Source organism: Plectropomus leopardus, chromosome 9, assembly GCF_026936395.1.
Source record: "Plectropomus leopardus strain MGB_pleo_1.0 chromosome 9, ASM2693639v1, whole genome shotgun sequence".
Lineage (NCBI taxonomy): Eukaryota > Metazoa > Chordata > Actinopteri > Perciformes > Serranidae > Plectropomus > Plectropomus leopardus.
In genome coordinates this window covers 15,052,693-15,341,050 of record NC_142184.1, presented here as the reverse complement: position 1 = coordinate 15,341,050, position 288,358 = coordinate 15,052,693, and the positions used below count along the sequence as shown (strand labels likewise).

General features: G+C 39.4%; 7 protein-coding genes and 1 long non-coding RNA gene across 15 annotated transcripts; 4 read left to right on the top strand and 4 right to left on the bottom strand.

The window, feature by feature from the left end:
- Positions 1-6,350: 6,350 nt before the first annotated feature.
- Positions 6,351-21,712, bottom strand: slc17a9b (solute carrier family 17 member 9b). Its single transcript, XM_042491590.2, has 13 exons — positions 20,859-21,712; positions 17,206-17,403; positions 16,580-16,719; positions 15,273-15,372; positions 14,847-14,977; positions 14,636-14,732; positions 13,829-13,925; positions 12,568-12,655; positions 12,445-12,479; positions 12,197-12,312; positions 10,599-10,654; positions 10,428-10,457; positions 6,351-10,060 (listed from the first exon to the last, which is right to left on the bottom strand). The coding sequence occupies exons 1-13, from the start codon at positions 20,990-20,992 to the stop codon at positions 9,882-9,884; spliced, it is 1,401 nt and encodes a 466-aa protein (XP_042347524.1). The 5' UTR covers positions 20,993-21,712; the 3' UTR covers positions 6,351-9,881.
- A 1,585-nt stretch (positions 21,713-23,297) lies between these two features.
- LOC121946999 (glucose-induced degradation protein 8-B homolog) lies at positions 23,298-25,923 on the bottom strand. The gene is made up of 5 exons (XM_042491856.2): positions 25,809-25,923; positions 25,314-25,443; positions 25,005-25,201; positions 24,675-24,872; positions 23,298-24,396 (listed from the first exon to the last, which is right to left on the bottom strand). Exons 2-5 carry the CDS (start codon positions 25,429-25,431, stop codon positions 24,223-24,225), a joined length of 687 nt encoding a protein of 228 aa, XP_042347790.1. The 5' UTR covers positions 25,432-25,443; positions 25,809-25,923; the 3' UTR covers positions 23,298-24,222.
- Positions 25,924-26,356: 433 nt separating this feature from the next.
- dnah12 (dynein, axonemal, heavy chain 12) lies at positions 26,357-57,413 on the top strand. Its single transcript, XM_042491299.2, has 74 exons — positions 26,357-26,361; positions 27,998-28,210; positions 28,851-28,938; positions 29,032-29,058; positions 29,154-29,343; positions 29,430-29,499; positions 29,607-29,765; positions 29,871-30,066; positions 30,549-30,737; positions 30,849-31,002; positions 31,083-31,174; positions 31,288-31,466; positions 31,583-31,718; positions 31,823-31,948; positions 32,056-32,190; positions 33,224-33,417; positions 33,496-33,739; positions 33,832-34,017; positions 34,107-34,307; positions 34,433-34,627; positions 34,721-34,842; positions 34,932-35,067; positions 35,156-35,302; positions 35,459-35,578; positions 36,021-36,177; positions 36,288-36,460; positions 36,571-36,723; positions 36,820-37,059; positions 37,684-37,929; positions 38,054-38,173; positions 38,279-38,388; positions 38,536-38,719; positions 38,855-38,995; positions 39,106-39,189; positions 39,414-39,602; positions 39,730-39,849; positions 40,501-40,689; positions 40,767-40,918; positions 41,076-41,214; positions 41,372-41,538; positions 42,177-42,432; positions 42,577-42,873; positions 43,141-43,319; positions 43,537-43,729; positions 43,892-44,053; positions 44,159-44,353; positions 45,382-45,515; positions 45,602-45,764; positions 45,855-45,935; positions 46,031-46,207; positions 46,302-46,433; positions 46,542-46,631; positions 47,185-47,325; positions 47,438-47,679; positions 47,789-47,936; positions 48,019-48,164; positions 48,326-48,540; positions 48,631-48,823; positions 49,200-49,392; positions 49,511-49,683; positions 51,084-51,224; positions 51,351-51,509; positions 51,643-51,938; positions 52,019-52,272; positions 52,359-52,499; positions 52,596-52,733; positions 52,813-53,046; positions 53,603-53,791; positions 53,992-54,095; positions 54,194-54,398; positions 55,074-55,211; positions 55,323-55,414; positions 55,520-55,587; positions 55,751-57,413. The coding sequence occupies exons 1-74, from the start codon at positions 26,357-26,359 to the stop codon at positions 55,942-55,944; spliced, it is 11,931 nt and encodes a 3,976-aa protein (XP_042347233.2). The 3' UTR covers positions 55,945-57,413.
- A 129-nt stretch (positions 57,414-57,542) lies between these two features.
- asb14b (ankyrin repeat and SOCS box containing 14b) lies at positions 57,543-63,502 on the top strand. Of its 3 annotated transcripts, XM_088082064.1 has the most exons (11): positions 57,543-57,622; positions 58,236-58,398; positions 58,471-58,523; positions 58,617-58,748; positions 58,832-58,990; positions 60,263-60,508; positions 60,669-60,837; positions 61,535-61,688; positions 61,821-62,069; positions 62,214-62,367; positions 62,463-63,502. In XM_088082064.1, exons 2-11 carry the CDS (start codon positions 58,274-58,276, stop codon positions 62,636-62,638), a joined length of 1,617 nt encoding a protein of 538 aa, XP_087938190.1. In that variant the 5' UTR covers positions 57,543-57,622; positions 58,236-58,273; the 3' UTR covers positions 62,639-63,502. The 3 variants fall into 3 exon arrangements, with proteins under 3 accessions (XP_087938190.1, XP_042347915.2, XP_087938189.1); XM_042491981.2 differs by having other exon boundaries at positions 57,544-57,622; positions 61,535-62,069; XM_088082063.1 differs by having other exon boundaries at positions 57,560-57,622; positions 58,241-58,398; positions 61,535-62,069.
- A 2,067-nt stretch (positions 63,503-65,569) lies between these two features.
- On the top strand, positions 65,570-84,242 carry tasorb (transcription activation suppressor b). 2 transcript variants are annotated; one of them, XM_042491612.2, is made up of 23 exons: positions 65,570-65,991; positions 67,829-67,974; positions 68,106-68,198; positions 68,282-68,354; positions 69,882-69,973; positions 70,065-70,199; positions 70,295-70,419; positions 70,531-70,562; positions 70,972-71,077; positions 71,315-71,418; positions 72,217-72,326; positions 72,848-72,920; positions 73,036-73,110; positions 73,572-74,426; positions 75,393-75,703; positions 76,631-76,733; positions 76,841-77,694; positions 78,629-78,751; positions 79,053-79,212; positions 79,308-79,416; positions 79,937-80,115; positions 81,958-82,092; positions 82,338-84,242. In XM_042491612.2, the coding sequence occupies exons 1-23, from the start codon at positions 65,709-65,711 to the stop codon at positions 83,723-83,725; spliced, it is 5,664 nt and encodes a 1,887-aa protein (XP_042347546.2). In that variant the 5' UTR covers positions 65,570-65,708; the 3' UTR covers positions 83,726-84,242. The 2 variants fall into 2 exon arrangements, with proteins under 2 accessions (XP_042347546.2, XP_042347545.2); XM_042491611.2 differs by having other exon boundaries at positions 82,335-84,242.
- Positions 84,243-86,805: 2,563 nt separating this feature from the next.
- LOC121947349 (metabotropic glutamate receptor 7-like) lies at positions 86,806-273,215 on the top strand. 3 transcript variants are annotated; one of them, XM_088082059.1, is made up of 12 exons: positions 86,806-86,962; positions 90,963-91,020; positions 93,793-93,895; positions 186,566-186,782; positions 194,982-195,117; positions 195,697-195,851; positions 199,746-199,883; positions 201,704-201,904; positions 213,261-213,400; positions 221,723-222,658; positions 266,352-266,604; positions 272,082-273,215. In XM_088082059.1, the coding sequence occupies exons 2-12, from the start codon at positions 90,986-90,988 to the stop codon at positions 272,129-272,131; spliced, it is 2,364 nt and encodes a 787-aa protein (XP_087938185.1). In that variant the 5' UTR covers positions 86,806-86,962; positions 90,963-90,985; the 3' UTR covers positions 272,132-273,215. The 3 variants fall into 3 exon arrangements, with proteins under 3 accessions (XP_087938185.1, XP_087938186.1, XP_042348289.2); XM_088082060.1 differs by lacking the exon at positions 93,793-93,895; XM_042492355.2 differs by lacking the exons at positions 86,806-86,962; positions 90,963-91,020; positions 93,793-93,895 and adding an exon at positions 144,593-146,217.
- On the bottom strand, positions 97,126-100,941 carry LOC121946573 (amphoterin-induced protein 3). Of its 2 annotated transcripts, none has more exons than XM_042491195.2 (2): positions 100,485-100,941; positions 97,126-99,256 (listed from the first exon to the last, which is right to left on the bottom strand). In XM_042491195.2, the coding sequence occupies exon 2, from the start codon at positions 99,206-99,208 to the stop codon at positions 97,826-97,828; it is 1,383 nt and encodes a 460-aa protein (XP_042347129.1). In that variant the 5' UTR covers positions 99,209-99,256; positions 100,485-100,941; the 3' UTR covers positions 97,126-97,825. The 2 variants fall into 2 exon arrangements, with proteins under 2 accessions (XP_042347129.1, XP_087938187.1); XM_088082061.1 differs by having other exon boundaries at positions 97,126-99,152.
- Positions 260,553-281,512, bottom strand: LOC148188707 (uncharacterized). 2 transcript variants are annotated; one of them, XR_015777475.1, is made up of 5 exons: positions 281,057-281,512; positions 279,435-279,538; positions 275,069-275,171; positions 274,287-274,360; positions 260,553-261,651 (listed from the first exon to the last, which is right to left on the bottom strand). It is a non-coding gene; the product is annotated as an uncharacterized LOC148188707 (long non-coding RNA). The 2 variants fall into 2 exon arrangements; XR_015777474.1 differs by having other exon boundaries at positions 260,553-261,647.
- Positions 281,513-288,358: the final 6,846 nt, after the last annotated feature.

Genomic DNA, 288,358 nt, shown 5'->3' with positions numbered 1-288,358 from the left:
CAAGTGATATTTGTGCGCGGAGATCAAAAAGCGTTTACCTTTAGATGTTTCCCTGATATGAATATTCAACATCCTTATTGAAATCTAATTTGGGTCTCCTTGTCTCAGGGGTCTTTTCATCAGTGCCTGTTGCCTGAGGCCACTGCTGATTGACAGCCAAACTTTAGTAAAGAGCAAGCAGGAAAAAAGGGGAGATCTGGTGGTGTTGGAGATGTGAGCGGTGTGAAGCCGGGAGAGCTGGAACAGATGAGCGGAGGGGTGCTGAGGGCGTGGGTGGGGGTGGGGGGTGGGTGGCGGGGCTGACGGGGTGGGGTATTTAACCTCCTCGCGTGCATGCACAAACAGAATGCTGCAGATTATTAGGAACTATGAGGGAAAATAATAAGCAAAAGAGAGTTTTAAAACTATTTCTGCAAAGACACATCATTTAGTATTTCTTATTTTTAGTAAAATAGCAAAGATCTGCATAGAGCTGCAATGAAGAGTAGCATAGGTGTAGAGTTTAATGGGGACGCAGGGACACATCCCCTTCAATATTTACATTTGTCACCAGTAGCAGGACTTTTATTTTGAATAAATCAAAGACATTTACACCATAAACTGATGCAAAAAAATGCACAAATTGATGTATAAAAATTTGCCAGAATGTGGGAAATTCAGTACTTGTTGCTCAAAATTTTCTAGCAGAGAACTACCAACCCCCCCCCCCGCCATTTCATATATATATATCCCTAATGTTGAAACAACACCTTTGCTTTTTATTAGACGATAAATCAAATAGTTTATCAAAAGAAAATGAACAATTTTGATAATCCAACAGCTTTAGTGCTTTTTCATGCAAACTTTGGACTATTTGGAAAACAAAGCAATTTGAAGACATTTTACTGGATTCAAGGAAGCTTTGATTGACATTTATCATTTATTTTTTGTTATTTTATAGACCAGGCCATTAATTGATTAATTAAAAAAGTTGTCACCAGATTATTCAATAATGAAAGTAATTGTTAGTTACAACCCAAGAGCTGCAGGCCCTCAAGATATAGCGAGTAAAAAAATTCTACAATGTCAATGTCATCAGATATACTTGCTATTTAAAATTAGTCAAATTCTTTTGCTAATCAATGAATCCTTTTTAAGTGAAACTATGTAACAGTTTGTGGTTCCAGATGCTCAGTTGTGAAGATCTGCCACTATTCTTTGTCTCGTGTGATATTAAACTGACTGTTGTTTGAATTTTTTTCTGACACTTTGCAAACCAAACAATAACTGTGGAGTTTGTGTGATGTTAGTTGCAGCCCCGCTACAAATATATTTAAGCATAGATGAAGACTTCAGGGGGAACACAACAGATATGTCCCCCTCAATATTTAGAACATGTGCATTCGTCCTCACGCATAAAAACACAAAAGTAGCAGAGGACTTTTATTTTGATCAAATTAAAGGCGTTTACACCAAAACTTAATGCAGAAAAGGCAGAAATTGATGCATAAAAAATCACCAGAATGGAGAAAATGTAAAGTTTTTGGCAGAGGACCCTCAAGATCTCTCCATTTCATATATATGCCCCCTCCAATGTTGAAATAAATCTATACTGTTGTATTTAAGCATAACAGAGTAATTGTTGTATTGGTATGTTTATCACACTCAGTGGCAAGACAGAAGCATTTATATATAACAAATATAGTTTAAATTGTTATGAAAAGCTTTGCTATATTTACACAGTGAGAGTATTGCATTAGTTCTCTTCTTGTCTTAAGCATCTGACGCTTCCTGCCAAAGGCATAGCACCATATTGTTTTCTAAAATTATATTTCTAAACATTTGTTCAGTCATTTGTCTCCGTTTCTGACTCAGGACCTGTGAACTCCGTAACCATTCATTTGGCAAAATAAGAGCAAGAAAAAACAAATTCTGTGCTCTCACTGTGTCTGCAGGGGAGAGATAGACTGCAATGATGGAATACATTTGTATCTTTCTTTTTCTTGCTTATACAATAACAAATATTAGAGGCTGAAAACAGCCTGAGCTGCCCCTCTCCTAGTGCAGCTCTGAAACCAGAAAACAAACACTGTGAAGGAAGATTCAAACCAAACATACCTGTGGAGCCAAAAGAAGCTGATACAATGTTAGTTTAATAACAAAAACTGCAAGTGTTGGATATTACTTTGTTCTTTAGAGTCTAATACTCCTATCGCTGATGGTGCTGTACCATGTGCATGCACGCACACACACACACACACACACACACACACACACACACACACACACACACACACACACACACACACACACACACACACACACACACACACACACCCCCACACACACACACACACACACACACACACACACTATCCTCATCTGGCCAGTGGGCTGAGCATGGTTTAATGTTATTATTGCGCAGGTGTGGGTCTTGTCCCTCAGGGTTCCATTAAAATGATGCCCCTCTCAATAGCGGCTCCATTTGCTCTTTAGATTTAACACAGGCCATATGTCTAGCAGGAGGCAAACAGCTGATGGGGTTTAATTGACAGAAATCAACATATTTGGGTGTGTGTGTGTGTGGGTCTGTGTGTGTGGTGTACTAATGGTGGACGTGCTTGGGCTCAGGGGATCCCTTTAAAGGGTCAATTGTGTATCAGAACAGAGTTTGGAAAGAAAACGAAAGAAAAAGGAAAGAGGGCAAGAGAGAAGAGAGGCTGCAGAGACAGACACGAAGAGAGATGTTGATGGGAAACAAGAGTAATTCATAATGGAGACAGAAAAAAAACCACCACAGATTCAAAGCACAGTTTAGCATTGCAGGACATAACCCCGCACATCAATGTGTGAATACATTTCCTTCATTTTGAGCTGACACTCTTGTCCATTCCAGGAACACCGCTGTGTACAGAGTGTTAACTTCATGTTTCATCTCGCTTCACAGAGACACTGTCCCTGGCTGCAGTCAAATCATGTAAAATTACCTCTGTCACAGAGCTGATTTAGGCTCAGGAGGGAACCCAAAACAAATGAGAGTGTATCCACTGCAGGGCACTCAAACTTCATCAAATCATGCGAGACACTGGAATAATTCAATTTGACATACCACACCATTTTATGCTCACGTAAAGGTCCAGTGTGTAAAATTTAGGGGAATTTAGTGGCATCTAGAGGTAAAAAGTGCAGATTACAACCAGCTGAAACTTCTCCTGGTTAGATTTCCTTCAGTGTTCATTGTTCAAGAGGTTTTTGCAGGATGCAACATTATCCACGGAGGTTGCTTCCTCTCCAAAACAAATGAACCAGGCGGTTAAAATGGTAAAAATACTGAATGAAGCAGTTTTTTGTTAAAAAATGTGATGTTTTTCCGATATGGCTCATCATGGAGGGGCTGCTAACTAAGTTGGCTGACGTGAAAACACAAATGGCTCTGACTAGAGCCAGTGCTTGGTTGGTTTGTTCTGAGCTACAGTAGAGACCAGCCCGTTCTCATTCCCAATCTGTCACTTATGACCGTTGAGTTGGTGATTTCACCGACACCAACAGCAACATTTCGCAGCAGTATTGACATGCCTTCAGACAGCCTCAGTTTCAAAAAGCAGCTGGATAGCACCTTTCATGATTCACTGCCGGTCTGCCGGACTGCACCTGTCGCAGCGGTATGACACCCTGCTGGATGCCATCAGTTTGAAATGCTGTCGGTAATGAATTAATATAAGGAGCTGGAGAGTTCCTATAGAGTGGACATTCAGTTGGTCCAAACCAAAGTTTTTTTTGTTTTGTTTGTTTTTTTATCAACCTAACAATGCACTTGTGTTGGTCAAGGAAATAAACGTAATTTTTTTACCAATGTTATGAGTTTATTTTGAAACAGCAGAAACAGGTAAGATACCTAGCATGTCATATAAACATGAACGGCAACAATGGCGGTGCAATATCATTAATATCACAATACACAACAATTCTTGGTTTTTTTTTTTTTAGGTCATTTATACTTAAAGAAAGCTTATTTGTTACATTATACTCGTTCTTCCATTATATCCCCCTAAATCCTACACACAGGACCTTTTAACAGAAGTATTTCTTGTACTGTATATATTTTTGAAAACTAGGAGAATAGTTAAATGTCTTCTAAGTCATGAGGGATAGCCCAACATTAGGCTAACAGGCGCAACGCAATTAGCACATAAAACCTGTCAATGGCCCTCAATATCACAGCCCTCTAAGGAGCAGCAGACTTATAAAGCCTCCTGATCTACCACTACAAAGTCATTAATCCTTCCCACACAATGACCAGTCTTAAACAGGGCCTCTATATTATTAGGTAGTCCTATATGGCAGTTTAGATTTGCACTAATTAGCATTCAGATCAGGGACAGCAGAGGCAGCCCCTCCACCACAGAGGAAGGACATAGGATGAGATGGCGACACAGTGAAATGTCATTAACTTGATGTTAATTACTAATTAATGGGCTATTTCATTTACATGTATCTCTGGCTCTCTGATGGGGCTTGCCTTTACTGGGTTACTCTTACCAGCCCACAAGTTGGGGGAGGGTTTATCTCCCCCTCTCCTCTACACTCACCCTCACAGTGTTTCATCTCTGCTAATTAAATAGTGGGCCACTCATCATGATTATGTCTGCTTTTACAACACCATTTCCCAGTCAGTGAGAGCACTCCAATAAGTGACTGACCACCTTTTCGGCTGCTTTTTTGTATGTACCATACATCAAAACCAAAATTCACTGCCAACTTCACTCCACTCTGCTGACTTCTATCTGACTTGTTACTTTCACTCACTTGTGACCCCCTCCCTTTCTTTTCATCGCCACGCGGCAGCCACAAGCCACCCGTCTCCATGGCAACCTGAGCCATTCGGTCCCATGAGAAGGGAGTGGGTTGGGTTGACTAGCGTCTGGCCATTCGCACGTGGGCAGTGCCAGCTAGCCAACATGGCACACAGCATCCTGCCATATGGTGCCGCCACATACGTCCTGCTAGCCCGGACTCTGGGATCTGGGCCTGTAGCGAGCTGCTGGTGTGAAGAGGACAGACCTGCACAAGACCCTGTGCAGCAGCTGATCCACATTCAGACTTGGCTAGTAGTGCACAAATTGTTCTGAGCTTTCTCAGCTTCATAACCACAAAACCTTCCTCATCCTTTGTGCATATGGGTGTGTGAAACTACTCTTTTAGTGTGTTAATGGGTAACATTCCCTATATGTCATCTGAATGAAAACTTCAATCTACACAGAAGGCCTCCTCTGCATGGAGAGGAAAGTCTTCAGAGGCTCTATGGCACTATGTGCTCTCCTCATTGTCAATACTGTGCTGCCTCTCTGTGGCACTGCACAGAAAATACATGCAGCAGCCTGAAATATCTCACCAGCTCTTTATCTCCGTCCCTCATAACAACAACACATTTGTCAAAAGAGCCTTTATGTTTAAAGTACCAGCAGAATGGAATAATTTATCTGTTGTCCTGGAAACTTCGAGATGAACTTCTCATTATCCATGCAGCTGTATGATAACTTACGTTTACATGTTTCTGACTAAATTTCATTATCCACTCACACTCTTCTGTTACCCATTGTTAGCCACCTTGTGATGTGATGTTTGCAAATTTTTAATTAATCAATGTTTGCGGTATATATCCTTTTTTTCTTTTTGTTGTTGTTGTTATTTTTTGTCCAGCGTATCTGAAAGCCAAACTTGAGTAAAAATATATATATCTTACCAGAAAATGACTTCGTTAGAGGTTAACGTCACCTCTTAGAATAATAGTTGAGTTAAAGTCTTGAAATATCTAATATTTACTGTACTTAAGTAAAAGTAATAGTATTATATTAAATTCAATTAGGTATTGAAAGCAACAGTATAAGTAAATGCTGTTAAAGCCTACATTATACCTGGAGGAAAAGAGGTCTGTTTTACAACTTAAAGGATACAAAGAACAAAATTCTTTCCCTTCCACTCTTTCATTTGTCATTCCATTCGCTTCGTGCTCCTTCCTTCCTCCTTTCCTTTTGTAGTAAGTATCTAAAATACTTAAGTGAGATGAGCCAATGTGTACATTTTATTTAGGAAATGTAGTAGAGTAAAAGCTCAAAAATATAAAAAGTACAGATATTCCCAAAAAGTACTGATGTGCTGTAACAAAGTATTATTACTTTGTTAAATTTAACCACTGTTTATGTGTGTTGTCTGTCCATACATTGCCATACTGTACTTTCATCATTTTTATCTTATTATTCTGTCATTTTTCTATTGTTTTATAGTGACTGTGAGAAATACTGGGACCTCTCAAAAGAGAGATGGCACATGTCAAGAGATTTTATAATAACAAACAAATTTGAAGAGACCGGTGCTGACAAAATATATTTTTATTCAAAGTTAATATATGCTTTTAAATACAACACATCTTAAAAGCATCAGAATACTGCATTGTCTTGCGTGATTGTATTCTTTCATCATACATATCTTACATTTTATCAAAAAAGATTTGTCAGAAAGCTTTCAGGACCTGACAGTGAGATATGTTGGTGAACAAACTCCAGTTATTTCTCATGTAAATGTTTACATATTGCAGGATGTCAACACAGTAACGGGAAAAAAAGGGGCAAGCAGTGAAGGCAGCTGTAAAGAATGCATCTGCTAAGGCGTGTAAAACATCTGAGGAAGGTGCCGCGTTTGGTTTAAAAAAAAAGTTGATGGTTGAACATTCATGTAAATATGTTGTGTATCTGAAAGGTCTAGGCATACATTTTGTGTATGATCACCACAAAACAAAGTGTAGAAGGTGAATTAAAGCAACATTACTCGCAGATATCAGATCCGATATCAGATCCGATATAAAAATAAATAATTCTAAATAGTATCTTTACTTATAAATAGGGCTGGGAATTTATCAGTATTAAAATTATATGGTGATATGAGACTGGATATCATGTTAGATTTTGGATTTTGTAATATCTTGTTGTCTTTTTAAGGCGGTATTACAGTAAAATGATGTGATTTTCCAAACTTACTGTTCAATCATTTGGCTTTACCCACTTTGTCATTATATCCACAATACTGATTGTTGTTATTGTTATTTATAAAAAACCTCATTTTCTAAATATCACGTGAAAGCACCTATAGTCAAACCGACAATACTGTTTCAATATTGACATCAACGTATTTGGTCATATATATTGTGATTTAATTTCTCTCCATATCACCCGGCCCTACACTGACAGAGAACAAAGGTTTGAATAAATCTCATTCACTTCTTATACCCACATGTTTGCAACGACTGACCAACCCGTTAGACACATATTGGCCATTTCAGAAACAGAATCTATACCAACAAAATATTCAGCCAAAGGATACATTTTCAAATGTTTATAGAAAACATCCAAGAGACGCATATACCTTTGTATGTGAGTAACAAAATATCCCATAGAAGCAACACAACTCCAACAAAAAAGGCAAAAATGTAGCGATGTACAATAATCCATAAATGACACTGTGCGACCACAGTGAGAAAATCTCTCTCATTGCTTAACTAGGCACAAAATAATAAATGCATAGATTTAAAGGTACAAGTGTCAGGTAAGTATCTAGTTTGAAAATGAAATCCTAAGACTGTGCTGTGAAAAGCTAAATGCTACAATCTCTTCAACATTCAGCCAGAGCTATGCAGCTCGCTTTATGTTGCTACATACTTTGCAGTAATATCGATACACCCAATGTTCTCCGGATTTCTAATCCTATCACCCACCAATGCAACATTCATCATGTCAGTGACAAAGACAATTAAATTTCTCTAAATGAGACAGAATGGAGAGACTCTACCTCTGACACCATCATGACATGTGAACCAGATCTCTCCTGTGCTATCTTTTTTCCAAATACTGACATAATTTCATACAAGTGCGACAAGAAAGGTGGATGGATCTTTAAATGCCAAAAAAGCTGGAGATCCACTTTTCACCAAATTGATAATGAGGACCAAAGTGCAGGCCAGAAAAGAATTAAGAGAGGAAACTGGACTTGCACAAGAGTCTATTAAAGGGAAACTATAGTTTTTTTTAACCTGGCCTCTCTTTTTCCCATGTTTTTGTGTCTTATTGACTAATGGAGACAACAATTTTTGAAACTGGTCCAGAATTAGGAAAGCCACAGCAGCGAAGCAGGCAATGTAATCCCTATAGGCAAATAAGCAGTGATGATTTATGACCACTAAAAGTGCTGGCTTTTGCCACTGAGCTAGGCTATATAGAAGGCTATATAACAGCCTATTTATGCAGTGACCTGCAGATCTCTCAATATTGGACCGATTTCAAAAACTGTTGTGTCCATTAGTCACATAATGTCTGTTACAAGTGTCCTGCCCCAAACTTAATATCATACAATGTTGAACGCTGGTGTTGTAGACTGATGATGAATTTTGATATGATGTTTTGTTAATTGAGATATTTGTCTGAAATTTTGTAGTACGGCCTTCACAATACTGCTGTTTTTTTCCCTATGTACTTTTTCGTGTATTCTCTATGTAATTTACTAGGTTGTTGATTGTCATTTGTTTTCCCACCCTGAGTGGTTTAGATGGTTAATCACACCTGCAACCACAGAGCTTGTTAACCGGTTGGTGTGCATTATATACAAACATGGGTGTCTCTTTAAACATTTTGACCTGACGAAGATCCAAGTAGGATTGAAATGTGGTGTGCAGGCGTTACTTTTTTCTTTAATGTACTCCATTCCTCCCACAAACACAAAACTATGGAAAAATAGTGTTCAGGTTGAAAAATACCAAAGTTTCCCTTTACGGTTATTCATACTGCATCAAACTGTTGATAACTTACTATGATTTTCTTTCATATTGCCCAATCTATTCATTTTTCCTGTCACCTAGCTGGATATATTTCTTTTCCAAAGTTATTTTGAAATTGACAACAAGAAAAAAACCAACATAAAACCATATAAATATATAAGTACTCCAAATAATTAAGTGAGGTATTTCTATTACATGCAACCACATAGAAAGAAAAAAATAATTAATTTACCTTTGGTCTTTCTACTCAAAGAATAGTCTTTGAGACAACAAACAGGGAGAATGCACTCCGTCAAAGCCTTACAACTCCCCATGATCCCTTTCACCCCCTCAGACTGTAACAATATGACGAGCTTGTAACCATGGAGACGGGGGACTATCGAAGGTAGATCATACAGGACATTAAAGTGCCTGCCAAGTAATTAGTGGCTGGGTAATGAGGTGTCACTCAGACAGTGATGGGTGTGTGGGGCGTGCTAATAAAAGACTTCAGGTAGGCGAGGCTGGACTCTCCCCGATGTCACCCACGTGTGCTCATGCCACCTCCCCTCCCCCACCCCTGCAGGGTAAGAACACACCACCTCGGTCCGTCACATCTGTCAGAGAGCTCCTGAGACTAACACATCCATCACTCTATGAAAACACGTGAATTTCCACCTCATTCCAAATAAGACATTCTGTAACAAATATCGCGCATTAACAGTGGCCTGGCGACTGTTTTTCCACCACGTGCTGCACAAGCTGGGACCTGGAGGTAGTGTAGACTCTTTGCTTTCCTGTTCTACCCTGAACTGACGGAGCATCCTCTAACACAGCTGTGTTTTTCTAGGATTTGAGGCTTGAGCTCCACAAGATTTTTCAGTAACAGTGTGCAGACTCTGCTGTGTGCTTTTCAGTAACAGCTGCAGTTCTTCCTCACTCAGATGGAGTGCTGATCAAAGTGTCCCAGATCTTACATGTGGGCTTTATCCATGTGCCATCCATTGGTTCCAATGTGGGTAATGTCCTAGCTGCTGGTTGCCCAAGGTTGTATCTCCCTTGAGGGGTTAGCATGCTAGTCCTTCTGGTGGCTGCGGATTTAGATGTGGATGTTGTGGTGGCGCACCTTACTAGAGTCAATGTCGACCCGGCGGGCCTCAGCGAAGGCCAGGAAGGTGCAGAGGCCCAGCAGGTTGACTGTGGTGATAAGAGCAAACACAGATGTCCAAGAGCCTGTGGCCTCGATCAGATACCCCGAGAAATATACCAGTAGGACCCCTGCACAGAAACACACACGCACACACCATTAGTAGCATATCATCACAAAGATTTAAACAAAGCTCTCAGTAGCTTCAGTTTCTCCGCAGAGAAAATGTCACAGTCCATTACACATCCCTCACAGGACCAAAAACTGTCATCCTCTGTTCCCTGTATTATTCATCTGACAAAACCTCCATTATGCTCCCTTGATGAAATATGCATGGCACATTGGAGCCAGCATGACTGACAGCAGACACATCAGCTCAAAGTTTGAATTTAAACAAGTGGATGAATTATTTCACTTCACAGATCAGTGCAATTAAGCAACTGCAGGTGAAAGATTCATCACAGGTATTTGTTCCCAATGTCCCTGCCAGAAACTCACCTAAGAAAGCACCACATGTATTCATAACACCTGTAAGAGAAATGCACATACGCACATGTAAAATTCAAGATGTTTTTAAAATTGCAGCCATTCTTTAAAAAATGATCTTTCATATAAATGAAAATTTCATAAAGTTTTCAGAAATTCTGGAAATGCTTTTTTTAAACTTACCAAATAATGCTCCAGCACAGGAAGGAGCAAGATCTTGAACATTTACAGATACGCCACTGTAAAAGGAAAACATGTTATTAGCCATTTTATCAGGTAAATAAACCGCTAAATTGACTCTGACTTTCGTCAGCGTAAAACTAATAATCAATAATAAAGTATATCAGAAGAGAAAAAAAGACTGTATTCAGGGTAGTATTCAGCCAATTGCTGCAAGCATTTTCCGCTTTACTGCGACATGTGGTTGGTCCGTTACCACAGCAGCTACAACCCATACAGTCTGTGTCGTGGTGAAGTCTAGCACAGTGGTCTTGACAGAGTTGTTTGTACAGTTATTTAATATTTTAATCGTTTGAACACTTTTAAAATGTATTCCTGTAAAAACTGTTTGGACAGGAAGAGCCATTGTAGCATTTTATGTGACAGAATGCTTTCATTAATATGATGGGAACTAATAAAGTAGCAGAAAATATAAAATGTGGCATTTCTTAACCAATACCCAGCCCTGGTTACGCAACTGTGGATCTGGAGGGACCCTACAAATGAGAAATAAAATCTACATTTAGTAGTATTTAGTGGCATGACTTTTGGATATTTTTTTTAACGCCAGACGGGTGTATGAAGTTAAAAAAATCCAGACTTAAGAAAATTAAATAATGTCCAAATAAAAAAAATTAAAAATTATAAACAACTTTTCGAACGGCATCGCAAGACAAGGAACGTCAAACAAGAAAAACACTATAAACAACAGAGCTGATACTTCCACATACTTTTGGTCATGTTTCATAACTTTTCGGTTCTGCCTCTCATCCAAGATGTTCACCCACCCTGTCTTGGTATGCAATTGTGGATATGTAATGTGAATTGAAGGAAATATAGTCACAACTTAAAAAAACAAGACTGGTGGTAATATATGATTTCTTGATTTCATGAAAAGCTTAAATTCTTGTTAGCACATTAAATGTGTATTTAAGGTACACTTCACCCCCAAATTGAACCTGTGTATATAAAATACTCCCCGTGTTACCCTGGATTTGTAAAGACACCTTGTAAAGAATCCAGAAACCGAGTAAATTCTGATGAATTGAAGTCATAAGCAACCATGTTTAACAACAGGAAAACTACATCAAAACAGATGTTTTGATGTAGTTTGATATATCTGTTTTGATATCACACAACTCGTGTGTATTAACAGACAGCCCTGTCTGACGGGAAATTAAACTAAATTAGTGAAAGTTATCTACGTTCTCCTCAAAGCCACTCTGTTGACACAGAAACTAATCTTACTCGTTGAACTAGAAAGCTGCAGTCGGTCAGTAGTTTGTTATTGTGTGACTTTGGTGTTTTAAAGGGTTGGTTTGGTTAGTTTGTAAACAGATGTTTGTTGTTAACTCATGTAGGGCGGGGGCGGGCGGGGGTGTAATCCTTAAATGTTCAACAGGAAAGGCTGCTATGTGGTGCTGTCCTAAACACTTTAGAAATTAATGTTATGGTTTTAAAATGATTTTAAGACAAATACAAAACACAACACATTAAAACCCAAAAAGGTGCTAGTTTCAGGGCGAGAGTTAACAGTGTAAGGACCTTCTAAGTGACAGTACCTGTGACTGAAGGTGGTGAGGCCCATGGTGGCAGAAACAAACGCTACAGCCCAGGGGAATGTGTTGTTGCTACACAGAAGAAGGGTGAACACGCTGGAAACACCCATGGAGAAAAACTAACAAAAGAACAGATGCACACAAAAACACATCAATTAAAATCTTATATCAGTCATTTTGTGTAAATACTGAAAGACATACAATAAACAGATGACATGCACAGAATAATATACAACTGCCAAATATTATACCTGCATCAACTTCCTCACAGAGGCTGTATCGAAGCCTGTGGGGATCAAGACAAGAGAATAGGACAGGCAATTACACAGCTGCTTTGTCAGTAAAAACAACTCTGAGTTCTTTTGTTGCCCAACCTTGACTGATGAGGTGGTCAGATAAGCAGCCACTGAAGAGGGATGAGGGTATGGCCACCAACCACGGAATGACATTGAACACCCAACCCTGCCGGGAAAACATATTTTCTTTTGCTCAGACGTCATCAGACGTTACATAGATTGCCATAAAATTTAAGATATTAGATATCCATGATCTCGAGACGATGAATTTGAATGACTGCGATGATCCTTTGACTTTTAAACTATCTAGTTCACCCAGCACGCATAACATTTTAAGAGGTGATGCATCATAATACTTTGGACTCCTGACTTTTCCCTACAGCATGAGGTCCCTGGGTCAAAATTCAAAGTAGTCTAATACTTTGGTTTATGACAAAAACTGCAAACTAATGACACTCCCATCAGTCTCAGCTGTACTTTGTGTTTAGGGCTCATTAGTAAATTTTAGCATGGAAATAGGCTGACTTAAGATGGTCAACATGATCAATGGTTTACCCGATTTCAACCCAATCACCAGAAAAAATGTTGGCATTGTATGTTTTTGCAAACCATGGATACATTAAATTTGCATGCTATTTATGTGGAATATACGTTCAAATTTATTCCTCTACAATGCTATGGTTAACTTGTGGTCAGGTTTAGGCACAGAAACCACTTTGTTGTGGTGAGGAAAGATCATGTTTTGGATCAAAATACCAGGTTTTGGATGAACAATCCCTCTGGAAAAGCAGCAATGTCTTGGTAGTAAACAGCCACTTTCAGTGTCACTGTCCCAGCAGGAAACACAGGGGTGTCTCAGTGACAATCAACCATTTTTGGAAGCACTATCCATGCTGGAAACACAGCAACAGGTTGCTGAAAACAACTGGTTTTGTTGGTCTTGCACAGTATTCTGGAGCTTGGCAGATTTCCTGCCTAGACGGCACGCCATCCACCATCCGTCCACCTCTCAATGACAGTTGGCACATATAGGCCTACTATGTTCATTTTTGAAAAGTTTTAAAAATGAAATGTACAAATGTAACATATTCCTGGTTTGTAGAAACATAAAATGCCAACTTTTTCTTTTAGTGACTGCCCTGCTGATTAACATCAACATGCAAGCTGTTGCATGGTAGCCTGCTGGTGAAAGCATTTTGCTCAAAGCGTTGCTGTGCCCAAGTGCAATCTCACAGTCAACTCTTAATCAAAATTTTGATTTTAACCCTTGTAGCTATTTTACTTGAGTTATTCGTATGATCTTGGGGTCAAATATGTGATCATTAAGTAGCTGTGTTACCTTGGCATCTGGGAAAGTGTCTTTGAAGAATGTTGGCAGCCATGACAAAAGAGTGAAGAAGGTGCTCGCTGTGCAAAGGTGCGTGACAATCACGGCACTGTTCAGAATGAAGAGAGAGAAACAAACAAAATAAATGCATTGAAACTATATTAATAAATGCTGTAGGTATACCAAAGTTTGCACAGTGTTGTTGTTAACAAACACAGCGTCCCATTTATTTGAGCTCTGTTTCATGATTTGACAGAAAACTGCGCCTGTGCTTCGCGTTTGACGTCTATTGTTGTCCTGTATAAATCATACCCTTGTGAAGGCAAGTAGGCTAGCATGCGGTTGAAGCCAAGCATCAAGACCTTGTGAATATTTTAAGCTGACAGCAATCAAACTATCATCGAACATGTTACTCTCAAGGTGGATCAGATACATCAAATAAAACCACAGAAGTCCTCCCTGTCACTGGAAATGGAGCATATCAGTTGTGTTACAGCATATAAATATCCAGGCCATAGGGAGACTGGAAGGACACGAAAAACTCAATATGCAAGACATTAAAGGCAGCCAGAGACTAAAAAGCCAGATTTTAAAATCTGCTACATATAAAAGTTGGATCTTAGTCTACAGAAACTGATGTATTACAGAGACCTCCTTACTAAGTAATGATCTGTCAAGACTAAGATATGATTTCTACTTTTCTACATTCTTCCTTTTAAATTATTTTTCTGAATTTCTATGCCTACAGGCAAGGAGCTACACAGAGTACAAAATGCACACACACTCACACACCACACACTTCCTTTATCTTTATCTCACCAGACTGCAGGTTGTTTGAGGAGCCGTAACCAATGTCTTTTGGACAGTTTGGACTGGGGCCCACCGCTTCCCAGGGACTCCAGGGTGATGATAGGCCCTGCAAACACAGACGAACACAGGCACATGAGCACACAAGAGGACACTGACTCCTATTACACAAATAAGCAGCTGCAGGCAAGATACTGTCGGCACATTTAAAAGCCTCCCTTGCCTTCTCCTTTGAGCAGATATTTCCACATGCAGTAGGCCCATAGGACTGAGAGGAGACCTGACACGTAGAAAACACTCTGCCAGCCATACAGGTCCAACATGAGGGAGCCAGCCCCTCCAATCACCAGCGTGCTGCAGAATACGGTCACAACAAGACATGACATGTCAAACAAACACACCGTTTTACTTGATTAGGTGCATACACGGCATGCGCTTAACTTTGAAAAAAACAAATAACACGCTGTTATGAGAAAATTGTGTACACATCTGCAACTAGATAATAAAATCGCTGTTTTATTATTTTGGGATCACAATCAGCACAGCTTTCAAACGAGCATCTCCTCCTTTTGTTAACAGTGATTTCCGCAGAGCAAACACTCATCTCTTTCCCACTGTTCCCCTATTTATTACATAACGCTTGACTCACCCCAGGTAGGAACCACTACCCACAGTGCTCATGAGGAAGCCTCTCTCGCTTTCCACCACCTTTTGAGAGCACAGGCTCGCCAGAGAAGGGTAATGAACTCCTAAAAAATCAGGACACAAAACATGATCAGTTAGTGTTTAGAAGGAAGTTACAGGAAGGAATAAACAAGGCAGTAAAAGCAGGATTTTTACCATCTTAACTCACAAAACAAGTATATAAATCTCAGGGGAAATAAGAGCAGATGTGAAAAACACAGCAAATGCTTTGGCAAGTGCTAAAACATCAGCACCTGTGTTTTGTAACAAAGCCTTGTTGCCAATAAAGTGTTTTAAGACACACCTTTATCACCCCACCCATGTATAAGATAAATTCTTGGTCTCACGCCAGATAAACAAGACAAAGAAAAGATGCTCATGCAAGAAACTAAGCATGTTGGAAACTAGTCGCGGGGGTTTATATTTATAAATGCAGGCTGTTCCCATGCATTGTTAATACGTATACCTATGCAGCAGAATTCATATAAAACCCTCATACTCGAGAAAGGCCGCAATCACGTGACCTTTGTGCAGCAGGAAAGGAATTTCAATTGGTATACAAAACAGAAGTCCATGTACGGAGGCAGGTTCGGGTTGTGGATGGGTCAAACAAACACAGTCACCATGTTTCTTTCCATAATCTTAATCTAGATAACTTTACCTTAAGTACGTAACATGACATTGCCCAACTGTGTTTCTTTTCCTAAACCTAACCCACATAACTTTATGCTAAATTCATGACTTTACCTTAAGTGCTCCTCTACACATGTTTAAGATTTTTGGAGTTTTGCGCAGTGTTGTTTATATCATATTTTCCTGGTTTTTCATTGCAACAAGATCACACCATTCGTGGGGCACTAAGATATCATAAGATAAGATATCATCACTGTATGAGAATATGTTGATACATTTAATATGGTGACTCAATAAATAAAAGTTATCCATCTTTCTTTCGATAAAATACAAGTTAAACTTCTTAATTCTGAAGTATCTTTCAAAAAGCCCTTTGACACTGCATAAAAACAGACATTCAGACAGCAGCACGCTCGCTCGACTACCATTTTAAGACACATTAATGTGCACTCATGTTGTCTGCCTAGATCTTACCCTTAACACAGACAGCAGACTTTTTATTAAGCTGAACAATTACGCCCTTTCCAAATCTTGAAAAACGTGTACACACCCAGCCTTTGAGGTCTGGATTATGTTTCACATCAACAATTTACAGTTATCTCAAAGTGCAATTTGTCTGAGTCACACTGTCCATTTCACCTTGCAACAAGCCCATGAGGAAGCGGGCCAGTGTCATGGAGAGGATTGGCTGGGAGCAGAAGTGGGCCAGGATAGGCGTGAAGGCCGTCATCGACCCCCAGGCTGCTGCAGACAGCAGGAGGACCTTCTCACCTCCCACCCTGTGAACACAGAATAAAGACAGACCGACTGAATAATGGGCTTAAGGCTGTGAGAGGTGACACAAGTCTGATCAAGTCTGAGGTACTTGCCCTGCCAAAGACTTTTTTTTTCGTTACATTCACACAAGTAAAGTCAGTTTATTTAGACTGTTAGCTTTGGTGTGGCAACTCCGCAGGGAATAAAACTCTTATCTGCTTATGACACTGTGAGCTTATAGGAGTAAACAACATGCTAATACAGAACAGACATGTAACTTTATTCACTGTATTATCTTTCCAGTCTAAGCAAACACAAATGGGCTGTTTGCGTCACTGCCAGCAATGTTCTCATGCAAATTATACTTGATTAGCAGGAAACTAAGACAGGTGCCAAATGAAAACAGGCTTCCTGTCAGCATTCATCTGTGTACACACAAGAGAGTTCAGTTCACTAAGGCCACTACTATCTCACAGCATGACGATTGTTTGAGCTCCAATGTTCCCCACCGGTCACTGACGTAGCCTCCGAGCACTTGGGTGAAGCAGTAGCCCCAGAAGAAACTGCCCAGCACCATGCCAGTCTCCCTTTTGCTCCAGTTGAACTGCTCTGCCATGCTGACGGCACAGATGGGCATTGCCACGCGGGCGCAGTAGAGGAGGCATGTCCCGAGCAGCAGCACAACTGTCCATACCCTCGCCACTGGCCTGCACAGGAGGGAAAGCAAAATGCATTGAAAAAAGGCAACATTTGAAGGTAAACTTTGGACTTAAAACCAGTAAGGGACTACCTAACTTTGGGAGGGAAATACTGACCCTAATTTGGCTGCAGTACTTTCAACATCAGTCAAAGGGGAACAACACCTAAATTAAAAACCCTAATATGTTATTCCCATGGCCGAGGAAAGTTAAATAAATATTTGTGAACATGAGCTACTCCCTCTCAAAGACATTAACCAAATAAGTAAACTTGTGAGATCATAGGGTAAAAAGTCCAGGGCTGCTCTGTATGCAATGAATGTGAGCCTGATTTTGTTGACCGACAGAATGTGGGTTTTTTATACCACTACCATTTTTCTTTAGTAGGCCTAGAGGTCTCAGCTCATAAACAAAAAATGTACACAGACCGAATTACCATGACATATTGCTAGCAACAACAATCACTCCCAAGCGACTAGCAATTGATTACGATTGTGCAGAAGTGAGAAATTATTTTCACTCTTAATTGTAACACTTAAAGACATATAATTAAATACAGACGTCTGAACTATCTTTTGTTTCTGCTGATACTATCGTAAGCACTTTGTTGTTTTGCTTTCATCTTTAATAATCAAATCTGCCGAAACTTAGCAATATGCTTCTATGGGGCAGCAGTAAATCATTATTTTGCCACATAAAAGTAAAGGTGTAACAATCTATCAATCTACATCAGCATATTTGACTTAATGAGCAGTTGATGGAAGGTGTAAACATTATCCATATCATGGTTGATGCTAGAACTGATGAGGGGGCAGGATCTACGCTGCATGTCATCAAATGCTCACAGCAGAATCAACCAATCACAGCACTGTGTAGTTTCTGGCAGATTTTTCTTGTTATCAGTCTTATAGACTGTATACAATATCTGTGTCTTTTGTACAGTCTATGATCTGTCTGCATCATTGTTCATTAGTGTGATACCTCCGCAGAGTTAGATTCTTTTTATTAAAAAATTGGAGAAAGAGTTTATTACTCATAGTGTGGCGTGGCATCACAATAACAAAGATTTTTAGCAAGCTAACATTAGATATAAGCTGGGTTACATTACATTAGCTACAGTGCTGCAGGTTAACTTTACTTTATCTGACTGCACTCTCTTTCAGAAATTTGATAACTCTGCCAGGTTAACTCTCCATGAAAAGTGACTTAATTAATATTAAATATATTTATTTAAGTAGAAAGTACAATATTTCCCACTGAAATGTAATGAAGTAGAAGTATAAAGTAGTCCAATGGAATTACCCAAGGAGAGCTGCCTCAGATTGTAACTAATAGCTACATAACCTAAGTAAATGCAAATCAGTATCATTAACTTAAGAGGCAGCGACGCTCATCATTGTGCCATCAGTAACTCCTTGTGTAAGCAGTACATTTAACTCTTGACATAATTTCTCTTTCAGCTTCAACTAAACAAATTACTTAAACTGTTGTGGTTGGTTAAACAGATGAATAATTGGTTAAACAAATGTGTGTTTTGTGACATGTTGATGTTGTAACCACATGTGAGCTGATTTAAAAAGAGGTCTGGACATTCAGGCTGAATATTTAAACATTTGATTTGAGTGAGTCTATATAGTTACTATATGTATCGGTGCAGTCAGACAAAACTGAAGTCATCCGTTTTTTAAAAAAATCTACCAAAAACTAGACGCTGCTGTCATTGGTTGGTTCCGCTGTGAGCATTTGATGACGTACAGCGAAGTTCCCGCCCCCCTCCATCCGGACGATCCATTCGAGCATCAAGACGCGCTTTTATTTTGAAATTCTGTGACACAATCACACAGCGTCAGGCAGATGATGGCGAGGAAACAAGAGAAAGGCGGTGTGGAGAGTTATTTACTGTGGAGAGTTATTTACTCATGAATAAATCATCAATGTGGAAATATTTTGCTTTCGGAGAAACTAGGGGTCAACACACAATGGCCATGACATATGTAAATAAAAGCCGCACTGAGGAAACATGACGTCCCTGCCGGCAACTCACTTAGCTAACTTCATGCAGCAACATTAGCTGCTCTGTTGCAACAATTTTCGGCTGAAAAAAAACGTACATGGAGACAGAAATTCATCCTTGCTGTTCTGTCGGGAGATACGGAGACCAGTGGTGAGTAAGCGAAAGCATATATATTGTGTGTAAATTGGTAAGGTTGTGGTCCAGAAAAAGCTTGCTCGCCGGTGAGCTAATTTATGCAGTGTGAAATGCCATAGGCGTATGCTAAAAACATTAGCATGTCATGTCGGGGAAACATGACTTTTAAAGATAGCTGTTTTGTCATTGATACTTGATAGTTATCGTTGAGCCTAATTTTATACTTTTGTTCAAAGATCTTCTTATTAATCCACGTTTTGAGGATGTTGGGAGAAGTTTGTCTTCAAGTTTTAGGAAAAAGGTCATGGTTTGAGTTAAAATGAAAACATTTTTTTCCAGAGAGTGTTTTCAAACAGAATCAACCAGCTTTTCAGAGCCAATACCGATTGTTAGTAGATAATGAGACTGATAACTGGTATTTGGTAGCCTCGGGGTATGCATTTACAATGAAATTGAAAATGCCTCTGTCAATATTTAGAATTTGGAATAAAACAAACTCCAACACAAAACTTTGTTTAAATGCCTTTAGCAAAAAAACAAAACAAAAAGCTGAAACGTTGAACATCAAATACAAGTTCTCAGCATTTTTCCATTCCCAAGTCCAAAATAAATAAATAAATAAAACTAGTTTGAGGTTTTACAAAGTAAAGGTTCATCCCATGCTGACAATTTCTTTTCACTTTTTAATCAGTTAACTTTATCAGCAATCATTACAATACAACATAGATACAAGTAATCAGCAAAATGCCAAATATCAGCCTCAATAATCGGCCAGGCGGATAATCTTTCGACCCCTTTCACTCTGCTTTTTGGAGAGAGTTGTTCATGTTCACTATTATTTTTGGCCTATATTACCATAGGAATGAATTTTTAAAATGGGTGTAATTTCCCTTTAAAGTTGCTTCTGTCTTAATTTATGCTCACACATTTGTCAGTTACAATTTGGTAAAATTACAGAGAATACATCCTTAATAATAAAGGAAATGACAAAGAGTGTGGTGTCAAAACATTATGATAACTACTTCCCTATTAAGGCGCTATTTGAACTATGTGGCACGACATCTAAGAGTACTGAACCATGAAACGCCACACATGATACGTGTCATCTTACCCTCCGATATAGAGGTACTTAGGTTACAAAATGTCTATATTACAGATGCAGGAAAATTAAGAGCTATAAAGCAAAGAGTTGCTTAAAAGTATCGATTCTGATCTGCGTTAAATTACACTTTTCCGAGGGAATTTCTTAGCCTGCTATGTCGCTAAGACATGTGTAATTAACCAGGAAAAGAAGCAGCACTGTTGAATGGGTTACCTTGTCCAGTTGGTGTTGTGTTCAGGCCACTTCTTGTGACATCCAGGAGCTCCGATCTTGTCAGACGGATGGTTTTCCTTGTGACAGACCAAATCTGGATTATAGTTCTTGCCATATTTTTGAATAACTGCCATTCAACAGCGAGTTAACAGAAGCCCCCTTTTCAACCGCGTCGGCTGTTAACTTTCGATCTCTTTCCGGTCGATCAGCCAGACAAAAAAAGTAAAAGAAAGATCAGACCTTGGGATAAAGTATGTGCGCAATCATATCTCTACGTGTAACTATAGTCCATAACCTGTAAGACTGGACTGACGGGAACACAGGCGACGGTCGCGGAACTGAGCAAGAGGAGGGAGTCTGTTTTTCCTGATGCCCTAGGAGGAGTAATCCACGTGTCAGTTTTTCTCTCCTGCCTCCTCCTGCCGCCGGCCACGCAGTTCTTCTTTTGATCGGTAGGGTTGAACTAGAAGTGATTTTTTAAAGTCTTTTTTTATTTAAATAAAAAATCAGCTGTCTGGTCAGCCGATCCAGTATGATCCAAAAAACGCCAGAGAGACGCCTCTGGCTCCGGTCCCTCTTCTATCATGACGGTGCAATATAGAAAATGTTACTGTGTCGTCTATGGGAGCATCGTTTGAGCACCAGGATGTAGTCTCCTCCTGACCCGTCCTTGCCGGATGGAGACGTGAAGGTGCCCGTGCTGAGGAGCTGCTGAGAGGAGCACAGATATGCGCAGTGTACCTACAAGGTTGTTTAAATGGTCCGTCTGCCCCTGGCTCTTTGAGATAGCAGGCAATCGTTATGTAATACTCTGCATTTAGCACAACTTTTAGCTGCGCTCCTACAGTCTGGATGGTACTGGAGGAAGTACCCACATCCTTTACTCAAGTTAAAGTAGCAGCACACCAATAAATACACCGTTATAACTAGTAACTATGTAGTACACAATGGTGAAAGTAACGCAGATAGGTTGTATAACTCAAGTAAAAGTAGCAGTACTACAGTATAAAATACTGTTACAAGTAAATGTTGCGCATGCAAAATCAAAATGTATGTAAAGGTACATAAGTACATGCCTCAAAATTTACTTAAAGTATCAAAAGCAAAAGTACTCCTCATGCAAAGGTGATCAGTTTCAGATTAATACGTATTTATTGATATATAATTAATATTGCATGAACATCATTTTATTGCAGCTATTAAATGTGGGGCTTTTTAAAATGATTTTTTATTCTGCTGGGTAGCTTTGCCTATAATAACATTTCAATGTATTACTTGATTTATATTTTGTATTAACAATCTAAATCTGCAAAGTACCTAGTAACTCAAGCTATCAAATAAACTTAATGTTGTAAAAAGTGCTATAATTGCCTCTAAATGTAGTGGAGTAGAAGTAAAAAGTAGCATTAAGTGGTATAACTCAAGTAAAGACAAGACAAGGCAAGTTTATTTGTATAACACAGTAAAGTACAAGTATCTAAAAATATGTATTTTAGTACAGTAATTGAGTAAATATAGCTACTTAGTTAAATTCCACCACTGATGATACATCTTGTCCAAGTAAAGATTTTTTTATGTTGAAGTAAAAGAAGGTCAATTATTTACAATTTTGGATTGTAACTTGTAACTAAAAAAAATGTATTTAGGCTAAATATTTCCATTTCATGCTACGTTATAGTTCTACTTCACTCCTATTTAGAGTGAAATGTTCCACATTAATTGGACAGGTATTTTTTACTACTTTAAACAGAAAAGATGTGAAATCATGGGATCTGCTTTCATAGTTTTAAATACATAACATGGTTAAATAGCTCCACTTCCAGCAAATACAACAAAAATGGATACTTATACTTTAATGCATTGGTAATAATACACCAATAATGTATGGTATGACAGTACAACACATGAATAGGACATTTTTTTGCACTGGTACTTTTGTGTTTGATACTTCTTACATACCTAAGTGACACTCTCAACCTTAAGTTGTAGTGAAGTATTTATGTATTGTAGTATTGCTACTTTTGCTTGAGTAAAAAAAAATCTGAATACTTTCTTTACCATTCTGAGTGCAATAATTTACATATTATTGGATTATTGTTATTGTTTATATTGTGGCTGGTCAAAGTGGAGCTTATTTAAACTACTGAGGTAATTGGGTAGTTTTATCTATAACAATGCATCATTTGTGTTTTTGTGAAAAATCTTATTAAGCAAAACAATTGGTAACATAGCCATCATATAACTGTAGTGAAGCTGAATGTGCATTGTTTCTCTTTCCTGTGTGTAGTGAAGTAGAAATACCATAAATGGAAATACTTGAGTAATTGTACCTTAATATTGTACTTCAGTGCAGCACTTGAGTAAGTGCACTGAGCTTTCCCCCTCTGCTGCTGTACCACTTTGAAAAACCCAGAATTAAAAACACGGCAAGCTTTAAAGTCCTTTTTGACTTACGCAGTTTAAAAATTAACTTTTATTGCAAAATAATATCCCAGCAAAAAAAGCACATCAAATATTGCAAAAGAGCTACTTATTCCATACATGTAAATAATCCATCTGTAAAAGTGTCTCCATGTCTGTGGACATAGATTTATCCATTCACATCTTTTAATATCATCTGTGATATTTTATACCGGTATGAGACTGAGGCTGCCTTTAAGCTCACAGTCTCAGTATGCTGCAAACTTTTTAGCATTCCAGGAATCTTGCCTTGTCCCACTTGTTATGTGCTACCGTGATGAAAGTTTCTCTTTTCTCTGCTCTTGTCTATGTCAGCAACTTTTTATAATGTCTCAAGCAGTAATGCAGTACGAATCCTAAGCTGAATTTAACTTTCAAAGTCACAGTAGTTTGCAAGATCCCAAGTATCTTGCTTTGGCTATTGCCGTCACATAGAGTACGAGCTAAAAACTACGAGCTGAAATGTGTATGTCTTTTGTAAGGAAAAAGTATGTGTTTATTTGAGGCAGTGCACACCGAGCCAACCATTTTCCCTGAACATCAAACTGGTCACACACAGAAAGTGACAGCCTAATTTAGGCTTTATTCACAACCGCCTATGCCAACAACTTTCCCTGCCAACAGACAGAAAAACTAGTGAAACTCAAATATACTAATTTTACATAAACAATCATGTAAATAATATTACCAAGTAAAATAATGGGCGTGTTACTTTAGTGTGAGAAGTCTCTTTAAAATGCCGTCAATCCAGTTTGCATGTTCTAAGTTATTAAAGTATCAAAAAGCAACCCTTACAAAAAAAAGAAAAGGTTGTACTCTATATGAGTCAGTTTTTTGGGGTATAAATAGATAAAGGAAATGTGTCCGTTTTTTTATGTTGTGGTATGTTTTCACTGTGGGGTCCTTATTTTGGATCTTCGATGGTTCCCTTGCTGAGGTCTGTCATTTTGGGATACTTCACTTTCTTTTGGTCGAGTTCATTTTGAGCCCACAGCAGTAGCTTCAGGAGCTTGGCCAGCTTGGGTGTTGACTCTCTGTTTTCATAGTCTAGCACACACTGATTCACCTCACTCCATACCTGAAAGACAAAGACACAGACATGATATTACTGCTTATACTTCTAAAACTGAACATTGGATCATAGTTAGATATCGAGCCCCTATTATGTGTAATTGATTTGAAAATTGGGTAAGAAGGAATTCAGGATTTGCATGAAAATTCTAAATTGCTATCACTGAACAGTGTCCTCATGCTGCAGGCAACAGAACAACTGTCAACTGTTTCAATAAAAAATAAAAACACAGAAGAGCGCAAAACAAGACAGGTATGAGTTTTGCAAATATCCTTTGAACTAGCCTTTTGTCTCTGCATCATATTCAGAAGATCTCCAAAAGGTGAATCCTCAGGGTTGTCGAATGCCAGCAGGGCCAGTGTTCTCTCCATCTCGGTCAAACACTCTCTGCTCTCCTCCCCCTGCTCTGCTAACTGAGACTGGGCAAACTCTAGGGCAGCTTCAGTTTCCCTCAAGCGAATCAGCTCAATCAGATGCTGCTGCTGCAAACACCAAAAAGGCCAGAGGGTGCAACAGGGAGTGAAAATAACAGAAGTAAGAGGACAAGTGGTGCAAATTACCAAGAGCACAAAACACAGGTGTCTGCAAAATGAGAGGCATGTGTTTTCATTTACCTGTAGATGGAAGTAGAGGTAACGGTTCGTATCCAGCAGCTCTGGGTGCAGACTGTTGATCAGTGCGATGGCGTCCTGGATCTGTCCCTTCAGGATCATCTCTCTGATCTTAATTCTTTCATCTAGGGAATCCAGGTCGACACTGGGCTCTATTCCAGACTCCATCCTGAACTTCTCCGCTGCCTCCTTGAACCCCTCTGTTGAACAGAAACCGTTTTGAAATCCTGCATATTTCACATCCAAGCATTTATTTGCATAGTTTATAGACAATCACGAACAAACTGTAAGTAATAAAAACCGGTACTTCACCTGTCACCAAGTAGTTCATAATGAGCCTGTTCATATCAGCTCTCTGAATATGGACATTGTTGAGTTTATCCATCCACTCTTCCCTTGTTACGTCCTCCGGCTTCTCTGCATAACTCATTATGATAATATCCTAAACGAGTACAGAAGGATCATCTTGTGAGTGGACAGAATGACATTACAGGCACTTTGAATACTGAACTCAAGGTTAAGACAATTATTTAACGTTATAACCGTGTTAGTACGCAGCTCTTCAGCTTGACAGAAACACAACACCGGAAATCCTAAGTCACTACAGTTTGGGCCTTCGACGAAAAAGACAACATTGAAGCCTGACTTTCGTCAACACGAATCAAAACAAAGACAACTTCCACCGTTTTCGGTGCATTTATATCATATACGAGAATCCGAAGCGTGTGCTGTTTTGTTTTAATGTCTTCGATCGACGAGTATTAGCAGTCATATACAAGTGTTATCGTTATATATGTATCACAATACCTGGAAAATTGTCCGCTACTTCCCAGCAGTAGCTAGCTAGCTAGCGGCGGAAAGCCTCTTCCTCTTCTTCTTGTTCCTCTTGTCTGTTTCCGGTACCGTAAACTGCTAGGCAAGTGCGCACTGCTGCCCCCTGTAGTAAATCAAAAGCATTGTATGACTGTTTGAGCACGGAGGTTTTACATTGTTTATTCTCTTAAATGTGTTTTAAATCCATGACATCCCATTTAGATTCAATTCATGGGTTTTTGGCATGAATTCCTTTGTAAAGTTGAATGAACTAAAAAAACATTTTTACATGTAAAGTAAGAAAAAGTTCTCAAGTAAAGAAAAAGTACCGCAAAATTACTTGAGTGCAATGCTTGAATATATTGACTTATTTTCATCATTGGAAACTTAACTGGTTTTATCTTTTGATACTGAATTAAATATCAAATAATCAGTCAGCTTCCATACCCTGTTTTCTATGAATGTATTTTAAATGTTTTTTTCCCCTCTCCCCACCTGTTACATCTGCTAGTTCTGTATTTAATATATTTAAGAATGGAAGCATGTGGTAAGACAAGGCAAGGCAAGGTAAGGAAAATTTATTTATATAGCACATTCCAGCATCAAGGTAATGCGGTGCTCTACATAAACCATCAAAAGCATGGAGGCATAGTGCAAAAAGCACAATCAAATGACATTTAAATTCCAATTAAAACCTCAATTAAACAGCTAGAGAATACAAATAAAAACAAGCTAGAAATTGCTTGAAATTAGAAGTTGGTTATAAAATACAGAGTTACATGGCAGTGTAAGCAATAAGTATTTGATTTAATAAAAGGCAACGCTGGTGGTCTTCAATCAGAGGAGGAGTACTAGGAGGCTTTCTAAGTATGTGCATACCAGATTGTTATTTTTAGGCTATTTATTTTATGGTTATTTTTTTTGTAACATAGTTGCATCAGTACATCAGCTGGAGCAGTGAGCACATGAGACTGAGAAAACACTTGAAATGAGAGGTTCTAAAGCGACATCTACTGTTGTAATCATGTAATACAACAAAATGTAGATTGCCTGTTGTAGCAAAGGGACGCGACGGACACCAGAACCCCTCTTCAAAGGAAGACAGAAAATATCAACAGTTTGTTGAGAGGGGCTGCTGAAAAATGCAACCTATTCATAACCATGTAAGTTTTTTTTTTTAAAATAAACATCTAAATGATTAGGTTTAAATTTATGCATTTTCATTATTTGGTTTTTTTGGTGGCCTTGAAGCAACTAGATGCTGTAACTACCTATGTATGCTTAAATTAGTTAATGCAGAATATAATTTGTGGCAAGATTTTTGGGCAGCCGTCGGTATTAGGCATACAGAAAAATTAATCCACAAATACATATGCTCCCCTTTCCTCCTTGTAAATAATAATAATATTAATAATAATAATAACTTTGTTTGTATAGCACTTATCCATACAAGGTTACAATGTGCTTCGCAAAGTGTATGAAAATAAACAAAATAATACAGTTACGATAATGTTTAGAGCTAAGAAAAGTAGTGTGCACAGAGGCAAAAACAGAAAAAAGGGAAATAAACAAAAGTTACAAATAACAAAAATGCAAATCAGGCATTAAAATTTAGAGCTTTCCTATAAAAAATATGTTTTAAGCAATGATTTAAAAACAGGTGATGACCTGACAAGCCTAATCTCCTCATTGTGTGCAAAGTGTGGCCACTGTCTAAACATGATTTATGGACTAACAGCAGGGCAAATTTCTGTGGGTGATATTTTTCAACCTAAGGCCTAATATAATATTAATGCATATATTTATTACTAATCCTCAGTTTGCTGTTAGCAACAAGCCCCGCCTCCCTCACGTGGTTACCATGTTTACAGTTTCTATGGTAACAATGCTTAACTTTAGTCTATTCTGATGCTTAGTTTATTGACACGAGCTGTTAACAAACTAACCAAATCGAGAAGATATTGAATGATCGAGCAGGTAAAACGATGGCCTGTTATTATTTACTAAAATTACCTTTTGGAATTGCCACTGTGGCATAACTTCTGTTTGTTCATTGTCAAATGTGACAAGATAGTGAACGTTAGCTTAACATAGTTAGCCTACTAATTACCAACAGCCGTAAACGTCAACTTAGCCTCAAGTTTTGTTTTTTGTTTTTTTTTTTTGCTTCCGGTTCTTTTCAGCTGCTTGTTGCCAGAAATGGCTACTTCTCCCGGAGATTTGAAAGCCCCTGCAGTGAAGGGCACGTCAAAGTTTCCAGTCCTGCCCCCGATTGAAGATGAAATGAAAAAGCTCGCTGCAGCAAAGGACGAGCAGGCGAAGAGGATGAAGGATATCAAGAAACTGCTGCGGCACAGGAGTAGTCAAGTGCAACAGGAGCAACGCCAAATGATATTGTATGTTTTATTTAAGCCCCTCTGTGACATATCTTTTGTCAGTACCTCAGTGACAGCCAGAGAAGGATCCCACTAGCTCAGTCAGTTAATTATTATGTAAGCAATAGTTTCCAGTAATGCAAGGATACTCAGCTTGCTTTGCTTGGGGGACATTTATGCAAAATGACGGGAGGCCAGGGGTCAGTCGCAGCAGCCTCGTGCATGTTTTTATTATTATAGTACATTTCTATGATTTTAGGATTATCTAGGATTTTAGCTCATTTTTATGATTTTAGGCTGTTTCTATGATTTTAGGACATTTCAAGAATTTCAGAACATTTTTCAGATTTTTGGACATTTCTAGGATTTCAGGACTTTTGAGGCTTATTTAGCTCTGACTTCTGTATGGGGGCTGCAAGGGATCCTCCATTGGCACTCTATTTGATAAACAAGCTCTGTTTTGATGCTGTTTTATGCACTTTGGCACCTGATGTATACTAAAAGAAAAAAAATCCAAGTGTGAATCACTTTATTTATTATTATGAGTTAGATCATGTTTGGGAAACCACCGACAACCTACTTGGGGCCAGATTTGGCCGTAAATTGGGTATCACTGCTGTAATGTGACTAATGTGACAATTTGTTGACTGAATTGTTGCAGGGTGTCCAGAGCAAAGGAGGCTGACAGACAAAGGAAAGAGAGAGGAGTAGTTCGCAGCCTGTCACCAGAACCGCAGTTTCCACCCTCTGTAAGACAAGTATTCGGTTGCAAACATTTTGGTTAAATATATATACAAATATTGCACAGTATAATGTGATATATCTCAATACTTCCTTTACAGATGCTTAGTGAGGAGCGGAAACGTAGGGTATGTTTTCTTTCTGAATTTCACAATTGCAGAGCCCAAACCCTGTTTATCTGCTCATCATGCCCTCTCTTATCTTATTTTGGTCCCAATTGTAGATGAACTATACATTCCTGAAGCAGTGCATAGAGAGACGACCATTTGCTACAATTCAGCAGCAGTGGTTGGACTCCATTGTTGCCCGAGTCTCCTTCAAACTTAAAGAGGGCCCTGAGAAAAATAAACTACTGCAGGAGCTCTGTGAGGAAGTCAGAGCTGACTTCCTGAAGGTGATTGTCAAGCACACAGGTATTGTTAAATATTTATGTATCTATGCATGTATATGCAGACTTAGGGAAAACCATGTCTCATAATGCCATATCCACTCCCTTAAGTGGACTCAGTACTAAAGAATCCAGAGACCGGAGGACCCGTGTCAGACAAACAGACAGCTGCCCCACAAAAGTCAGTGTCTAATGTACACAAATGATCTCTTCACTATATCCGAACATTAATTTGTCTGTTTTAATGCTGTGTTTTTTTTTAAAGTTATATTCCCAATATATTTGCAGAATTCTGGATTTCTCCCAACCTTGGCATGACAGCTTTATCCGAAGCCGCAAGATAATAAAAGCGAATTTGCACATTCTTCATCCAGCAATGCAAACTGTCTTGGATATTGGCTACATGACATTTTCTCCACTGGTCCTGGTTGATCTTTCAGGATGCAGGTAACACACCACGGATGCAACATAGCGCTGCTAAAATAAGCACGTAACTACAATATTTCACGTGAAGATTTGCTCAAGTTTCTCTTTTAATTATTTTTGTTTCAGGGCTTCAGGACCTGTGGACTGCAAGAGCCTACAGAACAAAATGGCTGTGGAGTGTAAGCGGACAGAGGATCGTATCATGAATACCTGGTTTCCCAAAGTCATCCACTTATTAACAAGTAAAGAAACACTGAAGGGAGTTAAAGAGAGGAAACTTGACTCCTTCTATGACTGTGCATCCACCCTCATCTCCAATCAGGTGAGATATGACATAATTTTTGGCTTGATATTGATTTGAGAAGAGCAAGAATGAACAGTTAAAATAATTTAACCAAGGTACTTTCCCTCATTGGCACGCTTCATGATGTTTGTTTTTTGTGTTTTAAAGAGGTATGGCTACAATAGCTTTCTTTCTATGAGTGCATTTACTTAGACATACATAACCCGTTTATGATTGGGTTTTTGGAGTATCCTGTCTACATGTTTGAATGTGTAAACAGCATATTCCATTTATGAGAAACCCAACTATGCTAGCTGGAGTACTGTGAAATAAACTGGCATGTATACGAGGAATGTGAATAACCCGATTTCTCTGTGCTGATGTGAACACCATATTCCGAATATGACATAACTGGGATAAACCTCACAAACAGATTATCCATGTCCATGTAACTACACTCTACGTTTGTTCCTTGATTACAAATTTAGATTCTTGGACATTTTTCTTTTCTAAATTCGCAGTTGAAATCCCTGCTACAGACAAGCGTAGAGGAGTTTGTCAGTCTGTTTGATCCAAGCAATCAGCACCGTTTGCCTCTCTTTCGTATGGCCTTAACCTTTGATGATGAAAAAATGGAAATTTATCCCACCTTACAAGATCTGGAAGCTTCCATTTTTGAGATTCTTAATTCCATCACAAACACACTGCAGGTAAGGTTATGTGTAGTAGCCATTTAAAGAACAATCACTGATTTATGGCACATTTTTCATGTAAAAAAATAATTTTCAGCTGGAATTGATATCTTTGGCACTGATCCACAGAAAGTACAGACGGTGCAGTCATGGCTGACACAAGCCACATCCTCGTTTGTGGATGCTAAGGTGGCTTATCACATGCTAGTTTGGGCTCAAGTCACCGTGAAGACAGCTGTTTACAAGAATCTAGAGGAGCCTGGCAAACATTTCCAGAACTATGGTGATGTTTCAATAATTTCCTGTCTCCACCCCATTAATTTTGATTCCATTTATTTCTGACTTTCTTGCTTCATTTTGCAGTTGACAAATATGACTGGTTAGTCAATGGAACTGCACAGGCCAGGGTGGAGAAGTTCACAGAAGAGGAACACTCTTTTGATGAATACATTAAGGTAACAAATCATATAGTTTTTTTCCATGCTGCATATGTTAAAGACCTATTATTGCCTTGTTTTCAGTCTATATTCTGATGACCATCAGTGTGTGATCTCACTGCTTTTTAAAGCAAGTGGAGGAGTTTCGTGTTCTGTCAAAGGAGATTATCAGCCTCCCAGCAAAAGCCCACTTCTCGATGGTCCATCTGGACTGTGAAGAGCTGAAACAGGGGCTGGCCAACAAAGCCAAAAACTATGCTGAAATACTTCTGAAGAAACTGATCACCAGCCACCGAGAGCAAAATCTACAGTGAGTCACTTTTTGTAACATTTTTTAACAAAACTGCCCATCTGTGTTTAAAATGTTCAGATTTGTTTTTCCTCTTCAGATTATTTCTTACAGTCCTTTTTTGTGTCTGTTCAAAGGATCTGCTCTGAATTTGAGACCATCAGAGAGAATGTCCTGAAAATACCGGAGAGTACAGAGGATATGACTCAGATCATTGATCACATTGATTTCAATAAGACAAAGGGTATTGCAGAACTAAATGAAAAACTAAAGGTAATTAACATGATGATGCTGTTGTTTCTTACACCAAAGAATATTGATTTCTGTTGTCTTATATCTTTTTTAACATAATTTACTACCCCACTGCTTTTTGACAGGAAGCCTACTGTAGACTGATCTACCTCCTGGATGTCCACATCATGGAGCCAGATGATCTGGAGCTTAATATGATTGTCTTTCTCTGGCCGCAGAAAATCCTTAAAGTCTTTGAGCTCAGTGATGAGGTAATGCTCTTGTGTCAGTGCAGACAACAGTATATCATGATTGGTTTTGTTTTTGTTTTTTTTGTTTTTTTAGGATGACCTGATTTTGGATGAATGTCATTTTCCAGGTGATGCAGAAGGCCAAGCAGGAAGGGGAGCAGGAGCTGTTGGCTAAAAGAGAAAGATTAATGGTGCAGCTGGAAAAGTTGGGACGTAGGATTGAGGACTACCCACTTTGCTCTGAACTGGATATGATGCAGCAGGTACAGTGTCATTAGCACTTTCACATAAAATTCAAGAACTAGGTATGATATGTTGGGAAAAAACATGTATTTGCTTTCTTGTAAAGACTAAAACAAGAAGATCAATACCACTCTTAAATTTGTCCTTACAATATGAGGCTACCAACAGCATAGACTGGAATAGGGGGAAACAGCTGGCATGGCTTTGTGAAAAGGTATCAAAATCTGCTTACCAACACCTTTAAAAATCAAGAATGTCACCACGCCTGGCCAACCACATTATTATACATACATTCTTGTATGGAGTAAACAAACAAGACATAATATATTAATTAGTGAGGCCTGGAAGTGCTGGTAGGAGGATGCTATTCGCTTCAGACCATGGATGTACATGTGGATACAAAACCCAAGACGGTGCCTGTTTAGTCCAATGAGAATTGCTCACCTGGTGCATTTGACCTAAAAATGTCTGCCTTCCCTCATAACTTACTTACACAAGCACTACTGATTCTCTCGCTGGCCCTGCCCTCAAGCTCCCGCTCAGCTCATAGACTTTACTCAGTGATTACATCACAGATTTTAAATCACTTTTCCTGCTTCAAGGAAAGTTTTATAAATATTAAACCTACCGGAATCAAAATGTATACTAGAAAGAGTCATAATTTGCCTTGTTTGGACTTCGCTTCTGTACTGACAACAGTTCTTCAGGTATCTCAGGGGATTTTTGCCGCAACATTGTGAGTGGCCACCGGAAATAAATTGGAAGCAAGGCTGTGCGGTGTTCCTATGGGCCTGCCTCAGACAGAGGCAGGCTAGCTCTTTCCCCCTGTCTTTAAGCTGCCAGCCAGCATCGTATTAAATGCACAGATCTGAGAATGGTATTGATTACTTTAAAAAAACATAAACCTGAAATATTTATAAAGTCATATTTAAATATGATTCCTTGTCAGTACTATGTAAGTAGAATTGGACTTGTACAAGAACATCATAAAACCTGATTTTAGTGTGATTTAACAGTTAAAAGAATGTAATTGTCTTATCACTTTTTCGGCAGTATATAACGGATGTCAGAACAGTTCAGAAACTTCTCCAAGAGGCTGAGGAAATGATTGTGGTTATTAACAAAGAAGAGGCCTTTTACAAATGGGACCAGACATCTTATCCAGAAGTTGAAGTCATCAAAGACAGTATTGAACCCTATCAGAAGCTCTTTGGATTTGTGTTGAAGTGGCAGCGCACAGAGAACAGGTCTAATTTCAGTCTGAAGTTCTGTTGTGTTTTGATTAAAACATTTCCCCTGATAATCTTTGTCTTCTTTGTGAATAGATGGATGGATGGTTCCTTCCAGGACCTAGATGGTGAGAGCATGGAAGCAAAAGTGGACGAGTTCTTCAGGGAGATCTTCAAGATGCTCAAGTTGTTCCAACAGAAGCAGAACAAAGCTGAGCAGGAGATGGAGAGGACAGCTGGGAAGACCAGGCGACGACCTAGTGAGAGTGATCCAACAAAGGTGGAGAGCCCCACAATACTTTTGTGCTCCACTGTCATGGAGCAGATCAAAGAGTTCAAGGTAACATATGTATTTCACATTAATGAAGTCTTGCAGTAAGTGTCTTGTTTGTGGATGCTAAACCATGACGTGAAATGTGTTTGCATCTCCAGAATCATATCCCTGTAGTTTCCATGTTGTGCAATCCAGGCATCAGAGCTCGCCATTGGGAACAGATGTCTGAGATAGTGGGCTATGATCTCACCCCTGACTCTGGTACTACACTACGCAAAGTTCTCAAACAAAATCTGGCTCCTTACCTGGAAGAGTTTGATTCCATCAGTGCTGCTGCTAGTAAAGTGAGAACTCTAAAAAGAGTTGCTTCTACAAAACCTAAATATTAAAACTTGTGCTGACTGCTACATAACCCCAATATGTGTCTCTACAGGAGTTTTCCCTGGAGAAGGCTATGCAAAACATGGTGCATATTTGGGATGGCATCTCTTTCCACCATCAACCTTACAGGGAGACTGGGGTGTCCATCCTGACCGCCTTGGACGAGATTCAGACAATCCTAGATGACCAGATTGTTAAGACTCAGACTATGAGGGGCTCACCGTTCATCAAACCTTTTGAAAGTCAGATCAAGGTGCGCTTCAAGTTTGAGAGCGTTTATTCATCTGATGGTAATGAGTAGCTGCACAATTTGCATTGGTGTTGGGGTAACTTCAATCCAATCTTGCAGATATTTAAGTTTTTGTTCTGTGACTTCAGCAATGGGAGGAGCGCCTGCTTCGTATCCAGGAAACCATAGATGAATGGCAGAAGGTGCAGGCCCAGTGGCTTTATCTGGAGCCCATCTTCTCTTCTCAGGATATTATGCAGCAAATTCCAGAAGAGGGACGTCTTTTCCAAACTGTCGACAAAAACTGGAAAGAGGTCATGAGACATTGCATTAAGGACCCTAAGGTAGCCGTTGAGTTTGTGGTGGACACATTATTCTGAAAAATAGAAAACCTGAAAAATAAACTGTTTCCATTAAGTGATGATTTGTAATTTTAGATTCTGCCAGCAACCTCACTGCCTGGTTTGCTAGAGAAACTGCAAGATTCAAACACCCTCCTGGACAGCATCATGAAAGGACTGAATGCCTATCTGGAGAAGAAGCGTCTGTTCTTTCCACGGTAAACAAAAAGATTTTGCAGTGTTTCTCTTGTCCAATTCTTTGTTATTAAAACAGATTTTCCATATTGACTACCAATACCGCTGCCAGGTTCTTCTTCTTGTCCAATGATGAAATGCTGGAGATTCTGTCTGAAACCAAGGACCCACTGCGAGTGCAGCCCCATCTGAAGAAATGCTTTGAGGGTATTTCCAAACTGGACTTCCTACCAAATCTGGATATCCAGGCAAGGCAGTCCCACATGTGGTTATTGATACATGACTTCGTGGTTGATATACTTTAATATAATTGTTAAACTTACTATTCTTGCTCAGGCTATGTATAGTAGTGAGGGGGAGCGTGTTCAGCTAATCCAGCTCATCTCCACATCTGAGGCCAAAGGAGCTGTGGAGAAGTGGCTGGTGCAGGTGGAGGATGTGATGCTTCGCAGTGTCAGAGATGTTGTAGGCCGGTCCAGGGTGGTGAGATCACTGTTCCCATTCCTCAAATAATACACTGTACTGTAACTTGTTAACTCTAATACCATCGTGTTATGCACGGCTGATATTCTGCATATTCTGAAGTTCCCCTTATGCATGAACATTAATGTGAGTCAGTGATTGTGGCTGTATTGACAGGCCTATGCTGAGACAGCACGGAGCCAGTGGGTCAAGGAGTGGCCCGGGCAGGTGGTGCTCTGCACCTCTCAGATTTTCTGGACCATGGAGGTTCATGAAGCCATCAGAGCAGGAGCTGATGTAGGTTTTTTACATCTTTTCTCTGAAAATGTTACTTTTTGTTGGCTTACTAATGCAGCTTAAAGGGAAAGTTCACAGAGAAAAAAATCAAAAATACATAGTTCTCCTCTTACCTGTAGCGCTATTTATCAATCTAGGTTGTTTTGGTGAGTGTTGGAGATATCGGCTGCAGAGCTATTTTCCATCTACCGAACTACACCCACCAACTGTATCACCACGCAGATAGAAGCATGCCTCTATTGCTAGTACACCAAGGAGGATTAATTAATGTTTACATCTTGTGCTGTCACGTTCACGAGCCTCTCGTCCATGAAAAGATGCTTGCCTTGTTCTGTGCAACGATTTGGTTGGCAGGTCTAGTTTGTTAGACAGAAAATAGTTTTTACATGAAACTGTTTACATCAAAATTCTAAAATAGTAATTGGGCTCTTGTTCTCTGTAGGGTTTAAAAAACTATCATCAGCAACTCCAGAGTCAGCTGAATGACATTGTGGAGCTGGTGAGAGGAAAACTGCCCAAACAAACACGGATCACTCTGGGAGCACTGGTCACTATTGATGTTCATGCCAGGGATGTGGTCATGGAACTTATTGAGAAAGGTACATTATGGAACTGTATGCAGAGTTGACTCTGACAGAGCTTTGCCTCAGTTTTGTAATAGCACCAAGAAAATATGCCTGAAAAATAAGAGTATATGTGTCTTTTACAGGTGTATCAAATGAAACAGACTTCCAGTGGCTAGCCCAGCTTCGTTACTACTGGAGCAATGACAATGTTCGTGTTCACATAATCAACTGTGATGTGAAGTACGCTTATGAGTACCTGGGGAACTCACCACGTCTGGTCATCACCCCACTGACTGACAGATGCTACAGAACACTGGTAAAATATTTGAGAAATAGCTTACTTACATGTGAATATTTTTTTATTTGAATGATGCCGAGTGATCAGAAATTTTAATATTTAAGTCCAAAGGTCTTTCTTTGTTTAAGATTGGAGCTTTCTACCTGAATTTGGGTGGTGCACCCGAGGGTCCAGCTGGAACAGGAAAGACGGAAACCACCAAAGATCTAGCCAAAGCTCTAGCTGTGCAGTGTGTGGTCTTCAACTGTTCTGATGGACTGGATTACCTCGCTATGGGCAAAGTACCACCAGCAAGAATATTCTTAATTCTAATGCCTTCTAAGCTATAATGCAAAAGAAATCATTCTTACAACCAAACTTTTGGTGATTTCTTAAAGTTTTTCAAAGGTCTGGCCTCGTCTGGTGCATGGGCATGCTTTGATGAATTCAACCGTATTGAGCTGGAGGTGCTGTCTGTAGTGGCTCAGCAGGTTCTCTGCATCCAGCGGGCCATCGAGCTCAAGTTGGAGTACTTTGACTTCGAAGGGACCATGCTTAAACTCAACCCCAACTGCTTTGTCTCCATTACAATGAACCCTGGCTACGCAGGACGCTCAGAACTCCCTGACAACCTCAAGGTCTGTAACTAGTGAACAAATATTTTATCAGGCATTGTGGGTTGGTACTTTCAGTTACAAAAATATTTTCTGTTACTACATCTACTCTGCATTATTGGTTATATATATATTAATTATATCTACACCATCTGCGTCCACCTCTTTATCCAACTACCGTATACAGCGTAATGAATTGATGAGGCTTTTACCCCCTTTAGTGTAATGTAACATAATAGTAAGAAAAGTGTGACTGCCCAACATTGACACTGGGTGTTTGTAGCTGTTTAAAATGTATGAAATTCAATTTTTATAATTATTAAGGTCTAAATTGTCACAAACATTTGATCTATGTTAATGTATCCATCTTAGTTTATTTATTTATTTATTTTTTACCTTTTTCTTGCACTTACCCTTTGGCAAAATGTAGATTACCCCAACTAGCTCTAACAACCAGCCTACCTCTGCACAGGACTACATATAAAGGACTACCTTTATTCTCACCTGAAATGCTTGAATAAGAAAAACATGATTTGCCCAAAAATCAATCCTAAGTTTGGTTAAAATGTATCTTGAAAAGGTCTCAAAAAGCATTAAATTGTCTGAAGGTGTTTGATACTTGAATTTTCTTTTCATTTCTCTGTTCAGGTGTTATTCCGAACAGTGGCCATGATGGTCCCCAACTACGCGCTGATAGCAGAGATCTCTCTGTATTCATATGGCTTCCTCAATGCCAAACCACTGTCAGTAAAAATTGTAATGACCTACAGGCTCTGTTCAGAGCAGCTGTCCTCCCAGTTCCATTATGATTACGGCATGAGGGCCGTTAAAGCTGTACTGGTGGCTGCAGGAAACCTCAAGCTCAAGTTTCCTGATGAGAACGAAGACATACTGGTATTTGTGCTGATATGGATGTCATTTGCAAAATTATCCTCTTCTGTATGCCCTAATTGTGATCTCCTCAAGTTCGTCATTTTTTTGACCCTCTCACTTTCTTTCCACATATTGTCATGTCAAGCTCCTGAGGTCCATAAAGGATGTTAATGAGCCCAAGTTTCTCTCCCACGATATTCCTCTGTTCAGTGGAATCACCAGTGATTTGTTCCCAGGCATCACCCTTCCTGAGGCTGACTACCAGGTCAGATATGCCACTACCTTTTTTTGTCCTTAATCTAATCATTCCTGTGTACTTATTAATATTGTCATGTATATTACAATAAGCAGTATTTCCTGCCCTTGGCAGCTGTTTCTGGAGGCTGCTGAAGAGTGCTGTAAAAAGCACAATGTACAGCCAACACAGGTCTTCATACAGAAGATGATCCAGACATATGAGATGATGATAGTCAGGCATGGGTACGTTGTATTTCATTTTCACTGTATATTATGAGAACCTGTTTAGCGTGTTTCCAGTTATACAGTGTACCACATGACTGAGGCAAAGCTTAAAGGGAATATTTGAAACATATCATTGTGTGAAGATTTCCTTTTTCTTTGTATCAGGTTCATGCTGGTGGGGGAACCTTTTGCTGGGAAGACCAAAGTGCTGCACGTTCTCGCTGACACGCTGACTCTCATGAATGAGAGAGGGTATGGTGAGGCGGAGAAGATCATCTTCAGGACACTGAACCCAAAGTCCATCACCATGGGACAGCTATTTGGACAGTTTGACCTGGTTTCTCATGAGGTAGACCTGTGCCTTAAAGCACCTCGTATTTATTCTGTATCACAGATGAATAAGTACATCGGTGTATTTGCAGTATTGATGTATATCTTTCTTCCTATTTGTCTTTTTACTTTTTTTTCTTTTTCTCATTATAAGTGGACCGATGGGATTGTGGCCAACACGTTTCGTGAGTTTGCATCAGCTGACACACCAGACCGTAAATGGGTGGTGTTTGATGGTCCCATAGATACACTGTGGATTGAGAGCATGAACACTGTGCTAGATGACAACAAAAAGGTGCATAATACACAGTAAAAATGTTTAATATTAACTTATGTACTTAGGTATATTAATTTGTATTTCACATACTTGACTTGGACCTTTTTGGCTTTTCTCTTCCTCCACAGTTGTGCCTGATGAGTGGTGAGATCATCCAGATGTCAAATCAGATGAGTTTGATTTTTGAAGCAATGGACTTATCACAGGCCTCGGTGAGTTCAACATTTGGATATAAATAAATTAGTTACTTGGTTATACACACTAAACATTTCACAATTGCTAAGTTATTTGCTGGATGTCCACAACATTGCATTAATGAACATTTAATAATTAAACAATGTGCTTGATAAGATAATGAACAACTTTTAACTGACAATTAACACTGTATCTAGCTGGACTTATCTATTGTTCATTTGATTATTTTCTTCCTGTGCAGCCTGCCACAGTCAGTCGCTGTGGGATGATTTACATGGAGCCGTCTCAGCTGGGCTGGGAGCCTTTAGTAATCTCCTGGATGAACAAGCTTCCTGATGCTCTGCGGAGCCCAGACAACCGCTCCCTGCTGCTGGAGCTCTTTCATTGGCTCCTGCCACCTGCCCTAAGGATGCTACGGAAAAATTGCAGGGTAAAAGACCCCAGGCCCCAAAACAACCCAGACATAAATATCTGTAGAACATTTAGAAGTGAATATTTTTATTAGATAGAATATACAGATGTTTTTTTTAAATGCTAGATTATATTTTTGTTTACAGGAAGTTGTTCCCACTAGCAACAGCAACACTGTGGTGTCCTTGTGTCGACTATTTGAGATGCTGCTCACTGAACCTGTGAAAATGAGTCCTGGGGATAAAAATATTCGTACCTGGATCATGGTAAAAGGACTGAAGCATTTGTCATTTTGAATCTGAGCTTTTACTTCAGCAAATGTAGTAGTACTTCTAGTACAAATAAGTCTAAAAATGATCTATTACAAGTAAGTACTTAATTCAAAATCTTACTTCAGTAAAAGTGCAAAAGTATAAGCATTAAAATGTACTTAAAATAACTAAATGTGTACGTAACCATTATACAGAATGGTCCATTTCAGAATGATTTATGTTCTATAGTTGGATTAAAATTACTGATGCATTAATGTGTTCATTACTGAAATGTTGCAGCCAGTAAAGGTGGAGCTATTTTTAACTAATTTATATACTCCTGGATTGTTTGACCTAACAAAATTTGTTTTAAAAATCTGAATCTGCAAAGTACCTACGAGCTAAAGTTGTCATATAAATGTAATGACATCAAAAGTACAATATTTCACTCAGAAATGTAGCGGAGTAGAAGTACAAAGTTCCATAAAACTGTACCTCAATATAGTGGTTTAGTAAATGCACTTTGTTACTTTCTACCACTGTTTTGAATAAAATTAGAGCCTTATTTATTGAAAAGTCTTGCTTGCAAACATTTGCACTTCCATGCCTTTTTTACGTAATTATATCTATGTATGTATGTCTCCCCGTCCTTTATGATGATTGCAGGCAGCTTTTGCCTTCTCGCTGGTGTGGTCTGTGGGCGGCAGCTGTGACGCAGACAGCAGAGAGAAGTTTAGTGAGTTCTTCAGGGGGACTGTGTCAGGAAAGACAGAAGACCACCCTATCCCTGCCACTGTGGGTAAATGGGAGTGTCCAATGGATGAAAAAGGCCTGGTGTATGATTATTTCTATCAGGTATTGTTTAATAACTTCATTCACAGGTGTTTCACTTTTGTTTAAATCAGTTAATCATAGTTTAATATCTTGAATAGTTTCAAGGAAAAGGCTGCTGGCTTCATTGGAATGATGCCATCAAAAATGTCAGCCTGGGGGACAAAAACACCAAAGTGCAAGAGATCATTGTTCCCACCATGGACACAGTTCGCTACACCTACCTCATGGACCTCTGCATCAGCTACGGAGTGTTAGTGTTCTCATTACTGCCTAAAATTATTGTTTGACTTCTACTTATACTATATATGCTGGTTTATATGTAGTAGTTCTAATATAATTTTACCCTGGATTTATTTACATATCACCTGTATTTTTTACAAAATCTTTTTTTCTGTTTATCTGCTTAGACCTCTCCTGTTTGTTGGTCCTACTGGCACTGGAAAGTCAGTGTATGTGAAGGAGAAGTTGATGAACAATCTGGACAAAGACCGCTATCTACCCTTCTTTATCAATTTTTCAGCTCGCACCAGCGCCAACCAAACTCAGGTCAGCATGTAGGAAGTAAGGATGAAAGAATGGCCCTATGGACATTTCTAGATTGCTAGGGAAACATTACTAGATATAATAATCTAGACACATAAATAAAAGGTAAATGTTGAATCTGAAATTAAGTTGTCATTTCTGTATTTATTGCATCCTTCAGAATATCATCATGTCCAGGTTAGATAAGAGAAGGAAGGGAGTGTTCGGGCCGCCCATGGGAAAGAAGTGTATCATCTTTGTAGATGACATGAACATGCCTGCACTGGAACAGTTTGGAGCACAGCCTCCTGTGGAGCTTCTTCGACAATATATGGACCATGGAAACTGGTATGAACCATCCACTATTGGATCTTATATCAACAGACACATTTTTAAGCATGTAAAAATACTTTACTATGATTAATATTTAGTGTATTGAGAAATTCTAGATCTGGCCTCCGCAACATACACTACCACTGTAGTAAGTTTTGCATTCTCCAGCATTGGCATAGCACTAAAATGAAATATATAGATCAGTCTGACTATGCTAGACTAGTGCTTGGTTGACTGGTGAAAGAGCATTGTGCATCAAGATGGCTGAAATTAGCATTAGTGGAAACACCTGAGAAATCACTTCATACATGTTTGTGCCTCAGTCAGACTCAGATGGGTGCCTTTGCCACTGTTTTGTCAAATCTGTTCCCCTGTTGATTTCCATATTAGACGACTGACCTTTGTAATGTGACATACTTAATCTGGCTTTCCTGGCATATGTTTAAATCTCAGATTTTAGGAAGGTCCATAGACATTGCCCCCTTCAGTCGAAAAAAATGTGAAAAAAACTCTCTTATGACAAGCTTTGAATATATATATTCAAGTTAGTATAGACAATTAAGACATTTTAGGGGACGTAAACCCAAGAAAAACACATTTTAAATGGAGTATTGTTAAATAAACAGACAGACCTTTTTTATTTGCTCTGGCAGGTATGACCTGAAGGATACCTCCAGGATCTCTCTTGTCGACCTCCAGCTCATCTCAGCTATGGGCCCCCCTGGTGGTGGGAGGAATGCTGTGACATCCCGCTTCCTGCGACACTTCAACATTTTTAGCATCAATGCTTTCAGTGACGAAACGATGGTTCGCATCTTCTCCAGTTTGGTGGCCTTCTATCTCAGAAACAGTGAATTCCCACCTGAATATTTCACTGTTGGCAACCAAATAGTGACAGCTACAATGGAAGTGAGTCCCCTAAAACCACACAGAGATATCACATCAACTCTTCAAATGAGGTGGATGTGTTTCGTGCTTGTGTAAATGGCTCTTATTTATCATATCTTGTCTTTTCCAGTGCTTTAACTCTTTGTATGGGTTTAATTCCCAAAGGTGTATAAAAAAGCCATGGAGAATTTACTTCCAACTCCAGCCAAGTCTCACTACACCTTCAACCTACGGGACTTTTCGCGTGTTATTCAAGGCTGCCTGCTGCTAAAGAAGGACTCACTGGAGAACAAACGCACTATGATACGCTTGTTTGTCCATGAGGTCTTCCGCATCTACTATGATCGCCTGGTGGACGACAAAGATCGAGCGTGGCTCTACCAGCTGATGAACAGCATCCTCAAAGATCACTTCAAAGAGTCCTTTGACCAGGTGTTTGATCACCTGAAACAAGGCAGTAGGGTAAGTTGAAATTCAGTCATATTAGCTGTAGAGTCATATGCCTTTCTGTTATTATGTTTCACAGTATACAGGAAATGCAAGAAAAAAGATTAACTGTCAGTCCTTGCTGTGCGGGAGCTAAATAACATTTGATGTGTTTTTTTCAATACCAGTACATGAAACATCAACAACTACATTTGTGTTCTACTAATACAAAATATAAGCACATGAAACAAGTAAGAAAAATGTATATTTTAATTTATGCCATACATTTTCTTACTTTCGCAGCTGGTTGAGGAAGACATGCGGAATCTTATGTTTGGTGACTACATGAACCATGACCTGGAAGATGATGAGCGCTTGTACGCTGAGGTGCCCTCAATGGAAAGCTTTTCTCAAGTGGTGGAGTCGTGTCTTCAAGAATACAACCAGATGCACAAGAATCGCATGAACCTTGTGATTTTCCGGTAAGCAATAGAGTCAATTCAAGTACACGCACAGCGAAAATATTGGTGTGTAGCTGTTTAGTATCAAATGTTAAAATTTCATCAGAAAATAAATATAAATATAAAAATATATTTGTTTTTGAGTGAAAAGATAACCAAATGACTTAACCTGGTTTGCAATAAGTCCGTCATATCAATGACACTTGATTAACTGAGAAAACAATGTGGCCATTATTAGCTATGTCCTGGAGCACCTGTCTCGTATCAGCCGTGTGCTGAAGCAGCCACGAGGAAATGCCCTCCTTGTGGGAGTGGAAGGCAGCGGACGTCAGTCCATCACCCGTCTGGCCACATCTATGGCACACATGACCATGTTCCAGCCTGAGATCTCTAAGAGCTATGGGATAACTGAGTGGAGAGACGACCTCAAGGTCAGCTTTTTGTTTCAGGACAGACTTCTGTGTCCTTTAATTCTGATGCATCACATGTATTATTTCTCTTTTTGATCTACGCTTGTGATTTTTCGGCATTTTCAAATGGTTGTGGAAGACTTTTAATTAAACCCTGTTTCCTTGTTTTTATTTTTATTTTAGATGCTGCTGAAAAATGCTGGGGTGAAAGGTCAGAAGACGGTTTTCCTGCTAACTGATGCTCAGATCAAAGATGAGGCTTTTCTAGAAGATGTGGACAGTGTCCTGAACACAGGGGAGGTGCCCAATCTGTTTGCCATAGATGAGAAGCAAGAGATCATGGAGGTAGGCTGTCACAAACTCTGTGTATGCCTTTATAGAGCAGTGTATACCCTGTATAAAGGACAAACTCATTTATGTTTAACATGTCTTATACTTGTCGTTCTCCAGACAGTACGACCCATTGCTCAGGCTGGCAACAAGAATCTTGAGTTGAGTCCTTTGACTCTGTTTGCCTTCTTCGTTGCACGCTGTAGAGAGAACCTGCACATTGTTCTGGCCTTCAGTCCAATTGGAGAAACCTTTAGAAATCGCCTTCGCCAGTTTCCATCTCTTATTAACTGCTGTACCATTGACTGGTTCCAGGTATTGTATAGGCACAAAGATGTGGTGGGATCACTTATACTTTGTATTAAGCAAAAATACTGCATATGATACAGGCAAGGTCAGCAAGAACCATGGCGATATCAGGGTTAGCACTCTTGGAATGTGTCAGGATTGTGCCAGTGTGAACCTGGCTCCCAGGAAGTGCACTGGACTTGTACTAGAAGCAATTTGGCATAGTAGCCAAACAGCCATTTGGCCCAAAATAAGTTTTCCATAGACTTACATTGGGAAAGATTTGTAAAGTGGTTACATTTTTTTAAGCCCAAGTGAAATTACTTGTTTCACTTTTAGGATTTAATCCATTCGGTTTGATAACATTTCAAAAGTCTAGAAGAACTGCATGATTAAATCATTTTATTCCCTTTTAAGTTGGCAGAGGACTAAATCGTAATTAACCAGCTTAGCTGGCAAAAGGCTCTAGTGTGCCTTCTCTAATGGTGCAATGATTTAGAAGACACAGGTACTTTTACACCCAGGAAGTTGGACTTTTTTGGCCTTATGTGCCACTATGCAACTTTTTAATTTTTGACACTTTGTTTATTTGGTTTCATTTCACAGGAACCATAATACAATCACCTTCAATTAAGTATGTTTACAGAGTGAACCATTTTTCCATTTTTTTCACTTGAAACAAATAAAAAATAGCACTTCACTGTCATAGGAATGAACAAGGGCCCGCTCCAGTGCTGTATCCAGTTCTCTTTATATATCCATGGTGTGAGCACTTTCTTAGCCTCAGGCTAACAGCTCTCTTAGCCTGGGGCCAGGAGCAGTGTGAAAAGCCTACAACAGACAAAATAACTGTTTATGTATGTACCCATGTATTTTTCATTCAAACAGTTAGTCATGTGTGATCCCTTAGCCAGAGATAACATCATAACAAGGAAAATGTAGAATAAATTAGTTAAGATGCCAAAATACACTGTTCTTAGTGTCATCAGTCTGTCTTTGTATGCTTTTGTCTTTGTTCTTGTCCTCACTGTCCCTCCTTCTTTCTGCTCTGACAGCCATGGCCTGAGGAGGCTCTTGAGCAAGTGGCTAACTCCTTCTTGAAGTCACTAGAGATGAGTGAAAATGAGCGTCAGGAGGTCGTATCCATCTGCAAAACATTCCATACGTCTGCGAAACAACTCTCACAGAGGTACAACATGTGGTTAATTATAAGTCTTATATTCAAAGGTAAAGTACATTTATGAGTGCTTAATTCCACTGTTGTTTTCATTGCAGATTCCTCTCTGAGTTAGGTCGCCATAATTATGTGACACCCACATCCTACCTGGAGCTGATTGGAGCTTTCCGTCTGCTGCTCACTCAGAAAAGAGACACTGTGATGAAAGCAAAACAGAGGTATACCAACGGTCTGGATAAACTAGCCTTTGCTGAATCTCAGGTATATGCAGCACAGATTTTTCAGGATTTTTTTAAAATTGTAAAACGTTTAGCATACCATTCGTTCAGCTCATCTAATTTTTCTCTGCAGGTTGGTGAGATGAAGATGGAGCTTGTAGATTTGCAGCCCAAATTGGAACAGGCGAAGATAGACAACAACAAAATGATGAAGGTGAATACCTTCTTTCAGCCTCAATGTCTACCCTAACCAGAGCACCAGTTTATATGGATGTACAGAATGTAATTGTTTAATGTGTTGACTTTCAGGTCATTGAAGTTGAGTCTGTAGAAGTTGAAGCCAAAAGTAAAGTTGTGCGTGTTGACGAGGAGGCTGCAACTATAAAAGCCAATGAGGCTCAGGCTCTAAAGAATGAGTGTGAAAGTGACTTGGCTGAGGCCATACCGGCCCTGGAGGCTGCTCTCTCAGCCCTGGACACTTTGAAGGTTTTCATTCTTCAACTGCACTGTACCAAGTTTACCCACTCAGACCATCACAGTTTAGACAGTTGAGTAAGTTGAGCTGTCTGTTTCGTTTCAGCCCTCTGATGTCACAATTGTGAAGTCGATGAAAAATCCTCCTTCGGGGGTGAAGCTGGTGATGTCAGCTGTGTGTGTGATGAAGCAGATAAAGCCGGATAAGATAGCTGATCCAGCTGGAACTGGAAAAAAGGTTAGACTGAGGAAAAGAAATATCTTACAAGATACCATGATTGTCTGTCAAAAGCATTTTAATATGCTAACTTATAGTAATATGAGTAACATATTCTATATTGTCTAGGTTTTAGACTACTGGGGTCCAAGTAAGAAGCTGCTGGGTGATATGAACTTCTTACGAGATCTTAAAGAGTATGACAAGGACAATATTCCAGTGAGTATCAGGAAAATTACATTCCTAAATTAGAAATATTTTTTTTTTGCTGTGACTTATTATGAAGTAAATGTTGAATGCACGATGTAACGACTACAGAAAATTGACATCACCGGTGTGAAGACAGGCTCCCTAAAATCCTTGATTTCACTGGGCATGTCTATCTGCTACTGTGTACAATTTCTTGGAAAAAAGAAAGCTTGATTTATAGCGCATCAACCATTGTGCAGCCAAAACAGGAAAAGGATAGATATCTGTAGCTATCCACAGCTACCAAAAAGTATCAATTTACTATTCCCAGTGGCAATATGGCAGACAGTGGAATAACCTGAGTATCTGTAGAAACTCAACCCAGTAAAAGGAAAAGAGTCCTGTTGCTAGGCTCTGAGGAAAACATAAAGTGATTTGGTTTTCTTTGCAATAGCACCGCCAACAATAACACCACCTGGAAATTTAGGGGGAAAAATTTGTCTGTTTCCACATAAATTAATTATTTAAAAAAAACCCAAACTTACATGTGACTGACTGACTAACTCCTCTATTTTTTTTGCAGGTCCCTGTGATGCAAGAAATCCGTAGTAAGTACATGACTAATCCTGACTTTGACCCTGGTATCGTGGCAAAGGCCTCCTCTGCAGCAGAGGGCCTGTGCAAGTGGATTAAAGCAATGGAGGTGTATGACCGGGTGGCAAAGGTACACTAATGTTTCTGTCTTTTCATAGACCTCTTACCTTGACTCATCTTAGATACACATGCATGTATTCTTTCACTTATTCTTTGGACTCAGCCACTCTTTTCGGTTTTAGGTTGTGGCTCCTAAGAAGGCCAATCTCGCAGAGGCACAGGAGTCCCTCGCGACTACCATGGCCCTGTTGGACCAGAAGAGAGCTGAGCTGAAGGAGGTTGAGGACCGTTTGGCTGCCCTTCAGAAAACCTTCAAGGAGAAGACAGAGGAGAAGGCACAGCTTGAGTTTCAGGTGGATTTATGTGCTAGGAAGTTGGAGAGGGCTGAGAAACTCATTGGTGGTCTTGGCGGAGAGAAGACCAGGTCAGGATGTTGCACAAAAATATTCTGTTACTTTGGGGTTTTTTTTGGGTTTTTTTTACAAATACGATCATTACAATATGCCACTGACTTAATTAACTTCTGTCTTTAGATGGTCCAAGGCAGCGGATGACCTGCAGAATACGTATGACAACCTGACTGGGGATGTTCTTATTTCCGCTGGTGTGATCGCCTACCTGGGAGCCTTCACTGCCGGATTCAGACAGGACTGCACCAAGTCATGGACAAAACTCTGCCAAGTAACAGTCCTCCAACTCTTTATTCAGAGTTTTTTGTCACTTTCTTGGAATATATTTAATTGTTGGTTACCTTTCTTTTCAGTCTAAGAACATTCCATCAGCAGATGACTTCTCTCTTAGTAAGACTCTCGGAGATCCCATTAAGATCAGGGCTTGGAACATTGCAGGCCTTCCCAGTGACTCTTTCTCTATCGATAATGGTATCATTGTCAGTAACTCACGCAGATGGTGAGTCTGTATTGCTGGAATAATTAATGAAGTTTATGCTCAGTCTCTCACTACTTACTGCTTCAACACAGGACAAATACATAGTTTTAAGTTAAAAGTGAAAAAAGTTAATACAATTCAGATTTAAATAAATCTCCTCCTTAATGTGTGTGTTCTTGCAGGCCATTGATGATTGACCCTCAGGGTCAGGCCAACAAGTGGGTAAAGAATTCAGAGAAAGACAACAACCTGAGTGTGATCAAGTTAACAGACGGGGACTACATGAGAACTTTGGAGAACTGTGTTCAATTTGGTACACCCTTGCTGCTGGAAAATGTTGGAGAAGAGCTGGACCCCTCGCTGGAGACACTGCTGCTCAAACAAACCTTCAAACAAGGTGCTGTGGATGTGTAAAGGCTGCCAAGGAGGTGACTGAAAATTGTGTTTAAAACTGTGGAAATTTGAACTCATTTCTTGTTTCACTTAGGCGGTGTGGATTGCATGAGGCTGGGGGAGAGTGTGATTGAGTACTCTTGCGATTTCCGTTTCTACATCACCACCAAGCTGAGGAACCCACATTACCTGCCAGAACTGGCCACCAAGGTGTCTCTGCTCAATTTCATGATCACCCCAGAGGGCTTGGAGGACCAGCTGCTCGAGATTGTGGTTGCCAAGGAGAGGTAGTGATCATAAAATGGTCACATTGTTTTATCAAACAATATTTATATAGTGCCTTTTGTGCAAGATTGGAATACAAGATGCCTTACAATACAATGAAAATAATACAATTAAAATAAATGGTAATATGAGGACGTTATAATGTAGGAAATAAAAGATATGGTAGAACAGGGAGAATGTAACACAGTACAAGGGTACAAGTGTAGATTAAAAGATTAAAATACACTTTTGAAAATAAAATAAAATGGATTCAGATTTACATTAAAAAAAGTGTTTAAGATTTTTTTAACTATATATAGACAGTTTAATACCCTCGGCTACACCATTTAAATACTTTACCATTTAGCATTTGTTTTTTTCACTTCATCTTCTCTACAGGCCAAAACTGGAAGAGGAGAGAAATGCACTAATCCTGCAGTCAGCTGCCAATAAGAGGCAGCTAAAGGAAATTGAGGACAAAATCCTGGAGACGCTGCAGTCCTCTGAGGGAAATATCCTGGAGGATGAGAGTGCCATTCAGATACTAGACTCTGCAAAGATCATGTCCAATGAGATCAGCAAGAAACAGCAGGTGTGGGCAATGCACAAATAACTCCCAAATGTTCTCTAGAGAAAATGTGACCCGGATTGTGAATATGGCAAATCTGATGATTGGTAATCTAACTTCCTACTGTTTACGTATTCCCCAGATTGCAGAGAAGACAGAGATCAAGATAGCAGAGTCTAGAGAGGATTACAGAGCCATTGCCAAGCAGTCCTCCATCATGTTCTTCAGCATCGCTGAACTCGCCAATATAGACCCCATGTACCAGTATTCTCTCAGTTGGTTTGTCAACCTCTACATTAACTCCATACAAGACAGGTGAGTGATACAGATGAAGTGCATTCTGTCCCAAAAGAAGTAATGCACTGAGACCTGTGTTGACTGTACCAACAGTTTGTAGGGGTGGGTGATGTGGCCCTAAAATAATGTCACAATATTTCAGGGTATTTTTGCGATAATGACATGATGATATGACAAAATGTGGAAATATATTTTGTAGCTAATTTCAAGAACATACAATTGCAACATACTTAGTAAATTATTAAAAAGTTATCACATAGGATCATTTCTTATCCCTCTTTCTTTTTTCTTTTGGAAAAATTCCAAAACTATTGAGTTTTTCTTCCCACCTGAACCTCTGCTCTTCCTGCCATGTCACTCAGTACTGAGAAGTAGACCCCCCCCCCCACATACACATGCACACACACAGACTTCAGCTTATTTTGATTGGCTGTTACGTTAGAAAGACTACAGCACAAGTGTTTTTGTCGATCCTCAAGTAGGCTTACAATATGACAGGCTTATGATAAATTCACCTGTCGATTCCTGCATGCACATCACAAGAAAGGAGAGGGGTAGAGAAACACTGTGCTGCAGCCAGAGGGGTCGCTGTCATATCATTATGTCAGCAAGTCAGAATATTGCCATTATAGCAATATAGTATTTTTTTTATCATGTTAAAATTTTTTACCAGTATGTACTTTAATGTTATGATATGGAACATGTCTGTTTCATAATTACAGGCTTGAATATCACGCAGGAATCGTAAAGTTGACAAAGTGGTTATTACAGCAACTTGCTTTCCACATGCAACATTGTTTATGATTAATGACAGAGCGACAGCAAAAGTATCCCTATAAAGCCGCTGCAAGGGATTGGGATCATATGAAACTTTTTTTGGACCTGCAGATGCGATCTGTACACACAGGAAATGTGCATTTTTTGTACTGTAACATCATATGAAACATTTGTAGACTATAAATATGTTAAGTTGTACTCTTAGCATATTTGACTGAAGTGAGAGGAAATAGTTGCAAGAGACTTTACTTCAGTGATACTGAAGTTGCATTGCCCAGGGCCCAATTTTGCAAAATGACAAGAGGTCAGGTCAGTGTTTTTTTTTTTTTGTTTTGTTTTTTGCCAACAGGCTCTCTTTTAATACTTTAAACTCTGGCACCTCATTTACATTCAAAGTACAAAACAAATTTCCCAGTGTGAATTAATATATTTTCAATGTAAATTAGAATATTGTAGGCGGGCCACCTGGCACACCATCATGGGCCAGATTTGGCCTGTGGGCTGTAAGACAAGTTTCACTGCTTTACTCTGTCAGCAAAGATTTAGCTGACATGAACTTTAAGCACAGTCTTATTTTTTAAGAGTTGATAGTTGGTCTGTGTTCATCTGAAGTTTCCAGTGTTTTATCTTTTATTTATCAGTAACAAGTCCAAGATCCTGGAGAGGAGGCTTCGATACCTGATCGATCGCTTCACCTATAACCTTTACTGTAACGTCTGTCGCTCTCTATTTGAGAAGGACAAACTGCTCTTTTCCTTCCTGCTCTGCTGCAATCTCATTCTGTAAGTATTAAGGGGGATAATGGTCAGCTTAATTAGAATATTAGAGTTTGATCTCAGCTTTTAACCACATGCACAGATTAAGATATACTATGTGAACTTGTGCTTTCATCTTCTTTTTCCACTCAGAGCAAAAAAGGAGATTGAATACTCTGACTTCATGTTCTTCCTGACCGGAGGAGTAGGTCTGCAGAACACCATTGCAAACCCCGACCCCAGCTGGCTACCAGACAAGAGCTGGGATGAGACCTGCAGAGCCAGTGAACTACCCGGTTTACAAGGAATAAAGTAAAAAGCATCACTTAAGCCACCAAAAATGCTTTTTTATGACCTGTGTATATGACTACAAAGTCCTGTCTGTCATAAAGTCCCTTTGACTAATGGAATGAATCTACATGTTTATGCTACATTTATTCCACAGAGAGGCTTTCATCAAAAGCCCAGGAGACTTTAAACCTATTTATGACAGCGACGAGCCTAGCAACACTCCTCTACCCGCTCCATGGTGTGAAAAACTGAATGACCTGCAGAAGATGATTATTGTTCGCTGTCTCAGGCCTGATAAGATAGTTCCAGCTGTGACTAAATACGTGACGGGCAAACTGGGAAAGAAATTTGTCCAGCCACCTCCCTTTGACCTGAGTAAGAGCTACCTGGACTCCAACTCCACCATCCCACTCGTGTTCGTGCTGTCTGCAGGAGCTGATCCCATGGCGAGTAGGTCCCTACAGTGCCAGTGAGTGACTGTCAAGGTTCACTGTGATGCTTCCCCCAAAAATAACAATATCCCTCTACAGGCTTATTGAAGTTTGCCAATGACAAGAACATGAGTGGTGCAAAGTTCCAGTCCATCTCTCTGGGGCAGGGCCAGGGTCCCATTGCAGCCAAAATGATATCCACAGCCATGAAGGACGGGACATGGGTGTGTCTGCAGAATTGTCACTTGGCAGTTTCCTGGATGTCCACCCTAGAGAAAATCTGTGAGGACTTCAGTCCAGCAACATGCCACCCAGACTTCCGCCTCTGGCTCACAAGCTACCCTTCATCCAAGGTGAAGCTCAGTGCATTTTATTCAGCAGATATGTAGATTTTTTTCTGTTAACAGTCCTAAAGAAAAATCATCCTTTCTGATATCAGTTTCCAGTGACCATCCTGCAGAACGGGGTAAAAATGACAAACGAGTCTCCCACAGGACTCCGACTCAACCTGCTACAGTCTTACTTGTCAGATCCTGTTTCTGACCCGAAGTTCTTCAATAACTGCCCCGATAAGGAGCGGGTGAGTTTAAGTTTGTATGTGAAAGGAATTTGTTATTAAAAAAGGTTTATTATACAGTGTGGATGCCAATCTTTGACTCTTGGATTTCTTCATTAGATTTGGGAGAAGCTCCTGTACGGACTGTGCTTCTTCCATGCCCTTGTTCAGGAGAGGAAGAAGTTTGGTCCGCTGGGCTGGAATATTCCCTACGGCTTCAACGAGTCTGACCTACGCATAAGCATCAGACAGCTACAGGTATTCACTCAGAGTTTCAGAGGCCACATTTTAATATCACAAGGACCTAAAACTGTATTTAATTTGTTTTCCCCTTTAGCTGTTTGTAAATGAATATGATGAGGTGCCTTTCGAGGCCATAACGTACCTGACCGGGGAGTGTAACTATGGCGGTCGTGTGACAGACGACTGGGATAGGCGACTCCTGATGACCATCTTGGCTGACTTCTACAACAAGGACGTCATTGAGATACCTCGTTACCCTTTGTCACCTAGTGGCGAATACTTTGTCCCGCCTAAATCAAACTATGAAGACTACATTGAATTTATCAAGGTAAGAAAAAAACATACACGAAGAAGTTAAATATGTGTTTTTTTTTCTTTGAAAATAGTACTTGGCAATATAGAGAAAGTCATTATAGTGATGAATATCATGGAATTTGATGAAGTGGATATAGGAAAGTACAACTGCTAAAACAATCTGCAAAATGCAAACAATTCCATCACTGTACTTTAATATAGCCTTTAAAAACAGGAAACAGAAAACACTTGGAATACTTTGATATCCAAACGAAAGAACACTTTGTACATTTATTTCACAACAGGTGCGCAGGAGAGACAAGTAGTACACAATTTCCAGTCAAACTCTTGGACATGGTCTAACTTGCAAAAGAAACAAGTTTATTGCAAAGTTTAGATAGCTAGACACTTAGTAGGTCTATCCTGGTTACCAAAAAATTGCAATGAAGGTATTTCTCTGGCAAATTACTCAGTATGCAGTAGTTTGTTTCCAAATTGTGATATTACAATATCAAAAGTCGATATATTGCCCAGCCCTATTTCTATATAATAACTTCCAACTGAGAAGCAATTCCTCTGTTGTATTTTAGGCGCTTCCCTTCAGCCAGCATCCAGAGGTGTTTGGGATGCATGAAAATGTCGACATTTCTAAAGATCTCCAGCAGACAAAGCTGCTGTTTGATTCACTGCTACTCACCCAGGGTGGAGGAGCTAAGGGAGGGGCTAGCTCTGGGAGTGACAACACACTGTATGACATAGCAAAGGACATCCTTACCAAGGTAATAATTAATCAAACCTCTTTTTGCTATTTTTTGGTGGGCATGTTTTATTTTTCTGGATGGGAAATACACATGGTACCAGTGCATGTGTAGCTTTCTAATAACTTGCAAATTTCTGTTGGTGTTTTCTTTACCTTGATTGCAATCTACCTGCATTAAGTTGTATTTTTTTAACTAGCTGACTTCCTTATTTCCCACAGCTCCCAGCCAACTTTGACACAGAAGCTGCTCTCCTGAAGTTCCCAGTGCTCTACGAAGAGAGCATGAACACTGTACTTGTGCAAGAGATGGAGCGCTACAACACGTATGGACAAACAGCTCAGTGCAGAACATTAAGACATACAGTACATCATCTCCCATATGACTTAACTGCTGTTTCTTATCTCTCTCTCCCCTTCTCAGGCTGTGTAGTACAATCAGTGTGAGTCTGCAGAATCTGTTGAAGGCCATCAAGGGTTTGGTGGTAATGGATGCTGAGCTTGAGGCAGTTGCGGGCTGTTTGATAGTTGGAAAGGTCCCGGAGAAATGGGCCAAGCGCTCTTACCCCAGCCTTAAGCCTTTGGGCAGCTACATTACTGACTTTCTCTCAAGGCTCAAGTTTTTGCAGGTGAGACTCTATAAGGAGTTCAGTGTGTAGGATTTAGGGGGATTTATTGGCAGATATGGAAAAAAAATATAATAAGAATGCGTTCCATATTGTATCATCACCTGAAAATAAGAATATACGTGTTTTTGTTACCTTAGAATGAGCCGTTTATATCTACATAGGGAGCAGGTCCTCGTCAATGAAGTGTGCCAAAACAGACAAACCAACACTGTTGGCCACCAGCGAAAAAACACTGTTTGTAATGTGAAACCTCTTTGTTTAGTGTTTTTACATAAGTCTGTTCGTTGTGGAGAGGAAGAGACCACTGCAAATAGCTCGACATCCGCTAAAAACCTCCTGAGTTACACATCTCCAACATGCCAAACAGGACATACTAATTTGTCACATGAAACTGCTTGATACATTGTTTTTACCAGTTAAATCACCTGGTCCGTTTGTTTTGGAAATGAAGAGACCTCTACAGATGATTCGGCTCCCACTAAAAACCTCCTGAACAATAAACATTGAGAGGTTACAGCTGATTGCAGTATGCAATCCATACTGCTAGATGCCACTTAATCATACGCACTCCCCATTTAATAAAGAACATTTAGATGAATAGGAGACAGGACTGTTTTCTTTAAGTTAAATTTCTAATTGTACCTTTAATCTCCCTTTTACTTGGTGTTCTTGTAGGATTGGTGCAACACCAGTAAGCCTGATGTGTTCTGGCTGTCTGGCTTCTTCTTCACCCAGGCCTTCCTGACCGGGGCTATGCAGAACTACGCTAGGAAATACCACGTTCCTATTGACCTGCTAGGTTTTGATTTTCAGGTCAAAAGATACACACTTTGTAATCCCTCTGTCTCCACTGTAAAGATCCTCTCCTAGAGGAAAGATCCTAAGAGTATACTGATCTGTGTTTTTCACATTTTCATCCTGCAGGTTCTTCCAATTGATGAGTCAGACACATCGCCTGAGGATGGTGTTTATGTTAATGGATTGTTTCTGGATGGAGCTCGATGGGACAAAGAAAGGTAGATGCTCATACTAGGGTTGTTTTTAAAGATAGATAATTGTATATTATCTTAACAGTGAAGTGCAAGGAGACTTGATTAACCTGTTTTTCTCTCTATCCTCAGTGGAGTTCTGGCTGAGCAGCACCCAAAAGTCCTGTTTGATGTGATGCCAATCATCTGGATAAAACCCAGTAAGTAAACAACCATATTCTCCACTCTGCCAACTGTGTGACAAATCAAATGCATTGCCATTCATGTTTTAAGGTGTCTGTTTTTAACACAAAAGTTGTTGCTGTTTTTCCTCTTCATCTTCACTGGATCTGCTTCGTCTCTGCTTCCTCCTCTCTAATGCAGCTGAAAAGAAGAGCATGGATCAAGCTCAGAGGCTGTATATCTGCCCGCTCTACAAGACCAGTGAGAGGAAGGGAACCCTCTCCACGACAGGGCACTCCACCAATTTTGTAATTTCCATGGTGTTGCCCACTAGCAGGCGCCCTCAACACTGGATCAAGCGTGGTGTGGCCATGCTCTGTCAGCTTGATGACTAAAATCAGACAACAGATTAAAACTCCAGCTGTGACACTTTTATGTCTTTTTTGTTCTCTGTTTCTTCACAATTCAAAATTAAACATAAGGTCTTTTTTAACCAACTAGAGTATATTTTTTGAAATAATGTATCCCCATACAACGGTCTGAAACTGTGTACGAATTAGCCCCCTGCGGATGACGTTAATTACCAAAAAGTAACTGTTGTAAGGCTTGGGAAAACAAATATGTCCACAACCTACCTCAAAATGATTCAAGGTTCACATAGTTCCAAACACCGGCCTCTCAGGCGAAAGTCCGAGTTTTGTGACTGCTGAAATACGTTGATCATACACGAATGACTGCCATGATTACATGGGTTATGTGTGAATTATGGTTCATTATCTTTCTAAGCAAAAGGTACGAACAGTGCACGCGAACAACTTGTTGAAAACTATGACTAGAACATGTTTGCAGATAGCTCTGGAGAGGTGCCTGGAATGGTGTATTATACCCTTTTCAGTTTAAATATGCTTGCTGTTCAGTTGCTGCTACAAAATACAAATCTAGACAATTTTCTGACATAATTTTCTCCAAAAAATTTAACTGACAGGCACATGGAAGTAACAAAATGTGCATCAGGTGCACTGTTATGTCAACATATGCCTTTTAATCCAAAGCAGGTCCTGAGGTAATTCTGAAACAAGTTTTAAAAAAGGTGTGCTGTATTAGTTTTACTTCATTTAACAAACCTTAGAAACACTGCATGCAGCCTCCCTGCACAAAACATACATGTTTATTGAATATGTGGACCCAATGTACTTAATTTGCCAAATGATGATTATTGAAGCACTATTTAAGTTTTGACCCCAGTTCACAAGAATACTTTCCTGACATTGAGCTGGGTAAGTGTCTAACATTGCTGTTGGAACACATTTGCAGTTATGTACTGTAACAGCATTGTGGCCACAAACAAAACGTAAAAAAAAAAAACAAAAAAAAAAACTTTTAAAAAGTAAAATCAGATAGCGTGTAATGGGAACGAGAAAAAATAGTAAAGACAATCATTGATGTCAAACTAGTTTTGCTATAAAAACTTGCTGATCTTGCTTGCTATTCAGTGTAAATATTCTGTACACTCTCCACTTTTCCTGCCTGTTAGGGCCTTTGTTTCTTTTCTCAATGCCCACTTGCTCCTGTTTGTCATCTGCCTGTCTCTTTGTTTTTCTCTGTGCTGACAGACTTGTTAATACTTCACAAGCTATTAATGTTTAGGCTTTCATCTGTTGCATCTGTCATTGTTATTACAAGCTTTGCTGTGTGCACACGAAACAGTGCAGCAACATTATTGGTATAACTGTTCATGGGAATGATCACTAAATAAAAAGGGGAAAAAGGGAACTTAATACACACCATATGAAAATTTACACTCACACTAATTCATGCATATGTAAATAAGTGCCTGCTGTGTTTATTTTTAAATAATGGCTTCTGTGTTGTGAGTGAATGTGGACATGAGCTGAATGGTGGCAGTTGTTGCTGTGCTCAGTGGGTCAAAGCTAGGTGCTGGCTGTAAAGACCCCGTGATCTGATATTTATAGGGAGAGAGATATAAATAGCTGCAGTATGTGTGGGTACTGGGGAGCCAACTGGCTCTACCGTTGTAAAAGCCACCGAAGGTGCACAGCCATTTGACTGAAGGTAAACACCAGACAATACATAAATAATATTGCTAGAGAAAACCTAGATTGTTTAGTGTTGAGTTCATAGTATATAGAACCTGTGTGATTTGTAGCTGCTGAATTTCCATGTTATGTTGTTGAATTTCCAGGTCATGAGTAGCACTTGTGATACTGTATAAATGTCTTGCTGTAGCCTAGGTTTTAACATGGAATTTTCTCTGCTACTTTAAGATTAATATTTAAATCATTTGTACAGAGGGGAGTTTTTGTTTTGCTGAGAGAGGAATACTGCAAACTGAATACCGATACTGAATACTGCTCCCACATGGCCCGTAAAGTAAAGAGCTGCTGACAAAAAAAACTAGAAAAACTAGGAAAAAGCATGACTGTTCATTGGAATCATTAGATTCAAAATCATGAATGCATTTTAGTGTCACTAAACTCATTTTGACTTAGTGCCTTGTCTTTTTCATGAGCAAGAATAAGACTGACTGCTGCTGTTCTTTCCTTGCTGTAACTGCTCTGTGCTGTAGTTCACTTTTCCCTGTTGGTATTCAGGGCTGCAAGTGGTGTGCAGGTTCTCGTGTGCCAGATTTAATGGTTTTGTTTACCTTATGGCTATGTCTCTCCAGAGCAGCTGCCTGTACATTGACCCTTTGTGGAATAACAGATGAACACAGAGACAGAAAATGACTTTTATCAATCGGAGGATGACTTGGATGAAGATGAGGCAATGCAATATATAATTGAACAAAGTCTGATTCAATATAGAAAGCTCAAAGGATTGAATCCAAGGTTAGTCTCTAACCACACAAATATTTCTCTCTACAGTGTGTATCTGTTGATCCTTTAAATTTCTCTTCATAGTGACCTGAAACCAAGTGAAGACCCTGATGAGATTTTCAAAGCAATCAAAGAAGGTAAACTGAACTGATTTTTAACCAGCTGAAGATGAGGCAGATTATCATTAATCCTGCCAGATGGTCTGATATAATGTCTGTCTTCATGTTTAGGTGATGAAGATGCCCTGAACAGACTGGCAGTGCAACCAGAGACCTTGTCCAGAGTTGATGAACGAGGATGGATCCCGCTGCATGAGGCTGCATCACAGGAGAATAAAAGGATACTCGAGATTATCTTCTCAGGTAATGATACTAATAAAGGTATGACTGTGATGATTGACCTCTTTTTAAATTCTTGTATGTTGATAAGTTGTTTCGTCCTCCAGCATCACCTCCAGGTGCAGCCCAGTGTCGTACTCTAAAGGGTGAGACACCGCTGTTTCTGACTGTGGTTCATGGACTAAGAGAGAACGCTACATTCCTGTTACAGAACGGTTGTAGCCCAGATCTACAGAATGATGAGCAGGACTCTCCATTAGTGGCAGGTATGTGACATCTGAATCCAAAATTCACCTTGTTTAAAGGTCCAGTTTGTAAGATTTAGGGGCGTCTAATGGCAGAAATGGATTATAAACTTCACAACTATGTTGTCATTATATGACAGTCTTCTGATACTTAAGATAATCGTGTTATCATTACCTTAGAATGAGCCGTTTATATCTACATAGGGAGCCGGTCACAAATTTGAGATTCCTAGAATAGTGAAGGCATGACCCGCTCTACTCACCCTTCGATTGGCGAGTACTCATTGATTTTGTTGGTTGGGTTGGTTAGGTTTAGGCAAAAGCAGTGAGATAGGGTTAGAGTGAGAATGTAAGGGTAGGCCAATCAGAGGCAGAGTAGAGCAGAAAAGAGCGTGTCATGCTTTTGCTATCCTAGGTAATGCAAATTTGCAATTTGCAAAAAATGCAAACATTTATCTAACCTTGTTTTTGTTCTGCTGCTTTGTTTTTACTGTGCAAAATAAACAAATAAAATAAATAAACAAGCAGGTCCTCTGCTGCGTTCCATTCAAAGTCGGAGGTCGAGATTTTCCGACCTCCTACGAGAAAAAGTACAATGAACGCCACTCAAAGTCAGAGTTCCTACTTGTGACCTGGGGGCAAATCCATGTACCCCAACTTTAGAGGTCTGACGTCACACATCAATGGTAACATCCATGAAGGCCACGGACGCGCACATTGTAAATGGTAAGAAATCAACTAAAAGGCAATGTAAAGCATATTTGCATGTACTTAATTTAAAAAATCATGTACTATTATATAGTAAAACCTGTTCTGCATATAAGCTGATGTCAAAATATTAGTATTTATTTATAATATTAGTATGAATATTAATATATTATTAAAATATAAGGAGGTGGCCCTGCTGACCGGCCCCAATTGTCCATGGACTAGCCACAGAAACACCAGTTTGTCATGTTTTTTCTTTACATTTGGTGTTGTGCACCTGAAACGCTTGGAAGTTGTAAGTCGTAAGTCTGACCTCCGACTTTGAATGTAACACAGCATTCTTCCACGGAGTCCGCCATATTGTTCTACATTAGCCCAGAATGGACAAACCAAACGCTGGCTTTAGGAAGGGTCATTCACATTTTTGTGTTGCCCGTCGTAGTCCTCCTACACACTTGGCAGACAGAAGAATTTAAATTTATGCAGCCTCACTGCGAGATGCCTCTTAATCCTACTCACTAATCCACCAACAGACACATTAAGATATTTGCTAATTCTAAATCTTCTCTCTCCTTCTGCTTTTAGCTATTCTGAATGACCAGTACGACTTGGCCACACTGTTGCTTCGCTACAATGCCAAAGTAGACCAAACAGGACCACTCAGCAGGACAGCTCTACATGAGTGTGCTTTTTTAGGTCTGGATAACTTTGTCTATCTGCTCCTTGATTCTGGTGCAAACCCAAATGCATGCGACATCAAAAAGAAAACTCCACTGGCTCTAGCTGCACATAATGGACATCTGAACGTGGTGGAGGTCCTGTTACAGAAAGGTATGAGATAAAGTGGTTTTTACTTTATTTAATGAGTTGACTTTCCTGAGGATAAAAAATCACTCACAAAAGTTGGCAAAAAAAATCATACAAGACAGATACTTACTGTTTTTCAAATCACCAATTAAATGTAAGTTCTTATTTGGATCTGATTTTGTAGGGGCCAGTGTGTTTTGTGAATCAGAGTCAGGCACTGTCTTGTTCGATGCAGCAGCATCAGGAAACCCTGATGTCATCTCCCTGCTGCTGGAATATGGAGCAGATCCCAACCAACCTCTTTACAGTGGCCACCTCCCAATTCACCGTGTGGCCTACCATGGACACATACTGTGAGGAAAAACTATGTTACAACCTTTAGCTTTCCCACTTTTAAAGTAGTTTGAACCATTGTCATGTTCTAAAGGGACAGCTCAACTCTAGAAATCAAAAATGCATATTTTGCCTCTTAACTGTAGTACTGTTTATCAGTCTAGATTGTTTTGGTGTGAGTTGCCTAGTGTTGAAGATAATGGGCTTGACTCAATTATAATAAAACTACATGAGACTTGGATTGCGGTGCTCAAAGCGACAAAAAAAAACCCAACACATTTGAAAAACTCAACAGTAGTGTCTCTTTCCAGAAATCATGACCCCGTTACTAAACATAATCCCAGACCTTGTTTTGAGCAGTTACATGCTAGGAACTATTTTCTCTCTACAGAACTACACCCGCCAAACAAATCACCGTGCAGAAGGAATCCTGCATCTACTGCTGTCTCACCTAGCACCACTGAGCTAGCTAATGTTACAACTCGGCCAAGAAGCACGCATGTTAACATCTCGCGCTGTCATGAGGTTAATCCTCCCATCGCTAGTACAACATAGATGCACACTTCCTTATATGCAGTGATCTCTATGGCTAATATCTCCAACACTTGGCAACAAAACAATCTAAATTGATAAACAGCATGACTAGTCAAGGGGAAAAATATGTCTTTTTGATTTTGGGGTAAATTGTCCATTTAAATGAGAACTCCTCTTTGACAGGGCACTGGAGCACCTCATCCCAGTCACTAAACTGGAAGCTGTAAAGGAAAGTGGGATGAGTCCTCTCCATTCTGCAGCTGCTGGGGGACATGCTCGTTGTGTGGAGATGCTGCTCAAAGCTGGTTACGATCCAAACTTCATGCTGCACCCAAGGGTGCGTCGCAACTATGATGATGAGCGCAGGTCTGCCCTCTTTTTTGCTGTGTCCAACAATGATCTCCAGTGCACCCGCTTGCTGTTAGAGGCTGGAGCAATGGTGAACCAGGATCCTATCAACTGTTTGCAGGTGGCTCTTAGACAGGGCAACTATGAACTGATCAACACGCTGCTGAAAGCTGGGGCAAATGTAAACTACTACTCCCGTGTCAACACCACTCACTTCCCCTCAGCACTACAGTACGCTTTGAAAGACGAGGTCATGCTGAGAATGATTCTGAACCATGGTTATGATGTAAAGCGCTGCTTTGACTGTCCGTATGGCAACACTTCCCATGACTATGGTCCTTGGACGACCTCAGTCATCAAAGACATGGTGGTGAGGCGAAGCTTGTCTGTGAGAAAAATCGTGCAAAGCATTGAAACAATATGAATGAACTCCACAGGGGAACCAGTGGAGTATACAGTAACATGTTCTTTTAGAGTTGTGCTTAGACTGCTATATGTGTTTGTCTCCTTCTAGTTTTGTGAGGTGATAACAGTGTCCTGGCTGAAGCACTTATCTGCTCAGGTGGTGCGCATCATGCTCGACTACACCGACCACGTCTCCTTGTGCACCAAACTTAAGGAAACCTTGGAGGAACAGAAACAGTGGCCAGAGATCTGCCACATTCAGAGTGAGAACCGATTAAATCTTTTCTACCTGTCAGCAAAATTTTAGCGTTGATCATTATGTGCATTCATTGACTTAATCAACGTTATTCACACTCAGGAAATGCACGGAGCCTGAAGCATCTGTGTCGGCTGCGGATAAGGGAGCATCTCAGCCAACTGCGCTTGAAAGGCCCGGTTTTCATCAACTTCCTTCCTCTTCCTCCTCGGCTGAAGGATTACCTACGCTACAAGGAGTTTGATGTGTACAGCAGGGGCAGCATGGTTAATCCATAGTGGCAACAGTGACAGTTGCCACAGATACCACTGTGTCACTGACAAAGACAGTCAGTTTCCAGTGTCTGTTTGCCTCTATAATGTGTGTTTTGGAAATCTGGGAGTTTTTCGTGGTGATGTTTTATGTACTTTATGCAATATGTACTTTTGAGTCATTTCTTTTTTCTTTTTTTTTCTTTTGCAGTTACTGTGACTACCCTGGTTAAATGGGTCCTCAAGAAAATGTTGAAAAAAACTGCAAATAATGTTTTATTGTTATAATTATTATTATATTTATTATTACTAATAATAATAGTAGTAGCAGAAGTATCATTATTATTGTTATTTATTATTATTATTATTGTTATCCATTCATTGTAACAGCTTATCCTATTCAGGATAATTCCGGGGGTTGGAGCCTATCTGCGTTGACACTGGGCGAGAGAGGCGGGGTAAATCCTGGACAGGTCACCAGACTATCACACGGCTTACACCTGCAGGCATGGGTGGATTATGAGATAATGGGCCCCTGGGCACAGATATGCAAAGGATCCCACCACCTCTCCTCCAGGAGCAAGATGCACAGACTCTGTGGTGGTTTTGTGTCTCTTTGTTTGCATTTTGGATCGGGCTTGAGGGTTGTGATCCTGTTGTGTATTCTTGTGGTTGTTTTGCATCTCTTTTAGGTAATTTGGTGTCTTTTTTGTCATTTTGTATCTCCTTGTCGTCATTTTTTCCCCATAGAAGTAATTTTGTGTCCATGTTTGTTGTTTTGTGACTCCTTGTAGTCATCTTATTTCTCTTTGAAGTGAACTTGTGTCCTTTCATGTCATTTTGTGTCTCTTTGTGGTTGTTTTTGCCTATTAGATGTAATCTTTTTTGTTGTTTTGCGTCTCCTTGTGGTCATTCTGTGTCTCTTTGAATAATTTTGTGTCTTTTTTGCCATTTCAAGTCCCTTTTTTGTTCATTTTGAGTCTCTTCCTGGTTGGTATGTGGATATATAATTTGACATTTTGCAAGTGAAGGCCAGAGGGTCCCTTGACACTCTTGTCCCCTGCCCAGTAGGCCCTTTTTCGTAATACATCCATGCCTACATGTGATTTATAGGCACCTATTAATAAAACCTGCATTTCTCTAGACTATTAATGTAATTTTTATGATAGGGTGGCCATTATAATTACAGCAATGATTATGTCACACCCAGAGTCTTATTTAATGAGAGTGCTTGATTTTATAATGTGAATACAAAAAAATCAAAGGATAGTTGGCATTAAAGCATAAAACCAGGATGCAATTAAAATGTTTACAACATAAACAAAAACATTTAATCTGCACATTTTTTAGTCTTTCTTGTCAGATGGATGGCTGGAGGAATTCATGCCTGTTTGTCATCACCTGGTGGTAAAATTAAGTATTACAAGAGTGGGGTTAGTTCTGTCAGTTGCTGTCAGCTGTTTGACTTGTTAAGTTTAGCCAACTGTTTTGTTTGGATTAGTGGGATCTGCGTGCTGTGGGAAGTTAGTTTTAAAAACATATTCTACGACAACTGCCGTTATTAGAGAGTTGGCAGTTGTTCCCTGTTGTTGGAGAATGTTTGATCAGTGTACCATGGGCTTTTTAGTGTGTAGGCTTTTATCAGATTTCTTCTACTAACCATCTCAGTGTGTAGGGTAAATGTTGGGGGAAATAGGCCTTAAATAGGTAAATAAAAAAGATTATGAGATGAGATAAGATCATTTATGGAGCCTCAGAGGGATAATTTGGATTTCACAGCAGCACAAGGACATCAATAGTACAGATAAATAGAAAAGTAAAATAAATAATAAAATGGGGAATAAAAAACTAAACTACAATAATAATTATTACAATTATTAAAAGTATAAGAACCATACAAGAGCATATGGAGACAAAGCCTGAGGTAAAATTACAAATGTTGTGATTAAAAGCAGCAGGTTTCTGTTAACAGAGACACCAGACTGATTATTTGATTAAGAAAATTGATGTTGGTGTTTTTCTATATTAATATAGACATGGAATAGATATATAGTATAAGTATACGTTTAGTTATTTGCACATGCATGTGTAATAAAAACTAAAAAGTTTAAACACTGCAGGAGACACCTACTCTTTTAAATAACAATAATCATCATACATAAAAAGGAAAGACAAAAACAAAAACGGAGCAGTAATACAAAATTGCTAAAAATGTACAAATGACAAAAAAAAGTTTGTATTTACTCAGTGAGATGCATTACAAATGAAACAATGAAGTGCTACGAGTTTTTGCAAAATTGGAGCCCTTTTCCAATGTCTCCTGAATAACAATAATGTAGATGTTAATTGTAGTGATGGAAGTAAATGGTTCCACAACATAACGTAACATAAAACATAACACAACACAACAAAACATCTAGGCTTTATTTGTATAGCACTTTTCATACAATCAGACTGTAACACATAGTGCTGTATAAGGACCACTTTTAACAAGAGTACTCATTCAAGCCAAGAACTGAGGAAACACCACCATGAGCCAGAATAAAACCTATAAATAGAAATATAAAAATACATAAGTAAGTAAATAAATAAATAGATAAAATGATAATAGTATTAATTAAAGATAAATAAAAAGATAAATAATTCAATTAAAAGCCAAACTAAAAAGGTAGGTTTTGAGTTTGCTTTTAAAAATAACATAACATAACATAACATAACATAACATAACATAAGAGTAAATTAAAATGCGTATGTAGCAAAGATACACATCATAGGTAGACTGTATAATTCAGTAGTCCAGCAGAAAATGGCAGGATTTCCCATATTTGGCTGCATCCTACACTTCATTCTTGTAGTATGGATCAGCACCATGTTCATCCACCACGGCGTGAAGAGTCGCGGTTCACGGATCCGCCGCTGGGTGGCGCGGATTCTCTCGTATGTAAACATAGTGACGGCAGCGTTTTGCAGTGGTGGAGAAGAACGTGTACGTCATTTTCACAATGGCGGAGGCTGGGTGAGGAGGAGAGTGTGTGTGTGAAGCGGCGCCGTAATCGTTAGAGCTACATTGCCCGTTATACGTGCACGGTGCCCGAAAATGGCCCTGAACCCCAACGCGGTGGGGAAAAGGGACTCAGAATGTACCGAGACGGACGATATCCAGCCGGAAGGCGGCGAACCCCCGAAGAATTCAGCCGCCACCTCGGCCACAGCCAACCAAAATGGCGATCAGCCTGGATGTGGAGACGGTGTAATGCCCGACCAAGAAGCCCCTGAGCGGCGGAGGAGAGTGCAGGCAGACGCCCGGAGCTTTAGCAGCTCTCCTTCGCCGGGCCAGAGACCGAATTTCCAAATTCCGAGGAAGAACAGAGAGCGGAAAGGTGGTGCCATATCGCTGCTATTTTGAACAGAGGCTGTCCTGTCTTTGATAATTCTGCTGCTGCATGTCGCTAGCCTGCTAGCTCGCTAGCTGGTCTCGCTAGTTTTACGAGTTTAACAAAATGTTCACTGACATTTTAGGTTTATATCAAACCAGCGTCACTCCATTTGAACACGCGGATAGTGTTGACTGATGCAGCGTGAGATGTTTTTGCACACGTAGCTTTGTTAGTCCAACCCAGGTATCCAAGTTACCACACAGAGCACTATCGTCGGGCAGCTAACGTTACCTTCCTGTGAAGGCGCCTGAAAGCAACACTTTGAGGACTGCCTGTTTGAAAGGCCACCTTGTTTCACCTTTTCACGAGACTGTAGTCTTATTGAGTGGTGCTGCTGGTGTCATGAGTGTGTTGCAGCCGTCACCTGACAACATGTGCGTGTCTCATTGACCTCAGTGAAGGGCATGGATTTATCCACCCCACCCGTCTATTTCAAATGTTTTCACAGTCCCATGTCACTTGTGATGAAATCCTATTTAGGCTGTCACTGAAATATCAGAGCATCCCCTTTGCACCTCAATACCCCTCAGAGTACAATACAACCACTGTTGCCCCATCATGTCCCAAAAAAGCTGGTGGTTGTTAAAAACCTTGCTGCCATGCACCAGTTATTTGTATACATGCAAAGTTGAGTTGAAGCTGCTGGACTTCATATTTTGAGCCTAGTTTAAAGGCTGCTCAGCAGGTTGCACATGCATGAAATGTTTTACTGCCCGAGTTTGAAACTTTTCACTCAAACAGACTTGGCTGTGCGTGCACTCCAGTCTTCATCCTTTTGCCTCACATGAGCATTGTTTGCTACTTTTGTTACCTCATAGCTTTGAGCCTGATGATGCTCTATCCAGTAGTCAGACAGTGATGGTTTCACTTCATTGCATATGGTTGCCTTGACATAACCCTTATGTAAACATGGACAAATGCATGGCTGGTCACCCATACAGCAGTTTGTTGATGTAAGGCAGGGGTGCCTAAACTTTTTTGAGTGAGGGCCTGATAAGACAATGTGTAAATACCTGTGGGGCCACCTGCTTATCACATCATACATGTTGTTAAAGAAATCACATACAAATGACACAATTATGCAACTGCTTCATCTTGAAGTGAAACAGTATCCTAGCAGCAACCCTCGATGTCAACTTTATGTTTCCTTACTGTGGTCATGTTTGCTACCTTGCAGGAAATATCTTTGGTTAGTGAACCATTAGTTTGCTTTTTTACTGTCTGTTTATGAAAACACACAGTTTGACTATGTAGTTCCTACATGGTCCATGTCTACAAACTATATGCTTTTCCTGCCATCTTGAAGTGAATGAAAATACATGCAAAGGGATCTTGCTTGAATAACAAATATTATGTGTTCAGCTCTTTCTGTCAAGGGCATTTCAGTAACCTGTTGTCAGAAACTGAGTTGAACACCTGAGAAATAAGTTCAGCTTAGGATGCTGCTGGCTCATTGCAAACCCTGTGAACTGTACATCTGGTCTGCAAGTATGTCACTTGTTCTTGTACCAAATGTCTTATGCATGGGAACATGCAACTTTTTGACGTTGAACTAAAGTCTTAACTTAGGTCGTGTGTCCTCTTCAACACATTTCAGACTTTTTAAATCCATGCCGTATTACCCCATAAATGAGAGAAGAGGATGATGTTGCTACTTGAGATAGTTTCACTTAAAGTTCTCGTATGGTGTGCTGCTTTTTTACTGCTCCTCCTCTGCACATGCACACATGTCTACGTTGCAGATGCTATATGCTTATCTTATTTACCTCTCTGTGTGCAGGTTTGTACAATTTCCTGCTCCCCGACAGCAGAGAGTTTGAGGACCTTGTGAAGATAGTCTCTTCGTTCTACCTAGACGCATCGTCACGAGGAACTTTCTCCTACTGCAAGGCCAGGCTCATTCAGAATGAGCTGCTGGAGAAAGAGGTTGGTCATTGTCTCTCGTACCCTACAATGTCAACTTGAACCTTGATGGAACCTTTTTGTGTGTTGAAACCAAATATAGAAGAATCATGAAATTTCTCTCATTTGTCATCTGCTCCCCTTTTTTGTTCCAGTTCATTGAAAAGCGGAGAGAGATGAAGCAGGAGGGGCGGACAGAACAGGAACTGACTGAGTCCTACTGCTTCCTTTATCCAGACAAATCCAAGGTATTGATGATGAGCAAGTTACAAAGCATTTTTTTCTTTTTATGTGATGATTTTGAGCTCTGTATGTTCTCTTGTATGACTAGCTCCACTGGATCTGTGATAAGGGTCTGTCGGTTGGACACACGAGGATTACTACACTAGGGAATCCATCAAAGGGTAAGTAAGTCTCTTGCATGTTGCTGTTGCCTCTCATGATACTGTTTAGAGGATAGACAGCCTCATTAGTGTCCTGTTTTGATGGACTTCAGTTTGAAACTGGTCGATAGGCATAGATGGTGTTTGAACAGCACTTTGACCTGTTAAACTTGCAGCTGTTGATAGATGATACATGCTATATTATCAGCAGGGAATGGCTCTGATATATGCAACAATATATCACTTATATACTGGTTCAAATGACTACCCGTTCAAGGAATGAAAGACTTTTCTCAAAATATCAACAAGTAACTGACAATATTGTTATGGTTTATTTAGGGCTGCACGATCAGCAGGGTCTTTGTGGGTCTTTAAAAGTCTGAAAATGTATTTTATTTCAATTTCATGAATATTATTATTACACTTGACTGTGTGAGGTCTTATTATTGTTTTCAAAATAAGTCAAGCGTTTAACACAGAAAAGCTTGACTTATTTTGAAAACAATATGTTACAGATCTGAAAACCTGCCTCTGAACCCAGTGTTGTTTGTCACTTCATTCTTGCACTTACCTGATGACAAAATTTAGATTACCATAAATATAAGCCTTGTCCCAAATAGAATCCCAGTTCCTTTTACTAGCCCGGTGTGGCCACACATTTTGACAAACAAATGCCTGTCTCTGTTAGAGGCCTCGTCTGGTTGCCATTAGGTTGATTTTGCAGAAGTTCTTGGAATGTATAACACCGGTTTGTCAGCTTTATTATCCACGTAGATTGCGCATACAAAAGTTAATGTTTTAAGTTTTGTCAATATGGACATGCTACAAACATAATTAGCTTGGTAGGATTCTCTACAATTCAATCATTAAGTTAATTTTACTGAAAGCATGAGCACCAAAGAAGATAATTTTGGCAAAGTAAACGAAAGAAGCAAAAAATAGGTATTAATGAACAATTTGATTTTATTTACCATCTTTGCTTTGCAACAGTTTTGTATGAAAGAAATTAAAAGGCTGTCCCATGTAGAGGCCTGTCCGAAAGAAAAGCTTGTTGAGTTCAGTGGTTTAAGCAAATAATATCCCGGGCTATTAATGGAAGTTTTATGATAACCCAACTCACTCTAATAACTGTGTGTCTACATAAAGCCTAATTTTGTATGGGACAACACATATTTACTTATAATCCTGCAATGCTTGAATGAGAGAAAGATAATTTGTCCAAAAGTCTGACTTAAATATGATTAAAAATCATCTTCAAAAGGTCTTACAAAGCATTGAATTTAAGTGTCGGATACCTGTAGACACTCACAATATTTTTGACCAAATACGTTGATATTGCATCAACATTGTTGGGTTGATTTTGTGGGTTTTCACAATATATTTCCACGAAAGATTTTTTTTTTGTATTACTTTTTTTAATGTATTTTATTATATGTGTATAATATCGACATTTTGCCCAGCCACAGTTTAATTTTTGTAGTGTAAATGATATTTAAATGCGATGGAGTATTACGCTTTTCCTCTAATTCAGTTCTTTTGTCATTGCAGGTGTTTATGTCTCCAAATATTCTGATCTGTTACAAATGAATCCTTTTGAAGTGGGCTCATCTGGAGACATGATCATTTTTAAAGTTATGAGGGTATGGCTTCCAATCTGTTTTCATTATTTGATGTTGATAGATTTATAATTCTTGTGGGACCTTAACCTCACCAGCATGTTTTGTCTCACAGGGCCGAATAAAGCACATACACGAGAACATGCCGAAGAACGCCATGGAACCTACTCCTAAGTTTGACTGTCATTTGTCCAAAAGTTGCAACAGGGTTACGTCTTTGCTGTCTTACAGGGCTTTTGAGCTCACGCAGGTAAACACCTTTCTTTTATTCACTTACAGCATATATTGTGTTTATGTTTGGACAGAATTTGTAAGTTTGAATGTGTCTTTCTTGTTGTCTTTCAGCAATATTTTTTCGAGTTTGCATTCGATGAGATCAAGATGCGGCCCAGACATGTGTACCCCTACGCTGTGATTTCCTTTAAGTACAAAGGCAAGGAGGCTGCAGCAACTCCTATGACTTCACACAGGTAAATATTCCTGCTGGAAATGGTGAAACTCACCAAGTATCTTCAGTGGTTGAGGAAGTTTGCATGGCATTCTGTGTTTGTGAATAGGCTTTTTTTATCTCTCCGAAACAGGTTTAACACTATTTCCCCGGAAGGAAGTCGAGGTAAGATATTAAAAAAAAACATATATTTGATAAACATTTAATAAAACAAAATGCCTTTATGTGTTGTCTTGAATAAGTGTCAGAAGTGAGATTTATGTAAAGGCCGTTTCACACCAGGAGTGGAAAACACTCTGCTGCCTGTCTGCAACTGCTTTACCTGAGATCTGACTTAAACGCTTTTATTGGCACGCACATGACTGGTCAGTAACAGAAGAGTGCATATTAAGTAATGCATCCTCAAAATTATCTAAATTTGATTCAACAACCAGTGCAAAAAATATAAATAAGTGTATGTGACAAAAATATGCCTTTTTCAGTGATAAACTGGCAGAAATTCCAAGTTATATGAGCTCCTCTATTTCTTTGTATGTCACCTGACCCTTGACCTGTGCTGTTAATTGCATTGCAGGGAAGAGCTGCTACACTGTGTGGAGTGGTCCACTAGTGAACAAGGGTCAGGAATTGTTTCCAATCTGTTTACGATCCTCCTCGCGTCCCTACCTCCCTTTCAAACTGTGAGTACACCTTCAGTCTCTCATATAATTATGTGCATCCCTAGAAACTTCCACAGTGCCACTAGAGTTTCCACTGTTAATCATTAAAGACGCATTTTGCCACAAAACATTATTATGTGCTATACTTTACTATACTTTAACACTGCGAATAGGAAATCAGAGCTCACGTCTTGAGTAATATAAAGACGTTGTTTTTGTCAGGGTTTATGATTTACTCTCTCATAAATCTCCACAAAGGCCTGAGAAGCTAGAGGTGAGTCGAGGCATGCAGCTGGAGCAGGTGAAGCGAAAGATTCCCTCTGTGCTCTTTTCTTGGGACACCTACAGCGCATCACGGGAAGGTCAGTCCTGATCACACCTATGTGTATACCTGTATTTGGAAAATGTCTGGGATGTAGCCGGTAATGCTATAAAGCTATTCTAAATGCATACATTGCATTGCGTATCACAGAAACAGCTGTTTTACTCTATTCATCGATATAATTATAATCAGTGAGTTTCTTTTGTGTGTTTATTTTTTTGTTTGTTTACATTTGAAGCTTTTATAGAGGTTTACAGATTAGGCTTTGAATGTCTTGTCATATTTTATGTCACCACCCTTAAATCCTCAATTTGTATCAAGTGATTCATCACATTAAATGAGCAAGTCATTTTTTATTAAATCAACTTTTTTTAACTGAATATAACTTGTCTGTTTTGGCATCATAAATTCCGTTTAAATTTTGGATTGAGGCAGAATATCTTTTTTTCACATACTAAAATGCTGTGAAAAGTCTGTCTTTTTCAATAAATTTTGACTTTTGGACTTGACAACACTATGGAGTTATTGGAAGTAACTCCAGATAATAACACAAGTCGAAAACAATCCTACGCAGCCACCACTGGCATCAAATTCAACCGATGGTATAATAAGAAAATTATTGTGCCATCATTATTATTATTATTATTATTATTATTATTTTATGTGAAACTGTGCAGAAAAACCTGGTTTAAACAGAATAAATAGAAAAAAATGCCATGCTTAAATGTTCATTTAGAATTCAAATACAACGCCATGAATGAAGCTTCTATCTATTTGTTATAGCCCTAATGAGCTGTGGTTCTGCTTTGTATTCCAACTTGCTTGTCTTTGTCTGCAGTGATGAAATGTGGGATGTCCTGCAGCCTGTTTGAGGTGGTGGATGGAAAAGGCAAACCAACCAGCGGCAGCTTGGCAGCGTTGGTCAACAAACTGGAGAGGGACAGGATGGTGAGTCACTCTGTAGCTGTTACCTACCAGCCTCTCATGCATGAAAAACCTACAAATGATACGGAATCAGTTCACCAAATCACAGTTTGTCTACAAAATGACCTTGGTGTTGAATTGATCAAAACATTTTGGATGTCTATTTTGAACAAAAAGCTGGTCATTTGGGTGCTTCTGCTTCCAAAGTTTGAGAAAGCACACAGAGAAAGACATAAATAAAAAAAAATGTTGCATTTAGCATCATTGTTTGATAGAATTAAAGTAGTTTTTGTTCCATAAACATTTCTTTATTCTCATTTAACAAGAAAACAGTGCAGAGAGATCATCTGTGTAACTGTGCTGCTTTTGTTTTGTTTTGTTTGTAACTATAAACAAATAAAATAAATCCAGGTACAAGTATACCCAAAGGAATAAGTGCAAACCTGTCCAGCAACTTACTGATGTTATAATTTATAGTTGCTCATATTACGTAATGAAGATACACCGTGGTACTTCTGATGACAATATGTACTCTCCTTGTTCAGGTGCTGGTGAAGTCCTTGTTTGACAGGGGCTTTCTCTTCCTGCTGTCCTCTGCGCAGATGGTTGAGTCCAAAGGTGCCGAAAAGCTTTTACTCTCCTCTCATAATTTTCTGTTATGTCAGTTGAACACCTACTTGTTGCCTTTGGTGAGGGTTCATCTTAAAAAAAATGTGTGCTGTTTGTTTCCTAGAGAGGCGGGGGCGCGCTGAGAAGAACCTGCAAGCATTATTCATCTTTCAGGAGTCAAGGATGGTTGTCAAGTACAGTAAGTATTATTCAACACCTATCCATCTCTTTTCTGCCCCAGTGGCAGCATCTGCATAAACCTCCCAACTGGAACGTTTTATTAACAAGTGGAGAATGTCTGGATACAACAGGTTTGGGGGTCCCCTCGGTCATGGAAAACCCGGAAAACCCATGGAATTTCACAAACACATTTTCCAGGGCTGGAAATGTCATGGAATTAGTAAAAATCATTGAAAGTTGTAGAAAAGACATTTGATTTTTATATCATAATGAAATTGTTACTCTAATCTTCGGTGGATAACCTTCTGTCATGTAATGTAGCGTTTACCATCACACACATTTCTACATTTTATCCCTGGAAAACGTCTCTCCCCTCATGTATGCCAGCCAGCTGAAATTATGTTTTAATAGAGTTATTAAGGTCATGAAGAAGATCTTTACGTTTTACGTGAGTCTTAACATATGTGTCATCCCTCATAGCATCCAGACTGTTCGAGCCAGAGCCGCTGACGGTGGAGCCCCAGCCTGCTATCCCTTCCTCCTTGAAACCCTTCATCCCTGCTCTGCACTACGCGCTGTTTAAGCTGCGCCCCAACCCGGGCAAGGACCTGAGCCTGGGGGTGGAGCGTCAGGCCACCGATTACCTAAACCGTATGGATTCAGGCACGGTGCGGCAGTTTATTCTGCCTGAATATAAATGTAACGTGGACGAAAGGACCAACCCGCTCCCAGTGCCCAGGCCTAAATTTAACATGGATGCTGTGCTGCGGTCTTATGTCCACAACCCTGCCAACTACATGTTACCTCTGAACAAGATGAAGGACATCATTGAGAGAATACGGAGCCCCGTACCCGTACCCGTACCCTTACCCATACCCACACCTGCTCCGGCCCCAGTGGAATACAGCCCTGTTTCTGACTGGGGCGGCTCGGACAGGGGCTCAGACAGGGCAGAGAGACCTACAGAGAGGCTGCCCCAGGAGAGGCCACCCCCAGCACAGGAGAAGCCACCCGCAGACAGCGGCAGGCGGAGGCAAGGGTCGGGCCATTCAAACGGGGCACAGTCGCAGCACAAGTCTGACGCTGACTCCCAGCCTCAGCCCCCTCAGAGGCTGCGGCTGTCCCAGAATGAGTACGATAAAGACAAGATGAAGCAGTTGCTCAAACTGATTCAGCTTCATAAGAAAGCACTAGTGAAGGATCCTGGGAAGGAAAGGGGAGAGGACGGGGCTTGGGACGCCAACAGTCTAAAGAGGAAGTTTGAGGGAGATGAGAGGGGGGGCATGAACAAACACCCACGCACAGATCTCCTGAGCAACGGGGAACCCAGCAGAGGTGAGGAGGGCTGCAGCTGTCTGTGTTGCTTGATTTTACACAGTTTATTTTAATTTTAGTTTTTTGACAGTTTCCACCTACTGCTTCCAGAGTCAGCCCCTCTGAAAGAATGAATGAATGTTAGTTTCACAACACAGTCTGATTAGTTCTTAGTAATTGCATTGCAAATTAGAAAAACATTGCTGCCCAGTGGCACTAGATCAACAGGCAGTCAGTTTATTGGTTTATGAATGAAATTACTTAGATTGTTTACATTTTTAAATGTCAAGATGCATTTTTGTTGCTAATCCAGACAGCTGTTCGTATTCGCATTTCTCCACCTTAAATAAAAACGTTTGAGTGCAGGAACACACTTCTTTACATTCCTTGTATGATCTGGGTTCCCACAAACCTGGAAAAGTCAAGGAATTTGTAAAAATCATGAAAAGGTTTTTGGAAAATTTTGCTGTTGGATTGTATCTTGACAGTGAGATGTATCTTGACAAAACAAAAAAGGGATTTTGAAATGGCATTAGATCATATAGTCTGATCTATGTCTTTGATCCCCAAAAAATCAGGATCATCTTGATCACAAGAGAATGGTGAACTTAAGAACAAAATACAAAATACTTTGTCAGTTGGTCAAATATCTACACATCTGTTAACATTTTGCACTTGATTTGTTTAACTTTTGCAGTGATAAAGTGGACACAAGGCTACTGATTAAGTCTTTCAGTAAAGTGAAGAGAGGGAACGCAGGGAGAAAATGAAAGACGTGATGATAAACAAACAAGAAAGGGGAAGAAAAAAATATTATGGGAACTTGAAAAGTCATGGAAAAGGTTTTGAATGTTTGTCTATGAAAATGTGTGGGAACCCCGTATGATGCACATAAACACTGTAGTTTTTTAAGAGCTCAAGATATTCTTGTACAATAATATACCAAATTTAGCAAACACCTCTAATTAATTGTGTGTATCCTGCCAGGAGCCCAAGCGGATGAGATGGGAGAAGAAGGCGGACAGAGCGACAATCTGACCGCAGTGATGGAAAGCATGGGTATCTACGACACTGACCTGAGGGCTCATGGCAACACCAACGCCTCTGCAGTCGGTGAGACCCAGCGTCTTCTCAAGATCCTCCTGGCTACTCTCAACAAAGCCGTGGCTCAGGGTTCAATGTCTGCGCAGTCAAACCACGGCGAACCATCGACGGGTTCAGGGAGGGGGGAGCCTGCCATCCCGGAACCTGATCTGAAGAAACAAAACGAGCCCGTGTCTCAAACAAACTACACAGAGGTGAGATGTGAACAGCTGATTGTTGTGTTGTTATTTTGAAGTATTTTACCATGAATTCAGGGTTCCCATAGTCATGGAAAATCTGAAAAAGTCATGGAATTTCACAATCTTGTTTTCCAAGCCTGGAATAGGCATGGAATTTGTGAAAATCATGGAAAGATTTTGAAAAGTTCAAAATTTTGTTGTGTGTAATGAAATTGTTACAGTATTCTTCTGTGAATAACCTCCCACAAAATGCAATATAACAGCAAAGTTAATATCTGAAGCTGTTTGTTTGTTTATTAAGATCCCCATTAGCTTCTGTGTTGAACAGTTGCTACTTTTCCCAGGGTCTCCATTATTTTCATTGACAATATTTCATTTACTAAATTACATGAACACATATAACATTCATACTCACAGTTGGACTAAACACATTACAACACACAACAATCAACACACACTCAAAGACCGTCTGATATATACAGTAGCTCTACATAATGATTTATCTCTTCAATAGTTGAGTAAATAAAGTACCTAGAAACGTATCGATTAACTCACTAGAAAAACTAGATAAATAGCTCAAAATCTGTTTCAAATCTTTAAGACCATCAAAATTATTCATATATGGTGTTCTACTGTTGACGAAACATTTCTCTAATATGCACCTGTGTGGCTTTTTTTTACTGTATGATTCTTCATTTTCTCGCTGTCTCCGTCTCTCCATCCACGTGTGCAAGCTAGCTGAAATTATGTCAGAATAGGGTTTGAATTTGATATGTATGAGAAATGACATGCATGTAGGGCTTTTTTATTTATTTCATTATTATGGGTCCTTGAAAAGTCATGAAAAAGTTTTACATTTTTGTCCATGATGATGAGTGCGAACCTTGTGAATTAAATGTGGTTCTAGATCTAAAAATATCTGCGGGTGTTTTCTGTGTTTAGGAGGACATGGACTGTAGCCCTGGTAGTCCACTCAGCGCTGGCTCCCCAACAGAGCAAACTCACACCTCAGACAACCCGACCTGGGTTAACCCCGCTGATGAAGGTATCTAAAGCCGTCGGCAGTACACGCAAATCTCTCCCTTGAAGGCATATTTAGATCTACTTCACAAGGCATCACAGTGACAAGTGCCCTATCTTTTTTTCCTCCAGACAAAGCACAGCCTTTTCCTGAGCCAAAGCCCGAGCCTGAGCCAGAGCCGGAGGCTGTGACGGTGGCAGAGAGCTACCCAGAGCCAAAGGCGCCTGCAGCCGTGGAAGTAAAAAAGGCGGCTGCACCACCCACGTTACCAGTCGCAGAGGAAGTTCCCTTCAGGCCCTCCATCAGCCTAGACACCATTCTGAACCAGGAAATTCACAGTCTCACCTCTGACATTAAAAACATCATGACGGCTCATCGCATCTGCTATTCTTCGCAGCTGCCCCCGCGGTTGCCTCCACGCCACTGCTGGCTGCCCAGCAGCTGCTTCTCAGAATTTGTCGTACCCTACGTCTCCCCCGTCCCCATTCAGGGACATGTCAAAGCACTGTGTGAGAAGATGGACAAGTTGATCCCAGCCCCACCTGCTCCCTCCAAGGTCACTTCTTCACCTCCCCCAGTTACAACATCTAATCTTACAACACCGCCCCCCACCCCTATGCAGACTTCCAAAACTAAAGCGGACCTCTCCCTTTCAAAGAGCACCACCCTTTCACAGAGCAGTAAAATGGGCGCTGTCAAAGGGGCGGTATCTACGAGGTCTAAAACAGAGGGCTTGTCAGCGGAGTTGGGGGGAGAGATCTATTCTCCCTCTCAAGTCACAACAGACTCTCCAGAGCACAAAAACCCCGGCTCTGCTTCTGGCAGTGGGTCCAGCCTGCTGGCCGGCAGCCTCATTGGTCAGCTGAAGCCTGAAGTTTTCAGCAGCCTGGTGGAGATCTTTAAGGATGTCACCAAGAACACAGTAAAATTCTACATCTACTCCGGGGACGAGGGGGAGGAGAGCACCGTCTGCAAGGAGATCAAGGTACACTACGAGTCTTAATGTGGTTTTGAAAGTAGATCAGCACTGTTTTTCACAATATTAATTAATCTATGTGATGTGTTGCTTTGTACAGTTAATTGTTACGTCCATAAAATGTCAGAAAAAAATGCAGAACCAGAGCCCCGGATGATGTCTTTAACTTCCTTGTTTTGTCCATTCAAAAGCCTAAAAAGGTAGATTTTCAGTGTATATATAAATACAAACTCCTCGCATTTAAGAGGCTGGAACTGCTTGTTATTATTATAACTTTCTAACTATTATTATAACTATTATTATAACTTTCATTTGATAAAGTACCCCAACTTTAACTAACTACTACTACTAACTAGTCTAAATTTGCTAACAATTTTCTGTGAATCCTTTAACCCTTTAAAATCTAAGCAAATTGGTTATTATTTTAAACAAATAATCAGGTAATTTTCTTGTCATCTTTTACTAATTTCTTACAATTTGCAGAACCAAGTTACTCAGTCAACCAATGTCCTATGTTCCAAAGGTTAAATAGCTTGTGAAAGGCATCAACACAGCACATGAAAACAGTTGCCAAATCCATGTTTCAAGTGTTTAATCAAATCATTTCAGCCATACTTTGAAGTGTCATTATTGCTTATGATCTTACCTAGTTGCACATAGATTTTCTTTCATGTTCCTCATTTTTACTCTTCACTTTTATCACTGCAGTCAAAGAGCCTTCTGCAGTAGTATATAAATTGCACAGGCATACACAAGTGCAGTTCAGATTGACGGTGGGGATGTGAAAGGCCACACTAGCTCCTCTTTGTCACTATGTGTTCCACGTCTCAATGCTCAGCTCTTTCTGTATCTGTCAGTCAGTCAGTATTTGTAAGTGTAAGAGAGAAGGACACATTCATCTGTCTGTCTCTAATAATTATGTCTCTCCCCGTCTGTCACAAAGGAGTACTTGAAAAGTCTTGGCAACCGTGAGTGCAGCCCGCAGACATTTCTGGAAAACAGCGGCAGTTTAGATAAGCTGCTCATCATCATTCAGAATGAGGACATCGCTGCACACGTGCACAAGGTACGAACACCTCCTGACACCCTCTTAGTTTCAGTCACGGTCTCATGGCACCAGCTGATCCAGACAGAGATCAAACCGGAATAATCGCATCCTAATTGAATTTATACATCTGCTGCAGTGTATTGTTTTTTTTTTTTTATCTGCTTGCTCAGTTGAATTATGTTAATTGACAAGGCTTCATGCATATTGCAACAGGTTATGTATGTCACAAGGAAACATGTTACATTTATTTTTTATGAGAGTTTTAGCACAAAATGTAATAAAAGAGCTCATTTGTAAAAACCATCTTCTCACCCTGCAGATCCCGGCTCTGGTGTCTTTGAAGAAGTTGCCTTCAGTGAGCTTTGCTGGAGTGGACACTCTGGACGATGTCAAGAACCACACTTATAATGAGCTGTTTGTGTCTGGAGGCTTCATGGTGTCTGATGAGTTTGTCCTCAACCCTGACCTCATCACACAGGGTAAGTTTTACTTTTCTTTGTGGCAGCTGTGCGAGTTCATGGGAAGTGATCAGTCGGACGATGCTTCAGAGCTTGTGTTGCTTGTTTTTGTCCAGAACGTTTGCAAGGGCTGCTAAAGTTCTTGGAGGAGCAGAGCACCCCTGAACACCCCTGGCAGTGGAAGGTGCACTGCAAATCCCAGAAAAAGCTCAAAGAACTGGGGAGGTCAGTATCTCAATAGGAGCTTATCCAAAATATGGGGTTCCTAGGGAGCCTTTAAAAGTCTTAAAAGGCAATGAATTTAATTTTTAAAAAAATAATGCCTTAATTAGTATTAGAATGTCTAAAAACAGTCTTTTAAAAAAGTTGTCAGACATGGGAAATAGGATTTTATTAATAGTCTTTTTTCAGTGTTGCATTTTAAAGCTCAATTTAATGAGTAACTTCTATTTATTTATTTATTTATTTATTTTTTGACATTATTTACCGAATGCCTGTCACATTAACATCACACAGATCAGGATAGCTGAACCAGGAACGCAGAGAAAACTTGCTCGTGAACACCAGCTATTTTCCAGATTTATGTTACAATAAACATTTGGGCGATAATGTCCCTATATAATTGATGTTGGTACATGTTTTTAATTTTTATTTTTTTTTATTTTCAGCAAAATAAGCTTGCGTCAGAATTCAGCTGTGAACAAACAGCTCACCAATGTATCAATCTAATACCGTTCTCTCGTAGGTTGAACACTAACGCCATGGGGCTGCTGAACCTCCTCACAGCCTATCAGAAGAAGCACCTAGTGGAGTTCCTCCCTTATCACGAGTGTGACACCGCGTCGCGTCAGGCTCCAGACCTGGAATGCTTGATTAAGCTCCAAGCTCAGCACACACAGCAGCGGCACCTTATCTTCCTCACAGGTACCTTCATCCTCAACTTTGACTACAGCTTTTCCTCTGTCTTCTGACAGGATCGTAAAACTACAACTTTATGTGTCCGCGTTTTCGTAAGTGGTGGACGATGCTTGACAGCATTTGTGACACATTATATTATATTATAAAGTTAAAAAACTCCAACACTTACTCAGTACAATAATCTGTGTCTAGTGTAACAAAGTTGTTTAATGTAGTTGTGCGCCGAAACGATAAGTGTCCTCACTATGAAAAATTTTAAAATTCACCTACTCTGTGCTGCAGGACAGAGCTCCACTCGGGGTGAGCTACAAGGGGCCTCAAGTGTTTGCGTTCCGGTGCTGCTCACACCGACACCGAAATGGCTTGACTCAGTTAATAAACCCGTAAATAATCATTGGGTAAATTAATCATTCCTGTAAGACAGCCGCAGCAGCAGGATCATGATAAATGGAGAGAGAACGGGGGGCTGAGCAGACCGACTCAAACTCCCGAGGTGTTGGGTTCAATGACCTTTCTATGCACTGTTCTGTGCAAACAGAAGCAGAGCATACTAACTCCAACAAATCAAAGATTTAAGATGTATTTGGGCTTTTTATTCTCAAAAACATTTAAGTGACATTGGTCCTTTGCAAAAAAAATAAATAAATAATATCCGAACCCCTAAATTAAAAAGGTTTCTACACTCTTTTGAAGGTAGTTTGCTTTCAGGAGAGCAGATGTGGAACAGCCTACGATCCTCCGCAAAATATGCTATAAAATGATTGCTGCTTAAGGTAGCAGAACCACCACCCTGTCATATCACTTTAAGCACAACCTTGTGCAGAACACTGCAGTTAAGCTACAGACTCCACTTTGAAAAAGACGGCCACACTAGCCCCCATGCTGTTCTGCAGTATGTTATACAGTACACTAGGCATTGCAGTAATAAATGTTGTCTTTTGGTTTTTGAACAAAATAGGCAGTTTCACATTCATTCAGTAAGTCAGTCCAACTCTAAATAATAAATAAGTAAAGAAAAAAATAAACATTGAAACAAAATGGATTAATATTAAAGGTAACACTTCATTTCGATACTCTGCCTACAACTTGAACTTAAACTAATACTTCACTTTCAACCAAATTACTCTGAGAATATGTAGGTATTTCCATGAATTATCACATATACTTAATAAATAATCTGTTAAGCATCTTCGGATAAAGTGAAACAGTTGAATTATTGAATCTCAACTAATAAGTTGTAAAAATGTTACAAATACTCTAGAAACTATGTATAGGCAGACTATCTGGATTAATATTTACCATGTCAAATAATTACATACAGTAACACCTATCACCTGCAAAATGTATTTCAATATAAATTGAATATAAATTGTGTGACTAATTAGTCAAACTTAACAAGGATTACATTTTCAAAGACTCAAATTTTTAGTGTAACGGTACACTGCTTCACCCCATGTCATCAGAAAATATCAGGAAATTCTGAAGAGAAATTTTAAAATCAAAGGTTGAGCTACATTAATATTAGTTAACCAGAATGATCACATTGGTATGATCTACATTTCAAAGGGTGAAACAGTCATGTTATTTTACAGAAAATTTGAAAATGTTGAGATATAGATTGTATATCGTGACATAACTTAAAATATCTCTCTATATACAGAGGGATTATTTATAAGCCACATTGCTCAGCCATATGCTGAGGTTTTGCTGTGATGTATTTTTCTTGAAACTGTCTAAATTAAATACAATATTCCAGTCATATAGAAGTATTCACTATAATTTTGACAAAATGTCCTCGTCTCATTTAAATGTTGACAAAGTTTTGCTTGTTGCGATGTGTTTTTACAGAGAGGCCATTTGAGATGTTTCTACAGTACTCCAGAAATGGAATAGTGATCGGAAGCATTGACGACGTGATGAGCGGTTTCCACAGCTTGATTGGCTCCATCAATCAGAATGAGCTTCCAACACCGCCCTCCACAGGTGGGCAGCGTCAACAGCAGGACTCAGCACCAAAACACTCAGGATTTCTTGTCATTTTGTCGGAGTGTAATTGCTTTGCTAAATTGCCTTTTGTTATCTCACCAATTAAAGATGTCTGTGCTGCCCAGCAGAGTTTTCGAAACACATTAGGTGCTGTTAATGCAACTGTAACACATTTGTTTGATAATATCTTCCTCTCCACTTTCCCATTTCTCTATCTCTGCCCTCTCCTGCTCTCCCAGTAGTGAATGATGAGTGTGTGGAAGAGGAGGACATGTCATTAGACTCTGACGATGGCGAGCCAACCACCGTGTCAGATCCTTCACAGCAGAACCGGGCGGTTGAGAAGGGGAAGCCTCCGCAGCCGCCCCCACCAGAAATGGAGGAGTTTCGTCCTCCGCTCCCAGAGCAGCAGGCCACCCCAGAGAGAACTCCAACGCTGGCTGACTACAGTGCCCTGAAAACAGCCATCTCTCAGTTCAAGGCCTCCAACCAGATCGGCATAGGCCCTTCAGACATCGGCGGCTTGTCACCGGGAGGGTTCCCTGTGAACCCGCACCAGAGCTTCCTGTGTCCTTCGGCCTCGTGGTCATCCTACACTGGCTCTTCTAGCTATGCGGCCTCCCCTGCCTATCCCGCCTCACCCTGCAGCAGCACCCAGGAACAGGAATACCGCCCCCCAGTCCCAGCTACAGCCTCCGCCACAGCCCCAACCCCATCTGTAATGGCCACAGCCCCAACACCACCTGTCACCGCCACAGCCCCACCCGGCACAGCTATAGCCCCAGCGCCACCTGTCATGGCCCCAGCCCCAGCCCCACCTGTCATGGCCCCAGCCCCAGCCCCACCCGTCATGGCCCCTGCAGGACCTCTAGCCAACCTGGCTTCCCTCCCTTTGGAGGTCAAACCTCCCCCTCCGCCTCATCTAATGATGTTAGGCCACACGTACGGCTCGGACACTGGAGGATCTGGGGCTGCTGGAAACTCTCCACACACCACCTCGCTCCCTTACACAGACCACAATGACTCAGCCCAGCCAGGTTACATGCCTGGCATTGTTAAAAATGCCAGCGGGACCCCCACTCAGCACGAAAGGACACTCAGTGGACCTGGGGAGGGTCTATGGGGGACAGCAGGGACCAGCACTTGTCAGACTGCTAGCAGCAAGGGTGTGGTCACATCCGGCCCAGTGGACCCCACCGGGCTCCCTAAGTTTGGGGAAACCGTCAGAGGCAGCAACCCTGGTATTCAGGGGGGCAGGACTCAGGTGAATTGCACCAACAACCTCAGACCGCCTGTGGGTATTCCCACAGTGGCCACCAGGGGGGGCTCAATAGTCAGACCAAAACTGCCTCCACATCCCATGTGCGGTGCTGGCTATGGTGGTATGGGTAGCATCCCTGGACAGATGGATCATGGGCCTATGCGAGGTGGTATGGGTCCTGGTTCTTTAGGGAGCTATCGAGGGAGAGGAGCCCCACCAGTAGGACTTTGGCCTCGTCCAGGACGAGGACATAATATGGGGGACGGGACAGGAGGTGGACCCTGCTCTTGGGGTTACCCAGCAGGCAGGGGCAGGGCACAGGATTACTACTCGGACTACACATACACTCACAACTATGCCCCTGAATAGACAATCAACGTGACAGAGGGGGCAACACAAACGCCGTACTCCAGAGACTAGAGCTGGCTGAATGTATATATTTCCTTGTCATAAACACATTGATTTAATTCAGTAAATAAGGATCCTGGTTTTCTACAGTAATAAAAAATTGATACAGGCAGTGCCGAGTGTCCTACTATCATGTAAACTGTACACTCTTTCCATGTGAGCTGTTTGAGACCCTGTTCAAACCACTATATTTATATTTGCCAACAAATGTTAATGGCCTTCCAGCTTCTCGGAATTTATCTCGTTATTTCTGTTTGTCCAGGTTTTGAAACGGTTTGTGAACAAGGGGAAAGGCTGATATTTTTTTAAGGAAAAAAAAACAAACTAGTGAATGAAATTTCACTTTTGCTGTTGGTTTTCTTTTTTTATTTTACATATTTGGTTGTCCTAAATTCTATTAAAATAAAACATTTCAAATCTTGTTTGTGAGACCACTTTGATGACAGTGTCTGGCAAACTATTAAAAATATAAATCACAGCTGGCTTACTGTCCTTTCACTCTAACTCAGGCATGTCAAACTGGTCCACAGGGGGGCCGGTGTGGCTGCAGGTTTTGTTTCCAACCAAGTAGCAGCACACCAGACTTGACTCATTTAATCAACTGATCTCCGTCTTCAGACAGTTGATTGGTCAAACTGTGTGCTCTTGGTTGGTTGGCACAAAAACCTGCAGCCACACCGGCCCCCCTGTGGACCAGTTTGACATGCCTGCTCTAACTCAATACTTAATTTAGCTAGCTACACTTTTCATGTGCAGTCTGAAGATGGACGACTTAACCCTTTGGTTTGATTTCTTTCTAAAGCATGGCAACGGCAATGACCAACTTTGCAACAAATGTCCCATACATTGCAAGAAATTATTCAATGTTGGCAAAGTAAAGTAATATTTATTTAATTTAAAATTAAAAAAGGATGGGAAAATGATTAGAAAAGTGTCAAAAATAAAGCCAAAAAAGCCAAAAAACCCACATTTTTTCTTAACTTTTCTTGCAATTTTTTGGGCCGTGTGTTAAGTTACCCATTGCCTTCTCCCTGTGTTTTTTGAAAAATGAAACCATTTTGCTCATATTTAAATGGTTAAACTCATAAAGCAACACACCAAAATAAAGTATTTTATGGTAAACACAGCAAAAGTAAAATGATGAAATTAAAATGTCAGATTTCTACAAGAAGGTTCGCATTAATGGCCATTAAACTATTGTATTAAATAGCCCTTAAATACTACAGAAATAATTTCATGACAGACAGAAGGCACCGGGCACTGCAGTAGAAATCAGTTAAATCTATTTTCTCCTGCAGGGTAAGCTGTGTGTGGAGAGCAGTTTGGAAGAAATGCAGCACTTATAAGCCTTCTGAGACCTCATGCTGAGTGCCATTGGCCACTCAACTCCTCCAACACTGAAAGGATCATTAGGAGTCTTGATGTCCTCTTTGTGGGCTTATTGTAGTGTCATTAGCTCAGCGGCGTGTCTGGTGGAGTTAAACACCAGGGGGCGCCAGTTCCTCTTACAGTGGGAAATAGGTTAACATTTTATCTCCAGAGCCCCATTCCAGTTGTGTAATTCATGTGCCATGGAAACTGAGAATATTTTTTTTTTTACCTCATTAAATCAGTTGCAGCTAAGATGCATCACACAAACACTGAGCAGGATGTTTTTGTTTTTGTTTTGTTTTTTGAAAACAACCTACTTAACACAGTTCAATTTACACCTGGAAACTTACCACAAATTAAGTGGAGCTGTTTTTTTTCAAGCTCAGGATTTTTTAATTTTATTCTATTTTATTATTATTATTATTATTATTATTATTATTATTATTATTATTATTATTATTATTATTAAACCATTTTACAAATTATACAGTGCATTGTACAGGTATATAATTCATTTAAAAAAATGATAGTTATAGTAACATCTGAAACAATTTCATTTATTTCAGTACATTAAAAAAACATAAAACAAAACCAATAATACAAAAACACAACATTAAACAAAACCAATAATACAGATAACATTAAATTGCCTGAGGGAGATTTTAACCAAGACATTTACACCTTATGTGTTTTAATTAGGTATACATTTTCTGAGTATTTGAGAGGTCTTAATTGTTTTTTTGTTTGTTTTTAATGTAAGCAACAGAGTCAGAGAGATATTGTAATTCACTACTAAACAAATGGATATTGAGAGTAATTTGAAGCACTTTAGCTTTGTGAATTTGATATTTGCCAATAATCTAGACAAGTTTAAGAACATCGTCAGTGGAATGAGAGCCTGCATTACAGTTTGAAAACAAGACCATATCTTCCAAAATTGGTGTCGATCTGTTAAAACATGTATACCTCTTCAGAGGTGTTAATGATGGAGGGGATAACACTTACTATTGCTTTCATCACTATACAAAACTGACAGATATTTAAATGGAAATAACTATAATCATATGAAAAATAAACTTAACATACAACATAAAACCTCAGACAAGAGTACAGTCTATAATGGATATAAGAAAGGCATTTCATTAAATATCCGTGTACGTTTTGTATATTTTTTTTTACATAGTGTTAAAATGCAAAGAAAGAAAATAGAATATAACCTTTCTGTCAAACAAATGACAGGAACATACAGTCGATTTAACCCTTTGAAACCTAAGGCAATGAGCAAGAGGAAACCCCCCACCCCTTTAAAAATGGCAAAAATAAACAAACAAACAATCGTAAAAGACAGAAGCGGAAATGACTCGGGGGAGGGTGAAGTGCTTAAAAAATCTTATAATTTTCTAACATAATTTTAAATATATAATTCTGATAGTTATAGTTTTTCTCTGGCACGTTTTTCTTCTTTTTTCGCCTCAGACATTTTCCCCCTTTTTTTTTTTTTTACTATATCTACTGATTTCTTGCATTTTGCTGAGCATTTCTTACCAAGTTGCTCACTGCCTTTGCCATGTTTTTAAGAAATCACGCCACTTTGCTCTGGGTTCAAAGGTTTAAATACCTGTGTAAGGGGACTGAAAGTAGAGGGCGCTCCGGGTTTCAAATGGTTATTTCACCTGTAGGAAGTGATGTTTTGGGCCAGGTTGGGACCGTAAACACAACGCTGTCATGTCACCTGTCAGGCTGATCAGGCTAACCTGTTAGCACACAGCGTGATTACACATCCAGCAGATACCGAGCAGCGGTGATGTTTCAGGCCTCCTGATGGATGTGAGTTCAATATTCACTCTTCTTTCAGTTGTCAGCTGCTCTCCGATGACTCTCGGGGGAAATATCTGTGTCATTAGTGGCTAAATATCCCGCCGTGTTCACCAGCTACCATAAGCTTTATTAGCTTAAGTTGCTTACTTAGTTTGCGGTCAGTGGCTGCAGCACACAGAGTTCATCGATGCTTTTTTTCCCTGAAGGCTGCAAAAAAGACTCATCTAAGACGTAAAAGTTGAAACAATGAGCTTATGGATGTAGATGCGCTGCAGAGTTGGGTAATAATTTGTGCTCATCGCTATTTTTAGTAGTGGAAAGTTATTGTATTTCAAAGTTAACGTTACTCAAGTAATGTTTCTGTAATATTAGGTAAAAACACTTTTGAGGCACTGACGCATTTCTGTTATAAGTCATGCTCTACTTACACATAGATAGGCCCTACATTTCATAATGCATTATATGTTTACCTCACTAATAGTAACCATTGCATGTAGACTATTTCACAGCTATAATAATAACAATGACAATAATGATAATAATAGTAACTTTATTTATATAGCAGCTTTAAAAACAGAGTTTACAAAGTGATTTGACAAAAAGGCAAAGCAGTAGCAAGTGGGTTTTTTGCAAAGGAAACATTACTATAAGAGCCAAAAGATAATGCCAAATTAAAAATTTAATGAAGTAGATTTAAACAAGGAGAAATAATTACTAAACAAAAATAGCGACAACAACCTATACCAATAAGAATTAATACAATTCAAAGAATATTAGCTGTAAACCCAGAAATTATAGGCTAGTACTAATAATAGAATTAGACACAATTGAGACAGAATAAAAGAATAAATTATAAGAAAAGTTAAAACAGATTAATTAAAATAGACAACCACATAAAAGCAAGCCTATAAAATGGGTTTTAAGAAGTGATTTATAAGTCAATAGTAGTAACTAGTATCTAGTATTTCACAAAAACTAGAATGCTTAAAGAAAAGTAAAAAAAGTTAGTTTTGTGTAGCAGAACTTTTTTTTAAACATCTTATGACAACCCAGATTTATCTGGTGATCCTAGATGTGGCCCAGTAGGATTTACTGGAGCAATTAGTCTAAGTAAATATGAAGTATATCAAATTAGACACACCTCGACAATCTGCAACAGAAAAATGCTGCTTACACATTGATGTGTTAGTATTAGAAATCTCATAAAATCATGAATAATAAAAGTCTATATCAATTCAAGAATCAAGATTTTAAAAACATAATCGTCTATCCCATAGTGACAGAAAATTGCCTTTGTTTGGGGGCTCAAACAACATGAAAAAGCATTCACACCCATGATACTCCCATAAAAATCACACATTTCCATAGATCAATAAGAACTACAGTAAAGCTACATTAAAAAGTAATGACTATCTTGCCTTGTTTAGAAAGTGTATTGCAGTGGAAATAAGAGTTTGTGTAAGTTGTCCTTATGGCTTGGGGTATTCTTTTGCTGAAAATACATATGTACTTTTACTTAAGTAAGATTTTATATGAAGGAACTTCTGCTTTTAATGGAACATTTTCTGCATATTTAATTTGGTACCTTTAATTGTTATTTTTTGTGTGTTGTGTAAGAGAGGGCAAGCAAAGAAAAAAATCATTATATGGTCTAAGCCACCGTGGTGGCTTTTGGTGGTAGGGTGGTTTTATTGTGCATATGACAATAAACTTCTTATCTCTTATCTTGAATGAAGGATCCATACAGCATTCCAGCCAGCCATATAATTGCATATATATATATATATATATATATATATATATATATATATATATAAGCTATGAGCTTCTCACCCTATCTGAACCCAAAGCTGAACCCAGCCTTCCTATGGAGGAAACTCAGTTTGGCCTCTTGTGTCCACAAACTCATTCTCTCAGTTACCACCCACAGCCAATGACTAGGAGTGAAGGTGAACGTAGTTGGACTGGTAAATCCTTCCGGCTCAGCTCCTCCTTCACCACAGCCTGCAGCACTGCTGATGCTGTGCCAGACTGCTTTTTTCATCTCGCACTACATTTCACACTCCCATGTGAACAAGAGACACCCGAGCTCCTTGGGGCACAAACTCACTCCTAAGCCAAAGGGAGCAATCCACCATTTTTCAGCTGAGAACCACAGCCTCAGACAGACTCTCATCCTCACCGCTTCACACAGGCCTACAAACCATCCCTGTGTGTGCTGGAGGTCACGGTCTGATGAAGCCATCACAACCACATCATCTGCCAAGAGCAGAGATGCATTTTTGAGGTTCCTAACCCTGACTGTGCCTTGAAAGCCTGTCCATGAATATTACAGAGGGAATCAGGGACAAGCGACAACCAGTATCCACTGAAAACATGTTTGTGACGAGTATGGGGACGGAAACTGCTCTCATATTGGTTATACAAGGACCAGACGGCTCATAGCAACATCCCCGGAAACCCCTTACTCTTCGCAAGACCCAGGCTCCGTGGTCGTAAGACTTCTCCACAAAGCACATGAAGGCTGGAAGGACAAACTCCTCTGCCAGCTATATGGGAGTCTTGAATTTCTGGCTCCTCCACAGAGGACGTGCTGGTCGGGTTCAGGAGTTTGTCATAGTGCTTGTTCACTGCTCGGTAATATCCACAGTCTGGGTCAGCAGTTCTGCTCTAAGCTCTGCCTTTGAGATGAGGAGTTTTGTTTTGAAAGAATGGTTTAAACTGACCCGTGTTTTTTTAAGTTGACTTTACATATTGAAATAAATCACTTTATCATCTCTGTTAAAATCATCTGACTTATTCTGACTAGCAATCCCTTCCACATTCATATAGTCATTTGCAGTGTTTAAATGTAGCAAAGTAATAATGCTTTGTTTTACTCTGCTACTTTTCCTTAATAAAATGTATACTTTTACGCCACTACATTTGCCTTACACATTTTAATTACTTAATGCAAAGTAGGGGAGGAAGGAATGGATGGATGAAAGAAGGAATGGGAGGGAAGGAGAGATTTAAATTTTTTCTTTAAATCTTTCAAGTTGTGAAAAAATAACCTTGTGTAGGTGTAATGTAGGCTCCATACATCTTACGTTAGTGAGTTAGATCTTTATTTTGAAAATGGCAAATTTTAATGTAGAAATAACCATAATTCTCAAAATTCTGATTGCTTGCTTTTTTTAATTATCAGCATTTATGTGTACTTTTACTTTCATTACTTAAGTATATTTAAAATGTAAAATAAAACTTAAAATAATTAAAATTACTTTTGATACCTATACAGTAAATCAGATACTTAAGACTTTTACCTAAGCAATATTCAAAAAGGTGACTTTAACTTCTACCAAAGTCATTTCTGGAAAGAAATCTGTAATTTTACTCAAGTGTGGCTTTTATGTACTCCATGCACCACTGGTGATTTGACTTCAGTTTCAAAATATAATTTAAATAGTAATAATTGGATTAGGGAATCCAGGGGAAGAAATAAACAATTGTGTGTTTGCTTTGTGCATTGTTCCAGAGTTGGTCAGATGGGATCAGTGTGCTGTGGAGTTTCTTGGTGGCTTTGCAGGATGTAGGCCCAGGGCTTTAGGCCAGAATGAAATGTAGCTCTGCTCCTGTATGAGCGTAATCGAGTATCACTTCTCCTGTTACGTGCCTCAACACCTCGGATTGTGGAAATTCTCCAGCTCTACTGTTTTATTTAGCTTGCAGCCCATGAGCCAACATTGCCTCTGAACGGGGGTTGACCAGGGAGAGGTAATGTAGCTGAAAGATTGCATATCTAGACCTTTTCATTGCTATTCTGTTGCTGAGGCAACAGCTTTGGTCCTTATTTACTTCCTGTCAGTTACTGCATCAACAAAAATTCCAACAGGGAAAGTCAAAGAGACCCTTTTAAAATGTTTATGTTGTGATGCTTGAAGGCTATTATAGCCCCTATAGATGCAAAACTTTGTGTTGTGATAAACACCGTACATTGTTCACTGAAACACACTGTTTTTATTTGCAGATAAGCTTCTGCCATGTTGCCTCATGTCTTCTGCCTGCAGGCGTCCAGCTCTGCATGGGTATGTATGAAATATCCATTTTATTGAGAACCTGGCTAACTTTCTGTTGCATTGCATGTGTGTTAGTGCAATGTACATATTGCTATATTGCTATGTAATAACGTTTAAATTTTTATCAGGATCTGTGTTATGACTGTTATGTTTTCTCTCTGTTTACTGTCTGTTACTGTCTTGTTGCTGCTCTGCATGTAATTCTCAGCTGTGTGTCGTTGCTTCATGCTGCTTGCATGGCTATTTGTGCTAAAAAGCTGTATTTTGGGCAAATCTTGTACTTTTTACTCCACTACAATTGTTTGACAGCTTAAGTTATTTTTCAAATTGAGATTTTTGTTTGTTTGTTTTGGGCTCCAATACCCGATTTTGTCCAGAAAAACACAGCTGTTCGATGTCCCCACGTCTCATGAAAAATACTCAGTTTTGTCAATGGAATCACAGCTGTCCCAATGTCCAATTAAAAATACCCAGATTTGTGAAGCACTTTTACTTTTCATAATTCAAGCACATTTTGCTGATTATACTTACATACTTTTAATGATGTAAGGTTTTGAATGCTGCTGGCAATTGCTGTTTCTTGATGCTGTTGCTAAGCTTTGTAAGCTTAGCTTTGTGTCGTTGCTTCTCGCTGCCTGCATGGCTGTTTGTGCTAAAATGCTGTTTGTTGTTGCTTTGTTATTGTTTTGTGCTGATGTTGTGCTGTTTCTTGTTGCTTCTTGCTTGTGATTTGTCTTGAGAATTCCTGTTTGTCACTGCTATTGCTGTCTGCATGATGTCCTGCTGTTGTTGCTCTGTGAATTTCATAATTTTATAGGTTTCAAAACAATTTGCCAAAGGACTCCAGTTGTGCCAGCTGGCTAACACTGGCACATTAACAGAAATGTTGATTAATGTGTGTTGTCATTATAAATAGAATAAAATAAATGAAATGAAATGAAGCGATTGGACGCACTAGACAATAGAAGCAACTGTCTTTGCACAGATAAAGGACTTCATCCAGTATCGCTTTATGAGGCTTTGTCAGCCACCCATGTGTCTATATGAATATTAGAACTATGAGTATTAGTGATACCATTGCATGACAAAGAATTAACAGCGACTCTGTGATGTGTTATTTAGATACAGCAGTGCTTTGAGCTAAATACTTACGTTTGCATCTTAACATGCTGATGATAAGCAGATATAATATTTATATTCTAGCACTAAATACAGGATAGGACTGGGACTGGTGGGTCAGTTGACATAAACGATAATACTCGACAAATTGCAATATGGACCTGATGGTGGCACTAGAGGAAAAGTTGATGTATCCCTAAAAATAGAACAATTTGTGAATGTTTTTACCAAATTTCATGGCAAAATCTTTCACAGTTGATGAAAAATTCATTAAAAACCAGAAATGTGAACCTCATTTACCCCTTTTTCACAGAATCAGCTCTGGTTCTTGAACTGGTTCTCTTTGGGGTTCTTGGAACCTTTGTGCTGTTTAGCTGGGAAACATTTTTACCAGGAATGTGTCATAAATGGAGAGCATTGTACAACGCACAACAGAAGGCAACAGTAGATGCAAAATCGAAGATTTCATTAATGACATGAATGCTTTTTTTCTGTTATTTCAGACATTTGTTTTTCCCTTAAATACATACATGGACCAACTGTTAATCAAAATGCTGCACGCTGTTTTTTTTCTAATGATTTCTCACTTGATTTCTCCGTGCTCTCTTAAAAAACCTGTAGAATATGACACTGGCACTAACGTCATCGCAATTCGCACTTTAGGTCAAGGAAAAGCTGCTTTTTTTGGGTTTCACGTAAGAACCAGCTTTTCAGGTTTTTAATCAGTTTATTCTTCTTCCAAATACCTCTGAACGGTTCAAAATTAGGTGCTGGAACCAGAGCGGAACCAAGTCAGCGTTGGTGAAAAAGGGCTTAGAGTGGTGCTAGAGCGAAAGTCAGGAGTTCACCAAAGTCCTAAGTATTCATTGCCTGAAGTAATGAATGTTTTTACAACATTTTGTGCCAATCCATCCAATATGCTACTGAAGACCATAAATATCAACCTGCAGGCTGCACTAGATGATCACCAAAGTCAGCAAGTTTCATTCTTTGGGGACCATGAATGTCTGTTCAAAATGTCACAGCAATCCATCCTAGAGTCAGTGAGATATTTCAGTCTGGACCAGAGTGGTGGACCAAGTGACAGTGCTTCCCTAGAGCCATGCCGCAAGTATGGCAAAAGAAAAAAGAAAAGAAAGATGAGAAAATAGCTCCATAAATTTCATTACTGAGTCTCACTAACACTATAAGACATTGTAGATAGGCTACCTATAGTGTCTCTGACAGCACAGGTCTTTTTTTAATGGAAATAATAAAACCATATTTCATCACAGTTCATTGTTGTCTTTTAGTGGACAAGTGTGACAGATAATAACAAGGAAAGCACCATTACCACATGATACAATAAAGCTGGTGGCAGAAATGACATAATCTTAGCACAGAGGAGAAATAAAAAGACAAGAGGATGTTGTAGAAAAGTGGTCATGAGCACAAATATAAAACTTAAAATATGTTGAGTCATTGTGCTTGTCAAATCTTATAATATCCAGCTAAATTCTACTCACTGAAGCCCGTAACAGCCCCAGAGAGACAGTGAGCCAGTTTACAACATGCTGAATGGGTTAGATGAGGGCGTATCGCTGCATATACTTTTTGTTTTGTTTGCTATGAAATGTGATAGATCTATACATTTGATTCATGAGTTGGTCATGTGCCCCACAGTATTCGGACTGAGACCAGAATGTTGTTTGACTTGTCGGACATCCAGCTGCTGCATCCTGCTTGGAAACACAGAAAATGGCCTGCGTTCACATCCAGTGCAGAGGTATGATAAACAGCCGGTTGTCTGGCGTGCAGCAGTCCACATTTATTTTAGTCTTTTTTGGGAAGCAACTGGCTTACCTCCTAAAAAAAGATCTACAGTGTGGTATAGCCGCTCGGTGGACTGCTCTGAAATGAGTGCTGTGTGTTTTTCTCAAGCACATATTCCGAGTAAAGTGTCCAATTAGAATGAAATAAGGCTTTTAGTCGGTTTGGTGACATTTGGCCTCAACAGAGCTTGTGTATGTGGGTGTCATACATTTGAAGGATGTATACATATCTGCCACAGCTGGATGCCTCCACTTCTGCCTGATGACTGTTTTGACAGTTCAGTAATAGCCTCCGTTGACAGTCAAGGCAGCCCTCCACTCATGGAAGCAATTCAACTGGTGCTATTCAGAGTAAAACACCCCTTACACAGTAATTAGATTCTTGAATAAGATGATTTTGAATCCCTCGGAGCCCTGCCGAACTCGGGAAAACAATTAATCTGGAAAGGGAAGTGCATGTTTTAATTGAAGCCTGATGGAGTGTTTTGCTTTGGAGAGGGGCATCTTTTAAAGCATCAGCAGGTTGTTCCTGTACATCTGGGTAATTTATTAGTGCGTTTGAGGATAATTTGCAGATAGACTGAGCGATATAGTCTGGCACCTTTCTGTGCAGCCTGAAAATTCTAATGTGGCATTTTAAAGGAGCTATATGTGACATTCAGAGTGCACCTCTTTAGCCTTTTTTACACAGATATCTCACTGTAGGGTAGCTGCAAATTCCCTTCTTGTATGCCACCTTTGCTTTTTTTTTACACAGAAAGTGTGCCGGGTGTGGTGTAACACACCAGCAACAACAGAACGCCGTTACTCCATTATGTCTTTACATAGCAGATTGTTGTTTGCTGCTATATTTTGCTGTGGATCTTTCATACAGCTCCTTTAACCTTTTGAAACCTTGGCATATTGGCTTGATTTCTTTTAAAACATGGGAAGCAAGAAAACCTTACCCAGAAATTACCCCCCCCAAAAAAACCAAAACACGAAAAATACAAAACAAATGGGAAAGCAAAAAAAAAAGGAAATGAGCTGAATTCCCTGAAAAAATTAAAAATATCTCTATAAAAATAAATTTAAATATATACTTATGCTAATTTTAAATATAGAAATTTAAAAAACAATAATACTTTCTGAAAGCTACAATTTTCGGTCAGAGTTGCTCATTGCATTTTCCCCCATGTTTTTGAAAGAAAACTGCACCAATTTGCTCTGGGCTCAAAGGTTTAAATACTTGTGAAAGGCATCTGAAAGCAACACAAGAAAAGTGATGTCACCCAGGTTTCAGAGGGTTAAAGAACAATTTCAGAACATTTCTGGAAACTATATATGTCTGTTTACCACCTCCTCATGTTCCAAGTGAGCAGGAATATGTGTAACTGTTTTCATAAAGCAAAAAGCATTCAAATTATAATGTGCTTTTTATACTTATTTATAGTTATTTTCCTAAATACACTGCTGAAGCCTCCCATTATCACTTAAGTACGTGGTGTCACAAGGTTAAAATGAAATGCTGGATACCAAATGGCATCAGGATACCAACTTCAGTCATTCCAACTCTGACATGCTGCCTACACTGAGGTTGAGTCCCTAAATCAGCAGCGTGGTTACATAACCAGGGTCACCTGTGGACCCTCCGTGAAATAGAAAGCCCTTGAATAGAAATACTCACATCATGTCCTTTATGTTTTACCCGTCTGCTAATCATATCAGAAACAATAAATCCCAACCCAGCTGCGTGTGTGCTGTGTCAGAGAGCAGCACCAGATTAGAGGGATTTAAAAACACTGAAATTGACAAAGCACCTGTTTTTTATCCTCGTGGTAATATCCTAAAACCTCACCCTAAGGCATCACGACCATGTAATGTCTCTAATATACTGTCTCTGAAAAACAACGGGTCATGTTTCTGATGTTACATCACACACGTAGCCTTACATAATCGTTGTTCAGGAATGTGAACATTGCTTACCGCTGTGAAAACTTTGCTAAATATAACAAGTCAGTAGCAGTGTGATTAAACAGAGTGGTGCATCACAATACAGTGCTCTCCAACAGATTTTTGCTTAATCCCCCAGAGTTTAATAGTGATGAAACTGAGCGCTGTCAAAGAGCTCGTCTGTCCCAGTTTCATGCACGGCTGCCCATTTGATTTTAGATTTCCCCCTTTTTTGTGTGCGCATTTACATTCAAGCTGCACAACAATATTATTCTCCTCGGGCTTGAAAGGAGTCAAGTTTTAATTAAGGATTTAGAAATAATCAAAGGCTCCTCCTTTAACGACATGCTCTGCTTTGTGAGATACACGGTTACTGACATCTTCTCTTTGACATTATATGAAGGATTACATCTAATCCTATTCAATCTCGATGCAATCCTTAGTCCCACCCAGTGTTTGAATTAAGATTAAACCACAATCTCAAACATTATGGATGCATGGATTTAAAGAAATTGATTTGTTTCTTTTGAGGTTTCTCTCATCAGGTTTTAAATATCCCTTCATCCCCGACCACCCATATGCTCTCTTTGGTCTTTCATGTCATCGACTTAATGTTCTCATCCCACACACTTATGTTCTTCCATGGCAGCGCATGCAAGTCCTTCTTCAGCATCTCTCATCTCTGGTATTGCAGTGCGTAATTCTGTCATCTGAAACATGTTACACTGAATTAGAAAAAAAAACAAACAAAAGCCGTAAAAAAAGTAATGCCCTCTTCGGGTTTTTCGTCAGAGCTGCTTGAAGTATTTGTCACTTCAGCTCAAATTTTGTGGTTATGTTTGTTCCGCAGTGTTCAAAGTGCTCTGCTGTGTTTGATCAAAGAGATGCTGTCTTTGAAGAGCAGTCCAATTGCTGTTTGTTTTCGGTGTGTTGACACTCCTGATTTCTGTACTTCACTATTTGCCAGATAAGCAGAGAGAGAGCAGATAGAGTGTCATTGTTTTTGGCTGCCGGATTAATGCAACAGGTTCATATGCGATATGTTTATGTATGATGGATCACTGCAGGATGCACCTCTGTTTTCTGCTAGATAAGATTTTTAAATGTTTTCTGAAAGCTACAGCTTCTGCACAGCAGCATTTATTGCTTTTCTTGCCGTATCTTAATTCCTCTTTTTTTATAATGGATTTGCTAAAATTGCCTTCGAAACCAAAACTATATCAACAGAGGAGGCAGGAGGAGGAGGCTGATCTAAAGGGAACAAATCCTTTATTAGGGACACAGGCAACAGAAGTCTTCAGGAGTTGGATAGAGTTTCAGGTGCTTCGTGTTTAAGCTACATATTATAAGAAATATGGGCTGTATATTATAAGTTATCTTTAGCCGATGCAGTGCAAGTGCCTATCTCTACCACACTAATTATAGGGCACCTCAACTCAACCAAGATACACACAGGCTGAATTTACTTCCTGCAGTCCGTCACAGTCATGAACTTGCAGCGTTTTTCCGGGACTTTTAATCCTCGTTAAACGCTTTCTGAGAAAAGTGAGCTAGATTCACTCTCTGATCCTGCGGGAAATATTCCCCCCTAGTGCCTTACCTGAGTACACAGAGAAGTTATTAGCTGATTTTTAGGGCCGGTAATGGCTCTGCTGTGATTTAGCAATGTCAGTACACTGAGGGTAATAAACCACAGTTGAAACTTTAATTTCGACTACCAGGCTGGATGACAGAGAAGAGCAGAATTGGAAAAGGAGATATTGCTTTTTTTTTTTTTTTTGCTCAGGTCTTTTAACTGCGGCTGGCAGTCAGGAAAGAGACATGATGTTCTTTTTTTCTTTTACACCGTTAACACATTTGTCATTGCATCGAAGTACTAATTCCTGAGTAAGGAGTTTTGCTTTGTCCAGAGACCCACTTCAAAAAAGGAGAAGAAAAAACCTTGTTGAGCATCAACTTTCAGGTGTCCACTCTGTTCCCTCTTCACTCAACATCGGCTCCATGAATGCTACGTGCCTGTTAGCTTGGATTTTTTGCTGGTCTCTTGTGTAAGGGGAGAAAACAGAGGATTGGGTGCTCGTGTCATAGGTCGCGATCGGGATAGCTGTAGCTTTGGGCTGTTTACAGCAGCTGCAGCGACACGGAGTCAGGTAGAGGTATATGAGGATGCAGATCATGGTCACCACGCAGCCCAGCAACGTTGTGTAGCCGGTGTTGAATGGCTCCGCTGAAGGCAGCAGCACCGTCACATTCACCTCCCGGGTTGCATTCATTGCCTGTTTAATATCCACCGCTGTGCACACGTACAAGCCTGAGTCATTGACCTTGGCTGCTTGGATCTCTAAGGTACCATTAGGAAACAGGCTAATTAGCGTGTCATTTATGCCAGGGTGGGTGATGTACCCCTTGCTGGGGGAGAGCCATGTAAATGAGAGGTCTGTACTTCGTAGGGGTGTTTGGCAGTCCAAATGCACTCTCTCTCCCTCTAAAATCACCACGTTGGAGAGGAGCACGGTCACTGGCATGGAGACGGCTTTTTCCAAAGTGCAGTTTTGGAAAAAGCGGGAGTGTCGCAGGAACCGGATGGACGCTCGCGGGTTCCCATAGACACTACAAGTGTGCTCATCCGTAAAGTCCCTCAGTGAGTCATAATCCCTCATATTCCAGTGCCAGAACACGCTGTACATGGAGCAGTCGCAGATCAGAGAGTTGTTGTGCAGGTACAGCCCCCGCTGCACTAACCCGGGCAAAGCTTTCACATCCTCCCATGGCAGACGACTCATACGGTTGGAAGAGAGGTCCAGCATAGTCAGGAAGGGGTGACTGTGGTCTTGGATGGAGAAAAAGGGGAAGTGTGTTATCTGGTTGAGGCTGAAGTAGGCCTTTTTCAAGCTGCTCAGGCCGCTCAATGTGCCGGCCTCCACCTGTGTGATCTTATTATTGAAGAGAAGGAGCTCCTCCAGCCTCCACAGCCCCTGGAAGTAGTGTTGCTCCACCACATGCAGCTTGTTGGAGGACAGGTCAAGGTGTCTGAGGCTGGAGGCGTTGTTAAATACCCCGTGGCCAAGGGAGCTGATCTGATTGTGGGTCAGCCGGAGGTTCTCCAGCCTGGGCATCTTTCTGAAGCTGCTTGGACCCAGCCAGGACAGATGGTTGTGGCTGAGGTCAAGGGTGACAGAGAAGGATGGCAGGGACAGAGGTAGCTTGGCCAGACCACTGGAGCCACAGCTCACTGTGTCAGATACACAGAGGCACATGGAGGGACAGGTTTCCTCAGAGCTGCCGAGGAGACAGAGCAGCAGCAGGAGAAGGCGTGGATTCAGTACAGAGGTCATGTTTCTGCAGGTCAGCTCTTTAAAGTACTCTAATCCCTCTGGTGTCCCCTGGTCAGGTAAGAATCAAATGAGAAACAGCACGATATATTAAACAGCTATTCTTTTCAATCCACCTGCTGCTTTGAGCTGTTCTATAGATGTACAATATGACAGCAAGGTTAATGCCAAACAGGAATCCTCTGTATGTATGGCAGAAGATGGAAAATAGTTCAAATTTCACACCTACCCCTTTTAAATCACAAATATTCACCGCAGACCATTTAGAGATATTTCAGAAATAGTATATGTCATTATTATTTATTTTGTTGGTGCAATAATAATTGAAAGGCTGCAACAACTGATAATTTTCATTATGAATTAATTCTTTTTCTGGATAATGGATAAATCATTTGGTTTCTTAAAGAACAGATTGAAAATGCTCCTCAAAATTTCCCAGGGTCCTATTTTATCTCACAGTCCAGTAACTAAAGATATTTAGCTCACTATGACAGAAGATGACAAAAAAACTATTTATATGTGAGAAGCCTGAACCAGAGAATTTGGGCATTTTCCTCTTTAAAGGTTTAGTGTGTAGGATTTAGTGGCCTCTAGCGTTAAGGTGACAGAAATTAAACTTCTCCCGTGTGCCAAGTGTGTAGGAGGACTATGATGGCTGAAAACGCGTAACGTTATATTACCTTACAGTGTACTTATTTTAAGCTAAACCATGATGTTTTTCTCCAAACCTAACCACATGCTTCTGATGCCGAAACTTAAGGAAATAAACCTAAAAATTCTTTATCTATGCTCCATCTACGCTCTAAGTTTATTTTGAAAAAGACTTTATGCATTCAACATTTAGCATAACCTGTAAAAAAAAAACAAAAAAAAACCCAGGTATATTTTAAAGAGACGATGCATGTAGCAAGTGTAAATTGACATGCTATCCCTAAACATCCAAAACTGATGCAGAAGGGGTGCCTAGTGTGTAATATTTTGATGTGATAGACCACTGACGATATTTGAAGATTTGGACTGTGCAAATATAAACAGCTCATTCTAAGGTAACAAAGATGCAACAATTTATATTTTAAGGTGATTACAAACTAATGACTACTATATACCATTTCTGGCAATTGATGCCCCTGAATTCTACATGTTGGACCTTTAAAAATAATTCAAAATAATTAATTTGATATCAAAATATTTCCTAATCAATTTCCTGTCGATGTTGAAAACAGTATGTTGAAAACTTTTAAACAAATTTTGTTTAAAAGTCATTTGCACGGATACTTACACTTAAAAAAGACGTTTCTTCTCAGTTTTTATCAGGTTACTTGAAGTTGAACATTTTCAGAGAGCAATTCAAACAGATTTCCCGCCACTGACTGTGTGACTGTAAGTCTGTATGAAATTGGAGGCAGAAAGGGGAAAAGTTCATACCACTTCCAGACAAGTGAGCAATTTGGCTCACTTACTTAATCCCATTCTCCCTTCTAAAAAAATTCCAAAAACACTTCAAACTACAAATCCAAAGTAAACTGCTTAACGGCAACATGAGGCTCCAACTTTCCTGGGCTTTTTCTTCCTCGAAGTTGTATCCCATCAATGAATACCCATAACATTGCTGTCTAATCCTTATCTTCTCCTCAGATCCTCCTCCCAAGGCGCTCGAGGAACAAAGCTTTCGCCTTTCTCCTCAGCCAAGTTTAAGGTCCCCCTACCGGCTTTCTCCTCGTCCCAAATGAGACTGCCGCTCAACAAACATCCTGCAGTGCTTTGCAGTGTATAACAAACAGCACAGAGCTCACTTAATCTCCCACAATCCCCTCCTCCTCCTCTGTGTCATTTAAGAGACCAGCCTGGTGTCTCCCTCTCTCATCATTAAGTAATGATGCTGGTGGCTGCCCTTCTCTCTCTCTTATCTTTTGCTTCTTCCTCTCTCAACAGTATCAGTTTTCTCACAATATTCTATTAATATTCTATTCCATTAAACTTTTAGTGTGTCACTTAATAACAGATTAGTAGAACCTGGGAGATTTCCTCATGAATATTACATGCGTTATCCGGTAACCTTTCACCAATAATCCCAGAGGACTGAAACTTAGCTACTGTATTTTATTATTTGTGTGTGTGTGTGTGTGTGTGTGTGTGTGTGTGTATGTGTGTGTGTGTGTGTGTGTGTCATTTTACTTATCGTTGTAAATACACCTGTTCTTTCTTGAATTTGGTAAATCCCGTCCGTCCCTCTTCATCTGTCGTCCTCTGTTGAAAGCTTTGCTGACTGTGAAGGTCTCTTCTTACCTGTGCGCCTCCTTACCTTGTCGTTTCTATTTTAGTGGTTTTTGAGTGGATGGATGTTTGCCTACCTCTGTCCAGCACACTCACACAGTCACACACACAATCTCTGTCTCTCTAAGTGCCTTAATCAGTACCCCCCCCTTTTTCTTTCTGAGCCCCCGACATCCCTCCTTCTCCTTGGCTGTGGGTTTGACTGGATATATGCTGTCCATGCTGCTTGGTCATGGTGGGCCTGACAGCTCTGATTTCTGTCACAGTGAATTAGCTTTGCCTCCCAGCAGCCACCTCCTCACTGCTACCCCCAACCCTCCTCCACCCCCCCACTTCCTATAAGTGCTTGGGGCTTTGACTGACTCCCACTCATTCACTCACTCTACGGCACACCGAGGCACAGAGCCGATTCCCCGTAGATTCAGGCTCGCCGGATGGGGTTCGCTCCTCAAAAGGTGGGCTGATGGTAGCAGATGTGGAGACCACGGAAAGATGGAAACTGAAAAGCAGGCATGTGAGGTGGCAGTCTCAGATCAGTTTAGAATATTCCTCCTCAGCGTTTAAGAATAGGATTAAGGCTAAGAAAACACATTTGGATGTGTTGAAATGAACAAGCCATCAACCATCTTTGGCTTTGTGGCATTACGCACAATCTTGTCCCAAGGCTAGTCATCGGCTTGGCTGGAACATGTAAGAAATATATACGCCCACACATGTACATTTGAGATATGTTAGAAAAGGATTCTAAACAGGCCCTCCTTGTAGGTGTTATGTTTATGTGGGTTTATATCATGGCTCAAATGGCCCTGAAGTAATGCGTCTCTTCTCCTGCAAATTGAACTTTGTCCTACTGTAAAGAAAACCTTCATCTGAGCTGCTTTTTAAATATACATGTTTCATTGATTTAAGGTATTATGTAACATCCTGTTTGTCCAACGGGCTGCTCCAATCATGTATGTGCTGCTTTTCTAAGTCCCTAATTGTAAATGGATCACATAAGACCTATAAACCAGTGGCTTCATCTGCATAAGCTGGTAATGATTCACGGTTTGCTGCTCTCTGAAACAATATGAGCGTATGAGGCAATTTGAATAAGGTGCATCATCTTGCCAGCATGATGTCAGTGGCTGCATTTGTTTTTAGCTGCAGTATAATTGTGCGGGAAACATGTTGATTTTTCACCAGCAGGCTCTTGTTTTGCTGCTGTTGACATAACAATGACATACTTGAACATTTCAGTGCCTCATTATTTTCGGAATTGACTTTCATTCCATAAGGGATTTGTCATTTTCCCCGGAGATCGATTCAATAAAAACATGAACAGGTAAACAAGATGGAAAGATAGTCGAGTTTCTGTGCAGACTTCAATTCATTTGAGTTTCAGTTATTTTAGCCTTTTACTCCTGATCGCCTCTCATCATACAGTATCAGTGCACGTGGTTGAACCAGAATGACGTCTGCAGGAATGTCAATATTAACACCTTCTTCATCTCTTGCCCCTTTCTCCCACTCTGTGTGGACTGAACATCTTTTCTGTGAGTCTCTATTTGTTTCTGCATGTTCCTGTTGTCAGTCTGGACTGTGTGGCTCTAGCCTGCTGTTCTGCAAAATCCCTAAACTAATCAGTATCTCTGTATCAAGCTGCTTTGCAAATCCCGCCTTCTCCTTTCGCATATATTTGATTAGACTCAGCGTATGCAAAATAGTGCTGTCAAATCAGCCAGGTTCAGAGTGGACCTCAAAGCTTAAACCCTGACCCTGATGCATCCTGCCCCCAGCAGAAAGTGATTTTCTCTTTACCATCTGCTGCAGAGGCGAAGGGGGAAAAAAAGAAACACAAAAACAGCACAGGGAAATGTCTGCTCTTATCTTGCCCTTGAGAAGCAGCGGAGCTCACTAAGAGTCGATAATGCAAAGCTTTATATTCTCAGATGCAAGAGGGATGTTTTTGTTGAACATTAAAGCACTGGAAAGGAGGAATGCAGACCTATATTTAAGACTTTCTTTCTCTGTACTATAAAATAATATGAGGCTCATAAAGAGCAAGGCTTGACATAAGCAAAATCCATATTGGTTGAATACCAATGGCTGCTTTATAACTTCCTGTAATCTGTTTTAAAAGATAAATAGAAACCTAAAGGAAGGGAAATAAACAAGCTCTATGTTAGAAAAAACTATTTGACAAAGTGACAGGGTATGCACTGAAATATCCAACACCACTAACAGCAACTCTGTAAACACTGCAGCTGAAGGGTTTCCGTAGCCTCTGTCTGCCAATTCTGAACCCCTCAACCTGAACATACACACCCCTTGTTCAGTGTTTATTCTGCCTTTCAACAGCTTTTTGTTAGCATGGCTGACAGCCAGACTCTCAAATATGAATGAGTCAGTGCCTGGATAAAGATTCGGAGGATTGAGTTTTATTTCTTTTCTCTCGGCGGGTGAATTTGCAGTCTGGATGAGCCCTCTGTTGAAAAGGAGTTTCAGACAGTGCAGAATTGTTTGCTTGTCACGAGGAGCTGCTTGGATGCTCCATATGCTGTGTATTCATAGTGATTGCAGTGCATTATTTGAGAACGTCTTTCTCCAAACCCCCAAAACCTGGTGAAATGGCGGGTTTGTATGTTGCGTAATGCTCAAAGACAATGTGAGTCTGTCTTCTCCAGTTAGAGCTTTTCTATACTCAGCCCATCTGGCAGATGAGGTTTACTGTAAATGAGAAGAGACAAGCGCACCATCTAGTGGTGTAAGACTCAACTGGAGAGGTGAAGCATCCAATGCACTCTTTCATTCTCCCACTCTCACTACAAGTGCAACGCGAAGTAATAATGGAATACAAGTACATTTTAAGAATTTCTATTTATAGAGCTATTAATGAATAATAAATAGGGCTGTGCCAAAAGTCTGTTTTTCATTCGAAGCTTCTATTGAGGTTTGTGAGTAAAGCTTTATATGTCTGTCATCATATTTTATGATGTCATCATCATCCCTAAAAAAGTCCTTGAATAAAAACCTCAATTTGAATAAAGCGATTCATCGGATTTAATTAGTCTTTTTTTTTATTTAATCAGCTTTCTTTAATGAATAATTGAAATGTATGCTGCTGTTAGATTGCTGCTAAAAGCCCTGTTAATAATGGTGTGTTACTCTGTTTTGTGTGTGGTAAGTAGGACAGCAATCAGTTTTGTGACTGCAGTGAATATTTTTTGAAAGGCAAAATTTATGAAGTTGATCTATATAAAGATGGACAGTATGTCTCTGCTCCCTCCTGCTGTTCAAAAATGAAGTCGAAATATCCCAGATACAGCTGCCACCATCTTGCCTTGGTGAGGTCATTTGGAGCAAGTGTCTGCACACTGGTGATCTCTGGGTTGCCAAGTTTCCACCTTTACACCTGTCCAAACAATTGCACAGCAGCACCAGTGATCAATTGATGCACACAGCTGCCAGTGTTGACGTCAAACCCCTTTTTTATACCATCAAGTCACTAATATGGGGGGTGCTTATGACCTATACTGCAGCCAGCCACTAGGGAGCGATAGAAATGTTTTGGCCCCACTTTTACGGGAGCTGACATGTTGTCCATCTTTATTATGCAGTCTGGATTCATCACCAACAAATATGGATTGTAACAGCATTTTTCCTTACATTAAAAAACTTGTTGTCAATTTTAGAAATAATTCCATCAGTCTTTTTTGAATACATTTTGACTTTTGGTCTCTACAACCTCCTGGAGTTATTGGAAATTTTTGGGTTGGAAACAATCATACACAGCCACCACTGCAATCTAATTCTACAAATAGTATAATACTAGTAATATTAGTGTTGCTGACTCTTTATCTGCAGCTGTGCAGAAACAGTGGGTTTAAAAAGAATGAACAGACATGCAAAAATAAAGCACAGCATTCACTTAAAATTTGAATGCCAGTATTGAACTATTCAGTACAAGTACAGTAAATACTACTTGAAAATTTGCACAATCAGAACTGAAGGCTATTCTCAGAATTTAGTAGCTCAATATTTTGGGAAAATAACTTACTGGCTTTGTTGCCCATAGTTAGATGAAAAGACCCATAGCAGTCTCAAATGGAGAAATATGAAGCGACAGCGAGCAGCAATTAGCTCAATTTAGCATAAGAAAAGGAGCATGGGGACACAGCTAGCCTAGCTCTGCCCACAGAAGTGTAAAAATGACAAGTTGTGTTTTTTCTGAGGAGTTGAGTGCTTAAGCACCTTAAGAAAGGATTTCTTGTCTGTGAGCACATTTTGTTTGTACGGATTAAACAAACATGGTATATCATGTTGCTTAGTGAGCTATAGAAGTGTTAGCAAGTGTTTCTGTCTGATGCTAGATGTTTATCCCTGTTTCCAGTCTTTATGCTAAGCTAAGCTAACCGGCTTCATATGGAACAGATGAGAGAGTCGTGTCGATCTGCTTATCTAGCTTTCAGCAAGGAGGTGAATAGTTTTTTTAGTAGAGAAGTTTTTTTTTTCCCAAAATGTCATACAATTCCTGTAAGATTCATTGCTTCATTATTTCATTGATTGCATTTATGATAACATTTACAATTTTGATATTTTCCAGTTTCAGATCCCCATGATTTACACTGTGTAAGTTTGGCAGAAACCAGAACTGATTATTAATTTGTAAAAAAGATCTCTGACTGCTTACGTGTGCAGATGTTAAGCTGCTATATTTACACTACCCATGAGCACAGGAATTAAGCATAACTCTTGATTATAATGCAAACCCACGTCTTCACGCGTGTCAATACACAGACAACGGCGTGCGGGAAGGAGGGCTCAGGGTATGAACAGCCCCACGTCTCCTCAGCCTCTATCATCTGCGCTGATTGTTAACGGATTTCAATTAGGACTCACAGGAGTTAATATGATTGCTTGCTGTTTACCCTTTCTAGCTTCCTACCATGGAAGCCAATTATGCATGAGTAGCAGTAGATGAGAACTGGACACTGCTAATGGCTCTGCGTCTCCCTTTGTGTTCACATTACCGAAGGATATGGGTTGTGAAATGAGATCACTACTGACTACTGTGCTATCAGTGATTGTGCTATAAAACATTATGGGCCAGAACATAGTAAATTGTGTGACGTGACTGTGGGGTGGCAGGCTGTCTGCTCTTCCCCTGCTCTTTTATCTGTTATCCTCTCATCTGCTTCCTCTTCTTTTCCCCCATTTTTGTCATCTCTTGTTTCTCTTCCCTGCTCTCATATCTCCTCTCCTCTCACTAAAGCTCTCTCTCGCTGCCTTCCTTTGCCTCTTGTCCCTTCTCCTCTCATCCTGTACTCCTCTCCCTTCGTTTATCCTCTCAACTCTTATCTCCCCGCATCACCTTTTTACACCTCTCCTCTCAGCCTTTCATCCCCTGCCCTGCGGTTATCAACAGAGACAGACAGGACATGAGCCAAGCCTCAAGCCTCTTCCCCCTCCAGATCACTTATGGTAGATTGACGGGTCGTAGAAAATCCATTATGTCCTAATCAATAGGGATTAATGTACATAATATAGAGATTTCATATAAATCACAGCCATAAAATTAATCATTATCTTATTACTCAGGGCATCCATTGCCCATATGTCATCGGATAGGCCTGATTGCAGGTGTCCTTGTGCATGGCCATGAATGCAGACAATGGGTTTTACCTCTGCTGTGCTGTTCTGTGAACTGGGTTCCCACGGTCATGGGAAACCTGGAAAAGTCAGGGAATTTCACAATGTCATTTTCAAGTCATGGAATTACTAAAAATTTTTTTGAGTTTTGGAAAAGTCATAGAATTTTTTGTTGTTGACATAATGTAGCTCTAATGTGTGTTGACTCAGGTCAGCATGATATATCATTTCAGCATAGATATTGCAATGTACAGTAGTCACATTGAAGGGCGTGTAGTGTCAAGTGAGGCAGATTAACTCGAACAAATTATTTGCTGCGTGATTTAAATGAAAAACTCGCCCTGTTCTCATTTTACATGACTAATGGTTGGTTTGTTATAGGAAGTTAGACTTCCTATATTGAGCTATGAGTGCTATGTGTGTGTGTATGTGTCTGTGTCTGTGTCTGTGTGTTAGTGCATAAAAAAAAAAACGTAAACAGGCTGGAAAGTGCCTTAGACACAGCAGTGAAGTGCATGCTTTCCCACAATTGAAATTTTATTATGGGTCCTTGAAAAGTCATGGAAAGGTTTTGAAATTTTGTCCATGAAAATGTGTGGGAACCCAGTGTGAAGAATGAGTGAAGCTGAGAGAATACGACACGAGGTAGCTGTGGTTAGTTTTTAATTAGTAACATGTAAAGAGAGGACTGGCAGAGAAAGAAAAAGATTTGAAATAAAACAGCAAACGTTTTATGTGTATCAGGTTTATCTGCACTCCACACTCAAGATAGTGTGATGGATCCTGCAGCCAGCTGTCTCCGCCACCTGAGCCACGTCGCCGTGTTGCCCGCTCCCTGCTCAGACAGACACTGGGGGACATGAGGGTTGATGAGCAGTTAGCAGTTCCATCAAGGATCTCCGGGGCCATCCGTGGAAAATGAAACCATCTCTGAACAGGTAACTCAATTTAACTCGTGGCCGCCTTCTCCGGAGCTACAAGCACAAATACTTTCCCAGCTGATGAGATGAGGTAACAGAGCATGGCCAGAGTCAGTGAGTGCAACAGGAGAGGCCTGCTCCAACCAAATTGCCTGGACATGGTCAGGGGAGGCTTTTCCACCACTTTTATAGATGGAGAAGCGGAGACTGAAGAGTAGAAAGACTCTGGGTTTTCTTTCCTTCCTTTTCAATCAATAAAATAGACTGGCTTTAATCATGGAGCTATTGAGTGCTGAAGCTCGCAAAATAGAGAGTTGGTCTTCTGGAACCATTCCCAACTTGCCCCCCGTGTCAAAGGCATTTGCCTGCACAGGAGGGAAAGTACTGTATTTGGAATGAATTTATAGCAAAGCCGATGAAGGGCCAAAACTTTTGAAATGTATTTTTCAATTCCACTTTGTGCTCCACACACAGAAATGAATGGCTTCTTTTTTAAAAGGATGTGTAAAAAAAAGAAAAAAGAAAAAAGAAAAGGAGCACCGTACGTGTTAACTTTTAGCCTCACTGGTGGAATGAAATACATCAATGTCAAAGTATTCCCTGACAAGTAAAAGTCCTGCATTAAAAATCATACCTAAAAGTGTTGTATGAAACTCTGGAGAAATACTGTTGATTAAGTGTCATTCTCAGGTTTCAGATACCAGTGTTTTGGGTTGGTAGTTTGACTCAGTATTATTAGATTTAGAATTGCAAAAGTTAATGTGCTCTATAACACTTTATGTTAAGATCCTTGTCATAAGGGTTAGTTAACGGGTAATGAGACTCTTCAGTCCTCATAAGATATTAATTAATGTTATGTTTTAATAATACTATATAAGTGTTAATAATGGCATCATAAACACATTTATTGTTTGATTAGAAATATCACTTATAACAAATGCATTTACAATTTACAGACTGTTTAACAACTTTAATTAAAGCCTCTAAAAATATCAATATTCAATACAATTTTTGATACCATAAAAAATAACACGATGGCAAGGTTTTTTTTCACTGGTAGTAGCAGGGAATAGCAGATTGACTGTAGTAAACATTAACAATAAGAGAGAGTAAGGAAGCGCAGCTGATAACAGTGTGTCGATACTGCAGAAAATGAGTCTTAAAACTGTTTCAAATATTCAGAGTTGATATTTATCAAGAAATTATTGTATTTGACATCACTACTAACTTACCTATTATGTCATCGTTAAACCTTTCTGATGCTTTTTTTCTGCTTTATCAGGTGTACTACATACTTTTTGATGCAGGTAGAAGTTAACTATACACTTTATAACAGTTAAGCATGCTTTTTGGAGCTACTGTATCTAAAACAGTCAAATTATAAGCTCATTTTGCAGAAAAATGGTGTCTGTTACTGATTAGATATATACAGTTATATTTATAATTGCTTATTTAACAGCTAGGCAGTTTAATTCAGTGTTCAAACGATGATTAATGGGGTAGAGGGGAGGAAAAGAATTGTATTTTTTTTCTGCACAAATTTATAGTTATATTTGGACTTTTTGCTAATCTTTGTTTTTTTCAGGAAATTTTGGATCTTTTTAACATTTTTTGGGCCTCAAACAATCATTTAAATGATACCATTTGGGAAGTTAAGAATTTGATAATAAATTAGGTTTAAATCTCTCATCAGTGAAACTGTTATCAACTTGTAGACATCTGAAACATGACAAGGGGACCCAACTGTGCACTGCTTTCTTTTTAAGGGCTCACAAGGCCACAAGGTTGAGAACCACTGCTTTAATCTCTAACTATGCAATATATTTTATATGTGCTGATAATGTTTTTATGTCTTCGCGCTGGTGACAGCCAGGGCCAGAAGCATTATGTTTTCAAGTTGTCCGTCCCTTTCTTGTAAATGTGATACCTCTAAAACGCCTTGAGGGAATGTCCTCAAATTTGTCACAAACATCCACTTGGACTCACTAATTTTGTTGATTGATTTTGTTGGACAATAGTCGAGGTCACTGTGACCTCAAAAAACACATTTTTGACTATAGCTCAAGAATTTGTATAGCAAAAAAGACAAAATTTCACACAAATGTCAAATAGGATAAAATGATGAAGTGATTATACTTTATATCTAAAAGGTTAACTTCACTGTGACATCATAATGATGTTTGGCTATTACCCAACACCATAACTCAGGAGCGGAAGAGACATTTGGTCAGATACTGAATTGGTGACACTAATCTTTGGTATCCACCTTGAACTGTGCTGATTATATAGATCTTCTGTGTTGCAGGGTTGAAGATATGTTTGAAGCATTCACTTTTTAGAATTTGTAGCATGTTTGCAGCAACATCTACATTTGAAGCACTGTTTAAATACAGAGTTTGAATACAAAACCTGATCTTTAAAAAAAACTATAACTATCGCTATCAGCTGTAGTAAAAAGTGCAACATTTCTCTCTGAAGTAACCACTCTTTCTGAAATACAGCACACTATATCATATAAAATAGCATAAAATGAAAAAAAAAATTGCTCTTAAGTACCTTCAGCAGCTTTGAATCGAGGAGTAGCATGTTTGGAAAGCATTCCAACTCTAAAATGGATCGCCACATTTTAACAATTAGCTTCGCGGAGAAGGAGGTGTCACTCAAACCATACACTAGAAATTACTCTTATTAGACCGTTTTATAATTGTTCTCCAGCTAAATTAGATAATGATCACATTGACCTTTCCACCATCCTGCTTAGTAGTCTGAGATGGTACATTCAGGAAAGCGAATTTAATGAGTGCAGTTTAATGTGTGGCTCAATAATGCTATCTACTATTCTATTATTAATCACAATAAAAAAAAGTTAGCTCTGTTAATTATTGCAAATGTGTTACAATGAAAATGCCGATGTAGCTTTAAAGCCTCTAGGTAATTCAGAGAAAGTAATGTATTGTTCACAGTGAAGGAAGTCCTAATAAAATGTTAAAGTCAGCTACAACAGCAGATAGATGGTTTGGATGTTCACTGTCTTTCAGTAAAGTCGGTATGACTCCATTAGAACACATTAGATGAAACTTTAATGTACCCTGTGGGCAAATTGGGTCATTACACCTTCATGTTGGAGGGAGGCTCTCAACATATACCATATATTGGCATCCTACATAAAGGAGCAGGGGATGTAATGAGAGAAAAATACTTTCCTTTAATGACGAAGTCCAGGTTCATGTCTCTGTCACATTAGCATCTTTCTTGCTGAAGTGTCCTTGAGCAGGACACTGACTCCCTACCATCTCCAGACATGTTGTTTTTTTTGTAGCTGAACCACAAGATAACAGAATAATAACATATTAACTTTATTTATATTGCACCTTTCAAAACAGTTTACAAAGCGCTTTAACAAACAAAGCAAAGCAGAGGCAATAAACACCTGAGGCAGTGTAACAATAGAAGTCAGACAGTTATGCCAGATAAAGGCCAGACAAGGGTTAAGGTAGAATTAAACAATAGATTAGGGTCAGAAACATGTTAGAAAAATACAATACCAAAGAAAGGCAAAAAACACAGAACATTAATAATAATAATAACAATAATAAGCAGGATTAAGACAGAATAAAAAGTAAGTAATAGCAAGTCTATAAAACTGGTTTTAAGAAGTGTATTTAAAGAAGTCCCTCATTCTGTGAATAGAATAGAATAAACACAACAAGCAGACAGGCACGCACTGATCACCTGCAGTGATTCTCATTGATTATTTACTAATGCAGACACTAATTCTATTTGAAAACAAAATGCAAAGGAAAAATGATGTGGTGCCGCTGGTTCTAAAACTGAGCCAAGCAGCCGTACATCATGCCTCTCGCTGTCAGCCACACGCTGTGAAAGTGAGGCAGAAGATGAAAAAGAGAAGGGGGGATGTGGGGCGGTGGGTACGAAAACAGGATTGAGTGAGACTGATTGTAGCCTGCAGAGGGCAACCATTAAGCTCACCAAATATCATTATCAGATTTTCAATACGGTTGCAGCCATCAGATAGTGAATGCAGTCAGTGTTGCTGCTGCTTCTCCTTCCCGCTCCAGCTGCACCAGGTGCAACATGTTTTTGCAATTCAATCTGGCTACAAGGCCACAAGGAGGCTTTACTTATTGCTTAGATCCCAGAACAAATCATAAGCCCAGCAAATATCAGGGGCTGGGCTGCCTGGGGAGTGGCTGGAGGCTCAGGGGCTTGGATGTGCACTGTTGTGTGAGTGATTACACAATGATTACCACCCGCTGCGTGCTGTTGTGCTGTATGTACGCTGCGGTACAAGGGCACTTGGGGGATTTACAGTGTTCTTCATTATCACAATTTAAATTGCTTTGCTGATAAAGTCTATCCAAAATGAAACCATATTTCAATAGATTATTTCACCCCCCCCCTGCAAAGCCCCAACACTCATCACAGGCCAAAGCTAATGAGAGATAAGAAGCTGGAGATAAGAGAGTTTGGGCTTGCGGGTTTTTCTTTTGCTTTATTGTGCAGAAAGGTTATAAAAGACTATTTAGTCTCCGGCGCACATATCAAGCCGGCACAAATCAACCGAGTGAGCGTTGGTTGGTTTGGATAAAATAAGAGAAGAGGGGTACCAAGGAATAAAAGTGGGAGCCCATCTGTCAGTGCAGTCTGGCTGAAGTTGGCCCTCGCCTCTCTGTTTTGATTATTTCCTTATCTCTCTCTTACTGGCTGGCGGTGAGTAACAGTGACCCGCTGGATTGCTTCCTAGACCATATTTCTTAGTCTGACTCCTGCATTGCAATCCATTCCTAATGTCAGTGGATTTATTCTGAGGCTTAAAATCCCACAAAGCAGCAAAAGAATGACTTCCCAAGAAAGAAAAATGATCAGATCGACTGCCATGTAGAACATACAGCTAACATGGCGCCATGAGAAGGCTAAATGTGTATGGTGTAAATGATGAAAACAGAAAATTTAAACACACACATGACACAACACTGGGACTGGTTTCTAAAATGTAGACTATGACTTAGATCTATCTAATAGTCAGACTTTGGGTATACATCTAAATTCATCCACTCAACAGAGCTGTTAGTTTTTGACTATCTGTAGCAGAATTCATTTGACATGAATTCTTGGTTTCAAACTAAACTAGGATTACTGCTCACAGTTGTATGCCTTTGCAAACCACTTAAGTTGCAGTTACAAGTTACATCTATGTTTGTGAAAATATGGATGCTTTATACACTAATCCTCAACCTGACAGCACCCAGATGATTAGTGTCACTGATTCATTATCTGTCCAAATGTCTCCCCTTCTGTTAGTATGATATGATATAGAATAACGGCCAGAAACATGTTTTTTTTTTTTTTTTTTTTTGCTGAATCCTATTATGTCATAGTGAAATTGACCTTTGACCTTTTGGACATAAAAGGTCATCACTTTATCATTTCATCCTAGTAGAAATCTGTAGTAAATTCTGTCATGAGGTCACGGTGACTGTGACTTTTAACCACCAAAATTTAATCAGATTATCGTTGAGTCCAAGTGGGTGTTTGTGCCAAATGAAGAAATTCACATAAGGTGTTCTTGAGATAATTGCGTTCATTAGAATGAGACAGACACAAGGTCACAGCGACCTTGACTTTGACCTATGACCACTGTAGTCTAATCAGTATATCCTTGACTCAAAGTGAGTCAAGTCAAATTCGTGCCAAATTTGAAAAAAAAAAAAAGTCCATCTGTACCATTCTTGAGATATTACGTATGGAAGAATGGTACAAATGGACATACAGACAACCCAAAAACATTATGCCTCCTGTCTTGGCTATGACCAGTGCAAAAGCATAAAAATATGGCTGATTGAATAACCGCGTCATACCGCTTAGCTCCCTAAAAATGTTGGCCTTCTAGAAAAATTCATCAGTTACAAAAGGCATTTAATTGGGAAAAGTCAGCAGAGAGTCTAACAATACAGAAAATAGAAAGCGTAATATATCATCACAGTTTATTCCTGTTGCAGCGCTGAGCTGCTGCGGCTTCTTAATGTGGCGGGGCTCAGTACTTTTGCAAATTCATCAGTCAGACTGGTAGTTGCCTTCGTTAAACCTCTGAAGATGCCTTCACTACTGTATATTTTCAACAAATTACATTTTCCCTTTTTATGACTTGCCGAACTACACATTATGAGCCATGCTTTTCTCTATTTTGTCATTTGGTGCCACTGGTCAGCAGGTGTCACTGTCGTTACCATGGAAACACTGGTAAGCAGATGTCTCTGAATGTTTCTATGGAAACACGGCTCTAGTTAACCTGAGGGTATGTTGGCTAACATTTAGGCTTAACATTATTTTTTTGAAACAGTTTAACTTTCATCAGGCTCATCTAAGAGCAAAATGAAGACTCACAACACAGATCAGTTTAAATGTATTTTTGAACTGGATACAGAACTCTAGGAAAACATCATAGTCATGCAGGGGCCCCAGGAAGGCCGCCCTTACTTCCAGTTTTTCATGGTTTCCACTTGCTGTTTTTAGCAAAGAATTTCCCTCCAGCCACATAGTCCCAATTATCCAAAAATCCCTACCATTATTACTACCATTATAAAAGAGAGGTCTGTCAAACTGTTGACAGGATACCCCAAACTGCAAATAAGGTTGATCATGAGTCTATTTATTATGGATTTTTTAGATCCTTGCAGATGTTATTATACCTTTCCTCAAGCCAAGTCAAGCAATATTTAAAGTCAGTGTCATCATCACAATGTAAAGTCTATATACCTGGTGGGAACCTGATGGTGGGCCACATACCATGGAAATAAACATGGAGGCTAGAGACTTTGGCGTATGTGCCAGGTGAGCAATTCTCATTAGACTGAAAAGGCACCACCTTTGGGTCGAGTATCTAGTTCTCATAATACACCTTTAAATCACACACATACAGATGAAACATTGAGAAAACAAAATAAAAAGCAGTGCCAAACAGAAAAAGACAGCAGAAACAAATCTAATGTAAAATAAATGAATTATTCTCTACCCTGTTTTGCTCTGGCTGGTTAGTGTAAAACTTCTGCTGCGCCTGGTGGGCATGTTGCCACAGAAACCCGACACCACAATTCTGGCATCCTAAGAAACACAGAGAGCTTCCCCTGATGGTGATAGACTTAATCAGCATTGTCTGAACGCATTTGGCAAGGGCTTAAATGTAACAGATGTTCATTTGTACAGTCGTATCTAAAACTTTAAACAATCAAGCTTTAAACAATCAATCCGTTATTAGAGCAAATTAATTTCTTGTTGTTCGACTTAATAGTTCAGCTGTACGATCAATCATAACAAAACAATAACAAAATTACAACAGATATATATCCGGTTCCTAATTATGATTGTTTGAGCCGTGTTGGAGACCATTGTAAAATACTATGTATGCACAAAGCTGTGACCACACATCAACAGTAATATTGCGCCAGGTAGCCGTTGTTTCAATCAGATTTTGTTGTGAATTTTGACATACTGGGCAGGCTAATACTGGGTTAATACTGGACGTGGAAGCGCCCAGATATGTTAATTGTTGCAGAGTTGCCTGTCAGCTGTTGCCTGGCCGTTCACACAAGGAGCAAATTTCTCCATGCCAGTAAGCAGCGATTTTTCTTCTTCTCTGCTTTCTTATCACACAGAGAGCTCTGTCCCTGCTTGCCTCTGTGTCTCTGGCTGTGTGTGTGTGTGTCTGTCTGTCAGTGTGTTTGCTCAACTCCCTCTCTGTAGACTTAACTGACAAGCTTTGTGGAAGCACTGGATGCATATTTTATTATTAATCATGACGAAATCATCATATCTAATACAGAATTTACATCATTCATAATAGAGTATTTAGTGTGATTTCCTCCCATATTCATTTGTGGCTCATGGAAAAAATATACTAAACGCCAAAATTATCTAGCTATGCTGCGGAGCTAGGGGCTTAGGTGTGTCCAGTGTGAACGGTCTGACTGCTCAACAGTTTCACTGAAAGCAAGCAGCCAGCGCTCTGTTAATGAAATTAACAAGAGACAAAGTGCAGCATGCCAAAAACACCCCGTCAGCTGTTCTAAAATCCCTGTAAACCATGGCCTCTTGTGGCTTATTGCTTAAATAAAACTTTAAAACTTGATTTGTATTTTTAAAAAGCAGTTTGTTTGGATACTTATACGGTATACAGGCATCTCTGAAACACACATACACACACTGACACACTCTCCATTTGCCAAACAATCACTCTTTGCCTTGTTACTCTACGGCTGTGATTTTTCTCCGCCTGGATTGTGTCCTGTCCAAGTAAACAGTGTCTTTGAAGTATTCCCCCAATGTTAATAGCCATGGCACCTTTAATGATGAGGCAACAGACAAGGCCTGGGAGAAATATTAGCTCAGCAAGGTCACAGCAGACAAGGTCCCATCTGTCTCTGTGCAGCCTCGGTGGATCCCAGGCCCTTACATTACTGTGGCCCCGGGGCAGGGAAAATGGATCATCAATCTGATTTAGAGAGACTCTGGCCAATGCTGTCATTTCCAAGCTGAATAATACTAGTTTCTTCTCCCGTCACCTTTCACAGGTAAATTCGTATTGGCTTGTGATGTTAAACTGTCTCATGTATGGCGTCGCTGAGCCTAGAGCTTCAGAGACCTCCACATGGCATTACATCACACCAACATGCCACACCGCGGCACTCTGCAGCCGCCACAGTCATCACTGCAACACTGGAGCCAGGGCAGTAAAAATAGAGCAGAAAAAGAAAGTGGTAATATCTGTTCATTTTTTATACACTGGTGAGTGTACTGCTGCTGTGTATTTGAGAGTAATTTGTTTCCATGGTCGTGAAGTTTAAAATCTGTTGGTAAACTCGATGGCCAATCACTTTGCTCCAACTTCACGAATGAGACACCGTGTAAAACTGGATCAGCCTTGCCTTTAGTGCAAACACTTCTCCCTCTAACATACACAGAAAAACACACACCTCGACACTCTCCTGCCATGGAATTTGGTGTTGTGACTGACACAGTAGAAATGTGGCGTAAGCGGCAGGCTTCTGTGGCCACACAGCACTGTTGATAATGAGTCTGTAATCCATTTGATAGCCTCTAAACAGGGTGAGATTCTCATGAGCCTCAGCCAGGAAAGGCAGCCAAACAGCTCCCTGAGGTAGAGATTACCATAAAGAAATAAGCATGAAGAGGAGCACCGGTCTAGTGGCAGGCAGGTCACTGCCGCTCAAACCTCTCCCTGTTGGAGAATCTTTGCAAAAAGAGAAAACGAAAATGAAAGGGTGGTAGGGATCCCACTCTTGCTGATTTCTGTCATCTCCTTTTCACGCTGGTTTTCCACTTCCTCCAATACCGGCTGTCGTCTTATCAGCCGTGCCCACCTATGAAGCCTCCTCTTAAGCAGCTCCTGCATGAGGAAAATGTCACGTTTGTCTGCCAGTGTAAATTTGCTTATCTTATTCTGAAAGGAGCCCATGAGAGGGAAGAGGTTGTCTCCACAGAACGGAGGCCTTAAGGGATCTTTTGAAACCCAGTTCTTTTCTGCTCAGCACCCCTCTAATGTGACACAAATCCCTCCAACAGAGGAATGGCTTCTCCATTCTCGGGTTGCTTCAGGTACATTAGTTGTATTTTTTTTTTTTGCCCTGTGTGTTGCGTTGAAGCACAGCAGAGAAACAGCAGGGGAACCCCGGCTGTTACCGCTGGCTGGGTGTTTAAAAACCTTGGCAGCTGCCCAAGAAGCAAGCGGGTGGCTCGCTGTGCTCCCGCGCTCTTTGAACCTGATGCCTGCAAATCCACACATTGTTATTCACCTAGAACTTGCTGTTTGGTTGACTTCCAGACCCAAACAGCATTATAGCAGGTCTGCTCTGTTATAAAGACAGAGTGCAATTAAGTCCAGCCCACACCGAGAGGGAAAACAATATAGCACTCTCCACTGACATTGTACTGTGTGAAGGTGCCTCCTTGTCAGTTCCATCCTGCTAGCAAATAACAACAAGATGCCTAAAAGTTGCTGGGTGGTGGGATGCACAACCAACATAGTAAAGAAGTCAGAACTGCAGAACCAAAAAAAACTGAGCCTGAGACACAAATGAAACAAAAGTGGATACAGGCAATCAGATGTTAGGCATCAGCAGGAAGAGTGGGAAAACTGTAGGATCCTGACACTCGGTAATACAACGTGTCAAGCAAACATTTTGCTAATTTGACCAGACAGACTGTAAAGGTTGATGCTGACTTTCAGGCTGCCCCCTGAAAGTCTGAGACTCAAATCATTAGTTTGAGACCCTCAGTCGACTGCATTTGGTTAAAATCGAGCAGTCGTTTTTTTCTGTGCAATGTACTTGTAGGGACGTTTTGGTCTATCATCATTCCTTGAACATAAACTGTGAGAATAACTGACTGACAATATTGAGTTTATCTGTATAAATTTTCCTCTGTGGAGGACATCAGGTGCGAAAATAAACCTTTGACATGCTGGAATCTAATGCGTTCAGCTGGCTACAGGCATTTATTAGTTTCATCCATTATTTGCATATTGTGGTGTTGACTGTTTTTACCTCCAGTGGGTGTGGCTTTTACAGTGTGACATATTGCCCTCTATCTTTATCTAGTCATAATGTCAACATTACTGATAATTATTCATCAGTAATCTCATTATGTAAACATTTTTTTGAAAGCTCCAGTAATCAACTCTAAAGTATCACTGCAACATCGATATCGAGGTATTTGGTCAAAATTATTGTGATACTTCATGTCGCCCGGCACCAGCGTGAAGTGTGAAGCAACCTTTATTGACAATGGCCATGATCACTACTTCATGTTTCATGTGCAAATTCCTGTTTATAATAGTCCCTCTCTCGCAGCTATATTCCTCCACTTGAATTAAATGCATCTGGTATGTAAATATAAGCATATTAACAAACTCCCACTCTTCTAAATAAAATGCACTTATTCCCAGTGCTCAGTTTGAACCTTGAGATTTTCTTTTGCAAGCATAACATATTAAACATAAATACAACAAAACAATAACGCAAAATTACATAATAGTCCTCCAATATTGAGTTCCTTTTTCAGTGTGACTCAAAGACAAAACTTTGTTCTGTTTGATAAACAAGTTTCCATCGACCTTCACTAAGTGCCTTCAGTAACTGAAGAGCTAAAGCCCCTTTTTCATCCGCTAGATGTTCTTTTGTGTTGTACCACAAGACCCGCTCCACCTTTTGGGCTTGAACAAGTTCTTTGATGCAGCTTACTCCCAGACAAAGTCTTTTCTCAGTGACTGACTTTGTGGACTTGAGTGCATCTCTGACTGAATGATTGTCTGTGACACAGGCTATGGGTGTAGCTTGTTCAGCATCACCAGTTGTCAGCTCAGAGAGGAGTATCGTCAAAAAGGTGCATTGTCAATTTCATCAGACACTGAAAATGTTCTCCCAGCATGTTTGCTCCGTACAATTCTCTTGATTCTCCTTGACTACTAAGAAATGGGGGAAAACTTTCCATTTCCTTCTTTTTAGAACAACAAGGTATAACTCCATCTGAAAGATTTCAAAATGAAGCATCACTGAATACAATCATCCTCAGAGCCCTGTCTCTGCTGCAGTACTTAAAGTTCGCAGTTATCTTCTTGGACCTAAGTTTGCACACTATTTGTTTGCTTTACGAATAGTCTGCATAGTTGCATTTCTATGCTTGATGCCAAGTTTCCAGCATCAAACATGACATCCAGCCTGCTCTGTCTTGCATTGGCCTATCTTGGACCTGAGTTGATTGTTTTGCTCTGCAGAGAGAGATGGGTCTTGTTCCATAGGATCCATATGTATGGGCTGTATATGCTGAGTTTCCTGCTGTACTTGCACTTTTCTGCCAACAGTCAAAAAGTCTCTTCCCCCATAATATAAGTTGCCATGCTCCTCACGTTCCTCTTGGAATACAGAGATGGGGTATTGCTTTTTTGGAGACACTTTGAGCCCCCCCACCTCTTTCCCATATGAAGTCATGGCAAGTACCCCAGTTACAGTGAAGTCCAATAAAAAACTGCCCTATCAATTTTGGACATTTTCCTCCTACTCTCAGCACCATTTCCTTTACTTTATTGCACCAGCATAGTGAAGCATCTGCCAGGTCATACACACACTTTTTGAGCTTGATGTAAATGTCACATGATAGTTTCATTCCATGTAGAAATGACAGTTTTATGTCCACAGAGTGAGGTGTCCACTGTCTTTGAAAAATCACTGCCACAAATAGACGATGAGACTCTAAAGCACATGTGGGTGAGTCCTTTTTCAGCTCTGACACTTGTGACTCCTCAAAACCACGAGCCACAAGCCGTACTCTCTGTACTAATCTACTGAGTGTCTCTTTCAGGCTGCATACCCATCTGGTAGAGATGCACTTTTGTCCCTCATCCTTAACTTTCTCAAACACGTCATCTCTCCAGTTCTTTATCTTTTGTCACAGATGCATCCTCACATACATCTGTGCAATTAGCCTCTGTAACAGTAGCTTATATCAGTAGTTTTTTCTACATTTGACATCTCAGTTGACTCTGCAGTGCCTGCAACAATGGTGGCCTCAATGTGAAGCAGATTATAGCAGATTTTGTTTTAATGTGTCGCTTTGCCAGCTCCGCCTACAACTTTAGCTGTGTGTAAAATACCTCTGTCTCTGTATTCCACAATTTGTCCTGTTTTATTACTGAATTCAGTTTCTTGCTTTGTACCACTATTAGCCCCTCTTTATGTGCTGGCTTGGCCTGACTAAGCTTGACTTGGTTTGACTTGGCGAGTCAGCCCAGCACGACAGGGATTTGCAGGGGTGTGTACCTTTATTTGAGAAAACGTTTGCCTTGAGTCAATTATGTTAAAAGTAGAGCCCTCTTTTGCACTTTTTTTTACCATTGCACTGTGCAGAAGGGGTGTAACGATACATCAGTGTTGATAGATATATAGCTTCATGGTCAGTGATTCTATATTATTGATGCAAAGTCAAAACGCTGATACATTTTGTCATCTTTGAGATGCTTCTTTTTTTTATTCCCATGGAACATCTTTGGCACCATTTCCATCCAACGGCACCTCCTTCCTAAAAGTTATTTTATTCAAACAGTGCTGGCAGCTTAATGACAAGCAGCCAAGAAAAAGACAATGAGGATCTTTACTGATATTGTCTCCTACCAATCGCAGGCCCCTGAATTTGCTTTGCATCTGCTTGCTGCGTGAAAAATGAAGGCGGGTTAATAGCATTAACTTGTGGCTGAATCAGCCATGAATGATGACCATGCTCATCTGACTTCATCCCAACCCACCTGGAGGCAGCCGGGTATCAATGATTTGACTTCGGAGATGGTCTATTTTGGGCACGACTTGGTACAGCTCGGTATGTGAAAACTGGAAATGGAAATGTAAATCAGTGCGGCATGGTTTTACTCGGCATGGCCAAATATGCCATTGAAAAATCCCTATTTGTGTCTCTGTATTGTCATTTGTGTGTTGCTCCACTTCATTGTGCTTCCTAGTGGTCATTCCTGGTCTCCATTTGGCTTAACATCTGCTGTGCCTGTGTTACAGTTTCTACCGCGCCCTCTGTGTTATTGTCAGCAATCTCCTTTCCTCCTTAATGTCTGTGTTATTTTCTGTATCATCCATTGTGACATCTCGGTCCTCGTTTCCTGTGTTCGCTTTTCTCAGTTGGAGATAATGTACCCTAATGCAGGTCCCTCCATGTCTGACACACACCACTGCACTGTCCTGACCAATGACAACTCCCGCTCTTTTCCACTCTGAACAGTCCACTCACTTGTAGTACACTTTGTCAATCATTTCATATTTCTCCTCTGTGTGATGTAGGGTTTTTTTCTCCACAGTGCTCTCTGTATTCTTTTTGAACATTCTGCTTCGGTAAATGCCCTTCACAAAGCATGTAAAGCAGAGATGTGTTTTGCCACCCATACACTTTTTGTTGTGCCCTCCAAAGCTGGAGGTTTATCATTTAGCACAGAGGGCAGGTTGGGATTCTGTCCAAACACCAACTGATGTGGGCTGTAGCCATGGATGTTTTGCATGATGTTCTTTAGACATAAGAGCCCAATTCAGTGCAGTGTTCCAGCCACAACCGACACTTGTCTTCACTTTCACTATGATCCCAGTAAGGGCCAGTTTATACCTGGTATTTGCATGTGTTTTGGTGATTCTAGCACAAGTGGCAACCAAGACACATCACCATTTACACCTCTATCTATCCTGCATCTCCAGCTGACAACTTGTGTTCAGATTTCATTACTGCCTACGTCATGCTACAAGGTCATCCATACTCACGCTAGCCGCTTGCCAGTCACATTAGCAGTTTTATCAGCTCAGGGCGCACAACAGAAGCACACCTGGGTGCCCCATGTATAAAGCCACCGTGTCCTGCTCTGATGGTGCAGCACCATGTCCTGCACTGATGGTCCTTGTTAGAGACGCATCAGGACATATTAACATCAAGGGACAGGAGAGTAACTTAGAACCAGACTGTTGGTGAAATTATGTTATTTGGATGTTGTTAGGATGAGTGATACAAGCAAAAATGTGAGGCAAACTACAAAGAAAAAAGGGCATGTGGATGCCTTTCCTCTCAAAGAAAGAAATATAACCTTATATTTCTTTAAAAGAGGACTCTTGAAAACAAGAGTTACCAATCTTACCTAAACAAAGTCAAAAGTGAAAAATGAAAACCAAACTATCCTAAATTGCTTAGTGGTAAACTGGAAAAATAAATGAGACAGCACCCTTGCACTTAGTCTCTCTAACAAAAAAAATTCTGCTCAATGAGTGCTCAGTCAGTTTTTTTTTTTATTTAAAACTGAGCCCAGTCCCCTAAATGGCTTAACTAGTGCCTCAGAGCATTATTGATCAAATGCAACATTTCTTATGAACAATATCACAATAAATAATATTGAGAGGCTCGCTTGCGGGTGGAGAAGTTTCTAGGAAGGAGTTTATCAGTTTTCCTTCCACTTCTCACTTAACAACAATCCCGCTCTCAAAACTGATACAGAATCATGGACTTTAAACCGTGGATGCTGAGGATGTGTAAGTAACATAGGATGTTTTCCATCTGTCTGTGAAGTGGTGCAGCAATGCTAAGTTAAAGTATAAAGTACACAAGCACTGCTGACACTGTGTAAACAAACAGGTAGTCCGCCATTGTTGTCATCGTTTTAGGCTCGTGCTCATTAAATAAAGCAACTATGGGTTTTACATATAAACAGGGATGCAAAGTAACCACAGTTTTAAAAAAAAATATGCACTTTAGAAGGCATTTCAAAATACTGCAGTTTCAGTAACCTAAAACTGCATTTGCATGTGGATGAGATGCCAAAATGTTGAGGAAAATACCTGTTTTCAAAAGTATCTTTTTATGTATATACAGGGCCTCAATTCATGCAGATCTACAGCCACAGTCTCATTGTGTGTCAGACCAAAAACAGGCTTTGGTTTTGTCTTTCTGTATCTTTTGACATATTTCACATTCATTAACAGTTTTCTTTAGGATGATGTTGCATTCTGTATATTTGTTACCTGAGCTATTAAGAAGCCTTTGCAGCCTGTCAGCAGAAACATGACCAATTTTTTTATGAAGCTTCATCAGGATTTTGTGCCTTTCTGCTGAATTTATTTTTTCTGAGCTTGTCAGAATTTCAGCCTCATTCTGGCTTACCTCATCATCGCTCTTGCCTTCATTGCCAATAATATTCACACAGTTTTGACCAGAGCTTGTAAAGTCAAGTTTTACAGGTTTGTTAAACATCACTTATGTGACATTTTTTATACCCAGTTCTCTTTTCGTGGAGGCTTTACTCAAAAGCAGTGGTGTTGGCTGGGACTCCCCCAGTTTCAATGACACTCAGTCTGTCAAGTTTTTACAGGAAATTTTCAGCCTCTTGGTGAACCACTTTTTCATCTCCAAACTTAAAGGGTCTGCAACAGTTTCTGTTTTCTCAAATCCTTCATTTTGATGTGATATAGCTCAGTGATGTAGCTAGTGAGCCATTCCTCTCAACAAACAGTCAGTGTGCATGCAATGTCTATCTCTGCTGAGCCCAAACACTGTCATTAAGATTTCTGCCTCAGTGGGAAACTCTTTTGTATACAGAGTGATGTTGCACTCCTCGAACTCATTTATTTTACTTTCTTCAGTCAGTTTCACTTGCTCACCTCTGTGTGGACAGTCCTCAGCCCGGTGCATTGTGCTTTGATAAAAACTACATGTTGATCTGCGACCGTACCTGCCCAGCAGGTTTGTGCCAGGTAGTAGTGACTTTTGTTGATCATTTTGAGACCATGACTTTCCTCTCTGTTGTCTCTGCTCGGTTATATTTGCATTTTCCTGGTTAATTACCCTTGTTGAACACGGATAAAGAAATGTAAATACCTCAGTGGCCACTGGATCGTACGAAAGTGTTCCCGCCATTCTTGAGAGCGCAAGACTTTCCTGTAAACAAATGCAAGAAAACAGAGACTGTGCTTTTTTTATGTGGAAAAATCATAGATTGTATAAATAATCGATGTAGCTGTCATTACTTTACCCATAGGTTTGTGTACTCCTGTTTTGAAGCCTTAAATTCGGCATTTTGGCCATTGCTGTCTTGGGTTTTTTAGAGCTAGAATTGATCCTTTTTGGACAAGCGACTGGAGCTGTAGAGGAGTGAAGAGTGAATCTGACTGAGAAGCCCTGACATCATTGGGAGACGGCCTGTCACTCAAGTGGCCCCACCCTTAAATATGCAGAATTTAAGGCCCTAATAAAATTTAAATGTTTGAGTTATATAGATATTTACCCGTCGTACAATTTTCATGAATGTTGAAATTAGCTATTGAAACAAAAACGTTTCTTTGTATCATGCTGTAAACGTGTTTATTATTGTTGTAGAGTTGGGCATTTTAATATGGGGGTCTTTGGGGATTTACTCTGTTTTGAAGCCAGCCTCAAGTGGCCATTTGATGAATTGCAGTTATGGCACTTGGCTTTGTTTTTCAGCCTCAGAGGTTGCTGCTTTAATAAAAAGCATTACAACATTTACAAACGTTTCTCAAACATTTTCAGTTGTTTTATATTCAAGGGTTTATGATCCATGTGTAGTAGAAAAAGAAATTTTGTCCCCAGTTTTTTAGAATCTTAATAGTTAGGCTATAATTGCATCTGGTGACTCAGTAGAGCAGTTTGTGTTGGGCTGACATGAACTGAATGTTACATGGTGGGATATAATTAATTGTCATAAGGAATTGTGAAAACATGTTTGTAGTTTGTGTGTGTTTGTCAAGCCTGGAGTTATCTCATTTTCCTTGGTAAATGCTTTAGGAGATGTCCCTATATTATATAATTTAATGCAGAAGTATACAACTTTTAAGCTAGTTAGTGCACTTGTAAATTAATATGGTGTTTATTATTTATTTCAACCTTTGATATCAATTTGCCAAGAGAAATGTACTTATAAAGAATAACATCAAGGCTTTAAATTAAAAGGAAATTAGAGGAAAACAAAAAGTATTGACTGAAAAGGTGTGGGCTAAAGCTTGAGCTTATTATATCGACCCTTTAGCATATTTTCATGAGTAACTCATTTACTACTACGCTGACACATCACTGCAATAGGCTGGCACAGTCAGTGTGTTATCTATGTTGTGTGTCTGTTGTTGAAAGCAACACTTTTTCCTCATCAATAGTAACTTTATCAATGCGAAACTCAGATTGTTCCATGCCATTCGAGCCAACTGTCCGCCTTTCATATCCAAGCTTGTGCATCCAAGTGACCTGTTGTTCAAAATTCAACTTAAGATACCGCCATAGATATTTAATTTTCTCTCAAAATCCAGCCAAAGTTTAAAAAAGGTTTGGACTTTTTCTTACCTGAGAAACAAATCATCAAGTTTTGTTGGTAAAATGTTCATCCCAGTGTCTACGTATATTCAAAGCATCTACCAGTATTTCCATAACTGTTTATCTCAACACTCCCAACAGCGCCAAAGCCACCACCGCTAGTGCTTGTTTACTTTTCTCAAGTTCCTCTATTTGAAACAGAGCTTTGATTCTTTGCCCCGATCAGATTGGGCCCAACTCGCTGGGCTCGGGCTGTAATTTTTCAGAATTCTCTCGGGCTTGTATCGGGTCAGGTTCACTCTCATTCCCCAGTGTTTAGTTTGTTTGTTTTAAATGCAGACCCTATTGTCTGTGTAATCTCATGAATAATGTATGTGCTCTGTTGCCATCAACCCATCCTGACTCCAACCTCTCATTAATGAGCAGAAATGTTATACAATCACTGTTTAATATATATTGCATAGGACAGTTTTTGGGCTGTGCTGAACACTCGGGATAAAGCGCATGTCACATATCATGTCACAAATGTCTTTTACTGAGCTGAAAAGACTTTGTTGACTTTGGCTTTTGATAAAGTTCTGGTTTCTAATGAGACTCAGGCTCAATCATAGCCCTCAGTCCAAATTGCAACTTCATTCTTCCAACTGTCATATGGTTTCCCTCAGTCAAAGGTTGGCGGTACTCTGTAGTCGCTAATGTTCCTCTGCTGCCGCTGTTCCTCAACAAGAACTATTGAAGAAACTCAACAGCTCCTTCACTGACGATGGCCATATTCACTACACTCCTTATTTGCAGCAACAACCACACTTCCTTTTTATTCCACAATAAGAGCCCCCACTTTCTCCCAGTATATAAGCTCTCATACAGGCAGTTATATTTAGCCACTTGAATACAACACAAGTAGTGTAAGCATATTAACATGCTCCGCACTTTCCCAGCATTTAACTCAGCCTAGCTCAGGTCTTTATTCTTTGCATCGCATCACAGTTTCACATTGAGTCCAAACATCCCTGTAGAATTCCCTCCCTCTGCACGCTGTGTGATAGCGTTCTTTTGTTCTCTCTGGCAAGGTGAACATTGTCAAGGGATCATTTAATAAGAGAAGGATTGCTTGGAAAGGACAAGAAAGGGCCTCAGGTGGAGAACCTCCCCCTGATGAGGATTAGTTTTTATCCTGCATATGCAAATGACATTGATTAAGCCATAGACAGTACTTCCCTTGCTTCAGTGTGGCATTCCTCTCCTGCAGGTAATCTCTAGAGAAAGTACTGCAATACAGCCGTGGGAGACAATGCTAATAGCCAAAGATGAACTGCTGTCATCACGATCATCATTTGTGGCTCAGAGACAGAGGGGTGGTGGCAAATTACGTAGACATGTCATTGAACAACTGGTGTTTGTTTTTCCTGATCTGCATGCTGATTAGCATGATAAGTAACATATTTCTGTGTTGCTGAAACGCACTGGATGATTCTTGCAGTCCATGACTATACAGTCTTATCGTCTTCCCATGCTGGGACTTTTAATGTCTTAATCCCTCAGCATATTGCAGGAGATTATCTTTCTAAAATTAACTAGCCCCTTGAGACTGCAGAGATAGCGGTTGCTTTTTTGCCACTTGGCGAGTTTTCAACAAACAAAGTGGTTTATTGCATACGGGAGAGCGTACTCACATTAGCTTTTTAAAAGCTGCAAGATTATAGGACTATTATGCTATTTCCACTGCTGCTTGGTGCGTTCAAATAGAGGAAGTGTTTGTGTGCAGGTTGGAGGATTCTTAAGAATATTTTGGTGTTGCAAAAGCTGTTTGGCAGCATATGTGCTCTGCATGTCGCCGCTGTGCTGCAAAATAAAGATGGAGGAATTCTAAAGGGGTGCCAATCCCACTTCAGTCCTGGTGTGTCTGGCATTTATGAGAGGTAGTCAATCTAAAATTACCCAGAGGTAAACTTTAGTCAAAACATTTTGTGGAAAATACGCCTGCATCTTCTCTAAAACAAAATATAGATTAATTATACTTATGGCTGCGAGTAAACAAGATTTAATTAAAGCGCATTGATTCCAATTCTGGTTCTTATATTGCCAAAAAGCACCAACTAATCCTCAGTATAGCCGGGGATCCAAGAGAAAGACACGTCACTAGACTCAGCAGGTTTTCGAAAATCACTACTAAACTCTTTTATTGTATATGCAAATCTGTACTTCTCATTTAATATAATAGTAATGATAATAATAATAATATTGATAAGTCTATAAAAATGGGTTTAAGGAAGTGATTTAAAATACTGATTGTGCAGGCCTTATCTCTGCAGGCAGGTCGTTCTAAAGCAAAGGGGCCCTTATGGCAAAGGGGATCAACATTTCTGTTGTTGTGGCCGGACCCAGATGAGCTTTTAAAGTGATCTTAAAATCTTAAAATCAATTCTAAAACAAAGAGAGAGCCAATGGAGAGAAGCCAGGATCGGGTCGATGTGATGTCTAGCTTCTCATTAATAGCGTGCATGGTCATAAGTCTCTCACTTTATAGGTCACCACATGTCTGCAGCTAAATGTCCACTCTTGTATAATATCTAGTCTGAAGGAGGGATGTGCATGAGTACTCGAGGTACTCGATTATATGTCAGTATTTGTTCAGTGTATAGAGCTCTTGTTGCCACCCCTCCCAAATGTGACATTTATTTTGTTTTTACTGTGTAAAAATAAAATCTTTTATAGTAGAGCTGCGAGCAGTGTATTCAGTGTCTGAAATTATCTTTGCAGGAGTGTGAGCTCCACACCGGGTCACAGTTGGTGAGAGACGTCCTGCATACACACAATGACAAGGCTAACAGTTGGCATCACAGGGCTAGCATTACCTAACAGTTATTAACTGCTTTAATTACGAAGCCAAGCCGTTTCAGCATCTGTGTGTGTTTGTTGGGACTGTTGGACTGGTGTTGGATGGTAGCCACTGCTGCTGTGTTAGCTCGTGCTAGTCAGGCAGACGTTGACCTGAGAAACTGAGAGGAGGGCAGCTCGGAGACGGTCCTTCAGTGCTGTCTTTAATCCATGTAACGTTAATGGCAGTAACATAAAGTTTGCAGATTTTACCTCATGCTAACTTTCAATTTATGGTTTAATAGGCTAATTAATGTTTGGTTGTTCAATACATGAACTTGTTATCCATCGTCAGACAATTTAAACTCCTATTGCAATGTCAGATTTTTTTAAGTACTTGAGTACATGATGATACTGTATATAAACTGAAGTACTCAAAAATGGAAGTCACTTAACTGCCATCCCCGGTCTGGAGAGGTAAATGTTAATAACTTGGTTAGAAATGTATTTTGCATTGTGCAGCTCTTTTTTGAGATTTTAAAGCAGCATTATGTAATTTTTTTGTTTACCTCAAAACAACTTCAAATTTTTGATGGTACAATGACTCATAATAGAGATATTGGGGCCTCTTTCATTCCCACTTCAAGCCCTGTATATCTGTTCTTGCTCTGCGTACTGGTCGATCTTCCAGGAGGAGTCTGTAACTCTTTATAGCACCAGCCAGTTATGCTGTTTGACATTGCTTTTCATTATATTTTCTCAATTCTTTATCTATCTGTATTTAAAATAAAGTTTTAAAAAAGCAAAAAAAAAAAAAAGCTTGGTATTCTCAGTGCGAACATCAATACAGAGGCATAGAGACCGGGGAGGATGTTGACAGAGGAATCAAATAAGAGAAAGGGAGAGAGTGACTAAGCAAGAGGTCGGACAGGAGTAAACTAACAAACTAATTCAGGGTTGCAAACTGTTTACACTGTCGTGATGTAAGGTGTAGTGATCTGTCTCATGGCTTATGGAAAAACAACCACAATCTGACAGCAGAGCCCTAAGTCCCTGCCAGTGTTATTAGGAGTTATGTAGAGTTTTGAAGTTGGATGCCAATATCAAATTCAAACACATAGAAATGTGGTCTGAAAACAGTAGCAGTGTTTCTGCAAAACTAGTTTTTTTTATCATTCTTTTTTTTGTTATTCTCTTTGTCATGTTAGTGTTTATCTCTGGTGTCACAATATGCAGAGTCGTATTTATGTTAAATTCTGTAATAACTCTATGCTGTCAGTTTACATGGTTCTTTGGCCAAACCCTTCAGCTTGCCAACCGGTGCATGAGTACAGCCGTCCATGAGACTCTGCGAGACACCAATAAGGTTACAGCCTTTGTTGAAATCTTTCATGGAATTGGAAGCAATGTACATTTAACTGTAGACTTGTTGTTGTTTTCCAGTTAGCCATGAGACTGATTGCTACAGCTTACATCAGGACAGTAAAAGCAGTTTGCAGCCCTGCAGGCATAATTTATATTTACAACAGTGGTATACCACAATGAAACTATAGGGGTGCCAAATGGCAACAAAAATACCAATTCTTGCATAATTTTGCTTTTTAAGCCAATTAATTTTAAGGAGAGCTACAATGACAAACCAAGTGGGATGTGAAGCAGCCAAAAGTATTTTTATAGCCTGGTAACCCAGAAAATGTTCTTACTTATTACTGTTGTTATTATTCCTGGCTTATTGCCCGTATGAAATTGATTTTATTAAAAAGTATATTTTTTTACTTGTCCAACATGTTTTAAAGGTACAGGGTCATTTTTCATATCACCTAGCTCTTGTTCATTTTTAATTTGAACACACCTCTCTGCTAAATGATGTCTTTTATTCCACTGCTGCGTTAATGAGAAACTAAATGCACAGAATTCCTTCATTGTCATCAACTTCTCATTCTTATTCAGCAGCCAGAGGAGTCTTTTACAGCATACACTGGATATAAAGGCAACAAAACAACCTGGGCAGGTTACTACTTTATCACAGAGCACTCACAGACTCACATAATTCGTCACACTTAGTTACACCTATGGGTAATTTAAAGTCATTAATCTTCCTGATTTGAATGTGTTTAGAATGTGCAAGGAGAGCCTCCTGAACATGCAAAGAAACAAGTGTATGATTAAAACTGATGTGTCAGTTGCTGATAGCAACAGGTGATAATCCTAGGTATGTGTCAGGTCAGGATGAATGTTTTTAAAAGCACCTCTGGAGATTATAAACTTATTACATAGACTTTTGGGTTTATCTAACCAAAATAATATTTTTAGGTGCTTATTAGCCTGCAAAATTTCTTTTTAACTTTTTTTTTTTTTGCTTCTTGGACCTTGAAATGCAGTGCTGGAATGTCTTTTAGTAAATTAATTTAAGTTAATTACAACAAATTTATACTACTACTCTACCACAATTACCAAGGAAAATATTCTGCTTTTTTCACCATATTTATGACAATTTTATTGAAGTTACTTTACAGATTATAGAACAAAACATATGAGTTTATAAAATATGATGCATTGCCATAGATTACATTTCCCAACAGTTTTTCTATAGCAAGAATAATATCTTAGCTATCGAATGTATAAGTAAAGGAGATTGTGTCATTTGAAACACGCGGTATTGGAAAAACTTACTAACTATTTACTACTATAGTAATTACTACTTTTGACAACCTTACAACTCAAAGAGGCTGATTTCCCACACTATGACCATTTTGTGTAAAAATACCTAGAGTGTGTACTGTAACTTACTGTAAGTAACATTTTCAATGCAGCACTTTTGCTGGCAGTGGAATATTTCTATATTGCAGAACTATTACTTTTACATGAGAGGGACCTATTATACTTTTTCTGTATTTTCTGTCATATATAGTGTTACAATGAAGATGTTTACAGTTATGATGGACAAAGTTTCAAATAATGAGGTAAACATAAAAGTAACCCTGCGAGCAAAACTTTTATGCTTCAGATTGTTTGGTATACTCTTTTAACAATGTTTTTTTCTACTTTTGAAACAAACTGACATCAGCTTAGGGTGCATCAGTTCCAGGCATACTATATGCATCATCATGCTGTGTCCTTACTCTGAAATTCTACATTTTTTCGGGTGAGTGAATGCAAAGCAGCGGGCGGAGCTCTCCATGAGTTCTTTTGTTTTCCTCAGCAGCAGTTTGTCATTAGCAGGGTGGATAATTGATCTATTGATGTGTTCATAGCTGATCAGATCACATCAATGAATGAGAGGAGCTGTTTGCAGTTTTTTGAACATAATAGTGAACTTCTAGATCTGGCAGAATGAACGGTTAAGGTTCATTTTCAATGCACCTGATGTTCTGCTGCACCGTCTTTTTCCCAATAATAACCAAACGGTAATTATATTCCAATAATGCTCCTAATTAACAGCCCGGCTCTAAAGATCTATTTGTGACGACAGATAATTTAGTTGTGGCGCCTGCCACAAATATATGAATGTTTGGAATCCCTGCACTGCTACATGCAGCTACATTGTAATGTTACGGAAACCCATAATTGTGGTTGCTAATGTTGTTACTTAGATTGTCACAGTAAAAGGTGCCACTACTCTCTGTTGCAGTCATTCCCCGGCTACAATGGCAGTGTAGAGATGTGGAGACCCAGAAATGCTATCAAGTCAAGAGAAGACTGGGCCTTTTCAGGAGGGGTGCTTAAAGAGACAGACACTAAAATGAGGTATTTCAGACAGAGGGTGAGTACAGTTGTTCCAGCACAGACAGTATGGTGAAATAAAGTGTTTAAAATCAATGTGTGGCAGTAGATGACCAAAATTATGAGGTGGCAGATGTTGTGATTGTGGCAGGTTGCCACAAAAAACTGAATGTGTGGGAAACCCTGAAGCAGAAACCCAAAATAGAAGTATGAACTTGAAGATGAACATTATAGGTTCCTTTTAAATTAAGGATCTGCATACTCTACCCTTGAAATCCTATGGCTATGTAACAAAGGCAGTTGCTTCACAGAAAATACAATGTCTGTGAAAATGAGTTTCTGTAGAATAATTTCATGCCCCTTATTAATTTTCTTGCATCTTAAGTCTCTGGTCTATTATCTGCAGGACTGACAGCCTCCAAACCAAAATACCTTATCTGACTCACAGGCAGGTCGGTTGTTACTAGTATTCTTGAGTGGCCACTTTAAAGACGAGGACAGGAGTAAGAAACTTAAGTCGACATAAAATGACATGAATAGGCCGTTCGTTCAAAGAGTAATGAGGGCTTGTCTGGCTTTTTACCTGTATCAATGCCTGTGTGTGCTTTTATAGAATTATGCTCATTATTCACTATTTGGTGCTGAACTGTGTTCCGCTCCAAGTCACTCCCTGGTAATATAAGCTATTTTATAGAGTGCATCTATTATCTGTAATCTGATAAAGATTTAGCAGCAGTGTATGGTTGCTCTGCTGCAGCCTCCTTTGTGTGCAGTAAAGCTGAGAGTCAGACAAGTGAGTCATGTTGGAAGTGACAGCAGATATTTATCACTGCCACTGTTTATGGCACAGCCTGCATGAACACTTTTTTCTTTTTTTCCCCTGTCAATCTGAAGGCCTGAGCAGGAGAGTTAAGCACTAATAAGACAGCCTCAGTGTTCATCTCGCACGCTCCCCTCCTCTCCTCTGTCACAAGGAGGAAGAGATCTGAGCACGTTCTGGAGAGCCTCCCCAGTGATCATTGGGTGGAAATAAAGCCGATTGCTTAAATAAGTAAGAACAACCACCACCAGCTGACTGGGTAGATGTGTTGCAGCGGCAGATTTTGCCCCATCAATGTTTAAATCTGTGAAAATCAAAAAACAGTTTCAGGTTTTGCATCATGTACACAGAGTGGAGGCAACTGGGTTGCTGCTGTATGCTGGCAAGCACCCGCTTTTTAAAATTAGGCCTTGCTCCCGTATCAGCATCCTTTTTTTTTCTACCACAGAAAACATTATGAATAATTAAATAATAAATAGTGGAAGCAAGGAAAATGTCATCAGTGCCTCAATTTGATTTTTCCTGAAGTGATAAAGGAGAAAAATATCTTCCAGTATTCAGTTTGTAAAATTTGTTCTTTTTGAAGCTTAAACATCCTTCACAAACCTGTTTCTTTTTATCTGTGTTTGTGGTTTGATTTCATAAGCGAGATTAATAAAAGATCATGCCTGAATTCTCCTCACAACAGCCTTCATGTCACTACTTTAGATGTTTTGCATTCAGTGTACCACTGTATGCTAAGCAAGTGTCTCGAACAGGTTAATAAAATGCTGAAAAAACATTTACTGCAAAATGAACCATGCAGAAAATTACTGACCCTGAAGGGAATGAATTTCTATTTGCTTTTGGTCTCAGCCTGTGATCATGATATACCCACATCCCTGCAGCTACGCTGTGATTGCTGAGGTCGTCTCCTAATGGTTTGCTGTTTACTTCCCCTGCACTTTCAAATCACTTGTATCACCTTGTGAACTTGCACACACATGTTTTCCTAAAAGCATCCGGAGAGAGTGAACAGGGAGATGTTGTTGCTTTGCAGGATTCGGCATCTTGCTTGTACTGCTGTGTCTCAGAGGCCCTCATCAATTATGTCCTCAAGGATCAATCTGCCAGCATATTTCCACTCTCAAATGAATGGAATTCTCTATTATTTAGCTGCTAATATGGCTCCTTATGGCCCCTAAAGTCTGACAGGATGGGCTCCTGTTTGATGCTTTCCTGCACTCTAGACCAGCCTCCGACGTAAAAAGGGGCCGACTATGGCCACACTGGTCATTTTATCTGTTCTTCTCGTTTCCTGCTAGTTGCATTAGCCTGCCCACTGGGATTTCTTTTGGCACATTAAAACAGATTTGGGTTAATAATTGATGCTGCGATTTATGGACTGTAGTGCCTGAGGTTCAATTGTAAGCCTCCACTTAAAAAGAAAGCATGCCTCTCATTGCTGCCTTTGCCTCAGAGTGCCGTGATTTATAACTTCAGTTTGATGGTGTGCGATTTATTGTATAGGAGTCTATTGAAGAAAAAGGACCAGACGTATCATTTTTCATACAACAGTCATTTTGATGTGATTATGTTTGAGTTTCGGATTTCTCCTTCACACATCAGCTCAAGACAATGAAGGAAAAAAGTATCGATCTGTGCACCACGAGCAGTAAATCTATTTGTATTTGTGCAACACTGAGCTCCTGCCTCTTGTCTTTGATTAAGAAACTGCCCGAAATTAATGTTCAATATCAACACCAGTCCTGACATTATGTGTAAAGATCTATGGGATGTTAATCAATAGTGTACCACAGGTGATCAAAGGAGGTGTGATGTATGTGTTGGCATAACGCTCAGCTTTCATTAAAATTCCGGGGAGGCTGTCAGGAATTACATGTCTCATTATGTTTTCCTCTGATAGCTTCTCCTTCTCTGCAAAAATGCAGAGTATTATATTTCATCTGAATGTGTCATTCAGCAGAATGTGTCAGTGTGTCCCATTGAATGTCTTACTGGGACTTCAGTTGTGTCATTTTGAGCCATGCTAGTGGCGTGGCTCTAGGGATGGCAATATCAGTCAGTCCAACACTTTGGTCCAGACTGAAATATTTCGACAACTATTGGCTGGACTGTCATGAAATTTCACACAGACATTTATCATTTCTAGATAATGTATCCCTGTAACTCTGGTGATCTCTGGACTTTTGCTCTAGTGCCACCATGAGATTGACATGGGGTTTTAAGTGTTCTGACAACTATAGGATGGATTGCTATGAAATATTATACAGACTAGGGATGGATATTTAGAAGTGGTTTCAGCTGAAAACCATTTCAGAATGTCGATTCATTCAGTATGCCTCCTAGCTTATTCCTTTTATTGATGCTGGCATGTTTTTCTGACAACTGCAAAACAATGACGTGAGGCTGAAACACCTTTCTACACAACATGGAATGCCATGTATTTGACACTCTGCGTACGAGTGCCAATGCTTCCCAACTGAGCAGCACGTCTGTTACAGAGGATAATTATCCTTTGTAAGAATAAAATAAGTGTCATGCTGTGTCACATGCATGCCTTTTTTTCCACTCTGTTTCTACACTGTTTTCAGACTCAGAGGTGATATAGTACATGCCTTGATGCTGAAATCTAAATACATTTTTTCTACACAGAAAATTGATCAGGAATCGATACAGGATCAGACAAATAAGTCAAATCGATAACGGCATTGGTGTCAAGAAAACCTCGGCAATACCAATCCAATACAGACACTCATGTCCTCATCATGATACATTTTATAATGTATGGTGATTCCCAGGCTAGTTCTATCATCACGTTAAAATTTCTAGTTGTCCACTACTTTGGTTCATGAGTACCAAGGGGTTTATCTCTTAGTCTGAAAAGTGAAGCCGATGCAGAAGTTGCTCGAAACTTCATACTTTCTAATGGCCAACAGGAGGCGACTCCACTGGTTGCAAAAAGAAGTCTATGTAAAAATGCCTTCTTCTCACTTGATTTATCACCTCAGTAAAAAAAATCCCCAATGAGTTTATCTTCTTAATTGCTAGCTGTAAGTCGTCTTCAATACAGCATGATGTTGATTTTATAAATTATGGTCTCATTTAGAGACAAATTGACTGTGTATGTTTTAGTGTGTGGCTACCTTATGATTGACAGGTCGCTTCCACAGTGGTCGTCCTTCAGGCAGATCCACCACTCGCTCCTCCAAAACTCCACCCTCTTGTCCATATATGTTCACTTCTGGCTCCAAAAAACCAAGATGGCGACGACCAAAATGCCAAACCAGTGGTTAAAATCATGTTGGCTACGTCCTCTTCTTTTATACATTTTAGTGCTGACACGATTTTCATTACAACATTATTGTGGATAAAAGAAAACACAATAATGATTTTCTAGTGATATCTATAGAAGATTTGAAATAATAATAATCCTGTCAGGTAAATTCATCTTCAAAATTGTTTATCGTGCCTCTTCTTTGATAAACAAATTACACTCAAAACATGAGTATTGGGAGGTGAAGAGGGAGACGAAGCCAGAATGGAAAGAAATGAAATCATATCAGAGGCACTGGATTATTTACATGACATTATTATATGTGAATTATTAACACAATATGAATTTTTTATTTTTTAAATGACACTCCTAGTACAGTCTATGCAAAATACCAGCATAACTAATAACACCCCCACTATCCTCAGCTGTGCTTTGTGTTTAGTGCTAGGTAGCAAATGTTAAATGCATGCTGACATGCAAAATTAAGAAGGTAAACATTATCTGCTAAATATTTGCCTGTTAATATTGTTGTTGTGAGAGCAGCAGCTTTAAGATCTTCACAGTGTGATAACTATCTCAGAAAATATAGCGGTTTCACAGTATCACAGTATTTGATATTATAGAATTATTATTATTATATCATATAATATTATATTAGTTACAATGAACAACAAAACTGTTTTTGTTGTTGAACACCTTTTTACAGTAATTGAAAGTTGAAAATACTTTTTAATGGAAGTGTATATAAAAAGTCTCCTTTTGAAAATGATTAAATATTCTCCTTGCATTTTTTATAATGTAGATAAGCAAATAAACACAGTGCAATAAACTTTAATTTTCATATCATAGTATACCTTGATACCAGTGTACCGCTGCAACCCTAGTATGTTGCATTTTGCTAAAAGCAGTGATGTATGTAAAGCCTTACAGAGGCAATAGGCTGTCACAGGTTTGAGCTATCAGTGGTAAACACTTTGTAGAAGTGGTAAAGTGGTAAACTCAATCATTCATGGATGTGGTCATTGCTTGTCAAGTGTGAACAAATTAGTTTCCTCAGTGGCGGCTGCACCTTGTCTAATCATATGCTTTTATGCAAATCAGGTTCAACGTGAAGGTCAGCCAACAACTTTGTTCAGCAGCAGTATTTGAGTAAAAGACACAGCCAGGTGAGCAGACACAGTTTGAGAGTATGTTCAACCTGATTACATACAAAGCCTGAGCCCATATGGGAAACAATTTAAGGAACCTTGACTCTGGATGGTTTTGGCACATTAAGCATGACAACGTTTTTTGGTGGCTGGAAATGTAAGAATATAGCAGAAAAAAACAGTTGTGATTTTTTCGGCATTTCCAGCATTTCTCAAAGGCTATAATTCCTTTCCTTTTTCAAGGAAATTAATAAGGGAGAGAAGTCTAGATTCCCAACAGAGCAGAATATAAAGCAGAAAAAGGCATTAAGAAATACACCTGGTTTCAATACCCTGAAAAGAGGGATTGCTACCATTTCTAGCTCCATTTTAATTTCCTGTTTATTTCGCTCTCTGAAGCTTTGGGAACTCTAAAGGATTTAAATGCCCTTCAGTCCCCGTGTCTTTCTCCCATTGCCTTTGATTTATAGATTTGATTTTCAGCTTGAAAGCAAAAAGGGAGAAATTCCAAAAGGGGTAAAAAAAACCCACCATCATGACATGGAGGAGCTTAAAGCAAGCTGAAAGGTAGAGGAAATAGGAGGGATATAAAACGCCCATTGCCAGCGCCACGGATGAAATATGAGGAATTGTCAGGAACCATGTAACAAAACGTGATATGTAGCAAATGAACTGGGCTTTATTCAATCCCTGAGCAACCATAAGAAGTCCCATTCTGCTGTCTCTGTATTGTGCTGTGCCCTGTGTCGACAGGACTCACTTTCGCTCGACACTGTCGGGCACCCATTAAATTCTCCAACACACAATCATTCCTCCTTCCTAACTCTGTAAACACCCTGTGCTCCCTGTTACTCTCTTTCACTTTGAGTAGTGATTTCTCAGCAGAAGGTGTCACTTAGGAATAGGCACCCTGATATGACCGTGACTGGCCCCATCGCCATAGAAAATCCAAAACAAGCCACGGATATTGTGACCCTGTTCTGTATGAATATATGCATTTCCTCACATTGACTCTCCCTCTATATACGAGAGATCAGCTGGGATGGCTTAAAAAGGCACCCAGTGTGTCAACAGGGCCCTGAGGAAAAGGCAGCTTCTGTGACCCGCAGTTCCAGCCACAGTGCTCCTATGGGACCACTGGGCCATGGGGAGTCCAAAGAGAGACAGACCGTGGCTGAGAGACAGGAGGGATACTGGGGGACGGTAAAGGCACTGAGCTCACTGAACAGATAAACCCATGGGATTACTGTCAGACTGCACGCTCTTCAGGCTGCACATGGTCCAAATGGGGAGCGGTTTAACTTGAACCTCTTTTAATTGAGTACGGCCTCCAGCTAAAGGAGGTAGCTCACACAGTGTACGAGGCGGCAGCCATAAGCACCCATTCCAGTGGCTTTCATACATAAAGGTAGTGATTTATTGTTCCACCTTATGTGATAGCTATGTGCGGTAATTTGTAATAGAGTTAATTTCCACCTAATGAGTGAGAGAGATTAATTCATGTGCATGATGAATTGCGTAGCGGCGAGCAGTCAGGCTAAGCAAATTCTTGTTTAAAATGTGTGTGTGTGTGTGTGTGTGTGTGTGTGTGTGTGTGTGTGTATACCTTTGTGAATGCTTTTCAAACTCTGGTAAAGACTGCAGGGGCACTTATCTGAAATAAGTAGGCCTGCCCTCCACCGCAGTCCTCGCTAGCAGCTCCATATGGTAATGAGCTGTGTAAGATGAAGAAAATATGTTATTTGCAACACAAACAGCACTGCAGTTAATTCAAGCAGCATAGGCATAATCCACTCACACACTTTCAACACTTTCAAAGTGTAAAGTTCACCTGGGAAATGGAAGAATGAGCTAATTTGTGTTGCAGTGATACAATGGGCACTTTAGAAAATAAGAATACTTTGAAGTAAGACTTGTGCAATAAAAGTCCATCAGACATTAAGTCAGTGTGGTGGTGTGTGACCGGCTGCCAGAACATAAATTGAAATGAATAACAAACTAGAAGGCTCGCCTGCCAAAGTGAAAAGGATGATGAGGTTATGATGTCCATCTGCAGTATGTGCAGTGTCTCAGTGTTGGCGTTCTCATTAACATGAAGATTGTTCTAATCTGCCCAAATTAGTCAGTTTAAACACGCTGACATTTGGCACTTGTTCCTCTTGCTGGAGTTCAGTGTAGCTCTCCTTTCTGTCGCACAGCGACTGCAGAGCTACAATATATTTGGAGGCACAGACTGTACTTGTACAGAACGCCTATATTGCTGGACAATGTTTACGTGGAGACAGAAATCAATTCAAAACAGGAGCGAACCATTGTTGAATAAAAATGGTAATCGTACATCAAAACACTTCAGCTGCACACACTGTGATGAGAAAATGTCCTGATGTTTATCAAAGTGCACATTTCTATCTTTTTCCTGAATTCTGTCTTTAGTTTGTTGTCAAGGAGCAAACTGTGGATTTCCATTAGAATGGACGATGCTTTACTTTGGTCGAGGGGGACAAAATGGGAAAGCATAGATAATTATGCAGTAAAGAAACATGGAACCACTAAGTATGATTCACCACTTTACTTAAAAAAGCATGGAAATACAATGTCAATACAATTGGCTTTAAAATACTGGTTTTGGGGGCACAGCACTTGCAGCAAGAGCAGCGACGTCTTTGGGTGGCACTATACCGGCCAATGGTCGCTATAAAACACCAACAAGTTTAGACTAAAAAGCTGAAAGAAAACATACATGGGTCCCTATAGGGCATGGTGTGGGTACTCAATACCTTTGAAGGTATTGAGTGAAATACCCTAGTACCAAGTAGTATTAAAACTTCTTCAGTCAAACAATACCTGCATTCATTCATTTTTGTACTGGGGACCTGGACCGTCCTGACTCACTGATGGATCAGCAAATTTTCTTTTGCTGCTATCTTAGGGGCCGTAATTCAATTGACGAACGGTCAGTTGAACGTCTACCAGTTAGCACGAGCTAACACAGCAGCAGTGGCTAACATCCAACACTGGGCCGTTAAATAGTCACAATATACGCTATATACTCAGCCTATATATAGCGTCACTTTGTAAACTTTCATATTATCCATATGAAATGTGCAAATATAAGATATACTTGATTTGCAGAAGCATACTATGCAAACCTTTTCTTGTGAGCTTAGAACAACTGTTATATTTTTAAATCATCATTTCATTCCTGATTTGTCTGTCACTCATTTCTTGGTAACTAGTATTGCATGCTATTATACACATATGATTATTAGTGTCACATACCTACATTATAATATATGCATGTAACATACATACTATCATAAACTACATTTATTAATATTCATATATCTATTACTTTTGTTATATGTTATGTTATTGTTATTATTGTTGTTGCCACGCATCTCTCTCTCCCTCCCTCACTTTCTCTCTCTTTCCTATGTATCATTTTGTCATATACTACTGTAATTTTATTGTTCTTTACGACATATATTGCACGTCTGTCTGTCCTGGAAGAGGGATCCCTCCTCACTTGCTCTTCTGGAGATTTCTACTCTTTTTTTTCCCCTGTTTTTTTGTAAGCTCTTTCTTATGTGCTGTGAGGATCCAAAGACAGAGGGATGTCATATGCTGTCTTTTGGCAGGTAAATAGTTAATGCAGGTGGTCATCTGTACTTGGCATGTCTCATCACCCTCTCACCCACACACAAACACACAGAGTGAGAGAGAGAGAGAGGTTGTTATGAGTCATTCACAAAGACTGTTGATAAAATCTCCCCCATCACAATGCACCGTGAAGACACTTGTGATGAAATAATTCACAGAGGTCCAGAGCCGCTCAGAAGGTCGGCTAATTAACAGACACAAGGCGAGAGGCGTTTGCTATCACAATCAAATTTGTGGCTGAAGTCCTCCTGGCTAACTAACACAGCTGCACCCACTTATCACATAAGTCCAGTGGACCATGAGGTTAGCCATCAAAACAAAGGCCCAGTCACCCGCTAATAGGGCCTCTGGAAGCTTCCAGGGCTGTGTGGGTGGGAGGTCAGCACCTTTTGGGTCCATTACTGCCATATGTAATACCTCTGATCATTATCCAGGCAGGCTCCCAATCAGGGACACACACTTGGAACATCTGTAAGACAGAAAAATGCCAGCAGTCAGGGGTTAATATCCTTTTTTGTCTTTTCTTTTTCTCACTTAAGCTTTTTGCTCGTCTCAGATGCCACATCTCTGTATAAGCGTCCAGGCGGACTCATTGTCAGATAACACGAGTTTCAAAGATAACCCGGGGAGAAAAACCTCCTGTTACCAAGATACCCCTGCAGTTATGTATTCCAGTGGCCACTCGTGCATTATCTGTCTATCTTTCACAATTCAGAGTGTGAATGGGTACTGAGCTCACAGTAGCAACTTTACAGAGACATAATTAGAAGGGAGCTGGTATGACAGATGGATTACAATCATAATTGAGAGCGTGGAGAGTCTATCGTCCTAGCTGCAGTGCACCTGCTTTGTCTTTGGCATAAACAGCACAAGAGGTAAGAATTTGTCTTCCCAAACAGCGTGCCTGTAGAATTACAATACGTTTTCTTTTTTTTTCCCTCCTCACAAGCGCTGATTCTGCTTACAGTGATGAAGAAAAGCGTAGATAGCCGATTTTATTATTCCAAAGCAGATGGTGCAAAATGAGGCATGGGGGGGCCCCAGCAGCTTGGTGACCTTCATGTTGCTAATCTAACATTGCCCCTACATTGATCTAACATTAACACCTCACCCCTGACAGAATATGCATGACTCCAAACGGGGCTGGTGGCCTGCTTGCTTTCGAACAAATCACCCCGACATGCAATTACCTCCCGCTCTGGAGTTATTTCTTTCCCGTGGATACGACGGCCCTTTCATTCGAGTCCGGGAATTAAACAGGTTTCCAGGTTAATTAATTTGACAGACAGACCCCATTGTGCCTAGTGTCAGCCCAAAAGGAAACCTTATTGCCTCTTGTCCTCAGGGTTGACTTTTTATTGTTCTTTGAGTCTTCGTTCTCTTAAAGGAGCACATTGTGCCAGCCCTGTAATTGACTTGAAGAAGACTGCATCGAGCAGACGTGTGTTATTGAATGCTTGAAACAAAAGCTCTGGTCTCTCATAGGAGCTCGTAATTCATCTAGTGGGATGCATTGAAATGTAGTACACCCCCGGCATATGGAAACCTTGGCTGTGTTTGTGTGTTTGGTCAGCTATATATTGAACACAAACCTCTTCCTGAACGCATTCACACTCCTGTTTGCTTGTTGCTTCCCACTTCATCCCATGATGAAATGGAATTTATCCGAGTGTGTGTTCACGTGACTGAGTGTCTGTGTGAGAGTGAGGAAGGAAAAGGAGAGAAGATCCAAACCAAAGTGTAATCTCAGTCTAAATCACACAGCCTCCCCCGGGGGAAAGACCCCTCTTCCTGGGGTTACTCAGTGAATTAAATCATGGTGAGGGCCCCATTTTTCAAAAGTAACCTTTTCGTTGACAGTGTAAGTGGGAGTCAGGCTCTCACAGCACAGTCCGAGCAGTGGAATTAGTGTCGTGCGTAGCGACACCAGTCTCTCAGGGTGTCATTTGTAGGGGCTGTTGCTGCATTTTTCCAGGCCTGCCTGCCTGTCTCAGTGTGCTCACAGTGGAGGAGGCCATCTGCCTCCCTCCCGTCTCGCATCCTTCATCTCTCTCCTCAGCAGCCTCTTCCCAGCAGTTCCCACACACTGTCCTTAAATGTATTTTTGGTGCAGCTCATGAATTTTGGCCTCGGCGTGCAGTTTGTGCACCCGGATCCACAGTGACATGCTTGGGAGTCGGACGTGCACGATTTGCCAATTGTGTGATATTCATGCAAAATCAGTGCGGCTAATGGAGACAAATACACTACATGGCAGGATTAGGCTTGAATTAATCTCTATTCAATTTAATTAATTAGAAATTTGTCCGTCCAAGCCTGTAATGTCAATAGGACATGTTTCAATTAGAGCTACATCGCCTTTCCTAATCTTTTAATTGAACAGAAACGAATGGAACGAACATGTTCATAAAATGGGATTCTGTGCCTCATAATCATTTTCACGATAAAGCAACTCTCAGAGGCTGTTTATTACTCAATGATCAAGCAACTTAACTGACTCATCCTCTAATCCATTTACTGTTTCCTGTTTGACTGCTTCCCAGGGTGCTGCTGTGATTTCTCAGCAACAGCAGCCCCGTGGATGCTATTGTTGGATGTGTGGCGGCTGGTTTAGAAGTGGACAGTTTCTAAGGTTACTTGAAAATGAAGGCTTATACATGAATTATGTATCCACAGAGCGCTCAGTCGGCGCACCTTTTCTCTCACTGAACAAATGCAGCAGTCATTAGCAGAGCCTAAGAATTTTTTTTTCTTTATTATGATATTTAATTACACGCAGAAGCTACCTTTTTTTTTAATTAATGCCACAAATTGCCAAGTGAGTCCCTGGCTAATGTATGCCCAATGAAAGCAAATTATCATAATCTGCTTGTTTGTAAGAGCACCATCTGTGCAATTAAATAGTTTGGTGATGATAGTGTTTGGTCAGGAAGATGTGAGGGCTCCTTGCTCCTAAAGGTGTGGTTAATTCTCACCAGTCTGCGTGCCAGCCGTGCGTGCCAGCGTGAGGCGTGTGTGTGTGTGTGTGTGTGTGTGTGTGTGTGTGTGTGTGTGAGAGAGCGCGTGCGGGGTGCACAGGATGAATCAGGAGTGTCTTCTGAAGAAGGGTTGCCTGGGAGACCAGCCTGGACCCCTCCAAACGTGTCTGTTCTCTCTCTCTGCCTCACTCCCTCCCTCTCTCTCTCTGTCCCTCCTCCGTTTTAAAGGTGCATCAGTAATGAATCCAAAACTATTTCAGGAGAGTCACTCTATAGCCCCCATACCTGCAGCTCTGCTGGGTTTTCATAATGCCACAGATCTTTGTTTCGTGCCTGCCACCGCCAACGTCAAAAGAAAGGAGGAAAGAAAACACTCTGTGACTTTTGCGTGTGTTTATTTGTGTGTATGTGTGTGTTTGAGGGGGATAAAAGAGGGAGGGGAGAGAAAGAGATTATGAATGCGCACTGAGAGGCACTCAGAGGAACAATTGTCTTACTATTCAAGTCTAGCCTTTAAGTGCATTTGCTCGCCTTGTTTACCTTCCTTGAACTGTCTCAAGACAACTTCCTGAAAACCTTGCCATGAAGTGATGCTCCTCTTTTTTTTTTTCTCTGGCCAGCTGAATGACGTCTCGCAAGGAAAGGGGGCTGAAAACTCGGCGCACACAGTGAATCCCTCGCTGTGACTCATTCATTTTGTATAAATGCGAGCGGTTGCGGAGACCGAGAAAGAGCCGGGGCTTTAATTAGCTGGATTTTTCTTAGCCTTCCGCTCATTTGAGCAGCATACTATTCGTTTTCTTTCTTTCTTTGCTTTTTTTCCTGGAGACTGTGGAGATGATATGCACCCCGGGGAGACAGACACCACAGCCGACCGAGCCATCCCTGCGCTCCCGTGGAGTTGCAAGAAGAATGTCACCCACTTCTGCCGGTTCTAAGTATTGATTTTAAGAGATAATCGCTTAAAATTCACTATATGTTGTTTGGTCGAATCGCCGCTTTAGGTTGTGAAGATCCCCAGCTGCGGTTTCAATGCTGTTTCGCGCTTTGGATTTAGCATAAATGGACAAAATTAGGCCAGTTCATCTGCGGCGGATGATCATCTCTTACTGATATTTTCTGACTAATGGATGGAGGCTCTCTATCCGAGGGGAACTGAATTACCGTCAGGAGCTTCACTATTCAACAAGCTGCACCGCTCACTCCTGGCAGCAAAGCGATGGGCGCAGTTTGTCTGAGCCATCTACTGCGTCTTGGTTCTTCAGCTCAGCTTGTTGAATCTCCTCCATGCTGACAAGAATGGGTTCGTTTTAACAAAACTTCCTCTCTGTTTTTATCTATCGGCGGATTGTAGACTCCTTTGTTCCCTAAAAGTTGATCATGGCTCGTCCTGGTTTGTGCGTCAAGCTGATGTGGAGAGCGTTTTGGCTCATGAGGACTGTGGTAGATTTCGCGCTGCCTCAGGAGACTTATGCGCCCCATTCAATCCGGACTGAGGGGCACCTGACCCTCGGTGGACTCTTCCCGGTGCACGCCCGAGGCGCCGACGGCACGCCGTGCGGGGACCTCAAGCGTGAAAACGGCATTCAGCGGCTTGAGGCCATGATGTACGCTTTGGACCAAATTAACCAGGACGACCAACTCTTACCCAACATCACCTTAGGCGCCCGGGTGCTGGACACTTGTTCGAGGGATACTTACGCGCTGGAGCAATCTTTAACTTTTGTTCAAGCCCTGATCACGAAGGACACCTCCGACGTGAGATGCACAAATGGGGAGCCACCAGTGTTTGTCAAGCCTGAAAAAGTGGTGGGAGTCATCGGAGCCTCGGCGAGCTCAGTATCGATTATGGTTGCCAACATCCTACGCCTCTTTCAGGCAAGTGTTTGAGCGTGAGCGATAGTTTTATGGCTTTAATTTTTTTTTCTTTACTGATGCAGCAGTGTGTGCAAGCTTGTGGTGATAATCCGCTTTTTAGGGAGGAGTGAAAGTGTTGCGCCTCATTGCTACCCACCCAGTGAAGCAGATGAAAACAGGGATGGCACAACAACAAAAAGCCCCATCTCACAGGGGAAAACAGTTATTAACAAAACAAAAAAAGAAAAGCATTTTAAGGGGGTATCAAATACAGTACTGCGCAAAAGTCTAAACTTTGCTATTTTAGCAAGGCTATAATAATAATAATACACAGTCATCTCTTAGTAGTCTCTTTACTGAAATATCAAAAACGCATTTTTTTCAGAATAGAACAACTTCAACAGGCTAAAAAGATTTCATGTTTCACACTAAATATTGACTTCAGTGTGAAGAAGCCATTTTGTTCTAACTTTTTGCTGTTTTGATGCATTGTTCACGTTCTCCATATTCTTTTCTTAATAAAGAAATTGAGGCATAAATATATTATATTGATATTTCAGCTTTGCTAAAACAATAAATCTATGGTGGCTTTGCAAAGTCTTGTATTTGTGCATTTGCTCCACTTCAAAAAAAAAAAAAAAGACCATTGTTATGATAAATTTTCATTCAGACTTTTCACCACCATAAAAAATATTGGAACAAAAGAAAGGTGATGTAAGTTTGGGTAGTTTTCCCCTCCACTACACAGTGTGGATGAGACAGCTGAGTGTGCTGTTGCTTGTCCCTGGTGGTGCTGAAAGAACAGCTCCCGTCTGTTCCAGTCTCACTCCAGAGTCTGGATGAGTGGGCACTGACAGCCTGACACAATCACACCCAAACTCAACAACCCCCTCCTGAGAATAACAGGCCCCGCTTCATGTGATTGCACATGATTATATGAGCCTCTTGTACAGGGGAGACTGCAGGCATTTTTATGAATTGTTTAGAACCTGAAAGCCTTGATTCATGGTGGAGTTGGCTCCGCTTTTATCTGCAGGGGGCCCCCTTCTTGGAAATGAGCTTGTTTCAAACTCTTTGCGCCCTAATTGAGCTCGATGGCTGCGAGTAAATGAAATGAATTTGCACCACTAATTTCAAAATGAGTTAGCACGGCTTTATGGGAACACATCTCTATTCCTGTTGGCTGGGAGTCGACTGTTTGCCCACTGCTGGTGCTGCAGTGGAATGGGAAGCACAGCAGGGCAGCAATACAGCAGATTAATTATTTAAAACACATCTTCATAGCAAAATATCTAATTACTTGAAATACCATGTGGAAGTTTTTTGAAAATGTGCAGGCTTCTATACAGTTTTTGTGGCGTGAGGATGGCGGCGAGAATCATCAGAGCAGCAGTGTTGGTGCTAATGATTTGTAGTCGCAGACTGTAACTCACAGTCTTGTCATCTTGTGTTTTCTTTTAGTTCAGTTAGAAAAACCATGGGCTCTGTCTGTAAGTAGCTGTTTAACTGCAACTGTAAGAGCATCAAAGTACTTAACATGCTTTTAAACCCCCCCCCCCCTTCCTTTTGTTCTCACGCATATACACACTTACACATGCAACACTTTTTTTTGTCGTCCTCTGGGGTTTTTGGGCTCCATTGGCTGGACAGTTAGACTGATGGTCCAAACCACAACCTTCTGCCCTGCTTCGGTTCCTACCCACTCTTTGTAGGCTGAGTTAACAAATAAATATTTTATTATTTCAAGTTGGTAAAACCCTCCAGTGATACTTTGAAGCATCCTCAACACACTCGTTATTTGTTGCAGAATGCAAGAGTTGTAAGACTTCCTTTTTTTTCTTTTTTTTTCATGCAAGCTGTGTAAAATTAGGTATGCATTTGGGAAATTCATACGGTTCAAGGGGAGAAAGGCGATTCCTTAATTTTCTCTCCTCTTTCCTCCTCACACCAGGTGTTCCAGCATGCCTCTAAGGCCTTGTTCAGACTGCCAGCCCAAAATCCATTTCCATACCGAGTTTAGAGAGTCTGGACTACACAAAAAAAACACATGCATTTTTTTCCAAATGCATCGATAACATCCAACCCACATTTTGAGGCAGTTTGAAATCTGATTCTGATCGTATTACTACAGATACATCTCAGTGTGGTCGTCAAATTGGATTTCAGGGTGTCATTTGTGTAATGTCACTGTTCCGCTGTAGCAGAGCTTTTGCAGCTGAGCTGTGTGCGAGTCTGCCTTGCCATCAAGTGCTGAAAAGCACTGATGAGAAAAAACATACTGGACACTTTTGAAGTTAACTCTTGGGTCAGCGATGAAGCTTACGAAATAACGTTACCTCTGTTTAATACCTCTGAATTGTTTCAAGCTAACGTTCACTGTTGTGCAGTTCCAACAAGGGCTCCAGTGCAAGCGTATCCCTTTGAGAAGCTTTCTAATCCAGGCTTAAACTGTCGAGTCATTTGGGGGACTTTGATAATTCCATGATGATAAATCCAACACTGAATGTCTCATTGTGATTATTTATCAATTTCCATTTTGAAAGCAGTTATTGTTGGTGTTGTTTTCACATGCTTCCCTGTTAGAAAGATGCGTCACCAGCTTAGCTACATGGTTACTGATGCCACGCTGTTACCACAGCAACCCATGCAGACAGGTTGATTCCATCTGGACACACATATATGATCTGTTAACTTGCAAATAACAGTGCAGGCAGTCTGACGTAAAGATCTGATACGAGAAACAAATCTGATTTCCATGCAGTTTGAACGTACCTGATATTCCTCTTCCAACAACAGAGATCGAGTTCTGTTCTGGTTCCCACATCTTATTTTGAATCGTTTGGAGCATTTCAATAGACTGGTTCAGATCTCGAAAAAGTTGCTTTCCAGCTCAAACCAAAGCCATCAGGTTTTCCTTGACCCAAAGTGTGAACTTTGACAACATATGTGGGCGTGTCGTATTTTATAGATTGGAAGGAGAAGATGGAGTAGGCCAGTGAGAAATTATTGGAAAAAAATTGTGTGCAGTGGGCTCATTAATAGATTGTCCATGCTTGTTTTTTGCATAAAAAAATATTATAACAGATCAAACACTTTGCAGGTAACCAGTGTAATCTGCCATCTTACTACTGTTTGTGATCAAATTTATTTATTTGGGCAAAACTCTGTAGAATCTTTTTTCAAGAAAGTCCCAAGACTTCTGTTGTGCATTGTGCAGCACCCAACATTGATGACACATCCTTGATCTCAAATCTGGTGGAAACGTGGGCTTGTTCACTTGACAGCAAGGTTCCAAGAACCGGTCCAAGACTGAGAGCTAATTGGAGGAAAAAAGGGTGAAGGTGTGAAATGGGGGTGTGTAGGTGTAGACAATGTGCAAAGTTGCCCAGGCGCTCAAGGGTGAGGAATCTGTGGATTTGACAGCTGTTGTCGTGTCTGCATTTCTTATTTCCAGAAAGGTGGGTTTAATAACCAAAGTCAGATCTGCACACGCCTAATTGCCCTTCAGCGCTTATTTTTTTACTATGGTACTGGTGGTGATGATGGCACTGATAATAAATTATATGTGAGGCCGTATGATACTGTATAATCAATACTTACCAGAAATGAGAGCTCCCAGCCCATCTACCCTCATTAGTCTTACAGCGTTTGATTAGTGTGTGGCAGCCATTACACGTTTCTGAGATTGTTTGCAACTGCAATCCATCAAGTATCAAATGATTCCAGTCAAAAGCGTCAAAAGCTTGAGAGAACACCTGTTCAGTTTTAATTAATGAAGCGAAGCAGGGATTTTTTTCTCAAATCAAAGCAAACGTCAGCTCCACAGAAAGTGTTCAATTTGTTGTCCTTGTCGATCTAAATTACATTTTCACATAGATTATGGGATGTGGTCCATAACTAAGCAATCTAATAGACTTTTAAGTTAAATCTTTACACTTGGACCTTTCGGTCAATGACCTCACTCTGAGCTGTCCTCTTAGCCCACTTCCCTCTTTGTTCTGAGTGAATATCACCAGGTCATTTTGTTTCTCACCCCTGTGATAAATGAATCATCAGGGCAGCTAAATAGTGATTGTAGATTTTATTGCTGTATGCTAAAAATCATGGCTGTCTATTCAGGACATGAGTAGCTGCTGAACTGTTAATGCTGGGAAATTGACATGAGGGATAGATTTTTCTGAGGACCTAGGAGGGTTGATCAATACTGTTGCCATGGTGAGGCCGATTTGCTGCTAAGATGTTTTTATTTCACTGCCTTTCATGCTGTGTTGGAAATGAGAAGCAACAATGCCACAGGAGGAAAAAAAATCAATCAGCCAAACTTTTTGAATTGTTACCAGGAGCTATGATGCTGTGCACCTTTTGAAAAATCACCCAACCCGTCGCTGTCTAGCTCATGAGCGCCCAGTCACTCACGGGGAGGACAACACTGTAGTTGAAAGGAGCGGGCAACTTTGTCCGTTTGTAAGTCCCGGCCTCTTGAATGAATCATGAAATTGATTTTTATCCAGATGACATTTACATCAGGGAGTGTAGCTCGCAATTCTCTGTCGCATCTCTTTTCTCAAAGACCGAGGCAAAACTTAGTATTGAATACAGGTGAACTCCGTCTTGTCCTCGTGTCTGGGGAAGCGGCCCCTTCAGACTGGCTGTCTAAGTGAGGCATTGACGTCCTCTGCTCTCATAGCCCTGACAGGCTTCGGTCGGCTTTTTATCTCTCGTTTTTCACAGAATCATCACTGTGATTGATTTGAAGGAGATTGAAGCCTTGCAGTGTGATCTATTCAGCCGACAGTGGTAAAGACAGACACCGAAGGAATATGAAGGCTCTCTGCGCGTGTTACATAACGAGCTCTCAAAGTGACACAGAATGGCAAAGGTTAATTATGTCTGTTTTTCTCAGCACTGTTTCTATTTGTGCATTGATTCACACAGTGGTGCAGGTCAATTAGTCCCATCTCTGCATTGTTTTCAGCCCCATCATATGGGGGCATGGTTGGTGTGTCAAGTATGCACTATATGATTTTATACTCATGCACACATATATGCACGCACAAGACCTCCATTACTATTGCTGAAAAATGAAAACACAACTCCCTCATGGATATTTTATGATCCACTCTAGAGGTTTTGACTCTTGTACTTTCTCTCCGTCACTTGCTAGATGGCATTTGAAACACAGAGACACCACTCAATACATTATAGCTTTTTCACAAGGATGTGAAACATGGACAACAAAGAAAGTTCTTTCACCCTCTCATCTAACCTGGCAGTTCTAAGTTTCAGCATCATAGTTTTAGGAATACTTCAACCCAAAATGATTATTTGTATATCAATTACTTACTCTGAGGAATTTGTGAAGAAAACTTTGCTTTACTTCCACAGTGACTAAAGAGAACAAAAACCTTGAAAATTCTTTGTCTATTGAAGTAAAAAGAAGTCAGCGTTTAACAACAACTAAACTGCATGAAAATATCTGTTTACAAACTCTCACACAACTTGTACGGTTTAATTCAAGTCTTATTTATCCAGTCATATGGACTTCCCAAACATGCATTTTGGCTAAAGTCCTACTATTTAAAATACCCTCATGTACAAGTAGCATGCCTGTTTTCATTGAGCAGAGTTCATGGAGAAAGTGCTGAATGCACGACTGGATAAATGTAGGTTTGGGTACCATTGAGATGTGAACCTGTAATTCCATACCATAACCCGATAGTACTTTTTTCTCTCAATACTTTACTTTCTTTGTAACAATAAAAATGTAATTTTTAAACAAGCTGCAGGGGTGATATAGTAGAGTATAAAGCAATTCTGCTCCTCAGCTCATCTCTAATCATACACATAGGCTGTCTGTCTTTCTGCTTGTGTGCGTGTATCTGTGTGCTATTACTAAAATGATGTAGAAACGAAAATAGACCAGATTCCTAAACTATCGCAGCACTTTGGTGCTGCAGTGTAGATTTTGCTCACTGGGAAGTAGAAGGAGCAGCCCAATGGAGCGGTCACAGAGCTACATGTCCAACGTCTCGGCTTCGTAGTGCTTTGTGGCACCTCCACCCCTTGTCTTTACCTGGTGCTCTTACCCAAATTCGCTCCCAGGTACTAGCATTTTGCACTTCACAATTTAAGGTGAACTGGTACTTGGTTGTACCAACGTAATTCAGTCGGTAGCCTTAAAAGAACTGGGTTAAGTATTTAACCCCATATAAGTGAGACTTGGATTATACTGTATATATTTGTTTTAGAGTTTGTTTACTCCAGTTTATCAAGAATTTCTCAATTTTGGAATTTTTGTGTTCACTGTGGAGGCATGTGAAGACTTCACAAATTCACAAAATCAAAGTAACATGGGGTGACTGATGACATACAAATGAAAATACAGTAAAGTACTCCTTTGACATATAACTTAACTTATTTAGAAGCTGTTGCATTTATAATTTATCACATTAATTTCTTGAATTTAGCAGCTTGTTTGTGAAGACTTTTTTTATTAAGTGTTAGCAGTTAGTCAAATGACTCTATACTATATAATATATATCATACAAGAACAGAGGAAGATAGGTTGAGGAAGGCTCAGTGGGATTTATCTTGTAAGAGGAAATTGAAAACTTGGCTGAATATGGAATATGGAATAAACCGTCAAACCTTCACCATCCATCTCTCTGGAGTCGTGAAATATTCACAATAGAACAAGGGAATTACTGAATATTAGAATATGAGTCATACGAGTCTATCGGTCTGGCTTTCCAAGGGGTTTTGATTTAAGTTTGATTTTGCCCCAATAATCAAATGGAAGACAAACTGTATACTTTAAAAAAAAGCACATAAAAAAAATGGCAGTAGCTGGGTAACAATAATTTGCGACAAAAAATACCCACACACTTCTATTGTGTTCCAAATTTTCCTTTTATTCTGCATGGACATGACATCATGTTAGAGTGCGGTTGTGAGCACACTTATAGATGAGCTGTGATGACACTTCACACATCATGTGTGAATTTGGCCATTGATAAAACACATGATGACAGCATGTCCAATTGTTAAAGCAGTGGGAATGAATGTACTGCACCTATGTGAATATCACACCAACATTACACTAAAAGCAGAGCACCTGAGTCCCTGAGGGAGACAATTTGTTTCTGAAACATTGCCACGTCCTTGTAGAATAAAAGAAGTATTGGGGACAAGACAGCACAGTGCGGGGGTTTTTTCTTTTGTCTTATTATTTTCCATGCAGAACACAAAAACAAAACACTAAATACACAACTCTGGAAAAGCAGGTCTGCTCTCTCAAAACAATGAATACACAAAGACATGTATTTTATGGTCTAATAACACTAGCAAATAACAAAAATGCCTGACAGTCTTTTAGAGCTGATGAATCATCAGTCAACATATTTGTGCTGGTTTTGTAGAACAATTGATCTTGTTCATCAAACTTATGCAAATACCAGGGCCCCCACAGATCCTTAAAAAGGCATTTAAGTAATTAATCTAGGAAAAAAAGCCCTTTATTGGTAATAAAATGTCTTAGATCAGCTTTTCTTAAGTCTTAAAACTGCTGTGACATGGGAGGTGCGATTTTATGACTCATTTTCTTTCTGACATTGCATTACAAAATCTCAATAATTGGTAACAGCTATTTTAATTTTAATTTTTTTAAATGACTTATTGAATGCCTCTTGCACTAATGTCACATTAGGATATCGAAACCAACTACACTCATATGATCTAGAATCTAGCCGGTATGCTCACAGGTGGAGGATCTGTCACTGTACCCTGGACGACATGGGGAAGTGCAAATTCAACAAAAAATGGCTGTCTAACCAAGATTTTGCAGCATTGCTGAAAACCGTTAAAGGCAATGCACACAAGGCTCGGTGTATTTTAGGCAGACGGTTTTTCAAAGCTGGATAGAAGGGAAAAAAGGCAGTGGCATCCCACATGTAGAGTAAAAAACACAAAACTGACAAAAAATCAAACAAACAAAATTTAAAAAAACGCCAAAAAACAGCAAGTATTTTACAGTATATTCTACCCTCATCGCTACCATAAGAAATATTCTATTTTATATTACAACATTTAGGCAAAATTGTCCCTATTGGTCTTAAATTTACACATTAAAAATGTCTTAAAAAGTCTTAGGTCTAAGTTGCCTATTAGCTGTAGGTACTTTGAATATAGAAGCATAAAGTTAGAAATAGTTTCCAAAACCTGCAAAACTACAGTACTGCATCTAAACATATTCTATAACTAAATAAATAAATAAATGTTTTTATATAATACTTGTAAGGTGTTACAGTGCTAATAAATGTAATACTGCCTAGTAAAAGTAAGTAAAAAATAACAAACCCTAAAGCATAAATGCATACGAGAATAAACAGAGGATCTAGAAACTTATAAAGAATATGTTGTACTTTTATTATTCCTGTGGATATGCTGAATACATTATCCATGGTCCAGTGATTCGCACTTCTTATCGCTGGTACTGAAAGCCCTGCTGGTTTTACTTCCACCTATTTAATCAGATGCTGACTTATGACCCGATAAGACCAGAATTGGCAGGGTGGAATTTACTCATGCTGTGGCAAAAAGCAGGTGGGACCAGAAAATAATGCAGGCAGGGTCACAAGCGTAATCTGCAGGTGTTAGAGTGGCTAACAGGCTAAGAATAGCATTCCACAAGTTTAGAAACTTCCATTTTTTATTGACTTTGTACTCCTTGTTTTTCCTCTATGCCTGTCCTTGCACTAATGGACAGTCACACTGCATGAACCCTCTTCTTCTACTGCTCGTGCTCTTTAAGCATGCAGTTACAAAAACAGGAATACAGACAATCAATATGTACTTAAGGACAGGTCAATCCCACCTACTCTTTCAAATTGGCTGTGGGCCGATGAGTCTCTCTGTCTCTCAGGTCAGAGTTCAATCAGGTTGAACCCTGTGAGAAGTGAATAAGGCAAGATCAATTCAGAAGCAAATGTGGCAGTAGATGCAGATGAATGCATTTAATTGAAGTGATCTTGTTGGACAGAACAGCAGCAGCAGTCTGAGTTTGAGTGCCAGGATTAAGCAATAACATGTAGATTTAACGTTGGAATTGGGAGAAATAAAGACGATAAAATGTATTTGAATTAGGATATTGGCAAATGAGAGACTCCAGACTATTGCTGGGCAATATATCAATATTATAATGATACTGTGATATGAGACTAGATATCACCTTAGATTTTAACGTTGTAATATTCTAAGTGTCGTCCTGGTTTTAAAGGCTGCATTACATTAATATGATGTAATTTTCTGATCTTACCAGACTATTCTAGCATATTTGACTAAGTCTGTAAATGCATATTTGCCTTATTTGCTGCTGTGGAGGTAGAGCAGGTCGTCCACTTGCCAGAAGGTTGGCGGTTCGATCACGATCTCAACACATCAAAGTGCCCCTGGGCAAGATACTGAACCCCAAATTGCTCCTGATGGCTGTGCCATTGAGTGAGTGGTCGAACGACTAGAAAAGCGCCATACAAGTACAAGTCAGTTTACCATTTGCACACATTATATCCACATTACCAGTGTAATCCCTAAAATATCCTTGCAACATTTACACTGAGGTATTTAACCCCTTTACATCTGAATCAAGATCACTTTTCTTGTGCCGCATTGAGATGCATTTCACTAGCATTTAAACCTCTAAAATACAATGACAAGGAAATTATTGGATAATTAGCTGGTGGTGTTGTAATATATTTAAAAAATGAGGGACAAATGTACAGAAAACTGTATTTCTAATTTTCTCAATCATATGTGTAAAATTGTTACAAAAGAAATAAAAAATAAATCATTTTCAGCACTTCCTTGAGATTATTTTCTTGTTTTTTTTGTTTTGTTTTGTTTTTTCCCTTTTCTTTTCTTAAGATTATTTTCAGTTCATTTCCTTGTAAGTTTTTGCACATTTTTGCAAGGTTTTGGGCTATTTCTTGTTAATTTGCTTGTCGCCCTCCCATGTTAAAAAAATAAAAAAACAAGCCAATTTGCTACATACTGCCTAGCCATAATTCAGACCTGCAGAGACCATAATTAGACTCATAACAACACAGAAATGTAGCCTGACAGCCTGATTTTTCAAATTCTCGTCCTTTTGGCCTTTTGAGGAGAAACAGTGTTGAGAGGGAGCGGTGTTGCTCTCATGTTCAGTGAAGCAGGTATATATTTTCACACACACAAACACGACTCAGAGTGTACAAGTGATGCAATATTAATAGAATGAATAAAATATCCCTGTGTCAAACAAGTTGTCATTGCGCCTGACATGAGGTCATCAGGTCAGCTGCCTGCCACGGGGAGAATATGAGAAACCATGCACGCCTGATATTAAGGTCTTGGCTATTCCCACAGGCCTAGGGGGATGGTGCGGTTTATTATTCAGACACATAATAGCATGCTATATGAATAAATGTTTCTCAATGAAAACACAGCTGGTACATTCTTATTCCATTCTTCATTTGTTTTCAGACCTATTCTAGTTTGTGTTATGATTGTAGCTGGTAAATATCCTTTCAGCATCTTTAATGAGGTGCCATCCCTCATTTAGGTTTTGGTTTGAGGTCTTTGCTTGACGATTGCAGCAGATCGGCTCTCCCAGTGAGGCTATTACCCTCATTTTTTCCCACTGCATTGGGAGGGGGAAGAGGGCACCTGCTTAAAAGCTTAGCTCCGCTCACATTGAGGTCACATCAGCGTTCCTTCAAAACGTATTGTCGATATGACTGTAAAATGTGACAAGAATAGCACTCTTAGACTTTGTTGAAAGTTTTCTGCAGTTTATCTGGCGAGCAGAAGGAGCCAGAGAAGAGGAAACCCCATTACGTCCGATCCTCTTACGGGGATGAGTGGAGAAGCATGAGGAGGTCTCTGCTGGCTGCTGGTCGGTCTCTCACTCATCCATCCAAAAAGCAAGAAAAAAAAAATGTCCCCGTTGCTTCAGCAGAAAACGATCAGTGTGGGCTGAAAAGCACTATCACAGGGCTAATTGTAGTTTTTGTAGTTGTTTCAACTCAGTGGTCTGTGATCCATGGAGCATTCTGGACAGAGCCTGAATTACAAAGTCACTCAGCCATAGAAGACTTTTGTGCTATATGACTAAATAACATCCAAGTCTGCTTTCATGGTGGAAAATTTCATACGAGCACAAAACGTCTGTATAGATCAGTAAGAATTTTGCCTTTTAAATATGATCTGTTTACCAGGAAAATTCTCTTCCCACAGCTACTCAAATCCTGCTAAATGAGTTAAGTGAATTTGTTAAAAGGCTGCCTTCAGTGCTGCCTGCAAGAGTGTCTGCTGCTTCAAAAGGAGGCATGTTGTTGTGGTTCCTCTTAGACCTGGGTTGTGTGCTTTGTTCTCTGTTTTATCGCTTTCTCAACACTTTCCCCGCACAGCTCTAAAATCACATTGCACCTTAGAAATGATATTGCACTTAAGACTAATCCTGTGGATCTACTTGTCAGGGAGAATTCCCTTGTAACACATAAAAGATGCAGCATTTTTAGGAAAAAAGTAGCAAACAGAAGGTAGCGAGACAAAGCGGCTACAGCCATGCTGGCAGCTTTGTGAGGCTGCACTGTAAAGCACAGCTGTTCTTTGGATATATGTGAACAACAGCTTGCTAGCATTCTCACAATGGCAGTGTTAACTGGCTCATGTTTAGAAGGTTTAATGTTAATGCTCAACATCCTAGTTTAGCATGTTGGCATACTAACATTTGCTAAGACTATGCAAAACGCAAAGTAGCTTGACAATGGCTGTCAAGAAATTTCTCTTAAAATCACAAATGTCAGACTCATGATAATACTATATGAAAACTCAGGAGATCACCAAAGTCAGTGTGAATCATCCTCTGGGGACCATGGGTGTCTCAATTTCATGGCAATCTGTCCGCTAGTTTTCAAGAAATTCCTGTCAGGACCAAAGGTTTATCTCTGCAATGCAGTTGCTAAAAGAAATTTTGGCATTGCATGTTTCTGCAAACCACGGTTACTTTACGTTTGTATGTTTCACGCCTATTATATAAACGTTTCCATAAAGACAATTTTGATTTCATGTATATGAGCTGACTTTGTCATTGGAAGGTGGAGGGGATTGTGGATGGTGAGGTGGCTTCCAAGATGTAGACCACTGTTGAAGACCAAGAAACAACAAAACTGATTTTTTATTAGCAAGATATTAAAGCGTTTCCAGTGACATTTGTGCGACCAAACCTAGTGGTTTTTAGCAACACAGCGGCATTTCCAGCTGCAATTGACAGGGTATTTTGAACCATAACATGATCTTTTCTTAACCATAACCAAGTGGTTTTTGTACCTATAACCACGTTAATCACAACATTGTTCAGAAGCAAAGTTTCAACATATCTGTTTTATTAAAACGTCAAATGTTACATATCCATGGCTTGCAGAAATATACAATGCCACCATTTATTTTGGCAGTTTCGGTTGATCTACATGTCTGAAAAGTGAAGCCAGTGTGGATGTGCCTTAAACCTGCATTCGTTCTAATAGTCAGCAGGGGGCGACTCGACTGGTTGTATAACTCAATGAGAAAATTACCATATATCTCACTTGGTTTATGACCTCAGTAAACGGTTTCCTGATGATTTCCTGGTCTAAGTTGCCAGCTTCAAGTCCTCCTCAGCATATCATGATGTTAATCTTATAAATTCTAATCCCTTTTAGAGTAAATTATATAAATAAATAAAAAGGGTATGCTTTGAGGCGGGCTACCTTTTGATTAACAAGTGAAACTAAGGTGATGTCTCTGGGTTCTCAGTCAGATCTGCCCCTCGCTCTGTCACGGCCGCACCGTCTTGTCAATATGGTGACTTCTGGCTCCAAACAAAAACAAGATGGAGATGACCAAAACGCTAAACTCAAGGCTTCAGAAGGGCAGCCCACAAACCAATGCATGACCTCACAGTCTATGTCCACATCTTCTATACAGTCTTTGGTCTGGACCAAAGTGGTAGACCAACAGACCCACATAGCCATGCTTATGCCACAAGCATACCAAGCTCTGCACATGGATACACACATTTTCAGTGTCTTGGTCCCGCTGTTTCCATAGTTAAGGGTAACAACCACATGCATGCAGAAAGATTAATAAAACACAATAAACTTTGTCCAATGTGCTGCCAACTTACAAAGCACAGGAGGTGCACTGCTCACATGGCTGTCTTGCTTTCCCCGGAGGCTGGTGGCACGAGGCTCTGTTTGGACTGCATGCCCATGTGAGGGCTCTAATGTAGATAGGCATGCCGCTGAAGAGCAGTGAGAAGTAGACAGGGAGTCACCGCACGCCAGCTTGAGCTGCAAGAGAAGGGAGAGAAAAACACAGTGGTCCTTCTTCTGCAGTGTTTATTTTTTCTCAGTTACTTCTAGTGGTATCAAGCCATGTAGATACAATTATTTTAATGTTTTTGTGCCCCTGTTACATCATTTTTTCTCATTTGTTGTTGATTATTTTAACTAAGAGATTAATATAGTTGGCATCACCAGGAAAACCCATTTGCCTCCTTTGTTTTAGGGTAGAGGCAGAAGAAGTATTTACATTCTTTCCCTTAGTAAAGCTAAAAAAATATGCGTAACCTTTGTTCTTAATAAAAGGCCCAAAGTCATGCATATTCAGGGCGATGCCACTTTAGTGACAGGCTGTCTGTGAGTCTTGCTGCTCCACAGCACCAGTCTCTCGTTCATATATAGTCACTTCTGGCTCCAAAAACCCAACCTCGTGATGGCCAAAATGCCGAACCCAAGGCCTCAAAATGGCAGTCCATGTACCAATGGGTAACATCACAGACGCTACGTCCATTATTTATACAGTCTATGATGAGAGCAGGCTGGAAAAACTAGTTATGCAAGTGGTTTATTATGAATTAATGTTTAGTTAAAGTAGCATTTTACTGTTTTCACTAGTCGAGCTAATCATAACTTCTTTATTTTTTGCTATGACAAAATGTCCTATTTCATGAGCTGATTATATGTTTTGTGTGTGAAATTTTATCAGCTAAGCAACTGGTAATTAAAGCTGTCAAATAAATGAAGCAAAATGATGGGTACGACAATCCCTTGGAAATGTTGTAAAGTTGAACTACTAAGTAGCATAAAATGAAAGACTAACTCAAAATTGTACACCACAATAAAATACATATAGAAGCAAAAGCCATTATAGTAAATGTAGTTAGTTATGATGTTTGTTTTGGCCAAATTAGACCAAACCTGTCTTCATAGTTAGACAGTGGTAAATAATAATAATAATGATAATAGCTTGGATAAATACAGCACCTTTCACAAGATCCAAGGGTGCTTAAAGTGAACTGATCCTTTTAAATTATATTAAATTCAGTACTCACGTTCATACGTGCTTCTCTGGGCGTGTGTGTTAGTGTGTACCAGTGGATCTCTGGGATGTCAGGGTCCAGTGTGCTCTCTCACAGTATACATAATGAACTGTCATCGGGATTCATTCCTTGTCCTTCAGCTGTGTTATTACAGCCGGGCCTGAGGGTGCATCAGAACGGTTGCTAACAACAGATAGTAATATATAACCATTATATCAGCCTGCACAGTGTGGACCTTTATAGGGAGACTAAATTATTAGAGTGCAGTGTTGGCCTCGGGTGTTCTTGGTAAAATACCTGTTGATTTTACATGTGGAAATGAAAGAGTGGAACTTTGGTGTTTCATTAGCTTCAATTTCATTTTGTCTGTATTTCCCTCGAGATGGTGTTTGGCGAGTGATGCTGTTTGGGTGTGTTTTTCCTGCCTGGCAGTGCAATGGTGTGTGAGCTCTGTTTGAACCTACAGTATTTGTGTGTGTCTGCTCTTTTGAGCTTATAAAGTATACCGTGCCACAGCAGCCAGAGCATACATAAAAAATCAGCTGACAGGATAACTGTTTTCAGATGCAAATCCTTTGGGATTTCAAGTGCTCTCTGAAACGCCTGCATGTGACAGTTGCATTGATTTGGGGGAAGACCTCAATCACCATTGACGTTTTGCAAATTAGAGAAGCTCTTTCCTTTCAAATAGGGTTGCTTAAACTGCAATTGACTAGCGGACAGGAGCCATCACTGACAGAATACAGTGTTTTTTAACTGCCTTATCAGTGTTGGAGCATTCACATGTGGCTCTCGACAAGGCTACAAGGATCAATAGCATGTAATTTATCAATGGATTATGCATAGAGCTGTCGAGAGCTCTCTACCAGGGGTCCAGGGGCAATCCAATGTGATATTTGCCAGTAAATATACCCGAGTCTTTTGGGAAACAAAACCATCTGTGTGTTGCATCAGCCAGTCATTATTCTCCCTGCAACCCTGCCAGTAGATATAGCTCTACAGTGGTGGAAGAAGTATGCAGTTCCTTTACTTTCGTGAAAGTAAAAGTTACAAGAAAAATCCTGCTTTGAAAATGGTACTTAAGTGAAAGTGAAAGTAAGTATAATCTGGAAATGTACTGAAAGTATTAAAAGTAAAAGTACCCAATGCAAAAAAAATCTTAAAAAGACACAGCCAAAAACTCAAAATATTTTTTTTAAAAGAAAAAAAAAACACTTAAAACTCAAATAAAAAAAGCATAACATACCTCACCCAAAAATTAAAAAGTATTTACAAAAATAAAAAAAGATGTTTATCAAAATATTTGGCAATTAATTATATCTTAATCATCTAACTGTTGCAGATGTCCTTGAGTAAACTGCTCAATAAATTAATTAATAGCAAAATATTGTATTTTATAAACTCTTCTTGTGACTTTTTATGTAAAAATCTTAATTTTTACCTAATATCTAATGCTTTGTTTTTCCCTAAAGTGAAAAATAGTGAAGTGACAATATTTCCCACAGAATTGTAGTGGAGTAGAAGTAGCATGAAACAAAAATACTCAAGTAAAGTACAAGTGCTTCAAATTCATACTTACAGTATTTGAATAAATGTACTTAGTTTCTTTCCACCACTGCAGTTATATGATGTATATGTTATTTAGGAGTGCTTCAAATGTTTAAAGCTCACTATTGTACAACCCTGATAAAAATATATATATTTTTATGGTGGAAATATGCCACATTAAAGGGACTTGCCTTCTAACTAGCAACATAAAACTGGATCTCACAAGGTCAACCAGTAAATTTCAAAACAATGGTTTGAATTCATGTGGAGAAGAATAAGGGTTCGGCGAGGCATGTAGTGGTTATGGTTAAGGTTAGAATTAATGTAAAGCCAGATTTATGCTTGATGCAAGGGGGTAATGGGAGCCCCTCTGTAGATACCTACGGCAGCTTGTGATTTATAATTTAGCTTTAGATTTCATAATCCCACCACTGCACCAGACAGATGCATTGTTCGTGATCAGGCAGTATCTTTCTTTGTTTATATTCCCCCTAGTAACAGTTGTTTATATTCTTTCATTTCCTTTGTGATATGGAGCGACGGTGGGCTACATAAATACTTACAGTAGAACTGGAGTTTCATTTAGTTTAAATGCCTATTTTACTTTGTCTCATTACTGAACACCAGACGACTCCCCTGTGTGGTCACTGTGTTCATTCATTTGCTGTGATGGAGAGTGAAGGTTTCAGTGAGCAGAAGGTTTGCAGTGTCTTTTCTAGGGGTTACTCATGAAGAGCACTGAGTCTTTTCTAAATCTGCTTAAAGAAATATTTCATCGATAAACAGAAGGCCTTCACATTAAACTAGGCCATCTATGCAGTAGAAAGATGCAAATTCTTGCATGACCAGAGAAAAGAGAGAAAAAGGGTGCTTTCCTGCTCAAGAGGTAGAAAACCTACAACTACCACAATGCTACCTGACGTACGATGAAATAGTCCTGGCAGCCAGCCAGATCACAAAAACATGTTTCTGAAAACATTTTCGATAAGAAATATACAATGCAGTAACAGAATCTTGGTTTACATTTGATAGGCCCTGCTAAGTTTAATCATATTTTTTTTCAGCCTCCATTTTCACTGTGCAGGAAGCAGTGTGGCGCCAACTTCCTGTTCACAAACCATCGCCATTACGGCAAAATGGGACATTAATCAGCACTATCTAGTTTTGTCGTTTGATGAGATTTTAATACGAGTTTTAGTGGCAGAGAGACCTGTGTACTCTTTGAGTACGTGGTGGTGGCAGCAGGGCTCGCTGACAATATAAAAACAACAAACAAACATCCTTTAGTTTGAATAAATTATGTAATTTGGAGGAGCTTCACTTTGGGGGAAGAAGGGATATCTAGGCACTGGTGAGATGGAGGGAGGTTCCCCACTGTTCATCTAGACATACTACTCACATTGTTTTGATACAAAGTTGGTTGCCCAAGTATCCTTTTAACATTGTCCTCACTGTCTCCAAAAGGAATCTCCAAAAGCATCATAAACCCAAACCCAAACTGACCTCTCGCAGTTTTTGTGGTGCCTGTATGGTATCTCTGTAGCCCCAACGTGCAGTTAAAATTTTTAGAGATCTAGAGATATGACACAGCCTGTGGCGTAGCTTTGACATCTACATGCAATAACAGCTTAATTGATAACTATAAATCATGCGAAGGAACCCCGTGTTCACCCAAGCAATTCTTACAGACTGAAAATGCTCTTGAATGTGCTCTTCAGAGCGTCTCCAGCTGGGAGTGCTTCAGAGCGCTTTGGGGGTGCAGCGTTTTTTCAGCTTTGGTTGTGTTGGATTGTTATGATACTGAATATCCATGGAAGTGGCAATGTCTGCACAAAGTGAAGTACTTGTTCTGGAGGGAGGGAAGGCTGAAGCATGACAGGCTTAAGGAACGACCCACTGGTCTGTGTAGATTCATGAGATGAAACGTAATAATATATAAACAGTGTATTAATAGATTTCTCCTCCATTGTTGTTCAGCACTTGTTAATGTGGTTGTTGGTCTTTTTGGAATCTATCTCCCCTCTTTCTCTTTCCACTAATTAAAAAGTGACATTAGGACTATCTTAATGTGGGCATGTTTTTAAAGGGGAGACTCATGGGTGGCCATTTTCATTCAGATATCTTTAGGTCAGAGGTCAAAGGACTCCTGAGAAATGACCATGGCAATTTTCCATCACCAAAATTTAGTATTACTTTGGAGCCTGATTTAGTACTCTTCCTGAGAAGCTAGATATTTGGTACCACTGGATTCTTTAGGTCCTCTACCTTATATGACACCAGTTTCATTGCTCTACCTTTAAAACTCAGCACGTTACAGCTTCTTAAAGACGGGAATGTTGGTCAGTGATTAACGGGATTAAATAAAAAAACACGTTATGTATGGACCTTAATTGCATTGTGATTAACACATTAACGCTGACCGACCTAATTGATAGTATAATAACATATTTTTCCTCCATTTCTGTTGTTGTTTAGTGCTTGAACTTGTAATGGCTGGTCTTTGTGGTATTTGTCTCACCCCTCCTCCACTGTGTTTGGCTGGATAAGTGACAGTGATGCACGCAATGTTTCATCCAAAGTTGAACATTTTTAACTCTCAGTGCTGAGACCAAAAATGCTCAAAATGCAGCACTTGGTGAAGAATAGGTTTCAGCACCTAATTACGCTACTGGTGTTTGTAGTGAAAACTTTGCTAATTTTCAACCAGCTGTGTATCATAACAATGTGGGTAGTATTTGTAAATGAAGTGTGGTTAACTTTCCTCCATCTTACTAGCACCCAGATCTTCTGGCTCATCTCTCAGCCCAAATCCACCAGATTATCGCTGGCTACAGGACTGTTGCTCAAAGTACAGATTGTACCAGTGCATTTTTGTATGCCTGATACTAGAGCTCTGCATGGAGCTCAGGCTCCTGCTGGATTTCTGACCATTACCGGCCTTTCCTGCAGAGTGTGTATCAGCTTCTGCCCGCACCCACAAACATTCTGACCATCCCTGCTCGTGCAATAAATTGATGATCAATAGAATGAGTCTCTTCCTATTCCACAAGAAAACACACCACTTTACTGTGGTGTTAAGAAAGATATGCATACCTGTCTGTAAAAGTAGCGAAATTCTGTTCTAGTGCTTAATTACATTCATAATTACAGTTATTACTATTACTATTTTTATTATCTGTAATATTCCTGAGATATTCCCTCAAATGTCCGACTAGCCTTGCATTTCTTTTGTGTTGTTGTAATGTTTTGCTTTTACCTTCTTTTCTACTCCACTTGTTGACGTCTTCATCCTTCATGTTAATTAATCTCTTGGACTTTTTTTTACCTTTTGCTGCTCCCATCACGGCAAAGATAAAAAACACCCGTTCCTGCGAGATTTGTGTTGGGTCCCATGGGATCCCAATCCCAATGCAGTCCTATAATTTATACCGCATGTGACATAAAGAGTAAAGAAGCGGCTTGAGAGATAGAGACCCGCCACCCTCTTTCTCTTTGGCTTTCAAAAAACCAAGATTGTGTCTCCACATTGCCTATTTCTCACCTAAAATGTTTTTAGAAAAACATTTTAGTTTAGTTTTTAGAAAAAAAATTTAGTGCACTGTTTGGCTGTAGTACAAGAACTTGTAAATAAGTGGGCGCCATACTGCTGTTTGCTGTATTGTGTGAATTGAAGCTAACAAACTGATCAAACATTAAAAAAAAGGAAGTGCTTAATAAATATGAGCCAGGAATCTGTTACTGTGTTGCCTATTTCTCACCGCAGATGTTTTTAGAATCATATCTTAGCTAAAATTAACTGTTATACAAAATCATTTTCTTCCAGCCATATTGTTTCCTGTCAAAATGGACCAGCATGGATTATGTCACTTACCAGCGGGGGTGTTTATTAGTCTGGTCTGCTGCAGTGCATTTTGGTACTTGTAGGTTTTCTATCTCTTGAGCAAAAACCAATGCCACAGTACTTTTTCTCTGTTTTCTCTGGTCACACGGCACCCATCTTAAAAGTATTTGTGTCTTTTGAGTGCATAAACAGCCCAGTTTTATGAAAGGACAATCTTTTCAGCAGTGAAACACTTCTTTGAGGGTACTTTTTGGCTAAGGGGTTGTACTTATTCATGCAGTGGTTATGGTTAAAGTTTGGCCAAAGCCTCCAGCCTATAAATGTGCCTCAGTGTACTGTCCTCCTAAGTAATAAAAGTGTGTATTTGTTTGTGTGTGTGTGTGTGTGTGTGTGTGTGTGTGTGTTATTGTTGTTGTTGTTTTTTAAGGGTGGCAATAATCCTACGCTCTCACCGCTCAAGCAGTTTACCAGTTACTGTGCACAGTTGGAAACACATCACACCTTTTTATTTGGAGAAACCATCCACACAGAGGTTATGATTTTGAATGTGCTCTAATGAACATAAAATGAAGAACTAAATAAACACAAGGCACTTAAATGCACCCACTCTGTTGGTCAGAGCACAAGTGGCTTGGAGTAGTCTATTTAGCACAAGACTTTGGTGCATTTTTCTGTACTGAGTCACTCTACAATGTGAATGTTTATTTGTTTAGGCCATATGCAGTTCATGTAATACTGTACTGCTACCGTGTTCAGAGGTTAAGCATCAGTAATACCGCTACAGAGGAATTTTCTCTGAAAATATTTATATATAGGTATATGGATGACTGTCTGAAAGATTTCTGACAGTGAAGGCAAGAAGTTCTTAAAAACACACATTTTTATGTATGAAATACTCGTTGAAATAAATCAGAACATTTCATGCATTTTTGGTTTTCGAAGATCAATGAAGCAAAAACTTTAAAAGTCTTTGTTGCAGATCGTCTAATGTCTTTGTCTTATTTCAGCACATTTGACAGATCGTGTTATGAGCAGACTTGAGGTGTTGAGATGTTTTGAGAAGACGCATGTTAGTGCTCTATTTGAAAATAAAGATAAGCCTTCAGTAGCGGTGTGTGACAGTTCCATTGTTTTCGACCGGGCCTATTCCTGTTTCAGCTGGTTAAGTTGTCTGAGGGTAATTGTCTGATCTGGTGTCTGGTGCACATCTCTGATTCTGGCTCTGAAATACATGTCAGTGTGCAGCCTACTGACACTTTGTCTCACTGCGAGTGGAAGTTATGTGAAATGTGCGTGTCACAAAAACACATTCCACATAAATCTTCTCGGTCCATTAGTCGAGACACTTGCTCTGATGAATCATGATCTCAGTGAGAATGAGAGTCTGTTTACACAGAATAGCTCTATCTGAAAGACTGTTGGCAGGTTGCTCAGTACAGCACTGGAAAAAGCTTCTTGTGCTTACTGAGTGGACAATCGTCCATTGTTCTGGCTGTGCAGCGGAGCCAGTGTGTTGTGTGAGAGGACTACCAGGTCAGACGTCCTTAGTGATGCACTTCAACAGCAGCACAGGGCAGAGTGGAGAGCCCATGGGTGGCCAGGTCACAACTGGACGCAGGATCATTTTCATCAGAGAGAGCTGCAGGGAATATGGCAGACAGACAGAGATTTTAATAAACTTTACTTAAAGGTTTTTAGCAAATATACGGCAGCTACCTTTCTTTACACCTCACTGCTCAAGAGCACATAACAGTTTAATGTTTACTTGTAGTGGTGTTTTGTCAACGAGATTTTATTGCCTCCATTTTTTTCAGGGGCAGTAACACGGAAGATCAAGAACACTGCCAAGCATTATGACTTAATAATATACTTACTTAATACTATTACAGCACATAATAATTTACAAATAATTTACCATGATTATCCAAGCGTTCAGCAAAAGGGAGGTAATGCAGTCTTGCAATGTATAATTCAGTTCACAGTCTTAGTAGAAAAGTCAGTCTTTCCATCTCACGAATCTCTTTGATGATTTCAAGCCAGTTATCTACTGTAGGCGGACCGGCTTGTAGCCATTTAAGAGTGATTGCTTCTTTTGCTGTAAAATACTTTTAATAGGTTTCTGTTATATCCTGTTATTCCTTCTGGCAGATTGCCCAAGTAACTGAATATCATAGACTATATAAAGAATGGACGTAGTTTTCGTGACGTCACTCATTGGTTTGTGGACTGCAACCTACAACCTTGAGTTCAGCATTTCGGCTGATGCCATCTTGGTTGTTTTGGAGCCAAAAGTGATGATATTTGAACAAGAGGTTGGAGCTGTAAAAGAGTAAGGGGTCAATGTGACTCACAGACTGTGGTGCGGCCGCACAGACTTCTTGTCAATCAAGTGGCCACATTATTAAATACGATCAACTTTGGTCTTTAATATGTTGACGGGTAAGTTATAAAAAAATTTAAAAAATCATTCCTTATACAGCTGATGAGTGTTGAAATTAGCTTTAGAGACCAAAACAGTTTTTGTACCAGACTGTAAATATGTTTATTTCTGCTGGAAATTTGTGCATTTTAACATTTGGTGGTCAATGGGGATTAACTCTGTTTTTTGAGTCATCCTGAAGTGGCTGTTCACTGAAGTACCATTTTTGTCATTTTCCCATTGGCTTCATTTTTTAGCCCGAAGGTTGCTGCTTTTTCATAATACAATGATTAATTCGTGAAATCTCCACTTTGTCACCATATAACTGTTATGTGATTTGACAAAAACAAATGCAGACCTGATGTTCACTGTGATGGATTACACTCAAAAGAGTCTTCCAATATATTTTCATATTGTACAGAAATTAATAGAAGACAAAAAGGCTATTATCATACTTGGATCTGAATTGATATATGAATTCAATGATCAGCAATCCAGTATCATTAATGCAAAAGGAAAACACTGATACATATCATCATCTTTAAGATGTGCTTTTGTTTTGAAATTACATTAATTGACGTGTGTGTGTGTGTGTGTGTGTGTGTGTGTGTGTGTGTGTGCGCGCCAATTTCTGTCCAAGTACACTTCCTTTACAAAACATTCAATCAGTGCTAGCCTTGCACCAGGGAGATAATGACAAACAGTCATAAACAAAACAGTGAGGATATTTACTGATATCCTTTTGTATCAATTGTTGGCGACTGAATTGAATCAAATTGCAATCATTCTGTGGCAGATTTTGTGATGTTTGCAAATATGTCATTGTCCAAAGAATCGATAAAATTTTGCACTGCAATGAAATGTGATTAAACCTGTAGCAGAGAATGGACGTATGCAATTGTATAAAGACAAAAAACAGCATGGTTAGATGGTTGACTCTGATGTGAGCCACACAGGATTTGTAGTAAATTTGAAAAAAAAAAAAAAAAAATCACTGTTATGCCCCTTTAGAGTGTAGTGAATAAAGACAGTAATGAGCAGCCTAAATCCCATTAGTCAACTGTAAGTAAAATTATGCTTAAAATAAAGCCTCAAAAACCAATTAACTATCCAACAAGACTAAGTGTTTACAGTCATAGTGGTTCTGTAAGGCTGTGCTCAGGCACTGCTCTGCTTTGAGCTAAATGATAACATGCTGATGTGTCTGTGTTTACCAAGTTCACCAGGTGTGTAGTAATAAACCAAATTTATTGGACAAATAACAGACTAATAGTGCTGCATGAAAAGTCAGGGGATTGCAAAGTGATAACAAATAACTCTGAAGGGGACATTAATGTCTAATTTCATGGCAAGCCATCCAATAGCTGTTGAGACATTTGACCTAAAATAAGATGTCAGCCACATTGTGGGCCTTTTTTTATGTTTGCATTTGCACCACCGATAGCAACACTGAAATGATGTAAGCTGGCCCACAGCTATTTTGCTTTGACCAGTCAAAATTAGGTTGTATTGCCCGTGTTGCGTATATACTCAGCAAAGACATCACTGTCAGTCCATTTGTCAGTATTTTCTTCCATTTCTATCATTATGAGCTCTTTACGTTTTGGGCTGTCTGTTGTTTACACGTCCTTTTTTAAAATGGCGGTTGCTGGATTGGCTTATGTGTTTGACCACCCAACTTACACTATGGAGAGTACTTTCTCTTAAGCAGAAGCGAAAAAAAGTCCCTCAAAATGGCGTTCTGACGGTGCCATGCCCACAATATGTGACCAATTTGCCTCAATTCATGTTTGCTCTGCCTCGCGGGTCACTCAATTCTACAATCCCTTATGTGTCAGCTCCACACAAGTGATAAGCTACTATACAAAACTGTTTTGTGTCATATTTTACATTTTAAACTGAAAATGGGCTGACTCACATGAATATTATTGCAACTGAGACATTCGCAGAAAAACATTTTATTTTTATTTTTTTTACATGGATAGATGATCAACAGATAATGTGAACAATGTTTGAATTTTTGAATTTGACACTCCTTCTCGTCACACTGCCACTTTTGTCCGCATTGCAGGAATCCCAGCATGCTTTGTACAGCAAAACAGTTGATTCCAAGATACAATGAGTGGGAGCAAATTTCTAGCCCTGCATAGTTGCATATAGTGGCATGTTAGTTCTTCAGCATGCACCATAAAACTATGATTATTCCTAGTTCTTGCAGTGCCAACACAATATTACATCTAGTAGATTTCAAGATATTTCACAGGAGGTGAAACCTTTTACCTGCAGGAGGCGTTAGAGGAAGTGAAAGGGGATCTCCAGGTCAAGGCTCCATCCTTTGGGCATCATGAATGTCTGTACAGAGTTTTATGGCAATCCTTCTAATATTTGTTAAAATATTTCAGTCCTGGTAGACTGACAGACTGAAATTACCGTCCCTGAGGCCATGCCAGCAGCATGGCTAATAAACAACAGCTTCATGTTCAAGCCCTCCACAAGAACTGACAGCGCTACAACCAAAATTGCCATCCCTCCAGCCATGTGGCTAAAAAGTGCCTCAAAGAAAAACAATAATTTGCAAAACTAACCAGGACCATATATCTGCTTCTACATTTAGAGAACTTTTCACTTTCTGTGTTCTTGCCTCGAGCATCTGAGTCATCAAAAATGCAGCAGTCACAAGTTTAACCATTAAGGGGCCATGCATTCTTGATTTTAGCATCAGCTCATTGGCGACGAAGATTTAAAGTCAATCTGCTGTTGACATCCAGATCACATTGGAAACATTGGAAAATATAGCTGTGCTCCGACTCTCAGCAGACCTTTTATTTCCTCATGAGTCACACTCAGCTCGAGATCCTCAGGCTGTTCTGACTGTCCCCGGTCTTGACAGAAGAGGAAAGGTGACTGTGCTTTTGCCATTAGGACCCAGACACTGCAGGAAAGAAGGGACTTTAGTGCCCTGAACTGTGCCTCCCAGGCTGTGGGTGCATACTTCCACCAACAGCGCCTACTATTCACATGCTTCAGGTTATAGATGGTTAATGTGTGGGCCAGTTAGAGTCTGCCAATCCCAGCATAGGAGGATTTGTATAAAGCCTTGGAGCAAGGTCTTTCTCCGCAGCTAAACAATAAAGTCCTATAGTTGTCTATGGAATGCCCTACCTTGAAGACTTTTACGCTCAAGGTTGTCTTTCAAATCGCTTTTATTATCAGCTTCACACTCTGGTGTACTCAGGCTCTGCCTGCTTGTAGTTTTATGCTGCTACATTTCCAATCTTTTATCTGTTTCTGTATTTGTCTGTTCATTTGTTTATCCATTTCATTTTAACTACTTTTCTTGTAAATGTGTTTCTGGATTTTTATTACCCTTTTCATAGATTTAATGTTCTTTGTTGTCAAGACAGTTTTTGCAAAGCCCTGCTCGATGAGTGTGAATGGCAGTTTAAGCAGCTAATTCTGTCTATTTCCTGTAGCATAAAAATATCAGCTTGGCACAAATTACACTACGGCTGCATACATCAAAACACCTCCTGTGAAAATCGTTGCACTTACGAAAATGCATAGAATAAAATATCAGGCATTACATCTGTTTTATTTGAGGCTTTTGCATTGACCCTTCGAAAGCTGAGCAGATTGGCTTGATTTCTTTCCAAACCATTGGAACAAAACAGGGAGCTACTTCAGAGGAAATAACCCCAAAATTGGCAAAAAATAAAAAATAAACACAAAAAAAACAACAACAACAAAACAAAACAAAAAGAAGGGGAAAAAAATAATAAGGACAAGGCAAGGCAGCTTTATTTGTATAGCACATTTCATACAGCAGGGGAATTATACGTGCTTTACAGGGCAATAAAATACATAACATAATAAAGAATACAGATTTCAAATAAAGAATGAAGATAAATGTATGAGGTAAAATTAATTACTAAATTATTTTAAAAATGTTCAAATAAAAAAGCAACAGGGCAGACAAGAGGTGCAAAGATAAAAAAGATTATTTAAAATATATTAAAATCCAGTTAAAAACAAGGAGATGACCTGGAAAATGTGCTTAAAAATAACCATATTTATGTAAAATAATTTTGAATATATAATTATGATAATTATAATTGTAGTGGGTTGGGGCTGGGGTGGTTGGGCATTTTATCTAAGCTTTAATTTTTTTTTTCCAAATTTACTAATTTTTTGCGATTTGCAGGACATTTCTTGGAAAGTTGTTCATTGTTCAAAGGCTTAAATACTTGTGAAGGCATCTGATCACAGCACAAGAGATCTGTTGATTCAAGTCTCAAAGGGTTAAAGTCTGCACATTTTTGTTAACACTTGCAACTTCTCCGAGGCTCCGATCCATATAGGCTGACAGTGGATTTGGCGTGTGATGTGAATGCAGGTGTTGCTGATAAGATAATCTCAACCCTGGGAGAGGTTCAAGGCAGCACTGCAGGCAACGCCAGGAACTGCCGATTAAAGCGTTCTGTTCTAAGCTGCTACATATATCTCAAGTGCATGGCATCAAGTAGGGCTTCAGTCACACTAACAGAAGGAATAGGCTATCTGTGATATTTTCTACTGCTGTGATCAGTGCGTAATTACATGGCCCTGCTAAAGAATTCTTTGTGAGGAGCAGACAGAGAGGAAAGATAAGATCGAGGAGGCTCACCCGCATTGTCTGCGCTATTAGGGGAGAAATGGGCCTGGCGATGATGCTCTGTTGAGTCTGAAGAGAGCGAGCTATACAGGGAGAGATGTGGGGGGATAGTACAGAGGGAGTCATTGGGATGCAGGTCAGAGTGTTGCAGGTGCACGGCTGACAATGAATGTGTCAGACCCTGCATGCTCCAGGTGTAGGTAGGGAAAGAACACAGGCACCTATGCTTGCTCTTTTGTGAATAATATGTCAGAGCCAGATTAGGACTGGACGAAGCAATGAGGCACATCAGACATGTAAAAATGTTGCACACACCAGCAGCTCTCGAAACACATACAATTGTATATGTATGTTTCTCATGGAAGAAAATATTTTTGCTTTTCTTCAACTTATGGCATAGTAGCATGCATATTTCATATTGGTGTATGGATATTTAATTTTTCTCTAAAAAGAATAAACTCATGGAGACTGTAAAAAACACAGCAGAGAAAACAAAGCTGCGTCCAGTGCACTTTACAGTCAGGAAAAATCAATACAGCCATCTGTAATGTGAGACCCTGTGGATATAAAGGAATACATTTGATAACACTTAGTCATAAACCTGCAGGCTGTGTTTTATTCCTACCATGAGTTGAGTTTCTGTCGCACCTGGAGAGAGCACACAGCAAAGCCATGGTGATCAAGGCTGTTCTGCTGAACTGCATTGTTCTCTGCAGGGCCTCGCTTTGTGTGAAGTCAAGAGAAGCTTTGCAAAATTACTTGAAGAGATACTGGATCTGCGCAAAATAACTCTCCCGAGTGACAGCATAAAAGTTCAGCTGTCATGTTAACTTGAAAGGTAAGATCCTTAAGTCGTTGTAGGAGGCTCAGTTTGTGACATGTGTTCCTAACAGCAACACTACATGGATGTTGAGCCTCTCCCCTACACAGATTCCTCTCCGATGAGAGCTTTTTGGTGTTGGGAAACGATTATTTCTTTGAAACACCAATAGAGTTGAAATAGCAGTCTGTTTACCAGATGGAAAAAAGAGGTCGGTCAGGTTCCCTTTGTGAGCTATCCACACTTTCCTCCCACGCCTCGGCTCTACTCTGCTGTGTGGCTCTCCTGGTCAAATATCTGATTTGTGAGTCATACCTAGCCTCTGAACCCATGGAGAAACACGCTGGTTGTCTTAAAATACACTCTGGCAGGGCAGCCATGCAAGAGCTCGGGCCCGGCATGGAGCAGTGGAGCTGCCCAGGGGACTGGCATGGTGCGAGCGGGAGAGACGGAGGGTGAGGGAATCGACTGGGAAAAGGGGGAAGTGGGCGTAAAGAAGGAGACGGTGGAAGGTCGTGTTAGATAAAGGATTATGAAAGCCCAACTTTCTGTCATGTAACACAAAGTCTAGTTCAGCGGTGTGGGCAACTCTGAGAAGGTGGTGTTTGTGAGTCCTGTAACAAAACGCTGCTGCAAAGCGCAGTAAACACCCAGACTGGTTTAACACTATTCAGGTACTGTCGTTATAGAATAACAGGCTGGAAAATGGTGGAGAGATGGAGTAGGAGTGCAGTGTGAGGCTGGCCTTGGTGAGGAGTGTGGAAGAGAGGGAATGAGAAAGCAGCATCCTTCCTCCTGCAAAACACACCAACTATTTTCTTTGCCAAACACGCTGTGGAGGATACACAGTTGCTGCTTGATGTATATTCAGTAGCAGCGCTTTCTCCAAGGAAGTGTGACATTCCTCAAGAGCAGACAAGTCTCAGGGAGGAAATTGTGGTGGGTGGTTGGGTCTTTGACACTGTAGGCTGGAGTTTACATCCTACATCTCTCGTATGGTAAATTTCAGGCAGCTAAAACACTTGAAGAAGGTTACACCTGGTCACTGTAAATATATATTTCCTTTTTTTTTAGCTAGGTAAATAGACTCATTGAGATTTTAAATCTTTTTTTCCAAGAGCAACCTGGCAAAGAGGGCAGTATAAAATATGGTTACAATAATAACTACAAGCAGACATGTACAACTATCACACATTACACAGAGCGAGCAAAACATCCAATTAAAATGCAACACAGAACAGTCAAAGACAAAGATGTGTTCGTCGTGTATACCATGTTGTGTTTAGTGCTGTCCAATGTTTGCCTACCGTCCTTCGTTGTGTGGGGCATCTGCTTTTCTGTTTTGTTTCTGTATGTATTGTATCAGTCTTTTAAGTGTAGTATTACACATGGAAATTAGAGTCCCACTAAATCTGGTGCCACCATGTTTTCATTTCTTGTAAATGATTAATGTCATTGCACGCTGTCCTTTTAAAACAATAAATAAACTAAACTAAGCACTTAGCTTGGTCAGTGAAAGATTATGGTTTTGGTTAAACATTGAAAGAATCAATTTGTCTCATCAAGTGCTTCAGGTCGGAGATGACTTTCTCAATATTTAACTCAGACCATTATTCTTCCTTCACCTTGAAGGAGGGCTGGGCGGACTTTCCAGATATCCCTGAATGATTGATCATGGATTTTAGTGTCATTAAATTGTAATGTGACAGGCAGTTATCCGACCAACAGCCATCATGTTGTTTTACTATCCGTATTACATTTTTTTAAAATTATATTATTGATTTTTTTTCTTAGTCATGGTCTGGGTACTGGTTTGGTTTGTAGTATTTGTCTTGTTCTGCCTTGGTTTTGTATTATTTCTATTTTACTCACTACTTACTCTTGTTTTTTTTATCACTGTTGTACTGACCACATTTCACTGAAGAAATAGGGCTGGGTAATATATTAATATTGCGTGCTGTCTTTTCATGGGTTTAAAGGCTGTATTACAGGGGGGTGAAACCACCAATTATTTTTATTGTCAGTTAATCCGTTGATTATTTTCCTGATTAATTGATTCATTTTTTGGGTTTAGGAAATGTCAGAAAATGGTGAAAAATGTCCATATTTCACAAAGCCCAAGATGGCGTCCTTAAATTTCTTGTCTCATCCACATCCCAAACATTTTCCCTTTACTGCCATAGAGGAGAAAAGAATCCAGGAAAAAAAATCACATTTAGGAGGCTGGAATGAGAGAATTTAGGCTTTTCTTTTTTAAAAAATGACTCAAACCGATTACTCAATTATCAAATTAGTTGCCAGTTTATTTGATAATTCACAACTGAGCAATTAACTATTGTGCTTCTGTAGTATATGTTAAAATGTTGTAAATATCTGAACTAACCAGAATGTTCTAACTGTTGTATTATTTACCCATCTAGTGATTATATCCTCATTACAGATACTTATTTACTTTGAAAAATCTCATTGTGTAAATACTTTGTGAAAGCATTAATAGTCAGCACTACAATATTATTGCAACATCAATATCAAGGTTTTTGGTTAAAAATATTGTAATATTTGATTTTCTCCAAATCACCCGGCCCTGCCTTAAAGCTGCTATAATCAGTATGTTTATATGAGCAATAAGTCAAATTATTGTGTGCATTTATAAGGTGTTGCTAGTTTCCCTTAACTCTATGGAGCATTTCAGCATCTTTAGCTGATTGTTTTGTTTTTCTGGCCCGAATCTTCACTATTTATGTTCATTCTTGTTACTTTCATCCATAACTATTCTTTCCCCCCTTAGGCAGCAAGTTCAGCAAAAACTATACCATCAACCCCGCACCTATAGGTGGACAGTTTGTGACTAGCTGGCGAACATAGTGGAACATTTAACAGCTAAAAAGCCAGATATTCCCCTCAGGGGCTGGCAGGGACCCAAAATAGAGCCAACTTATTAAGAAAAAGAAATCAGGTGAAGCATACATGTTTTACTACTTTTTCCTGAGCAGGTTGTTGCACTTACCAAAATTTGCTGTTCATCAAAAATGTATTCACCCAGCTGCAGTTGTTGTGCTGCTGTTGTCAAAAACCATTTAACGCAGGTTTAACCAAATGCTCCAGTTTCTTAAACATAACGTTAAAAATAGTAATTATACTTTAGGGGCCATTTACATGGCAACGGTTCTTGCATGAAACGTTAAACTTTTGTTGCGGTTTGGCCTTTTATTCACACAACAACGGCGTTTGGGGGCCTGAAAACACAAACTTTTGAAAACGGATTCCAGAGAATAATCTTTTGAAAACGCAACCCCCTCTGTCGCTGTGTAAACTGGCAATGTGCAGATCCTGTGAGAGCGGTGATGTCGCGGCCGCACTTGGTGATGCGCATGGTGTTCTTCTGTGGTGTGTCATTACAAAGTTACACTGGCAGCTATACTGGCCTGGCATGCATACTATGGCATGTTTGGTTGTTTTTTTGTGTCCGTGTCCACAAGGATCATTCTCACAATGTTATTATGTAAATGCAGATTTTTTCAAACGCAAAGGAAAGACCTTCCCATTTTAGGAGGGCCATTCTCAACTTTATGTGGCCTTAGTTGCCAAAAACAGATATTGTTGGGAAAGTCAGTTAACTGCACTGATAATGACCCTTTTACAGAAATGATTTGATATTGGAAGTGAACAGTTTGCAGATACATTGTTGATGAAAACCCACAAAACATAATCCTGGCAGCATTACATTTTGATCAAAACTTATTTGCTAATGCAAATAGTCATACCTGAGTGTAATTATAAGGAGTGAGAGTTTAGATGAAAACGATGGATGAAATATGGCAGAAAAGAGAAAGACTCACAACACTGAGGAGGGGAAAGTTGGGTGGCATTCGAGCAAATGACTGAGGGCAGATTGTCTCGACTCGGGGGGAAACTGGCAGCCCCAGGACCTCTTTGGGCAGGAAGTGTCTGCTGATCATCTGTGTGGGCGTGTCTGAATGCAGACAGATGACTGGGAGGGAGGGAGAGACACACAGGAAGATGAGACTCACTTGTCTCTCCCTCCGATGGGGCCAAAACACACAGAGGGGCGGAGAACAGCGGAGTGGGGCTGAAAGTCACAGGTTGCGTGAGGGCACAATGATGAAACGCAGCCTTCACAAAAGGAGAATTTGAGTGAGAGACACAGATGGGCAGGAAGAGAGGGGGAGAGAGTGACAGAGAGAGGGAGGGAAAGCTGTCGGTTTCCCCCGCCCTTCCTCCCCGCCTCCTCGGCTGTGTTGGCAGTGCCGTGCTCTGGTGAAGAGAGATTACCAAAGCCCAGCCTGAGGTTGCATGTATGGACACAGTCATTACCTCTGCCCTGCTAACAAATGGCTCTGCTGTCTGGACACAAACCAGTGCCTGTCTGATCCCCACCCATGTCACAGAGCTGCAGAAGCTTGATTTAGCCGGAAAGATCTAAAACTTGATAACAGCTCAATATCTTTATAGGCCTGTTTATCCCACTGTATTATTTGGTTTATAGGATATCGACCGTTGCTGTTTTACAACGCCGGCCAGCGGAGCCACAAATAAATCTCCTGACTAGTTTTTGTGGGCAAATATTTATCCCATCATGGGTGCGGCGCCCAGTTTCTGAATTGCTTTCAAAATGGCTCCTTGGCCAGTCCATAGGAGCTGTCTGTGTGTGCATGTCATTGTGCTGGTGTCACGAGGACAATCTGTGCATTGGCATCTGGCCACAGACAGCATGGTGTTAGAACCCGCTGTCATTTCCGCCGTCACCGTGGAGATTGTTGCAAACAGCCGAGTGGAGCTGACTGATGTCAAGATATACTTAGAAGCTAATCATGCAGCAAATAGAGGCACAGGGATTCCTGCAGCAGAAACTGCCTGGCTGCTCTCGCCCAGTTAAAGCCATTCATGGGAAACATTTCAGCTCTGCCACTCACAGTTCATTTGCTGCTCTGGTTTTGAGTGTTGCTCTCAGATTAATGGAAACCCGGTCCAGTTTTCTGTGCCTAATTTCTGACACTGATGGGGCCTACAGTGCTGACTTTTGTATGGAACAAGCTCTGTGTTTGATAGATGGCCTTTGTTTTTTGTCTAAGTTTTTGTTTAAGAACTCGTGGACTGTCTCGGTTTTCTGGGGAGACAGCCTGTCTTTTCATATCCGCAGATTTTCCCTCCTCTCAGATGGCAAGGATAGATGGTTGCCACTACCCCAACTGAGAGTCGTGTTGTGCCATATGCTGCCTATTTTTCTTCAAATAACATTCCTATCCGCACCGAGCATGTGAGGGAAAAGACGAAGAGCAGAGCAGCGCGGCTAGCTGCAAGAAACCCTCTCAGCTCGTCAGAATCATCACCCTCACATTAGCAGAGCAGGGCGATTAAAGCGCAAACGTTACAGTCTCTCACCTTTTCTTTGGAGCTGCCTGTGGTGCTTGTGGGCTGCTGTATGTGAAAATGCAATGGAAAGGCCAAGGCACTCTAATTAACTTCACCTGGCATTCCCACTTACTGTGAACGTGTCTAACCTTTACACAACCTCGCTTAGTCACCTCTCTTCTTAAACACCCAGGTTGAAATTCTCATTTAATGTCAGTAAGCAGATTACCACCCCCCACCCCCCATACCACCTCCCAACCCAGCCTCCGTTTTTTCCTTAACCTTCTTTAGACTTCAGCAACAGATTTTTTATTCAGGGCGGCCGCAGCACTTTGCGGTGGTAAATCAATAAAACAGTGTCCCCCATAACAGACCTCTGTGTTTTCCTTCCATCGATCCTGTCAGCCCAGATACATTCAAGTGCAAGCAAGGCGATTACCCTCAGCAATCCTAACTTTGATGTATACAGCGGATGACAGGTGCCAGACATCAGCTTTGGGTAATTGTGATACTGAAAGGGGGCATCGTTAATCATTCTCTCTCGGCCTGAACTTACTTGCCCGTGATCGCTTCACGGTTATTGTAGTTGTTGTCAATGCAGACAGCCTGCAGGCATCACTGTCAGCCTCTCACCTTGCTGCCACTCGAGCATGGAACATGTTGTCATGTGTGATGCCATATTTCACGTTATAGATTCAAAGTGTCCTAATGAAATAAAAATTGCACGCAGTTTAAAAGATGTATGTCACCACATGAAGGATGGGCTTTTTATAAAACTAGGATGTCTATGCAATAGAAAAACAACAACAAATACAAATACCAGGGAAAACAGAAAAAAAAAGTGCTGCAGTATTCGTTTTGCTTAAGAGGTATAAAACTTACAACTATCAGAATGCATTGTGCTGGACTGGAGCAATAAACACCCGGGCTTGTATCGTCTCTTGTCTGTTCTGACACAGGAAACAATATGGCGGCCAGCTGGTGACAATGGCCACAAATTACAATTAAATGATATAATAAGCATCTCAGTGAGGTCTTGTGTTCACTGAAGCAGTTGTTCATGTTCTGCACTCCTGAGGATAGGCTTGGGCAGTATCATGGTATCAAGGCATATCAGGGTATTTAGAAATCCTGATGTGTAATTTTACTGTCAAAAATACGGCATCACGTGCCCTGGAGATTATGCCGGGCCACAGTCTATGTGTGAGCAGTGTGTGTTCACACTGACAGCGTTTGTTGTTGCAGCGGCATTGCTGCAAAGCTGCCGTCTGTTATAACTACTGTATTTCTACAATTAAAAGCACATAGTCCACTCATTTATGAAGTTGGCAAGCTACTGCATTGTCACCACCACAGTCCTGCAATTGTTTCACAGTAAAATGCCTTGTGTCAACAACTGATGGAATTCTGTTGACAGAACTGTTTTCACATGGCATTTGTTTTGAAACAGAAACAGGAAAGGTCAAATAAGACTGATAAATTTGTATCTCTTCATGTCTGTGACACATAAAGACATTGAAACTGTAGTAGGGATGGGGGTGTGATAGTGTCATATACTGTACCATACCGCGGCAAAATTCCAGGAGGGAATGAAAAAAATACATACCAACCAAGCCTACCTGAGTAAACACCCTGTGGCACAATGTTTTCTTTGTTTTGTTTTTGAGCTAAGACACTTTGGTTGCATCTGGTTGCTATTATATGATATATACACAGACGTGAAAAAGGCGGTGCAAGGTAGAGTACTTGCTCTGGATAGAGAGAAGACTGAAGCAAGTAGGTAGAGAGGATGGACCCGCCGGTTTGTATGGGCTCATGAGGGGAAGCATATATTAACATATAAAAAGAATATTCAAATATTTTCCCTCCAATTGTTGTTCAGCACTTATAAGATGTGACGATTCATTTTTCGTGTATTCGTCCCTCCTCCATTGTGATTGAGTGGCTAGGTAAAAAGCAGTGATGAGAGCAGCATTTTATCCAAAGTTAAACATTTTTCACCCCTCTGCACTCAGGAAAAACATGCTATACAGGCACCACTCAACGTAGAGCTGATGCTCAGCACTTCTTCATGCTGCTGCTGTTTGTAGCACAGTGTAAATATGCAGTGTTCCCATTGTGAAGAATTAGACAAGTACTCTGGTCTCTGGAAAAAACTCTTTGGTGGACACAGCCAGTAACAGAATCTTGGTTCATTTTTGATCAGCACTTTTTCAGCCTCTTTTTTTCCACAAAATAGGCAACACTATGACGCTTTCTTTCTTTCTTTGTTTTGTATTTGGGGGTCGTCTCTCTTTCTCTGCATCCACCTCTATACTCTTTGTGTCCGTGAGATGGGCATATGAAAATTTCTAGAGCCAGAGAAAAGCTGCCTTTTGCGTCATCTGGCGGATTTCAGCTCAGAGATGAGCAGGAAGATCTGGGCGTTGGTAAGATTGAGAGAAATTGACCACACTTGTTTTCTTGTTTTACAAGGTCAGTGCACATTCTTATGATACAAAGCTGTTTGAAAATAGGCAAAGTATCCCTTTAAGTGTTACGGTGAAATGAGCTGATTGTTAATATAGATGAGGGATTAACAAAAAATAATCCTTTCCTCATTGCAAGCTAATTATTTACAGAAAATTGTTCTAAAATGTTGAAAAATATCCATACTCCTCGCCTTATCTCTGCATCATGCAGAAATTCAAATCTGCTGCAATTTGTGGCAACAAGAGCTTGTTTAGTTGAAACCATTCAGGGAATCAATCATGCAACTGTTAAGTGGCAAAGCTAAACTTTGTTGTCTGTAATCTACTGAGAAAGATATAATCAGGTTCGGAGGGTTTCAATTGAATTTACTTATTTCATAAATAAGGTTAAATTCCGAACTTGCATTCCACTTGATTTGTAGCCCATTATCTACCGGAGAGAAAATACAAAGGTGTTAGATTCTAATCAGTATTAGTTAGTCAGCATCTCTTTGTAGTGTAATTCCTGAAGATTTAATCCTCACACCTCGGCATTTTCTCAATCAGGGTGTAGCGCTGTTGTTACCTGGGGGTCAAAGTGGTAATTAAAAAAGCAGTCTGGAAACATAGTGGTTTAGATTCCTGGGGAATAAGGAGTAGAGAAATTATATCAACAGGGTACAAGCCTGGGACGAAGTAAAAAGACATCGCCATCTTAAATGGTTCCTCGCAGCAAAAAGCTCCAGAGAGACAAATGTTCAAGCAGCTTTCTGTCCCAGCTGGGGCGAAGACGAGATGTGATTCAACAAACCTATAACACCTTTTGGCTGCATAGTATTACTTCAACAGCTCTGTTAAAATACATCCACTATCAAATGTTTCAAATGGATGCTTCACTTTTTTGAAGAAGAGTCTTTTTAAATGCAAATCACTGCTGCTGTTGCTTTTCCATTACTTTGCTGCACAGCCTTTTTGACCCACTACACTCAATTTAGGCTGCCCTGGAGTGACTTAATGTGTGACATCGCCGCAGCATTCCCACCTGTGAATTTGTTTAATTGCATCACTGATTTTCTGTTTGCCGGTTTTAGTATTTGTTTTTTTTTTCCTTTTGGGCGACTTGAGCATATTGAGTCGTCTCAAGCTTGACTCCTCAATTTGTCAGCTTTGTGCAGTTGACCCCCTTTGAGTTGTGGGTCAAAGCTATAACTCACACTCTGTGAGTTGAAGCAATCCCATCAGCGAGCCGCTGTGTCCTCATTCCTGTGTTTCCCCAGTGTCCGGCTGCTTTTGATCACTCTAACAGAAATGGATGGCATTCATACAGTGCTTAGATTAGACTGTGTGATGAGGTACTGCACATGTTTCAAGAGAAAATGCTGCATGACCGTGCCTGTGCGTCCACCTGTCTAGTGGAAGGTCGCCAGGTTGATCCCATACATGCCACCAGGTGTGATTGCCATTTCAGAGCCTCGAACACAGTTGCTGATGAGATATACGTATGTCTTTTTCAGGCAGCCTTTGGAACAATCTTAAACTAGATCCTCGAATCCTTTGATTTACTTTGTTCTGGTTTTTCATGATGAATGCAATGAGATATGTTCTTACTTCCTACATTTTCTTCTATGGAGATACTTAGCTTGTATGAATCAAGAATAAAGTATTCAGACAAGCGGCAGGGTTAAAAACTGAAGCTGACGAACAAATGTCAAAAACTGCAGTTCCTTGATTAGCCACTCCAGGCTGTCCCTAATCCCCATGCCAAACCCCAGGAATGAGTCCTAAAACCCGGAAATCCATTAGTGTTTCATCACCGCTGGTTCCCTTGTCTTGCAGAAATAAACATGTTTACAGCCTGATACAAAAAAAATGTTTATGCTGATGCAGAGCAGGTAAAATGTTTACCATGATAACTATTTTAGCATGCCAATTTTTCCAATTAGTACTAAAGGTACACTCAGTATTTAGTTATTGCAATGCATTTTAATGGAGACATGAACATGTGTACCAGATTTCATGGCAATTCTTTCAAAAGTTGGTATAGCTGTTTTTGTTTAATGGTGGCGCTAGAAGAAAAGTGGACAGAGTAACTCACAGATTTACATTTCCATCTCCAGAGCAATAATGCTAGCTAGCTTTGCTGAAATCTGAGTAATTTTATTTAGGAGTAAGCTGAACACCTGCAGACTATTGAGGGGATATCTGAACATTAGGAAAAGTGACTATCTTGCATCTTGCTAAAGAACTTGGCCTGTTGTATATCCTTATGGGATGCTCTTATCTACACTGTTTAGTTGATAGTGTTTCTCAGTTGTTAGTTGAAAGTGGTCATTAGGTGTAATTACACTGCTCCCTTTAATGGAAGAACCTTCTGAAGTATAAAAGCATTATTTAACACCATTCACATTTAAAAGAAATCTAACCCATGTTTAACCAGGCAAGTCGCGTTGAGATCAACAATCTCTTTTTCAAGGGAGACATGTCCAAAATCTCAGTGTAAGAGTTACAGACAACAACCACAATAAAAAAACACACAAAAACTACACATTAAGTATATAGCAATATTGAAATACCTAAACAAAATGACAAATACCAACCGATTAATTCACCCTTGTACTCATGATAGCTTCAAAAGCAGGCAGAGGGACCAGTTCTCTTAGTTTCAAGACTTTTCTTCAGTTTGCAGACTGTTGCTACAGTCAGATCTCTGTTCAGTCAAACAGCAAATATATGAAGAGAGTTTACCTATCATAGCTTTATAAATTAACAAATACCAATGACTAAGCCTATGAAAGGTCAAAGATGGCCAATTAGCTCTGTAATGAAGCATACAGTTTTGAGTTAGAGCTTCACAATTTGTGACAAAGCTCACTGCAATATGTAACATGTGCAAGCAATGTGCAGATGCATTTATGTATACCAGATCACCATTAATCCAGAAGGGGTTAAAAAGTAGCAGTGACCATTTTTTTTCTGCCTTCAAAAAAGAAACAGGACTTATTTCTGATATAAAACCTTAACTCCAACCTCAGCTTTTTAAGAGGAGGAATTCCCCACAAAAATATCAAAAAAGCATGAATGTTCATCCTTGACCATGGATGCAGTGTGTGACATTAAAAATGATAACTCAAGGTTCTCTTACTATTCTCCGCAACACAAAGCAATTGATAGATTTGACCTGGAGAAAAACCCTCTTTCATTCAAGGTCTGCTTTCCAGCCTTGAGCTTTCAACCACTGTCCTCAGCAGATGGAGTTTGCTCATTTCTCATCATGTGAGCTAAATATGCATTTTCAGTCACATCAAAGACTTGGAAGCTGAGGAAGCTTGTGAGATGCATTTGAAATCTGAATTCCTTAAGATTAATATTTGGATATGCTGCAGGCTGGTGAAGACAGACCGAGGTCTCACCAGGAGGGAAGTGTAAAAGAGCGCTTACGAGGCTGTGCTGCTAGTTCATAAAAAACTGCTGCAAAGACATTTCTGTGGTAAGACTTCATTGATATGTTAAGAGAAGAAAGTGACAGCGCAGCACGTTGCCCAGGTAACAGACTCAATATAGGCTCTATAAAATATTGAATTACATAATGTCAGTATTCTTAGATGTGCAGTTGAAAAGATTATGTGAAATATATGAAAAATGTATCGCTTGATGGCTTTGCTTGATGCATCTGCCTGTGAAAGCAGCAAAAGAAATAAGTAATGTGCCAAGCTTGCTTGTTTTTCAGTCAGACTTTAAGTTTATTAACTAATGGGACAGATATTATTGTTTACATAGGTGGCACACCTGATAGTGATAGTTGCCAAAAATTATGTCTGACATTCTGTTTAAAATATGAGAGATTCATGTTGTAACTCTTTGTAATGGGACAGTATTCTTGTGTGGCCTGGACAGTAACTTTACCCTCTCTAAACGATGCATTTAAAAGCTGTGATCCTAAATGATATCTTACAGGTTCCCAAAGGCTCCTTGAAAGTGCTTGACTTTATATTTTGTGCAAGAATAGAAATGGAACTTCTTTCAGTATGGTCTTCCACCACTATAACACAGCACAACTGAGAAGTGTTCACAGGTATAAGCCTCTTCCTTTATTATTGTTGTTTGTGAGCTTCTGTAAAGCCTGCTGTCTCTCATTATAGAAATTTTCAGTGTCATCACAGTAATTAACCTTGAACTATTTCTCTAAATATGCTGCGTTGGATCCTTAAATTTAAGGAAATTGGGCCTAGAAAGTCCTTGAATAGTCCTTGAATGTAATGTTTAAGAAGGTGTGGGAGCCCCAGTCTTAAATTTATTTACCTTGCCTGCACACTGATGCAACTGAGCTAAATAAGAAAATGTTAGCAAGTTAAATTGTGAAATGAAAACATTTTGGATGATATGCTTTATCGCTTTCTTCTCAAGAGTTAGATGACCAAATACCTTGATATCGATATTGCAACAATATTGTAGGGTTGGCTATTGGTGCTTTCACAAAATATGTACACGATGGGAATTTTCAGTGGGTAGAGGAAAATAGGAAAATAAAAGAACAATCAATAAGTTCAGAAAATTACATCACCACAGTGTAATGCAGCTTTTAAAACCAGGAAAAGGCAACGCCTTTGATATTTCCCCAAAATCAAAGACAATATCTAGTCACACATAACAATATCGAAATAATCTTGATAAATTGCCTAGCCAACCTCTTACATAGGCACTCAAATAAAATGCCAGTGAAGATAGACAGTGAGTGATTTCGGACACAGTCATTCAAAAATGTGATTTGTCAAAGCAGTCACCATGGCAACCCCCCATGGTACTGCACCAGAATAGCACCAACACATGAGTAAACATCCCTTTCCCTCCCCAACCCCTCTTGTTCTGTTCAAGATCCCGCAGATCAGCTATGCGTCAACAGCCCCGGAGTTGAGTGATGACAGGCGCTATGACTTCTTCTCACGGGTGGTTCCTCCAGACTCATTCCAGGCCCAGGCCATGGTGGACATTATCCGAGCCCTGGGCTGGACCTACGTCTCCACCATCGCTTCAGAGGGCAGCTACGGAGAGAAGGGAGTGGAGGCCTTCACACAACTCTCCAAAGAAGCAGGTAAGGAAAGGTGATCAGTGATGGACACCAAATAGAGTTAGAATAATTTTTTTAGAAAAATTAGATGATCTTCTTTATTGTATTGCATTTTTTTTTACCATAGTAAGATCAGTGTTGCCTTTCCAATTCATCATGAAATCTGTTTTGGGTGGATGAATTATTGATCTGTTTGGCAATCTCTGCCCCAGTCCCCCAGTGAGTTGTGGAGTGTTACTGGAAATGTAGACAGCTTGTAGAGAGGATGCAGCGTCACAATGAGTATGGCCTGTACCCATGTTGCTGTATTGTGTGTCACCATTTCAACTTTTTTTTGCAGCCTGCACACTCAGGAGAGGAATTGTCTGAAAATGTCTAAATGTCTTCTCTTTAGCCAGCAGGAAGGAGAGAGAGAGAGAGAGAGAGAAAAAAAAAAACTCTGGCAACTGGTCATTTGGGAGACATGAGTTTTGTTTTACACTCTGCCTTTTCTGTTTCACTCAACCTCATTTTTATCCCTGCTAGTGAGAGAGCAGGGCTCTGAGGATGGTAATGATGGTCAGTCAGTCTTGTGGTCAGTCAGTTCAAAACACTCCGGTTCGGTTGTGTGCATGAAGCAGTGGGGTTTTAGATATTTAGTCTTTTTAGAAAAGCAGCCAGCCGTCTTTGGTGTGTATCTCTTGATATTTCTCTCAGAAACCTTATGATTAAACAGAGAGAGCTGAACCCCTGAATGGGCTCAAATCAAGCTATTAGAATCGGTCTTGTTTGTTGGGTCCTGTAATGTAACATTAATGGTGATTGTTTAAAGTGGCAATGATCCTTTTTCAGGTTTAACAGCAAAGTTGTTAAGTTCACATTTGTCTTTTTAAAAAGGTTAGAACAAGGATGTTGAGGAGTGTTTACAGCAGACATTTGCATTCAGAAAACGTGTTGTGGTTTTGCCTGTAAGTGGCCTGAAAATTGTGCACATGCTTGACTCACCTGCTTTTTTCCACACTGATGCTGTTGGCATGTGGTGGTACATGTGAATCAGCAGTCACTGCTGTCAGCAGGAGATACTCAGTTGGTATATAGTACAAAGGGTTGGCTATGTTGTCAAATCATGTTGTTTACAATCTGCTGTTGCAAGATCACGACAAGGATACAATTTTATAATGCAATACTTTGAGATTGAACCTTAGATTGTATATAAAGATGGCTTTGCGACATGACCTCCTCCAAAAATAAAGCCAAAATATCCTGGATATGGCTGGCCATGTTGCATTGGTGACTTCAATTACAGACAGAGTCTGTGCAGTAGCAATCTCAACGTTTTCAAGTTCCCACCCATACACCCATCTGACCAATCGCAAGCAGCCCCATTGATCACAAGCACATCAGTTGGCACACACAGCTGTCAATCATAACATCACACTCCCTTTTTATAGCATCAACTAATAAATTAAAACCAAACTTATCAGAAAAACAAACAAGAGTGTTAACAACTACCTAAAGTGACAGAAACCATGCGTGAGAAAAAAACCTATTTAACATGTAGTTTGAGTTTTTAGTTGAGCCATGTCCTATCAACTAACATAGAGGGGCGGGCTTTATGGCGCCACTCATTTGGTAATTATCACTGGTATTGCCATCCTGACCCAACAACTTTGATGTGGTAACATTGTGCCCACCTTCCGGTCTCCTCCCACGTCACTCCTGTTAGTAAGCGGCACAACTGATGTATTGCTAAGCCCCGTCCCCTTAGTTCACTCAGACAAAGAATGGGCACGCTGCCTAAACTAATAATGGCAGCTGTCAGTATCAAAGACATGTAGACATCCTTGTTTAATTATCAGTTTTACGTGCCACACAGCTTAACTTAAATATGGTTAAGCTAATATTTACCAACACTTGACTGGTGGCTGGTGCTATTTATCCCCCATGGCCAAAGCTAATGTTGGTTAACCAGAAGAGATCGGAGAGTTGGCAGTGGGCAATATGTTCTGCATGTTAACACACCTAGAACGTTGTCTGTCATCAAGGCCAACAGAAAATAATGTAAAAGCCAAGACATTTACATCAATGATTATTAAAATTTCCCCACCTCTAAATAGACAGCACTTTGAAATGCAGTGCTAAACTCTCTGAGTCAGTGGAGCGACGGACTACAAAGAAAGACCTCATGTATTTCATGTTATTTTGCTCTTTTTTCGTAATGATTAACTGGTTAGTTACCGGTTAATTTGTTGGGTTATTGAATGCAAAATTAACTGAAACTGGCATCCACAATTGTAACAATGTTTAAATGGATAAGATCTACCAGTAGCTTTGTGCTGTGAATCCTTTCAAGATTAATGTTATCTGGGCCCATCTGGGCTGGAAAAGAAATCACCCTCCATGATTCATGACAGCACATCCACACAGCTCATGACAACAGGAGCAAGTGTTTTGCTGCTTCTCACCTCGACCTTCCATGAATCCCAATCCATTTCCTGTAAATCCGCAGGGAGCGATCTCTGTCTCTTCTAATGTACAGAAACCTCTAAAACAAGGAAAGCTAATGATATCCCACAGGCACTGATCAGAAGTCCAGTGTGCATGAATATTTTATCTGTGTGCATCCATGTCCAGTGTAATCACTCATTAAAACTTTAAGAAGCTGTTTGCGGTCGTGTAATTTGCATCGACAGAGAAAAAGAGAGAGAAATAGAAAGTAGCCTGTATGTGAACAAAAAAGGAAAAGTACTGATTTAAAGCTTATTTTGGAATTTTTCATTTATCTTACATCCTATGGATAAACACAGTCTCTCCCTGCTTCTTTCCTCAGATGTATTTTCCACTTATGTTTTCCTTTTTTTTTCTCATGCAAAGAGCCGTAAACACACTGCTATTATTGTGACTCTTGAACAGCTACACAAGGAGTATGAAATTATAAGCCATTGTTGCTGTTGACTCATCCTATTGCTACTGAGCTGCAGTCACTTTGCAATATTTTGTATTCATATACAAATGGGAATTATTTCCTCCAAAGAAAAAGCCTCCCGTACCCAAGGCATCTTATCTTTAATAAACACATTAATTATGTAATAGCATAACTGTACATTCACAGGATTCATTCAAAGGTTTCGGTTCTGCACCAAAACAGACTAAAATGGATTGAATTGAATGTGAAGCAAACATCTTAGTAAATATGGAAAGAGAGAATATGTGGAAAAGAGTGTAAGTGTGATGTGAGTAGATGTATTAAACACTGAAAATTGCTAAACTGCCGAACAACAGCCACATTTTTGGGTGGATGTTGTTTGTTGCAGCATCCCTGTGCAAGCTGATCCATGAGGCCCTGAGACTTTTTTATGTGTGGCTGCCCTGTTTGGTTGCAGTGAAATGTCAGATGCATTAGTAGGATTCTCGCTTCACCACTTCAAGGAGAACCATCTAGTGGACTAATGCAATACGGCTACCCATTACCCCAAGCCGAGACTGGAGTGATGGTCAGCCCGTATTGATCTCTTGTGTTTTTTTCTATTCTTCTTTTTTTATTTTAGCTCTACTTTCTCTCTTCCTGTTTAGGCACTGTTCCACTGTGCACCTTCATCCTGGCTCCAGGTGAAGCTGGCAGAGATTAATCTTGTTTGTATTTTTCTGTGTCTGTCTGGATTCAGGCCAGAGCGATGGAGTTCAGTTTTCCCATTTGATAAAAAGACTCGCATTTGAGGAAAACCTCCCACAAAGTATCACTGTGGAATTGATTGCAGTGAGTTGCCAACACGATGCATTCTTAGATCTAGTCTGAGCTGTGAAAGGGGGAGAAAAAAATCAGCCAGTTAAGTATTACACTCATATTTAGCAGTCTGAGAGGACTGGGGAGGAAGCCTGATGCATCTGCAAACACCATAAAAATAGAGCACGATACTTCTGCATGACCCTTCGGCATTGCCAAGTCCCAGACCGTCAGTGGAAGGGCACACAGATGTAGAATATGAATGTCAGCCGCATGTCAGCCCATTTTGATGTGCTCCCATGTGTTCAGACGGGGAGACTGGAGAGAGCGGGTCTGCCTTTTGACTGCTGAGGTGATAAATATAATTGCAGCATTATGGATGCCCTGGAGATTTGGGTTTGGAGGGTGTTCAGTAGGCGGGTGGGGGGTCGAATCCATCAAGAGCCTCTAATTTAAAAGGATTTGTATTTCACTAAGCAAAATGGCGAAGCTAGATTCCTCGCCTTGGAGTGCATTTTCAGAACCAAGGGCATTGAGGATGAATAATTGAAGCAGTTAATGCAGTGCATGACCTATGGCACTCAGACAGATAAGCAGAGAACTTTCCAAGGGCCTGATGAATTTAGCCATCATGATCATTTAGCTGCCTTTGATATATTAATCAAATGTGGAGCAGAGGGTAGGGGTTCACAATACATATATAGTTTTGATATTATGTTGTAGGATCATAGGTAAATGAATAAAGTGAAACTAAAATGTCAGTGTCAAAACCCCATTTCTATTGCAGGCAGACATCTAAAAGAAGTCCCCTTCCATTCAAAAATCTATATTGTTATGTCCCCTAAAATGTCTGAACAGTGGTGTGTCTAAACTGTTTTTTACTGGGGTGACCCAAGTGGGGAACTGACTTATGCAGGGTTGACATAAAGTATGACCTGAGTTGCTGCAGGCCAACACATCAGCGTAGCTTTAATTGACGATTTTTGTCTTCACTAACCATACCTACTTTAATTACTTACAATGCAGTGTCTTACGTTCCTGTTTATAGTTTTGTTTAAAAAATAAATAGATCTACCAATCACAACACAACAGTGTCACACCACACAAATGTAAAATAAAGTTTCTATACTTCATTAAAGAAATTGTTCCTCCAAAGGTAAATAGTACAATAGCAAGTATAAGGTGCCAACAAAATTAAAGTGCCCAAAAAATTTAATAAATAAGCCTGTGTAAACAAACTTTTATAAGGGAACTGGATACAGCGTTGGAGGCTGGGCCCCGTAAATCCCTGTGAGAGTTGTCCTGCGGCTCTCGAGGCCAAAAATCTTGTTTTCTGTGGTATAAAATTACCTGAATCTTTCGTATTATAGCCAATAGAGCAAGCGCACATTAGACTTCAGCAGCGGAGCGTCTAACTTCTGGTTTAGCCTTTCACTAACTTGAATGGTAATAAAAATTATGCAATTGTGTGGCTCTTAAATGCTTTTGAAATGCTGTCAGACAGAATCAATTAAATCCCGATAGTGAAACAAGTCATTTTGTGGGGTTGTATCCACTGATTTGCAGACGTCTTTTTCTCAAAGTAAGTCCATTGGAAGGAGTCTGTTTGAGCCTGTTGGCATCACATGATACAGCAGACCGAGAAACTGTAATTCCAAATTTGGCCACTATTTCAAATGGGTTTGAAGCCTGGCATTGTTCCTGGGAGCACGGGCCAAATCTAGAATTCCTCAGTGAGAGTAGATCTACGTTTTTTGTTTTTGTTGTTGTTGTTTTGTGTGTTTTTAACTCTTATGAGGGAAAACCATTTTAAACTAAATATTAGTTTGACTATCAGTTTATGCTTTTTAACATGTCTGGAGGGGGATTTAAACAGTCTTTGGGTTATGCTTGAAACAAATTAGTTTGTTTTACTTGTTGTCTGTCTACATCAAAACTGTAAAACTGTACATAGCTGTATAAGAACAACCGCGCACATTTTCAGACAGCCTCCCCTGGAAAATATTCATAGTGTTGGTGTGTAGGTTGTACACACAAAAAGTGCCAGAAATAGTTGTGTAACAAACAAAACTTGACCTCCTTCACCCCAGTGTGAAGTGGGTGTGAATGTAAAACTGTCTATTTCGGTATGCTATAGACACACATTTCTGCCGATGTTTATCTGACGTCAGAAAGGTGTGTGTGGGAGGGTTTCCGAAGGTGTTGACCATCCGACAAGCAGTTTTGATGTATACTGGTGCCTCAAGTGGCAGCCAGAATGTACAGTATCACTATACAATCCTATTTCGAAGAAAAGACTACGGGCTGGAGTACAACACTCTCTTCTTCCAGAGCCTGACACTTATCCGTCTCACATCACACATCTCCAGCTAAGACAGACATGCAGCTATTCTTTAAACCCACTGTTTGAGTCGAGGACTCTTTCAAGTCCACACAGTGCCTTCCAGTGACAGGTGAAGGCGTGCCGACCCACAGCACAGCACTCTGGAGGTGCAGATACCATACTTGCATTTCCATCATGCCTGACTAACTGACTGACTAACTGACCATCTGACTGACTGGCAGATGAGAGATTCTGCAGGCATTCAATAATTTAGCCACCCCTGCATGACTGCCAGCCCGCAGCCTTTAGGGCAGCCTTAAGCCCGCAGTGTGTTCAGCTCTTTGCTCTCTCTCTCTCTCTGAAGATGGGATCTACTCCAAATGCTTCTTATCTTCATCAGTGGCTCCTGTGGTCTCTGTCTGTATTATTGACTGTTGTGACCTATAATATGTCTCTGCTCAAGACTGTTATACCATTATAAGGCTTCACACAAGCCCGCAGGGTTTTTTTTTGTCATGGAGTTAATGCATTTTCATGAGACTTAAGTTCTCAGTGGAAAAAAAGAGATTTTTTTTTCCTCTGTGGAATTAATGCATGTGTGATGAGTCTACCTACCTGCAGACTTACAACCCTGGAACTGAAAGGTGCCGCTAATACACCATAGTCAGATATTATACAGTGCTAGAGTTTCCTAAAACAGAAACCTAGAAGTACGGTGTCAAACTGTGGGCTTTCTGGCTCAAATCAACTGAAATCTCAGTTCTAAAACAGAGCTTTAGTGTTGTCCCTTAGAGACCCACATCACTAGCTGCTCTGCAAAAATGACACCAAGGCACGTTTCACATACCACAAACCCTTAAGCAACAGCTAGGCCATTTACGGGATCTCCATTTTTATGTTTAGTCCACTTAGGGAGGAAAACAGCAGCCATCCCAGAGGTCTTTTGGCACATACAAAATGTTTTCTCGCAGCGAGAAATATGCCCAAATCTTCCTGCTGATACTTGAAAAATGGATAGTTAGGAAGAGTTCAGCAGTTGTCATTTTTCCATCTTCTGCCTTTAGAAATGCCACAGTAAACCGTGACTGGAAATGTGTGATCTGCCAGCTAAAAGCTGTTTATATCAAAGTAATGAGCCTGAGGAGACTGGCAATTAGGAGATTCCTTCCATTTCTCTGTCTACTCAGGGAAACTCAAACTGAAAGGTTATTGGGTAGGCTATTAAAATGCTTGAGTGGAGGAAATTTTAATTGGTTTGGGTAGAGTTTTGCTGTTGACTCAGGACACTGCTGCCTCACATCCAGGCCTATAGAAGTTCTTTCGCGCAGGTGATCATATTATCTGTTTATCCAAAGTATCTCAAAGGTTAGCTTGTCCTCGGCACCTGTAATTACCACAACAGACTGAAGCAAAACTCATTTTATTTATTTATTTATTTTTTATGAAAGATATAAATTTTATTTTCCAGCCGATAATGAGCTGTTGAATAAAACCCCTGTAGACAACAATACCGAGCAAACTGCTATAAGCCTATTGTGATAATTTACTGTGCCAAATACAGTATGTAGCGGCTCTTTAGCAACACACGGAAGCAGCAATCAACACCCTTCGTCCTGTACAAACTCATTAGTGGTGACCTGTCTGAGAATGATTTATTGTCAGTATTAATATCCTCTTTGTTTGTTATTGCCGCCTGTGCTATCTGATTGGTTCAGGGTCCAACAAGAGATGTTTGATAACGACTTTAAATGAAAAGTCAATGGCAAGCTGTTGGATTTTCTCAAATCCATAATATGAAATCTGTAGCTTTATGTCCCTGTTGGTGTGGATTATTGGATTTGTTATAGCAGATATGTTTATAACTCTCTCTGTGAAATGACTCTGGCGCTTGGTCGGGAGGTGCAGTTTGACTGTTATATTGCATGCTGCTGTGGTTTTCAGATCATTGCCAAAATGTAAATGTAAACACTGTAAGACGATCATTTAGCCTCTATAGTAGGCATGACAGCACCATTAAAATCTCACTATTGTGTTCAGATGTTTACCCATTTCTATATGGAGGAGATTTCCATAGGAGAAAAAAAGCAGCGATTGTGACCCCAGGCTTTCGTGTGTGTATGTGTGTGCGTGTAAAAGTGAGTGAATGAGCTCATCCCAGAGGCCTTATCATTTCTTACTCTTCTCCCATTAAAAAAAGGTGGAATCTGTATCGCCCAGTCTTTGAAAATTCCTCACAACCCCAAGCTGGAGGATTATGACAAAGCCATCCAACAACTGCTGGAAACGCACCACTCGCGGGCAGTCATCATCTTTGCCAGCGAAGAAGACATACGGTGAGCAGTGCACCCATGTTGTTCAGGCGTGTTGATGGCTTGCCATGTTGAGGTCTTTAATCTTTGAGTAGCAGCTCCTGAAGACAGGCTAGAGGTACCGATTTACCATGCGTACGGGATGTCTGTTACACAAACATACCTCCAACAACACAAACACAATCGTGCCTCAGAGGAGAAATGGGAATACAGATCACAACAAAGCAACACAGAGATATTGTTTCATTTACAATGCCCCATGGGAAATATTTATGTAAAGAAACAAAGAATCAAACATTTAGTATCTGTAAATTCAGGATGAATGCAAGGGAAATGTAATAGATGAGTGGGAGACATGGAGATTATTGACTTTAACTCCCTGTGTTTCTCTTTAAATCAGACAAAAATAACATCTTTGCTTAACATAAAACACAAAGTAATAGTTCTTTTTCTTCTCACCTTTAATGAGATAAACTTAATAACTACACATGGCAGAGCTGTAAAGTCCAAACAACTCGACTTAAAGCTAGATGTGTGTAATATATATTAGATCGCACACACCTCTTGAGCTCTCTCCTAATTCACACACGGGTGTCCTTGCAGGGGAGTTCTCAATGCCACCAAGAGGGCCAATCAGGTGGGCCATTTCCTGTGGATTGGATCCGACAGCTGGGGGGCCAAGAGCAGCCCGATCCACCAGCTCGAGGATGTGGCGGTGGGAGCAGTCACTATACTGCCCAAACGCTCCTCCATTGCAGGTACACACAGACACTCACTGCACGCTTCACCACATGCTGTGTAACTGTATTGTTTTTTTTTTCTGTTGTACTGTTTTGTTGGGAGTAATTGCCTTTTCTCGTATCCCAGAATCAAAATTTCTGTGACAAACACCTTCAATAATTGTTTCTCTGTGAAACAAGCTGTGAACACAACAAGGACATATTATCCCCTTTAAAGAGACAGTTCACCCAAAATCAGTAATAAATATTTTTCCTATTATCTGTAGTGTTATTTAGCAATCTAGATTGTTTTGTCGTGAGTTGCTGGAGTGAGCGTTGGAGATATCGACTGTAGAGATGTCTGCCTTTTCTCAAGTATAACTGAACTAGATGGTACTCGGCTTACGGTGCTCAAAGTGCAGAAAATATACATTTGAAAAACTGAATAGCAATGTCTGTTTACAGAAATCGTGACCCGGTTGATCAAAATGATCCACAGACCTCTTTGTGAGCAGTTTCTTGTAGGAACTGTTTTCTTTCTACTGAATTACACCTACCTAGCTCACCTAGTATCACTGAGCTAGCTAACACTACAGCTTAACTGAGGAGGAAGCCATTAATGTTTGCATCTTGTGCTGTCATGTGCATGAGTCACTTGTCCATGAGTAGATGCACATGATCATGGACTGCATAAATAATGGACGTAGCTACCAATTGTCATATTATACCCTCAAGTTTGGTGTTCTGTCATCACGATCTTGTTTTTTTGAAGCCAGAAGTGACCATATTCGGGCAAAAGGCTGGCACTGTGAAAGCTGTGGACACTAGCAGACAGCCTCACTCAAAGCAGCCCGCCCCTAAATATGCTTAACTTCTGGCGTTAGTAGTATATAAACGGTTGAGTTATAAAATTAATTCACCCCTTGTACAGTTGTCAAGAATGTTGAGGTTAGCTATAGAGACGAAAAAAAAATCAAACATATTTATTTCTGCTGTAAAGTTGGGCATTTTAACATGTGTATCTATGTGGATTTGCTCTATTTTGGAGCCAGTTTCAAGTGGCTATTTGAACTACAGTTTTTGACACTTTTGCATTGGCTTCATTTTTCTGCCTCGGAGGTTGCCGCTTGATAGTGATACAGTGTAGTTTCAGTAGAAAGAAAATAGTTCCTGCATTAAAATGCTCACAACAGCATGTGTAGATTATATTGATAAAGCGGGTTATGATTTTTAGGAGGAGATGTTGTTGAGTTTTTCAAATCTATTTTTTTTTGTGGTTTGAGCACCACAAGCGTGGTGAGTGCCATTTAGTTCCATTATATTCAAGAGAAGGCAGACATCTCTACAGCCAATATCTCCAACACTTGGCAACTCACAACAAAACAACCTATGCTGATAAATAGCACTGCAGGTAAGATAAAAATGTGTACTTTTAATTTTGGGGTGAACTGTAACTTTAAAATCAACACAAACTATTATTACTTTGTAAAGTTGATACGGTGAATGTTTTGCATATAAGCATTCATTTAGAGTTTTGGTTGTGAGATATATAGAGATTATGTTAGCTGCTGTTCACAAGCTTCTTGTTGACAGTGGAATAATTGGAGCTTGTTTGTTAAAAAGGTTGCCTGCTACATCTGTATCAGCTTGGCCAGTATCAATGCAGATCGTTAAACTACAACAGTGAGGTACAAGTTGCTAAAATGCTCCATAGAGCTGAGAGGAACTGCAGATCCAAGTGATAATTCTCTGTGGGTTCATCACTTCAAACGACCTCTTTCACATTACACATACATCTTGGTGCACCCACATTCCCCTCTGCCTCATCTGTTTCTACATTTCTCACAGTGACTTTGGACGATCCTCAGAGAACGAGTGTGACCTTGTTGTTGCATTTGGCCGTGGGTTGTACATGACCAGACTAAAGTCAGTTTGGACAAATTGGCCACTCTGTAGATTTTATTAGATACTGGAACCAATAAATTTAAGCGGTGTCACCTTTTGCTGTCATCGCAGATATATTTATCAGTGTAGTTTTACTTATTTGCTTTATCTCCAATTTCAGCCTGTTGTCTGTGGGGAAATAGTTATGTTTGGGCTCTGCTGTATCGCTGTTGATTAAGTGATGAGTCTGAAAAAAACTTTACTTTAGTTTATGATATTGAGCATTGATCGTATTAACATTTTCTGAGAGTTGATCTCTCTTTAAAATTGTGTGCAACATTCAGAGCATGTCTATGATTCAGAGTATTTAGCGCTATAGCGCCGAAAGAGCTAACAGTGGTAATGTGGGGTGCAGTGTTAAATTCATTATTAAACTAAGACGAAAGATGTATGTCACCATCCTTTTTTTCTATGACAAAGACAAGACGCCAACAAGTATAAAAAAAGCTTGCCAGTGACACACACAAAAAAAGAAATGCATGTTTCATATATCTAAAATGTGACTTAGCCTTTTTGTCTGATGACTAAATCAAAAATAGCTGCCAGAATTAAAACACTGTTGAGGGGTGGGGCGCGTATCAGGGATTATGTTTGCGGGATCATGCCGTGAGTTGGTATGGCTTTATCAGTTGTAGCCTAAACGTTTTATGAGCGCAGTACAGAGTGTCAGCGATTAGCTAGTCAGGGAGATACACACACAGGGACTCACATGCACTAACATGCACACATGGTTAGCATTGTAACCACAACAAAGGACAGAGAAGCTCAGATTACAACACACACAGATAGAACGTGACCTCATTCTCTGGTCACGATGCCATTATTCTGTTTTATCTTTACACAGCAAATAGCTGATTGCTGCTATAATAATGCTCTGAATGTTGCACACAGTTCCTTTAAAGTTCACCCACAAGAAAAAGGGCAAAGTTTTGCTGTACAATGCCTGTACAAACTCTCTACAGAAATAGAATATTCACAGCATGTACCATCTATTTTAAGTTATGTCCAGTGTCACAATGCTGATAACCACCCGTCATTACAATTGAGGAAATTTGAAAGTCTGCGTTTTTATGAAGCTTCCCGTAATTAGGGGAGGTCTAGCCAGGACAAATGTACACTCTGGAGGCAGCAAGAATATTATTAATCCCCCATGCATCATTGATTGTCTTTTGAAAAGAAAATCAGCTGAGTCATTGAGCTCTGATTAGCAATTATCATCTCTACCCACGACTCATCTGATATGACTGGAGAACGGAGAGTGGAGACACAGACAGAGAGACTTTATAATGTGAATTCCAAATTATTCTCACGACAGAAAATTGTGAAACAAAAAGTTAAAAATAAAATAAAATAAAATACAGAAAATAAAATACAAATCTAATGGAGAAGTTTTGTCCCCATTCAGTTCCTTGACCCACATTGGGTGGTAAAGTTGCACAAACAAGAGAAAAAAAATTCAGCATACAAGCCATTTTTTTCTTTTGTTGCAGCAAGCAAATTACCTTTCCTCAGGCTAACGATTCATTATCAGAATAAAGCTGATTCTAATGCTTCATACAGGCACCTAATCCCTGTTGAAATAAGTGTTAAGATAATACATCATGCCTTCAGTCCATTTCTATAGTAATGGATTTAATGAAAGGAAGAAAACCTGTTCAGCACCTGCAGGACCTTGCAGCCAGAGGCAACAGGCTGCGGCACCACTTACATTCCCTGCGTTATTTATTATGCATCCTGTTTTTTAATTAATGTAATTTCCTAGATGAAAGAGGTGATTAAAGTTCCATAGGGCTGGAGAGGAAGAGGAACCACACTGGTCAAATTTTGATGAAGTGGCTTGCTGGTGCGCTTCCAACACCTAGCGGCCACCAGCACAGCACCACCGCCGCCACCACCTCAACGACACTGCTGCAGCAAGTTTCACTTCATTTCCTCCAGGTTGATAATTGGTCCGGAACTGAGCCCTTCTCCTCTTTCCTCTTTTTCCAGGGTTTGATGAATACTTCACCGGGCTCACCCTCGAGAACAACCGCAGAAACGTGTGGTTTGCTGAGTTCTGGGAGGAAAACTTTGACTGCAGGCTCCTCAGTGCCTCGAAGCGAGAGGATACAAGCCGTAAATGCACAGGTACATGACTATCTGACATGAACATTTCTGTTCTACACTAATAGACGATGCATATTTTCACCCTCCCTTGTCAGGCTGACGTGACCTTTTTTTCGCATTAGAAGCTGCACATTGACTGTTGAAGTTTTAATTCAACCCCTCTTGTCTGCTACGCAACCAGAGAGTCTAACACCAGGTGTTTCTACCCAGCGGGTGCAGGACAGGTCGAGTTTATTATTAGAATAATAATGCACCACGTGTCTTAGTCATACTACAGTTACAGACCGTCTGCTCCTGTGGCTAATGTCCTGTAACTCTTAAATCCCATATTCCCTCTCTTCCCCCTTAACCCAGTCACCTTGACGGCTCAGCAGAGTCGTGCAGTGTGTACTAACCACACAGAGCCAGAGTACACTTTATTTAGGCTGGAAATTACAGGCAAATGACAGAGAGCTAAGTGAATGCCCCTGTTCTGCTTTATTACCATCTTTGTGGTAGCATTAATGATAGTGTTGTTAACAGTGATGCATTCTCGTGTTACCTAAACTCTGCCTGTCAACGGTGTGACAGGCATTGCACTGCATTCATTATCTATGAGGATGATGCCTGCGATGTGGGATGCTGTATTAATCTTGCTCGCATACGTGATGACGGTAATGGCAGTGTGACACAAATTACTGTTTGCTGAAGGATTTTGTTTCCTTTATAATCTCCTGTTTGGCGTCTTTTATCATGCGTCAAAGACAGAAGACGCACGTCCACTCAGTCAGCCCCACAAACCCTCTGTAAAATGCCTGTAAATGTCTTTTATCTTCTTCGGCTATACAACTGTCTCTATATCCTCTTTTTTTTTTTTTTCCTTTATACATTGAGTCGAGGTGATATTTATGAATGTTATACGCAAATGGGAGGCATTTGCATTCAGAGGCTCACCGTTTAGCAGCCTATGCAGAGTTCCGAAAAAGCAAAAAGGTTCTGTGTGGGATGAAATGTATGTTAAGTTCTGTGAAACGGCTTGAAATGTCAGCACAGATTGCATTTGACCTCCTTCAGTTTGTGCACATTCTGATATGTGTCCTTTTAACATCCTCTGCCCCTCCACTGAGCTCTCCATGTGAGCTATGAGCAGCTCTCACTGAGGAGAAAATTGTCTTTTAGTATTCAGTTATTTCCTTAATAGTGCTTTTTTGTTGGAGCTTGAATATTGAAATTATGATGATAATGATGATGATCATGATGATTGGGATGATTATTTTTAAAAGTAGTATTTTTGTTGTTATAGTTTTCATTTAATCTTTGAAACCGGGAGAATGAAAATAGCCAATTCACTGTGTAACAAAAACAAATCTGGCAGAGGTTGTACATTACGTATTCAAGCTGAGTATCAGCAGCATGAGGCAAAACCTTTACAGCAGCTCATAGTGAAAGGGCAGTGCACTGGGAGGAGGATATAAAAGAGCAGGAAACCACTGAAGAAGAGTGTGTTGCTAAAGTTCATGGTGAGCTTCATCACCTTGACGATGGGACAAGTGAGGTCTGTCCTTAGCAGTCTATTACTTTGTAATACACCGCAGTAATTCAATCGTAGCCTGCTGTATTTGTCTCACAGCTCAGCTTGATATTTTCCACTTGGGAATTAAATGTGTCTTCTTATGCACTCTGCCACATTGTCCCTTTCGGTGTAATTCCCGCAAAATCACAATTGAAGTCACAGGCAGAAAATGGGGAATGGAGGAATAAAAATGGAGCTGGGGATGATAGGGAGTGCTGAGAGGAGGTAATGTCTGTCGGCTTGTGGTGTATTCGCCTGTAAGTCCTCTTCTCTCCTTCTCTTCCCTCAGGCCAGGAGCGCATCGGGATGGACTCCAAGTATGAGCAGGAAGGGAAGGTGCAGTTTGTGATTGACGCAGTGTATGCCATGGCCCACGCTCTCCACAACATGCAGAGGGACTTATGTCCTGATCATCCTGGCGTTTGTCCACAAATGGAGTCTGCCGAGGGAAAGACTCTGCTGAAGTACATCCGAAACACCAGCTTCAACGGTGAGTGACACATTGTAAAAGTCATCAGACTCTTACAGAATTTGTGGAAAAGATAAGTGAAACTGATTATTTTATAACTTCATGCCAAGTTTTGGAAGATAGTTTTAATGGAATAATCTCAAGATGAGAATAATATACTTGACAAAAAAAAGTATGATCACTGACGTATGAATAAACTACCTAGAAACAAAATGAGATAATAAGTTTCCTAACAAATTAGTTTAAAAGACTCAACTACTTTGGTTAAACATACGGTGCAGGAATTGTTAGTTTTACTGTTTGTAAACAGTATCAACCAGAGAATGTGAAAGTGAAAGCCAACACCAGCTTTACCCTCGTTTTGGAACCAGCTTTGTCCGGTTGGCGTTTTGCCTCACTATATTTGCCTTTTCTTGGCACTATGCTTGTGATTTTCGTAGCTTCCACTTAAATGTGTGGAACAGTCTGGCACCTGGTTGTTCCTTTGTTATTGTACCGACCTCACCTGCACCCTGTCCCCAGAGCAAAATAAGAGGAAAATAAGAAAATATAGGTAGAGGACAGGGCCTCAGCAGGTATAATGCCACACACTTCTACTGGGTCACAAGTGATGTTTAAGAGGATTACTTGTATGTGAGTCCATACATTTTTTTCAAGAAATTCCTGCATAGTATACCTTAAAAGAAAATGTTCACCACTGTGGGAAATACACTTATTATTAGTGATACTTAGATAAGCAGATTGATGCCACTCTCATCTCATGTTTGTACACTAAATATAAAGGTACAGCCATCAGCAGGTTAGCTTACCACAAAAAACATTGCATGGCTTACCCATAAAGCTCCATAATTAATACATTATATCTTGTTTCTTTAATCTGTACAAAAACAAAATATGAAAACGGTATGTGGTTTTAAGTGGGGCTAGGTACCATTTCTTGACTGGAGGCAGTTAAGCAGAGATGTATGCTGTGTCCTAATTCAAATACTTATGTTACTACAGATGTATTCCACTGTGTAGATTATGTATTTACTTGCATATTGTGAGAATTTTGACAGAGTGGTGTTTTCTATAATCAAACGGCTGTTGGGCACTTACCAGAAGTGGCAATGGCAACATTTGATTGTATTTCTTCTTTTAACGGCAAATTGCAACTTGACGCGGCATTAACGCCAACATTTGACTGTGATTGTCGCCCGCCAAAATATCTGCTGGCTTGTGTGCTTGTTCACCGGAGCAACCGCGACAGCTGCAGCTTCACCCATTGCCATTTTTACAAGTGGAAATTAGTGGTCCCTTCCCTCTGCTTAGTGTTGCCAACATGGCAACTCTCTGACTAGATTCTGTGTCTGTTTATTCTGACTTTATTTCTAAAAAGTGACTAGCCACAAACTTGGAAAATTATTCAGGTCATCAGAGGAAAGAGAGAAATAGATTGTATTGTGATTTATTCCCATGAATGCAGCTCAGTGCAACCCCCCCCCCCTCCAGGTGTATAAAAGGGCAGAGGGAGAGGAGACATGAGAAAAGACAAGGGGACAGCATTCCATTTTTCACTCTACTGTTATTTTCTAGGTATTACACACATACAGGCCTGAAATACAGATACGCACTGTGACGGACAAAAACCCACAACAATCTGTTTTTCCCTTACCTGTTTAAGTAGCACAACCGAGGTAGCACACTCCGTTGTTCTGCTCCATCTGTGCACATACATTCTCACACACATCCCCATACATGTGGCCACTCACCAGACGCTGTAGGCTCACCTGTTTGGGGTCGACTGGCGAAACAGAGCTGAACTATTTCTGCAATTAACTAGAGTGCTCCCTAGCTTGTAATGCTGGCTATATGGCATGTCCAGGGGGAGGGGCTAAGAGTCACCAATTTTTTTTTGACTACACCATAATTTTTCACATTTGTGAGGAGTCTGTGGAAGAACCCCATGACATGCACAAACTGAATTTACACACATAAATTAGTGGAGAGATTTCAGAGGGCTGCCTATGGACAGGCACCCCTAGCAGTTGGGGATTCGGTGCTCAGCTCAAGTGTTCAGGGGCATGAACTGGCACCTCTCCAGCTACCAGTTCACACTCCGTGTTTGGAAATGCGAGTGCTCTTTGGTGCTCTATAGTGCCACAGCTCTCATGCCATTCAGATGTTTTGTTGAGGATTTTTCTGTTAAATCTAATTCAGCAAATCTTTAATGCTTCCATGAATGCATAATGATGTAACTAATATGTAAATTAGCATATGATGTCATCTGGTGACTTTCAACAAGTTTTGGAGCTATTGCTGGCTAATTTTATTTGGAAAATAGTTGGCATCACTTCCTCTGCTTAGTAGTCAAAGTAAATCATACTTGGACTCATAGTGCACCGCATTTTGTCACAGTGTGAATCAGTTATGCACTCAAAATAGTGAGTGTAAGTACATAAGAATGTGAATTAAGACAAAGCACCAGTCGAGGACATAACCGCCCGTACAGCAAATTTTTGTTAACCAATAGTTATTTTGTATGAATTTAAAAAACAACATAGATTAAGAGGTGCTGGCTGGCTGATTTTTGAATCCTTAAATCGAGTCAGGCTAGTTGTCTCCCCCTGTGTCCAGTCTTTATGCTTAGCTAATTGTCTCCTGACACCAGAGTGGATAGAGTGACATCGATCTTCTCATCTGATTCTCAGCAAGAAAGCAAATCAGCATAATTCCAAAATACCTAACAATTACTCTAAACTCGCAGGCCCACATCAAATAGCCTCAATTATGCACATTTTAGATGGTAACTATAGCACTTTAATGTTGGAATTAAGCTCAAAATATAGATGACCCAGACAGGATTTAGTCTGGCATGGATCTTCTCATCGTTCTTGGCAGGAAAGCAAATCAGAGTATTTCTTAAAATGTCAAAAAACTTTATCCTCCAAGTATTTACTCAAAGCTGCTGTGTCCACACCAATCCGCAGTGTCAATTTAAAAAGCAATCTAGGGAAAAACAAAACTGTGGACATAAGAGCCAGAGTCATCTCAGTTTCAGACCATAAAAAGTAGGCAAATGGGTAATAAGTCAATACCATTCCCTCTGTTTTATGCACCATAATGCAGTTTCTTGTGGGCTGGCTACAGTATAAATTTACATTCAATTTTTATTCACTGCTCAAAGCCCCAAAACATTTTTCTGGATCTGAGTGATATTTTGAGCCAATATGATTTATTATGGGTCTGCCAGAACTTGAACCTCTACATTATTCAGCCCTGTGCAGAGAGTGATGGGGAAGATACTTAACAATTAATGGCAAATAGCTATTAATGACAACCGCTCTGAAATGCAGAAGTGATTGTAGGGAGAGAGCCAAATGGGAGATGAGTTTAAAACAAGAGAAACCTTTGTCATTACAAATGTGCCTGCATGTATGTCAGCCAGTGATCATTAGACGCTCCTCTGAAGTACGTTGTGCCTTCACAAAATGTTCTAGATAAGACTCAGCTGTTTAAAGTAACGAATCAGCGTAATCTTCCCAACAAAAGTGGCCTACTTTTAGATGTGGACCCAGCTCCCTCTGTCTTTTTTGTCAAGTATTAAAAACTCTACTGTGATGGTGATGGTATGTGGGGTTTGATTAGATATGAGGAAAAAAGTACTTAAATGTAGGGGAGCGCAGGGTCAGTTTAGACATGGGGACAGTGATTTTTTAGCATGTGAGAATGCAACTATGTCTTCCATCTCATACTCAGCCACATCCTCACTTTCCCTTAACTCTTTACTCACTTTAACTCTTAACCTTTTAGCCATTACTCACATTTTATTCACATTTTTCTACAGTGTGTTAGCCATGTTTGTCTCCTTTGTTATTTTTCTTCAACCATACTGATATTAGTTATGACACATACAAAAAAAACATATCGGTGGAAAGCTGATTTTGTTGCCCATCAGTTCCTGTTAGTGTTACAGCTCATTTATACTCCTTCACCCATAGATTTGTCTGTTTCAAATACTGTAAATGTCACTGTCCTCATTCTTACATGCATCTTTATGATGGTACAGATACAGTCAATAAATAGCGACTACAGACAGTAGAGGTCTCTGTGTTCATTATATACATCCATTCACTGTATGTTTTTTTATGTCATCGTACTGATTCATTCAATTATACCATTTTTTTAAAAAAATTCTGTCTCGCCTCCAATGTTCGAATCTTGCTTGAACTATGCTACACTGCCTCCACAATCTCTGGTGGTAATCCTCTGTTTGGTCCTTTTTCTTAAGCTTTTAGAAAACATTCACAAATACAGACAAAATGAAGGGTCTGCTGTCTACATCTCCATGTCTAACGCTGAGCATAAATGAGCTTTTAGCTATCTTTATTTTGTTTGCTCAAAGTTTGTCTCCTCTCCATGGGACTGTTATGACAATTACCCAGGGGCAGTTGGGGTGTTGTTTATAATTCTCACCTTGTTACAAAATAACAAAAGTAGACAAAAAAAGACAAAAGCTTTTCCTAACAAAAAAAAAGATCCATTGTGAAGTCACTGAGTGAATGTTTACTCATTAGGCAGGGAATCGGAAACCCATTTTTGCCCCCTTCAAGAACTCCTTTGCTGCATAGGTGAATTTATTGACATAAATATTTTTTTTTCTGAAAGAAATATGTGAACACGCAACAATTTTTAAATTTAGACTGCAATTTTTTCAATTTGAATGATATATTTTTAGCCAAGAACAAGGTGATCCATATATTTAAATGAGAGGAAGGCGGCAGAAGGGAAGCAGAAACTAATGCTAACCAGCTGGTCCATTTTGGCATTACCACAGCACCTTATGTTAGCTCATATTTTATTTTATTTATTTTTCTCTTTTCTCATTTAAACTGGTTCTTTGGGGAAATTCGTTAGCTTTCACAACACCGCGCAGCAACTCGCCGCCTCCCCTCTATATATTTAAATAAGAGGAAGGCGGCAGAAGGGAAGTGGAAACTGTTTCTAATCAGCTGGTTAATTTCGGCATTATTACGGTATCCTATTATAGTATATATTGTATGTATTTTTATTTTCATTCTCTTTTCTCGTGGATTTTTCCATTTGAACTCCTTCTGAAAAATGCGTTAGCTTTCATACCGCTGCGCGGTACCTCGCTGCCTCGCCGTCATTCATTTAAATGAGAGGAAGGCGGCACGATGGAAGCCAAAGTTGTTGCTAATCAGCTGGTTAATTTCAGCATTGCCACTGAACCTCATGTTAGCTCATATTTTATTTTATTTTTGAAATTTGCGTTCTCTTTTCTCATCGACTTTTCCATTTGAACTTATTCTCCTAGAAAACTCGTTAGCTTTCACAACACCGCGCGGCAACTCGCCACCTCCCCTCTATATATTTAAATTACTGTTCGATTAGTCTGTCAGTATTGGAGGGTTATTACGTGGTGATACAAATATTCTCTCTCCGCTACTTTACTGGGATAGATATATTGTGCTAACTATTCAGTACACATCCTGCTGTTTCATTCCACTCATTTAAGTTCATATTTCCAAAACGAGATATTACATATAATATGAGAAGACACATCTTGCTCCCTTGTCTGGTTAAATGATTGAATGGATAAAGTAACAGGCATACCAGAGGTAGTCTGATAACACTTTTAAATATCTTTGCCTACAAAATATGTGCACTTTTGAAAGATGTTTTTGTCATTGAATCAGTTTAGTATTTAAAAATCAAGTTCAGACCAGCCTGTTTTTCTTGCACCTGCAGCACATCCCGAGTGTCATTAGTCATTAACCGTGTAACCAATTTGTCGTGAGTGACATATCCTGCTGATGTTATCCATACTTGTTGCAGGTTTTTTTTTTCAGTAACTTTTTAAGATGTGGGTATTTGTCTGACTCTGGCACAGGAAGAAGACCTCCCCATTAGTAATCCTGCCTGCAAAGCTCTGATTGGCTTGGTTATTTTCCAACCAACAACAGAACTATTTGTATCACTGAAAAAATCGAAGATGTGGGCAGTGATTCAGAGGTCTGGAGCCACCCTATGACATTTCTACCAGCCAGCTTTGGTATTTTTCAACCTGGACCCTATTTTCCCATGTTTTAGTGTCTAGGTGACTAATGGGAGCAACAGAAATTGGTCCAGTATTGAGCAAAAGTGCGGCAGCTGGCAGCAGCAAAAAAGGCTGCAATGTAACCACTTGGGGCAAAGTCATCCGAAATGCAAGTCCACTTAAAGTGCTTGTTTTTGCCACTGACAGGCCCAGACTATAATTCTAAGTGTTTGACAGCATTGTGGAGAGGATTCTCGCAGAGATAAATCTTGTTGAAGAGCACGATTAATTTGTTCTTACCAGAAACATCCCCAAGATCATTATCACCAAAAGTACCAGACTATATTTAAATAAACAGAAATTTAGTGTGTATAGAGCCAGCATATTTTCACATCTAACTTGCTTAATTAAGGGTTTATTTCGACCAAACCAGAGATGGTGATTATTGGAACAGTGGAAAGAGGAACCAAGACAGCTTTAAGTAAGTTTTATACCTGCTTCTGTTGACTTTAAATGAAGTGTGTTTATGATGATAAAATGACCTAGTATTTAAAAAAAGCCTGGTGGGTATGGTGATAGCGATTTTGGGGCTGTTTGTGGTTAAACAAAAAGAATCTTACTCTAACAAAAGTCTATGTCTGTAGGGGCACTTCCCATAATGTTGTCAGACACTTAGAATAATAATCTGAGCATGTCATATACAAGCACTTTTAGTGGTTGTAAATTAATGGTGCACAAATGCCCCAAATGGTTATATTGCAGCTTGTTTCGCTGCTGCAGCTGCAGCTGCAGCCCTCTCGCTCAGTACTGGACCAATTTAAATAATTGTTGTTCTCATTAGTCACATAGTCACAAAAACATGGGAAAGGGGCCAGGTTGAAAATACTGAACTGACCCTCTAAGGATACAGGCTGGCAGTATATCATATTTTTGTTATTGTCAATGCATCCTCAGCTCTGTCCATGGCTGCCCCAAGTCTATTCATTCCTTTTCTTTACAAATGAGTCACAAATGTACAATTTTAATTTTTCAAAAGGCTCTGTAATTTTCTAAATCAGCAGGGCACTGTAGTTTTTTTGTCAGCATTAGTCAAACATGCAAATGTAGTACATTTGCTTGTGACTAATTTCAGATGCGACCTGATACGTAATTGCTACCCTAGTGAGTATTTTCAACAGCAGAACAGTGTATATAGGATCAAACAATGCCCATATTCATCATAAATAAGGAACACGTCACCCAGTGTACTGATGTGATTTTGATTTGTTTTTATTCGTTTTTTGTCTTTTCTTAGAAAAATATAGAATTTCACCAGAATTGTTCATTAGCAGATTATGAATATAAAAAGGCAACTTTAGTGTCTAAAATTATAGGATCCATACAAAGATCATATGCAGAGTTTATATTATAGATCAGTATGAGCAACACATTGATTATATTTAACAGGGCAAATAACTCTTCACAAATACATCTATACAAAAACATGTACAAACAAACAACAAACAAAACAAACTTCTGTCCGTGAGCTAATGGCTAAAGAGCTGCCTGCCTTTCTTTAACCCTGTCGCTATGGCAGCAGCGCAGAGTTTCAGCAGGCAAGAAACCCTCAAGATTTTAAGGTGGAACTAAAGAAACAGTATATATGCAGTCGCCTGTGCAGTGCTAACATTTCAAGGACACCTTAACTAAGTGCAGATTCATGCATGGGATTGAGAGTCTGCTGTACAATCTCAATAACCATCTGGGGCTGTGCTGACTTTTTTGAGGGGGTGATTTTCAGCTTCCGAAAAACATTTACCTCGGTGTGGCACTGACAAAGAACGCGGCTCATTTCACCTGAGCCAAAAATAAGATCACTACCGTCTCTACCTCCTATACTTCTTCCTGTCTTGCCTTTGAATTGTGAAACCTTTTTACTGGCAAGCAGAGGTTGTTCTGCTGTGGCTCTCTCAGCTATATCTCACTGCCCCTTATTGCATTTAGAGACTGGAACCACGCACATTATCCTGTGTATGTGCCACAGCTAATGTATGTTTGAGAGAGAAGGAGTGTAAGCCTCCTTTGTTGGTCTCCCCACTGCGCCAGAGTCACAGAGCTGAAGAGTGAGAGGCAGAAAAAAAAGGAGAGAATAATGATGCGAGAGAAACACAGCAGTGGATCCCCAGTCCACCCACACTGCTCGGCACAGCACAGCGGCAGTGCACTTTTGTCATGTCTTAGTTCAGAGCCACATGCAAATGCATAAATCTTTCATCTTAGACAGCGTTCTCACTAAGGAGCCTACACAGACTATTTTGCTCCCTTGAAAATATCAGGCAACAGAAAACAGAAAGGAATTTCTAATGCCTTTTTATCTGCACACACAGAAACACCACTTAATTATTTGCTCTAAAGCTGAAGAGCGCCAAGTGCCCAATCACTCATGTCACTTTGCTGAATGACTTTTGTGTGTTTGTATAGCTGTATGTTTTTGCCGGGGCGTCGAGTAAGAATGGTATCCCTGTCATAGCTTTTGCTCACAGGAGTCAATACCTTGTCAACATCTTTATACACTGTGTCAACAATTCTGCTGACTGTTTGGTGGAAGCAGAAGTGACAGGACAGCGACTGCCACCCACCGCGCTCTGATTTGGTTTTCACATAGAGAGAGTTTTTACTATGGGCTTCACAAGCCCACTTGAATAAATTCTGAACACCCGTCCTGCCTCATTTTCTGTGCAGGCACATGAATACCTGTGAATTAGTGTTCCAAAACAGGAAGTCAAGTCAAGTCAATTTTATTTATAGAGCCCATTATCACAAAACATGGTTTGCCTCAGAGGGCGTTACAGTGTACAACATCTCTCTGCCCTTAGACCCTCACATCGCCCAAGGAAAAACTCCCGAAAAAGAACCCCTTTAACAGGGGGAAAAAAAAAGAAGAATCCTCAGGAAGAGCGGCAGAGGATGATGAGGGATACCTCTTCCAGGACTGACAGACGTGCAATAGATGTCGTTAATAACAAATGAAATACAATTGTGGCAAAAAGGAAAGAGAAAGAGAGAGGGGGGAGGGGGAGAGAGGCACAGCAGGAAGACCAGTGGGTCAAAAGACTCCAGTGGTGCCATTTCTGTAGCCTGGTGAGACCATCCTGATGATATGAGCTCAGTTTTGTGTTTCTCTCAGGAGTACTCACCTTGACAGACCAACTCCAGCCAATCCTGACATTACACTGCACAAAGGCATTGTTATTTTAAACAGTAAAAGTAAATCTAAAAAATACAATTTATATTCAATATTTTTATGTGATGTGTTCCTTGTTGACAACAATCCCAGTAAAGTTTTGGCAATACAATGGAATTTTCTGAATATTTCGCCATTTCTCATTCAGCAACCAGCTGCCTCTGGAGTGTCAAAATAGCAGTTAACAGCATCCTTGTTGTTCTTCCAAAGCATTGTTAACACAGATCTGCATGGCCGTGATCCCCAGCTCTACAGCCTCTTCTATTGGCTCCTGTATAAGTGCAATCAATGACAAAACAACAATGAACATTGTTTTTTGGAAACATCTTCATCACCAGCAGAGCCAGTTGATAAATCAAGCTTTTGTTAAATCCGGTCTGAAGAATGGGGAACATGTCTTTTACCATGTGCATGCTCTTGTTCTTGTTTATTTGTTGTTATTGACTCTATTTCTGCAATAACTTCAATTATCACTGTTTACTAAGTCAGAATCAGCACGTATTGCTTTTTTGCTATTTCTGTTTTGTAAGCGTAGGTCTGCATTTTACATTATCAACTGTTACACAGGCCCTGACTGGCTGCCTATGTTGTCAACTACGGTGTGTGAGTGTGTAAAATAAAATGTTTCGCTCACATCATCAGGATGGTCTTACCAGACTACCATTTCTGCATGTGGAATATATGTGCTGTCGCTTTGCGTAACAGCAGAGGGATTTGTGGCTCTGCATCAACATGGAAATGGACATTTAAGGTCTTGTAAACTGACATTTGTAACGCACATCAGCGTCACAAAGTCAAAAAGAAACATTTGTGTGCTTGTGCATGATATATTTTATTAAAATAGCCCCATTTTCTGGTGCCTGAAATGGGCTTTTTCTCTTTCTACCTCTGCCTTTCTTGTTTTACAAGAGTCTTTTGGCCTGAAACTTTTGTAGCATATTCAATGACAAGTGTCCTTGGTAGTAAAACTGGAGGGAGATGAAATTCCCTTCTGGCTAAAAACGAAGGAAAAGGTGGAATGGCCCTCCATTCAAAAGCCACAAGCTCTGCTCTAGATACAAAAGACAACATGTTCCCAAAAGTGTTTTGGACATATGCTGCTGGTCCTTTCTCCACACTTTTTATAGCCAGAGCTATTAAAGTACTTAATTCCCATGCCAAGTGTCATCAGACTCCCCCCGTCCCATTTCAAAAATGGTATCTCCATTCGTGCTTACGAGCTGCTATATGCAGTGCCAAGGTGAATAGACTTGTAAAATGCAGCAGTTGTTCATTCTCTCTCAGCATTGTGGGATGATAAAAATGACCTCATCAACAATGCAGACCTCATGTATAAAATAGAGAACAATCGTTTTTTCCCATTAATGCCATTCAACGTTTACTTTCGCCAGGGAAATCTCATGTTGACTGACATCTACATTAACACACTGTCTTGCACACACTCTGCAGCCATAATTGAGTGATATGCACGCATAGAGGCAACTGACAGGCTTGAGAGCTCGCACAAATCCACATTTAAAAATCTCATTTTCCTCATGCGCAATGTTTCAGGTGTCCGCAGTCCTCTCTGAGCTAATTAGTGAAATCTTCAGGGCTCTGCTTGAGACAGGCTGCTGCACACTGAGAGCAGATGGGGACCGTATGATGCTTTGGCTGACCTGTTTATCCTCCCTACATCTCCTGTTGTTGTCCACTTTGTGATTGAAATGCATTACCTTTAACCTGTGGAGATGTGCACTAATTTGAATTTCTGATATGAAAGCACAGCTGAGAGTTCATATATCTAAGCATGTTTCGAATATGAAAATGTATTCCTCCAGAGGCCTTTGTGCTGCCGTGATGATGCATAGGAAGCAGGTGAAAGTGTGCTATGTTGGTCAGTCGGGAGCTTACCTTCCTGTACGTGATTATCATAAAGGTTCAGGTCATTGTGTTTTAACTCAGAGTAACAGAGTCAAACACTCTTACCCTTTGTGTGGTCCACCACACAGTAAAAGCCAAGGGGTTAAAAGTTCATGTTTTGTTCCTATTAGAAGAGGTGCTGTCATACCAGCGACTAACACTTTTCTATCCTGCTGTATTTTTCCTGCATTTGTCTCTCTCGCTCTGTACAGGCAGTGCCGGCACCTCTGTTGTGTTTAACAAGAACGGCGATGCTCCAGGACGCTATGACCTGTTCCAGTTCCAGATGACCAACTCCTCCACCCCAGAGTATAAGGTGGTAGGACAGTGGGTGGAGAACCTTCAGCTCAGGGTAAGACGATTTACTGATACTGACAGCGCAGGCGACAAACTCACAGTGTCAGAATGTTGTTAAAAATGCTTGTATCTAAACAGGATGTCTGGGCTCAGTCATGCGAAAAATTTACAAGCGTGAAGACTTTCTGTGTTTTCCTAAAATTGAAATCTCTTATGTGACAAGGGGGTGCACATTATTTGCATCTCAAATGCGGAGAGAGCTCAGGTGCAGACACGTTTTACTTTCAGCCTAATTGATGTATTCTGGGTGCAAAAAATGAATCTGTTTGTGCAATTTAGCAAGAAAAGAAAAGTGTTACTCTCTACCCAGAAGATAAATGTTCAAAATTCTTCAGGTATAATATTTTTTTCTCCAACAATGAATAGAGAAACATGTTCACACACACATTTCAGTGTTGCCTAAAAAGGTAAACCAAATATTAAATGTATTCTAACATCCTACTAAAAGTTACTTGTAGACTTTTTCATAACTGAGCACATTGGTGTGCATTTTGGGGGAACATGTCCCTCTTAATATTTAGAACATGTGCCATTGTTTCTGCCAATAAAAATATGAAAGTAGCATAGGATAAAATTAATGACATTTTCACCATGAATTGATTTGAGAACAGGCACAAATTGGTGCATTCAAATTCACCAGAGTGGAGAAAATTAAGTGCTTGACACTCACAACTTTCTGGGGGAGAGCCCAAACCCCCCCGTTTTATATGTGTCTCGCCCCAGTGTTGAAGCAATATCCTTTATTAAATGTGTTCACATGGACATGAACACCTGTTTCTGAAGTTCATCTTGGTTATGATCATCGTTGAGGAATAGTGTTTACATGAGCACAGAGAAATCAGGTTATTCATATTCCCAGTAGTCTGACCTAGACAGACCTATCTCGCGTTGTGCCGGCGTGAGAGAAAGGTCTGGCTAAACCCATTATAATTCCACACTAGAGGGGAAAAGGCTATGAATTGTTTGTATATCTTCATGCCAATAACAATTGTTTGGCGGCTTTAAGCCCAGGATGCAGCATTGGTGCTTTTGCAAGTTGTGTCTGGAGGGAACTTGTTTTGATGCAACATTTGCACAAGAGAGGGCAAGCCCCGGCATCAAAATGGCTGAGTCCCTGCAAAAGAAAACATTAACACTAGAGCTGTCATGTCATGCGTTCATCGTGATGTGATTTTTTTAAAAAAATGTTTTTGTTTTTTTAATCATGCTAATTTAATGACATACTAGCTTGTCAGGAAGGGGGGGTTAATTCTGGCAATGGGAAAACAGAATTGTCATTTCACAGGGGTTCCTTGACCCCTGACCTCAAGATATCTGAATGAAAATGGGTTCTATGGGTACTCATGAGTCTCCCCTTTATAGACATTATGCTGGTCCCATGCAGTTTTTTGCTGCCATTTGATTCCTATTCAAGAATCTGATAAGAATTGCTTTAATAACACAATTAATTTAAATATAAATGGGCGGTTAAAAACAATAATCTGGAAAATATCTTTATCTACAAAGAACCAGACAGAGCAGATAACGGAGAAAAAAACAAGGCACTCCATCTTCAGGTGAAATAATCCCATATTTTTTCTTTGAGCACAGGCGATCTAACAGACCAACACATAGTGACGCCAGGTCTGAATACATAAAGATAGAGATGATTTCACCTGAAGACAGAGTGCCTTTGGGGGTTTTCTGTTGGTCTGCATTTTGACACTTCCATGGATAAAAGTATTTGTATCACTTTAACCGCCCGTCTATGTTTAAATTAATTTTGTGTTTACTGTCCGATAAGGCAGAGGTTATTTGTGAATTACGTGCCTTTTTGAAAAACATTCTTCCTTTAACTTGTCTAACGAAAGAGCAGCTGATGGACCAGCCATCAGAGCAGCACTTCCTTAATCCATTGTAACCAAATCTATAATTCATTAAGATTATATTCTTACATTCAAACAAAATATGACACTCATCTCCCAAACGATTTGGATCACAGACGCTGCAGATCGTCTAGTTTCTACAAGCCTTATGCATCTTTCAGTGACTTTCCGGTGCTGTTCACTTTAAAATTACAAATAGCCTGCTTCTACTTTTGGTTTTCATACAACAGATACTTTTCCAGTCTAATACGCTCACAGCCATTTTGCACTAGATAGTCCTCCAGGTCTTGACAAACAATGCAAACAACAATGGTGATCATTTTTCACCCTGTCTCACTGCTGCGAGGCTTGCAAAAAATCTCAGTTCCATTAACAAATATGCATGATTTTATGTTTTTGTACATATTCATTACTACATCAAATAATTTACCATTATTACCTGCTTTGTAGCAGAGTGCTTCCCTCTAGACAGTATCAGAAGCCTTATTATAAATCAATGAAAGAACAAAGCAACTTTTTCTTTATTAAAAACAATGCACAACAAGAATGAGTTTCAGTAAAAAGATATGATCGATGGAGGAATAAACCTCCTTCTTAATCCTGCCTGAGTTTCCCTCAGGATAGAATTATCCTCACATAACTTACAGAGCCTTGAATTTAATACATTTGGTAAAAGTTTACCCAGTCAACTCAGAGGTGTGATGCCTCTGTAATTATTACAGTCTCTGATGTCACCTTTCATCTAAAAAAAATGTCACAATTAAACATTGCACCCAATCTTCAGGAACAACATCAGAGTCTAAAACCTTGTTAAACAAAGAGACATATAGGGGCATAAAAATGCACGCAGTGCTTTTAAATTGCTCCTTCAAGACTCTGTCTATTCCCGCTGCTTTTCCCAGTCTTAGTTTTAGAATAACCTCCTTAATTTCTTGCTTAGTAATTGTAGCATTTAAGACATCACTGTCAAAAATATGTCCATTATATTTAGCTTTAAAAAAACGAATTTATCAGTACATCCCAGTCAGACAACCTTATAAAATGCTTGTTGAAGTCTTTAGGCATAATTGTACATTGTTTCTTATCTTAACTGCAGCCATTCAGCATCTAACAATAAAGCCAAAATCCTGTGTGAAAGAGGTGGTCAGTAACAGGCTTATACCCTCAGTCTACATCCTGTGAGCCAGAATTTATCCCCTGTATACATAAAAAATACAGCTAACCCAAGTACTGATTACTGCATGCCATTTGCACAGGCACTGTGATGTTTACAAAAACAAACTGGCAGTAGTCGATAAGAGCAACAGGAAATACTAAATTGTACACTGTACATTTACAAGCACTCGTCAGTGTTACTGTTAATTTCTTCTCTGCTCTGATCGCCAACAGCTGTCCGCTATGAGCTCCGACAACCGTCTCCCTCTCTCTCGCTTTCCTAGATCACATACTCACTACATACAGAGCTATTCCTAAAAAGAGCTACGTTACCCTTAAAGCACAGTCCTCCACACTGATGTCAGCCCGTCACTGACACAATCAATGGATGAAGATGCACATCCTGTTTCAGGGTTCCTAGACATTTTTATAAATAAAGAATATAATAGAATAGAGTAGAATGACCAATAACACACAATACTGTATACTTAGACACAGCAGCAATCAGTGTTTCCTGTACACATTTTTTGCCTTTTTGCTGTTGACTGATTCGGTGACTTAGTTGGTCAAAGTTCACCAAAGTTTTACTCTGCAGTGGAAGTGAATGTTTTATTTGTCTCTGCTAGCATTAAATTAGCGGGAGGCAAATATTCAACCATGTTAATTTCAATCATGTGACCACGCCCTCAAACGCATAGATGGAATACTGCAAAAACCCAATCATTAACAGGTTATTGATGTCCATGTAAATGCACCGATAAATAAAAAACTGCTTTTATCAAAGACTATAAACTATGCAAAAGCTGCTTTTAAGAGAAAAAAAAGCATGCAATTATTCCACAAAAGATTTAGAAATCAGAGACACAATGCAGCACTTTTAGTCTGTCACATTTTGTATTCTTTTAGAAAGGGGTTTAATGTGTTTCCACCTGTGAAAGGATGTCAGAGTAGGACTAAAACATCACTGAGGGCTTGATTTGAGAGTTTAGCATATAAAAGACATCAGCAGATATTACTCCACTGTGAGTCCTCTCTCGCTGCATAGGTCTGGAGGACTGATGGTAGAGGAGTAGCAAGAAGAGAACAACATTTTTTTAACCCAAGTGTCAAACCATATATGTTCAGTGTTTGGCAGCAGAGAGCTGCTGAAGATGTTGACTTTGTTGGAAACTGACACCTAAATAAACACCTCCCATGTTACTCCTGATGTAGCTTTTCCTGCAGGTTTTACTGTACATGGTGAAACTCTGAATTTATCGGGTGGAATTTAAGGTACACCCATGAGAACAAGATATGAAAGTTCTGGGTCCTTTACAGAGAAACTGGTGGATTTTAAAAGGTAAATATATATATTTTTAGCATATTCAAAAGATAGCAGAACTCAGGGGATAACAACATGGATTGGGCATTTTTCATTTCATGGGAGCTTTAAATAACTACCTGCAGAAATATACTGTGTAATATCAGGTTAGGCGTGGAGCTGGAGACAGCTGCCGCGCTGCTTTTATAGGTGCAAGGTGTTGGTTTTTGTAGCTACTATGATAGATCTCACTGTCACAACACAAAAATGGGCTCGGGTGATTCATGTGGTCAATAAAGAAACTGATGAGTTTTATTTTATTTCAAGGCAAACGTGGTTTGAAATAGCCCGTGTTGTATGATAGCTTCAGAGCTGAGCTGAACATTTCTTTGTATTTCCATGTAACTCAGCTTACACACAAAAAACATGACATTTACATACAGATGAGTTAGCATTTGCATAATGGCTCTCTGGTTCATGAGAATTACACTCAACCGAATGGATTGGATGGCACAGGTGGAACAATGTCTGCTGCTGGAGATTTGTGCTGCATTCTGTTTTAGTGTAATTACAAACCAAATGCTGTTATAATGCAATTATATTCCTATGCAATAGCTGTCATTTTGTTCAGTAACACATTATGGGGAAACCTCATTCAAAGGTTATATTGAGATGAGCATCCTCATCGATAAAGGAGCTCAATGCAGCACTGTTCCACCTCACAAAACCGCAAATTAACTGTAAAATTAACAACTAAAGCAAAACCCAAATGAAAACTATGGCAGCCGAATGAGTCCAAGGTGTCAAAATCTTGCTTCCGGTCTCCATAGCAACAGAGCTGTTGGTCTCATTACTGTTTCCACACTGTGTGTAATCGGGAGGTTTTCCAGTGAGCACCATTCATTGTCCAAATAACAAATGGCACCTTCATGCCCTCAGATAAATGGCAGATGATAATCTACCTAGACACCAGAGAAACAACACATTTGTCACACAGGTACACAAAACACACACACACACACACACACACACACACACACACACACACACACACACACACACACACACACACACTCTAGGTGCGTGTGTGTGTGTGCTGCAAAGGTGCAGCTGTATCTGCAATTATTGGCAGTTGCCACATTAGGAGGAGGCGATGCTGTTAGTTTCCTTAGCTGGATTCCTGTTGTATGTGATGCTATCCGTACCTGGTGGAGATTTTTTTTTTTTTAATCTGATGATGTTAAAGAGCAACATGCGAGCGTACAGCTACAAGTGGTGAGACTGTGAGAATTTTCCTGTGTTTGATGTTTGCTCATATTGGTTTGAATTCCATTTCACACCACAGAAATGAAAAGATCAGCAGCACAAATTTTTAAAGGAATATTTTGACATTTTGGAGAATACACTTATTCCTTTTCTTTTTTCCCCAGAGTTAGATGAGAAGATTGATGCTACTCTCATGTCTGTGTGCCAAATATGAGCCAGCTTAGTTTAACAAAAAATCCGCCTACCAGCACCTCTAAAGCTACCTAATTAGCACTTAATATCTCCTCTGTTCAACTGCAAAAATTGAAGTGTAAAAATAAGAAATGGTGGTTTTACAGGAGGTAGCGTGCAGCACTTTTTCTTGAAATCTTCTTTAAGTCTGACAGTCACTGTGACAGCAGCAGCCAGTTTTAGTATGGATTAAACAAACAAGATACAACATGCTACTTAGTGAGCTTTAGAGGTGCTGGTAGGGTGCTTCTTACCTTTGGACAAAGCCAGGCTTGCTGTTTCCTCATGCTTTCAGTCTTGATGCTAAGCTAAGCTAAGCGGGAGCAGCTCCATATTTAACAGACAGACATTAGAGGGGTGTTGATCTTTTCATCTAACTCTCAGGAGGAAAACAAGTATGTGTATTTTCCCTGTGGAATTTTCTTGTAAACAAAATAAGCTATGTTTATGAGTGTTACCCACTAAAATGGAGTGTGTGTATCCTTGAGTTCTAACAAATGTGATGAATTCATGAATGCATTCTTCATGAAACATTTGCAAAGCTGATTTAGTATTTTAAATGCAACTTTGTAGATCAACGTTTGCATGTGTGCAGTCTTGTTCTTCTTCATCTCTATAAACAGATTATTGCATATGTGCAGAAATCTGGAGGCAACAGGATAAGATGTTGGTGTTGGAAGCAATAATAAAAACAACAACAACAACAGCAACAACAATAATAATAATATAAATAATAGCTTGAATTTCTAAAGAACCTTTCACAAGACCCAAGGATGCTTGACACTGTAGAGTAAACAAAACTAAACAACAACAACAAAAAAAACTGAAAATGAAATAATGCAACTGGCCTACATGTTGATTTCTACCAATATCAAAAACAGATATATGTATTTTTTAATTGACAAAGTAAATATGTGTAAAACATCAACCCTATGTTAACGTTTTTTTCTTATTTTGCACAATGAATGAATATTACATGCATTGAAAAGCATTGGATTTAATGTCTCCATATGCTGATCACTGTAAGAGTATGTGTAATATGATGTTAATTCCATTCCAGAAGAGACTTGATCATTGAATCTAGATGGGGAAAATAATGGATATACTGTTTTTGGTTATCAGCCAAATGAGTTGTTATATGTCGAATTATCAAATATCGGCAAAAAATCTAATTTCATGCATCCCTACAAAATACAGCACTTAGTTTGTCGTGGAAATGAATGATTTGAATGATAAATGAGCAGTTCTAGACCTTTGAAATGTTATCAAACTAAATGCATCAATTCCTAATAGTGAAACAAAGCATGTCTCAGGGGTTGTGATGCTTAAAAAAATCACTACTGATTAACAGACATCTCTCTCACATTGTAAGTCTATAGGGAAAAAAAAAAACTTTTGAGCCCAATGGCATCACACAACACACCCAGAAGTTGGTGACACACTTGAAAAAAAAAATTCCTAGCTCTGTTTGAGTTCTGAAACTCTATAGTGTGCCTGTAAGTCATGAATTCACTGTCAACGTGACATAATGCACACTACAAAAATTAACACAGGAATTAATTCCTGTTCATTTTCAATATAGTTTTAATGATATGCCACTTTATGATTTTACTGTAGTTTGTTCCACACTCGTTGTTTCAAAGCACCTTTCAAATCTGTCATATTCAAGCAGTTTAATAATCATACCACCAAAATATGTAATGTGCTACTTTTCTTTTTATCATATTGCTGTGAAGCTGCCATGTTGGAGAATCTTAAGTCTTCTGGTGCTTTTAAAGGCATGGCATCAGTGCACTTTCATAATAAATAAAAAGATCAGCTCAGAGTGTAATGAAAGCTTTTAAAACACCCTAACAAAATATGCAAGAGCCCTAAAAAATTCCATTTCTTCACAGCTTTTTTAAGGCCATCTTGTACATTCAGACTATGGTTTGAGCTTAAACCATGAAACACCTCGGGGCCTTTTTCAGATTGGAGTTTCACATAGTTCTTCAGTGCATCTGTATACTGCACTTTTCATTTTGATGACAAGATCATAAATAGAAATAGCTCTGCAAAGTCTAAAAGAGGCATTTGCACTCCCAGAGTCCCATTCTCCTTCCTTATCATCACACATTTCATACCTCACTGGCTTCTGTATTAAAACATAATGTCTTTTGCATTTCACATTTCTTTATTTTTATTTCACTGAACAAAGGTAAGCTCTGTTGCCATGGTGATTTCAATTACTTTCAAGTATTAGAAAAGGCAATCCCTCTTAGAAATTGGCAAGACAGATGTTGTACAGTATTAGGTTAATAGTTTTTTTTTTTCAACTATGTTTTTCAACTGTTTGCAAAGAATGTAGCACCATGCAAATCAAAATACAGCAATTTATGGCCACTTAAAATGCTGTAGATGATACATTCAGGTACCATTCATTCTGTTTTTTCAGATTCAGAGGTTTTATCGCTCAGTTGCTAACCCTGTCATCCTGTGCTGTGTGTCATCTCTCCACCAGCTGGAGGAGCTTCAGTGGCCAGATGGGGAGCAGGAGATGCCTATCTCTGTGTGCAGTCTGCCCTGTAAAACTGGCGAGAGGAAGAAGAGGGTAAAGGGCATGCCGTGCTGCTGGCACTGTGAGCTCTGTGATGGCTACCAGTACCAGTACGACGAGACTTCCTGCAGACTGTGTGCCTACAACCTGCGGCCCAATCCCAACAGAACCGCCTGCCAGCCCATCCCCATCGTCAAGCTGGAGTGGCACTCAGCTTGGGCAATTATCCCCGTCTTCCTGGCCATGCTTGGTATTATTGCCACCATCTTTGTCATGGCTACCTTTGTACGCTACAACGACACACCCATCGTGCGGGCGTCAGGCCGAGAGCTGAGCTACGTGCTGCTAACTGGCATCTTCCTATGTTACATCATCACCTTCCTGATGATTGCCAAGCCTGACGTCGCTGTGTGTGCCTTCAGGAGGATCTTCCTGGGCCTGGGCATGTGCATCAGCTACGCCGCGCTGCTCACCAAGACCAACCGTATCTATCGGATCTTTGAGCAGGGCAAACAGACGGTCACAGCCCCGCGCTTCATCAGCCCCACCTCCCAGATCGCCATCACTTCCAGTCTGATCTGTGTACAGCTGCTGGGCGTGCTGGTGTGGTTCGCCGTGGACCCTCCAAACACCATCGTTGACTACGATGAGCAGAAAACCATCAACCCCATGCTGGCCCGTGGTGTGCTGAAGTGTGACATCACAGACCTGCAGATAATCTGCTCATTGGGCTACAGCATCCTGTTGATGGTAACCTGCACCATCTACGCCATCAAGACAAGGGATGTACCAGAAGACTTCAACGAAGCCAAGCCCATTGGCTTCACTATGTACACCACTTGCATAGTCTGGCTGGCCTTCATCCCGATTTTCTTTGGCACAGCCCAGTCGGCAGAGAAGGTGAGTCATTTCTTTCTCTCTCTCTCCCTTTCTCTCTTTGTCGCCACCCTTTTCATTGTCTGTCTCTCTCCCTCCTCTCACAAATTTCCCTTTCATTCCTTCGGCCCTGTTTTTATCTTGTCCAAACACATGCACACATGCATATTTGTACAAAATGAAAACACAAACAGCACAAAAAAGGAGCGCACATACACACACATATTTTGTGACTGTGTAAGTTATGCGTTCTTTTTTTTTTTTTCAATTTCACATTTGCATGGCTCCAATGTGCATGGAAACCCACACTAGGACCACCAAAGACAGAAATACACATGAAAAGGAGGAGGAATTGAGGAGGAGTTGATGTTAAGCACCAGAGTCCTTATTCACCCGAGGAGTGATACGGATGGGGGTGCCGGCAGCTCCAGATGCCATTATCTTAGCTCTCACGCCTCAGGCTCAACATATACTATTATGCCTTATTCCGGAGAGGGAGACAAGCGGGTTGAGGAGGTGGAGGAAAAGGAGGATGAGGAGGTGGAGAAGGAGAGAGGCAGGGAGAAATGGTGTATGGGGGGGGGTAAATAGAAGTTTGATTCAACACATTCCATCTTTTGACAGCTGCGCTCTACTCAACAAAGCATTTGACACTGGGTGCTACTGGAGTTGATTGAGAATGTGACATTTTGACCTGACGCGCTAGTCATTGCTTATCTGGGCAGCACTGGACAGAATACAGATGCATTCATCTGCCGGACTCATGAGCCGTGCGTGCTGCCTGGCAGGCCGCGTATACGAGATGGAACGAAGGGGAAGTTTTCCACTGACAGAATATCGATGCTGACAGGAAAGTGTTACTCCTAACCTTTTGAGAGGCACGCCGTTCAATATCCTTCCTGCTAAGCTACCGCATGAGATGGATCAGAAACTGATTTTCCTCATCTCAATTTGCTGCTGATTTCATAGATGAATTACACCCTCAGCAGCGATTAGGAGTTCATTATGTTACTCTCGGCGACTAGCGAGGCAGTAATGTGTTTATCTTTCCCCTTTATGCAGTTAACTCTTTCTTCACACCAGCTCCTGTCTTACACTCACCTCCAGTTCACACCACAGCAGCCCGGTGTAATGGCCTTCATGGGCACATTTCTGCTTACTCCCCAGACACTGCAAGTGAGAAGTGCCTTTGCATGTCTTGATAACATCCTTTGCAGAAGCTGCAGAGTAGTTAAGGTGAAGTTGAGCTATCTCATCCATTATTTCTGCCTACTTACACTTAAAGGCACAGTTCACCCCAAAATCCAAAATTGATATTTTTCCTCTTACTGGTACTTAGTGTTTTGGTGTGAGATGACGAGTGTCAGAGCCGAGTGTAATATAATGGAACAAGATGGCACTCTGCTTGTGGTGCTTAGAGCAACAAAAAAATATATATTTGAAAAACTCAGCAATGTCTCTTTCCAAAAATCCTTACCCGGGTTACTCAAGATAATCCACAGATCTTATTGTGAGCAATTTCTACCAACCTACACCAGCCAATCCTCTCACAGCGCAGAGAGAAGCGTGCATCTACCGCTAGCAATTAATGTTTACATTTCGCACTGTTATATGTAAGCGGCAACTTCCAAGGCTGGAAAATTACAATTCTTTGAATGGCCACTGAGAACCTCCAGAACCCACTCATTCCCTATACACCCCCATGTTAAAATGTCCAACTTTACAGCAGAAATAAACATGTTAAAGCCTGGTAAAATGCTGTTTTGGTTGTCTAAAGTTAATTTCATCATTCCTGTAATGTATGGGGATGAATTGTTGTAGAACTCACCCATTTCCATTTTATTAAGGCCCAAAGTTACACATAAAGTAGAGCAAGACTTTGAATGACATCTCAGCCCCTATGTCCATTATTTTTACAGGCTATGGTCGCAAGCACAAGCCTCTCGTCCATGCACGCTTCCTTCCTTCTAGAGGGAATATAGTTCTTACATAAAACTGCTCACATCACACAGACAACCCAAAGGTCTGTGGACTGCTGTTAGTATTTTCAAATGTATGTTGAAAAGTATGAACAGCACAGATGAATTCAGCCTGCATGCATGTTTTTCAGTCTAACATTGTTGAAACAGAGCAGCTAATGTAATATTTGCAGGAAATTAGTGAAGTGAGATGCTCGGCATGTACATCGTGTTTCGGTTTTTGTTTACATATTGCAACTGATCTGTCTGTCGACCCCAAGTGTCTCCGAAAACAAAATATTTCCACACTGATGATTTACTCCCGAATAAATAGCGTTCTCCTCATCATCTTTCTCTTGGCTGCTTGCCATCATCTGCCTGATATTGTGTGACAGTGAAACATAATTTCAAAATAAAGGCACATCTGAAAGAGGAAGATATGGATCAGTGTTTACACTTTGCATCGATGTTAGAAATATGGAGTTTTGATTTTGGGATGAACTGTGCCTTCAAGTTTTTTCGTGTGAACACACATTCCTCACAACATCTCAGATCCCTTTTTGAGTACGCTTCAAATAGTGGTGTCACTGGTGAGAGATGAGACTGATGATGTGCGTAGATGAGCATGTGAATCAACTGTTGGCTAAATGTAATCCAGTGTGGATCATCTGACTATATTCTCATTTTATAAGTACCTTGCCCTGTTGTGTGCAGATGTGGCTAAACCCACACAGATTATGATAAAATCTCTCACCCCAGGTTGGCTGTTTTTATTAATTATGAAAACACTGGGTTCATGTGATGCCAACAACCAGTCATAATCCCAAAATATTAGAATGGCTGTTTGCTGTTATGTTGTTTTAAAGTTTTGTATTGTAGCAGAAGTTGTGATTGTGTACTGACTGGAGTTTCTTTAACTAAACACCATTTAGATGCCCTTATTTTCCACACCTGTGACTCCCCCCTCCCCTCCCCCTTCCTTTTGCCCATTCAAACTCATGTTTAGGTGAAGCCATGCGAAAATGGTAACAAAAGATCACAGATCATCCCCCCTGCCTCCTGTGCACCTGCATGTGCTCAGTCAGCTAGTCAGCACTCTCAAGGTAATGACTGTGAGAGTCACCAGCATCCAGATTCGTCTGTTCTCCGGCCTTGAGATCAACTGACTCTTAAAACAAACTCCAGCCTGCAAGTCACTGCTCAAACAGAGATTTGAACAATCAGACGACATGAAATGTGCTAAATAGTGATTAAAAAGTCCCAAAACAATTTTCTGCATGACTGCGAATATTTTGAATGAAGGAACTAGCGAATAGATTTAAGAGATGCTGTCACCGAACACAATAAGTCTCTTATTCAGTAACATCTTAGACCACGAAACAACCTTTCTTACACTTCAGAAGAGTAATATGATGATATAATGAAACCTTTTCTCTGAGGCGTAAAAGATCAAGATGGAAACTTTCTTGTAAAACACCCACAAGATGCAGTCACGCTTAAAGGAGAACTTCATGTCATGATAACTAACATACCTCAACATATGTCTGGAAACCACTTAGGCTCGTGTAAGATGTCTCCTTCATCCACAAGCTTTTGTGAGGATAGACCGTGCTGTCAAGTACCATTAGCAATGACTAACTGTGCTTGGCAAAAACGTTCTCATTCCAGCTTTCAGCAGGTAAAATTGCAATTCATAATCCTTGCATCCCTGTCTCGAAAACAACTGCATTGACGGAAGTGGACTTGACACTTATTGCAGAGATGGGAAGTCCTTTGAAAATAAGTGTAAAGTTCTCCTGCAAATCTGTTGTTTTATACTTGAAACCACGAGCAGATCACACAGACTGCAGGCAAAAAACTAAAACTGGTCAAGGGTAATGGAAAAGAGATGTTACAAGTTTGATTCTGAAAATGGATGCTGAACTTTTATTACCTAAGCCGATATTTATTTATCAAGCCGTTTGTGCAACATTCTATGCTATGGCGTGTCTTGGAATGCCTTTTAATGCTGTTTTGAGGTGTTTTCAGCTGTTTATGGGACATGTCATATTTTGACATTTTTTGCCATACTTTTGCCTTACCTTCTTGGTCATTTTTTCAACATGCAATATTATGGTGTTTTTGGCTGTTTTTGCAACATTCTATGCTATGGTGTGTCTTGGCACGCTATGTCATGCTTTTTTCAAGTGTTTTCAGCTGTTTTTTGGACGTGTCATATTTTGACATTTTTGCCATTCTATAGCCTTGCCTTCTTTGTCATTTTTTTCAACATGCATTATTGTGTTATTTTTGGCCGTTTTTGCACAATTCTTTGCTATGGCCTGTCTTTGTACACTTTTTTAAGCTGTTTTGAGGTTTTTTCAGCTATTTTTGGGGCGTGTCATATTTTGACATTTTTGCCATAGTGTAGCCTTGCCTTTTCTGTCATTTTTTCAACATGCGTTATTGTGGTGGTTTTGGCCATTTCTGCTGCATTCTTTGCTATGGCGTGTTTTGGCACGCTATTTTACGCTGTTTTGAAGTATTTTCAGCTGTTTTTGTGACTTGTCATATTTTGACATTTTTGCCATACTATAGCCTTGCCTTCTTGGTCATTTTTTCAACATGTATTATTATGGTGTTTTTGGCCGTTTCTGCAAAATTCTGTGCTATGAGGTGTTTGGGCACGCTATTTTACGCTGTTTTGAAGTGTTTTCAGCTGTTTTTGAGACATGTAATATTTTGACATTTTTGCCATACTATAGCCTTGCCTTCTTGGTCATTTTTTCAACATGCATTATTATGGTGTTTTTGGCCGTTTTTACAACATTCTATGGTATGAGGTGTTTTGGCACGCTATTTTACCCTGTTTTGAAGTATTTTCAGCTGTTTTTGCGAATTATCATATTTTGACATTTTTGCCATACTATAGCCTTGCCTTTTCGGTCATTTTGTCAACATGCATTATTATGGTGTTTTTGGCCGTTTTTGCACAATTCTATGCTATGAGGTGTTTGGGCACGCTATTTTACGTTGTTTTGAAGTGTTTTCAGCTGTTTTTGGGACATGTCATATTTTGACATTTTTGCCATACTATAGCCTTGCCTTCTTGGTCATTTTTTTCAACATGCGTTATTATGGTGTTTTTGGCCGTTTTTTTGCACAATTCTATGCTATGAGGTGTTTTGGCACGCTATTTTACCCTGTTTTTAAGTATTTTCAGCTGTTTTTGGGACAGGTCATATTTTGACATTTTTGCCATACTATAGCCTTGCCTTTTCTGTCATTTTTTCAACATGCATTATTATGGTGTTTTTGGCCGTTTTTGCAAAATTCTGTGCTATGAGGTGTTTTGGCACGCTATTTTACGCTGTTTTGAAGTGTTTTCAGCTGTTTTTACGACTTGTCATATTTTGACATTTTTGCCATACTATAGCCTTGCCATTTTGGTCATTTTTTTCAACATGCATTATTATGGTGTTTTTGGCCGTTTTTGCAAAATCCTGTGCTATGAGGTGTTTGGGCATGCTATTTTACGTTGTTTTGAAGTATTTTCAGCTGTTTTTGCGACTTGTCATATTTTGACATTTTTGCCATACTATAGCCTTGCCTTCTTGGTCATTTTTTTCAACATGCATTATTATGATGTTTTTGGTTGTTTTTGCAAAATTCTGTGCTATGAGGTGTTTGGGCACGCTATTTTACGTTGTTTTGAAGTATTTTCAGCTGTTTTTGCGACTTGTCATATTTTGACATTTTTGCCATACTATAGCCTTGCCTTCTTGGTCATTTTTTTCAACATACATTATTATGGTGTTTTTGGACGTTTTTGCAACATTTTTTGCTATGGTGTGTCTTGGCATGCTATTTAATGCTGTTTTGAAGTGTTTTCAGCTGTTTTTTAAACATGTAATATTTTGACATTTTTGCCATACTATAGCCTTGCCTTCTTGGTCATTTTTTTCAGCATGCGTTATTATGGTGTTTTTGGCCGTTTTTTTGCACAATTCTATGCTATGAGGTGTTTTGGCACGCTATTTTACCCTGTTTTTAAGTATTTTCAGCTGTTTTTAGGACAGGTCATATTTTGACATTTTTGCCATACTATAGCCTTGCCTTTTCTGTCATTTTTTCAACATGCATTATTATGGTGTTTTTGGCCGATTTTGCACAGTTCTGTGCTATGAGGTGTTTGGGCACGCTATTTTACGTTGTTTTGAAGTGTTTTCAGCTGTTTTTGCGAATTATCATATTTGGACATTTTTGCCATACTCTAGCCTTGCCTTTTCGGTCATTTTGTCAACATGCATTATTATGGTGTTTTTGGACGTTTTTGCAAGATTCTATGCTATGAGGTGTTTGGGCACGCTATTTTACGTTGTTTTGAAGTGTTTTCAACTGTTTTTGGGACATGTCATATTTTGACATTTTTGCCATACTATAGCCTTGCCTTCTTGGTCATTTTTTTCAACATACATTATAATGGTGTTTTTGGACGTTTTTGCAACATTTTTTGCTATGGTGTGTCTTGGCATGCCATTTAATGCTGTTTTGAAGTGTTTTCAGCTGTTTTTACGACTTGTCATATTTTGACATTTTTGCCATACTATAGCCTTGCCTTCTTGGTCATTTTTTTCAACATGCGTTATTATGGTGTTTTTGGCCGTTTTTTTGCACAATTCTATGCTATGAGGTGTTTTGGCACGCTATTTTACCCTGTTTTTAAGTATTTTCAGCTGTTTTTGGGACAGGTCATATTTTGACATTTTTGCCATACTATATAGCCTTGCCTTCTTGGTCATTTTTTTCAACATGCATTATTATGGTGTTTTTGGCCGTTTTTGCAAAATTCTGTGCTATGAGGTGTTTGGGCACGCTATTTTACGCTGTTTTGAAGTATTTTCAGCTGTTTTTGCGACTTGTCATATTTTGACATTTTTGCCATACTATAGCCTTGCCTTCTTGGTCATTTTTTTCAACATGCATTATTATGGTGTTTTTGGCTGTTTTTGTAAAATTCTGTGCTATGAGGTGTTTAGGCATGCTATTTTACGTTGTTTTGAAGTATTTTCAGCTGTTTTTGCGACTTGTCATATTTTGACATTTTTGCCATACTATAGCCTTGCCTTCTTGGTCATTTTTTTCAACATGCATTAATATGGTGTTTTTGGCCGTTTTTGCAAAATTCTGTGCTATGAGGTGTTTGGGCACGCTATTTTACGTTCTTTTGAAGTGTTTTCAGATGTTTTTGAGACATGTAATATTTTGACATTTTTGCCATACTATAGCCTTGCCTTTTCAGTCATTTTTTCAACATGCATTATTATGGTGTTTTTGGCCGTTTTTACAACATTCTATGGTATGAGGTGTTTTGGCACGCTATTTTACCCTGTTTCGAAGTATTTTCAGCTGTTTTTGCGAATTATCATATTTTGACATTTTTGCCATACTATAGCCTTGCCTTTTTGGTCATTTTTTTCAACATGCGTTATTATGGTGTTTTTGGCCGTTTTTTTGCACAATTCTATGCTATGAGGTGTTTTGGCACGCTATTTTACCCTGTTTTGAAGTATTTTCAGCTGTTTTTGGGACAGGTCATATTTTGACATTTTTGCCATACTATAGCCTTGCCTTCTTGGTCATTTTTTCAACATGCATTATTATGGTGTTTTTGGCCGTTTTTGCAAAATTCTGTGCTATGAGGTGTTTGGGCACGCTATTTTACGTTGTTTTGAAGTGTTTTCAGCTGTTTTTGCGAATTATCATATTTGGACATTTTTGCCATACTATAGCCTTGCCTTTTCGGTCATTTTGTCAACATGCATTATTATGGTGTTTTTGGCCGTTTTTGCAAAATTCTATGCTATGAGGTGTTTGGGCACGCTATTTTACGTTGTTTTGAAGTGTTTTCAACTGTTTTTGGGACATGTCATATTTTGACATTTTTGCCATACTATAGCCTTGCCTTCTTGGTCATTTTTTTCAACATACATTATAATGGTGTTTTTGGACGTTTTTGCAACATTTTTTGCTATGGTGTGTCTTGGCATGCTATTTAATGCTGTTTTGAAGTGTTTTCAGCTGTTTTTACGACTTGTCATATTTTGACATTTTTGCCATACTATAGCCTTGCCTTCTTGGTCATTTTTTTCAACATGCATTATTATGGTGTTTTTGGCCGTTTTTGCACAGTTCTTTGCTATGAGGTGTTTTGGCACGTTATTTTACGCTGTTTTGAAGTATTTTCAGCTGTTTTTGCGACTTGTCATATTTGGACATTTTTGCCATACTATAGCCTTGCCTTCTTGGTCATTTTTTTCAACATGCATTATTATGGTGTTTCTGGCTGTTTTTGTGAAATTCTGTGCTATGAGGTGTTTGGGCACGCTATTTTACGTTGTTTTGAAGTATTTTCAGCTGTTTTTGCGACTTGTCATATTTTGACATTTTTGCCATACTATAGCCTTGCCTTCTTGGTCATTTTTTTCAACATGCATTATTATGGTGTTTTTGGCCGTTTTTGCAAAATTCTGTGCTATGAGGTGTTTGGGCACGCTATTTTACGCTGTTTTGAAGTGTTTTCAGCTGTTTTTGAGACAGGTCATATTTTGACATTTTTGCCATACTATAGCCTTGCCTTCTTCGTCATTTTTTTCAACATGCATTATTATGGTGTTTTTGGACGTTTTTGCAACATTCTTTGCTATGGTGTGTCTTGGCATTCTATTTTATGCTGTTTTGAAGTATTTTCAGCTGTTTTTGCGACTTGTCACATGTTGACATTTTTGCCATACTATAGCCTTGCCTTCTTGGTCATTTTTTCAACATGCATTATTATGGTGTTTTTGGCCGTTTCTGCAAAATTCTGTGCTATGAGGTGTTTGGGCACGCTATTTTACGCTGTTTTGAAGTGTTTTCAGCTGTTTTTGAGACAGGTCATATTTTGACATTTTTGCCATACTATAGCCTTGCCTTCTTGGTCATTTTGTCAACCTGCATTATTATGGTGTTTTTGGACGTTTTTGCAACATTCTTTGCTATGGTGTGTCTTGGCATTCTATTTAATGCTGTTTTGAAGTGTTTTCAGCTGTTTTTTAAACATGTCATATTTTGACATTTTTGCCATACTATAGCCTTGCCTTCTTGGTCATTTTTTTCAACATGCATTATTATGGTGTTTCTGGCTGTTTTTGTAAAATTCTGTGCTATGAGGTGTTTGGGCACGCTATTTTACGTTGTTTTGAAGTATTTTCAGCTGTTTTTGCGACTTGTCATATTTTGACATTTTTGCCATACTATAGCCTTGCCTTCTTGGTCATTTTTTTCAACATGCATTATTATGGTGTTTTTGGCCGTTTCTGCAAAATTCTGTGCTATGAGGTGTTTGGGCACGCTATTTTACGCTGTTTTGAAGTGTTTTCAGCTGTTTTTGAGACAGGTCATATTTTGACATTTTTGCCATACTATAGCCTTGCCTTCTTCGTCATTTTTTTCAACATGCATTATTATGGTGTTTTTGGACGTTTTTGCAACATTCTTTGCTATGGTGTGTCTTGGCATTCTATTTTATGCTGTTTTGAAGTATTTTCAGCTGTTTTTGCGACTTGTCACATGTTGACATTTTTGCCATACTATAGCCTTGCCTTCTTGGTCATTTTTTCAACATGCATTATTATGGTGTTTTTGGCCGTTTCTGCAAAATTCTGTGCTATGAGGTGTTTGGGCACGCTATTTTACGCTGTTTTGAAGTGTTTTCAGCTGTTTTTGAGACAGGTCATATTTTGACATTTTTGCCATACTATAGCCTTGCCTTCTTGGTCATTTTTTTCAACATGCATTATTATGGTGTTTTTGGACGTTTTTGCAACATTCTTTGCTATGGTGTGTCTTGGCATTCTATTTAATGCTGTTTTGAAGTGTTTTCAGCTGTTTTTTAAACATGTCATATTTTGACATTTTTGCCATACTATAGCCTTGCCTTCTTGGTCATTTTTTTCAACATGCATTATCATGGTGTTTTTGGCCGTTTTTGCAAAATTCTGTGCTATGAGGCGTTTGGGCACGCTATTTTACGTTGTTTTGAAGTGTTTTCAGCTGTTTTTGAGACAGGTCATATTTTGACATTTTTGCCATACTATAGCCTTGCCTTCTTGGTCATTTTTTTCAACATGCATTATTATGGTGTTTTTGGCCGTTTCTGCAAAATTCTGTGCTATGAGGTGTTTGGGCACGCTTATTTTACGCTGTTTTGAAGTGTTTTCAGCTGTTTTTGAGACAGGTCATATTTTGACATTTTGCCATACTATAGCCTTGCCTTCTTGGTCATTTTTTTCAACATGCATTATTATGGTGTTTTTGGACGTTTTTGCAACATTCTTTGCTATGGTGTGTCTTGGCATTCTATTTAATGCTGTTTTGAAGTGTTTTCAGCTGTTTTTTAAACATGTCATATTTTGACATTTTTGCCATACTATAGCCTTGCCTTCTTGGTCATTTTTTTCAACATGCATTATTATGGTGTTTTTGGCCGTTTTTGCACAGTTCTTTGCTATGAGGTGTTTGGGCACGCTATTTTATGCTGTTTTGAAGTATTTTCAGCTGTTTTTGAGACTTGTCACATTTTGACATTTTGCCATACTATAGCCTTTCCTCCTTGGTCATTTTTTCAACATGCATTATTATGGTGTTTTTGGCCGTTTCTGCAAAATTCTGTGCTATGAGGTGTTTGGGCACGCTATTTTACGCTGTTTTGAAGTGTTTTCAGCTGTTTTTGAGACAGGTCATATTTTGACATTTTTGCCATACTATAGCCTTGCCTTCTTGGTCATTTTTTTCAACATGCATTATTATGGTGTTTTTGGACGTTTTTGCAACATTCTTTGCTATGGTGTGTCTTGGCATTCTATTTAATGCTGTTTTGAAATGTTTTCAGCTGTTTTTTAAACATGTATTATTTTGACATTTTTGCCATACTAGCCTTGCCTTGCCTTTTCAGTCATTTTTTCGACATGCATTATTATGGTGTTTTTGGCTGTTTTTGCACAGTTCTTTGCTATGAGGTGTTTTGGCACGCTATTTTATGCTGTTTTGAAGTATTTTCAGCTGTTTTTATGACTTGTCACATTTTGACATTTTGCCATACTATAGCCTTGCCTTCTTGGTCATTTTTCAACATGCATTATTATGGTGTTTTTGGCCGTTTCTGCAAAATTCTGTGCTATGAGGTGTTTGGGCACGCTATTTTACGCTGTTTTGAAGTGATTTCAGCTGTTTTTGAGACAGGTCATATTTTGACATTTTGCCATACTATAGCCTTGCCTTCTTGGTCATTTTTCAACATGCATTATTATGGTGTTTTTGGACGTTTTGCAACATTCTTTGCTATGGTGTGTCTTGGCATTCTATTTAATGCTGTTTTGAAGTGTTTTCAGCTGTTTTTTAAACATGTCATATTTTGACATTTTTGCCATACTATAGCCTTGCCTTCTTGGTCATTTTTTCAACATGCATTATTATGGTGTTTTTGGCTGTTTTTGCACAGTTCTTTGCTATGAGGTGTTTTGTACGCTATTTTATGCTGTTTTGAAGTATTTTCAGCTGTTTTGGGACTTGTCACATTTTGACATTTTGCCATACTATAGCCTTGCCTTCTTGGTCATTTTTTCAACATGCATTATTATGGTGTTTTTGGCGTTTCTGCAAAATTCTGTGCTATGAGGTGTTTGGGCACGCTATTTTACCCTGTTTTGAAGTGTTTTCAGCTGTTTTTGAGACAGGTCATATTTTGACATTTTGCCATACTATAGCCTTGCCTTCTTGGTCATTTTTTTCAACATGCATTATTATGGTGTTTTTGGCCGTTTTTGCAAAATTCTGTGCTATGAGGTGTTTGGGCACGCTATTTTACGTTGTTTTGAAGTGTTTTCAGATGTTTTTGAGACATGTAATATTTTGACATTTTTGCCATACTATAGCCTTGCCTCTTCAGTCATTTTTTCAACATGCATTATTATGGTGTTTTTGGCCGTTTTTACAACATTCTATGGTATGAGGTGTTTTGGCACGCTATTTTACCCTGTTTCGAAGTATTTTCAGCTGTTTTTGCGAATTATCATATTTTGACATTTTTGCCATACTATAGCCTTGCCTTTTCGGTCATTTTGTCAACATGCATTATTATGGTGTTTTTGGCCGTTTTTGCACAATTCTATGCTATGAGGTGTTTGGGCACGCTATTTTACATTGTTTTGAAGTGTTTTCAGCTGTTTTTGGGACATGTCATATTTTGACATTTTTGCCATACTATAGCCTTGCCTTCTTGGTCATTTTTCAACATACATTATTATGGTGTTTTTGGACGTTTTGCAACATTCTTTGCTATGGTGTGTTTTGGCATGCTATTTAATGCTGTTTTGAAGTGTTTTCAGCTGTTTTTTAAACATGCAATATTTTGACATTTTTGCCATACTATAGCCTTGCCTTCTTGGTCATTTTTTTCAACATGCGTTATTATGGTGTTTTTGGCCGTTTTTTTGCACAATTCTATGCTATGAGGTGTTTTGGCACGCTATTTTACCCTGTTTTGAAGTATTTTCAGCTGTTTTTGGGATAGGTCATATTTTGACATTTTTGCCATACTATAGCCTTGCCTTCTTGGTCATTTTTTCAACATGCATTATTATGGTGTTTTTGGCCGTTTTTGCAAAATTCTGTGCTATGAGGTGTTTGGGCACGCTATTTTACGCTGTTTTGAAGTATTTTCAGCTGTTTTTGCGACTTGTCATATTTTGACATTTTTGCCATACTATAGCCTTGCCTTCTTGGTCATTTTTTTCAACATGCATTATTATGGTGTTTCTGGCCGTTTTTGTAAAATTCTGTGCTATGAGGTGTTTGGGCACGCTATTTTACGCTGTTTTGAAGTGTTTTCAGCTGTTTTTGAGACATGTCATATTTTGACATTTTTGCCATACTATAGCCTTGCCTTCTTGGTCATTTTTTTCAACATGTATTATTATGGTGTTTTTGGCCGTTTTTACAACATTCTATGGTATTAGGTGTTTTGGCACGCTATTTCATGTTGTTCTGAAGTATTTTCAGCTGTTTTTGCGACTTGTCAAATTCTGACATTTTTGCCATACTATAGCCTTGCCTTCTTGGTCATTTTTTTCAACATGCATTATCATGGTGTTTTTGGCCGTTTTTGCAAAATTCTGTGCTATGAGGCGTTTGGGCACGCTATTTTACGTTGTTTTGAAGTGTTTTCAGCTGTTTTTGAGACAGGTCATATTTTGACATTTTTGCCATACTATAGCCTTGCCTTCTTGGTCATTTTTTTCAACATGCATTATTATGGTGTTTTGGGCCTTTTCTTCAAAATTCTGTGCTAGTAGGTGTTTGGGCACGCTATTTTACGCTGTTTTGAAGTGTTTTCAGCTGTTTTTGAGACAGGTCATATTTTGACATTTTTGCCATACTATAGCCTTGCCTTCTTGGTCATTTTTTTCAACATGCATTATTATGGTGTTTTTGGACGTTTTTGCAACATTCTTTGCTATGGTGTGTCTTGGCATTCTATTTAATGCTGTTTTGAAGTGTTTTCAGCTGTTTTTGGGACATGTCATATTTTGACATTTTTGCCATACTATAGCCTTGCCTTCTTGGTCATTTTTTTCAACATGCATTATTATGGTGTTTTTGGCTGTTTTTGCACAGTTCTTTGCTATGAGGTGTTTTGGCACGCTATTTTATGCTGTTTTGAAGTATTTTCAGCTGTTTTTGCGACTTGTCACATTTTGACATTTTTGCCATACTATAGCCTTGCCTTCTTGGTCATTTTTTCAACATGCATTATTATGGTGTTTTTGGCCGTTTCTGCAAAATTCTGTGCTATGAGGTGTTTGGGCACGCTATTTTACACTGTTTTGAAGTGTTTTCAGCTGTTTTTGAGACAGGTCATATTTTGACATTTTTGCCATACTATAGCCTTGCCTTCTTGGTCATTTTTTCAACATGCATTATTATGGTGTGTTTGGACGTTTTGCAACATTCTTTGCTATGGTGTGTCTTGGCATTCTATTTAATGCTGTTTTGAAGTGTTTTCAGCTGTTTTTTAAACATGTCATATTTTGACATTTTTGCCATACTATAGCCTTGCCTTCTTGGTCATTTTTTTCAACATGCATTATCATGGTGTTTTTGGCCGTTTTTGCAAAATTCTGTGCTATGAGGTGTTTGGGCACGCTATTTTACGTTGTTTTGAAGTGTTTTCAGCTGTTTTTGAGACAGGTCATATTTTGACATTTTTGCCATACTATAGCCTTGCCTTCTTGGTCATTTTTTTCAACATGCATTATTATGGTGTTTTTGGCCGTTTCTGCAAAATTCTGTGCTATGAGGTGTTTGGGCACGCTATTTTACGCTGTTTTGAAGTGTTTTCAGCTGTTTTTGAGACAGGTCATATTTTGACATTTTTGCCATACTATAGCCTTGCCTTCTTGGTCATTTTTTTCAACATGCATTATTATGGTGTTTTTGGACGTTTTTGCAACATTCTTTGCTATGGTGTGTCTTGGCATTCTATTTAATGCTGTTTTGAAGTGTTTTCAGCTGTTTTTTAAACATGTCATATTTTGACATTTTTGCCATACTATAGCCTTGCCTTCTTGGTCATTTTTTCAACATGCATTATTATGGTGTTTTTGGCTGTTTTTGCACAGTTCTTTGCTATGAGGTGTTTTGGCACGCTATTTTATGCTGTTTTGAAGTATTTTCAGCTGTTTTTGCGACTTGTCACATTTTGACATTTTTGCCATACTATAGCCTTGCCTTCTTGGTCATTTTTTCAACATGCATTATTATGGTGTTTTTGGCCGTTTCTGCAAAATTCTGTGCTATGAGGTGTTTGGGCACGCTATTTTACCCTGTTTTGAAGTGTTTTCAGCTGTTTTTGAGACAGGTCATATTTTGACATTTTTGCCATACTATAGCCTTGCCTTCTTGGTCATTTTTTTCAACATGCATTATTATGGTGTTTTTGGACGTTTTTGCAACATTCTTTGCTATGGTGTGTCTTGGCATTCTATTTAATGCTGTTTTGAAGTGTTTTCAGCTGTTTTTTAAACATGTCATATTTTGACATTTTTGCCATACTATAGCCTTGCCTTCTTGGTCATTTTTTTCAACATGCATTATTATGGTGTTTTTGGCTGTTTTTGCACAGTTCTTTGCTATGAGGTGTTTTGGCACGCTATTTTATGCTGTTTTGAAGTATTTTCAGCTGTTTTTGCGACTTGTCACATTTTGACATTTTTGCCATACTATAGCCTTGCCTTCTTGGTCATTTTTTCAACATGCATTATTATGGTGTTTTTGGCCGTTTCTGCAAAATTCTGTGCTATGAGGTGTTTGGGCACGCTATTTTACCCTGTTTTGAAGTGTTTTCAGCTGTTTTTGAGACAGGTCATATTTTGACATTTTTGCCATACTATAGCCTTGCCTTCTTGGTCATTTTTTTCAACATGCATTATTATGGTGTTTTTGGCCGTTTTTGCAAAATTCTGTGCTATGAGGTGTTTGGGCACGCTATTTTACGTTGTTTTGAAGTGTTTTCAGATGTTTTTGAGACATGTAATATTTTGACATTTTTGCCATACTATAGCCTTGCCTCTTCAGTCATTTTTTCAACATGCATTATTATGGTGTTTTTGGCCGTTTTTACAACATTCTATGGTATGAGGTGTTTTGGCACGCTATTTTACCCTGTTTCGAAGTATTTTCAGCTGTTTTTGCGAATTATCATATTTTGACATTTTTGCCATACTATAGCCTTGCCTTTTCGGTCATTTTGTCAACATGCATTATTATGGTGTTTTTGGCCGTTTTTGCACAATTCTATGCTATGAGGTGTTTGGGCACGCTATTTTACATTGTTTTGAAGTGTTTTCAGCTGTTTTTGGGACATGTCATATTTTGACATTTTTGCCATACTATAGCCTTGCCTTCTTGGTCATTTTTTTCAACATACATTATTATGGTGTTTTTGGACGTTTTTGCAACATTCTTTGCTATGGTGTGTCTTGGCATGCTATTTAATGCTGTTTTGAAGTGTTTTCAGCTGTTTTTTAAACATGCAATATTTTGACATTTTTGCCATACTATAGCCTTGCCTTCTTGGTCATTTTTTTCAACATGCGTTATTATGGTGTTTTTGGCCGTTTTTTTGCACAATTCTATGCTATGAGGTGTTTTGGCACGCTATTTTACCCTGTTTTGAAGTATTTTCAGCTGTTTTTGGGATAGGTCATATTTTGACATTTTTGCCATACTATAGCCTTGCCTTCTTGGTCATTTTTTCAACATGCATTATTATGGTGTTTTTGGCCGTTTTTGCAAAATTCTGTGCTATGAGGTGTTTGGGCACGCTATTTTACGCTGTTTTGAAGTGTTTTCAGCTGTTTTTGCGACTTGTCATATTTTGACATTTTGCCATACTATAGCCTTGCCTTCTTGGTCATTTTTCAACATGCATTATTATGGTGTTTCTGGCCGTTTTTGTAAAATTCTGTGCTATGAGGTGTTTGGGCACGCTATTTTACGCTGTTTTGAAGTGTTTTCAGCTGTTTTTGAGACATGTCATATTTTGACATTTTTGCCATACTATAGCCTTGCCTTCTTGGTCATTTTTTTCAACATGTATTATTATGGTGTTTTTGGCCGTTTTTACAACATTCTATGGTATGAGGTGTTTTGTACGCTATTTCATGTTGTTCTGAAGTATTTTCAGCTGTTTTTGCGACTTGTCAAATTCTGACATTTTTGCCATACTATAGCCTTGCCTTCTTGGTCATTTTTTTCAACATGCATTATCATGGTGTTTTTGGCCGTTTTTGCAAAATTCTGTGCTACGAGGTGTTTGGGCACGCTATTTTACGTTGTTTTGAAGTGTTTTCAGCTGTTTTTGAGACAGGTCATATTTTGACATTTTTGCCATACTATAGCCTTGCCTTCTTGGTCATTTTTTTCAACATGCATTATTATGGTGTTTTTGGCCGTTTCTGCAAAATTCTGTGCTATGAGGTGTTTGGGCACGCTATTTTATGCTGTTTTGAAGTGTTTTCAGCTGTTTTGAGACAGGTCATATTTTGACATTTTGCCATACTATAGCCTTGCCGTTTTGGTCATTTTTTTCAACATGCATTATTATGGTGTTTTTGGACGTTTTTGCAACATTCTTTGCTATGGTGTGTCTTGGCATTCTATTTAATGCTGTTTTGAAGTGTTTTCAGCTGTTTTTGGGACATGTCATATTTTGACATTTTTGCCATACTATAGCCTTGCCTTCTTGGTCATTTTTTTCAACATGCATTATTATGGTGTTTTTGGCTGTTTTTGCACAGTTCTTTGCTATGAGGTGTTTTGGCACGCTATTTTATGCTGTTTTGAAGTATTTTCAGCTGTTTTTATGACTTGTCACATTTTGACATTTTTGCCATACTATAGCCTTGCCTTCTTGGTCATTTTTTCAACATGCATTATTATGGTGTTTTTGGCCGTTTCTGCAAAATTCTGTGCTATGAGGTGTTTGGGCACGCTATTTTACGCTGTTTTGAAGTGTTTTCAGCTGTTTTTGAGACAGGTCATATTTTGACATTTTTGCCATACTATAGCCTTGCCTTCTTGGTCATTTTTTTCAACATGCATTATTATGGTGTGTTTGGACGTTTTTGCAACATTCTTTGCTATGGTGTGTCTTGGCATTCTATTTAATGCTGTTTTGAAGTGTTTTCAGCTGTTTTTTAAACATGTCATATTTTGACATTTTGCCATACTATAGCCTTGCCTTCTTGGTCATTTTTTCAACATGCATTATCATGGTGTTTTTGGCGTTTTGCAAAATTCTGTGCTATGAGGCGTTTGGGCACGCTATTTTACGTTGTTTTGAAGTGTTTTCAGCTGTTTTTGAGACAGGTCATATTTTGACATTTTTGCCATACTATAGCCTTGCCTTCTTGGTCATTTTTTTCAACATGCATTATTATGGTGTTTTTGGCCGTTTCTGCAAAATTCTGTGCTATGAGGTGTTTGGGCACGCTATTTTACGCTGTTTTGAAGTGTTTTCAGCTGTTTTTGAGACAGGTCATATTTTGACATTTTTGCCATACTATAGCCTTGCCTTCTTGGTCATTTTTTCAACATGCATTATTATGGTGTTTTTGGACGTTTTTGCAACATTCTTTGCTATGGTGTGTCTTGGCATTCTATTTAATGCTGTTTTGAAGTGTTTTCAGCTGTTTTTTAAACATGTCATATTTTGACATTTTTGCCATACTATAGCCTTGCCTTCTTGGTCATTTTTTGAACATGCATTATTATGGTGTTTTTATTGTTTTTGCACAGTTCTTTGCTATGAGGTGTTTTGGCACGCTATTTTATGCTGTTTTGAAGTATTTTCAGCTGTTTTTGCGACTTGTCACATTTTGACATTTTTGCCATACTATAGCCTTGCCTTCTTGGTCATTTTTTCAACATGCATTATTATGGTGTTTTTGGCCGTTTCTGCAAAATTCTGTGCTATGAGGTGTTTGGGCACGCTATTTTACCCTGTTTTGAAGTGTTTTCAGCTGTTTTTGAGACAGGTCATATTTTGACATTTTTGCCATACTATAGCCTTGCCTTCTTGGTCATTTTTTTCAACATGCATTATTATGGTGTTTTTGGACGTTTTTGCAAAATTCTTTGCTATGGTGTGTCTTGGCATTCTATTTAATGCTGTTTTGAAGTGTTTTCAGCTGTTTTTTAAACATGTCATATTTTGACATTTTTGCCATACTATAGCCTTGCCTTCTTGGTCATTTTTTTCAACATGCATTATTATGGTGTTTTTGGCCGTTTTTGCACAGTTCTTTGCTATGAGGTGTTTTGGCACGCTATTTTACGCTGTTTCGAAGTATTTTCAGCTGTTTTTGAGACATGTCATATTTTGACATTTTTGCCATACTATAGCCTTGCCTTTTCAGTCATTTTTTCAACATGCATTATTATGGTGTGTTTGGCCGTTTTTGCACAATTCTGTGCTATGAGGTGTTTGGGCACGCTATTTTACGCTGTCTTGCAGTGTTTTCAGCTGTTTTTGGGACATGTAATATTTTGACATTTTTGCCATACTATAGCCTTGCCTTCTTGGTCATTTTTTTCAACATGCATTATTATGGTGTTTTTGGCCGTTTTTACAACATTCTATGGTATGAGGCGTTTTGGCACGCTATTTCATGTTGTTCTGAAGTATTTTCAGCTCTTTTTGCGACTTGTCATATTTTGACATTTTTGCCATACTATAGCCTTGCCTTCTTGGTCATTTTTTTCAACATGCATTATCATGGTGTTTTTGGCCGTTTTTGCAAAATTCTGTGCTATGAGGAGTTTGGGCACGCTATTTTACGTTGTTTTGAAGTGTTTTCAGCTGTTTTTGGGACATGTCATATTTTGACATTTTTGCCATACTATAGCCTTGCCTTCTTGGTCATTTTTTTCAACATGCGTTATTATGGTGTTTTTGGCCGTTTTTTTGCACAATTCTATGCTATGAGGTGTTTTGGCACGCTATTTTACCCTGTTTTGAAGTATTTTCAGCTGTTTTTGGGACAGGTCATATTTTGACATTTTTGCCATACTATAGCCTTGCCTTTTCTGTCATTTTTTCAACATGCATTATTATGGTGTTTTTGGCCGTTTTTGCAAAATTCTGTGCTATGAGGTGTTTGGGCACGCTATTTTACGCTGTTTTGAAGTATTTTCAGCTGTTTTTGCGACTTGTCATATTTTGACATTTTTGCCATACTATAGCCTTGCCGTTTTGGTCATTTTTTTCAACATGCATTATTATGGTGTTTTTGGACGTTTTTGCAACATTCTTTGCTATGGTGTGTCTTGGCATTCTATTTAATGCTGTTTTGAAGTGTTTTCAGCTGTTTTTTAAACATGTCATATATTGACATTTTTGCCATACTATAGCCTTGCCTTCTTGGTCATTTTTTTCAACATGCATTATTATGGTGTTTTTGGCCGTTTTTGCACAGTTCTTTGCTATGAGGTGTTTTGGCACGCTATTTTACGCTGTTTTGAAGTATTTTCAGCTGTTTTTGCGACTTGTCACATTTTGACATTTTTGCCATACTATAGCCTTGCCTTCTTGGTCATTTTTACAACATGCATTATTATGGTGTTTTTGGCCGTTTTTGCACAATTCTGTGCTATGTGGTGTTTGGGCACGCTATTTTACGTTGTTTTGAAGTGTTTTCAGCTGTTTCTGAGACATGTCATATTTTGACATTTTTGCCATACTATAGCCTTGCCTTCTTGGTCATTTTTTTCAACATGCATTATTATGGTGTTTTTGGCCGTTTTTACAACATTCTATGGTATGAGGTGTTTTGGCACGCTATTTCATGTTGTTCTGAAGTATTTTCAGCTGTTTTTGCGACTTGTCATATTTTGACATTTTTGCCATACTATAGCCTTGCCTTCTTGGTCATTTTTTTCAACATGCATTATCATGGTGTTTTTGGCCGTTTTTGCAAAATTCTTTGCTATGAGGCGTTTGGGCACGCTATTTTACGTTGTTTTGAAGTGTTTTCAGCTGTTTTTGAGACATGTCATATTTTGACATTTTTGCCATACTATAGCCTTGCCTTTTCAGTCATTTTTTCAACATGCATTATTATGGTGTGTTTGGCCGTTTTTGCAAAATTCTATGCTATGAGGTGTTTTGACATTCTATTTTACACTGTTTTTAAGTATTTTCAGCTGTTTTTGAGATATGTCACATTTTGACATTTTTGCCATACTATAGCCTTGCCTTTTCAGTCATTTTTTCAACATGCATAAATACGGTGTTTTTGGCCATTTTTGCTCCATTCTTTGCTATGGTGTGTCTTTGTTTTCCGCTGTTTTTGGGACAACTTATGTTATGCCTGGCCTAGGGGATACCAGGTGTAACACCAATTGACCATCTCCTTCCTTTCTCCCAAATGATGACCCAGAAAATGAAATTACAGTCCTTGAAATTCTTTTTTAATGTCACCCAACCATTAAATATGCATCAAGGAGGGGCTTAACACAATAAACAAACACAGCTTATATTTTCAAACACTGACTCAACTTAACTAAAAAAAAACAAATAACAGACATCAGACCTAACTCCCTACACAGAAAATCGGGAGAAAACTGGTGAAAACAAATGTGCACTCTCCCTTACGACAAAGTTGGACTGTGAAAACAACAGTTTACAACATTTTACAGAATCTCAGAAGGCACACACACTCCAAATTAACGGCAATCGCGTTGGGAAACAGGAAGAAGGTGGCAGGCTGACAGCTCACGCGCATCTTCCTTTCAAAATTTCCGCTGTCAGTCTTCAGCCAACCATGAGCCGAGCCGAATGATGAGCTCCATCCAGTCTGCATCACAGCACACAAGATCTGCACTACAAGACAGAGATAGGAAGAAACAGCAAAACCGTAAAAACAGCAAAACAACCGAAGAATAATAATACTAACAATAATAATAAAAATAATACAAGTTGCTGTTTTAAAGTAATTTTGACTGTTTTTGCGACTTGTCATATTTTGACATTTTTGCCATACTATAGCCTTGCCTTCTTGGTCATTTTTTCAACATGCATTATTATGGTGTTTTTGGCCGTTTTTGCACAGTTCTTTGCTATGAGGTGTTTTGGCACGCTATTTTACGCTGTTTTGAAGTATTTTCAGCTGTTTTTGCGACTTGTCACATTTTGACATTTTTGCCATACTATAGCCTTGCCTTCTTGGTCATTTTTTCAACATGCATTATTATGGTGTTTTTGGCCGTTTTTGCACAATTCTTTGCTATGAGGTGTTTTGGCACGCTATTTTACGCTGTTTTGAAGTGTTTTCAGCTGTTTTTTAAACATGTAATATTTTGACATTTTTGCCATACTATAGCCTTGCCTTCTTGGTCATTTTTTTCAACATGCGTTATTATTGTGTTTTTGGCCGTTTTTGCACAGTTCTTTGCTATGAGGTGTTTGGGCACGCTATTTTACGCTGTTTTGAAGTGTTTTCAGCTGTTTTCGCGACTTGTCACATTTTGACATTTTTGCCATACTATAGCCTTGCCTTCTTGGTCATTTTTTTCAACATGCAGTATTATGGTGTTTTTAGCCATTTTTACAACATTCTATGGTATGAGGTGTTTTGGCACGCTATTTTACGCTGTTTTGAAGTATTTTCAGCTGTTTTTGCGACTTGTCACATTTTGACATTTTTGCCATACTATAGCCTTGCCTTCTTGGTCATTTTTTCAACATGCATTATTATGGTGTTTTTGGCCGTTTTTGCACAATTCTGTGCTATGTGGTGTTTGGGCACGCTATTTTACGCTGTTTTGAAGTGTTTTCAGCTGTTTTTCAGACATGTCGTATTTTGACATTTTTGCCATACTATAGCCTTGCCTTTTTTAGTCATTTTTTCAACATGCATTATTATGGTGTTTTTGGCTGTTTTTGCAACATTCTATGGTATGAGGTGTTTTTGCACACTATTTTACGCTGTTTTGAAGTATTTTCAGCTGTTTTTGCGACTTGTCAAATTCTGACATTTTTGCCATACTATAGCCTTGCCGTTTTGGTCATTTTTTCAACATGCAATATTATGGTGTTTTTGGACGTTTTTGCACAGTTCTTTGCTATGAGGTGTTTTGGCACGTTATTTTACGCTGTTTTGAAGTATTTTCAGCTGTTTTTGCCATATGTCATATTTTGACATTTTTGCCATACTATAGCCTTGCCTTCTTGGTCATTTTTTTCAACATGCATTATTATGATGTTTTTGGTTGTTTTTGCACAGTTCTTTGCTATGAGGTGTTTGGGCACGCTATTTTACGCTGTTTTGAAGTGTTTTCAGCTGTTTTTACGACTTGTCATATTTTGACATTTTTGCCATACTATAGCCTTGCCGTTTCAGCCTTTTTTTTCAACATGCATTATTATAGTGTGTTTGGTTGTTTTTGCAAAATTCTTTGCTATGAGGTGTTTGGGCACGCTATTTTACCCTGTTTTGAAGTATTTTCAGCTGTTTTTGCGACTTCTCATATTTTGACATTTTTGCCATACTATAGCCTTGCCTTCTTGGTCATTTTTTTCAACATGCATTATTATGGTGTGTTTGGCCGTTTCTGCAAAATTCTGTGCTATGAGGTGTTTGGGCACGCTATTTTACGCTGTTTTGAAGTGTTTTCAGCTGTTTTTGCGACTTGTCAAATTCTGACATTTTTGCCATACTATAGCCTTGCCGTTTTGGTCATTTTTTCAACATGCAATATTATGGTGTTTTTGGACGTTTTTGCACAGTTCTTTGCTATGAGGTGTTTTGGCACGTTATTTTATGCTGTTTTGAAGTATTTTCAGCTGTTTTTGCGACTTGTCACATTTTGACATTTTTGCCATACTATAGCCTTGCCTTCTTGGTCATTTTTTTCAACATGCATTATTATGATGTTTTTGGCTGTTTTTGCACAGTTCTTTGCTATGAGGTGTTTGGGCACGCTATTTTACGCTGTTTTGAAGTGTTTTCAGCTGTTTTTACGACTTCTCATATTTTGACATTTTTGCCATACTATAGCCTTGCCGTTTCAGCCTTTTTTTTCAACATGCATTATTATAGTGTGTTTGGTTGTTTTTGCAAAATTCTTTGCTATGAGGTGTTTTGGCACGCTATTTTACCCTGTTTTTAAGTATTTTCAGCTGTTTTTGCGACTTCTCATATTTTGACATTTTTGCCATACTATAGCCTTGCCTTCTTGGTCATTTTTTTCAACATGCATTATTATGGTGTGTTTGGCCGTTTCTGCAAAATTCTGTGCTATGAGGTGTTTGGGCACGCTATTTTACGCTGTTTTGAAGTATTTTCAGCTGTTTTTGTGACTTCTCATATTTTGACATTTTTGCCATACTATAACCTTGCCTTCTTGGTCATTTTTTTCAACATGCATTATTATGGTGTGTTTGGCCGTTTCTGCAAAATTCTGTGCTATGAGGTGTTTGGGCACGCTATTTTACGCTGTTTTGAAGTGTTTTCAGCTGTTTTTGCGACTTGTCAAATTCTGACATTTTTGCCATACTATAGCCTTGCCTTCTTGGTCATTTTTTTCAACATGCATTATTATGATGTTTTTGGACGTTTTTGCACAGTTCTTTGCTATGAGGTGTTTTGGCACGTTATTTTATGCTGTTTTGAAGTATTTTCAGCTGTTTTTGCGACTTGTCATATTTTGACATTTTTGCCATACTATAGCCTTTGCTTTGGTCATTTTTCAACATGCATTATTATAGTGTGTTTGGCTGTTTTTGCAAAATTCTTTGCTATGAGGTGTTTTGGCACGCTATTTTACCCTGTTTTGAAGTATTTTCAGCTGTTTTTGCGACTTGTCATATTTGGACATTTTTGCCATACTATAGCCTTGCCTTCTTGGTCATTTTTTTCAACATGCATTATTATGATGTTTTTGGTCGTTTTTGCACAGTTCTTTGCTATGAGGTGTTTGGGCACGCTATTTTACGCTGTTTTGAAGTGTTTTCAGCTGTTTTTACGACTTGTCATATTTTGACATTTTTGCCATACTATAGCCTTGCCGTTTCGGTCATTTTTTCAACATGCATTATTATAGTGTGTTTGGCTGTTTTTGCAAAATTCTTTGCTATGAGGTGTTTTGGCACGCTATTTTACCCTGTTTTGAAGTATTTTCAGCTGTTTTTGCGACTTCTCATATTTTGACATTTTTGCCATACTATAGCCTTGCCTTCTTGGTCATTTTTTTCAACATACATTATTATGTTGTTTTTGGCCGTTTTTTTACAGTTCTTTGCTATGAGGTGTTTTGCCACGTTATTTTACGCTGTTTTGAAGTATTTTCAGCTGTTTTTGAGACCGGTCATATTTTGACATTTTTGCCATACTATAGCCTTGCCGTTTTGGTCATTTTTTCAACATGCAATATTATGGTGTGTTTGGCCGTTTTTGCAAAATTCTGTGCTATGAGGTGTTTGGGCACGCTATTTTACGCTGTTTTGAAGTGTTTTCAGCTGTTTTTGAGACATGTCATATTTTGACATTATTGCCATACTATAGCCTTGCCTTCTTGGTCATTTTTTTCAGCATGCAATATTATGGTGTTTTTGGCCGTTTTTGCAACATTCTTTGCTATGGTGTGTCTTGGCATTCTATTTAATGCTGTTTTGAAGTGTTTTCAGCTGTTTTTGGGACATGTCATATTTTGACATTTTTGCCATACTATAGCCTTGCCTTTTCGGTCGTTTTTTCAACATGCATTATTATGGTGTTTTTGGACGTTTTTGCAACATTCTTTGCTATGGTGTGTCTTGGCATTCTATTTAATGCTGTTTTGAAGTGTTTTCAGCTGTTTTTTAAACATGTCATATTTTGACATTTTTGCCATACTATAGCCTTGCCTTCTTGGTCATTTTTTTCAACATACATTATTATGGTGTTTTTGGCCGTTTTTGCACAGTTCTTTGCTATGAGGTGTTTTGCCACGTTATTTTACGCTGTTTTGAAGTATTTTCAGCTGTTTTTGCGACTTGTCACATTTTGACATTTTTGCCATACTATAGCCTTGCCTTCTTGGTCATTTTTTTCAACATACATTATTATGGTGTTTTTGGCCGTTTTTGCACAGTTCTTTGCTATGAGGTGTTTGGGCACGCTATTTTACGCTGTTTTGAAGTGTTTTCAGCTGTTTTTGAGACCGGTCATATTTTGACATTTTTGCCATACTATAGCCTTGCCGTTTTGGTCATTTTTTCAACATGCAATATTATGGTGTTTTTGGACGTTTTTGCAACATTTTTTGCTATGTTGTGTCTTGGCATGCTATTTAACGCTGTTTTGAAGTGTTTTCAGCTGTTTTTACGACTTGTCATATTTTGACATTATTGCCATACTATAGCCTTGCCTTCTTGGTCATTTTTTTCAACATGCATTATTATGATGTTTTTGGTTGTTTTTGCACAGTTCTTTGCTATGAGGTGTTTGGGCACGCTATTTTACGCTGTTTTGAAGTGTTTTCAGCTGTTTTTACGACTTGTCATATTTTGACATTTTTGCCATACTATAGCCTTGCCGTTTCGGTCATTTTTTCAACATGCATTATTATAGTGTGTTTGGCTGTTTTTGCAAAATTCTTTGCTATGAGGTGTTTTGGCACGCTATTTTACCCTGTTTTGAAGTATTTTCAGCTGTTTTTGCGACTTCTCATATTTTGACATTTTTGCCATACTATAGCCTTGCCTTCTTGGTCATTTTTTTCAACATACATTATTATGTTGTTTTTGGCCGTTTTTGCACAGTTCTTTGCTATGAGGTGTTTTGCCACATTATTTTACGCTGTTTTGAAGTATTTTCAGCTGTTTTTGCGACTTGTCACATTTTGACATTTTTGCCATACTATAGCCTTGCCTTCTTGGTCATTTTTTTCAACATACATTATTATGGTGTTTTTGGCCGTTTTTGCACAGTTCTTTGCTATGAGGTGTTTTGCCATGTTATTTTACGCTGTTTTGAAGTATTTTCAGCTGTTTTTGAGACCGGTCATATTTTGACATTTTTGCCATACTATAGCCTTGCCGTTTTGGTCATTTTTTCAACATGCAATATTATGGTGTTTTTGGCCGTTTTTGCAAAATTCTTTGCTATGAGGTGTTTTGGCACGCTATTTTACCCTGTTTTGAAGTATTTTCAGCTGTTTTTGAGACCGGTCATATTTTGACATTTTTGCCATACTATAGCCTTGCCTTCTTGGTCATTTTTTCAACATGCGTTATTATGGTGTGTTTGGCCGTTTTTGCAAAATTCTGTGCTATGAGGTGTTTGGGCACGCTATTTTACGCTGTTTTGAAGTGTTTTCAGCTGTTTTTGAGACATGTCATATTTTGACATTATTGCCATACTATAGCCTTGCCTTCTTGGTCATTTTTTTCAGCATGCAATATTATGGTGTTTTTGGCCGTTTTTGCAACATTTTTTGCTATGTCGTGCCTTGGCATACTATTTAATGCTGTTTCGAAGTGTTTTCAGCTGTTTTTACGACTTGTCATATTTTGACATTTTTGCCATACTATAGCCTTGCCTTCTTGGTCATTTTTTTCAGCATGCAATATTATGGTGTTTTTGGCCGTTTTTGCAACATTCTTTGCTATGGTGTGTCTTGGCATGCTATTTAATGCTGTTTTGAAGTGTTTTCAGCTGTTTTTTAAACATGTCATATTTTGACATTTTTGCCATACTATAGCCTTGCCTTCTTGGTCATTTTTTTCAACATGCATTATTATGGTGTTTTTGGCCGTTTTTGCACAGTTCTTTGCTATGAGGTGTTTTGCCACGTTATTTTACGCTGTTTTGAAGTATTTTCAGCTGTTTTTGCGACTTGTCACATTTTGACATTTTTGCCATACTATAGCCTTGCCTTCTTGGTCATTTTTTTCAACATACATTATTATGGTGTTTTTGGCCGTTTTTGCACAGTTCTTTGCTATGAGGTGTTTGGGCACGCTATTTTACGCTGTTTTGAAGTGTTTTCAGCTGTTTTTGAGACCGGTCATATTTTGACATTTTTGCCATACTATAGCCTTGCCGTTTTGGTCATTTTTTCAACATGCAATATTATGGTGTTTTTGGACGTTTTTGCAACATTTTTTGCTATGTTGTGTCTTGGCATGCTATTTAACGCTGTTTTGAAGTGTTTTCAGCTGTTTTTACAACTTGTCATATTTTGACATTTTTGCCATACTATAGCCTTGCCTTCTTGGTCATTTTTTCAACATGCATTATTATGGTGTTTTTGGCCGTTTTTGCAAAATTCTTTGCTATGAGGTGTTTTGGCACGCTATTTTACCCTGTTTTGAAGTATTTTCAGCTGTTTTTGAGACCGGTCATATTTTGACATTTTTGCCATACTATAGCCTTGCCTTCTTGGTCATTTTTTTCAACATGCATTATTGTGATGTTTTTGGTTGTTTTTGCACAGTTCTTTGCTATGAGGTGTTTGGGCACGCTATTTTACGCTGTTTTGAAGTGTTTTCAGCTGTTTTTTCGACTTGTCACATTTTGACATTTTTGCCATACTATAGCCTTGCCTTCTTGGTCATTTTTTTCAACATGCAGTATTATGGTGTTTTTAGCCATTTTTACAACATTCTATGGTATGAGGTGTTTTGGCACGTTATTTTACGCTGTTTTGAAGTATTTTCATCTGTTTTTGCCATATGTCATATTTTGACATTTTTGCCATACTATAGCCTTGCCTTCTTGGTCATTTTTTTCAACATGCAGTATTATGGTGTTTTTAGCCATTTTTACAACATTCTATGGTATGAGGTGTTTTGGCACGTTATTTTACGCTGTTTTGAAGTATTTTCATCTGTTTTTGCCATATGTCATATTTTGACATTTTTGCCATACTATAGCCTTGCCTTCTTGGTCATTTTTTTCAACATACATTATTATGGTGTTTTTGGCCGTTTTTGCACAGTTCTTTGCTATGAGGTGTTTTGCCATGTTATTTTACGCTGTTTTGAAGTATTTTCAGCTGTTTTTGAGACCGGTCATATTTTGACATTTTTGCCATACTATAGCCTTGCCGTTTTGGTCATTTTTTCAACATGCAATATTATGGTGTTTTTGGCCGTTTTTGCAAAATTCTTTGCTATGAGGTGTTTTGGCACGCTATTTTACCCTGTTTTGAAGTATTTTCAGCTGTTTTTGAGACCGGTCATATTTTGACATTTTTGCCATACTATAGCCTTGCCTTCTTGGTCATTTTTTCAACATGCGTTATTATGGTGTGTTTGGCCGTTTTTGCAAAATTCTGTGCTATGAGGTGTTTGGGCACGCTATTTTACGCTGTTTTGAAGTGTTTTCAGCTGTTTTTGAGACATGTCATATTTTGACATTATTGCCATACTATAGCCTTGCCTTCTTGGTCATTTTTTTCAGCATGCAATATTATGGTGTTTTTGGCCGTTTTTGCAACATTTTTTGCTATGTCGTGCCTTGGCATGCTATTTAATGCTGTTTTGAAGTGTTTTCAGCTGTTTTACGACTTGTCATATTTTGACATTTTGCCATACTATAGCCTTGCCTTCTTGGTCATTTTTTCAACATGCATTATTATGGTGTGTTTATTGTTTTTGCAAAATTCTATGCTATGAGGTGTTTTGGCACGCTATTTTACCCCGTTTTGAAGTATTTTCAGCTGTTTTTGCGACTTGTCACATTTTGACATTTTTGCCATACTATAGCCTTGCCTTCTTGGTCATTTTTTTCAACATGCATTATTATGATGTTTTTGGTTGTTTTTGCACAGTTCTTTGCTATGAGGTGTTTGGGCACGCTATTTTACGCTGTTTTGAAGTGTTTTCAGCTGTTTTTACGACTTGTCACATTTTGACATTTTTGCCATACTATAGCCTTGCCTTCTTGGTCATTTTTTTCAACATGCAGTATTATGGTGTTTTTAGCCATTTTTACAACATTCTATGGTATGAGGTGTTTTGGCACGTTATTTTACGCTGTTTTGAAGTATTTTCATCTGTTTTTGCCATATGTCATATTTTGACATTTTTGCCATACTATAGCCTTGCCTTCTTGGTCATTTTTTTCAACATGCATTATTATGATGTTTTTGGTCGTTTTTGCACAGTTCTTTGCTATGAGGTGTTTGGGCACGCTATTTTACGCTGTTTTGAAGTGTTTTCAGCTGTTTTTACGACTTGTCACATTTTGACATTTTTGCCATACTATAGCCTTGCCGTTTCTGCCTTTTTTCAACATGCATTATTATAGTGTGTTTGGCTGTTTTTGCAAAATTCTTTGCTATGAGGTGTTTTGACACGCTATTTTACCCTGTTTTGAAGTATTTTCAGCTGTTTTTGCGACTTCTCATATTTTGACATTTTTGCCATACTATAACCTTGCCTTCTTGGTCATTTTTTTCAGCATGCAATATTATGGTGTTTTTGGCCGTTTTTGCAACATTTTTTGCTATGTCGTGCCTTGGCATGCTATTTAATGCTGTTTCGAAGTGTTTTCAGCTGTTTTTACGACTTGTCATATTTTGACATTTTTGCCATACTATAGCCTTGCCTTCTTGGTCATTTTTTTCAGCATGCAATATTATGGTGTTTTTGGCCGTTTTTGCAACATTTTTTGCTATGTCGTGCCTTGGCATGCTATTTAATGCTGTTTCGAAGTGTTTTCAGCTGTTTTTACGACTTGTCATATTTTGACATTTTTGCCATACTATAGCCTTGCCTTTTCGGTCGTTTTTTCAACATGCATTATTATGGTGTTTTTGGACGTTTTTGCAACATTCTTTGCTATGGTGTGTCTTGGCATTCTATTTAATGCTGTTTTGAAGTGTTTTCAGCTGTTTTTTAAACATGTCATATTTTGACATTTTGCCATACTATAGCCTTGCCTTCTTGGTCATTTTTTTCAACATGCATTATTATGGTGTTTTTGGCCGTTTTTGCACAGTTCTTTGCTATGAGGTGTTTTGCCACGTTATTTTACGCTGTTTTGAAGTATTTTCAGCTGTTTTTGCGACTTGTCACATTTTGACATTTTTGCCATACTATAGCCTTGCCTTCTTGGTCATTTTTTTCAACATACATTATTATGGTGTTTTTGGCCGTTTTTGCACAGTTCTTTGCTATGAGGTGTTTGGGCACGCTATTTTACGCTGTTTTGAAGTGTTTTCAGCTGTTTTTGAGACCGGTCATATTTTGACATTTTTGCCATACTATAGCCTTGCCGTTTTGGTCATTTTTTCAACATGCAATATTATGGTGTTTTTGGACGTTTTTGCAACATTTTTTGCTATGTTGTGTCTTGGCATGCTATTTAACGCTGTTTTGAAGTGTTTTCAGCTGTTTTTACAACTTGTCATATTTTGACATTTTTGCCATACTATAGCCTTGCCTTCTTGGTCATTTTTTCAACATGCATTATTATGGTGTTTTTGGCCGTTTTTGCAAAATTCTTTGCTATGAGGTGTTTTGGCACGCTATTTTACCCTGTTTTGAAGTATTTTCAGCTGTTTTGAGACCGGTCATATTTTGACATTTTTGCCATACTATAGCCTTGCCTTCTTGGTCATTTTTTCAACATGCATTATTATGGTGTGTTTGGCCGTTTTTGCAAAATTCTGTGCTATGAGGTGTTTGGGCACGCTATTTTACGCTGTTTTGAAGTGTTTTCAGCTGTTTTTGAGACATGTCATATTTTGACATTATTGCCATACTATAGCCTTGCCTTCTTGGTCATTTTTTTCAGCATGCAATATTATGGTGTTTTTGGCCGTTTTTGCAACATTTTTTGCTATGTCGTGTCTTGGCATGCTATTTAATGCTGTTTCGAAGTGTTTTCAGCTGTTTTTACGACTTGTCATATTTTGACATTTTTGCCATACTATAGCCTTGCCTTCTTGGTCATTTTTTCAACATGCATTATTATGGTGTGTTTGGCCGTTTTTGCAAAATTCTATGCTATGAGGTGTTTGGGCACGCTATTTTACCCCGTTTTGAAGTATTTTCACCTGTTTTTGCGACTTGTCACATTTTGACATTTTTGCCATACTATAGCCTTGCCTTCTTGGTCATTTTTTTCAACATGCATTATTATGATGTTTTTGGTTGTTTTTGCACAGTTCTTTGCTATGAGGTGTTTGGGCACGCTATTTTACGCTGTTTTGAAGTGTTTTCAGCTGTTTTTACGACTTGTCACATTTTGACATTTTTGCCATTCTATAGCCTTGCCTTCTTGGTCATTTTTTTCAACATGCAGTATTATGGTGTTTTTAGCCATTTTTACAACATTCTATGGTATGAGGTGTTTTGGCACGTTATTTTACGCTGTTTTGAAGTATTTTCATCTGTTTTTGCCATATGTCATATTTTGACATTTTTGCCATACTATAGCCTTGCCTTCTTGGTCATTTTTTTCAACATGCATTATTATGATGTTTTTGGTTGTTTTTGCACAGTTCTTTGCTATGAGGTGTTTGGGCACGCTATTTTACGCTGTTTTGAAGTGTTTTCAGCTGTTTTTACGACTTGTCATATTTTGACATTTTTGCCATACTATAGCCTTGCCGTTTCGGCCTTTTTTTCAACATGCATTATTATAGTGTGTTTGGCTGTTTTTGCAAAATTCTTTGCTATGAGGTGTTTTGGCACGCTATTTTACCCTGTTTTGAAGTATTTTCAGCTGTTTTTGCGACTTCTCATATTTTGACATTTTTGCCATACTATAACCTTGCCTTCTTGGTCATTTTTTTCAACATGCATTATTATGGTGTGTTTGGCCGTTTCTGCAAAATTCTGTGCTATGAGGTTTTTGGGCACGCTATTTTACGCTGTTTTGAAGTGTTTTCAGCTGTTTTTGCGACTTGTCAAATTCTGACATTTTTGCCATACTATAGCCTTGCCGTTTTGGTCATTTTTTCAACATGCAATATTATGGTGTTTTTGGACGTTTTTGCACAGTTCTTTGCTATGAGGTGTTTTGGCACGTTATTTTATGCTGTTTTGAAGTATTTTCAGCTGTTTTTGCGACTTGTCATATTTTGACATTTTTGCCATACTATAGCCTTGCCGTTTCGGTCATTTTTTCAACATGCATTATTATAGTGTGTTTGGCTGTTTTTGCAAAATTCTTTGCTATGAGGTGTTTTGGCACGCTATTTTACCCTGTTTTGAAGTATTTTCAGCTGTTTTTGCGACTTCTCATATTTTGACATTTTTGCCATACTATAGCCTTGCCTTCTTGGTCATTTTTTTCAACATGCATTATTATGGTATTTATAGCCGTTTTTACAACATTCTATGGTATGAGGTGTTTTTGCACACTATTTTACGCTGTTTTGAAGTGTTTTCAGCTGTTTTTGCTACTTGTCAAATTCTGACATTTTTGCCATACTATAGCCTTGCCGTTTTGGTCATTTTTTCAACATGCATTATTATGGTGTTTTTGGACGTTTTTGCAACATTTTTTGCTATGTTGTGTCTTGGCATGCTATTTAATGCTGTTTTGAAGTGTTTTCAGCTGTTTTTACGACTTGTCATATTTTGACATTTTTGCCATACTATAGCCTTGCCATTTCGGTCATTTTTTCAACATGCATTATTATGGTGTTTTTGGCTGTTTTTGCAACATTCTATGGTATGAGGTGTTTTTGCACACTATTTTACGCTGTTTTGAAGTATTTTCAGCTGTTTTTGCGACTTGTCAAATTCTGACATTTTTGCCATACTATAGCCTTGCCGTTTTGGTCATTTTTTCAACATGCAATATTATGGTGTTTTTGGACGTTTTTGCACAGTTCTTTGCCATGAGGTGTTTTGGCATTTTTTTTGACATTTTTGCCATACTATAGCCTTGCCTTCTCTGTCATTTTTTTCAACATGCATTATTATGGTGTTTTTAGCCGTTTTTACAACATTCTATGGTATGAGGTGTTTTGGCACGCTATTTTACGCTGTTTTGAAGTATTTTCAGCTGTTTTTGCGACTTGTCATATTTTGACAATTTTGCCATACTATAGCCTTGCCGTTTCGGTCATTTTTTCAACATGCAATATTATGGTGTTTTTAGCCGTTTTTGCACAATTCTTTGCTATGAGGTGTTTTGACACGCTATTTTACGCTGTTTTGAAGTATTTTCAGCTGTTTTTGCCATATGTCATATTTTGACAATTTTGCCATACTATAGCCTTGCCGTTTCGGTCATTTTTTCAACATGCAATATTATGGTGTTTTTGGCCGTTTTTGCACAATTCTTTGCTATGAGGTGTTTTGACACGCTATTTTACGCTGGTTTGAAGGGTTTTCAGCTGTCTTTGAGACCTGTCATATTTTGACATTTTTGCCATACTATAGCCTTGCCTTCTTGGTCATTTTTTTTCAACATGCATTATTATGGTGTTTTGGGGCATTTTTGCAACATTCTATGCTATGAGGTGTTTTGGCATTCTATTTTACACTCTATTTAAGTATTTTCAGCTTTTTTTACGACTTGTCATATTTTGACATTTTTGCCATACTATAGCCTTGCCTTCTTGGTAACTTTTTCAACTTGTTATATCATGGTGATTTTGGCCGTTTTTGCAACATTCTATGCTAGTTTTCAACTGTTTTTACATGTTGCTTTCAGCCATTTTTTTGACATGTTATATCATGACATATGTCAAAAAACATTAAAATCTCGCATTCCAAAAAAATATGTCATAGTTTAACATGTTGAATAAACAGTCAAAAACTTCATTTTAAAGCATGTCAAAAATATCTCCGTAAACGACTTTAGAGTTGATGTCATGTTTACTATGTTTGAAATGTCATGTTTACTATGTCAAAAAAAGGGAAGAAAACGACATTGTGTTGAAAATGCCAAAAATGGCAAAGTATAGTATGGCAAAACATGTCAAAATACGACATGTCAAAATAAGGGCTGAAAACAACATAGGAAAGTATGTCAAGACACATCATAGTATAGCATGTTGAAAAAACTGCCAAAAGCGTCATTTTAAAGCATGTTGAAAAAAATGCCAGAAAAACGACATAGTTTAGTATGGCGAAAAATATCAAAATATACCATGTCAAAAAAAAGGGCTTTAAACAACAGAGAATAGCATGTCGAGACACGTCATAATATAACATGCTGAAAAAACATCATTTGAAAGCATGTTGAAAATATCTCAGAAAATGACATAGTATAGTTTGGCGAAAAATGTCAAAATATGACATGTCAAAAAAAAAGCTGAAAACAACATGGAATAGCATGCTGAGACAAGTTATAGTATAGCATGTTGAATAAACAGTCAAAAACGGTCAAAAAATATCTCTGAAAATGATTTAGTAGAGTTTGTTGAAAAATTTCAAAATATGGCATGTCAAAAAAGGGAAAAAAACAACATAGAATAGCAAGTATGGTATGTCAAAAAATGTCAAATTATGACATGCCAAAAAATGGCTAAAGAAGACATAGAATTGAAGCTGCAAGCAGTGACTAAAGGGCCCTCACACCCCCACGTATGATGGGGTTCTGGTGCACTCCAGCTATCGGCCTGAGTCATATATCAGTTGAATTTTCAACAGATTTCACTGCCGATACTGAGATAAATGGCAGGTGGTTAGTGTGCCAGAGGTTGCTGGTTCAAGTCTTACCTGGAATATGTGACATTTAACTTTTAAATAAAATAAAACATTGGCTGATATGTCTGCTCTGCTGATATAAGTCACTGATGACATACCTTGCAATTAACACTTAAAACAGTTAAAAAAATGCTATTGTCTCCTCAGTTTTCATATACTGAATACTGAATTTTCCCTGCCAAAAACTTAGCTGATTATCAGCCTGACTCGTGTATCAGTCAAATTTTCAACAGATGTCACTGCTGAAACCGAGCTAAAGGGGACTTTGGAACTTTGTATAGTGTCTGGAGGTTTAGCTCAGTGGGTAAATCAGGTGTTTAGTGTGCCAAAGGTTGCTGGTTCAAGGCTTACCTGTGTTCCAGCTGATAATTTATTTTATTTATGCCATAAAATATCATTTGGCTATAGATTCATTATTTAGACACTGATTGTGATACTGCAGAACATATTAAGGCATGAAAAGTTGAGTGATTTGTCATTTTGGCTGATAAATCAGGTGACGTGGTCCCTAAACAGGTAAAACCAGTATCAGCAGATGCGTCTGTCAAAATCAAGAAATATCTGCCTGACTCATATATCAGTTGAGTTTTCAACAATTGTCACTGCCGATACTGAGCTAAAGGGCGTATCGACATTTTTTTGTAGTGTCTGAAGGTTTAGCTCTGTGGATATGTCAGGTGGTTAGTATGCCAGAGGATGCTGGTTCAAGTCCTTCCTGGAACAGGTGACATTTGACTTTTATGACATAAATAAATTAAAAAATTGGTTGATATATTTGTCTGCTCTGCTGATATAAGTCATCGATGTCATACCGTGCAATGAACAGTTAAATAAACAGTTAAAACACATACAATTGTCTCCTTGTCTCCTGAGTTTTCATATGCTGAATACTGAATTTTCCCTGCCAAGAACTTAGTCGATTATTGGCCTGACTCATATATTATGAGTCCATTACATATAAATCAAATTTTCAACAGATGTCACTGCCAATACTGAGCTAAAGGGAACATTAAAATTTTGTGAAGTGTCTGGAAGTTTAGTTCAGTGGGTAAGGCAGGTGGTTCATGCATAAGAGGTTGCTGGTTCAAATCTTACCTCAGCTGGTATTTTATTTTATTTATGCCATAAAATAGAATTTGGCTATAGATTTATAGTTTAGACATTGATTGTGATATTGCAGAACATATTAAAGCATGTTAAGTCGAGTGATATATCGTTTTGGACAAAAAATCAGGTTACGTGGTCCCAAAACAAGTAAAACCAGTACCGGCAGATGCGTCTGTCTATATCAAGGAGTACTGGCCTGACTCATGTATCAGTCACTTTTTCCACAGACGTCACTGCCGATACTGAATTTTCAGTTTCAACACCATATGACACTTATAGCAGCAGAGTGGACAGACATATGAGCCAATATTTCATTTTATTTATGCCATAAAATATAATTTGGCTGTAGGTACATACAGTTTAGAGACTGATTGTAATACTGCAGAACAAATTAAGACATGTATAGCTGAACATATTATATTTTGTTTTCGCCACTAAATCTCATCCCCAGGAAGTGCGTGGCCGAAAGTGGAATTACACCGTTTGAGTCTGAGTTTGAGTTTGCGTCACGTGATGACACTGGCCCAGAAAGACTGACTAACATCGGGAAAGAGATGTCTGTAAATCAGTAAATAATTTTTTGAGAGCGTCAAAACCCCCCCGAAACGTCTTCTGTCCCTATCTAGATGTAAACCATCCAGTTCGATATCTTTGGAAAGTCTAAAAGAGCCGCAAATTTAGAATTTTTAAACCGCCATTCAAGCTAGCCGAGGTGCTAATCCGGAAGTCGGTCGCTCCGCCGGCGGAAGTTACCCGCTCGGCCACACACGGTCAAACCCGGCCACATTCGGTTACCTTTAATCTCTACCACAAAAGACCATTATGGGCCAATAGATGTGAGTGAGTTACACATTTCTAAGACTGGAAAAATATTTTTTTTCTTTGCAGCTTCTATGGGTTTTGAACCTGCAATCTCCAGTACAGTAACCACCTGTTTACTCACTGAGCTAAACTCCCTGACACCAAACTTAATCAACTAAGGTCTTGGCAGGGAAGCTTTAGTAAATGAAAATTCAGGAAACAAGTGTGTGTTTTTTAACTGTTTTAAGAGTTCGTTTCAAGGTACGTCATCGATGACTTAAATTACCAGAGCAGACAGATATATCAGCTGATATTTCATTTTATTTATACCAGCCGAGGCACTAATCCGGAAGTCGGTCGCTCCGCCGGCGGAAGTTACCCGCTCGGTCAAACTCGGCCATGCTGGACTACCTTTAATCTCTACCACAAAAGACCATTATGGGCCAGTAGATCTCAGTGATTTACACATTTCTAAGACCAGAAAAATGATTTTTTTCTATGCCACTGAGCAGCTTCTATGGGTTTTGAACCTGCAATCTCCAGTACAGTAACCACCTGTTTACTCACTGAGCTAAACTCCCTGACACCAGACTTAATCAACTGAGGTCTTGGCAGGGAAGCTTTAGTAAATGAAAATTCAGGAAACAAGTGTGTGTTTTTTAACTGTTTTAAGAGTTTGTTGCAAGGTACGTCATCGATGACTTAAATTACCAGAGCAGACAGATATATCAGCTGATATTTCATTTTATTTATACCATGAAAATCAAATGTCAGCTGTTTACAAATAAGACTCGAACCGGCGCCCTTAAAGGCTCCAAATTTCTGTCTTACCCACTGAGCTGCACTAAGGAACGACATCATAATGTTTGACAATCGTTTTTAACAAGCTGTAGTATAAAATGTCAACATGATGATCAAAAACATCAGAATAAAGCATAAGCAAAACAGCTGAAAAACGACAGTGTGGTATTTCAAAAAATGTCAAAATATAAAATGTTGAAGAAAAAAACAGCTGAGAACAACATAGTGTAGCATGGCGAAAAAATGGCTGAAAACCCAATAATAGAGCATGTTGAAAAAACGTCCGAAAACGACATAGTATAGTATGTCGAAAAATGTCAAAAACTGACATGACAAAAAAACAGCCACTTTTTATACCATGTTGACACACGTCATAGTGTAGTATGTTGAAATAATGGTAAAAAAAAAAAACAACACAATTTAGCATGTCGAAATGTCTGCTGAAAATAACAGTATAGTATGTTGTCCATGCACAAAAATGTCCCACTATAGTATGACGTCCAAAATCGCACAAAAAAGTCATATTATAGTATGTTGTCCAACATGGCAAAAAAATGTCATACTATGTCGTCCAAAATAGCGCAAAAATCTATACTATAGATTGTCGTCCAAAATGGCAGAAAAAACTCATAGCACATTATATCGTCCAAAATCCACTTGAATTATTGTAGTTTGCAGTTATACACCACATAATTGCATAAGGATATGGGTATTGTGATTGCATGGTAAAATAAAAAAACAAAACAAAAGAAAACTTCTGCTTTGTGTGATACCACCACAATACAATTAAATTATTCTATATCTTCTAGAGTGTTACATTCATCATTCACAAGTAGACAACGCATTATATTGCATCTCACCATGTGACTTACCTCTAGTTCCCTTAACATAACACTAAAAAGTAAGCAGCATGAGTTGGATACAGCAGTGTTTTCTCACTCTAAGCTCCTCCAGAAGCTTCCTCGAACAAGTCTTTTTCCACCTTAGATCATCCCAGCTGAACCAGTGGATGAAGATGCCACCAACACCCAGGTTGCTCCCAATTGTTTCTGTAGCTCTCTGGGTCCAACATCAGACGTATCTGGCCCCAGTACTGGTCCAAACCCTAGCTGGATGAAAAAAACGTAACAGTGAGGAATGTGTCATGGTGTTGGAAAAAGATACAAATGAAACTCAATAGTATGTCGTCCAAAATTGCTCAAAAGAGTAATACTGTACTATGTCGTCCAAAGAAGCAATAAGTCATAGTTAGTTTGATGTCCAAAATATCACAATAAAATCATAGTAAAGTATGTCGTCCAAAAAAAGCACAAACAATTCATAGTAAAGTATGTTGTTCAAAATATCACAAAAAAGTCATAGTGTAGTATTTCCTCCAAAATGGCACAAAAAAGTACTTAAGTATGTTTTAGCGGTTTGAATTGGGGATTTAATAATTAGTAAGCAATTAATTTCAATTATTAATTAATTAATAAATCAGTACCGAAATACTTAACTATGACTCAAAATGCAAAATTATAGTTCAGAAAGATATGAATTGGTAAAAAAAATAAAGTAGAGTAATGGGACTCCACTTCGGCTATCAGGAACAATAAATTTACATTAAAGATAAAGGTTTAAAAACCTTGGAGCACAACCCATTATTTTGGACTAATAGTCCAAAATAGCAATTAAAAAAAATCATAACATGGTATGTTATCCAAAAAAAGCAAAACATGTCACAGTATAGTATGTTGTCCAAAAAAAATGATTGTAATTAATTAATTGGTGGTAAACTGTTATTTTGAATGACTTTAAATATTTTTCAAATGCCTGCAGACACTCAGTTTTTTTCTGATCAGTGCTGTTTGGAGTATTACAATCAAGGGTTTAAAAAAAAACTAAGAAAAGAAACTGAAACTGAAAAAAAATAGAGCATAGGCAAGAAAGTAATTGCCAAGGTTATATATGTCAAATTTAATAAATACAACAAATCTTACACTAACATTAACCAATAATACATTTACATAGCAGAATTTAAGTAAACACTGACAAAGCATTTGCTTGGCTTAAAAAGGAATATTTGCCAAATAAAATAGCAGGTAATTTGACTCAGTTGCATGAAATTATCATATTAGCCCTTTTCAACCTAACAAAACATGCCACACACAAACTGCATCTATTGAAAAGCGTTCCACACACAGCAATGATGCTGAAAACCTCTGAGCTGTAGCACGCCTCTTAACTGAGAACATGAAATCACCTACTTTTTGTCCTCAATAGATGGGACAAAATATATCTCTGCAATGTTTTTGGGAAATGAACCGTCACAACTTAAACACATCCCTCAATTGTTGTAGCGCTGCTATATTTTAAAATAAAATGAATCAAAAATAAGATTCAAGACCTGATAATAAATTTCACCTGTTGGAATCAAATTAAGATATCCTTCATGACAATTAAGCAGTTGACAGGGACAGAACTGAGTTCAAGTGTTGAATCTCACTGAGGAACCTTGTCTGCATCTCATCTTCATGATCTCATGTCATAATTCCTAAGCCTCAATAGTCTGAAACAACAAAGAAAATATGCTTTTACTCCTGGTGCTAAAGGTTGGGCCAAAAATGCACCACCTGTAGATTTACTGTATAGTCAGTCCAAACGGATTTCAAACTTGTAAACGCTTGACGTATACAGACTGTGACTACAGCAACAAACATATCACCATAAAGACTGATGTAAACAATGTATTACAACAAATCATGTTGTGAATCAATAGTGACTTCCTCAGATTCTTTTGACTATTAATAACCTGCTCTAACATATGCAGAGCACCTTATATGTGTCACAACCTATTCATCTTTCTCTTAAAGCTCAGAAATGGGGACCTCCTTTACAGAGTCAAAATGAGGGGAACACCAACGTCCAGGCAGAGCAGTGTCTCCAATACGGGATAGGGCTTTGCGGCACAAAGCCACACAGAGTTATTCATTACATGAGCTGGCTAGAAAGTAGGCCACCCAAAACAATGAGGCATCCAGGTAGTTGAGAGGAGACTGCAAATCCCCTGGATCCATTATTGAAGGCATACTCTGACAGGGCAGAGAGCATCCTAATTGTCACTTACTGTATCAAGCCCTTATCGCTGTGTGCATTTATAGTACTCAACCATACCCAACTAAATTGCCTTTGCTGTAAGTATATCCCTGGTGGGTATAATTATGAGGATTACCCTCAACAGCCTTTTGTCTAAATGGAAGACATGTCGCTTGTTGTGGTTAGATGTTGGCATTTGGCTTGTCAATGGGATGTAAAATTCAAGAGCAACCGTTTGATTCCTGATGAGGACGTTAATAAATCATTACTGCGGCTATAAATAGAGAGTTGCCAAGCAGTTGTGAGAATGACTTCATGTATTTATTTATGTTAAAGCAACAGGAATTAATTATGAATGTTCTGTGACGAGCTAAACATTCGAGTTGTGGGTAAGAGGGGCTACGAATTTGGGTCAAGCTCATCAAGAGGCACAATAAAAAACCCTGTCTCTGTGATTAGAGGCAGTAAGAAAAAGGATTTGGTGTGGTGTGTTTATGTGTGTGTGTTTGTGCGCATGTGTAGCTGTATTAGAGGGAGTGAGAGCTTACGAATCTACACGGTTTGTGTATGTTTGTGAGTGTGTGGTGCATGTGTGTGTGTGTTTGCTTGTGTGCGATGAGTATGAGTAAGCACCTAATACTCATTGTGCGTCTGCTCCCGAATCAACTCTCCTGCATGGTCAATAAATCAGTTCTGATAGGGTCAGCATTGCAGCGTCTAAGGTATCAGAATCTCATTAAAAGCTTATTCCAGCAGTGTTTAGTTGCTCGCACCAAACTCTGTAGTGTTGCTATGGATACCAGACAGGTTACCAACAACCAAACATGGAAACGCAGCACAGGGCGGAGATTATCTGGCGATTATATTTGACGCCACGTGTACTCTTCACAATGCTTTGATCAGTTGCCCCGATATGTAATCACAAACCCTGCAAACTCACAGCTCAGAAAGCGCAACACTCCCTCCCTCCCCCAGCTTGGAGTGACACAGAACAGAGTGCACCAAGAGCATTGTGATATTCATACAGTTATTAATGCATGGCGCGCCAGCCAGATCACTGCCTCTGATGCTGCTGCACACAGAAACAGGAGGGGATGGAGAAAGCGGCAGTTGAGTGTATTGGCATGTTGATAATATCAGGCGCCTACCTGAGTGATTGGTGGAGATTGGAAGACAAAGGCATGACTGGCATGTAAATGAGTCGATCTGGTATGAGAGAAATTACCATTAGTCGTGCTATTTGCCAAGAAAAACTGTATGCAAATGGTGACATTTCTCCCTCTCACTGAATCAGTGAGCATTTCGCCGCTCTGCAGATACACTGTGGTGGCTAATGTGTTTACAATTGTATCCTCTCCCCCATTCACATCACCAGTAGCTGGCAGCATATAAGTGACATCTGAGGCTTTCAAGTGTAGTAGATTAGTGAGGGGGCTGTGGTGATCTGCTCTTGAAACAATAATGCCCCCTCTCGAAGTGATTCTTTCTCCTCCAAGACCCTTAAATGAAACAAGAGGGTCTTGCATGGCTGCTGAATTATTGCCTTCACTAACTCTTAGTGACATCACTACCTTTTTGATAAAGTTGCTATAGAAATTTCGTGTTAACCTAAATGGTCCGGGTTATGTAAGCCCGTAATTACCGCACATTGATGTGAAAGGTGTTATGTAACCCCCGAAAAGGAATGTTATGGAGAAAGCATTTGAGCGAGCGTACCTGTGTAGGGCTCACATGAATGGAAATCTTGTGAATGATCTCACCACTTAAAGCAGTGAGTGCCTTTCACAGGCTGCAAACCACTGTGTGCAGAGCTGCAGGAAAACAAATGTAGACCCGCTGTATAGTGCAGTGTTCTTAGTCCTTGCTCTACTCTAGTAAGGAATTGAAATTAAAATGCGCTCGGCTACAGGGATTGTTAGTGGAGGAAGAGGCAGCTCAGCGGTTGCAGATTGGTCTGATGAATGCTGGAGTGGGGAGATAAAAGCTCTGATATAAGTGGAAAGGAAAGGTGACTGCAACGTGTCACAGACAGTGTAGTCTATCAATCTATTCACGGGTCCGGGTAGACGGACTGGTAGAAAGGAGGCCATGTGAGGACATTTTGATAAAGTCATGGTGACGCTTCTGCTATTGTCATTAATACGCTTGAACCGTCTTCGACTTGACTGAGTAGCTGCAGGTCAGGCTTTAATAAATGCTGCTGGATTGTTACCGTACGCATGACTGCTCCTTTCCCCACAGCTACACAGAGCAAATATCCAGACCACCTACAGATCTGATAATACTGCTGGATTATAAATAAAACGAATGTTGTCATTGAATAGAATTATCCGTTATTATCAGGAGGCTCTGTGTTATTATTAGTCAAACAAACACATCCTCCTTTTGTCAGGAGATTTCTCTGCACTCCAGGATTGAAAAAAGGACAACGGCCAATGAACTTTTTTCGCTGGATGCTCATATTGTGTTATCAGGCTATGGTTATTATTAGGTTTTGCCTCATCACTGTGCTCAACAGTGTGACTGTTCTGTAATTGGCCACAGATGTTAAGCCATCATAGCCATCTTGTCGCTCATTTTTCTTGATAAGGGTTTATAATGCCACTCCTGACTTATTTGTCTGCTCCATAGAGCTGCCAAATCACATAGAAAGAAATTGCCTTTTTATATTATATTTGCTGTTATTCCAGTCTGAAATTAAAGTCACCATCTACCTATCTGTGCTCTCTTCCAGCTGTACATTCAGACAACCACCCTGACTATCTCCATGAACCTCAGTGCCTCAGTAGCACTGGGCATGCTCTACATGCCCAAGGTGTACATCATTATCTTCCACCCTGAGCTGAACGTACAGAAGAGGAAGCGTAGCTTCAAGGCTGTGGTCACAGCTGCCACAATGTCATCACGTCTGTCCCAGAAGCCCAACGAGAGGCCCAACGGAGAGGCTAAGACTGAGCTGTGTGAGAACCCCACTGCTGACCCCATGAGTAAGTAGCCCAGTGAGAGAATCACAGAGCCATGAAAATCACAATATGTAATCTACTGCTTTAAAACTCAAAATGCAAAAGTGAGAAATGTATAAAAACATGACATGACAAAAACAACATGAAGGCTTTCCAAAGCTCTTTTTACCTAGATATCAGAAAAACAAGCATCATGCCACCCCAGTTTGTCAATATAGATAGCATATTTGCATCTCAGAAGCAAAAGAAGCATGACATTTAACGCAACAGCATTGGCCTCTAGTGTGAAATATCATATGCATCAGTTGTGTTGAAAAAAAGATAACAAAGAGATAACATTACAACAAAAATGTATTGTTTAAGTTTCACAGTCATCTAGGTCATGGGAACTCTAAGTGCTACATTATAGGCAACTGGACTGAACTGGCTTGAGTTTCTTAAAAGACGTTTCACCTCCCATCCGAGAGGCTTCTTCAGTTCTGAGCTCAGAACTACAGAACTTTTTCAGAAATGAAGAAACCCTTCGGATGAAAGGTGAAACATCTTCAAGAAACTCAAGCAAGTCCGCTTGCCTACAATATAGCACTCATAACAGTAATTTACCATCTCAGTAATATGGTGGTTGATCTCACCCCTGCTCAGAGGGTAAGGAGCTCCCAGACCTCATTGTTTACCCAATTTGCAGACATTTTCTGCTGCTGTTCTTCTTTGAGTTAGCTGCTCACTTCTACCAGCTGCTTTTTAAATCTTCCAGTGGTGGGTCGCACACATAGCACATCATCAAAACATATCACACATCCCATAAACGGTCCAGTCAATTGTCCCTTTTACACACACCCAATTTGATGCTGTCACTACCTCTACTGCCAGTTTAAAGGCCAAAAAACTCTGTCCCTCATTCCACAATTGTACCTTCTACAAAGAACAGCGAGGTGAAATAACAGTGCAACATTTCTCCTTTTAACAGGCAGTGTAAAGGGGGCTTGTTTGCCCTCACACATACCCTAAATTTAACACTTCTGATTAATTTCTGATATTCTGTGATGATCAAACCAAATTATGCACCAGTGTTTGTGAAAATAGTCTCTATAAAATCTGTTAAAGCCGGCATCTCACACACAGATTTCATAGAAAGTATTTCTTTGTAGGCGCAGCCTGGTCATTTAGTCTACAGCAAGAATAAAAAGCTTATGGAGAGATCAGGATGTTATACAGACCAAAGAGAGCCAGGAGATGAGATCTACATACACAGTATATCTCTGCTATGGAAGTTTCGATTGGTTTTAAATCTGATATTCCAGAGAAGGGCGAATGAGATGTCTTTCTATTCTTTCTCATATTTCCTTTCTTGTACTAGAAAGTCCCATTGCAGCAATTTAATTGGGTGGGTAGGGAAGTATGTATAATGTCCTACAGAATGGACCCAGTTATCTTGGGTTCCTGATAAATGGTAAGACCTTTAGCTCAAGTGCACGGCAATGAGCATGAAAGGAGGGGGGTGGGGGGTCGCTCTGTGGAGAGATTTGAAGAAGCAGGGCTTTGTCGCCGGGAATGGAAGGAGATAATCTGCGTCTGTGGCTGTGTGTTACTCATACCACCCTTCATCTGAAACAGTAAGCATGATCCTTTTAGCAAAGATAATGCTGGGTATTAGTATGTGAGTGGAGAGGCCTACATACTTTCATAGTTAGGTGATATACTGTTTGTTTTTTGGTGAGAAACACTCAAAAGGATTTTAGGGAAAAAAATGCAAAAGCTGGAGTTTAGACCAATGTTGCCATGGAAGCTCTTTGCTCTTCTCTGGTTGTCAGGATAAAGACAGAGATGATTGACAGCTCATGCAAATCACAAATCACAGTCTCCAAAGCCCTCCTTTCCTGCAACGCTTCTAATCACACAGAGCGATCATGGCACCCACAGGTGCACCAGCCCCGCAACCCCTCTTTGAATTATGCCTATGAGATGACAGATTTTCCTGGGAGTTTCTCCAAACAGCCAACAGTTGTCACACTCATCTGTCAGGAGCCGAATAAGCTTGTGTACATGTGTGTGTGTGTGTGTGTGTGTATGCGTACAATTGCAAGTTGTGCATCTGTGCGTGTTGTTTCCAATATGTGTATCTGTGTGTGACTGAATGTGTGAGTTGCACACATATAAATCAGAGAGCTGATGCAAGTGTATCAAGGGATGGGGAACATATCCTTGCCAGTCACACATGTGGCTCAATGAGCAAATTCACTCTGCATTGAGGGTGAAACCTTAACATCTGTCGCAGTAGCACATCAAAAGTCCCCAAGCAGGGCATGCGGTCTCTGCGAGGCCCTCCCAAAAGTGCACCGTGTCATCTGCTCTGTGTGTCTCTCACCTTCTGTCTCTCCTACATGAATGTCTTCTCGCCTCATCTCCCCTCCTAGCACACTCTCTCTTCCTCTTGCCCCTTCTTCTTTAGCGGCAGAAGAAGTGACATTTATTAATGGCGGATTTATGTGCATGACCGCCCCGAAACCTGAACTGTGCCTCGGCCATCCCTGGAGACTGTCCGTCAATTCCTGTAACCATCAGAGCGCCAAATACCTCCCTTTCAGGGCCCATCAGCTCTGTATAAGATCACTCTCAGTGATTTATGGGATTAAGAGCATTAGCAGTTCTGCAGATTTACATTGGTAGTTCTGATATGCTGTTAATATCTTAATGATCATGCCTCTAAAAAGACCTTGCAAATCAGAGATCCTCCATGCTTGACTGGTCTGTACCATTTTTTTCCTGACATAGATGGACCAAAACAGGCATGTGTGGATGACTGGATACTTCTCCAGATCAATTTCATAAACACTGACTATGTTTACATGCAGAAAAATAGTCTGGTATTTGCCCTTATTCTGAAAAAGAAAAGGCATTCCTACAAAGCTGTTAAAATGGCTAATGAAAAAAGGATTATTTAACTGATATTCATGTTTATTTGTAGCCATGCATACTCCAATTAACATGCCTTAAAATGTTGGTAATCACGTCAAATGATGGAAAAGTTGAATGGCTGTCATTGTCTCTCATTGTCACTGGTGTCGGACTTGTTCGACCGTGCAAACCCAGCCTCTCTCTTTCATTCCTTCAACCACGTTCCAACCACCTTGATCCAAGTTTTTAATAATGTTTAAAGTTAGATGTGTGTCTACTTCTGACCAAAAATGTGAGCTTTTCTTTTGGGCATTGATCTTTAAATCAGCGTAACAATCTGTTGACAAATTAATTTGTGTACAACACATAGAGCCGACTGTAAACAGACAAGAGGCTGTGTGTTGCAAACTGCTGTAAAAAATAACGCAAAAAAGATGCATATTCTTAATGCACTGTATACAAGTCCAAATGCTCCCAAAAACCTAAAAAATTCTGTCAAATTCAGAATAATAGTGGAATATAATCCACATCAACATGACATTGCACTAACAACAAAAGTCAATTCTGGATAAACAACAGGCAATTAGATGTGAAAAATCTGCAAATTTGCTTATTTCTGTTGTCATTTTCAGCTGTAACTATCATTTTAAGATACTGTATAAAATTAAACAATGTGGTCTGACCTTTATACTTTGTTGTCATCTTTGATAAACTACATCTACCAGCATTAAAGTTAAGTAATGTACTGCTGTGGACCTAAAAACAAATCGATATCACTGTATGTGTAGACTGTATTTGAATATTTCTCCACTTTACCTTATACACTAACAAATCAAGGTTGCAATAGACCAGCAGCTCAACGTTCTGCTGATTAAAATGTCAATGGAGTCTGATTGTGTTAAGATAAAAGCTTCAATTCTGTTGGAAAAGGCTGTTTGACAAAAAGGTACAGCGTTGAAGATATTCTGAGCATAACGTACACTTAAACTGATATTGATTTTATTTGATTGAGTCCAAATAAGTGATGCAAGGGTTTTCTACCTGAAAATTAAACATCTGTGCATGTACACTGTTTTTTAAACACAATTAGACCTGCTAAAAAAGGAGCAGAGCTATGTACATGTATCTGTAGCAGACAAGTATGCCTTTCTTTTTTTTTTTTTTTTTTCTTTTTTTTTTTTTTTTGGTGTGGTGCATCACATTCAATGCCCCAGAGGCCAGAAAAACAGGTTAAAGGTGAACAGTAAAAAGCAGCATGGAGGCCTGTGAAAACTTAACTGTGGTTACTTTTCTTTATACTATATATCTCTTACTTATTCATTCTCTCTTACAAACTTGGTGTGGACTAATTTGGACCAATTATTGAGCGCTTCTTAGAAGGAGGCAGACGGCATTTTGAGGTGGCGTGTCACTGCATTTTGCCAGTTAAGCGGCTAAATTAGCATATTCACCCCGGTGTTGTATTTCCATCAATGCCAATCAGAGTCAGAGCCTCTTAATAGCCATGACTACTTCAGAGTCAATTGACCCGTGTGTGAATGCCAATTGTAATGTTCCCATTACATTGAAAAGTCAAATGTTAGTGGGGTTTTTGTGCTGTGGAAAGGGGGCTTTAGTGTGCATGTAAACATAGGCAATGAGTAGTATGAGAAAAAACTGAACACAACAAAAACTGCTGAACAAAATATAAGAAAAGTTATGGGATGAGATGTATCAATAATAAGCTATCCATAATAAAAATTAAGATGAACACAGTGAAAGACTTCCAAAACACACACACACACACAGCATCTAGCTAAAAAAAATACTGTTTATGGTTAACAGCAAGAATCTGTTGTACATTTACTAATGTTTTATTCATCATACTTGCCGGCCAAGACTACAAAATGCAGCTGTAAAGAAATGGTGCGACTTTAATTGCATAGCCCATGGGAGCTGGTCGCCATAGCAACATTAAAGCAGTGGAATGAGAATTTATAGCAATGTCTGTGATTAAGAAAATGTGCGTCGACCTTCTCCACCACACAGAAAGGACAACGCACCTGCAGATACACACACGTGTACTTGATCCACCAACTACATTCACAATTTTCTCAACCACCACCACATCGACACCCAAGACTAACCTCAACTCCTACCCTTAAACAGGCTCTTACAGAAGTCATGACAAGCCAGAAATGCCTCCACTCTGAAGGTTGGAAACTCAAATTGGTTCTCATAACGATGGAGGACACACACAAACATACACACACGCTGCACCTAGGCACTCAGCCACATTCAGATATGTTTCCATGGCAATCCAGGCTGGGATCACATTAGATGCCCTAGCATTTGTTCGGCGCTCACTTGTGTGGTGTTTGTGTTTTTTATCACTAGTTAACATCTGAAAATAGAAACTAAGGCTGCACATGGGGGCATTGTGAGTTGAAATGATATACCAGGCCAGAAAATATTGCAACTGATTGCACACAGCTGGTGATCAGAATGCACAGCACAGTAGGAAGAGCAGCTGATTTTTAGCTGCTTCTTGAAGATGCTTTTTTTTCATTTGTTTTGTTTTTGCAGCGCTCAAAGTAAATCTGAATCTTTTTTTACTCTGTTCTCAGGTCAAGCAACCAAGAAAACATATGTGAGTTACAACAACCTCAGGATCTGATCTGCTTGAAAATGAATGCTGTTTGTCCTTTTATCTGTGATTTGAAAAGGGAAGGGAGCTCTAGAGGAACAGAGAAAGACAGACAAAGACAGGAAAGCAAGCACAGGCATCCCAGCACCACCTGCAGTACCTATGCACTCCAGGACTGTGGATAGCATCCAACCTTCATCCAGACATGATACATGAGTCCTGACAGAGACTAGCACAGCTGTAGACCAGTGTGGCTGGGTTGGCCTCACTAACCAAACTCTAGGTTTTACACTTGTGTTGTGGCCCCCTTCTCTCTAACAGAGAACAACTTGCCTGCTAAAAGGGGTCACTGTGAACGAGGACAAACCGCGAAAAAAAAAAAAAAGAAAAGAAAAAAAGGACAGTGGATCTGCTTTCAAGATATTTTCTTTTGAAATGTCATTAAAGCCATATTCTCTTGGGGTTCCCATTATCTAATTTCTGTTTTGTATTGTTTGAGTGATTTTTTTCTGTGCCTCTTTTTCTTGCAGTTGATTTAATTACCTTGAACAGCAAGCTCTGCCACATACAGTACTTTGTTTTACTGAAATCAACTCAAATCAGTCCCAGATGATTATTATGTTAGAGTGATGGGCATTGTAAGTATATTTTTTTGTAAATATTTCAGAGTATTTTCATGTTTGGAGTACAAAAATAGATATCCAGTCTTTGTTCAATTGGATTTGGATGGTAATGAAAAAGCACCACAAAGTGTTCACTTTGCATGTGCCAATGTATGTCTGTTCTATTTGATGTAAACAAAAAAAAAGAAATAAATTCTGAAAATGATGATAAGCTTCAGCATCCTTTTGCAGTTTGTTTTCTTTATCAAGACTGAACTTCATTAAATGACAGAATATGGCTTTAATCTGTTGTTGAATTGACCCCCTCCTGTACCTGCAAGCATGTTTGTTTTATATAGTTTCGTACTGGGTATATTATGCCTAATTATGGTGTGGGAAACATTAATATCAGAGCAATCATGCAAGTATGTTGTGATGTCTGTCAAATTATGATCATGTAATAAAATCATTTTGTTATCTTTTATACAATTAAATCACCGTTATTAATCCTAGTTATTTCTCTGTGTGTGTGTGTGTGTGTGTGTGTGTGTGTGTGTGTGAATGTTTGTGTTTCGTAGCATGAGGTAGTTACCAATTTGAGGGATACCAATTTCCAACCAGTTTTGCATTAAAACAATGTGGGGAGTATGTGCTGATGAACTGTGGTAAACGTCCCTTATACTAACCAGTGCTTAGATATCAATCTCCCCACCACAGCAATTTTTGCTGGCTCTTGTGCTGTTGCTCGAACTACCAGATGTACCACGTTTCTATACTGCTCGTCACCCATGCCGCAAACTACAGACACAAAGAGTATTAAAGTGCATCAAGAGACAGACCAACCCCTCACCCCCTCAAACTCAGACCGAAAGCCGATTTAACAGTAAAACTAGGCAGTGCTGAAATAAATTAAGATAATGTTACAGCACTACCTATTTCTCCCCTAAAATGTTTTCAGAGACATTTTTAAGTCATGTTTAGGTGTAACAGCAAGAGTTTGTGAACAGGAAGTGGGAAACACACAGCTTCCTGCACAGTGAAATGGAGGCTGATAAAACAGAGATTAAACAGTTAAACTAAGCAGTGCTGATCAAATATAAACCAAGATTCTGTTGCTGAGTTGTCGTTTTCTCACCTCAGATGTTTTCAAAAACATTTTTTAGCTTAGCGTTTAACTGTAATACAAAATCATTTCACATTACATCACCCACTAATGGGAGTGTTGTAGGTTTTCTACCTCTTGAGCAAAAGCAAAGTCCATTGTCCTTTTTCTCTGTTTTCCTTAGACAAGTAGCACTAATTGTAAAAGCATTTGCATTTTTCTAATGCATAGAAAGCCTAGTTTTATGTGAGAACTCTCTTTATATTGGTGAAATACTTCTTTAAACTGCTGTATTAATAAGAACAATTAATCACTTTGTTGTTTATGGCTTTCTGTAAACTGATGGAAATGTCATGTGCTCGTTTACTGTCTCACCCCAATGACAGGGCACATTAGCGAGCTCGCTGAGCAGTGCTGTCATGCAAAGGAGATGAGACCCTGCAAGAGGAGAGGATGTCCACTAGCTGACTCCTTTACTCACCCTTTGCTCTTTTCTGTCACATCCGTTGTTCCTTTCTCTTGCTGCAGCTCCTTCCAAGTCTCGCCACCGATCCCCTACATGAATAATATAACATGTCAGATCAATTTGTCCTGCTGATGGCCGAGCCTTTACGAGCTAACCGCTCTTTATTCCTATGCCTGCCTGCAAGCATAATGTTACTATTTTCATATTGATTATTATATAAAAACATGAATAGAGCACGCATGAGAGACTTGTGTTCCTTCACCCAGTAAGCATCTCCCTCAAGGCTGTTACATGGGCAAATGATATATGACCAAGAGATGCTGATTCCTCTTTTCTGTCTGTGTGTTTGTGTGTGTGTGTGTGTGTGAGAACGAGAGAGATGGTGGGAAAAGAGAGAACGAGATCCTTAACCACACAGGTTTTCTGTTGTTTCTCTTTCCATTTGTCTGGCATCTCTCTCAGCTCCTGTGGGACCAGATGGTCTTTACTTCTCATACGCACAGTCTGTCATTTTCTGTTGCACACAGCCAAGAAAATCCCACTTATGCCCAATTAAGACTAGCCTCTCCCCCACCAAATTAATTGCCTGTGTCAGTGTCTGTGTGCAAGTAATCAGTAGGGGCTGAACAGCGTTTAGATTTGCAGCTCAGCAAAAAGGAAAGAAATAGTAAACAGCTCAAGCAATAGCATTTTTGGATCTTGATGTAAAGCAAAAACTTTAAGAGACGAGCTCTTTGATATGCAGAAAAACACTTAAAAATCTTAACACGGCATTTTCAGGAATCTTTTTTACTCACCTCAAATAGTTTGAGGTATGGTTTACTCCAGCTCCAAACTCTCGAGGCTCCTACGTAAGGGCCCACCTGCTCAGTATGCACCTGTTCTGTAGGCAGCAGTTTCCTGGGAAAACATCAAAGGGAGAAAACTAATCATGGTGGACTGAGAGCAAGGCACACACTTCACCAGGAGGACTTAAATCTTCTAGACTCGAAGGACTGTCAATTGCAGATTATTATGAGTGGAACATTTGAAGCTGAACAATAGATTTTATGGACTCTTAAAAGTGTAAACAGGCTTGCCAGGAGTTGTGATTCTTAAGAGCTTTCTAGTTATAAAGTTGTCAAAAGTGTGAATTACTGAGGAATTACAAGTCTGCGTGACCCAATTTGGATGACAAGGTGACACCGCTGCTGTACAAAATGTACATTTCAGTGTGCGACATGCAAAAGTTCCAGCACCAAACGCTCTGGCTTTCTTCTATCTTGAGTTTTCATGTCACTTTGGTCGAGCTCCGCCTTTGAAGAAAGCCTTCCTTATCTTGTCAGAACTCCTGATGCGCTCTTTCACAGACAATTTACTGATCCAGAGTCTAGATTAGCTCTGTTTCATGGCTCCTGGGCCCTGGGCTCTCCTATCTCTCCATAAATGTCCAATTATCCAACTCCAGCCAGAGTGAAACCTTATCTGCTTCCCGTCAGTGACCAACTGAGGCCTGATATAACGTGGGGATGGAAAAAAGACACTATTTTTCCCCCTACTGCATCTTGTACTCAAAACCTCCTTATGATGCTTTTTGCTTACTAGTTTTTTTCTTGCCGTGTATCTGCGGAAATCAGGCCAGCTACTGTAACCCCCACACAGTGACACTAAGATTTTATAATTAGTGGTACAGTAAGATAGCCAATGGTTAGACATGAATCATAACATCCACATCTCCTCACAACCACTAATTAACATCTAAAAGAAGATCACAAGTGCATTTTATGAACCGGCTGTGCAGTCGAGATGATCCCACATAAAGATACAGTGCCTCTTTTTCTACTTGTATAAATTAGTGTGAGGTCACCGGTTGCTATTTCTTATCTGTGGGTCCTCAGACCTGCTCCCTGCTTTGCTTAGACTGCACACTATGTGTGTGTGCGTGAGTGTTTGCCACAGCGTTATTGCATTTTTAATCAGCGGAAGAGACCAGGCATCATTCTCATCACATTAGTGTCTCCTGGTATTTATTCCTCCCTCTTTCTCTCTTTCTCTCTTTCACTCTCTCTCTCTCACTCTCTCCCGCTCTCACCACTTTTACTCCTGGGGGGGAGTTGGGTGGGTGGAGAGAATACATTTGAAATTTGCTCATTTGACAGTCGTTAGAGATATGGATTGTGACAGTACACAATTAGCTCAGTCACCTCCTTTATCTTCACTCATCTTTGGCTGGGGGATTTAGTACGTGGTGCCTCTACTGTAATAACCGTTATACCTCTCTTGCCGTCTCCCTCTCTGTCTTCCCCTCCCATCTTTTCGATACCCAAACTTCTAATTCCATCTTTTTCACAGTTAATGATCATCTGAAAATTACATATCTAACTGCATGGATTTTAATTGACTGCTGTGTTATTAAGAAGGCTGACTGAGACGAATGCTCTTCAGAATTCGCAGCTGAGTAGGTGCACTAATCTGCTGCTTTCCCCCGATTTCCCCTGTCAGAAAAATGCATTGATGGAGAAAAGAGGAACCGAGTGTCGGCATACATCTCATGAAAATCTTGTATATTTGTTATGCTTTAGCTGCATGAAAGATGCAACTTACTTTTAGAAGATTGTATAAAATAAACTTGTATATTTTTAGCTTTGAATCACAGCTCAGGTTCACGGTACGAACAAAAGCCAACAGCATTTAAGGCACGACAGATCATCTGTGGCTTAAACAGGAGTTGACAGAGATAAGTGCTGGCTGGCTGTGAAATTTAACTAGAAAGCTAAGCCCTTGATTTCAAGGAGCATGGCGTAAACAATGCATTTCCACATCCCACACAGATCACTGTTATTTCAAAGAAAAGTAAACGCCTAAAGTGAAAACAAAATACTGGAATGGAAATGAATAGTTGGAAAAGAGTGATAGAAATTCACATCAAACACAGATGAAATGGAATTTAAAACCCAAAAGGTACAGGATTAAAAAAACAAAAAAATCACATACCACACTTGTTCACTTGTTCACTTGTTTGGGAGTAGATTAGCAGAAACAACGCTTTTATTTAGTCATTCTTCTTAAAACTGATCCTAATTCAGGCACATAAATCTCCCACGTGAAGCCACCTTTAAAAGCTTAAAAGCTACATGTTTTGCTGTGGGCATTATGAAGGAAGTGTACAGTCAAATGATTATAAATCAATTCAAAGTGTGAATTATAGCCTCACCAAGCAAACTACATTGCTGAATATTGTGTGTCTCATTTTTCAGTTGGCGGTGGAGTGTGGAGCACTCTCCATTTGATTAAACTCTACCCAAAGGCTGCATCAATTATGTATCTTCACAATGGAGTTAATGGACTGCAATAACAGTTGAAGATGACTTGACTAAATTTCCACATGACATGGCAAGAAAAATCTCACTTCAGTAATGTAACCCTCCTGAACAGCTTGTCTGAAATGATAAAAGATCGGGCCTGCTCCTAGCTTATTAAATAAAATCACATTTTCTTGTGTTAATTTCCCCGTTAATCGGTAAAACATTATGCCCCTTGACAGGTCTGTCTCCTCCAGGAGAGTGTAAAATGTAGCAAGCATGTCGGCATATGTGCAACACACACTCCTCTGCCACAGTGTTATGTTCCTAAATGTACCTGTGTGTGCACTGAATGCTTATGTGTGTGAATGTCTCAGCTCAGCTTGCGATCCGTTTACCTTGTGATCCAACTTCTATAATTGTGGTCTCTGGGGATTCGGTCCCATGAGTGGACCCTCGCAGAGAACAGAAGGGGCCCACCAAGCCCCGACAGCACAGTCACTGACCCATCTGGCCAGCAGGCCAGCAGGGAGCACGCAGAGATGCAGAGACCAAAGCTCTGCACAAACATCCTGTGCTAACATGAGAATGGCAGATCACACAATGCCAGTAAAAGGTAGAAATGGTGTACAGCGACCCCACACTGAGCAACACTCATGTTTTATTTTAAGATGTTGTGTGTTATCTGAACTGTATATAATAACAGAGGGCAAAGAGTTTACGTCTAAACACACACCACTGAGAGGAAAGTGCTATATGGTGCATAAAATGACAGCAATCCTGCTGCTGCGTTGTGTATAATTTAAAACAAAAACAACATGTTGATTCAGCTGTGATCTTTGCAAAGTCTTACGGAGGTTGGTTCAACATGACATTACAGAGCAGAGGTGGGGTTCAACCTGACCTCGGTGCTGCTGTTTTTCCTCCACGCTCAAATGCACAGCCATGTAAATGTTTCTAATAACCTCTCACATGCTGAGAGCCTGCCGCTGCCCTCGGCCCCTGCAGCAAGCTTAAAATGCTGCTCACACCATTAACGCCAGTGCAAGCAGCCAGTACAAGGCAGCATCTGTCATGTTTCCTCCCCGCGTCGCTTATGAAACCCTCCCAACTTCTTTAGCTTTGTCATGCCTCTGAAAATCCACCGCATCCACGCCAGCGGGCGCCTTCCGTGACTGAAGACAAGGATTTCCATCCCAGCTCTGGAATGGATCCAATTTATGAGATAAGAGGCAAAATGCAATTAGTCTACGTTTTCTAAATCTGTGACTGAATTATGGAGTCTCACAGTTGTTATAACTTATCTCACTTTCTAATTACGAGTGTGACTTTAGAGAGAGCCGACACATTATATTATCAGGGGGAATTAACTGAGGATCACTTCTTTGCTGATGCACTGTTTAATAAATAGCAGCCATCAGAGATACACTCATTGATTCACATGTGGCGTTACGGTAACTCGCAAGGTAATGAATTTAAATAAACTCAAGTATCTTATAATAGGATCTTGTTGCCTATACACGCAGTATCTGATAAATGATAATTGCAGTTTTGTATTTTGTTTACCACAGCTTGAGGCTACTTGTTATTTGTCTACAAAAGATATTATGATCTCATACAAAGGTTATCAATCAGTGCCTTTGCCATGGTGTGATGCTACTGCCATCTACTGATACTGCAGCAATCTCTCCATCCCTCTCTCTCTCTGTTTTCCTCCTGCCTCAGTGAACCTTGTATTCGCAGTACCCCACCGCAGAATATAGGATCTGTACAACCAGAGCCGACAGATCACAAAATGTACTTCTGAATAGACTTCCTGTTCAGCGCTCAGGGCAACCAAGCTCATTGTGTCAGCCTTTCCAAAACATTCAAATGAACTTACTTTAATCTTCCACAAGATGGCGCTGCAGTCATTGTTGGTGGGAGGACAGGATGCAGCCTGCAGATGAGGTGGGGACTTCAACTCCATATTGACCATTTCCAGTGCTGCAAGGGGATTACAAAAAAAATCACCATCACCCAAGAGGACGATGCATTGGATTAATCACATTACATTAGTTTAATTTTCTAGATACTAGTAATGTATTTACACAAACCCAATTCTTATTTAACATAATTTTACAATAACCTAAATTATCTTGTGAGGATCAGCATTTTGTCCTATGTCACTGGTTCCCAACCTGGGGGTCTTGACCACCAGTATAGGTTACTAAAGCTTTACAGGGAATCACAAGGCCTTATGATTTTATGGGTATAAGGGTATTAAAACATATACCTACATATACATATACATATACATATATATATATATATATATATATATATATATATATGTATATGTATATATATATATATATATATATATATCACATTTCATTCCTTTCTGTAAGGATAACTATAAAATTATTATTTTTAAAGTTTGGATCATTATTTAGGTTACAAACTTCAAATCTCAAGCAGGGTTGCAATAGTGTAAGATTTATGGTACAATAACTGTCTAAGAAAATCAGTTTCATGGTGTACGGTAGAACATCACTATTATGATCAGTAACAAATACTTGTTTTTTTTGTTGGTTGAACACTTGAAACTGTGGAAAATAAACTAAATAAAGGTGAGATTCTCTGTCCTGTTGCATTCTTTTTCAATATTGTTAATAAGCAGATACACATGGTATAACTGTCAATGTCCATTCCAAGGTATGGGGTGCTAAAAAAAATAATTTATTATATAGTTTTAAATGTTTCATTTATAAGAATTCTAAATATTGTTTTCTGAGTTTTCAGTAATGTTTATATCCTCACAGCTAATTTTCAGGTCACTTTCTTGTCACCTTTTACATTATTTATCTATCTATTAATTGTTTTGCAATTTGCAGGACTTTGTTTGCCAAGGTACTCGTTACCTTTTCCACCCACGTTTTCAAAAGAAATAAATCAAACCAATTTTCTCAGGTGTTAGAGGTTTAAATATTGAGACTGAAGGCAGTACAAGAAAACTGATGTTGATCCAGGTGTTAAATGGTTAAAACAGTTGGTAGGTTTGTTTAAAAAAAAAAAAAACACAAAAAGAAAATTGCGGGAAAATAACACGAAAATGTCAGATTTCATGCAACATTCAGCAGAAATAACCTGCTCATATTTCATCCAAGTCGCTCGTTTGACACAAACTTCCTGCAGGATTTGTGTTTACTATTTGGGTTATTGTATAGTTTATCAGTTGTCCTGCACTGTTATTGTTCTGCATTAAATATAATATGGAATACCCATAAAACATGTAATTTAGCCAGAGGTCCTCACTTTACTCAGTTATAGTCTCTTGAAGAAAAGTTTGTGAACCTCTGTGAACAGGTTGATGTTTGAGTACAGTTCTCTGCATGTCAACGACAGAAAAACATCATCAAACTACAACAGCGCTACCAAACCTGTTACATTTAAACCTACAAAAGTGAAGTAATGCATGTTAATTTAATGATATTAAACTGATAATGTGATATTGTTACTCACCATCGTCCCTCTCTGATGAAAGATTGATCCTCTGGGTTGATCAAACATGGTTCAAACATCCATTTCCGGTCGGTGTTAGCTAGCAAACGCTGCTAATTAGCAGTTAACTTAGCAATAGTTAGCTCCCTAAATTAAAAGGGAAAAGAAAGAAAAACGCCCCTGCTACTGTCTCAGAGAGTTGAACGAGTTTTGTTTTTACACCGACTGGTTAGTTTTGGTAAAGTTTGCATAAAGTTTATAGTGGGCCGATGCTGAGATGCTACTTAAGCTAGTTAGTGGGTCCGCTCCATTTCAGTGAGCAGGAGCAGTGCTTTACGGCGGGGGTCGGAAAAACTGTTTGAATTGTGTGTAATCTTTCAGACAGTGGCAGTATCCACGTAACAGTCAGCTGTAAAAACAAACGGGACGGCCAGTGTGGGCCGTGATGTCCCGGTGACTTCGGTACCGCCCTCACCGCCGAATTACTGGCGACTCTGGCGCGTCTGCTGGCTAAGGTCAGAGGGTATGCAGACTCCGCCCACCCTGCGCACAACCTGTGTACGCCGGCGTAGTAATGGTTTGGACCCAGCGCTGGGCTGACACAAGTATGTAAACAACATTTTGACATTCAGGCTGGATTGCCAGAGAGGATTAATTTTTAAACCGGATTAATCCTTGTTTTAAATTTAAAATCTGTTGCACTAAAGTTTGAAACTTAATTTAAGGTCTTAAAACATTCCTTTTAGCAGAACACGTGACTTTTAAGTAACTTCTTGTTGGTTGCTCTACTTGCTTTCATGCTGATATATTTTTATTACATTAAAATGTGATTTTTATGTTGGTTGTTTTTATCTGTTTTTTAATGCTAATGCTTTTACCTTGTAATGTAAAGTGCATTACAAATAAAATATATTTTTGTTGTTATTATTATTGATAAGAATAATAATAATAAAAGTATCTTAAAATGACAAAAGATTACTCTTAAACCTCTCTTTAAATCTCAGTTTAGTTTTTACTTTAAACCTTTATTAAATTTAATTATGTTCTACCAAAGCTTTAAACTCAAAGTCAAACTGTGATCCAGGGGTTAACGTAAAACCTACAGTTAAGGAGGTTTAACTTTTACAGTGGCTGCCTTTTTGAGATGGATTGAGCAAAATAGTTCCTCGCAGGAAGTTGAGAGACAAACTCAACCCACTTAACTTTTATTATAATGATGAGTTTTTGTCAAGATACCAGTTCACCAAAGAAACTGTTTTGGATCTGATGAGGAAGACTAGGCCAACTGTCAAACTTTTTATCTTCTATGATTCGGCAATATTGGTAGATAAGTTAAGCCAACACATTTTTCTCAGTGAAACAAAAATCGGAGCCTCTCTGCCGAGCCATCATGAATACTGTTGAGCTAGCAACAATGTAATGTTTGTTATAGTAAAGCAACCATTTTAATAGTTAACCTCCACCTCTACCTCCACCTCTCTTTTATACTTACTAGGTACAGACAGGCTGATTATGAATGTATTTATTTAAGTATTTGTTTATTTACTATTTTAATTTCAATATGTCACTTGTCCCTATTAAACTAACTCAGTTTAATTCTGTTTAAATAAGTAAACTTGGCCTTACTAAACCAAGACTAGTTTTTAACAATGCAACAGAGCTCTGCTTAATTTTAAAACTGGATATATTCATTTTAAACTTTTAAACGTTTTACTAGACACTGATTAATCACTAATTTAGATAATGTTTTTCCTCCATTTCCGCCCTTCGGCTTATTAAGGGCTATTACCAGAACAACAGTACCAACATATTTTTGCTTAAAATGTGTTGCATTTCAGGATTGTGTTTGGTCTTGTAAGCTTTATATTTTATACATACAATAAGCTATACATAAGACCTGCATGACTTCATTTCAGGATTATGCTAAATGAAACTGGCCTTGATAGCAGATTTCAGTTTCTAGTCTCTGAGGGTATCTTTAAAGTAGGATGAAGCCTTTCTTTATAGATAAAGACGAACCACAAGAGTACATTGGCAGCTATATACTGTATAATGTACAAAACATTCTTTATGGTTTGCCTATTATAAAGTATGAAATATACACCCCTTGCTTCCCTGACAATTATCCTCCATCACTATGATGTTTTCTTTTATCATTGTGCTTTCAGCTTAATGGGAAACAGAGTGCCACATTTCTTGGGCTTTGGGCATCTAATGAGGCCTATTACTGAGTTGTCCATATCATCTGGTGCTGCCCACCATCATATCCTTTCTGCAGTTTCCACTGCTAAGTAGGAGATCACCTTACCGCCTCCTCAAGCACTAGGGTGCACACAAAGGCTGATTACTTCTTCATTTTTTCAATCAAGAGAAAAGTTTGTGTCAATAATACTTTGCTGTAGAAATAATTACCCTCCTGTTTGCAATGAGAGCCTGGCCTGACATGGCTACAGGCCTAATTAGAATTTGTTATGAGCCCAGGAATTACAAACACGCTTACAAAACACACGTTTTGATTAGTGTTTTGCCGGTGTCTGAATTAAAATAAGATACAGCAGGTGTTTTATAAACACTGAGTGCGAATATGTAGAAATCTGTGAAGCAATTTCAAACGACTATAAAGCTACAAAGCATTTGTATTCATGTGTAAACTATAATTTCAGAAATTAAAAGTTGTGAAAAGGATGAGACTGGTGGTTTTGAGCTACACTGCATCCACAACAGGTTTTCAAGTGCAGTACCTCACGCACATCCACAACTGAAAGGTCAGTTCTCCCTATAGGTTTTCATGAGGTTATACATTTTTCATCACATACATTAACTTTCATTCCTGATACATTATTAATGAGCGTGGGGGGAGGTTGATGAAGTGGGAGATTGGCAGGGCATAAAATAGCTTCAACTCCACATTCTGATACACCCTCATTACCTACTACTGGATGCTTTGATCGATAAGCTAAACTCCATTTGTAGGTTCAAACTACTTAACTGCTGTTGTTGCAGTTACCTGATCCTTTATATGGTATTAATAGAAAGCATATCTCTACATACAGTGGATGTGCTTTAGAAAACTACAGTAGGTTGTGTAGTTTCACAGTCAGAGTAAAGTCCTGTGTAACCTGTGCTGTTAGACATTAAAGATGGAGTAAGCAGTGTAATTTTGATGTCATTGGGCAAAAATCCCATAATAAAATCTAGGCATATTGTTATTCAAGTGGTCTGAGAGAAAACTAGACTTCTGCACCTCCTTTTTCCAGACTTTAGAAATTCTGGACCATGACGGGATACTTTAACCAATCACAGGTCATTTTATAAAGAGGGTGTTCCTACAGAGCGAGAACGTAATAAATCACACTCTGAAAAACACGCCCACCCAGTGAGGAAAACGATTGTCACCACAATATGCAAACGAGGGCTGTAGCATTTACAAAATGCCTGTGGCTATAGGCTATCAGCATGTCCGAGGATTATTTTATGTCTACCAGGGAGGAAAAATAACAGTTAGTTTCAACCTCTACAGATTGTCTGATCAAATTAGCTAAATACTTGCTGCTCACTGTACACTAAGTGTCAGGATCCCCCAGTTCCCCCCCATTCTCTCTGCTGATCCCTCACTTCTGTATCCACTTGTCATCTTAAAAATTCAGCTTTTTGGCTCGGCAGTTTATAAAATCTAGTTCTGGATTCTTCACATTGTTGATAGTGCATACCATCATACAGCAGCTTTTAGATTTTTTTTTTTTGTTGTAAATGTCAAAGAAGCACCTTCATGCAATACAAAGTCTATGGAGAGTGATGCTCTTAAATGCACTCTGTCTCTATTGGCTGCTCTACAAATGCATATGTTTGTGCACATTCCTTCAGTGAAAGCTTGATTCGATGGCAAGGAATCCTGCAGAAAAGTGTTGCTATTCCAGCATTGGCAACAAAGGTCTACACTGCAAAGCAACCTAAAAAAGGAGGGCATACTTATCAAAAGCAGAGTCTAATAGAGAACCTGACGATAAAACACGTTAATATGGACAAAGCGCTTCAAAAATGGGCAGAAAATGTTGCTAAAGGTTCTGCTTTCTGCTAACTGGAGCTAAAGGTTCACAGCTGCGGCTTCTAGTGCACTTTTATGTAGTCAACATTAGCTAGAGCCTTGAATCACACTGTGTCCTCGGCCTCACTCCCTTAAGCTACATACCATCCCACCAGGAGAGCAGACACCAACCCCAAGTCAGCAACCGCAGCAGCCCGAATCCAGCTAGAGAAACCCCAGCTCCAGGGGACCTGACACTCCAAAGTCGCCACTTGATCAACTAAATTTACACAGGTTAGCCCCATCACTGGCGCTGGTCACCAGCTCACTGTGACACCCGGCACTGGGGGGTTTGCACTGACCAAAATCTAGCTACTACAGTCACCAACCAAATATTCGACTCTCAAGCTGCGGCCTACTCTCCTCCCAGAGAAGCAGATCACAGTGGTAGGGAGCAAGGCAGAGGGACCGTGGCATGGCTGGCTTTGAGTGATCTGACAAATGGAGGGAGAGTGTGTCATGGTGGAGCTAAGGGATTGAGCAGCACACAACTTTACAATGAAAGAATAAATAAATCAATGTAGGGTGAAGACTGGTTTACTGTATGAAGCACGTACATATGCCTGTGGTCATCTGGTGGAAGGGGCTTTGGACAGAGAGGGGAAGCTGCAGCAGAAGGGAGTATTTTCAATTTCTGCATTGTTTTTGCCTATTCCAGATCTGCCAGCCCCGGCATTAAATATAGCAATTCAAATCAAAGGTAATTTAGTGCATTTTACCTAACAAGCTTACAGCAAGAAAAAGGTACACAGTGTCTGCATTGAAAAAAACTTTGGTGATGGATATTGATGTGTTTCCTTCCAACCTCAGCCCCATAGAGCTGCTGTCAGTGGCCTGAACTGCAACATCAAAAGATGTGACTCCTGTCCGTCAGCGGTCAGTGATTCAATCATGTGCTCTCAGAATAAAATATCACCCTACAACTGCATATTCTGTGTGCCAGAGGTGTCACACTGAGAAAGCCAGAGGCACACATCCCTGCAGTTGTTGGTGGCTGATGTATTATACAGGATGTTTTCAGAATCTGCGAAGTTACTGGACAAAAATAAATGTTTGGATAGGGAGACTTTCTAACAACAACTGCCTGGAAGATGTGGATCATAATGAATGATGGGGAAAATACTTGTTAAAGTACCATTTAAAGCAACTGTCTTTATTTTAGGGCTACAAATGACTATTTCAACTATCAATATATCTGCTAATTAATGTCTCAATTACTTGTTTAATCAATAAACTATCCAAAAACAGGGGAAAATGCCATAAAATTCAAAAAGCCGGAAGTGACATCATCTTTTATCTTGTACTATAAGACTATCATGCAAAGACCTGTTCTCACGGGACTATTATTAGGGGACCGGATTTGATTTAGAAATTACCACTCCATGTCTGTGTTTTGTGCTGCACATTCACATGGGATGAGAGAAATCTGTATTTTACACAGATTTACTGACATTATCCCCATTTTTAACTCCAATCTATACAACACAGAGACACTCCACAGCACTACCAGCATTGATGTACAGTTAACTTCCTTTTCTTCTCTTGTTTGAAATGTGGGTTAAACGAACAGAACTGATTCTGCTACATATGTCACATCATCCACCTCATCATATTTCAAGATTTCACACTTCTAATGGATTTGAGCTTGCTCTTTCTGCTGTTAAATCTTGAATTCATAATTGTTAATGCAGCTTCTATAATTCTCAACCAGGAGAGAGGCAGAGAGAGAGAGAGAGAGAGACAGAGAAAACAAAACGAAATATGACCCCAATGATGACAATTTACACAATACTATAATTATCACATCATGATCTCTGGGTTTGGTAAAATATGGTAAGTAATTTGCAGTGGAAGTTTTACTTGAAAAATTACAGACATGGCAGATTTGCACCAGATTAAGATCCTAGATGATCCCAGGTAATAATAGTCCCATGCAAGTAGTGCTTGAGACCAGAAAAAACAACAGTAAAGTCTTACATTTGGAGACCTAGAGCAATAAATTGTTTGGAATTTTATGACTTTAATCAATTCGGTTAAATTTATTTAAGCCAAAAGCTATATGTAAATAAGGTGCCTTCTTCAAGAATCTTCCTTATTTCCTTGTTTGTTTTATTTATGTTGCTATTTTTCTGTAACTGTAATCTGTATTGTTTGCACTCCACGCTGTATAACCACATCAATAGAAACCTGAAAACATGTTAGTTATTTATGCAACAAGAGGTGAAATGTCTGTATATTTATAACAGTTCACGCTGTATTTAATCACAGTCTGTTTTTGTAGACAGAGCCTCTGGGTCCAGTGTCAGCAATATATACTGCATAATATGTAAATGATAATATGTAAATGAGTCATTCGCCCACAGTTAGATGATTGTTGGCTAACTGATAAATTATTATTACATTCAATTTGCAACATAACCCACCTCATAACAACCAATTATATGTCATTATAACTGGTAATACCAAGTAAATGAGAGCAGGGCAGAAAACATAATTACAGCACTGACAATGAAGAAATTTAAAAAGTACAGTAGACACTCTACATATAACTACTGCCACTTCACTGGTAACTTATGGGTCAGTGCTAAAAATAAGACAGGTCATTCTCTCTATGCAATAAGTCATGGTCTAAAGGATGAGTCTGGAGGTAATCGGTGATTTTAAATGACCTTAAATGGTATGTTAACATGATTGTGTGTCAGGGTGAATGCTCTTTAAATGTAAAAAACAATATTTAATGCCTTGATTAATACCTAAAATAACTTCTCACCAAATATACATTATTGCAAAAAATGACACCAAGCAGCTGACGGATTTCTTTCTACACAACAAATCAAAACATCTTGTGCTGCAACTTGTCCTGAAAATGCACATTTGTCAGAGCAGCATGGGGTCTGCAACGTGTCATTAACCAGTGAAACTGTTTTTGACCTCTTCTGAATAAGCCATCATTACAAAAGCTCCACACTAAAAGAACTGGAGAGCAGATATTAGTCACTGTTATTGATATTTCTCATAGAGGTAGGAGCAACGAGCCAAAAAAAGAAAAACTGCCCACCTAAACGCCACAGAGAGGGGGCACTTCTCCTAAAATATCGCCCTGTCTCACGAGGGCTTCCTGCTGCATGTTTGTTTTATTACAACAAAAGAGTGCATGTTATAGCCAAAACCAGCCAACCACTGGACCCCAACGTAGCATGCTTCCATAAACAAGAATGTGACAACATAAGTGTAAAACA

What these genes read in the sequence shown, in the direction of transcription:
- LOC121947349 (XM_042492355.2), top strand. Translation starts at nt 145,720, where the DNA reads ATGGCTCGTCCTGGTTTGTGCGTCAAGCTGATGTGGAGAGCGTTTTGG. An exon ending in CAGCCCAGTCGGCAGAGAAG is followed by an intron (nt 222,659 to 266,351) that starts GTGAGTCATTTC and finishes GCTCTCTTCCAG; the next exon opens with CTGTACATTCAGACAACCAC. An exon ending in CCCCACTGCTGACCCCATGA is followed by an intron (nt 266,605 to 272,081) that starts GTAAGTAGCCCA and finishes CTCTGTTCTCAG; the next exon opens with GTCAAGCAACCAAGAAAACA.
- tasorb (XM_042491611.2), top strand. Translation starts at nt 65,709, where the DNA reads ATGGCCCTGAACCCCAACGCGGTGGGGAAAAGGGACTCAGAATGTACC. An exon ending in CTACAGCGCATCACGGGAAG is followed by an intron (nt 71,419 to 72,216) that starts GTCAGTCCTGAT and finishes CTTTGTCTGCAG; the next exon opens with TGATGAAATGTGGGATGTCC. An exon ending in CTCAAACAAACTACACAGAG is followed by an intron (nt 75,704 to 76,630) that starts GTGAGATGTGAA and finishes TTCTGTGTTTAG; the next exon opens with GAGGACATGGACTGTAGCCC.
- slc17a9b (XM_042491590.2), bottom strand. Translation starts at nt 20,992, where the DNA reads ATGGCAGTTATTCAAAAATATGGCAAGAACTATAATCCAGATTTGGTC. An exon ending in CTCAAACAACCTGCAGTCTG is followed by an intron (nt 13,926 to 14,635) that starts GTGAGATAAAGA and finishes CATTCTGAACAG; the next exon opens with TGCCGTGATTGTCACGCACC. An exon ending in ACACTTTCCCAGATGCCAAG is followed by an intron (nt 12,656 to 13,828) that starts GTAACACAGCTA and finishes TTTTCCCGGCAG; the next exon opens with GGTTGGGTGTTCAATGTCAT.
- LOC121946999 (XM_042491856.2), bottom strand. Translation starts at nt 25,431, where the DNA reads ATGAGTTATGCAGAGAAGCCGGAGGACGTAACAAGGGAAGAGTGGATG. An exon ending in TATGAACTACTTGGTGACAG is followed by an intron (nt 25,202 to 25,313) that starts GTGAAGTACCGG and finishes TCTGTTCAACAG; the next exon opens with AGGGGTTCAAGGAGGCAGCG. An exon ending in ACCTCTACTTCCATCTACAG is followed by an intron (nt 24,873 to 25,004) that starts GTAAATGAAAAC and finishes TGGTGTTTGCAG; the next exon opens with CAGCAGCATCTGATTGAGCT.
- LOC121946573 (XM_042491195.2), bottom strand. Translation starts at nt 99,208, where the DNA reads ATGACCTCTGTACTGAATCCACGCCTTCTCCTGCTGCTGCTCTGTCTC.
- dnah12 (XM_042491299.2), top strand. An exon ending in AACTGGATATGATGCAGCAG is followed by an intron (nt 32,191 to 33,223) that starts GTACAGTGTCAT and finishes CTTTTTCGGCAG; the next exon opens with TATATAACGGATGTCAGAAC. An exon ending in ATTGTGGTTGCCAAGGAGAG is followed by an intron (nt 48,824 to 49,199) that starts GTAGTGATCATA and finishes TCTTCTCTACAG; the next exon opens with GCCAAAACTGGAAGAGGAGA.
- asb14b (XM_042491981.2), top strand. Translation starts at nt 58,274, where the DNA reads ATGAACACAGAGACAGAAAATGACTTTTATCAATCGGAGGATGACTTG. An exon ending in CTCAAAGGATTGAATCCAAG is followed by an intron (nt 58,399 to 58,470) that starts GTTAGTCTCTAA and finishes TTCTCTTCATAG; the next exon opens with TGACCTGAAACCAAGTGAAG. An exon ending in AGAGATCTGCCACATTCAGA is followed by an intron (nt 62,368 to 62,462) that starts GTGAGAACCGAT and finishes ATTCACACTCAG; the next exon opens with GAAATGCACGGAGCCTGAAG.